This window comes from Pogoniulus pusillus, chromosome 28 (genome assembly GCF_015220805.1).
Source record: "Pogoniulus pusillus isolate bPogPus1 chromosome 28, bPogPus1.pri, whole genome shotgun sequence".
Lineage (NCBI taxonomy): Eukaryota > Metazoa > Chordata > Aves > Piciformes > Lybiidae > Pogoniulus > Pogoniulus pusillus.
In genome coordinates this window covers 6,329,239-6,553,598 of record NC_087291.1, presented here as the reverse complement: position 1 = coordinate 6,553,598, position 224,360 = coordinate 6,329,239, and the positions used below count along the sequence as shown (strand labels likewise).

At 43.6% G+C, this 224,360-nt stretch overlaps 2 protein-coding genes and 1 long non-coding RNA gene across 6 annotated transcripts; 2 read left to right on the top strand and 1 right to left on the bottom strand.

Moving 5' to 3' along the window:
• Positions 1–9,089: 9,089 nt before the first annotated feature.
• Positions 9,090–211,336, top strand: CHN2 (chimerin 2). Of its 2 annotated transcripts, XM_064167115.1 has the most exons (13): positions 9,090–9,229; positions 89,864–89,902; positions 101,087–101,142; positions 124,452–124,483; positions 127,629–127,742; positions 130,528–130,813; positions 180,280–180,357; positions 188,059–188,143; positions 192,715–192,888; positions 194,758–194,835; positions 203,398–203,535; positions 206,413–206,518; positions 208,972–211,336. In XM_064167115.1, the coding sequence occupies exons 1-13, from the start codon at positions 9,181–9,183 to the stop codon at positions 209,141–209,143; spliced, it is 1,407 nt and encodes a 468-aa protein (XP_064023185.1). In that variant the 5' UTR covers positions 9,090–9,180; the 3' UTR covers positions 209,144–211,336. The 2 variants fall into 2 exon arrangements, with proteins under 2 accessions (XP_064023185.1, XP_064023186.1); XM_064167116.1 differs by lacking the exons at positions 9,090–9,229; positions 89,864–89,902 and adding an exon at positions 95,355–95,445.
• LOC135187998 (uncharacterized) lies at positions 193,495–197,524 on the bottom strand. The gene is made up of 2 exons (XR_010307530.1): positions 197,273–197,524; positions 193,495–196,441 (listed from the first exon to the last, which is right to left on the bottom strand). It is a non-coding gene; the product is annotated as an uncharacterized LOC135187998 (long non-coding RNA).
• Positions 211,337–217,828: 6,492 nt separating the features above from the next.
• PRR15 (proline rich 15) lies at positions 217,829–220,810 on the top strand. Of its 3 annotated transcripts, none has more exons than XM_064167130.1 (2): positions 217,829–217,970; positions 218,761–220,810. In XM_064167130.1, the coding sequence occupies exon 2, from the start codon at positions 218,770–218,772 to the stop codon at positions 219,130–219,132; it is 363 nt and encodes a 120-aa protein (XP_064023200.1). In that variant the 5' UTR covers positions 217,829–217,970; positions 218,761–218,769; the 3' UTR covers positions 219,133–220,810. The 3 variants fall into 3 exon arrangements, with proteins under 3 accessions (XP_064023200.1, XP_064023198.1, XP_064023199.1); XM_064167128.1 differs by lacking the exon at positions 217,829–217,970 and adding an exon at positions 218,038–218,224; XM_064167129.1 differs by lacking the exon at positions 217,829–217,970 and adding an exon at positions 218,293–218,675.
• The last annotated feature ends 3,550 nt before the right edge of the window (positions 220,811–224,360 follow it).

Here is a 224,360-nt window from a genome sequence, read left to right as displayed (position 1 = left end):
GAGTCCAAGCTAACACCTTCTAATTAACTAACCCATGGCACCAAATGCCTCATCCAGCCTCCTTTTCTTCAACACTTCCAGGAATGGGGACTCCACCACCTCCCTGGGCAGCCCATTCCAATGCCAATCACTCTCTCTGGCAACAATTTCCTCCTAACATCCAGCCTAGATCTCCCCTGGCACAACTTGAGGCTGTGTCCCCTTGTTCTGCCTCTGGATACCTGGGAGAAGAGCCCAACCTCACCTGACACGCAACTTCCCTTCAGGTAGCTGCAGACAGAAATGAGCTCTGCCCTGAGCCTCATTTTCTGCAGGCTGCACACCCCCAGCTCCCTCAGCCTCTCCTCACAGGGCTGTGCTCCAGACCCCTCACCAGCCTTGCTGCCCTTCTTTGGACACCTTCCAGCACCTCAACATCTTTCTTAAATTGAGGGGCTCAGAACTGGATGCAGAGTTTCAGGGAAGGAGCTCTTGAGTGAAATTGTAACAAGGAATCTCTTATTCTCAAGAAACTCCAAAGAAAAGGAAAGCAAAGACTGGCTCTGCAAAACAAAAATTCATGTGAGTTTGTTAACCTGTAGTAATGAGAGAATCCAAAGACGAGACTGATTCCTGTTAATTTCTTCAAATTTTTTTCTATTTTTCTTTTTTTCAACTCTTCACTCACATTAAACCATGTGGCAGTGCTGTTATTGCCAGTAATTATAGAAGAGAGATTGAAAGCAGTTTTTATACAAACATGACCTTCACACTAAAATGTGATCCATTCTGTTTAGAGAGAGGCAGTACAGAAGCATGGAGAAAATGCCTCTTTTTTATTTTTTCTATGAAATGCAGTACAGAAACACAGAGAAAATGCTTCATTTTCTATTTGTGTTAGACTTGTCTGATACTTGCTGCCCCAGCCAACAAAAAGCTTCACTGTCCAAAATTTTAAGTCTTTATGGTTGTTAGAAAAAATAAGATATCTGCTTAAGTATTTAGTAGTCTTGGGTTCCATTCCTGGAAAAACTTATATGAAATGCTATCATGTTTCAAAGCAAGAGCTTGATCACAATGTAAAGGAGAACTATACTGCAAGCAGTTTTAACTTTCAAACTCTGTTCATAGAATCATAGAATCAACCAGGTTGGAAGAGACCTCCAAGATCAGCCAGGCCAACCTAGCACCCAGCCCTAGACAATCAACCAGACCATGGCACTAACTGCCCCAGCCAGGCTTGGCTTCAACACCTCCAGGGACGGTGACTCCACCACCTCCCTGAGCAGCCCATTCCAATGCCAATCACTCTCTCTGCCAACTACTTCCTCCTAACATCCAGCCTAGACCTCCCCTGCACAACTTGAAACTGTGTCCCCTTATTTTTTTTTGCTGGTTGCCTGGGAGAAGAAACCAACCCCCACCTGGCTACAGCCTCCCTTCAGGTAGTTGCAGACAGCAATGAGGTCCCCCCCTGAGCCTCCTCTTCTGCAGGATGCACACCCCCAGCTCCTCAGCCTCTCCTCACAGGGCTGTGTTCCAGGCCTCTCACCAGCTTTGTCACCCTTCTCTGTTCTCTAAGGCAAAGTTGCTGCTTATTACTACAAAAGGAAAAACCTACTCAGGTCAGATTTCACCAGAAGTTTTTCTGTACAGTTTGTCTTTTAAATCAGGAGGAATGGCAGTTGTATAGTTGACTCTAGTCATTCCAAACTCTTTATCAGCTTCCAGTTACAGTTCAGAGCTCTGCTGGATAAAAAAAAAAAAAAAACTTTGAAAACAACCTAATGAGGAAATTCTCTGCCCAAGCCAATTCTCAATCTGAGATTTAATTAAAATACGATGTATGAGACAGGAAGAAAGATGAAAGGACAAATCCAGTGAATGTTCATAAATTACTCATAGTATCAGGCTTAGCACTCAGATGAGATGACCAGCTGACTTGCTGTATGTTTTTTGCAGAGCTAATAAAATTGAATAGATGTCTGCAGTTCAATTACCAATTAATGGTGCAGAGTGAAAAACCATAACAGGTTTTAGAGCCTCAAACCTTCCTCTTTTGAGCATGAGGGGAAAAAAGTGAGAAATCACAGAGAGTCTTGAACTACACCACCACCTGCTGTTGCAACCATTATGACTCACATGATTTATTCATAGCTGAATTCAGTGTCCATCTGCTATTTATTGATATTTTGGTTTATTCTCATAGCCTGTGCTTATGCTGACTAAAATTTCCAGGTATGGTGGAGAGTATATAAATATGAATTATATATTGTTTATAAAGGCCTGTCCTTTTCATAACATTAAAGAATGAATAATGCATTTCTTCCCTTTCCAGCTAAGCAACATAAACACCAAATGAAGGATTAGCATTTTAGGTCTTTGACAACACTAAATCTTTGTGTCATATGTCCTTCTGCCTTGGGCAGGGATATTTATATTTCTATATCTATTATACAATCTAAATGGTGGGACAGATATCTTTACTTTCCTCTAATTTACAGAATTAATTAATCCCCCAAATTAGGTCTCAAACTCCTCTCTTCCCTGATGGGCAAAAGTTTGTGGTGCCTAGTAAGCCACTCTGCTGCAACAATCCAGCAGTCAGACCTAGTGGATTATATCAGATTCCATAAATAGAATCTGAGATACCATGACTGCAAAACCAGAAGGGCATTAAGAGGCTGGGCTGCTAGGAGTTGACATGTTGATCTGTTGGAGGGTAGGAGAGCCCTGCAGAGGGACCTGAACAGGCTGCATGGGCAGGCAGAGGCCAATGGGATGAGATTTAACAAGGCCAAGTGCAAGGTTCTACACTTGGGCCAGAACAACCCTAAGCAGCGCTACAGGCTGGGGACAGAGTGGCTGAGAGCAGCCAGACAGAGAGGGACCTGGGGGTACTGGTAGAGAGTAGCTGAACGTGAGCCAGCAGTGTGCCCAGGTGGCCAAGAGAGCCAATGGCATCCTGGCCTGGATCAGGAACAGTGTGGCCAGCAGGACAAGGGAGGTTATTCTGCCCCTGTACTCAGCACTGGTCAATGCTGTGTCCAGTTCTGGGCTACTCAATTCAACAGAGATGTTGAGGTACTGGAATGTGTCCAGAGAAGGGCAACAAAGCTGGTGAGAGGCCTGGAACATAGCCTGTGTGGAGAGGCTGAGGGAGCTGGCGGTGTTTAGCTCAGGGGGAGGCTCAGGGGTGACCTCATTGCTGTCTACAACTACCTGAAGGGAGGCTGTAGCCAGGTGAGGCTTGGTCTCTTCTGCCAGGCAACAAGGAACAGACAAAGGAATACAGTCTCAAGCTGTGATGAAGAAGGTATAGACTGGATGTCAGGAGGAAGTTCTTGTGAGAGAGAGTGATTGGCATTGGAATGAGCTGCCCAGAGAGGTGGTGGAATTGCCATCCCTGGAGGTGTTGAAGCAAAGCCTGGCTGAGGCACTTAGTGCCATGGTCTGGTTGATTTTGGGTAGGGCTGGGTGCTAGGTTGGACTGGGTGATCTTGGAGGTCTCTTCCATCCTGCTTCATTCTATAATTCTATGACATGAAGCTTGGCTCTGATACTGAATGGGGAATTCTTATGGCTGAGGATACTCAAGGTGCACTGATTTCAGAAAAAGATTCTTCTAGGAGTGCTCTTATGAAATGGAGATTTCCACAGGTATAAGTTAGTGATATAAATCATTATCTGCCTTTAATTACTGTACTTCAGACTGAGTAAGACAGCCTGATGCAGAGACTCCTGTCACCACAGGCCCTACCTAGTGACTTACTTTTTTTATGTTTTGTCCCCATCTGTACTTGCATTTCAAATGCCTGATTCTCCAGCAGGAAGCATTCTGCCAAGCTAGTAAAATGAAAGAAGTTCTAAGCAGAGGTCTTTGCCTCCACAAAACACCTACTGTGTCTAAAGCTGAATGAGAGGAAACCAAGCTGTTAAATACGTGTGGGTACTTAGATATGCAATAAACAATTTGGTCAAAAGGGAAAAATCTGGCTTCTTGAATGCAAGCAGTGCAGTTCTGCCCACTTTCCTTTATTTCTTATTTCTGGGGTTTATCCTGTTGTCTGGGGAAAGGGTAACTTTCTGCTTGCTTTATTAGCATGGGAACATAAGAACCTGTTTATCATCTAGGATTTGTCTTGCCTTCACAAAGTCAAGTTAGCTATGATGTTGGTAAGTGTGTAGCAAGCAGGATGCTTGTCTGCTCTGCAGAGACTTTACACAGGGACACAAACCAGCACACACCAGTTGGCTGGTGAGCCAAGGTCACTATGAAAGCTATTCTATAGCATAGGCGCAGCACAGACATGTCCTTTGCTGTCAAAGTCACTATGGGTTGCACTGATGGCTCTCCAAATACAGATCCTCATCCTTCTCATATCTATCATTCACCAAAATCCATCTTTCCACCAGAGTTCACATGGCAATGAAATTGTGCATGTAGATACAGATCAACTTGTTCAAAATTAGGGAGTGAAAAGAAAGTTACCTCCAAATGTAATTCCAGTTAGTCTTCTGTTGGGTCTAATTGATCTTAGGTTGTAAGATTTGGGTTTTTTGCTGAAATTCCACAGTATTTACTAATTTTTTGCTACAAAACAAAATGTGTGTAAGCTCTAGCCTGAAAAGGAATCCTACCATGCAGAAGTATGAGAGTGGATACAGAAATAACCTAAATACACTGAAAGTTTGGAGAAGCTTTCTAGATATTTTCATAAATTTCTTTGGAAATAAGCTTTTGAGTTCCTCTATTCTTAGAACTTTTATTCTGGGCTTCCCACATCTATCAGCTTGTGGGATACAAAGGCCTCTTCTGCAGTGAGTTTAATGTTATTTCTAATATCATGTTGCTGGCTGTGATTTAGCATGAGGCACGCAGACACTTCTAGGTATAGGCTAAGGACTGGTTTGTTAAACCTTTCTTCTTTGGCAGAATCCCTAATCTCTTCATTAAAAAGCCAACAGCAAAACAACAGTCAAAAAAAAAAATCCCAATCATGGAAAGTGTCAGTAAAACCTGTACTGCGTTAATGCAGAAGTGATGTTTGAAATCCTCCCAGGAAAGAAAAGGAGCAGCTCTGCTCTGAGGACAGACTGAAAGACCTCGACCTGTTCAGTCTGAAGAAGAGAAGGCTCCCAGGTGACCTTCTTGTGGCCTTCCAGGATCTGAAGGGGACCTACAAAAAAGCTGGGGAGGGACTTCTTAGGCTCTCAAGTAGTGACAGGACTAGGGGGAATGGAGCAAAGCTGGAGGTGGGGAGATTCAGAATGGCTGTGAGGAGGAAGTTGTTGAGCATGAGAGTGGTGAGAGGCTGGAATGGGTTGCCCAGGGAGGTGGTTGAGACCCCATCCCTGGAGGTGTTTAAGGCCAGGCTGGATGAGGCTGTGGCCAGTCTGATCTAGGGTATGGTGCCCCCGGCCGTGGCAGAAGGGTTGGAACCAGATGATCCTTGTGGTCCTTTCCAACCTTGACTGATTCTATGATTCTATAGTTCTATGAAAATCAGAAAAGTGATCACATCTTTCTGGTGCATGGAACCAAGCATACAGGTCGGCATTTTTCCTTTGCAAGTCACTCTTAATTTCAGTGGCAGTCTCCATCCATGGAGGGTTTTCTATGGTCAGAAATGTGCTTTTTCTCAGTTCCTCAGAATTTTTGGAAACTAAGACTTCTCAGAAAAGTGCAGATCTCATGCAAGCAGACACTACATTTAGTTCCACAGGGAATGTAAAGCAGACACTACATTTAGTTCCACAGGGAAAGATTTTTATCAGACTTAGAGTCATTAGACACTGGAATGGGCTGCCCAGGGAGGTGGTGGAGTCGCCGTCCCTGGGGCAGTTCAAGGCAGGACTGGACGTGGCACTTGGTGCCATGGTCTAGCCTTGAGCTCTGTGGTAAAGGGTTGGACTTGATGATCTGTGAGGTCTCTTCCAACCCTGATGATACTGTGATACTGTGAATGCCCAGGAATTATTTACATCAAAGAAAATACCTAACTTACAATTTATTCCTGTTATTCCCACTATTAGTAGCGGGCTCTGTGCAGGTTAGACTACAACACAACCTGTTCACAGCTTTTTATAAAACAGAACTGATATTTGGTTACATTGTCCTCACTTTGCACTTTTTTTACTTTTCTTTTGCACACAGCAAGGCAACTTTTGTTTCTTCTAAATTTTCTTCCCCTTTGATCTAGTAATTTCCCCTGTAATTTCATGGCTTTTAAGTTTTCTGCCACTAAAAAGGAAAAGGCTGTTCTGTCTTGAAATGTGGAAGTTTCTTTTAAACTGCAGTACACTTAACTTTATTAATTTACTTCTCAGTGTTGTGGAAATTGGAAATTACTCAACCTCACACCTACTATTATCACAAAGATTATAAGCAGTTGCCTGCCCTTCAAAGGTGCATATGTTCATAGCCAGACATGTTCAGACTCCTTGACTTCGGACAGATGACATCACATTTGCAAATATTGGAATACCTGAAACTGTCACTCACATGTTAGGAACAGGTTCTTCACCATGGGGGTGGTGGAACACTGGAACGAGTTGCCTGTGGAGGTGGTTGGAGCCCCATTCATGGAGATATTCAAGGGGAGGCCCGACAGGGCTTTGGGCAACCTGATGAAGCTGAGGATACCCCTGCTTACTGCAAACAGGGTTGGACTAGATGACCTTTGGAGGTCCTTTTGAACCCAGACCATTCTGTGTGATTCTGTGATTCTCTGAAGAAAGTCTGCTTGCTTTGTTCAGATCTAAAGACTCAGATCCTTATTCAGATCTATACAGCTGGAAAGGTAACTGAAAATTAGCTATGAAAATTCTTTTCTGCTTGCAAAGTCTCAGCAGAGGGAGGAGTTTTCTTCTCTTTCAAGCTATTTACCTCTTTCCATGCATATCATATCAGTGTTGTTAATGTCTGATTTCACTTATCACACGAGAGCCTTCTAACAGTTGCTGGAGAGACATGAGGGCAAGGCAATGATAGATTATAGAGGGGGAGATTAAGATGGCCTGCAAAGACATTAATAGTAGAAAGAAAGATACAACAGGAGCTGCAGAACAAAATTGTAGGAGACAAGCAAATACCACTTGAGCAGATTATGTACTCGCTCCTATTATTTTCCCACATTCCAGGTTTCATCCTGGTTTTATGACCTGATCCAGCAGATAAATTATTTTTCTGCCTTCCTTATATTGTCTGCAGCATTTGATCTTTAAAATGTACGACATGAAATATTTGGCCAAAGGTTGAAAGCGGTGACACATCTGCCCTCTTTTTAAGTCCCTCACTTGGCAATTTACAGGTTAATGAGTTAGTGCTAAAGCGTGGCTTAAAGGTCGTTCCTTCTCATACGGTGCGAGCTGTGATTCCGAAATAAAACCCGGGAAAGCAAGCTGGCTTCAGCCGCACGCCGGGGAGCGAGGGACCGGCACCTCGCTGGCCGCGGTGGCGGGGGTGGGATGCGATGGCACGGCACGGCACAGCACGGCACGGCATGGCTGCCACCGGCGTCGCCGCCGCTAGAGGGAGTCTCAGTACCTGTTTTCCCGAGGTTAAAAATGGAAACGGACGAGGGGGTCTGGGGACCCCGGGATACAATTCGGTTCTGGGAGAAAAGGAAGCGGCTGGGTGCCGGTGGCAGCGCGGGCAGGCGGCTCGCTGGCTGGTTTAAGGCGCTGTGTAGCTGAACGGGTAAGGAGGAGTTTGCCAAAGGAAAGTGAAGGCGCTTCCTCTCTCGTCCCGAAGTAACTTTTTGTTACAGACTGTTACGAAACATGGAAGGCTTTCATAAATCATCGTCAAGGCAAAGGGGTTGTAGCTTCTTACAGATGTCGTGCTAGCAAGACTTTGCCATGCTACTTGGCTTTTAACAAGTATGTGGCAGCTGATCACCTTCATGCAGCTTTCTCGCCCTCATTTTGTAAGATGGGAGCTTTGTCTGAGCACTGCAAAGGTAACACGAAGTGCAGTCAATAAAAGGAAGCCTCCAAGTGATGCTTTCTTGGCTTTTCCTCTTTTCCACTTGCCCATGGAGACGCATGGCAGCGGCCAGGCAGGTCTGCCACTGCCCCACCGTGCCCCCTTTGCGTGGCTGGCAGCCTGCACGGCTTGTGCCCTCCGCGGGCTCCCGCAGCCGCCGAGCCCCCGAGCGCTGCGAGGGGGGGCAAGGGGAGAGGCCCCAGCTTTGGCCGGGTCGAGGCCCCGGAGCGCCTGTTGAGGAGAGCCGGGTGTTGGTGTTGGCCTGTTTTTATGAGGAAACAGATGCAGGAGGGAGAGAAAAAATATAAATAAATGAAAGGGAATAAAAGTTAAGGGTGGGAGCGTGCCAAGGGAAAGGGGAGCCCCGGGAAGGCTGGGCAGCCCGCGGAGGAGGCGGACAAAGGGCGGCGGGGGGGGACGCCCTGCCCCAGGTGCGCGGCTCCGCTCGAGCTGCAGCCGCGCGGCAGCGGGGGTCTCTAGAGCGGTGAGCGCCGGCAGGGCTGGGGGTGCGGAGTGCAGCAGAGCCCTCACTGCTGCGCTGCTGAGAGGGACGCCGGCCCGGGGCGCTCAACAGGCGCTGCCGCCCCTCTGGGCCAGGCGGGACGGGAGCTGACACATGGCGGGAGCCGCGCTCGCCGCCAGCCCCGTGTCAGGCGGCAGCAGCCGGGAAAGAGCCTGGCCGCCGCTCGGCGGGGCTGCCGTGTCTCCGGGGTTCGCCCGCGCGGCACCCACCCTGCCCGCTAAGCCGGGGCCGGTAGCCCGGTCGGCAGCGCCGCCGCTTCCTTTGTGTGCGTGAGGGGAGCTGCGGCGGCGAGTCTCCCCGGCGGGCTGTCAGCGCTTCCCGCGAGGAGGCGGGGAAGGGAAGGGGACGGGAAGGGAAGGGAGGAGGCGAGGGAAGGCGCTGGCAGGGCGGCTCTCCCGTCCCCGTCACAAGGTAAGCCCTGCTCCCCAGGCGGAGAGGCGCTGGAAGCGCCGCGGGGCCTCTTCACCGACTTGCCGAACGGCTTCGCCCAGCGCCGGAGACCGGCCGGTAGCGCCTCGGCGGGGCACCGCCGCCACCCGCTCCCCGGCGGCGCGGGCAGCCGAGCGCGGGCTGCAGCAGCTCGGCGCGGCGCAGCTTTGGCACTTTGCGATGGGCTGGCGGCAGCGGCGGCCGGACAGCAGCTGGGACCGACGCGAGAACTGCAGCTAAGGGGCGAGGAGGAGGGACCATGGCCGCATCCAGCAACTCCAGTTTGTCCGGGTCGTCGGTTTCCTCCGGTAAGTTTCTCCGGCGAGCGCAGAATTTTCCCCTCCCTCCATTTTAGCAGGGAGCTACCTGCCTGCAGAGCGTCTCGCCGTCCCGACCGCCCCGGGCCCCGCCGGCAGACGCAGTACTGGTGCCCGAGCCCTACGGGGTCTTTGCCCGGGGTGGGCAGCGATGCCCCTGCTCGGGGCCGGCTGTCCCTCAGGCAGAGCTGAGGGGGGCGAGCCGGGACGCAGGAGGCGCGGCGGCGCCCGACTTGCCTTCCCCGCCGTGCCTTTGTGTGGGGCGGGGGAGTGGGGAGCCCCGCGCTCAGCTCCCCCGGCGGGGAGCAGCATCCCTCTGCGCTCGGGAAGAGGCACTCGCGGTTCCCCGCGCCTCCGAGTCCGGCACTTTGCTGGGAGTCCCTGCCTCGGGTTTGGATGGCCAAGTGTACTCGGAGGCTACCTCGCCCTGCCGACGGGCGTCTTCTGCCTCCGTCTTTGCGGGGCAGAAGCAGCCCCGCATCGCCCCTCAGCGCGGCGTGCTGCGCGGATGCCTCGCCGGTCGGGGACTGCCAGACCTGCCTGGGCAGCTTGGTGGGCGTAGTGGTACCCAGGGCGTTCTGAGTACTTTACAATACGGGTAACGATTCAGTTCCCCATCCGGATAAAAATCGCTGCAGGTGAAAAACCGCTCCACGGCCGGCCGCGGGGCCCGTATGCCGGTATTAGCCGGTGCTTGCTCTGGGTGCTAGGAGAGCTGGGGTGGGAGGCGATGTGGTGCGGGCAGGGGAGTGCTGGCTCCGCTGCAGAGCCTCAGGAAGACAGAAAAGTTACGGTGCGTTTCTGAGCGAGGCAGCCTGAAATTGAAAGCGGTGATGTAATAGTACCACCGCCTGCTGCTTAGTTCATATTTAAGTTATAAGGAATTGGCAGAGAGTAATATCATGGCATTTTAGTGGGCTGAAGGAGTAAATAGAAGGATGAACAACTGCAGGCTTCAAGGGACTTGTGACTCAATGTTTTGAGGTGCCAGATGCAGAATTTGTAAGTGCTTGTTAAACATAGCAGTATGTGCTGTGAAAAGCAGACGAGAGCCTTTGTCTGCGAATACAATTGTGGAAAACTACAAATTAATTTAAAAGGCAATCAACAGTAGTGTTTTTAATGATAGTCTCTGTTAATCAAATATCTTATCCTATGCCTGTGTGTTCCAGTGTGCAACACAGCCATTCCAAAGAAAGAACTGTGTCCTAAAAATGGTTATTCCAAGTCTTTTGGTTTAAAACACAAACATTGTGAGCCCCGATTGTCTTAACTAGAAAGCACCTGAACAAAGTAGACATAAGAAATTTTGCCTTGTGTTCATGTTTGTAGTGCAAGAGTCACAAGACCAGAATGAAAACAAGCAAGAGTCAATCCAACTCAATAGCTTGTTGGTTGAGGTACATGTTTGGGCAGTGTGATTTTTTTTTTTTTTTTTTAATGTTGTGGATCATTTGTATATTTTTTTACATCTAAGTTATGTGATAAAACCAGGAACTGGAATGGAACCTGGGACTCTTTTCCTCAGTGCTCTGACCATTAGCTGCAAAAGCATGCCCCCTGCATGCGAAGCTTTCATACACCATGAATCTCAGGACCTTCCTTGCATGCAGTTCCAGCTTCTGAGAAAGGATGCTGAGTGTATACCTCCAAATTCCCTTTAGCTTTACTGAATCTGGGCTCCAGGAGCTGTCTCACAAGCTGACAGATGGCATCTCCCTTGCCATCTTAGTTCAAATGCCTGAACTGCAGGGAAGAGTGGAGTCCAGGCACATCTTTGGTCTGAGCAGTCGATAACTGCTAACTCCAGATGGCCTCCTGCTCAGCAGGTGACTCTAGCACCAAACTTAACATTTAGCCAAGGAGCTGAGCTCTGGGCTTTAGATGTAGATACTGAGAAGTCAGGAGTTTTTGCACTTGAGTGTACCCTGCTTTGTATGAAGCCTTTAGCTGTAGCTTACAGCAGTTTGCCATTTATCTTTTAGTCTGTATTTTTTGGAAGGATGAGCACAACTGAGCCTTGGCCCATGCTTGAGTCTCTTAGATGCCACAGTAGTACAACTAAGAAATATTGTCAAATGCTTCATAAAATAACCAAGTGTTCCTGGCTTTCATAACTTACAGCTTTGGAGTGGTTTTTGGTTTTGTTCCAGTGCATTGAGTCTGTATTTCTTCTATGCACAAACTAATCAGAAGTCAAATTTGCTGCAGCGTGATAAAGTTTCCAGTATTAGCAGATGTCATATCTGACTGTGTGCAGCTGTATTTTGGCTGTCTGTGGTTTCAGTTCTCAGAACTCAGCAAGTCTTAGAGCATACTGTTTACATAATCTAACCAAATACACAGTCTTGCTTTTTAAATTTCATTTTTGGTGGAGTTTATGTGAATGTTCAACTTACCAAAATGAAGACTTCCAAATAATATAATTATTTCTATTCCACAGAAGAGTGAAGGTTATAGGAACACAATGCATTTTATTAATGGAAAAAGGAGGTCAAGTTTGTGGTTGGTAGCAGAATACCACACTGCAAGACTCACTGACTTGACACTTGGCCTTGATCAAACTGTGTAGTGTATTTCTGGATCTTTTTTTCCCCCCATCTATAAGCACATTTTAACATTTTTCTCACCTCATAGGGTATTTCTGATGCCAAATGAAAGCATTGCTTGTATAATCCTTTTAGATCTTGAAATAATCTAGGAACAATTACTGTGTTTGCATTTTTAGCTTCATCAAAACACGTTTTGCTTTGATGGTGTGTTTTTTCTTGATGTACTCATATACAGACATTCTGAGGAGAAACTAAAGTGTTCAGCTCAAGATTGTATAGATAATTATGAGGATAGGCTGAAGGAGCTGGGACTCTCTTGGAAGAGACTGAGAGGTGATCTCATTAATGTTTATAAATATGTAGAGTCAAGTGCCAAGAGGAAGGAGTCAGGCTCTTCTTGGTGGTGCCCAATGACAGGACAAGTGGTAATGGGTGGAAGCTGAGGCATAGGAAGTTCCATGTAAACATGAGAAAGAGGTTTTTTTTTTCACTGTGAGGGTAACAGAACAGTGGAGCAGGCTGCCCAGGGTGGTTTTGGAGTCTCCCTCTCTGAAGATATTCAAAACCCACCCGGATGCGTTCCTATGTGATCTGGTATAGGTGATCCTGCTCTGCCAGGGGGTTGGACTGGATGATCTTCTGAGGTCTCTTCCAGCCCCTGACTTTTTGTGATTCTGTGAATTGAAGCTCGAGAGCACTGTTAGGGTTTGGTGTTGTTTTGCAGTAATGACAGAAGAGCTGCCTTGCTCCTGTCCTTAATTTAGTGTTTTTAACACTATATGACACCAAACATGTGGTTACATTTGAGGATTAGGACATGATACTTGAGGAATTATTGATGACTTGTTTGGTTTAAGAACTTCTGGGGGTAATAGCTGACCTGCATATGCGTGAGTGCAAGTTGGATTTCTTGATAACCAGGTCCTGGCTTTTATGAGCAGTATGGTGCAGACCATCTCCAGGTTCCTTCTCCTCACATCAAGAGGTTGATTACTCTCTGTTGCCTGTGTGCAAAGGCAAGACTTACTGTATTCACTTGCACTTGTCTGCATTAAAGACCAGAGTTTGCTTCTGTCTTGGAGCACTGCCTGCTCAGTGACATGGCAGGGTCAGCTGCAGCTGTTGTACAGATGAGGAGCTAACATGCATAGACAGTGATGACTAGATGTCAACTAATGATAAAGCAAGTATTTGTACTTACAGCTCTGTAGGTGACTTGCTTTCACAGCAAGAGAATGTGTTCCTCCTGCAAAACTTGCATCTGTGGTCTCTCAACAGCCACTGTGAGGCTGCTAATTATAGGTTCAGTAATACTAGGTATTCATCACAGACCTCATCTGACAGGAGCTTATGGAGGATTTCTTCACTAAGCTAGCATTTGCTGGTAACAATATCTGCAGGAGAGTTGTAGGTATCTGTGCTGTAGTTCTTAAAACACAGCTCTCTGCTTTCGGTGACAGAACTTCAGTTGCTCTGACTGCCAACAGTCATGTTTGAAGGTAACTGGGAGAGAAGGAGGTATACTGTGCTGAAGGTGGTCATGATAAACAGTTAAATGAAACATTCTTCTTTGGACCTTGAATACATCTGCACAGCACATGAAGTGCTGAAATTATAATTGCTTCCAACAGGAACACTTCTTCATTTTCCTGTAATCTCATCTATAGCATATGCCCAGGTGATCTATTAGTTGTATTCTTTGCAAACCCCTAACTTCTATTATTCTCCCTAGATTGAACCACAAACAGCATCTTTTCTATCTCTCCTGTCCTCCAAAGAGGACTATACATATTTCTGTCAGTTCCTTCATGCTACTTTATCCATAAAATATGCATACTCCCTTGCCACTCTGCACCTTAGTATTGACCCTTACTCTCACTCATTCTGATCTTTCTTTTTAAAAATTTTTTTTTGTTATTGTTGAAACTTTTCAGCTTTCTTCTGATGAACAATTTACTTCTCCCACTGTGTCACCAGCTGCTTCCAGCTTCCTCCACCCAGTAGCCAAATACTGATTGTACATGGCTGATGAACTTGAGGCTATGTTTGCTGGAATGTAAATACGGTCCTTTGTGAAGAGACCTTTGTTGCTATGTCTGTTCTGCTTATCTAAGCAGCAAAAAATACAGCATGTTTCTCAGCTAGGCTCTGTGAAGCCAGATCCCTTGACTTCTGCATGGTTTTGTCATCCAAAGCTGTTATGAACTTGCTGGAAGTCCCAGCTGCCTTTAAGACTGAGTTCTGGCTGAAAAGCCTTCTTCCAGGCTTCCCTGTAACAAGTGGGTAGGTTAGATATCTTGCACTGTCAGGTAAGGGTCCACAATGGAGGTATCTGCTAAATGACAGTGTGTAATTAGGCCTTCTGTACCAGCAGGATGCAAACTGTGCCAAGACAGCATCCTCTCGCAGCACCCTTCTGGGAAAGCTGGCAGCCCATGGCTTGGACAGGTGCACCCTTTGCTGGGTTGAAAACTGGCTGGATGAGCAGGCACAGAGAGTGGTGGGGAATGGTGCTGCATCCAGTTGGTGTCTGGTGACCAGTGGGGTCCCCCAGGGATCAGTATTGGGCCCAGTTCTATTCAATATCTTTATCAATGATCTGGATGAGGGGATCAAGTCTACCGTCCGTACATTTGTGGATGACACCAAGCTGGGAAGGAGAATTGATCTCCTGGAGGGTAAGAAGGTGCTGCAGAAGGACCTGAATAGACTGGGTCAGTGGGCTGAGGCTAATGGTATGAGATTCAACAGCACCAAGTACAGAGTCCTACGCTTTGACCACAATAACCCCATGCAGCAATACAGACCGGGGGATGAATGGCTGGAGAGCAGCCTGGCTGAGAGGGACCTGGCAGTGCTGGTTGACAGCCAGCTGAACACGAGCCAGCAGTGTGCCCAGCTGGCATGGAAGGCCAATGGCATCTTGGTCTGTAACGGGGACAGTGTGACTGGCAGGACTAGGGATGTAATTCTGCCCCTGTACTCAGCACTGGTGAGGCCTCACCTTGAATACTGCGTCCAGTTCTGGGCCTCTCACTGTAAGAAGGATATTGAGGTGCTGGAATGGGTCCAGAGGAGAGCGGTGAGTCTGGTGAGGGAGGACAGAGGGAAAGTTTTATGAAGAGAGGCTGAGGGAGCTGGGGTTGTTCAGCTGGAGAAGAGGAGACTTAGAGGGAACTCTCTACAAGTACATGAAAGGAATTTGTAGTCAAGTGGGGGTCAGGTTTTTCTCCCAGGCAACTAGTAACAGGACAAGAGGGCATGGCCTGAAGCTGTGCCAGGGAAGGTTTAGGTTGGGTATTAGGAAGCACTTCCTCATGGAAAAGGTAATTAGGCACTGTAATGGACTGCCCAGCCAGGTGATGGAGTCACCATCCCTGGAGGTCTTTAAGAAGAGATCAGATGTGGCACTTGGTGGCATGGTTTAGCTGATGTTGTGGTGTTAGGTTGTAGGCTGGACCTGATGATCTTGGAGGCCTTTTCCAGCCTTGCTGATACTGTGAAAACCTTTGCTTGAGTCTGAGCCTGTGCTGTGAGAGTGGTAACGCTGGGAAAATTTGGGTGAAAACCCAAGGCAAATATGTAAATATATGTTCCAGTGTATCCAGTATTTTGTGTTTTCTGTGAGCTCCAGAAATAAATTTGCAGGTGTTAGGCTGAAGAGATAGCTCTGCACCTTTCTGCTTCCTATCCAAATGGATGCTTCTTTGTGTGCTGTGCACATTTCAGGTAATACCTGTTATTAGACCAAATGATGGAGTTGAAACATGTATACAAGCTTTCTGCTACAGGTCTGCAGAATGGCTTGTGTGTCTTGTTTTTACTTTTCAGCTGTGTCTGCTGCTCTAAGAAAAGATACTGATTCCTCCCCACCCCCCCACCCCCCCTGAAACTCTCTAGTTTTGTAAACTTGGATACCTATATTAAAAACCAAAAAGGGCTGCTGTAAGTGCTTTTAAATTCACCAATTATTTATGAATTTCTTTTTAATTGAAAATCAGAACCTGTTTTTCTGTCCTGAAGCTCAGGGGAAAAGGCCTTAAATTATCGCTTAAGCAATGATCCTCATTTAATTAATAATGAAGTTTACGGTTCATAAGCTAATTCTTATAACACATTGAAAAGCAACAAATTGTTTTTATCTAAATAAATGATCAGGGAGGTGTTGTTTAAGGGCAGCATAGTTCTCATCTCTGTGTTTTCACATACACTGCATTTCGAGAAGGATGAAAAAAGCTTACGGATGGAAGGAGAAAAGTCTTTGATGGTTCCAGTAACTTAACAAGGTCAAAATAAAATATTAAAGGCTCATGGCTCTCTGGGGGTCATGAAGGTGCTATGATGTGAAATGGGCAGATATATTGTAAAAATGAAAATCAACATAGGCTGATTTTAATTAAGATGCAAGCAAATGAGAAGAAATGAAATTACTGTAGTACACAGATTGAGAGAGATTCTAACTGAGAGAAGAGATTATGAAAATAGGTGTTTATTCTCAATGATTTAATAGAATTAGTGTTGGGAAAATGGCACATGAAAGCTATTTAAATCATGCTGCCATTATGCTGATAAGGTGCTACATTTGATTTTTGTAAGAGGGCAATAAGTCCTTTTTATTTCTCTTTCTCCTGCCAAGCTTCTGCTGGCCAGGGTGTTCTTGCTTTAAAATAAAGCTGAAGTCTTTTGTATTTGATGATTGTAAGGAACTCACTGTTCTTATTAAAAATAATCCCAATTCAAAAGGGAAAAATGCCAAAGTACCCCTTTCTGATGTGGCGATTGATTCAACAGTTAGTTACTGAACGTGTAGGCTGTGATTACCGAGAATAAAATAGCCTGGAAACTGCTACAATGTATGGCTGCTTCACAATGTAGCTTGGGTTTGCACTCTGTGAATCAAAAGTCTTATTCTTCTTGCAGATCTAATTGTCCCAAAGACATATGTGGAGGATCACACGAACGTCTTTCATGCTGTCAGGATGATGACCTTTTTGGATACCAGTTCAATTGACGAGTTCTTGCCTGCTGTTTGATGGTTCTAGGAGGCTTAGATGTGCCAAATGCTGAATGATTTTAGGCAGGAATATAGTAGATTACTGAGTGTTATACACAGTCTTCTTGTATGCCTGTGTCCTATAACGTTTTAGATGTTTGAGATGATAATAATTTGGCTATTATGGTGTCTTGTGCTAGTTTGAGCCTAGCTGGGATATTTTGGTGAGAAGAATTAGATTACAGGCTGTGTAAAGGAAACAGTGGTGATGTCTACTGCACTCATAGGCTTGCTGAGATGTATAAGAACAAGAACATAAACATAGAAAACAGAGTCTCTCTCTGGACTTTGGGCTGCACTTCTCTCTAACCTAACCTGATGTCTGTGTGACTAATCCATCTACTTCCTAACCCCTCTGGCTGACTCTCCAAACTTACCTTTAACATAAGGCAAAGTCTGGGGTAAGGTAAAGGGGTGGGGAGAAGGTGGAAGGGTAGTTGGGAACCCTTCCTGGGGACTCTGCTTTCTGGGAGGGCTGTTGTGTTTCTGCATTACTTTTTAACTTGTCTATTTCTGTCCATAGCTGTATAGGTTGTAAGTATCTGCTTGTAAATTGTGCTAAGCTGTAAATATAAAGCTTCATTCCATTTTCCAGATGGGCTGAGTCTAGTCTGGGTGATTTTCTTAAGTGTGTGTGGAGGGGTGGGTAATGCCTAAACCATTACCTGTCTAAAACACTGTAATATGGCTATTATACTGTTTAGACAAAGGAATGCTTGGGGTTTGGTTAATTTCATTACATTTCTTTGTTTATGTACATATCTTTGGCTAAAGGACAGCAGTGTGTGGATATGCCTTGCTGGCAGAATGTGTTCCTATGTTGAGGAACCAGGCTGTTGTGGCTTGTTCTCTTCTACAAAGATGAAGATACTTAGGAGATTAAATATTTGGAGAAGTGTGTGTGTGTGTGTGTGTGTGTGTTAAGGAATGGCACATGAATGTTGCAGGTGAAAGCTTTTGTGGCAGGGAGGTGTAGCAGGATTTATGCAAGAAGCTGTAAATCCCTAATTCTGTATATATCACATTCTTTACAGGCGTAGTCACTGTTCATCCAAGAGTTATATACAGTAGCTAAAGTAAACATAGAGTTTTAACTGCTATGAATGACTCGTTCTTGCTGCCTTTTTCTGACCATTGATTTTGAGAATGTAGATATGAATTTTTACATTTAGAGGTGGTTATTACCAGCTATGAATCATATGCAATTCAGCAATAGTAGTTTCACCACCCTGTTTTACTCAGCAGTAATCCAAATCCTGGGCTGGAGGGTGAGTGTATCCTTGTGGAAGGAAACTGATGTTGCAATATGGTCCTTGTAACATTTACAAGCTTTAAAGTTTGCCTATGAATAGGTTGAAACTTGACAGCACAAGCTGATGTGTTTTGTAAGGTAAGGAGAGGTTAAAGGGATTTTAAAATTCAGAAGAACGTGCAAGTGTCACACTCCTCATTCCTGCTATTATTGATCAAGGTCATCACAAAAGAGTTAGTTCAGTAAATAAGACATCTGTTCTGAGAATCACTTCATTAGGCAGTCCAATTCCCCTGAGAGAAGGTGTCTCCAGTATGGTATTGTTACTGACAGTGTAGAAAATACTAGGTGGGCCCTTTCTTATCATTAGTAAATCATGTGCCACCTGCTGCAACCTGGGTGTCAGCTTCTCAGTTTCTTTTTACAAGCTTGTCATGCAGCTATTTCTCTCCTTCCATTTCACTTTCTAGTTGTCTGTTTAAAAGTTGCTAGTAGCTTTGTAAAAAACCCAGCACTTTATGAAGTGTTTGTGGTGTTAGGCTTTTTTATTTCATCGAAGAAGGAAATTGAATGTTACAAGAGGTGGAGACCTCGGTTTGTAAATGAGATTCAGCTTGTTGAACAGATGTTTCATTGTTAAGAAGTTGCCTTATCTCGATGGATCAGGTGGTTAAATGCTTGGCTTTGTGTTATGGCAAAGGTGAAAAATGGCAAATGCACTTCATGTACAGGCATATTGGGCACAGCCACTGCAAGACAGGCAGAAATTTTTGAGACAAGGTGGTTCTTCTGCTCCAGCAACGTACAACATGCCAGAGCACCTGTGCAGTGTTCAAAAGCAAAAGAAAAGCTGATATATCTTTCAACATTCAGTTTGTCGTCAAAATGTGGAGTATCTGTTAAGATATCTTTCTGTTACATGAGACTGCACTGATTCTGCCTTAATTCCCTAATAAACTAGTTTAGAATGCCTAAAGAAAAGAGGAGAGAGTGAAGAGGTCATGGGAGAGCCAGACAGGTCCTCTGTTTTCGGCTTTTCTAAGGTGTATATGTGGTTGCTGTTACAGGCAGTTGTATGTTGTTTTGTATGGCTGAACCCTACCTTTGTGTGTGTGTAGCACTGTCCTGTTTCTGCATACTGCACAACAGTGTCGTGGCCCTGCAGACGGTGCCAACCCTTGTGTCTCTCATTTTGAAGCAGTGCTCTTTTGTGAGCATCAGTAGTTTATCCAGTCTTGCTTAGGAGTTCAGTGTTGGATGCTTCCTAGAACAGAGATATATATACCCTGGACCTCTTTGGCATAAAAGTTAGGGATGCAAGTGGCTGATATGGGCTGTTGATGGGTTTGGATAACTTTACAGGAAGAAGATCCAACCACTGCTTTTAAAGACAATGATATCACCTCACTCCAAAGACTCTGGGCTGTGTGTATGCTAGAAAACTGGTGAAATATACATGCTGTATGCTTGCTGTATCCTTTTACACTTAAGTATCCACTGATAGTCACTGTGGGAGATAATCCACCGAAAGAAGCCATTATTGCTCTTCGTAAGTGTATAGCTGGTAAAGTTACTGCTGACTCAGCTTGTCGTGACCTCTAGGTCCTACTTTCTACAGCCAAGAGCTCCTGAAACAGCAGAAAAAATTGAGATGGGTTTGAAATATAGGATGTTGCAGGTTAAAAATATAACCCATGCCTGTGTCATAAAGAGACCTGATAGGAAAATCTTATTAATAGCATACTGTGTACAACATTATATTGACTTGTCTCAAACACTCTTCTTTCTTTGATTAGAAAACTTTTCCCTTCTCCTTTGCTCTATGAATATATGACTCAGCTGGATTTATAGTTTAGCTACAGCTGGATCATATTTCATGTTTTTTGAATCCAGTGTTAAACCTAGCAATTAATGAACTTTTAAGAGCTAGAGCAGAGTTTTTCATATAAAGTTCCTCCTAGGTCCAAGATTTATGGCTTTACAAAACATGTGAATGTTGCAATCAAATTTATTTCAGTTTTATGACACAGAATTATTTGTAAACTATTCTGTTTTTTGCATGAAAACCCCTTTGGAAACAGAAGGTATTAAGTCTTGATGCATCAAACTGCTTGATACTTTCTGTTCCCACTTCATTGAGGTAGTAAATCAGCAACTTGCAGGACTGATTAGTTGCTTAACGGAGTATTTTTAAGCAGTTTCCATTAAAGCAATATCTGCTCTTATGATGGGACAAATTATTATAGGCTATATAGTAAGCCTCCCCTCCTCCAAGTATTGGTGCACAACATATTTAATATTGAGTGCATTTACATCATGTATATCATATACATATATATGATGTATTCCAAGGATTATGTACAAGACTTGAATTACACATAATTGTATAAATACCTGCTTCTCTATAACTTCTGATCTCCTGCCAGGCAAACCAGGATGATGGACAGCTTTTAGCATCATGCTGTGATAGCTCTGTATATGTTTTATTGTGCTATCTGAAGCGTGTAGTTAGAATGCTTCATGTTGACAAATTTATTTACTGAAAGGCTACTGAACCATTTTATGTCTTAAAAGTGGAAAGACAAATTTCAATTCTAAGCTTCCTCATGTTCATTCGCATCTAACATGCTGGTGTATGTTAGAAATTTTGCTTAAATTCAGAGAATAACAGTAAATAATCAGTTAAATGGAACTGACTGTCATGGGTGGAGATGTCAGTGCTCCTGAGTGAACACTTGAGGCTGGGAGACAAATTAAAGCTATGAAAATAGGGGTTGACAGTTGTGCTTTTTTTCTCCTCTTCCACTATGACACTAAACTTAGCATTGAATCGGTAAACTATTGAGAGATAAAACACATAAACTGAGGATGGAGGTAAGCAGATGTCAGAGAGGTGAAATTACATAGAGAAGAAAAAGGTGGTATTGAGGTTGCGTAGAGAGAAGAATACAGGATCATGGACTCGCTTCACAAAGCAAGTTGTGTAAGACCATGTTATTTAACAGAGGGAGAGTCTTACAGGTTTTAATGTAGAACCTCTGGTCATTTTGGTAGTAGATGAGACAGACAAGCCTTAGATCTGATACAAAATGTTGAATGGTGGGTTCAGGCATTATCTAGTGTTTCTGAGTGAGCGCACAAGCAGAGGAGCTCTAAGGCATCCCTGAAAGCATCAGTCACTGGCCGTGAAAAATTAGGTAATAACCTTTTTACTTCCAAACGAACCAACAGTTGACTGTCAAAGTGAAGAAGCATCTTCTGCTGCAGTAGCATTTTAAATGCACACAGGATGCAATATGGTTTCTGGGATAAGAGGTTTTGGGTTTTGATAGAACTCTCAGGTTTTCATGGAGCTGTTTCCATCGCTGTAGTGTCTGGAGTGACCACTGTGCCACCTTTCCATGTTGCAGTGGGAGGAATTTCTCCTGCCATTTGGTAAGTACCACGAACTTAACTCAAAAAGGGTTCCTGGGCATGGTGTTGTAGTGCTGTGTGCTAGTTTGAAGCTGGCTAGAATGTTTTGGGTGAGAAGAACTAGATTACAGGTTGTGAAAGAGAAACATTGGTGATGTGTACTTGACTCATAGGCTTGCTGAGATGTATAAGAACAAGAGAATAAACATAGATAAGGTATTCGGGCACTGCCTGGCCTTTGAGCTGCATTTTTCTCTAACCTCACCTTCCATCTCTCTGATTAATCCACCTGCTTCCTAACCCCCTGGCCAACTCTCCATTCTTGCTTGAGGCACAAGGCAATGTCTGGGGTAAGGTAGAGGGGCTGGAGAAGGTGGAAGGGTGGTTGGGAGCCCCTCCTGGGGACTCAGGTTTCTGGGAGGGGTGTTGTGTTTCCGTATTACCTTCTACCTTGTGTATTTCTGTCTATAGCTGTAGATATTGTAAATATCTGCTTGTATATTGAGCTAAGCTGTCAATATAAAGCTTCATGCAATTTCCAGAGCTGGCTGAGTCTAGTTTGGGTGATTTCCAAAGTGGGTGGGGGGGCAGGGAACAACCAAACCACCACATCCTGAAAAAAAAAGGAAGCGTAAATGCAAAACCAAGGAGTTAAGTGTATTATTTGTAATCATTAATGTAACAGTAAATCTTTAAGCACTGGCAGCTTAAGAAATGAACACACATTGTGGGTTTTTTTTTATTTCCTAGAAGAACAACATTTGGCAAGTGTGGACAGGTTATATATAGGCTTGTTTGTACACAAAAATTATTTCAAAACAAGATCTTGAGAGCTATAATGAAACAAATATTCAGACATTGAAATGTTATGGATTTTGGAACAGCTGTTCCTGAACGCTGCTTGGTGAAGTTATAGTAAAGTAGATCATTGACTTGAAAAATACAGAAACATAGCATTAATTATACCAATTTGTCAAGTATTGTTATGATTCTCTTTGCTTTCTTTTTCCTTTCTACCTGATGTATTCTTGAAAGGTCGTTGCTCCCTGTTTTCAGAGACATAGAATCATAGAATCAACCAGGTTGGAAGAGACCTCCAAGCTCATCCAGTCCAACTTAGCACCCAGCCCTAGCCAGTCAACTAGACCATGGCACTAAGTGTCTCATCCAGTCACACTCCTCACATCAGAAATTTGAACCTGGCAGTTTTAAGGATTTTTTCTTCTGGTATTTAGTGTTGCTTAGCACAGGAGCTGATTGAATGATTGCTAAACTTTGAAAGATGAAAATGATGTGAAGGTAAAGATTATTCAGTTCAGAGTAAAACTTTGCTAAACAGAACAGGTCATTATTAATTAGAGGTGTTCATATTGTGCACAAATGAGGTGCAGTCAGGACTGGAGGTCTACTTTTCTGAATGTTGTTGAACGGGATATTATAATTGCTGGGTTTTAATTTCTGCTGACATACATTTATATAGAGCTTACCTGACTAAGCCACAGGGAGATTGCTAGTTGTGTAACTATTGAATAAATGACAGTTTGGGGCCTCAAAATCTTGTATCTTGAAGAACGCTAGAAGCGTAAGGATGGTAGCTGTAAGCTGCAGTCGAAACGGTGGGGAAGTGGCATGCTGTTATTAATTACATGTATCAAAATGTGTGTGCATGGTTAAGAAAGTAGCAGGAATAAGAATGCTTAGGAAAACAGCAGGAATGTAACCCCTGCCTCCTGTGAGCTGTGTCTTTAATTCTGTTAACTAAGAAGGAGGAGATGCATTGTCTTCAAAGAATTGCTGCAGAGGGCTTTGGCTCTTGAAAGTCTTTTGTGTTTGTTTCAGAGTCTTTGATCTCTTTTGGTTTGATGAGTATGTGTCATCAGTTGGTACTGCAATTGCTTCCTCTTCCTCAGATATGACAGTAATAAATATATTAACTGAAGAATATAGTTTAAAATTTTATATTTTCCCAGCTATTGACAAGTACTGTAAATGGTGAAAATGAGGGAGAGTCTGGTTCAGATTGGTTTTTACAAGTAATTGATCTGTCTTATCAATATGCATAGGAAGATTATCAAAATAGACTGCTCAAAACATAAAAAAAAGAAAGAGCTCAATGTAAAATCATTGTAAGTGTAATTGAATAATGTATAGCATCAACCAGCTTGGAAGAGACCACCAACATCATCCAGTCCAACCAGCCCCATCCAAACAACTAGAACATGGCACTAAGTGACCCATCCAGGCTTTGCTTCAACACCTCCAGGGATGGCAACTCCACCTCCCTGGGCAGCCCATTCCAATGCCAATCACTCTGGCAAAAACATCCTCCTAACATCCAGCATAGACCTCCCCTGGCACAGCCTGAGATTGCATCCCCTCATTCTGTTGCTGGTTGCCTGGGAGAAGAGACCAACCCCACCTGGCTACAACCTCCCTTCAGGAAGTTGTGGACAGCAAGGAGGTCTGCCCTGAGCCTCCTCTTCTGCAGGCTGCACACCCCCAGCTCCCTCAGCCTCTTCTCATGGGGCTGTGCTCCAGGCCTCTCACCAGCTTTGTCGCCCTTATGTAATTTCACCTTACAGGAAAAGGCTTTCAGCTTCACCTCTTAAGCCACTTTAGAAAACTACAGACTGGCTCCTGGCAGTAATGCATTGATTGAAAGCATCCAAAATGTCTAGAAAACAGCAGTGTACACATTTTTCTGAAAGAGTTTATGGAAAGAAACTCCATCATTGCCTGGGGTTTGTAAGTATGTTAACTTCACAAGTATTGGACATAACATAATCTATAATAAAGAGCTTAATAATAGCAGGATTTAAAAGTACTTAACTAATCATCAGAGCATGTGCTTCATAACTAGACAGAAAAAATGGAACCACTTAGCTACTACCAGGAACTAAAATGAAAATCAATGTAGAGTAAAAATAGACTTTCAGGAGGTGTTCTTATTTCATTAGAGAATGAACTGAGGACCTCTCTTGGACCTCATTGGGAGCTTTGGTCCACATGCAAGGGAAGTATTTTGGACTGCCCCTCCTTGCAGTATAGGTTATCTTATTTTTGTTTTTATAGTTGTCTCACACTTTTGTTTCCTATTATAAAATCAGTTTAGGGCATGCTTTGTCTCCGTAGAATTTGTTTTTCCTCCTTTCTTGCATGTACTCCCTCTCTCCAAATGTAAAGCTTTGCTGCACTCAGACTTGGAGCTAAGCGGAATTACATTTGAACCAGTTAAGTAACTACAAATAACGTTGGTAGACTTACATCCTCACAGTTACTTAGTCTGATCCTGACTTTCTCCAACCTTGATGGTCAGACTGTTCCCTAGCAAACATTTCAGCACAGATTTATTCACTGGTACATACTTAAAGAAGTTGATGCTGTTCATTTTGGAGGCTGTTGAGTACCATTTGGAATAGCAGCTGCTGAGGTAATGATTTGGACGTGTCCCCTACTACTCTTGAAAGGAGAAACATTGTGGGCGTGTAAAACCTTTCCAATGGTATGCAAGCCTGAGAGCATTTGCATATTATGTTTTAACAGATTTTTTTCATGCCATGAATACATTTATCTTGCTTTCAGATACTGGGTCTGATTGTGTGGTGTCAAGCAGGAATGACTTCAGCATTTTTTTAAATAGCTGAGGCTTCTGTAACTACATGAGCAAAGACATTTTCTTTCTGGTTACATGCCAGGTTGTGATAAACTTAAGGAAATACAATCTTATGGGTAAGACTTGGTAGTCAGTTCAGTTTACTGTATCCTGTGATTTATTGGAGCCTGCAGTCTGTGTAATGGGAGATGCCAGCTCTCATTTGAGGGAACTCTAAGAAAGAATGAGAAACTCACCTTCAGGCTAGGACCATCTTTTTGAAATACTGAGGGAAAAAAAAGAGTTTTCTAGTGAGATTATTACTTGAAATCAACCCAAATTTTAGGCCAGTCTGTCTTCATCTCATTCCCACTGCTCCTCTTAACAGTCCTTCTGCTCAGTAAACACACCAATCTTTATAATGTGCAATCTTAAGGAACCAGACCTTGGGGAAATTCAGCCAGGTTGCACTACTGCAGAATCTTGCCATAAGTTTTTTAAGAGAAGTTAAGTTCCAGGACTAGTTGACCCATCAGAGTAGTGTAAAGTTGACCCATCAGAGTGGTATAAAGTTCCCATCAGTGCAAATGGGAATCAAAACAGAACTACAAAACTACAAAGTTGTTGTCCTCTTTCATGTGTGTTGTCAGGGATAGTTTTTCTTTGGCAAACTTAGTAGAAGGAAAATAAAAATCAGCCACTAAGTACAGTATGCAAAACTTAGCATCAGTTGAAAAGGCCTCACTCATGCTGGTCCTTCATTCCATGCATTTAGAAATAGTAGGATAAACACAGCAGAAGGTAGGTGTGAAGGAGGACAAGCAGTATTCCTATAAAATGACTTAGTAGCCATTTTATTTCCCCCATTGTCAGTCAATTGCAAGATAATTTGCTTGTGCTGGGCAGCTTACTACAGTGCAGGACTTGAAGCAGTGACTAGAGCATGTTTGCTTAGGAAGAGCTGTACAGCACTGGCCACAGACTCAGATAAGCCCCATTTCTGTGCCACCTTTGGCCACTGGGAAACTCTGAGAAGACAGTGTAAGAAGAGGATAAATGCACAGAGCAAGAGCAAACTTCTGCAGAATATTCTCTTGGCATCCAGAAATTTGTGGCTTGGGAACTTCCTCAGACAAAGAGCTGGATTCTTAAGTTTAATAGATATATTTCATTCTTGTATTTCATTTAAGGAATTCAAGTGGTTGTAGGTTTGGATGTTAGGATGAAGTTCTTCACAGAGAGAGTGATTTGCCATTGGAATGGGCTGCCCAGGGAGGTGGTGGAGGCACTGTCCCTGGAGGTGTTGAAGAAAAGCCTGGATGAGGCACTTAGTGCCATGGTCTAGTTGACTGGCTAGGGCTGGGTGCTAGGTTGGACTGGGTGATCTTGGAGGTCTCTTCCAACCTGGTTGATTCTATGATTCTATGCAAACCTGGAACATCCTGTGTTGGAGAGCTCTGGAATTTGAATAGCATTGTGCTTGTTACTCATGTTATTCACGAGCTCCTTAAGAATGCTTTCTTTGTATCATCTGATCTGTACATATTGTTATTCTTCACTTACTTGTTCTGTTTCCTCCTCCACCTAAAATGGATGATCCAAGAAATGTTTTGGTGTGGCAGATTCTTCAAATTTCAGGTTGTCTATATGCAGAGCTCAAAATAGTTGATTTAGGTTGGATGTTGAGAGGAAGTTCTTCCCTGAGTGGGTGGTCAGGCACTGGAACAGGCTGCCCAGGGAGGTGGTGGAGTCACCATCCCTGGAGGGGTTTAAAAGGAGAGTGGATGTGGAGCTTGAGGCTATGGTCTAGTGATGAAGGCTGCTGGGATGAAGGTTGGGCTGGATGCTCCTGATGGTCCTTTCCAACCATAGCTATTTGTAGTGGTTAGATGTTGTGTTGAGGGATTTGGTTTAGTCAAGGACTTGTCAGTGTGAAACTAATGATTGGACTCGATGATCCTGAAGGTCTTTTCCAATCTAAGAAATTCTGTGATTCTGTGATTATTCTCTGCTGTAAGTGCTGCTTTTATCCTTTGATCATCTATTAGTCAAACTGACAGGCTTTGCATTCAAACATGAAACAGAGGTTGTTCTTAATTCTTATGTCTTCTGCTAGTAATTTCTCAGGCTGTCTTTTGGATTGCCTTGTTGTGCTTTGGGTTTGCTTTGTTGGTTTTTTTTTATTACTTTTATTCTCTCATTTCACTTGCAGTAGCTTATGAGTCTATTTCCTTCATTTGTACATGACTCCAGCTTTCAGAAGGATGTTTTCTCACTTCTGATAATCTCTTATATCCTCCTGTTCAGCTACACTGAGTCTTCTTCCACTTTATGAATTGGGATTTTTTTTTTTTGCTATGTGGCATGTACTTGCTGTCAGCCTCCAGTGTGGCATCTGTTTGCTGTGCTACCCAGAAAGGCTTAAGTTTCTTAGCTTCTTGTCCATTAAGCTATCTTCCTGCCAGCAAAATTTAATATATCCTCGAGGGTAACTTAAGAATCTGATTTCAAAGGTTTTATTGGTCCTGTCAAAATCTCCTGGTATGTGTATCAACACTACCTACAGTTACAAACCCATTACAAATGTCCAAACTGTAAAGCAATGTGTGAATGTGTAAGCATGTGTGTCTGTTCACCGTAGATGGGGAACAGATAATCATTCTTGACAGGAGGAATAATTTTAAGTGTTGAAGCCAGGCAGTCAAAGCTGGGTTTCATTTGTTTTTATGAGGCTCTAAGATAGCAGAAACTGTCCCTTTCGGTGTAACACTGCCATCTTCAGCACCTGTGGCTGCTTAAGGGCCAAGCTGCCTTTGCTCCCAAGGAATCTGGGAATTAAGGGCTCAGTTTTTGAGCTACTGCAAGCTGGAATTTGGATCACGATGGTTTAGCAAGACAGTTGTACAATTAGACATACCTTTTGGAGCCAAAGTGGGCAACCTTTATTCCGGGAACAATCTGAAGCACCCCTCTAAAATTGCATGCCTTTGTCACAGCTCACTGTGGTGGATAGTTGAGGAGTCATTAAGTGTTAAAGAAGGGCCTTAGTGAGTGTGGACTGATGTGGTCTAAACAAGCTTAGTGGAGTCCTGTTACTTAGCTGTGGTATCGTTTTTAATGATAAAGCTTCTTAAAGAGTCAGCAAGTGTAAGAGTAATTGGATTGTGTAATAAGACATCAGTGGCACTCTGCTGCCCAAAGGGAATTAAAACTGAGAAAGATTAGTAATTTAAAAATATCATAATAAAGGAAGGTAAAAGACTTCTCAGAAAGAGATGAAACAGAGCAGACTTTATTTCTTTAAACCAAAATGCTGCAGTTTGCTTAAATTGAATAGTAGAGTCACTATACATATGCATGTACTCAAAAGCTGTCACATTACCCAGCCATTAATCTGACCTGTTCCAGGCAAGAAGCACATACTCTGTGAACTTTTCTTCTTTAAACTTCAAACACGAGCTCTCTTTATGATAATATATTTTACCTGCTGTCATTCTGAACCTTCCTCTGTGTGTGTTTGAAATTTACAAGGTTGAGCTTTATCTGAAAGTTAATTTATTTTTAGACCTTGCAAGACAATAACTCAGCTGCATGAGTAAGATGCAGAGACAGAACAGCCTGGAAATACCCCTCTCTGAGAAGCATCTCTTCTTAGCTAATCACACTTGATTTCAATTTGCCCCTGGCATGAATATGCACAGAGTGTGTGCCAGAGTCCTTGCTTGGTTTCAGGTTGGTTATTTATAGTTTATTAATATTTTTAATACAATTTTAAGATGAGCAGCTCTGTGTTAATTGAGTAAGGAAAGCTCATACTGAAATGTGTTCCTGTTAATGGCTAGAGAGGTCTGTTCCAGAAGCAGCAGAGGTTTTTGTCTGTCTGAGATGATGTGTTCCCACCTCTCTCTTCCCTGAGACATCTCGCTTTGGAGTTAATGCTCCTCTGCAGTGCACCTGCCCTTCTCTCTGTGGCTTCCCCCTACCTCAGTAAGCCCTGCACTCTTGCTCACCGTTTTCACTTTGCTCCTGGTAGTCCCCAGCACTAAAGACAATGTGTAGGAAAACAGAGGGAGGGCTTATCAAGCCTGACTTTGAGCAGAGTCACGGGGTGAAGATCCAGGAGGCAGCTTGAACAGACTGAACAGCTTGTTGCTGCTGGAGAGAGGGGGTGTCCCAGCCTGCTCCAGGTTCCCACTTGTGCTGCTGCCGTGCACAGCCCTGGCACTCATCTTGGCCTTCTGTGAGCTGGCAGCCGGTGCCACTTGAGAAAGAGGGCTGAGAGTGAAAAGCAGAAATCTCATGCTAGCATTTGCTTAGCAACATCCTCCTCTCCACGTCCCACTGTCTTATCACCCCAAATCTGTTTGGGTTTTTTTTTCCTCTGAAGGTGTGTAGCATGGCAATCATTTCTTACAGCTTTGCTGGTTAGAGGCTTTTCACACTTCCCATCTCTTTCTCTTCAGATTCTTTTTGTGCTCCCTGGCCCCTTGCATTCATAGCTGTTAAATCTTCTGGTGCCTGTACCATCCTTTTCATGTAGGAAGTGATATTAATTGTACTATTTGTATGTGGCTTTTGCTAATTCCTTACAATCTGATCAATTCTTAGGTTCTGGTAGAGCACCACTGAATGTTTTGTTTTTAGGACAGCTGAACATACTGGGAGCTTTCTGACAAAAAAGGACAGCACTCTGTGTTACAAACAAAGCAAAAATGTTGCTAAGGAGAGTTTGTTACCAAGTGATGAGAAGCCAGAAAGCTCCAAAGTTGAAAGCCAGGGTGCATGTTTTCATGGACTGCTGTTAACATCAGTGTTAAAATCTAATTGTCACCCATATGAAGTAATGTTAGGTTTAACACAATGAAAACATAACATGCAGTTTGTGCTTACAATATGGGCACATCTCTCAAGCACTGCATGCTCTATTTGGTGTGTGAGCTGGAACTAAAGGAAACTGTTTAGTAGAAATGTACTTATTAAGCAGATGGCAATACCCCTGTAATAGTGAAGGATTAAAAGAAAAAGGGAAGAGGGGAGAAGTGTAGTCTAGACAGAACATTTTAGAGTCCTGTTTTGCTGTCTGTATGAAAGGACAAAGCTGGTGAGAGGCCTGGAACACAAACCCTTTGAGGAGAGGCTGGGGGTGTGCAGCTTGGACAAGAGGAGGCTCGGGGGGGCCTCATTGCTGTCTACAACTGCCTGAAGGGAGGTTGTAGCCAGGTGGGGTTGGTCTCTTCTCCCAGGCAAGCAGCAACAGAACAAGGGGACACAGTCTCAAATTGTGCTGGGGGAGGTCGAGGCTGGATGTTAGGAGGAAGTTGTTGTTAGAGAGAGTGATTGGCATTGGAATGGGCTGCCCAGGGAGGTGGTGGAGTTGCTGTGCCTGGAGTTGTTCAAGAAAAGCCTGGCTGAGGCACTTAGTGCCATGGTCTAGTTGACTGGATAGGGCTGGGTGCTAGGTTGGCCTGGGTGATCTTGGAGGTTTCTTCCAACCTGGTTGATTCTATGACTTTCTTCTAAGGATGCAGGCTTATTTCCATCCTTTTTTTGCTATTCCTTTGAAACAGTGAATTGGAAATGATGATGTTCTGTGATCTATTATATTAATTTGGAGGAGTGCCAAGAAATTTTTTCTGTCTGAAAAACTACTGCAAATTTTCAGGTTCAGTATTTCATGCTACCTGGGTTACAAAAATATTATGAATTTCTGTGCATCTGATAGTTTGTCTTTCCAATTCACAAAGCTGTTATTAAGAACTGGCTAATCCTTGGATTCAAACTTTTCTAATGGTTTTGCTTTTTTTTTTTTTTTTTAACCTAAACTGTCATCTTGAGCAGCTCTGGATAAATACCATCCACAAGGGGATATATTCTACCATGAGAAATGTTGAACAGCAGCTTTTGAATGCTGACTGAATAGCTTCTTTAATATATGAAATATGTTACAACTGAGATCAAGATAACTTTAAAAGCAGGAAGATTATAGAATCATAGAATGGTTTAGGTTGGAAGGGACCTCAAAGATCATTCAGTTCCAACCCCTCTGCCATAGGCAGGGACATCTCCTACTAGAACAGGTTGCTCAAAGCCTCATCCAACCTGGCCTTGAACACCTCCAGGGAGGGAGCAGCCACAGCCTCCCAGGGCAACCTGTGCCAGTGTCTCACCACTCTCGCTGCAAAGAACCCTTTCCTAACATCTATTTTGAATCTCCCCTCTGCCAGTTTAAACCCATTACCCCTTGACTTGTCATTACAAGACCTTGCAAATAGTCCCTTCCCAGCCTTTCTGTAGGCCCATTTCAGATACTGGAAGGCTAACATAGGCTTCCTCAAAGCCTTCTCTTCTCTGGGTTCTCATAGCCTGTCCTCATAGCAGAGCTGCTGCAGCCCTCTGAGCATCTTCGTGGCCCTGCTCTGGACTGGCTCCAACACTTCCATGTCCTTCTTGTATTGGGGGCTCCAGAACTGCACACAAGCCTCCAGGTGGGGTCTGAGGAGAGCAGAGCAAAGGGGCAGAATCCCCTCCCTTGCCCTGCTGCCCACACTGCTCTTGCTGCAGCCCAGCACACGACTGGCTGGCTGGGTTGCATGTGCACACTGCCAGCTCATGCCATTGTAGAAAACAGGTACTTTTAATTTAAATATGTTATACAAATGTTTCTTAATCTGTCAGTAACTTGATGAGTTTAAATTTTCAGATGCATGATGATATTAAGTGGCATGATAATAAAATAAGGAGCATAAAATACATTTAGAACTTTGGTCCCACTGAATCTCGGGAAAGAATTGCATTGTACATCAAATATCCATGTAGGGAATGTCAGAGATGTCACAGATGTTCATTTAAACATTTGGGGAAAGTAATCTGAAAAACAAACTTGAAAATCTTTTCAATGGGGAGTAAATGTCTCTTATACTTAAATCTCTGGAATAATTTTGCTGGAACAGTAGAGATGCTTTGGAGAGCAGTAAAAATGGAATTGGCTCTGTGGTTCAGAATATTAGATCTCTGCAAATGCTCAATAACAGATAATAAGGATAAGTGAGAAATCCAACCAGGAGTGTAAAGAGGGGCTTGTTCTTGCAATGAGCTCCATATGGACAGACATTTCTGCCTTTGCAGAACATCACTTTTGTCAGCAGGTCCCTACATAATAATGGATCAACTGTGTGGAGCTGATTCCATCATCAAAATGAAACATGTGTCAACCGGTTGACTAAATGTTGTGTGGTGTTCTTGATTACGAGTATAAAGTCTGTGATTATTTAGTTTGCATTAGTTGTTTCAGTTGTGTGCTTCACTCAGCTACTCTCACAGTCTTTACTTACTGTCTGGGATAACAAACACAGGCTTAGGTTTTGATTTGGATGGAAGCTGCTTAGTCCTAACAGCAGTTTCTTCAGAAAATTCTGGTGGATGACTTGGGGAATGGGGATTAAAATAAGGAATTCTGTGAATCAACCAACATCTTAACCCTCTTTATCACAACACCTCTAAACTACCCACTGACATGACAGCAGGTCTCAGTTACATCCTCTGTGAGATCCCAGCTGTAATGCTCCAGAAACTGTCCCTGTCTGCTTTACCCTCACACATGCTCGTATCTTCCCTTCTATCCAACTAACTGCAGACCCCTTTGGTTTCTTCCACCTCCTCCCAGATCTGTAATCTCCCTGTTACAGTACCCTGTATATTTTTGGACTTGTTTGGGCAGAAGTGATACTATTCTTTTATTAGTCTCTATGCACTTACTGGTCAGGAAATGTGCGCTATGCATCAGGTGAGCAGAATGAGGTCCCCAGTGGGGTTCTTCCCTCAGTTAGTGATCTTAACATTTTTAAGTTCCCTCTGCCTTCTGCTGAGTCTTTGTCCAGGTGTGGAATTTCACTAAAGCTACAGGAATGTCATGACTTTGAGATCTTTGTTAAATTGAGTGGTAATTGGGTGACAAGTTATGCTAAGTCTCATCTGCCTGTGAGAAAAGAGGAGACTGTCATTATGGAACTGATACTAAGCTGCAATTTAGCTTTCTAGACATATGGTTTATGGTGTCTGTGTGGGTGACTGAATGTGATCCCCTTCAGTCTCATTAGTTATATACATTTTAAAAAGAGTGAAAAAAAATGCATTTGTTAGAATGTGAAGTATGTCTGTGGGTAAAACAATATTAATAACCTTTGTGATTAAGAAAAACCCAAGAAGCTTCATCTTCCTCTGAGTTCAAGTCAGAATTTTTTTGCCTTTCAAATTGAGACTTACTTCAGCAAAAATAAATTGTCCGTATTTTAGGTAGGTTTAAATGAAAATATTTATGATTTAAAGTATCTTTAAATTATATCTGCTTAGTAAAGTTATTGATTGTTAAAGCTGTCCATATGTTTCCAAAGTGCCAGTTTTTGAGGCCAGGTCAGACACTACCAGCTGGTTTGATTGATGATACAGATACTTCATGTTCATGGAAGGCATTTAATCAGTCAGGAAATTAACACTATCTCGACTAGAAAGAAGAATTTGGGAGTTAAATGCTCCCACAGATTTGCAGTCCAGGGAAAGGTCAACAGGGAGGGAGTTAGGAAGCATCTGCTGTTGCAAAGGAGTTTGTAGGTGAGCGGTCTGCAAGCACCCCAAGGGGAGCTTGGCACTGGTACTGAAGCCATTGCTACTTCTGCTAAAAAATGAGTCATGAAATGAACAATTCAGTGTGCTGGCTTATGGCTTTCTTTAAAAACTGCAACTGCAGACAGCATGTGGACTTTGCACTTTGTAGTGGGAGATCAGGTCAGTGCAAATGCAAAAAATGGCATCATTGTCACCTTCAAACCAAAAAGGAAGGCTAGGTCTGACTTGGCTCTTCTGACTCCAGCTGTTTCATGAGCAGCAGTGATTATCATTCAAGTGTATCACACAGTAGCTGTATTTTAAGACTTGCATTGATTTAAGCAGTGGAGGTAGAACCTGTCACTTTCTTTTTTTTTTTTTTTTGTCTAGTCATGCTTTTAGCTGCAGCATTGAAATACCAGAACACAGAGCAGTAAAAACTGAAATACAGTAGAGAAGGTCTTGATATCATGGTAGGAAGGGACTGGGTAACTACCTGATTAAGACAGGGAGACATAAAACTAGAACCTAGTGGCTGATGCTAATGCACAGGCTAACACCTTTTTCCCCTAACAGCAGAGTTGTACTTTTTGCCTCTTTCTTGTAACATACATTTGAATGATAAGCACAGGCCCTGAAGCTCCTGGTTACTGTTTCTTATGTACATTTCTGAACCTGTAATACGTTTGCAAATACATTCAAAACTATTCCAGAGAGCTATTATTTATTCTTCAAAGAATCTGGCATATATTACTTAGGTTCTTCCTACCATTTTTTCCCCCCTTTCCATCCTAGTTTCTGTAAAGCACTCTGGAAGTTTTCACTATCAACTTCTGTCTTCTTAAGTGACATATGGAGAAGCCACAATGTTGGCATGAAGTGATCTCCCAGTAACAGTGCCAGCAGAGTGTTATTTCGCGGCATTGTTTAATACAGGAAACTGCTTTGCATTTTGTCTGTCATTTCAGCTTTTATGAGAAAGGATAAGGCCCACCTGGAATTAAATCTGTCAGAGGATGTCAAAAAGACAACAAAAAAAGGCTTGGGTGCCCTCGTGACAAGATACAAAGAAGGTAGAATACCTTCTTTGCTTCAGTCTTTACTGCTAGGACTGTCCCTCAGAAATCCCAAAAGCTAAAAGAAAATGTCTAGGAAAACAAAGATTCTCCCTTGGTTAAGAAGGATTGGGTTAGAGATCATTTAGACAAGCTGGACACCCACAAGTCCATGGATCCTGATGAGATGCACCCATGAGTGCTGAGGATAAGATGCACTCACAAGTGCTGAGGGAGCTTGCAGATGTTACTGCTAAGCCACTCTTCACTGTATTTGAAAGATTGTGGTGAACAGGAAAGGTGCCTGAGAACTGAAGGAAAGCCAGTGTCACTCCAGTCCTCAAAAAAGGGCAAGAAAGAGAACCTGGGAGACTACAAACCAGTCAGCCTCACATCCATCATTGGAAAGGTGAGGGAACAGATCATTCTGGACATCATCTCTAAGCATCGGGAGGAAAAGGAAGTTATCAGGAGTGGTCAGCATGGATTCACGAAGGGGAAGCCATGCTTGACCAATCTGATCTGCTCTGTGATGGCATGACTGCCTCGGTAGATGAGGAGAGAGCAGTGGATGTTGTCTACCTCAGCTTCAGCAAAGGTTTGGACCCTGTCTCCCATTAAGTAAGCTTAGGAAGCTAGATGAGCAGGCAATAATAAGGTGGATTGAGAACTACCTGAATGACAGAGCTTTGAGGGCTGTGATCAGTGGTGCAGAATCCAGTTAAAGGTCTGTAGCTAGTGGTGTTCCCCAGGGGTCAGGACTACTTAGCCTGGAGGAGAGAAGCCAGAGAGGGAATCTTACAAACCCTTGTAGTTACCTAAAGGGGCAGGCATCAAGAGGATGGGGCCAGACTCTTTTCAGTAGTGCCTTGTGACAGGACAAGGGAAAATGTGCACAAATTGGAGCACAGGAAGTTCCATATGAACACAAGGGAAAACTCCTTTACTTTGAGGGTGACAGAGCACTGGATGAGGTTGCCCAGAGAGGTTGTGGGGTTTGCTTCTCTGCAGACTCTCCAAACCTGCCTGGACACAATGCTGTGTGACCTGCTCTAGGTGAGTTTGCTTCAGCAGGGAGGTTGGACTAAATGATCTCCCTTCCAACTCCTACCATTCCATGATTCGTGATGTTAATATTGGCAATCTCTGTTTCACTGTGAAATGTCTAACAATAACAATAGTGATAACAGAAAATAGTTCTTGATTTTTTTTGTTAAATTTAGTTTCCTTTATGTGTTTTTAATAAGTTCTCTGTGGCAGATATTGAAGAATAGGTATTCTAGGGAAAGCTGCAGTATCAGCTTTGTGTCTGAAAGTCTTTAAGTTCCATGTGCAGTTTTCATTTCTGCAGTTGTCTGTTAGCTGTGTAACAATGAACTGGACACTTCTCTGTTAACACAGAAGGCAAAACTGTCAGCTCAGGTCAAATCCTCATTCTTTGCTCACGGCAGCAGTAGGCAAGGCAGGAAGAAGGGAAATTTCCACATCCCCTCTCGTTTCCTGACTTATGGACTGATCAAATTAAATTTGGGAAGTAACTAAGTATAAAGACTTAAAAGTCCTTTTAAATATCAACAGCCAACATTTTTAATAACAAATTGCAGACAATATCCTGGCACTGCTCAAGCCAGCATTAAAAGTCTCACTGTCTTGAGCAGAGCCAGAATTTTGCACATAGTGTTCAAAGCACCGTCAGGACATGGATTGATTTTTCCATTGTCCTGTCCAAGAAGTGGGTTGGTATCATTGCTTTTAATTCACAGACCAAGATTGCAAGATGAAATAACTTAGCCCTTCAAAGAGAGTCACTTAGCATTAAAACAGTAATTTGAGGTTTCCTTGATTTCAGTAGTCAGTTTGTGCCTGACACCATCTTCTAGAGACCATATTTTTGTTATATCCTTGCGTGTTGATTTGATATTCCATTGTTTGGCCTTGTTTTCACTTGCTCAACCTTTTACTAAACATTTAATTTATCATGTGCTTCTCCAGCACTTCCCCCCCCAGTTAATTTTCAGTGATTCTATTTTTGGCCATCAGATTTCCTCTTCTCCTTTAATGGTTATAACAGAGCATACTTGTAAATCATCCTTCAGACCGCATGCACTGGCTGCCTTCTTGCTGCAGAATGTGAGCAACTCTACCCTGTCAGTATTGTGCAGTGACATTGAGCAGATGCATTGCCATTGTTTGAGAAGTCCTGTTCTCTTAACATTTGAAAGCAGTTTTGTAATAATTTTTACTAGTCTTTGGTGTCTCTTCATAAACTTAATAGCTGCATTCTAATATGTGTAAATATTTGTTGACATGTTTGGGTGTAGTCTGTACAAGCTTAATTTTTGTGTTTACTGCCAGTCAGTGACAATTCAGTTGGGTAATGTGAAATTCATTTATCTGTCCTGGTTGTGTATTGTATTCTACACACACACACACAACAGTTAAATTACTTTCATAACAAAGACATCATCTGAACAATGGTGGCAACATCTTACAGGCTGCTTCTGGAAGCAGATAATTTGCTATCTTTTAAAAATTCCTATTTATTTTCCTAGCCTGTTCCTTGTACTTGTTTTCAGTTTAGTGCTGGCTTCTTTCCTCTATCAGATGAGATCTTTTGGAGTACCCTGGCATGCATTCTGATTAAATAGTCATTAACTGGGTGTTCTCTATGGACAAAGACTGGCACGGCCAGAAGTCCCAGAGTTCCTTTCTTCTGTCTTCTTTCCCCTTGAGCCTTGAACTCAGGAGTTTTTAACAGCTGGGATCTCATCCGTGTTCCCTGGCATTTAACGTGAGAGTTCATCACTCAGTAAAAGGTGGTGCTGAGTTCTTCAAAACCTGTGATCAATGGCTGTAACAGTGTCAGATGGCATGGGGTAAGTGGGCTGAATTCGATTCTGAACACATTTTCTTGCCTAAACCACTCTCTTTATGTTTGGTAGCCCTTATTGTTTTGTTTTGCATGTGTACAGCAAATTTATACTGAAATTTGCAAGTTTAATTCTTTATAATGTCAAAATGTGGTACTTTGATAAGTGAATTGCTTGCTACTTGCTTTCTGCTGAACATGACAATCGTTTTGGCCCCCAGCTGAAACTTTGTTCCCAAGTAATCCTGCATTTTGGTCTGGAACAAATCCCAGATCTAGAGAGTATCTTGTTTGGTTCTGGTTGGGAAGGCACTAGGCTTTGCCAAGAGAAGTGATTTTTACCAGATTTCAAGCAAGAATAACAATGTCTTTGGAACAAATAATTGTGTGACATTTCTGCTGCAGCGATGGCAGCTGTTTTTTTAGAGTTACTAGCTTTTGCTAGCTCCTTGGACTGCTCTTGCTGCCAAAGCAGTTGCTTGATCTACACCTAAACTCCAGTCTAAAACATCCTAAACTCTGTATTGAAACTAGTGCTTTTGCAGTGTACCTTTGCCTATGTTATCACACTGCTATTGATCTAAAACTTCCAAAGCTGAGAGGGGGTGAGGAAAAAGGAGGAACTAGCATCTGTGTGATTCAGTATATCCTCAGTAATGCATCCTGTGACTGTAGAGGGCTATTCATTTTTTTTAAGCATTACTGCTCTTCATGGAGGCATGGCTGAAATACTACTTTGAGTATTGGATCCTGTATATTTAAATGCTAATAGTTGTAAAAAATGGCAAGCACTTAGAAGCTGTGTCATTTTTACTGGAAGGATTGGATAAATTGGTATTACTTCCTTATGAGTTCGGATAATCCATAGGTTTCTTCAACTAAAGAGTGGGAATGTGTGTTTGTACCCTAAGTGTGCCTAAGGGATGCCTAAGGTCATGTATTCCTCCAGAAATTTTGGAAATGCATTCAGGTAGATCTAATATTCAGTGTTTCTTCAGGTCTCTGAAATATTGACTGATATGTAACATAAGATGATAGCAGGGTTAATTCAAAAATTTTGGAGTGTTCATTTAAATCTGAGTGCTTGGTTCTGTCAATAATTATTGAAACCTAAGTGTTCTTGCTTTTCATGGAGGAATTCAGTATTACTGGAAAACCATTTACATCAGCTCTCACTCTTCTTGCATTGTGAACAGGCCAGATGGTGCTTTGCTGCATGTGAGCACAGCAATAATTGCAGTTCTCAAAATGAATGGCTACATTTTGCAGCATGACACCAATTTTAGATGAAAATGAGGCCCCATGTATTGACAGCCCCAAGCAGAGTGAAGCCATGGCTCACAAAGGGGGAACGGACTTGCTTTCTGGCTATGCCCTCCTATTATTCCTTATGTACATTAACAAAAGTCTATGCAAATTAGGGCCATTTGAAGAGCTGTTTGCCTGGGATAAAGTTTCAAAAATTATTCTCCATCCTCCCCAGGGATGTATGTTTGAGGAGCCTGAGAACTTTCTTACAGTATTGTGAGAAGTTATGAAGTGCAATAGGCAATTGTCAGTGTTTTGAAAGAAAAAGAAATGATTGCAGACCTGCAGATCTTTTTTGCTGCCATTTACCCTTTATCACCTAGTCAAAAACTTTTGTATCTTAACTCTACATTAGGTTGTTTCTAGTGCCCAGATAATTTCACCAACTTTACTGTTAAGCTCATTTTTGCTCCCCTCTTCTTTCAGAAATTTCATTGCTAGTCTGGTCTGCTCAGGAATCACTAAGAATCCATCCCCACCTCCCTTTCCTGCTTCATTTTATTCTTCTTGCCAGGATACCTTTTCCCCTCTCTCCCTTCTCTTTGAAATTGCTGTATTCAGCTGTCTCTACTATCCTTTTTTTTGAGGTCCCAGATCTGTCTGGCATTGTGGATGGGAGGGGAGGAGATGTTGGAGACAGGTTGTCAACTTCATCAGGTATTAATAGGAAAGGAATGGGGAGTTGGGGAGGGCAAGGGGGCTAGGATGGGAGAAGGTTGCTAGGGATTAGGTTTCCATCTGCCACTCTCTCGTCTGTCCTTACCCTGGTCTTTGGCTGCCAGTGCTCCCTTCCTTTTCTGCTGTTGAAAAGGAGGAAGAAAGCGTGGGCTTTTGTTTGTTTAAAAGCATAAAAGAAAGAGGGAATTAAGCTCATTAGTCCTTCCTTATTAGTCACCATTGATTGTAGGGAGTAAGCTTGAGTAAATGGAGGCTTGCAAAACGGTGTGAAATCATTCACTAGCAGCAGTTAAGGGAAAAGTGAAAAGAAGTCCATTTTTCTTTTCTCCACATTTGAAAAATACTGAAAGTAGGTAAATTTACCTGAGAGTAGTAAAGTTAAAATCTGCTGAATGAACAATGAATTGTATCACCAGCTGCTTGTTGTCCTCTTACTGGTTGTCAAAAGAATCTGAACACTTCTGAAACAAGAGTTTTGATTCATGCTTGGGTAGGTTCTGCAGTACATGTAACAGGCTTGCATTGTGTAGTGCTGTATGGTTTTTAAGAGCAAATTTGTTACTTCCTGCAAGTGCTTCAAAATATATCTAAAAGACATGAACATTCTCAAATAGCTGTTTGCGATTTAGAAGGGTGTTGAATTGAGAAACAAGCTGCTGTTTTCCTGCTCTTGGCTTTATCTTTGGTCAATGCTGTGCTAGAAAATAGACCTGATTCCATTCTATGTTACCTACCCTATTCTATATTACCTGCCCTATTCTGTGTTACCAACTCTGATAAAAAATAGCTTCTCGATTTTAAGCATAGAAAGAAAATTCCTGTTGACAAGTTACTGGGTAACACTTAGAAATTGGCAGGGTGTTAAGGGTGCATAGTTAATATTCTTTATGATGCAGAATGTCTAAACTTACAATGCTGAGTAATTTCTTAGGATATTTTAGATGTACTAAGTAGGCAGCATCTGACAGTGAAACAGAGGAAGTTTTCAGATAAATGCAGGAAACAAGTACAGGTAGGCTAAAAGTTTATGGTAAACTACTAGTGCCTGTTACTGCTGCTGGTGTTTTGGCAGCTGCTGCTACAAGTGTCATGGCAAACTGAAGATATTAACAGAAAAAATATATTGGGAAATCAGTAGTTAGTACATTCTTAGCACATTTACACGTTTGATAAATACAAGTGGTTTGGCAGGCAGTGTGGTGTGTTACTAGTATTACTAACAGCTGTTCTTCCCTTAGCTCTTCACCATGCCCACACACTCTTACACAGGGTTACAAGCCCAAGAGCACTTAAAGCCTGCATGAGGCACTTAGTGCTATGGTCTAGTTGTTTGGCTAGGGCTGGGTGCTAGGTTGGACTGGATGATCTTGGAGGTCTCTTTCAACCTGGTTGATTCTATGATTTTGAGGGATGGGAATGTGTTCTTTTGACCACAATCCCTCTGTTCGTCCTGCCCATTGGCTTAGAAAAGCAGTTCATAGAATCACAGAATCAACCAGGTTGGAAGAGACCTCCAAGATCATCCAGGCCAACCTAGCACCCAGCCCTAGCCAATCAACTAGACCATGGCACTAAGTGCCTCAGCCAGTCTTTTCTTGAACACCTCCAGGGACAGTGACTCCACCACCTCCCTGGGCAGCCCATTCCAATGCCAATCACTCTCTCTGACAACAACTTCCTCCTAGCATCCAGCCTCGACCTCCCCCAGCACAATTTGAGACTGTGTCCCCTTGTTCTATTGCTGGTTGCCTGGGAGAAGAGACCAACCCCACCTGGCTACAACCTCCCTTCAGGTAGTTGCAGACAGCAATGAGGTCACCCTTGAGCCTCCTCTTCTCTAGGCTAAACAACCCCAGTTCCCTCAGCCTCTCCTCATAGGGTTTGTGTTCATTGAAGTGCTGTGTGCTTGTAGTTTCAGCAGTGTCATTTGGCACCTCAAGCAGCAGCTCATGTAAGCCTGGTGTGCTGAACATCAAGTGCAAGAGCTGGGGTGTTGTGTTACCATCACAGGTAGCTCTAGTGCTGCCATTCTGTGACTCATGGTTCTTCCAAGCTGCTGGCAAGACTTTGGTGTATGCATGTGGGAAGTCAGTTTACACCAAAACTTCTGTTAACTTGGGATGGTCTTGCTAGGTGGTCTCACAAGTAAGACATGTAGAAAAAGGGAATGGGCATTAGAATTCATCCACTGCAATTTTTTTCTTGTTTTGAAAAGTAGTCACTTCTAAAGATTTAATATAAATTAATTGCTCCTGAAATCCTCTGAAATTATAATCATAAATGTCTCTGTGAGCTTTATTGTACTTTCCATGATTCACTTCCTCATGAAGGAATCAGTTTCGGTGAAGGCATTTTCACACAGGGCTTTAAGATAGGTGAGAGAAAATAGAGAGCTGTTTACAGTACTTTTTACAACACCTTCATTTCTTAGTATCCTTTTATCTACATGTCTAAAATTAAATTAGGTCTCCATTACTGAAATTAGAAGAGTCATTGGATTAGAAGTGCTTTCTTTTTTGATCCTTAACTGAATGAAAGGAGCTTCTTTTGATAAAACTGTAATAGAATTAAATGCTCCACATCTCATCTCCTGAAATGTTACGGATGGAATATTAACTTTATTACAGCCACCAGACTGGAAACACCTTAAATGGTGGGACAGAATTTTCTGAACAGGGAAATAAGGTTTATGTGAATAAGAGATTAGTCATTTAGCTCCAGCATTACCCACACATAGTGGATTTCTGTTCAGGGTAACCTTCCTCTCCACCTTACACAACAGAATGCCCATTGTATTCAACACAAGTTTTACTTGTTTCAGGCAACATGCTTGTCATAAACTTCAGTGGATTACACTGATACTTAATACAAAGCTTGTGCATAATAAGTATTTTTACTAATTGGGACCATAGCATTCCACATCATTGAGCTCTGGCATCTTAAGGGCTTCAGGATTAAATCTGCTTCTTGGCACTACTACTCAATATATGCATTCTGTGTTAGTAAGTATCTGTATGCTTCTAAAAAGCTTTCTCTTGCAGAAATCATCTGTAGCTGAATCTGAGCCAAATTTATTGCTGCTGAGATCTCTGGCATTGAATGAATCTTCAGTAGAAATCATGTAAGGGAAGAGAGTAACAATCGCCAAAGCAGCTCAATCCCCAGTTTTGTTCAGTATCTTTATTAATGACCTGGATGAAGGCATTGAGTGTACCCTAACCAAGTTCGCTGATGATACCAAACTGGAGGGGGTGGCCAATCCCCTGTTAGGCTGTGCAGCCACCCATAGACATCTTGGACAGGCTGGAGAGCTGGGTGAAGGCAAATCACATGCAGTTTAATAAGGACACGTGCAAGATCCTGCATCTGGGGAGGAATAACAGCAGGCAGCAGTGCAGGTTGGGGGCTGCCCTGCTGGACAGCAGCTCTGTGGAGAAAGACCTTGGAGTGCTGGTGGGCAGCAAGTTCTGCATGGACCAGCAATGTGCCCTTGTGGCCAAGAGAGTCAATGGCACCATAGGGTGCAGGAGGAAAAGTGTGGCCAGCAGGTCTAGGGAGGTTTTTCTTCCCTTCTGCTCTTAGTGAGACCACACCTGGAATACTGTGTCCAGTTTTGGGGTCCCCAGTTCAAGAAAGACAGGAACCTGCTGGAGAGAGTCCAGTGGAGAGCCCTGAGGATGACTGGAGGACTTGAGCATCTCCCCCACAGAGAGAGGCTGAGAAACCTGTGGCTGTTCAGTCTGGAGAAGACTGAGAGGAGATCTCATCAATATATACAAATATCTGAGAGGTGGGTGTCAAGTAGCTGGGGCCAGTCATCAGCAATAAGACAAGGAGCAACAGCTACAAACTGGAACATAGAAGGTTTCACCCTCTTTATAGTGAGGGTGGCAGAGCCCTGAAACAGGTTGCCCATAGAGGTAGTGGAGCCTCCTCCTCTGGAGACTTTTAAACCCCACCTGGATGCATTCCTGTGCAGACTACCATAGGTGATCCTGCTCTGGTAGGGTGATTTGACTCAGTGATTTCTGGGGGTCCCTTCCGACCTCTATCTAACATTGCATGATTCAGTGTGTTCTGAACACTGGTTTACGAATGGAGAGTACTGCCATGGAGTGCCAGATCTGGTTTGTAAACTAACCACTGAATCTTGCCAAAGAGCTGGGGCTCAAGTTAAGAGGACTAGGCTTTTGTGTAAATAAGTTTTATTACACTGCTGTAACTGCCAAATTCTGCATGTACCCTAACATTAAAAAATTGAAAGGAGAGGGAATAAAAAGTAACTTAATTCCCACCATTTCAGTTGTTGAATGTTTGTTAGGGGGTGAAATTTACACTTTTTTTTTTTCTCTATGAGTCATAGAATCCATCAGGTTGGAAGAGACCTCCAAGTTCATCCACTCCAACCTAGCATCCAGCCCTATCCAGTCAACTAGACCATGACACTAAGTGTTTCATCCAGGCTTTTCTTGACACCTCCAGGGATGATGACTCCACCACCTCCCTGGGCAGCCCATTCCAATGCCAATCACAACCTTTCAAATATATGAGCATACTCATCACTTGCTGTTCTTTTCACAAACTAGATGGCATAAGAGGGAGAGCAGACAGTTAAATCTCTTTCCTATATTTGGGTCATTTATCCATGAAGAAGTTTTCTGACTGTACTGAGGTTATTTTAGCATGATGCAATGTCTTCTGTAATGCAAGCAAGTCTCTTTCATGTTTGATGTGTCACTTTTAGAAATAGAGCTATAAAGGAGTATCTTTGAAAAATGCTAAGACTATATTTATAGTCTCCATGGCCTTCTTTTATTAGTGCCTGTTCGTGCTGATACATCTTCTGTGTCAGCAGTTCCCAAAGTTACCTGCTTTGAGCTCTTTCCTGCCTTACAGCCTTGAAGTTCAATTTCCAGCATCAGGTTGCAGTGCTTTTCTGGAGTTAGAACATCCCTTGTAACTGATTTTCAGAGTGTTGGGTTCCCACCTGGGCTTGTGGATGTACATTCAGACCTGGTGCTTTGTGCAGTAGTGTTAAATCCTGGCCTGCTCTGCTGTAGGCTGGCCTTGACAACAGGTGACAAACATGAGACTTATCCAACAGAAGAGCAGCCAGGCCTGCATGAAGAAGGCAATTTCTTGTCCTCCAGAGAAACAACAGACATAGAATCAGTCAGGGTTGGAAGGAACCACAAGGTTCATCCAGTTTCAACTGCCCTGCCATGCCCAGGGACACCCTACCCTACTGCAGGCTGCACACAGCCTCATCCAGCCTGCCCTTAAACACCTCCAGCCATGGGGCCTCAACTACCTCCCTGGGCAACCCATTCCAGCCTCTCACCACTCTCACGCTGAACAACATCCTCACATCCAGTCTGAACCTACCCACCTCCAGCTTTGCTCCATTCCCCCTAGTCCTGTCACTCTCTGATATCCTAAAAAGTCCCTCTCCAGCAATTTTGTAGGCCCACTTTAGATACTGAAAGGCCACAATAAATTCACCTGGGAGCCTCCTCTTCTCCAGGTGAACAGCCCCAACTCCTTCATGATCATCCTCATGGCCCTTCTCTCGACATGCTCCAACATCCACTAGGAATACAGAGAAACTCTAAGGAAAGATTCATAGGAAGGTGCTGGCTGTGTCATGGTGTCAATCTCTTAGGGGAGAATCCCAGGAAGTGAGCAAGAAGCAGGAGCTATTGAGATAAAAGCATCACCTGCAGCAGGATAAGTAAACTGTGGTCCATAGATCAGGAGCAAGTGCGGTTGTAAAAGTTGTGCTCCACAGATTACATAAAGGAAGTCTTCAGAAGGGTTGCTGAGAAGACACTTGTGGTGGAAAATGTATTTAATGCAAAAAGCAGGCAAACTTAAACAAGATCAAGCAAGTGTGGTACTGAGGTTATGTAGGTGGAGTCATAGTTTTAGGCTGAGCCTGTCTCATTATAATTTTACATTTGATTTTAAGAAATAAATTAGGTTGTGGATGAAATCTTAGGCAAACTGGTAATTTCAGAAAGTAAAGTTGCTTCTGTCATCTCTTTTTAGGTTGGAAGAGACTTGAATGGTAAAGGCTAGGCAAGTTCACAGAGAGGCAGGATGTAACTGGAAGCGTTTCCTTGTGTGCAGTGAAGCACTGATCTGGAGAGGAAGTGTTTGAAGGGTGGATAAATGGCATGTATATTTAGCCGAAAACTCTTTGAGAAAGGGAAGCAGGGGCTGGAAGGATTGCCAGGATCTTGGCATGCAGCAGTGATGGTTTAGGAGCCAGCTACCTGGAACAGTTCAACCTTCTCTCCCAGCTGCGTGTTGACAACAGGGCTTGACCTCAAAAAGTTTCTCTTCTGTGCTCAGTATCATTTCAACATCAATACAAGTGAACGATTTCAACAGTACTGTTTTTCACATAGATTTCTGTGAAGGCTATCAAAGCCTTGGCAAATACAGCATTTTAATTGACCTGTGAAATCTGTGACTTGGATACAAGTGCTCCTGCTTTACTGAATTACAGAGGGACATAAATGTTATGAGCAGTTTTTGAGGGAAAGGAGTGTTGGTACTGCAGGAGGAATTAAAAGTCCAAATTCATTGTTGCTAATTGAAGTGTATACATAGGAATTCCCAAGACAAAGTGGTTGAAATGGTAGCCTGTGAACTAAAAAAATAATCTGTTTATGAATATATTCTTGTTTAATACATAATATATAACAGACAAACAAAACCAAACCCCTTTGCCCTGTGAATTGTTTATTTGAGGGGGAAAAAGCTAACTCTAAGTTGTTAGTGCAGTATTTTCTGGAATATTTAGTTCAATATCTATATAAATAACTGTTTTTTGAGGAATTTATTCCACTCAACTCCAGTAAAGGAAATCTGAGCATCTGGCAGTGTAGTAATAAAACCTCTCCTGCATTTGTCTTCAAAACACATCTGAATGCAGTCTTCCACCTGATATTTCTGATGTGAGAGCTAGATCAGCTCTTTTTCTCACTCGTTTTGACAGATTCACTTTTTGAGGGGAATTTTTCATGGCATTGATCTTTTTGTAAACATCTATTTAATACATTAGGCGTTGACTAACAGGCAGTGATGGCTAAATTATAATGTAGGAAATATTAATATGACAAGAATTCATATATCTTAAGAGTGATTGGAGGTTGCAGTCTGCATAGGTTAGCAGCAAACCAGCCGAGGAGCAAACAGTCTGTCCTCTTGCTATATTTTTGCTAGTTTCATAGAATCAACCAAGTTGGAAGACACCTCCAAGATCATCCAGGCCAACCTAGCACCCAGCCCTAGCCAATCAATCAGACCATGGCACTAAATGCCTCCTCCAGTCTTTTCTTCAACACCTCCAGGGATGGTGCCTCCACCACCAACCTGGGCAGCCCATTCCAATGCCAATCACTTTCTCTGTGAAGAACTTCCTCCTAACGTCCAGCCTATACTTTCCCTGGCACAACTTGAGACTCTGTCCCCTTGTTCTATTGCTGGTTGCCTGGGAGAAGAGGCTGCACACACTTTCCCCTTCCCCTCCCCAAAGCAGCTTTGCCCTCAGCAGTACTTCTGCTAGTTCTTCTGTTTGGCTCTTTAGTCATTTGTTGTCTTACAAGTATCATGACTTAGAGGTCATTTCTCCTCTGAGAGCAACAAGAACATAGAATGATAGAATGGTTTGGTTTGGAAGAAACCTTAAAGATCATCTAGATCCTACCTCCCTTGCCGTGGGTAGGCAAACCTTCCATTAGACCAGGTTGCTCAAAGCCCCATCCATCCTGGCCTTGAACACTAACATATGCTGAAAGCAATATTTGACATATAAAAATTCACACAAAGATAAAAAGCTTAGCAAAATAAAACAGGGCTCAGAAGGGCTTAGGAATGAATGATGAGATACTACCTTGCACTTAAAAAAACAAAGAGGTTTGGGTGTTTTTATAATATCAAGCATATGTCAGACAAGGCTTTTCTCCTGTTAAAACCTGTAGCAGGATTAGCAGAAAAGGTAGAGCTGTTCTAGCAATGTGTATGCTAATCTGAATACTTGAAGTTTATTCCTTTTCCCTCCCTACTCTGTCTTCTCAGCTGATTAGTAATAAATCACTTTTAAGCCAGGGCACTGGGTACTGCGCATAGAAGAAAATGCAAGGATGACAGGCTTATTTACTGGCTTAGTGCACAAACATGTTTGGCATATTGCCATTACTCATTCTGAGTTTGGAGTTCAAAGAGATGCTTGTCAATGCATTGCCAAAAGGATGCATTATTCGTTTCTGTAACAATGCTGGTGGTGACTGCATGCTCAGCAGAAGCTATGAAGAAGCTGCAACTTCCTCTTTGTTCTTGTTTTGACACAGCATATATGATGTATACAAACTAGGTTCTGTGATATTACAATTAATTGCTTTCTGGCTGGAAGAAAGTTGAAAGCTCACTTTTCAAAACACCCAGCTTTGCCTAGGCTTTGTTGGGTACATGACCAAGAAGAACATGTCCTGATTTGTTGAGTAGTTCAACATCCACGTGGACTTTCTGGGGCCACAGCAGGTCAGAACAGATGAGGAAACTGGGATTCTGAGGATGTACTATGTCGTGGCATGAGCCCCTGCAGATCTGTCCACTGTCCAGTGATTGCCTGTTGAAGAATCATAGAATCAACCAGGTTGGAAGAGACCTCCAAGATCATCCAGTCCAACCTATCCCCCAGCCCTATCCAATCAACCAGACCATGGCACTAAGTGCCTCATCCAGTCTTTTCTTGAAAACCTCCAGGGACGGTGTCTCCACCACCTCCCTGGGCTGCCCATTCCAATGGGAAATCAAGAAGGGCAGTCTCAATGAACTGTCACTGAGAGATGGTTGTGAGTAAGCCTGGGTGACAGTTCCAGACAGGTTCCTGAAATGTATGTAAATGCATGTCATAGAAAAAAACTCTGAAGTCCAGAAAATTAATGTCAACTGTTTCTCCCCAGCAGAAAATGTTCTAGCGCCTTTTCTGTCCTGCTTGTCAGCATGAGGTGTTCTGATCACTCTGCAGAAAAGTGATATATCTCCCTTTTAAAGAGCAATGGTCAATAGCACAACCCACCCTGGGCAGCCTGTTCCAGGGTTCTGTCACCCTCACAAGTGACAAAGATTCCTCCTCATGTTTAAATGAAACTTCCTATGCCTCAACTTCCACCCATTGCCCCTTGTCTTGTCATTGGAGCATCACTAAGCAGAGCCTGGCTCCAGACTCCTGGTACTCATCCTTTACATATATATTAGGGTTGGACTTGATGATCTATGAGGTCCCTTCCAACCTTGGTGATACTGTGATTTATAACCATTGATGAGGTCACCTCTCAAGTGCCCTCTTCTCCAAGCAGCACAGTCCCAACTCCCTCAGGCTGTCCTTGTAAAAGAGATGTTCCAGTCCTTTAATCATCTTTGTGGCTCTGCACTGGACTCTCTTAAGCAGTTCTATGTCCCTCTTGAACTGGGGGGCCTAGAACTGAAAACAGCACTCCAGATGTGGCCTTACCAGGGCAGAGTAGAGAGGGAGAAGAACTTCTCTTGACCTACTAGCCACAGCCCTTCTAATACCCCCCAGAATGGCATTGCTCCTTCTGGCCATGAGAGCACATTGCTGGCTCATGGTCAACCTTCCATCAGCTAGGACCCCCAAATCCTTTTCCCCTTCACTGCCTTCCAGCAGGTCGGTCCCCAGCCTATACTGCTCCCTGGGATTCTTTCCCGGGTGCAAGGCTCTACACTTGCCCTTGTTGGATTTCATTAAATTTCACCCTGCCCAGCCCTCCAGCCTATCCAAGTCTTGCTGAATAGCAGCACAGCCTTCTGGTGTGGCAGCCTCTCCACACCCGAGTTTGTTTTGACATCAGCATTTTACTACCACTGAACCTGCAAGCATTTATAACTTCCCTAACTAAATTAATTTCTTCTATTAACAAAAAACTTCTTTTTGTTCTGCTGTAGAAGCACATAATCAAAAATTGTTTCTACTAAGCTGACAAAAAATTTCCATGGGAGTTTGAATCTGAAGAATTCCCAATACAGAGGGTGGAAATCAAGTGCAGCTAGATCAATGTGAATTCTGTTCATAGTTATTTAGACAAGTAACAGGAACTAGGCTATGCTAATAAGCAAGTCAGCCTTTGAAGTACAAAGCATATGCAAATGCATTAGCCAAAATTTGGAGTTTGGAATGCAATTAAGTGAGCAGAAGAAATACTGAGGATGCAGAAAAGTTGTGTGATTGTGGCCCACTTTCCAAGTGGAATTTACTGAGGTGTTTTTAAGTCCGGCATCGCGTCCCAAATATTTTTTTTCATTCTTTTAATTGTCATTTGATTTGATAAATGATGCTCAAAGCTATTACTGATCATAGATAAATGTTTTGCATGATATTTTTCCTACATTCTTCCTGCTGTTTATGTAAATAAGAGCTTTGCATTTACCTTTGCATTACTTAGATCTTAACAAGCACAGCATTCTTAAGAATGCTCAGACCTAGGTGATTTTGCACCTTAATTTCTCTAAGCCTCTTTCCACCAGCAGCGTTGAGCCAATATACTCAACAGCTTTAAGAGGAATCTAATGGGAAAGGCTGATACAGACCTGGTAGCATTGAAGAGTGAAAGATGAACACATGGAGTTTGAATATTAGGAAACTGAAAAACATTACCTGTCTAGCACTATTTGTAGAAGAAAATAACAATAGAAAAGGGGAAAATAGCAGGGCAAGAAGGGAAACCTTTTTTCAGCTGGAACTTTGTGTGCTTCCTTGTGCCCAATTCTTAGGGAACATGCTGCAAGAGTTGCTTTGCTCTCCTAAATAACGAAAGTTAATGAACAAAGCTGAATACTCTGTAACGTGGGATAGAGTTCATTGTTCACTGTCTGGAAGATGAGAGAAGTTATTCTTGAAAAACAGTATTTGTAGTATGCAAACCCACTAATGCTATTGTTCACATGTGCAGCTGTTGCAGCCTTCAACTATGCATATAAAATCTGAGGACTGAGCCTGAAGTAATGCTTTGAGGGGGCTACCAGATTGGGTCAGGGTAGGTGCTTGAATGCTGATATACCACTTTAGGTTTCTGTGGTGTTGTGCTACTTTGAGCCTAGCTAGAACGTTTTGGTGAGAAGTATTAGATTATAAGCTGTGAAAAGGAACAATGGTGATAGCTACTTCACTCGTAGGCTTGCTGAGATGTTTGAGAACAAGAACACATAGATAACAGAGTTGATTGCTGTCTTTCTGGGGCTGAACTGCTCTCTAACCCAACCTGCTGTCTGTGCAACTAATCCATCTGCATCCTAACTCCCCTGGCTGACCCTCCAAACTACCTTGCACATAAGGCAAAGTCTGGGGTAAGGTAGAGGGGTGGGAGGAAGGTAGAAGGGTGATTGAGAGCCCCTCTTGGGGACTCAGGTTTCTGGGAGGGCTGTTGTGTTTCTGTATTACTTTTTAACTTGTCTGTTTCTGTATAGATTGTAAACATCTGCTTGTACATTGTGCTAAGCTGTAAATATAAAGCTTCATTCAATTTCCAGAGCTGCTAAGTCTAGTCTGTGTGATTTTCCAAAGTGTGGAGGGGGCAGGTAACACCCAAACCATCGCAGGTGTGGTGAACAACACACCACTTTGTGGCATGACAGATTTTGAAGGCAGCACCCTACTGCAGTGATGGGTTTGGGATGTTTAGTCTTCCTGCATCTTGTTTTCTTGATTAAAAAAGAAAGATTTCAATACAAATTTGAAGTATGGATTGGGTTGTGACTTGTTTTGTGGAGTGTATAATAGTAGTATTAGTGTATATATGGTAGTAAATGTGCAATGTGAATTGCAGATTACATTTCTAAAGATTAAATTCTACCTAGTAGTAAGAATCTTCAGAAATGTATTTGCTTTACTGAAATTTACTTATCAGATTCAAATCTTTTGTCAATTCCAGATGGCTCAAATGTTCCAAAGTCACAATTTTTAGAAAGACTTCAGCAAGTATAGAAATTGCATGAAGCTAAAAATCTCTTGTAGTAGAAAAGTGCAAGACATATATAACATTGGGGCCAACTTCAAAAACACTGGAATCGAAGATAAGTGCATTTGGTTTGTTACTTATGATTGAAAAACTGCTTTGAATTCTGTGTAGGGGAACATTTTTCAGCATTTCCTACTTCTGATTCACAGAAGTAGCTGGCAAAGCCCAACAGGAAATGATCATGTGCAGCCCTGCATGCTTTCACTCCCCTAATAAATTTTGTTTGCATCCTGTTTTTTAAACAGGTAATGATTAAATGTCTTGCAGAAAAACAGAACTTGGAAGGTGCAGCATCCTAGTTTTGCTTCAAAATATTTTAACTTGCATATCTCTCTTCTGGGACTGGGGGAGATTTTGCCTAGCCATGTCTTGTAGTCTGATGCTTTATTGCCATACTGCCCATAATGTTTCAGCTGGGGTTTGGAATCTTGTGAGATAATCACTGCACACACCACCATTTACCACTTCAGAAAGCCTTATTTGTTCTTAGTCTACATCCTTTGCAGTACAGAATAGTTTTTTTTGGCAGAAGCGATTGTCAGACTTCAAGACATTAAAATGCCATCTTTAAAGATTGCCCTTTTTTATGCAGTTTCTTCTTTCCATTTGCTCTCTGCTCAGCAAAACCACCTGGGTGTGAACTGCACAGTGTGGCTTCAGTCAGTCATAATTCGTCTGCAAAAAGAGATTACTTACCAACTGCTCCAAGTTTTTCAAGGATGTAATTGAAACCAAAGAATATGTTGAGATTTCTGTTCACATGCACAAGCTGTGTATTATTCCCCTATGGAAAACATGACTTTTCCTGGGTTAAGATGTTACTTAAAAATTATTCCTCTACCACTGGAGTGACTTTGGATGGCAGTAGGAGGTTTGGGAGTGCAGGCAACACGCATCAGAACCATTCTGCATAGATCTTATTGCAAGCAAAGTATGAAAAACATTAAATTGGATCTCTGCTGTCAGAAAGCACTGAATGTCTGTGGGAAGCTACAGTCATCGTTGGTGTCCTCAGAGTTAGGATAAGGTTGAAGATCTGCTGCCTTTGGCAAGCTGTCTAGTCCACATGGATGGTATGTATGTCTTTGCCTTGTCAAATTGGGGCAAGTTTAGTCTTAGGGAAAATGTTATTTGGAGTTAATGTTGTTAGGTAATGTAATGTATAAAAAAAATACAGTGATTTCTGAGCATGTTTATCCAACAGTGAATTTAAATGATGTTAGGGGGCAAAAGGCCAAGATAAGTTGTTAGAATTGTCCATCCAGAGGTTGTCAGAGCACTGCAGACCCCAGGGCACTTCAGGAATCCTTACGCTGAAGGTCTAGGCAGACCTACTGTTGTTGAATACATCAGCAACAGAGATGGGAGTTGGTGGGATGTGAAGCACAGTTTTTATCCTTGATTTGCAAAGAGAAAGTGTAGAACTGTATGAAGACAGCTTGGACAAGGGAATAAACAGAAAATGCCTCAAGACTTTTGAACTTAACTGATAGAGTGGTGGGTGACACTGGGAAATATCAAGAAGTACAGAGAAAGACTTTAAGAGACAAGGAAGTTTACATTTCAAAATAGAAAGATCTTTTCTGAAGATTGTCTTTTAGGACCTGTTAAAAGTAGGTGTGTTAAAGACTCTCTCTTTCTTTTCATGAAATAAGACATGAATATTTTATACATTAATAGAGTTTTGCATGCTGAGGAAAGTGATTTTTATGTTATATGTATTTATTACATAAGTTTAGACAAATGCCTTTAGGAATGAAGCTGGGGTAACCAAGTTCAGTATTAACAAAATTTTCAGCAAGGAAGAGCTGCTAAGGCAAGCTCACAATGGCAATTTAGAACTCAGTAAGAAGTCAGAATTTATCACAGATGCAACATATATTGCAAGAGAGATAGTTCACTGTGTACTGCTGCACTTGAAAACTCGGCAGAAAGAAACCAGTTGCTGCCCACCTCTGGGCAGATGTCTCAGCACCACTTCCAGCTTGACCAAGCACTCCAGATTCAATAACCTAACTGAAAACAATGTGGCTAAGCCTCATCCCATGTTCAGGGATTATTTACTGATGGATTTGCTTAATCTTTTGGGGTATGTGAGACCACAACAGTGTAACTACCATGGGTCTCTTGTGCCATGTGCCAAGACCAGGGCAAATCCACAGCTGCTATATGTAATGTTCTTGATCTTATCTATATAAAAAGTGGAAATAAATGCTTCATTCTTGGTTTAAAATCTGAGCAATCTACATTAAAATAATTTACCAAAAGTTGGTCAGACAAATTCTGGTTCATTCCTTTGTATGGTGTTACTTCAGGAGAGAAGCTTTTCTTTCTCAGCCTACTGGTAGTTCAGTCAGGAGAACATGTTTCATAATAGAGCTACTTATAGTTCTGTGTCCATGTCCACAAGCAACTATTACCCTTATATTTACAACTTCTTCTGTGATGTCTATTAAAAGGAAGAAAGACACAGCTACCTCACTTTGAGAGATCAGAAGTGCAAAGTGTTGTGAAATAACCAGCTCAGAACTATTAATTGCGTTTCTTTACATCGTTCTTCCTATGTTTTTTGTTTACGTTGCATGAGGGTTTTTAATAGGAAGCTTGATTCTGAAAGCAGTGGAGCATAATAACAATGAAAGAATTGTTTTAAGAGGCACTGTAAAGGCTGATAGCTCTGAATTTTACCTACATCTTTTTTATTTACTTTATGAGCTTGATGCTAGTCTAGACCTGTCTCTATTGCTGCTAGCTTCAAAGCTTCTTAGGTACAAGAGGAGCCTCCCTCTGCCTTCTTTTTTTTTCCTTTGGCAGTGTGGTTGTTTGAAGCTGCTCTTTGTTTCCAGTCTGTAACACCATAATGTTAATCTTCATATAACATAGCCATGCTAGTTCTTTCAACTCTGTAGTAATCATGTTTATGAGAATGTTGTTAGGACTGTAAAATGCTTGTTGATAGAGTAAGAGAATGTTGTTAACTTACTGTAACTTTCAAATCACTTGCATGGTGATGTCCCTAATAATTGAAAATACCTGAAATACAAGGATGACAAGAACTGAAGCCAAATACAGAATAATTGTAAAGACTGTAGTGAAATGTACTTCATGAGGATCAGCCAAGTTCAGGCATTTGGTGAGCCTGCAGTGATTTGCTTGCTTGGGTATTTTGAATACCTAAGGAATTGAACTTGTAGGGTCATTAGCGTGCAACAAAGAACTTCAGTGCTGATCACTGGATGTGCATGGGGTTTCTTCCCTCGATAAGAGGAAAACTTGACACAAAGCAGTGGCTTCAGAAACAGCTACTGCTTCACCTATCCTAATTTTAGGTGAGCAGCTTGGTACTCTGAGAGCAGCTGGATGGAAGTTTCTAAAGCTGAAATATGAGGACTCAGAATCTCTTTTGGAAACAGGGCCAAAAAACTGTGCTAAGCGCTTTACAGTACTAAGTCCTTAGTATTTGAGAAGCATGAATAGTTAGGACTGTGACAATCTTGCTAGGAAGACAGAACTTGGAGAATACCTAATTTTTAGTACTTGATACCTGAACACAATTATTTACATATATTTTGCTAGTAAATGCTCATTCTTTACAACACAAACTTTTTGGTGAAAGATTTGCACGTCGCTCTACCTTCTACTTGATTCCAAGTTTTAATTAGTTCTTGAATGTCATTTGGTATCTGATCCAGGCTGTTTTGTCACAGGATGTTGACTTTATATCTTAGTGTGATAAGAGTCACTTGCTCTTAATAATCAGGTGTAGGGTAAAGAGTAGATAGGATACCATTGAAATGTGTACATATTTACCATATCGGCATTGCCCAAAGCAAAATAAGTAATAAGAAAGTAGCCTGGCAATTTCTAACCATGAGTAACGTGGCTGGCAGGTTAATTGCAGGCTTAGGCATGAATATGCAAAGGTGGAGATGATTCACAATTGCAGGAATCAAAAAACAATGAATGAAGTCTTTGGCTGGATGTACAGTTACGCCAGTGAGGCCTGGCACCAGAGAGGATGATGATAATACTTCCTTGATTGAGCAATCATCATGATGAAGAACAAGTTTTTCTGCGAGCAAGGCTGCAATGAAACCTGGTTTCCTATGGGAAATGACTTGAGCTCCTTGCCATGTGCTTCACCCCAATATCAGCAGCTTGAGTTCCCATCATCTTCAGTGCTCCTCTTACCTCAAAGCAATCTCCTGCACTCTCCTCGCAGTAATATTTCTTCTCCCCTCATGCTCCCTTAACTGTCAGCCAGGCTGAGGGCAGTATGCATTGTTCCTAAATGTAACAAACCAAACTCTCCTATCTCTCATGTGGCTTTTCTCACATTGCTAAGGCACAAATTCTGCTTTTGTTCTTGAGAAGGCAGCTGATAAAATGTAAAAGTAACCTGCAGATGCTACTGAATTGAGAAAAAACAATTGAGATGTTCGAAGTGTGAAATCAGATTGAAGTTTTGCAGCTTGAAACCTGAATTTAATTATAATGAACAGTAGTATCAGAGTGTCTTCTTAAAATCTCTGGTCCTTAAGATACAGAGAAGCCCTTGACTAACTGCTGACTGACTCTCACCAACTTAGGAGAAAAGTGAAGAGTTCTTCTTTCTATTAATTACATATTTATAGGCAGGCATTTAAGTCTTGCCACTTCTTTGGCAACTTGTTTTGGACTGGGGAAGTTCTTTGAATATGCCTGTGTTAGCTAATGTGAGTGTGGTGAACTTTTCTGGTTTTGCAGAATACACATTTGCAAGATGACCAAGTGCTAAGAAGAATTTGGACAGGCTCCCTTCACAACATACTTTTAGCTGCAGTAGCACTTTGCAGTTAATCTGTCACAAAAGGTATGGCACTGGCAGTATTTGGCTGGTGTCTCAGTGTGACAGGATTGCATTGTTCTTTCTCCCTGTTTTTAATTTATTCTCTGTGACATAGAATCATAGAATGAGTCAGGGTTGGAAGGGACCACAACAATCATCTGGTTCCAATCCCCCTGCCATGCCCAGGGACACCCTACCCTAGAGCAGGCTGCACACAGCCTCATCCAGCCTGGCCTTAAACACCTCCAGCCATGGGGCCTCAACCACCTCCCTGGGCAACCCATTCCAGGCTCTCACCACTCTCCTGCTCAACAACTTCCTCCTCACCTCCAGCCTAAATCTCCCCACCTCCAGCTTTGCTCCATTCCCCCCAGTCCTGTCACTCCCTGAGAGCCTAAAAAGTTCCTCCCCAGCTTTTTTTGTAGGCCCCCTTCAGGTACTGGAAGGCCACAAGAAGGTCACCTGGGAGCCTCCTCTTCTGCAGACTGAATAGCCCCAACTCTTTCTGCCTGTCGTCATAGCAGAGCTGCTGCAGCCCTCTGAGCATCCTTGTAGCCTTTCTCTGGACACACTCCAGCATCTCCACATCCCTTTTGTAATGGGGGCTCCAGAACTGGATACAGTACTCCAGGTGGGGTCTCACCAGTGCAGAGTAGAGGGGGAGAATCACCTCCCTCGACCTGCCGGCCACACTTCTCCTGCTGCAGCCCGAGATCTGGTTGGCTTTCTGGGCTGCAAGTGCACACTGCTGGCTCTTGTTGAGCTTCTCATCCAGCAGCACCCCCAAGTGCCTCTTCCCAGGGCTGCTTTCCAGCCACTCACTGCCCAGCCTGGATTTGTGCTTGGCATTGCCTCAACCCATCTGCAGGATCTTGCACTTAGTCTTGTTGAACCTCATGAGGTTGGCTTGTGCCCACCTCTGCAGCCTGTCCAGGTCCCTCTGGGTGGATCCCTGCCCTCCAGCCTGTCTGACAGCTTAGTGTCAACAGCAAACTTGCTGAGGCTGCACACACTGCCTCTGTTCATGGCACCCACAAAGATGTTGAACAAGACTGGTGCCAGGACTGATCCCTGAGGGACTCCACTTGTCATTGGCCTCCACTTGGACAAGGAGCCATTGACAGCCACTCTTTGGGTGCGGCCATCAAGCCAGCTCTTTATCCATCTCTTGGTCCACCCATCAAACCTATGTGTCACCAGCTTGGAGACCAGGATGTGGTGTGGGACAGTGTCAAAGGCCTCGATCAGGTGCAGGTAAATGACAACAGTTGAATCACTTAATGAGTGTCCATGAGCTCTGCTTTTTTCTGTTGTTTTTGGTGGTTTTCCAAATAGCCTGAGCATTGAAAAGGGCTGGAATAAAACAAGACCTTGGGCCAAGTTTTGTTTCTTTGCTAATTGCCTGAGGATTTTTTTTCCAATGTAATTTCAATATGATAGAGATTACAGTGTGGTGATTTAAATAGGTGTGAAAAATAGTAGTATGACATGGGATAAAGACTGGACAGGGTTTATAGCTGTTTAGATCATAGAGAAATGAAGCTCTGATCAATAATTTTGAAGCACACAAAATTGCTGCTGATGCTTTTAGTGGCTGTACATAATGAGGAAGACAAGGCAGTTGTGCAAAGTTGTGCAGGGCAGGCTGCTCTTCTGGATGAGCTAAGAAAATATGACAAAAGCTTCTGCTTTAAAGAGTGGTCTCTGACTGACTGTGTCAGAATGAGGTTACAGTGTCCCAGCAAGCAGCAACTGATACTGTTTTGAAGTGCAGTAGTGCAAACACAACTCGAGGGACACTTGGACAAGATGAGCTCATAAACTCTGAGAACACATAAGCAGGGCAGTAACCATCAGGAGCAGACCCATGGCTTATGGTATGTGTGTCACTGGTGGAACTGACAGTAGAGTTCTGAAGCAGTTCTCCTCATCTCCCTCAAAAAGGAAGCTGTAAAAGATAACAGCAAATGAATGATGGCAAGGCCTGAGTGCTGGATGCCTCTTAGACAGAAAACATAGACAAATTAATCAGGCTTATTTTGCCAAAAAGGAGCAAATTGATTAGAGTGTACAAATTCCTCCACAGAGAAGAGGCAGGGACTGCTAAAAGCTTTTTTTCTTTTTAATTTAGTGGAAAATGAGTAATACTCACAACCAGGAACCAGATAAAGTCAAAGTAAAAACCAGTTGCTCAATTTCATGCAAAAAAAAAGGATGAATGAGCAAGGAAGAGGATCCCGTCCCTACCCATCAATTTCTTGCAGTCAGTGCTGAATGCTTTTCAAAAAGGTGCATTTTCATAAAGCATTAATAAAACAAGGCTGTGATCTTTAGGGCATTACACAATCTCGGGTTGAGTGTCCTGTGAAACTTAATCAAATGGGCAGATCACTGTGTCTGAAGATGCTAATGTAGCAATTAGTCCACAAGGTGCCTGTATGTAAGTAGAGTTTACGGTGCCTCTTTTACACACTGACCTATTTCAGTGCTGAAAATAGTTAAGCTCCTAGTGAGAATTAGTCACAAACTTATTTCAGTGTAAGAATTGTTTGTCTTTTAAACCTCTTATCATCTCACAACACTTCTGTTTGTAGAGCAGCATTACTAATTAGTATGCACATGATACTGAAAACACTGGTAGGCAAACAGTGCTGGAGAGCCAAGAGAGGAACAGTAAAAGAGTGTTTTATTTGGAATTCAGAATTATTAGTTGCTTTCTTGAACTGAAGAAATGACAGTGGCCTTCTGGGTGCAGAGCAAAGTGTGTGATGCCTTTTTTCTGAAGGTTCATGGCTTTAGGAGTATCTTGGGATTGAAGAAGGGGATGCAGGAGGAAGATGGGCTTTTCAGAAACATTAAGCAAAAGCATTTCAAAAGATATTTCACAGAATCACAGTATTTCTTAGATTGGAAATGCCCTTCAAGCTCATCGAGTCCAATCATTAGTTTCAAAACATAAGTCCTTGACTACACCAAATCCCTCAGCACAACATCTAATCACTATGAATCGCTGTGGTTGGAAAGGAGCACCAGCATCATCCAGTCCAACCTTCATCCCAGCATCCTTCATCACTAGGCCATAGCCTTAAGAACCACATCCATTCTCCTTTTAAACCCCTCCAGGGATGGTGACTCCACCACCTCCCTGGGCAGCCTGTTCCAGTGCCTGACCACCTGCTCAGTAAAGAACTTCCTCCCAACATCCAACCTAAACCTCTGCTGATGCAACTTGAGGCCATTTCCTCTTGTCCTATCATTAGTAACTGGGGAGAAGAGACCATCCCCAGCCTCACTTCAACCTCCTTTTAGGTAGCTGTAGAGGGCAATAAGGTCCCCTATTAGCCTCCTCTTCTCCAGACTAAACCAGCCCAGTTCCCTCAGCCTCTCCTCATAGCTGATGTTTGCCAGACCTCTCACCAGCCTCGTTGCCCGTCTCTGCATTTTAAGATTAGATCACAGAATCACAGAACATTAGAGGTTGGAAGGCACCTCCAGAGATCAACTCCAACCCCCCTGCCAAGGCAGGATCCCTTAGGGTAGTTTGCACAGGAATGCATCTAGGCAGGTTTGGAAAGTCTCCAGAGAAGGAGACTCCACAAGCTCTCTGGGCAGCCTGTTCCAGTGCTCTGTCACCCTCGCTGTAAAGAAGTCTCTCCTCTTGTTGAGTTGAAACCTTCTACATTCCAGTTTATAGCTGTTGCTCCTTGTTTTATTGCTGCCAACCAGCAAAAAGAGGTTGGCCCCATCCACTTGACACCTAAAGTACCCCTCAGATATTTATACACATTGATCAGATCTCCTCTCAGTCCTCTGTTCTCCAGACTGAAGAGCCCCAGGCCTCTCAGTCTCTTCGTAGGGGAGATGCTCAAGATGCTGAGATGATTAATACTGCTAATTGATAGAGCAACTGCAAGAAATGAAATAAAATCTTAGTTATTGTGACTTAGTTTTCATCTGGAGCAGGTTTTCAGGAACGTTTGTATGACTTTGAGCTATAAATTGATGAAAGTTCACAGGTTTTAGGAGTGAATAAGCTACTTTGGTAGCAATGAAGCAGTCAGAATGGTTTCTTTAAATGTAATTTACCTTTTTTGTTATTGGTAGGGGTTTTTTGCTTAGCTATATAGTCTTTTGCTGTCTTTGAAAGGAGATATAAGGAAAGGTCAAGTGAGGGAGTACATTTGATGCCTGCTGGGAGGTGGGGCATAGGTTGACATAGAAAATACCTTGTCATTAGGGCCCTTTGCAGAATGATCTGAGTGCTGTAATTAAAAGCAGTGCTGGCTTTCTTGTACACAGCATCAGTTCTGGTAAGTGCTAAGTGCCTTCAATTTTAACTGTGCTCAGATCTAAAAATTATAAGTTATGGTAGCAATGGTCTTAGGATTCTGGTCTCTGTACCTTGTCAGTCTTTTAGCAATGTCTGCTCTGCATCTTAACCTCTGCCCCATGCACAATGATCTCTACCAAAAGGACTGAAAGAAAGGATATAGCATGTCCTTAAAAGAAAGGACACAGCAAGAAACACTAAATGAGTCAAAAAGAAAAGAGCTGTCAGTAGTGTCTGGGATTTGATTGAAGATCAGGTACAGTGCTGTAGTATTGTCTTTCCTTCATTCTTGCTCCAGATGTTCCACTAAGTGCCAAGTGAAGCAGCACACCATTGTCCTTAGGTTTGCTGTCCCAACATTTAAAGATAAATATCAGTCAGGAATGAGAATAATCTTCTAATTCCTTCCCTATCCTTAGTGAGGCTTTGAGCACTCTAAGGCTTTTCAGAAGAGTTATGTCTTTCCTTTTGTTTTCCTTTCTGGCAGAGCAGAATAAGGTATAGGCTCGTGAATTTTACTTCACTGAAGTATTCCTCTTGGAAAATAAAATGAAAGCTGTGACCCATCCAGCCCCAAGTATCCAGTCCAATGTTTGAAAAGGTTCTTACAGGACCTAATAAGTGCTGTGGCTGCTCCTATCACTGGAGCCACCTTTGTGAGTGTAGTCTGATCTATAGGTCTGGGAACAGAGAGTAGACCAGTAAAAGAGTATCACAGGAGAGGAGAACGTAAAACTTGATTAGTGTTACTGTTTTGTTCATATGAGGATAAAAATGTGTTCTGATGTCTAAATTCAGTATTGCTAATTGTCCTTCACCATTTTCTTTGTCAAAGCCTGTGCCCACTAAAAACCAAGCAAACTTTTCACACGAAGAGAACTCAAACTCAGGATTTAGAAACTAAAACAGCAATTTCCTGTCTCTCTGTCAAAAGAAATCATTTTAATTATTTACAATTCTGTTCCCATTTCCTACCTTTGTTTCAAAAATGGTTGAGAGTATTCTTAGTTGAAATAAATACAGATGTAGATAATTTTTGAGGAGAGCTGCAGAACAGCCAACATCTAATTGATAAAACAGTGGGGCTGAGTTGCAGGAAGCTTTTTTTTTGGAGGGGGGGAGTTTCTTTATATTAGGTATATTAAATTCCTTTGGCATGTTTTGGAGAGGTCCTGATGTTGATAGGAACTTCAACTATGTAGGAATGGCAAACTATGTAGCAAAACTGCATATTGTGGGTTGTAAAATAATTTTCTGGTGGTGGTTTCACATAAATTAAAATTCTTGAGGGGCAAATTTTGCACTTTGTTGAAAGTAATTTGGTATGTGTGTATTCTTCCAGGGATTGACATGGATCCCATGAGATCTTTATCAGCATTCTGTTAATTCCTGTGAGCAAAAAGGATTTCGGTTGTAGAGAATTGGAAGTGCAACCTTGCTCTGAGCTACACAGATAGAGTTGTGCATATGCATATATGTATTGTGCATCTCCTTTTTGCATGGACACGTTCAGGTCCTCTTTGTAACCTAGATTGAGAAATTCTTGGCTTAGGAATAATTGCCCTCCCAAAAGTCTGAAGCATAGCAGATTCTGTGCTGTAGAGATAAAAATCCTCTCTAAACCTCACCCAAGATGGATCATACTGTTCTGAAATGGCTTTTCCCCTATGGTGGGAGTGGATATTTGTAGCTGCATTGGTGGAAGGGTGAGAGACAAGAGGGGATTTATTCCATCCATCTTACACAGGACTCAAACATACCTGGAAGTATCTCTCTAGGCTGACAATTAAAGTAGCCTAAGTATCTGAGACCAGATGCACGACTTCCAAGTAGCTAAGGTGAGACAAATCCCTAGAAATATTTCATTATGCTATCTCTGTCAGTGTTTGGACAATCCAAAGCTTGATGGAGGGAGCAAACCAGTTTGTCTTGGCATCTTACCAGTAGCTAGTGTGTTTGTGTCCAGAAGTCCTAATGCAAAGGTATGTCTTAGGTGTGGTGGAGACTGGATCAGATTAATCTGGTTTAAATAACTGTAAATTACATGCCAGGCTGCCCCATCATTGCTTTGCTATATTCAGGCAGAAGAAGATAATGTGGATTCTATCTTCTTAAGAAAGATTATCCAGCAATGTTATGCCTGACATTCTCTGTAGCTTCTGACAGGCTTTCAGACACTGATTTATCTCTACCAGTTCCATACCATCAAAAGTTATTAGCTAAAGTTCAGGCTGTTTTTACCTCTTTGTCCACCATCATGACACCATTTTATTAGCTCTACACTCTGTATACCTATGTGATCTTGGCTACTCAGCTAATTGGACATTGTCAATCATCTTCTAAAGTGCTTTTATTGAGACTTTTGGCTGAGACGTTAAGACAGCATGTTTGGCATTTCTGCTTGGATGTAGCAAGATGAATTTTGAACTCCAGATATGCTTGAAAAATGTAATGTGTGTCAGTGAGCTAGATCTGCCTGTTTGGCTGGAAATCAGGAAAAAATTAGGACAAGACATTAAACTTCTTACAGCTGTTGTAGAGCCCCTGCTGGGAGGTCAGGAGAAGTTATAGAGTTCTTGATGTGCTCAGGGAGGAGTCCTGGCAGAAGCTAAGAAGACTGAAGCTACTTACATAGCAGTTATTGCCAACACTGAGATGTTTTTTTCCCAGCCCATCCTCAATTGCTTATCGTGGCTGCCTTGGTGGAAGTAACTATTTTCTGAGATCTTCCCACAGATATGCTTCTTTAAGATGTTTCCCGACCTTTCAAGCTTGGTTTGTGCAGACTGAAAAACATGGCTTTGTTTAGCCCTACCTGCTGCACTCTTTGTGACCTGAGACATCACATGCAAGGGAGATGAGCAGTAATATTTTCTTTGAATCATATAAAAATTTGGTTGGAAGAGGCATTTCGAAGTCTGGAATCAAAACCATTTCCATCACCATACCTGGCGAGCCGTAGCTTTGTCCAGCTGAGACTTGAAAACCTCCAAGAATAGATACTGCACCATCTCTCTGGGCAGCCTGGTCCATTGCTGCCCAGGACTTTGTTTCACAGTATTTGTCCAGCCTGAACCATTCAAGCTGTAGTTTTAGATGTTTTCCACTTGCTGCACTGTCTGCTAGTACTGAGGAGACTCTGGGTCCCTCACCGCTTCAGCTCCTATTTGAGCAATTATAGGCTGCTATTAGCTTGCTTTTTGGCCTTCTCTTTGCCATGCTAGCAACCCCATGTGCCATACTCCTTGTTGATAAAGTGCCTTCTGTATAGTGTTTGTATGATTTGAGTAAAGCAAGCTGTTGGGTTCTACTCAGCACCACGACTCCCAGGTCATTCCAGCGAGGCTACTACCCAACCAGTCAGTTCACAGCCTCCAGTAACACATGCAATTAGTCTGTCTCTAACATCAAACTTTGTACTCCTTGTTGAGCACAATGAAGCATTTATTGTCCCAGTCCTTGGTTTATCTAGGTCCTTCTGAATTGAGTCTCTCAAGAAGGCATTAAGCTAAATGGCAATTTACTATTACCCATAAAGTTGCTGAGGGCATTGTCTTGTCACTAGAGTAGTTGATGAAGATTTTGAACAATACCAGCCTGTTATTCATACTGGGTACTTTGCTCATTACCAGACACAAAGCAGTTATAAAGCCATTGACTATCACCCTTCAAGGCTGGCAGTCCAGTTTTTAACTGACCTGAAAGTCTGCTCTCTAGCCCTTGCTTCTTCAATTCCCAAATGAGTATGGGAAGGTCACAATGTCAAAACCCTTAATAAGTCAAAGAATATTGCATCCACCTCTCTCTCCTCATCCACATAGCAGCTCTTTTTGTTACAGAAAGTAGTCAACTCGATCAAGCATGCTCTGCCTTTGCTCACTGGTTTTGATTGCTTTCTTGTCCTTCATGTGTCTAGAAGCAGACTTCAAGTAACATGTTCTCCCAGGCAACCAGCAAAAGAACAGGGGAACACAGTCTCAAGTTGTGCCAGAGGAGGTCTAGGCTGGATGTTAGGAGGAAGTTCTTCACAGAGAGAGTGATTGGCATTGGAATGGGCTGCCCAGGGAGGTGGTGGAGTCACCGTTCCTGGAGGTGTTGAAGAAAAGCCTGGATGAGGCACTTAGTGCCATGGTCTGGTTGACTGGCTAGGGCTGGGTGCTAGGTTGGCCTGGATGATCTTGGAGGTGTCTTCCAACCTGGTTGATGCTATGAATGCTCTGATTCTATGTTCCCTGCCCTTTTCAAGGACCAAGGTGAAGCTGCCTGTGGTTCACTTGGTCCTCCTCCTTGCCTTTCTTAAAATAAGCATAATATCATCATTTTCCCAGCTGCTGGAGATATGCCCTGATTGTGTGCATTTTTTCACACATAATGGCCACACAATCACATCAGCCAACTTGTGGCGTTCTTGGATAAATCCTGTCCAGCCCCAGATGGGTACCCCCATATCTCCAGATGTATTTGAACAAACGCATCCAGTTTTGCTAGCAAGTCCCTAACCAGTTACTTCTCCACTTTCAACTGCCCATCCCTTTCCCAAACTGTAGAGGTGCATGCAAAGGTCTGGGAGCAAGCTTTTCCGTATTGTGACAGCAGTTGACAACCGACAGCAGTGGGCTGTCTACTCCATTCATCTCCAGCCCTACATTTCCCCTGAACTTCCTTTTTCTGCTGGCATTGCTTGCAAAAGTTCTTCATGTTTCCCGTTGCCTAGCTGGCTAATTCAGTCATAGCTGGCCTTTAACCTTCCTGATGTTAACCCCTGCTGACCGAGCACTGTGTTTAAACTCCTTTTTGTTGCCTTTTTAGCCAGCAGAGCTGCTCCTTGGAGAGGATGTGTATCTGCAGCTTTGGCATTCATTAAAGCCCAGGGAAGCTGGAAGTGCACAGACAGTGTTCCCGTCACGCTCCCTCCAGGGCAGAGGAGTGCCTGCTAAAGATACCATCTTAATATTTACATCATTTCAGTCACTTGCTTTTGTACACATTGAGCAGGTCATGAGAAACTATTACTTTCCATATCCCTGATGGCTGTTTACAGTTTAACTAATTTATCTCACCAAGCACTCGGTTATAAATATGTATTACATGAGGGTACTGGTGTGAATGGCCATGTTGTTCAGAAGAATTACTTTGGTACAGCAGAATACTTTTAAAGTTATACTGCAGTGTTACTGCTTTTGAATTCAGTGCAGTTAAAATGTCATAAAAATGAACTATGGATGTAAGCATGTTTGCAGTTTAGCTGTTTTTTACTTCAGAGACCAAATAATGGCAACTGGCTACATTCTGTATTTTAAAGTTAAGAAACAGCAATGCATTCACAAAACCTTTCTCATGCTTATTCCATGTCAGTACTTACACATGCCATGGGATTGTTTGTCCAAAGCACTCCAGAGTGAGTGGATACCATGTAGCCCTGATGGTGTAATGTGGAAGGAATCATAGAGTCATAGAATCAGTCAGAGCTGGAAGGGACCACAAGGATCATCTAGTTCAAAGCCCCCTGCCATGCCCAGGGACACCCTACCCTGCATCAGGCTGGCCACAGTCTCATCCAGCCTGGCCTTAAATATCTCCAGGGATGGGGCCTCAACCACCTCCCTGGGCAACCCATTCCAGCCTCTCACCACTCTCATGCTGAACAACTTCCTCCTCACATCCAGCCTGAATCTCCCCACCTCCATCTTTTCTCCATTCCTCCTAGTCCTGTCATTACCTGATAGCCCAAAAAGTCCTTCAGCTTGGCTATACTGGTGGTACTTGGTGGTACAACCTCCTTCAGATTGGTTGTACTGATTGTACTTGGTTGTACAACCTCCTTCAGCTTGGTTGTACTGATTGTACTTGGTGGTACAACCTCCTTCAGCTTGATTGTACTGGTGGTACTTGGTGGTACAACCTCCTTCATCTTGGTTGTACTGATTGTACTTGGTGGTACAACCTCCTTCAGCTTGATTGTACTGGTGGTACTTGGTGGTACAACCTGCTTCATCTTGGTTGTACTGATTGTACTTGGTGGTACAACCTCCTTCAGCTTGCTTGTACTGATTGTACTTGATGGTACAACCTCCTTCAGCTTGATTGTACTGATTGTACTTGGTGGTACAACCTCCTTCAGCTTGGTTGTACTGATTGTACTTGGTGGTACAACCTCCTTCAACTTGGTTGTAGTGGCGGTACTTGGTTGTACAACCTCCTTCAGCTTGGTTGTACTGCTCTCAAACTCGTCTCCTGACTCAGTGGTGCTGGCCTTTATTGGAAATGGTGTGTTGGGTGAGGCACACATTTGGTCTTCCTCTGGCATTGCTACTTTTTTACTGTTACAACTTCTATATTTCAATAGTTTTAACTTCTCTTATATATATTTAGTTCAGGTGAATGTGTTTGCTAGTACACTTTATTGGTAACTAATGTGTCAATAGGAGGGATAAATAATGTTGCAAAAGCTTTTTCAAGTCAAACTTTGGGATTATCTGCTTATTTTCTTCATGGCAGCACAAAGGTTCGTTATTTCATTAATTGTAATTCTTTCCCAATATGGCTTAATTTCTGGTATCAGAGTAACAAAAAAAGCAGCTGACTTTTACCTTAATCCAGTTACTCAGTGAGGCATCAGCATGCAAGGTCTGCTGCACAATTTTATGTTGGGATTGTGTTTCTTTTAAGAAGACATCTCAAAGGTCACAAGAGACACTTCTTGAAGGATTTTCAGTAGCAACTTGCTTGCAAGATGAAATTCCAAATCAGTAAATGAATAATGAATAGGGCTGGAATTGGATATATAACAATAACTTTTAGACATGTTCATGTTCAATTTGAAGAGGAAAAAAACCGACGCGATATAAAATCAGAAGAGACATCTGAACTCTGCAGCTGTTTGAGATGTTACTTTTTCCTGGGTAATTGTCTGTCCCACCATACTTGGATTTTTCTTTTCTTATAGCATCATAAAATCAGTCAGGGTTGGAAGGGACCGCAAGGATCATCTAGTTCCAACCCCCCTGCCATGGGCAGGGGCACCCTACTGTAGGTCAGGCTGCCCATAGCCTCAACCAGCCTGGCCTTAAACACCTCCAGGGATGGGGTCTCAACCAACCATTCTTTTTGGTGGATTTTTTAGGGTTTTTTGTTTGTTTCCTTGCTGCTAACTTTTTTTCAGTACTTTAGTTACTTCCTGCACTTATCTGTTCTTTTGTGGAGTTAGTTAGCACTTTGTCATTCACTAGGAACTCAATCAATCGTCACTCTCGTGTCATCTTGCATTACATCAGCTTCCTTTTTCAGATGAAATGGATGGGTGTAGCTCTCTATGGAGTCTAGCAGTGCTGTTTGCTGGCTTGGTTTTGGGTGATGGTTGCTCAATAGTAGCTTTAATATTTAAACAGAGCAGTTAATGTGTGTTTATTCACGAGAGCGCAAGGCTTGGAGTTTAAGCACTGTTGAGGTAAATGGGCATTTTTACTGCAGTGGTGTTGAACCATTATCTCTACAGTCATACATGTAAAGATTTGCATCTTCAATGGAGCTGTGTAAGGAATAAGAGCATAAGCAGAAGAGGGGTGGGTTGTAGAGACAGAACTGAGAGCATAATTTGTCCTGCTAGCATCCCTTAGTCGCTAATGATGCTTTAGAGGTAGCAGAACTTGGGGTTTTTGTTTGAAAGATTGCCAGTCAATTCGTTTACTGCAAGGCTGAAGGAATATCTTATGGAGTATGAGAGCTGCCACATAGCAAAAAATACCTTCTCATTTTAACCTTTTCAGTCTGGAGCTGCATTCATATTTGAGTATAACTGAAATGCTATTGAAACAGAAACTTCCAGTTCACCATATGATCTGCTCTGCTCTGATTTACTTCCCCAACAACATCTAAGACTATGCTGCCTAAGTTAGCACATTAATATTCATTGCACAGATCTGTGTTGCAGTGTTGGAGCCAATAAATTTTGGTTTAGTTCAAAATCAGAGGTTATATTTTATACATTGTGTTAGCATACAACTTTTATTAGCATATCAGACTATGAGAGAGTGATGCATTGCAGTAAAAAAGGCAAGTATTTCAAGTTAATTGCTATTCCATTAAGTAGGAATGGTGGTTTCAGCTTAAAAGAGTGAAGAGAAATATTTGGCTAATGAAAAGAGTGCTCAGAGTGATAATAACTGTTTGATGTAGTGAAGATGCCAGCTGAGAATACTCACCTCAGTGGTCAGAACTGAAAGCTCTCAGAAGAAGGTGGTGAGAGCCCACAAAGCACTTCATGGAATGAGCCCAAGAGGCAGTGGTGCCCACCAAGACCTCACTGCTCTACTTAAAGTAACTAAGTAAACAGTCACCAGGATAAATATTCAGCAGTGGATTTGTCTGACATGACCTGTGCTTTTTGGCTGGAACAAGTAGTGTGAGGGTGCAGAAACCACACCAAAAAGCTTGGTTAGAGGGTAGCTGTAGATGCAGGTGTGATCCAGCAGATTCTCTGGCACTGTGCTGTGGCTGAGCTCTGCCCATGCTCTGCTGGCCTGCAAGGGTGAGTGGCTCTTCTCACAGAGCCCATGGTGTGAGCAGGAAACCAAGGCAACCTCTTTTCTTGCTTTCCTTTTCTCTTGCTTAGCTCCCTGGGTGTGGGGCAGGTGTGGAGCCATTGCTTTTTGGGAGACCAGGTATGTGCACAGCCACTCAGGATGCTTCTTGATCTCCTTCTACGTGTACACTCTACAGGTTGTTGGTGAGAGAATTCAGCTTCTGCTGCCAGCTATAGAGGTCTCTGGAAATGCTGAAGGAAATTGGAACCTCATTTTGACTCTTAATGTGACAGCAAGTTTCTTTCCCATACCCCTCTTCATTGATGCTTTCCACAGCTACCATTGACTTATGTGCCTTAGGTAGGGCAGTGCAGTACTACAAGACTGCTTGTGTTGGGATTAGGAACATTTATTGTACTGAACTTGGTGCTGAAGACTAGATTCATTTACTTCTGTCACATTCTCTTTCTACCTTGCTCTTGCTTAGTGCTAGTGTGGAGAACCACTTATTCTTGACACATGCTCTGTTATGTGTGAGGCAGCAGAAGTCTTTGTGGCTCATTTTACAATGATGTGCAAGGGCCAGATTTGAACTGGAGTTCTGCTGCTGTGGAAGGCTCCATCCCAAAGCTCAGAGAGGCTGAGGGAACAGCTGTGTTTCTTCTCTTTTACATGGATGGGGAATAACACAGGGAGCATTTTGAAGAGTTAGAAGTTACACTTAATGTCTGAAGTTGCAGCGTGGTCCTTTAACTACAAACCCATCCTTTGTCATTTCTAGATGTCATAGTGTTCTCTCCTGAGACATTCCTGAGCTGGGCCACTGATTTGTCTTCTGTCTAGCTGGACTTCTGAAACTCTGAATAAAAAAAATTACAAACCACAACATTTATTTTGGAAATCAATCCAAAGAGGGAAGAAAACTTACTGACTCTTCCATACACTGTCTATGAAAAGTCCACTGAAACCTGAAATGATTGAAAGAATTGTAGTGAGTGTGTGAGATACAGAATACACAGATCACACCTGTAAAAGTAAAGTTTGAATCTTGATGACTATCTGTTTATGCTGCTAAATATATATAAATGTATTCAGGAAAAAAATGGACCCAAGTGGACTTTTAATGATAAATCAGGATGTTAGCCACTGCAACTTATCCAATTTTAAATCTGACAGTGTTTGGTCAGGGCTTGATACCTTTTTGTGAAGTAAAGTGTATATTGCAGTCATAGAATCATAGGATCAGTCAGAGTTGGAAGGGACCACAAGGATCATCTAGTTCAAAGCCCCCTGCCATAGACAGGGACACCCTACCCTAGATCAGGCTGGCCACAGCCTTATCCAGCCTGGCCTTAAATACCTCCAGCCATGGGGCCTCAACCACCTCCCTGAGCAACCCATTCCAGCCTCTCACCACTCTCATGCTGAACAACTCCCTCCTCACATCCAGTCTGAATCTCCCCACCTCCAGCTTTGCTCCATTCCCCCCAGTCCTGTCACTCTCTGCGAGCCTAAAAAGTCCCTCCCCAGCTTTTTTGTAGGCCCCCTGCAGATCCTGGAAGACCACAAGAAGGTCACCTGGGAGCCTCCTCTTCTGCAGACTGAACAGCCCCAACTCTTTCTGTCTGTCCTCATAGCAGAGCTGCTCCAGCCCTCTGAGCATCCTCATGGCCCTTGTACTGAGTTTACCAAGAGGAGTGTGAGAACCATCTGTCATTAACACCATGGCCACTGGGATTTCTGAGCTCAAGATGCTTATATACAATTCTGGACAGCTCTTTGGCTGAAATAAATCACTCCCTCTGTGCTGAAATCAATGGAACAATTGTAAGCCTTATAAATCAAAGTTTGGCACTCTGATATGAATTTTTTTATTGACTTGTAATATCATGGAGGTCTTATGCAGTTGGAGGCTGCATTCATTCTTTTACCTCCCTGAAGTTGTTTCTTTAGTATTGATTATGCTACTTTATTCTCACTTGCCCTCACTTTTTTAAAGCTTATACATATTTTGTGCCACTTTTACAGTAAATCCCACAAGTATTTACCATCTATTGTTCAGAAGACAATAAAGATAGTCATTTAAATGCAGAATAAGTGGTGTAGGAGTGTAGTACAACCCATGCAGGATATGCAAAATGTAGTATGCCTGCTAGACTAACACTTCTGTACAGTAGCAGGAGCAATCAGGGCACAGCTCTGAAATCCTGGCTCTAACTGGTGCAGAAAGACACCTGCACTTTGAAGGACACTGAGATTTAAAGTTGAATCTGTTCTAAGAGAAATCATAAGAGCTGCAAAGGCTTTCTCCAGAGCTGGCATCAAACCCCATTGGCACCTAATCAGTCATCTCTTCCAAATCTTTGGAGTGTTTTCAAGTGGGTGTTTTGAAGTTAGCATTTGCAGGAGGCTCTCCTGTTATATTGAAAGTGGCTGCAATGCATTTCTTGGGGAGGTGTGATTTGCAGCTAATCATCATGAAGCACATCTCATGTTGTTTCTTTACTTGGTGATTTTGCACAAGACTGCTGGGTCATTAGAGAGAAGCTCACATTTCACAGCTCCTTTTAGCCAAGGGTTATGTCATCATAAATTGTCTGCAGCAGAACTTGGCATTCTCCTGAATGTCACTGTTTAATAGCACTCATTGTATGCCTCATGGACCTCATCAGATATACATGGCTGCTCTGAAATCTGGCCTCCTGTGGGGACTGAGTTTTGGACCCTGTTGAGTAAGAAGCTGAGAGGAACTGCTGTGCTTCCACACAATAAATTAGTTTCAGAGAAGCATTTCTGTATGGAAAATGTTTACCATTTGGGGACTCTGGACCAGACTTTGCACAGCAGCAGCGTAAGTGAATTGTGATGCACTGAAATGCAACTGCCAAACAGTATGGTATAGGCATGTCTTTGAAAACCTGGTGAAGTCAGGTGCTGCTCTCTGGTGCACCTCATGCAGGGAAGGATATGCTCAGGGTGAGCTGGAGTTTGCTTTTGAATAATTCATTCTTCAGTAGAAATAAGTTATTACAAACCCTTGATACAGGATAATTTTATTATTTATGTGTCACTTCAATAAAAAAGAGTTGTAAATGTACTGAAGTTGTTTTTTTCTCATGCATTCAGAAGGAACTAAATCTTCACCATTTTTTCCTCAACTTTTATAAGCAGAGCTTCCTAATGTAATAATAAATCAGCCAAACCTATCCCTAGTGTGTATGTGTGGTGCTCTGTGCTTCTTAATTCTTTTTTGTTTGCTTTTAACACTACCTTCTTCTGTTTTGTAGCTATCTTTGCACTGCATTTAGATGAAATGATTCTCTTAATAGGGGAGGAAGCTGTGACTGGTACTTAGGGCTGACACGGAGAGCCCTCCTCTTACCCTTTTGCTTTTCCATCCCTTTTGCTTTTATCTGTTGGATGCTTGGCACACACTATAATCACAAGCACTTTTAGGTCAGCAACTGCTGTGTCTTGTTTTGAAATGGTACTTGTTAGCAGTTGGACATAACACCAAACCTGATTTGAGGTTCCAAATGCTGCCATAATGGGAATATTTAATGATAATAAAATGCCTTGCTTCTCTCTCATTTGGAGTTTCACCTAATCTGCCTGGGCAATCAGCAGTTAGTAGGCAGATCTAAATGAAATTATTACCCTATGGAAACCATTTAAATATGAATAGCCTTTTATTTAAGGTGCATAAGCATTTTTTCCCCCAACATTTGGTCTATTAGGCTAAGTATGTGCTGTAGAAGAAGCATTTATTCCTTGCTTGTAAAAATAAAATCTAATATTGGTAAGTTAGCTGGAAGCTTGTAGATATTCTAAAAAGATGACAAGGTAAGATAAGCAGTAGAGCTGAGCTGAAATTGCTCTGAAGGTCTTTCTGAATAGCTGTCAGTTTTATGTTCTCCTAACACAATAATGGGCACTCCCAGGAGGTGGGAGTCTCATGGGATAATTATTCTCCAGAGGTTTAGATTGGGTTTGCTGTGCCTTTTACACAGATAGGTAAGACTGCCTTATAATTATTCTTCTCCTCTTGCAGTAGGTTTTTCTAATGTAGAAATTAATGGAATTAATTTTGTATACATGCGCTGTACTTACCATTACCTAGCATATTAATGAATTTCAAGCAACACTGAATACTATCAGATGGCAACAGTAAATGGTCTGGGTAGCTTTTATCTTACAAATTGAATTTAAGTCTTGGTTTTTGAGATGTGGGCTTTTTTAATATTCGTATGTATTTTCTGCTGTCATAAGCAGGCATATTTACTCTTTCAGCCCACTTTACCTTTAACTATCCTTGAAAATAACAAGCACAAGAAGTAAAAATTGCACATAAATGTACATTTTGTAATTGTTGAATATATATAGCTTTATATATATATATGTTGAGTATATATAGCTTATATATGTTGAATATATATAGTTTATATAGCTATAATTGTTGAACATATATATATATATATATATCCTGGTGCATGAAGCTGACACAGTTACTACCTGGCTGTCTTTGACCATCAAAACATATTGATGGAATGGAACAAAAACTTGGTAAAAACTCAACTTCATTTAGGATGGCTTGTAAGGCAGCTGACTGTCAAAGTCATTAGTTACAAACCTTTGGTCTTAGAATCATAGAATCAACCAGGTTAGAAGAGACCTCTAAGATCATCCAGGTCAACCTAGCACCCAGCCTTAGCCATTAGACTAGACCATGGCACTAAGTGCCTCATTCCATCTTTTCTTGAACACCTCCAGGGACAGTGACTCCATCACCTCCCTGGGCAGCCCATTCCAATGCCAATCACTCTCTCTGCCAACAACTTCCTCCTAACATCCAGCCTAGACCTCCCCCAGCACAACCTGAGGCTGTGTCCCCTTGTTCTATTGCTGGTTGCCTGACAGAAGAGACCAACCCCACCTGGCTACAGCCTCCCTTCAGGTAGTTATAGACTGCAATGAAGTCCCCCCTGAGCCTCCTCTTCTGCAGGCTGCACACCCCCAGCTCCCTCAGCCTCTCCTCACAGGGCTGTGCTCCAGGCCCCTCACCAGCCTTGCTGCCCTTCTCTGGACACCTTCCAGTACCTCAACATCTGTCTTGAACTGAGGAGCCCAGAAATAGACACAGGACTCAAGGCCTGACCAGTACCCTCAGGTCCCTTTCTTCCTGGCTGCTCTCCAGCCACTCTGTCCAACCTGTAGTGCTGCTTGGGGTTGTTGTGGCCAAAGTGCAGAACTCTGCACTTGATCTTGTTAAATCTCATCCCATTGGCCTCTGCCCACCCATCCAGCCTGTCCAGGTCCCTCTGCAGGGCTCTCCTACCCTCCATCACATCAACACCTGCTCCTAGCTTGGTGTCATCTACAAAGTTACTGATGATGTTTCATTGTCAAGCCCGTGATTATGTCATGGCATTTAAAGAATTCTGATTCATTTGCTGTTTAAAGTCTATGCTGGATCATAAAGATCTGTTGCTGGTTTTGGCCCACAAAAAAAGAAGAAAAAAAAAGGACTATCTAGATATTTAAACTTTATCATTGGAGATTACAATAGAACGTATTCTTGCTTGCTGATATTGAATTGAATATTGGTTATTAGTTCACTGCTAGAAGGTGTGATGGTTTGGGTGTTCCCTGCCCCCCCACACTTAGGAAAATCACCCAGACTAGACTCAGCAGCTCTGGAAATTGAATGAAGCTTTGTATTTACAGAAACACAGCAACCCTCCCAGAAACCTGAGTCCTCAAGAGGAACTCCCAACCACTCTTCCACCTTCCTCCCCACCCCTCTACCTTACCCCGGATCTTGCCTTATGTTCAAGGGAAGTTGGGAGGGTCAGCCAAGGGAGTTAGGAAGCAGATGGATTAGTCACACCGATGGCAGGTTAGGTGAGAGAGAGAAGTTCAACCCAAAGCCCAGAGAGAGACTCCCTTATCTATGTTTGTGTTCTTATCCATCTCAGCAAGCCTTTGATTGCAGTAGACATCACCACTGTTTCCTTTTCACAGCCTATAGTCTAATTCTTCTCACCAAAACATTCTAGCTAGCTTCAAACTGGCACAGAAGCTCATAGCAGGCATATTTATGTGCTCATTTTTTAATGAATATTGCATCTTTTTTTCCTGTACCATGTATCATATTAAATATTGTTGTGCCTTATTCATAATTAACTGATTTACACCAAGTGTTTTAGTGGGGTGACTTAGAGGCTTTGTTCAAACTTGTGCCATTGGTGTATGTCTTTAAAGATAACTCCAAGGGAGGGGACTACTATTTTTTTTCTTTTTCTTACTGTACTGATTTGATTATCAAAGATTTGATGGATGAGCTTTTAAGTAAAGACCTGAATGTTTTATGAGTGTATCTGCAACACAACTGGGCTTATAGTAGGGTAAGAAACAAATCCTCTGTGTGATTTAAAGGTGAAAAACGACTCCAGAAAAGTTACAGAGAAAAATTGTGTTTTCTCCTTCCTTTATAATTTATTTATGTAACCCCCACCAGCCTCTCCCTGATTGTACAGAAGTAAAACACATTTTTAAGGTGGGAATTGCTGTCTTCAATTTTGAGGAAAAAAAAATTACTTTATATAAATTAAGTTTCATGTCTTCTAAGACACTTCAATACAGTTGGTTTTGTGTTACATGCACCTGTAAAATTCCCACAGTAGGGTATCAGGATCTTTAGGTGTCAAGTGGCTTTTTGGTGGTTGGCAGCAATAAGACACGGAGCAATGGTCACAAACTGGAACACAGAAGGTTTCAACTCAACATGAGATCTGGAGAAGAGAAGGCTCAGAGGTGACCTCGTTGCTGTCCACAACTCCCTGAAGGGAGGCTGTAGCCAGGTGGGGTTGGTCTCTTCTGTCAGGCAACCAGCAACAGAACAAGGGGACACAGTCTCAAGTTGTGCTGGGGGAGGTCTAGGCTGGATGTTAGGAGGAAGTTGTTGGCAGAGAGAGTGATTGGCATTGGAATGGGCTGCCCAGGGAGGTGGTGGAGTCGCCGTCCCTGGAGGTGTTGAAGCAAAGCCTGGATGAGGCACTTTAGTGCCATGGTCTAGTTGATGGGATAGGGCTGGGTGCTAGGTTGGCCTGGATGATCTTGGAGGTCTCTTCCAACCTGGTTGATTCTATTTATTGTTAACAAGAAATGTCATCATATTTATCATCATCAAGTGATCCCAAGCCTGCAAATCATCAACTATCTGCATGGCTAATTTCTAGGTTGGACTCGATGATCTTGGAGATCTCTTCCAACCTGGTTGATTCTATGATTCTCTGGTTCTTTGATTTCTGAAAACAGCCTCCGCAGTCAGCTGCAGGACTAGGACTGCCTCATGCCCTTGAATAGTCAAAAGCAAACACTTGTGTCTTTGCTTAGAGAGATGATAAAATGGCACATGTCAGAAATACCTGACTTACCAAAAGCAATGAGTTGGATTTTGCCAGAGGTTAATAAGTTTTCAGGGAACATGCTGGCTCCTCTGACAAGCTGGATAAATGGGCATCATGTCAATGTATGAGTGCATTTCTGGAAGAAGGAATGTGCTGACACTACTGCAACATAAATGCTCTAATTGAACTGCTTCATGGTTATCCTTTTAATGCCATTTTTGGGGCATTATTGCAGTTACTCCAGTCATATGCTTCTTCATACAATGCCTGGACTGCTTTGCTGAGTCTAGGGATCTCTGGCTAGTGGTTTGAAGGGAGGGGTTTTTAGGATACAGTGAGTAAATGTCTGGAAATACATTGCCAGAGTGATAAAATTACTTAAGTAGAGCTGTCCTCATACATGCCAACTGATTATCTGGTCTTGATTTTTAGCCAGGAACTGAATGCTCACTGGAAGCTGTATCTGTGTAAGATAGGAAGTCTGCTAATGTGATGTAATTTAATCTATGTCATGTGATTATTCCTACCAAAGAATGTTAATCTCCCAGTCAGGCAAAGTCCTAATTGTGCCATTTTGATGTCTTGATGCCTCTGGTTTATAGACTAAACCCGTGGAAATAGCTATGTTGTATTTGAATTACATTGAGTTCAGTGTTAAAATAGAGAATGGTTATAAGCATTGTGGTATAATTCTTAGTGACCAGGTGTGACAGATGATGCAGAATTAGTAAAGGCTCCCAGGTGACCTTCTTGTGGCCTTCCAGGATCTGAAGGGGGCCTACAAAAAAGCTGGGAAGGGACTTTTTAGGCTCTCAGGGAGTGACAGGACTGGGGGGAATGGAACAAAGCTGGAGATGGGGAGATTCAGACTGGATGTGAGGAGGAAGTTGTTCAGCATGAGAGTGGTGAGAGCCTGGAATGGGTTGCTCAGGGAGGTGGTTGAGGCCCCATTCCTGAAGGTGTTTAAGGCCAGGCTGGATGAGACTGTGGTCAGCCTGATCTAGGGTAGGGTGTCCCTGCCCATGGCAGGGGGGTTGGAACTAGATGATCTTTGTGGTCCCTTCCAGCTCTGACTGATTCTATGATTCTATAATTCTAATAATCTGTATTAATTTTGATATCCAGACAAAGATTGTTACTAACTATGAAAACTGTTTTTCAACATTAAATCTCACCAGAAAACTTATTCACAAGATTCAAAACAGATAGTTTGGAAATGTATGCACACAGGGAATAGGCAAAACTAGAGCACTTATTTCTTAAATTGGCAAATGCAAACATACTGGAAGAGAAGATTCTTGTGTTTAATCGTAGAATCAAACAGGTTGGAAGAGACCTCCAAGCTCATCCAGTCCAACTTATCACCCAGCCCTGTCCAATCAAGTAGACAAAAGGAGATCAGGTTGGTCAGGCAGGACCTGCCCTTCCTAAACCCATGCTGGCTGGGCCTGATCCCTTGGTCATCCTGTAAGTGCTTTGTGATGGCACTCAAGATGACCTGTTCCATAACCTTGCCTAGCACTGTCCACTAGATGGACATAGGAGGCTCTTTTCTGCTTATGGCAGAAGGCAATTAGTGAATTACAAGAAGCTAATGTATTTACTCACAAACTATTATCAGACAGTACCCAAAGCATGTGGAGGGATTGCTGTCGGTGGTCTCAAAGCCATTAGAGGCTTTGGAGTTTCTCAGGCTCGTTTCTCAGCAAGCTGGGAGTTTACAGCATAGTGTCTGACCTGGTTTCTCTTGATTCCCGATTCAGCAGAAGCCTTGCAGAGGGGCAGGCAGGAGCAGGGTGTGATGTGCAGTCCTGGCACAATGCCACGCTGGCTGTGCAGGCATTTAGAGCCTGTTCCTGGTAGAGTCAAGGCAGTGGAGTTTCCAGGCAGTTTCAGGACACGATGAGGCAGCAGAGCACATCATGCTACCTGCTCATCCCTTTTTATCAATGCAGCCTGAGACTAATGAGCCTTTGGGCATAGATTAGCCAATCAGAATGGTACTTTTCCAAGCTTGGCCATATTAGGTGAAGCCAGCACTTTCATTTTCCTTTCCTGTGGTTGCTTCCCCCAGCATAGAAGGAGGGGGGAGCAGGGGAACATGTCTGGACAAGCCAGAGTCCTTAGACTCAGAGGCTCCAGGTTCTTTGTCCTCCTTCCTGCTGTTGCTTCTCTCCACAGTGGAAGGAGGGAGAGCAGACAAACATGCCTGGGCAAGCCAGGACATGGATAGGCCTATCAGGCCTACCATGACACCAGGTTAAATTTAATAGCAGCTATTAATTTAAACATATTTTTGGCAATCAAGTATGGAGGAGATAGTTGGTGATTTATTTCTTTTATTGTCTGCCTTTCCAGATATGAGACAGTTAATTGCTTACGTGAGGATATTCTTTTTTGCTCTGTGAACAAAAGGTTTCAAAGCTTCTAATTCATAGATGCCATCAAAGGTCAAACAAATTCAGTGTGATTCAGTACTAAAAAGGACCCACCTGCCTAGTACTAGGCAATATTAATATCCTTCTGCATTCTTAGGTTTTAAAGATGCTCCAGGAAATATTTACAGCCTTGGAAATATTTGCATCAACTTAATCCTCTTTTTTTTTTCCTGAATTTGCTCTGGAAGAGCCTGTTTAGTACTGGTTTGGAGTCCCACACAGTATCTGTAAGAAAGACTAGTCTCCAAAACAAGAGAATAGTACAGTGTAAAAGTGGAGGGGTACAAATACCCTTCCATTTCCCATGTCTCCTATAGCTATTGAGACCTCTGCTTATTCCTTCTGCTTCCTTAGAACAGTTTCTTAGAATCAACCAGGTTGGAAGAGACCTCCAAGATCCTCCAGTCCAACCTGGCACCCAGCCCTAGGCAGTCAACTAGACCATGGCACTAAAGTGCCTCAGCCAGGCTTTGCTTCAACACCTCCAGGGATGGTGACTCCACCACCTCCCTGGGCAGCTCATTCTAGTGGCAAATCACTCTCTGGCAAGAACTTCCTCCTAATATCCAGCCTAGACCTCCGCTGGCACAACTTGAGGCTGTGTCCCCTTGTTCTATTGCTGGTTGCCTGGCAGAAGAGACCAACCTCCACCTGGCTACAATCTCTCTTCAGGTAGTTGTAGACAGCAATGAGGTCACCCCTGAGCCTCCTCTTCTGCAGGCTGCACACCCCCAGCTCCCTCAGCCTCTCCTCGTAGGGTTTGTGCTCCAGGCCCCTCACAGTGTAAAAGTGGAAGTGTACAAATACCCTTCCATTTTCCATGTCTCCTATAGCTATTGAGATCTCTGCTTATTCATTCTCTCTGCTTCCACATTGTACAGTGTAAAAGTGGAAGTGTCCAAACACCCTTCCATTCCCCATGTCTCCTATAGCTATTGAGACCTCTGCTTATTTCTTCTTTCTGCTTTCAAATTTTGCACTATGATTTCAGTGCTTTGAATTCTCTTTAAGTCTGTGCAGAATAGAAAGGCAGATTATTACCCAAATGGGATATCGCTCCCATGGAGTGGTCATGAAAGGCTAAACACCACTCACCAAATGCAGAACATGACTCCTTAAGCTCTTATTCCCCAAGTTTAGCTGTGGATTCAAATAATTCAGACATCCTGTGATTCTTTTGACTAGGTCAGTAGTAATCCACTTATTTCTTGGCTGCCTTTTATTTGATACTTGCTATCTCTTCTAAATTATTAAATTTACCTGTTTGCCCAGTTTTTATTCTTCATTTTAGTAAAACAGACATGTGCATTAAACAAAACTATCCATGGACTGACCATCTGTCTATGAGTGGAAAGACTCTGTTTTGAAATCTGAAACAAAAGGGGGAGAGAGAGCACAATTTGGAAAGGCTGGTCCCTAGGACAGACTGAACGAGCTGTGGGTTCACAGCAGTGGCTTGTAATAGCACGTTTATGGTAGGTAAAAGCAAAAGATACAAAATAGCTGTCAATTTGTATTGTGGTTATTAAAAGCTTACTGTTTCAGTATAATTGCTGTGTGAGAGAGAGCTCCACCCCTTCTGTGAGCCTTTTCTGACATTTTAAATTACATACTACTGCAGATTGTTTTAATTCCTTTTTCTTTTCTTGGTTTTCCTTTTTTTTCCCCCCAATCTTTTTCTTTCCAATCCTTTTTTCCCCCCATCATCTGAATTAATACACCAATTACAGACTGAGTTGCAAATAAACAATTTGATCATTTCTGTTTCTGTGCCTTATGCTGAAAGTTGAAGTGCCTTATGAAAACAAAGGCTTGAAGTCTCATTCCATATTTATCTGTCCATGTACTGATGACAGGAAAGTTCAGCCATAAAGCTGGCAACTGCTGGCTCCTCTACTGGCAACTTTGTGGTCTGAATGAAACATTGGGATGGTTTAGCCTGCAGAAGAGGAGGCTCAGGGCAGACCTCATTGCTGTCTACCACTACCTGAAGGGAGGCTGTAGCCAGGTGGGGTTGGGCTCTTCTCCCAGGCAACCAGCAACAGAACAAGGGGACACAGTCTCAAGTTGTGCCAGGGGAGGTCTAGGCTGGATGTTAGGAGGAAGTTCTTGCCAGAAAGAGTGACTGGCATTGGAATCATCCAGATCATCCAGTCCAACCTAGCACCCAGCCCTAGCCAGTCAACTAGACCATGACACTGAGTGCCTCATCCAGGCTTTTCTTCAACACCTCCAGGCACAGTGACTCCACCACCTCCCTGGGCAGCTCATTCTAATGCCAATCACTCTCTCTGTCAACAACTTCCTCCTAACATCCAGCCTAGACCTCCCTGGCACAACTTGAGACTGTGTCCCCTTGTTCTGTTGCTGGTTGCCTGACAGAAGAGACCAACCCCACCTGACTACAGCCTCCCTTTAGGTAGTTGTAGTAAGCAATAGGTCACCCCTGAGCCTCCTCTTCTGCAGGCTGCACACCCCCAGCTCTCTCAGCCTCTCCTCACAGGGCTGTGCTCCAGGCCCCTCACCAGCTTTGTTGCCCTTCTCTGGATACATTCCAGTACCTCAACATCTATCTTGAATTGAGGAGCCCAAAACTGGACACAGCACTCAAGGTGTGGCCTGACCAGTGCTGAGCACAGGAGCAGAATAACCTCCCTTGTCCTGCTGGCCACACTGCTCCTGATCCAGGCCAGGATGCCATTGGCTCTCCTGCCCACCTGGGCACACTGCTGGCTCATGTTCAGCTACTATCTACCAGCATCCCCCCGGTCCCCTTCTTTGTGGGTGTTCACCAGCCACTGTGTCCCCAGCCTGTAGTGCTGCTTGGATTGTTGTGGCCAAAGTGTAGAACCATTGTAGAGTGTAATATAATTCTGACTGCATGAAGAAAAAAAAAAAAAAAAAAAAGGAAGAAGAAAAAAAAGTGGAAAGAAAAACATTTCTGAAGAGTACAAAGTTCCTCTTTCACACAGCTCTTTACTCAACAGTTACATGCTACTGTTATATATCTAGTTACATATAAAAAACCTGTATTTAGTAACACATGCTACCTTAATGTTTTGGAAACAAAGCTATAACTATGAAAGTGTCTGTGGTGAAACTGTGAAGCACATCTTTAATGGAAATATGCAAAAGGAATTAAAATATTAATAATTATTAGACTGGGTCCTGAAAATACTAACAGAAGATGAAAACTTGTTCATCTGCTGAATCATTTATCTGCACACTGCCAGTAAGCCATCAGCATCCACATTGGCTCATCCTCACACACAAGTGCTTTTTCCTGAACATATAGGTCATGGTTTTAAAATGAGTTGTTACTGGAAAGGAAGTCTGAACTTGAGACTTGGTGGCAGAAATTAGACTTGGTCTGAATTGAGACAATGGTGTCAGAAAATTCTGTCTAAGGCAGTTCTTCCAAGGTGAACTGCAGAATACTTTTTATAATCCTTCAGTAAGGATAAAAGAGAGACAGATGGAAAAAAGAAATCTTTTGTCCTCTTTCACAGAGGCTGTGAAGAAATTAGCAAAGAATGTCAGTGCCTCCTCTGGTAGCTGTCCTGCTACTATTCTGCATAACTGTGGGTATGCAAAGTGAAGATGGATAATAACAGGCAGATGCTGACCTCGGTTCCCACCAGCTGCTGGCTACCTTATCTCAGAAAGGACAGATAATGGACACCTTGTTAATGAGGAAAACAAGGTGTGGTGTATGCTGATGGAGTGGGTTGTCCTTGACTAATTATGCTAATGTGTAGACGTGTGCCTTGTGGCCCTGAGGGGAGATATTGAGAGCTGAATGATCAATAAAGGTCTCTGGCACAATTCACATTGAATTGTCTGGAGTCCATGTGGCTTTGCCTTTGATCACACTGACCTGTGAGTGCCTTGACCACGTTTCCCGTGGGCAAGCAAGCAGCTAATTTTGTAACACACAACTCTTTACTGTCACAGGAAACATTAGTAGTTTGAGAATATCTGGAACTGAGCATGGTGTGTAGCTACAGGATGGGTATTTGTTGCTGTTCCATTTCTAAGTTAGAAATATTTGATTCATGTGATGTAATCTGTCATATTTCCTGTAAAACAGTTTCTTCTTCCAGTGCATTACCAGTCTTGGTAGTCAGAAGAATCAAAGTTTTAGCTTAGCTGATATCTTGTTAGACCTCTGCCAGATGGGTCAGTCTCAATGGTGGCAGCACAAATCCACAAGCATTGGCATTACATCACCATCTTCACAAAGTACAAGGAAGTAATAAAAACCCTATCAGCCGTTCCAGTGTCTTTCACAACTACCTGGAGAAAGGTGTCACCTTTGGTACAGAGCCATGAATCATAGAATCATAGAATCAACCAGGTTGGAAGAGACCTCCAAGCTTAGCCAGTCCAACCTATCCCCCAGCCCTAGCCAGTCAACCAGACCATGGCACTAAGTGCCTCATCCAGTCTTTTCTTGAAGACCTCAAGGGACGGTGCCTCCACCACCTCCCTGGGCAGCCCATTCCAATGCCAATCACTCTCTCTGACAACAACTTCCTCCTAACATCCAGCCTATACTTCCCCCGGCACAACTTGAGACTGTGTCTCCTTGTTCTATTGGTGGTTGCCTGGCAGAAGAGACCAACCCCACCTGGCTACAGCCTCCCTTCAGGTAGTTGTAGACAGCAATGAGGTCTGCCCTGAGCCTCCTCTTCTGCAGGCTGCACACCCCCAGCTCCCTCAGCCTCTTCTCATAGGGTTTGTGCTCAGTAAAGAGCAAGGTTTAAAGTCCAGGGGCAGCTCCACTTGCTGTATAATTAACATGAGCCCATTTCTCAGAAGTTGCTTAAGAATGAGTCTGAGTAATGCATTAATTTAGCACCCATTATTTACAGAGCCACTGTCTTCTGTCTCCATGTTTCTTTAAAACTACATAACTTCCTTTGGTTGTTTGTGTTTAACTTTTTATCTGGCCGCTTAAAGCTTCGCCAACTTTGCTGAACTCCTTTTTCACTTGAGTCTTTTTGCACTTAGCTTTTACAGTACTGCATCAGCTTTGGGAAAATATTTTTCTTCTGAAAATGCTTTCCATCCTCTCTACTCTGTGAAGAGCAAAGCTCCCACCTTCCAATTCCAGTGTCACTTTTGGTTTGGCAAGTTCTCTGTCAATTGCACATGCAGTGCCAAACCTTCTGGTGATGTTCCCCAAGAGACAGTGCTCACATTCCTCTTGCCTTTCTGCTTAGCATACAACTAACTCCTAGTTACTGTTTTAGAGCTAATAAATATTAACCTTCTCAAGAGCTGTGTTTCAAAGCTTGCAGGTAACAGTGTTGCCTGTGATATTATTTGTGAAAGTCTTTCAGGCTTCTTTTGCCAGTTCTAGTCTGTCCAGTGAGTATTCGTTGGGTTTTCTGGCTTTGCTAAGGTAATTTCTGATAGAGTATTGGTAAGCTTCAAAACAATTAAAACACACCTAAAGTGGACAAGAATTGCAGTGGGTCTCTCTTGAGTCAGAAAGGTGCAACAGAGTTGTGTTGATTTTTTTTTAGAACTGATATTCATCTTGTGCTCTAAGTTTCTCCTGTGACAACTGCTTTCAGCCTTAGCTGGGTCACTTTCTGAATTTATGTAAGAAGTCTCTGCTGAAAGTGTGAACCCTTCAAGAAAACAGCAAGAGGAAAGACCCTGTCTTATCGTCTAGGAACACCTCAGTGAACCTTTCTCATGTACTGCCAGTCACAGTTGTGATAAGCATTATGAGCCAAAGTTCATGTTAGAAATACCATTAACTAAGAAGTCAGCATAGAGGCATTGTCACTTGTTCCTGTGCTGACTGATCTTTTTTGTTAAGTGGCTCAAACACTGCTCAGGCCACACCTTCAGTGCTGTGTCCAGTTCTGGGCTCCTCAATTCAAGAGAGATGTTGAGGTGCTGGAACATGTCCAGAAAAGGGTGACAACGCTGGCGAGGGGCCTGGAACACAAACCCTATGAGGAGAGGCTGAGGGAGCTGGGGGTGTGCAGCCTGGAGAAGAGGAGGCTCAGGGCAGACCTCATTGCTGTCTACAACTACCTGAAGGGAGGTTGTAGCCAGGTGGAGGTTGGTCTCTTCTGCCAGGCAACCAGGATCAGAACAAGGGGACACAGTCTCAAGTTGTGCCAGGGCAGGTCTAGGCTGCATGTTAGGAGGAAATTGTTGGCAGAGAGAGTGATTGACATTGGAATGAGCTGCCCAGGGAGGTGGTGAAGTCACAATCACTGGAGGTGTTGAAGAAAAGCCTGGATGAGGCACTTAGTGCCATGGTCTAGTTGACTGGATAGGGCTGGGTGCTAGATTGGCCTGGATGATCTTGGAGGTCTCTTCCAACTGATCAATTCTATGATTCTATGAAATCCAAAGTCTGTTGTCTTTGGTGAGACCATATATGCAAAATTGAAGGCAGAAACTGTGGAAGTTGAGGTGTCATGCTACTGCATCCACCCAAGCTACTGGCAATTTCTGTGAGCATGCTGTGTTAAGATGGAGGCTGGAGCATGATATGATTAGCAGAGGTACCTTATGGTAAGAGAATATTAATTTAAAAAGCAGAACAGAAATCCCCAAAAGCAAACAAATTATAAATAATACTTGTTTAGTCTGCTTAGGAAGGATTTGTCCCATTTGAACCCCTGACTTAATAAGGGTCAAAGTCTAGTTTAATCTGTTCACCCAAGATGGGAGTCCTAAAACCTTACCTGATGAGGAGAAGAGTCAGTATATTCCTCTGGTGACTCAGATGTGGTGATTCTTCTTCTGCCCCTTAAGGTCTTCAAGAAAAGACTGGATGAGGCACTCGGTGCCATGGTCTAGTTGACTGAATAGGGCTGGGTGCTAGGTTGGACTGGATGAGCTTGGAGGTCTCTTCCAACCTGGGTGATTCTACGATTCAAAGGCTGTGTTGTTCCATGACAGCAGCTGAATGGAATGGTTGTATATGGCCCATATACATACATTTCAGGAACCTGTCTGGAACTGTCACCCAGTCATGGCTTACTCACAACCATCTCTCAGTGACAGTTCATTGAGACTGCCCTTCTTGATTACCCATTGGAATGGGCTGCCCAGGGAGGTGGTGGAGGCACCCTCCCTGGATGTGTTCAAGAAAAGACTGGATGAGGCACTTAGTGCCATGGTCTGGTTGACTGGATAGGGCTGGGGGATTGGTTGGGCTGGATGATCTTGGAGGTCTCTTCCAACCTGGTTGATTCTATGATACAGTCTATGATACAGTCTATGATATCTAGAGAGGGGCCAGTGGTCTCCTCCCACAAAGGGAGCACGAGGTCTATATTCATTAAATATCTTCCTGGCCCTTAAGCATCACCTCTGTCTTGAGATTGTGTTTAAATTAATTGCTCTTTATTTCCCTACAAATGGATGCCATCAAATGTCATGCATGATAGCTTGACAATAAAAGGTATTCATATTACCACCTATATGGAGTTTTCTTCCCCATGTTTTAGAAGCTGAAGGGATGACAGAGGATACAGGAGTACCTCATAAGGGCAAACGTGGAGCTGGTGACCCATGGTTTTCTTATGAGTGTGCTGCCCTAAGGAATTGCTTTAGCTCTTGCAGAATGGTTCTGTCAGCTCTTTCCTGTGCTGAAAGATTCATAACCATGACAAATCAAACATCATCACTGAAAGTTCTGGTTTATGCTTGTCTCCTGGATGATTGTTGTTCACCTAGGGTGCACTGTTTCCACACTATCAGCTTGCCTCAAGCTAATGAAGCACTTTAAGGCCACTTACAGATCAGCTTTCACTGTCCTTTTTTAATCTGGAAGATGAAAACAACAACTGATCTACTTTTTTTTTCATTGTTTCTCACACTTTATTTCCCTTTCTGAAATCACAAGTGTAGGTAATCAGCAATGTGCATTATCTCAATGTTTCTCCCATTGGAAAAATATATAAAATGAGCAAGCAAGTCCAGAAATTCTCTTGCAATAGTGCAGAAGTATGATGCAGGAGTTCAGTACACAACATTATGGTGTTATGGCAAACTATATGAGGAGCAGCAGATGTATAGGAAGAAAGAGCAATGCATCACCATTATAATGTGAGATGAGAAAAAATTAGTCAGCTCTTGCATGAATAAGTTTCTCTGGTCTCATGAATAGCTTCATATAATTTAAAATAATCCTTCTGTATAATGAACTTGCCAGCTAATTACTCTTGAATTGCCACAGCATGGTAGAAGTCTGATAGCCTGGGAGTGTTTTGAATGTTGCCAGAATGGCAAAGTAGATACAGTTGAAACTAGAATTGAATGGGCTTCCTGATCAATGTATCTGCAAGCTGGCTGAGGATACTATTCCAAGCAGTCAGTAACTGTGCTCACTGCTAGATTTATCCCTTAATGAAACAATAGACTGAAAAGCGGCAGATGGTAGTTAATGATTACCATTTCTAGTAAACAAAGTTGTGCAGAGATATATTTAAAGTGGCTCTGTGTATATAAATAGACAAGGAACGTGAGCTATGTGACTGTAATTGAATTCTATTAGCATAACTTAAGTAGAAGTTCAGTAAATACCAAACACCTTAATTAACTTTCACAGCATTAGGAGGGTAATGACACACCTCTTGTAAATGACTCTTCAAAGTGTTTGGCAACATGGCAGTTGAGAGCTAAACTAGTAGCCTGTACCTCACCCTTTGTGGCTGGTTGTGTGGTAACTTGCTTGACTCTTGCTGCTCAAGCTTGGCCTCTGCCAGGGTTTCTGGATGTTGAAGCAAACAGCCTTTCTGGCAGAAAGCTGAACACCTCGCTGTGCTGTGAGTGGGACTGTGCCCTCCAGTTGTGCCTCTTTGCCTCCCAGCCTGGAGAGCCCTTTGCTTGCTGGGCACTTAACACAGGGTAGTGTGGGAGTGCAGCTCAGGCTCTTCAAGCTTATACCATAGAATCAGCCAGGTTGGGAGAGACCTCCAAGATCATCCAGGCCAACCTAGCACCCAGCCCTATCCACTCAACTAGACCATGGCACCAAGTGCCTCATCCAGGCTTGGCTTGAACACCTCCAGGGACAGTGACTCCACCACCTCCCTGGGCAGCCCATTCCAATGCCAATCACTCTCTCTGTGAAGTCTGCAGCCTCTGGAAGACTTCTTTGCTCCTAGAGCACAGCTTTAAACACTTTTTGCTCATTCTGGAAAAAAAAAAAAAAAAAAAAAAAAACACAAACAACCAAAATAAAGTCTCCAGCAACACTGTGTAACAGAGAAGCTAGCAGAAGATACCAACTCTTTTTGTGCCCCTGCAGTCAATAAGGGTAATTGTTGTATGCTTCCAACTGTAGGGTTTGCAGTTTTCCTTTTCTAAGCATTTATTATTGCTGATACAGTTTTTGGAAAATATACCAGTTACATATTCTACTGGATTCAAGAAGTGTAATTGACTCTTGGGTTTGGAACTGTTGGATCTGTGTGTTGGAGTCCAGCCTGAGCTGTGTATCCTTTTAGCTAAGATGTGTGTGATTCACAGTCACAGAATTTCTTAGACTGGAAAAGCCCTTCAAGCTCACCAAGTCCAATCATTAGCTTCACACTGACAAGTCCTCGACTAAACCAAATCCTTCAGCACAACATCTCATCACTGTGAATCGCTGTGGTTGGAAAGGACCACCAGCATCATCCAGTCCAACCTTCATCACTAGACCATCACCTCAAGCACTACATCCACTCTTTTTAAACCCCTCCAGGGATGGTGACTCCACCACCTCTCTGGGCAGCCTGAGCCAGTGCCTGACCACCTGCTCAGTAAAGAACTTCCTCCCAACATCCAACCTAAACCTCCCCTGATGCAACTTGAGGCTATTTCCTCTTGTCCTATCATTAGGAATTTGGGAGAAGAGACCATCTCCAGCCTCACTACAGCCTTCTTTTAGGTAATTGTAGAGGGCAATAAGGTCCCCTCTCAGCCTCTTCTTCTCCAGACTAAACACCCCCAGCTCTCTCATCCACTCCTCGTAGCTGATGTTTGCCAGACCTCTCCCCAGCCTCGTTGCCCTTTTCTGCACCTGCTCCAGCACCTCATTGTCTCTTCTGCACTGTGGTGACCAAAACTGGACAGAGTACTCGAGGTGTGGTCTCACAAGTGCTGAGTACAGGGGCATGATCACCTCCCTACTCCTGCTGGTCACACCATTGCTGATCCAGGCCAGGATGCTGTTGGCCTTCTTGGCCACCTGGGCACACTGCTGGCTCATATTCAGCTGGATGTCCACCAACACCCCCAGACCCTTTTCCTCCAGGCATTCATCAATGCTTGTTCTAAAATCTTAATAGTGGGTTTAGAAGCCTTGTTGAAAACCAACAGTGATTTGTCAGCTTATCATGCAAAGTAAATAAGTAATGTACTTAACTGCTAGTTAATTATTTTTTTAAATGCTGGTGAGTCAGGTAGCTATATGCAAATTGATAAGAAATTAATTCCTGTTGTATTTGGAAAAAGCAGACTGGATCCACAAACAGCTGAAATTTAAATTCTTCTCTCACATAAGAAACTGCACTGTAAATGAGCTAGCTTCTCTCTTGGGAAAGAAATACGAATTGTGCTGACAAGCTGAGGGCTCTCAGCAGAAAAATGCATGCTGAGAGCTTGACTCAGTGGCCAATTGACTGATATCTTGTCCTCTTTTTGTTTCTGTTTTAGATGCTGAAGAATACCAGCCTCCAATATGGAAATCATACTGTGAGTATATGCGAAATTTGATTAATCTTAGTACCTTACTGAGGTGTCACTGTTAGGTCTTTTCCCTTAGTTTAGGATAAAAGACTTACATGTACTAGGTGTTTGTAGAAATCACCCTATGGGACAGCAAAGAAGTCTGAGCTCTTCTTTTTTCCCCATGGAGCAAGTCCAGCAGGGTTATCATAGAATCATAGAATGAACCAGGTTGAAAGAGGCCTCCAAGATCATCCAGTCCAACCTAGCACCCAGCCCTAGCCAGTCAACCAGACCATGGCACTAAGTGCCTCATCCAGGCTTTTCTTGATCACCTCCAGGGATGGTGACTCCACCACCTCCCTGGGCAGCCCATTCCAATGCCAATCTTTCTCTCTGGCAACAACTTCCTCCTAACATGCAGCCTAGACCTCTCCTGATTGTGCAACTTGAGACTGTGTCCCCTTGTTCTGTTGCTGGTTGTCTGAGAGAAGAAACCAATCCCCACCTGTCTACAACCTCCCTTCAGGTAGCTGTAGACAGCAGTGAGTATGAACCCTCTGGGTCACCTTTCAAGTGTGCAAATCCTGGATTTCATGGTTACTCTGCTGAGATTTTTCAGGAAAGATTCCAGAGGTAGAGGTTAATGCTTTGTATGTTTACTAAAGGTCAGACCTGATTATACTTGTCTTTTGATATGGGTCGCCAAATCACTTTAAGATAATAGTATTTTTGATCTTTAGCAGTAGAAGCTGATTTTTGAAGTGGTGGTTTAGAAGTTGGAGACACCATTATCAGTTCTTTGAACCTTGCTGTCTGCACTTACAGGGTGCAGTGCAGCAGTGCATATTTTATGCTCTTATTGCTTTGTTCCAAATGTACTGACTAACAAAGTAGCCTAGATCTAAGACAAAATATTAACTTTTAAAGCCTTATTAATGATAGCTTTTAAATGTGATCCTTTTTTTTTGTTTTAAACCTTTACTGGAGCTGTAGCTTTGGGTTTGGAGGTTTGGGAGTTTTTTTTTTCTTCTTTTCTTTTTTTCCTTGCAGATACAAAACTATCCTAAGCAAAAGTTGTCTCTTTTACTGTGGCAACTTGAAATCCAGCACAGTGCTATTACCAAAAGGCAAGGATCACAGTAGATACATGTGTGTACAGTTTAAAGACTGGAATCCAACTTGTTCACTCTGCTTATTTGCACATTTAGCTGTCTTGCTGCCTTCTCTCTGTTACCTGAGGATGACATTCTGCCTCAGCATGGCTGGCATTTTTTCAAAGGGAATTTGAGTATGCCTTTAAGTTACAAAAAAAAAATTCTCCTAAAAAAAGTTTTCTACTGACTTACAGGTTTTTGCTGCAGTATTTGGAATGTATAAGAAAGGCCTTCTCTTAGTCTGGAGAAGAGGAGGCTCAGGGCAGTTGTCTACAACTAGCTGAAGGGAGGCTGTAGCCAGGTGGGGTTGGGCTCTTCTGCCAGGCAACCAGCAATAGAACAAGGGGACACAGTCTCAAGTTGTGCTGAGGGAGGTTTAGGCTGGATTTTAGGAGGAAGTTGTTGCCAGAGAGAGTGACTGGCATTGGAATGGGCTGCCCAGGGAGGTGGTAGAGTCACCGTCCCTGGAGGTACTGACGCCAAGCCTGGCTGAGGCACTTAGTGCCATGGTCTGCTTGACTGGCTAGGGCTGGGTGCTAGGTTGGCCTGGATGATCTTGAAGGTCTCTTCCAACCTGGTTGATTCCATGATTCTATGACCTGCTTAGAAGTCAGTAGGAGTGCGCTGATCTGAGTTGAACTATTCCAGCAGACTTTGCTGGGTCCTTGGAAAGAGGCATACACTTGAGTGGATGTTTTTTTAAGAAGAGGAACTTGCCTTGCTCAGAATCAATGGAATAACTCCCATTGACTCTGGTGAGACCAGAATTTGAAATGACAGCTGTTTACTTTTTTGTAGGAAGTTTTCATTAAGAAGTCAGAGAAAATAAGCACACATCTTTCTTATTTTCTCTTAATTGTCCTGGTGGTGCAGCAGACAGATCACTGTGTTCAGTGAAAACTTTGGTTATTTCTATGTGCTTATCTTACACAGAGTCCAAGGAAAATTTATTTTTAATAAACTAAAAAAAAAAAGGCATCAAAACAACTAACCTGCAAACAAACAGAAAAACCCAGAATGAACTAATAGAATCATAGGATCATAGAATCAACCAGGTTGGAAGAGGCCTCCAAGATCATCCAGGCCAACCTAGCACCCAGCCATAGCCAATCAACCAGACCATGGCACTAAGTGCCTCTGCCAGGCTTTGCTTCAACACTTCCAGGGGCAGCAACTCCACCACCTCCCTGGGCAGCCCATTCCAATGCCAATCACTCTCTCTGCCAACAACTTCCTTCTAACATCCAGCCTAGACCTCCCCTGGCACAACTTGAGACTGTGTCTCCTTGTTCAGATGCTGGTTGCCTGGCAGAAGAGACCAACCCCGTCTGGCTACAGCCTCCCTTCAGGTAGTTGCAGACCGCAATGAAGTCCCCCCTGAGCCTCCTCTTCTGCAGGCTGCACACCCCCAGCTCCCTCAGCCTCTCCTCATAGGGTCTGTGTTCCAGGCCTTTCACCAGCTGTGTCTCCTGTCTGTGGACTTGTTGATGAATATATAATTTCCTATTCAGATACATATATGGTGCCAGTATTGTGGTAAACACAAAATTATGGCCTCAGCATCTGCAGCTCATGCATGGGTGACCCTGGAAAAAGTTACACAGCTTTAAAATGTAGAAAGTAGTTTAAGGTTACAGACATTTACTGCTGAGACTGCTTTCCCACAGACACAAGCTTTTCATTGTGGTGTAAGTAATGTATGCTCCTTTACTCTGCTGGTAAATGAATTGCAGAGGTTATGTCCAACAGCATTAGTCAATGATGCAATATACTGTCCTGGCTTGTCACATTTTTTACTCAGTGTATGTGTTTTATTCTGGCCAGTTTGAGTTTACTGGCTATGTAACAATTATATTCAGTGCATTTTATCTGACATATGCTTGCTAACATACTATTAAGATACTTTGCATAAAGTTTTGATTTCTAAGTCCTGGATACATTTAGGTGCAATATATTGCCTTTAATTGGCATCAAGTCTTCAATCCTTCTAGCTTCTTAACAAAGGCAGAGTTTCCTGTTTATGCAGGCAGAGCATTCAGATAAACAGTACTGCACATATCCATGGGCAAATGCCAATCATAGAATCATAGAATCAACCAGGTTGGAAGAGACCTCCAAGATCATCCACTCCAACCTAGCACCCAGCCCTATCCAGTCAACCAGACCATGGCACTAAGTGCCTCAGCCAGGCTTTTCTTGAAGACCCCCAGGGATGGTGCCTCCACCACCTCCCTGGGCAGCCCATTCCAATGCCAATCACTCTCTCTGACAACAACTTCCTCCTAACATCCAGCCTAGACCTACCCTGGCACAACTTGAGACTGTGTCCCCTTGTTTTATTGCTGGTTGCCTGGGAGAAGAGGCCATCCCCCACCTGGCTGCAATGTCCTTTCAGGCAGTTGTAGACAGTAATAAGATCACCCCTGAGCCTCCTCTTCTCCAGGCTAAACAACCCCAGCTCGCTCAGAATCCACACTTTACTCTGTGGCCTAAGGTACCGGCCTGATTCAGCTGCATTTGGAAGAAGTGGACATTTTTAATGTAGATCCTCTCTTGCTTGAGAAGACTGAACATGAGGTGGAAGTTCTTCAGCATGAGAGTGGTGAGAGGCTGGAATGGGTTGCCCAGGGAGGCAGTTGAGGTCCCATCCCTGGAGGTGTTTGAGGCCAGGCTGGGTGAGGCTGTGATCAGCCTGATCTAGGGTAGGGTGTCCATGGGCATGGCAGGGGGTTTGGAACTGGCTGATCCTTGTGGTCTCTTTTATAATTGTTAGAAGGTACATATGTTTCTCAGACTTTTTCTTACACCCTGGGGCACAGTGCAGGGGGGAAGGCAAGAATAATTTTGTATTACCAGGAAAAAAAGTCTGTGAAGTTACTAGCAGCCAGCAGTCTCTAGGCAATGGATTCGCTTGCATTTCTACCCAGGTTACAGATCAACAAATACACAGCCAATAACAGATTTCTTTCTGTAGTCTGCTGTATGTCAGGAATACTACATGAAGTGGCATTTTGCCTTCTTCTCTACAACTTCTTATCTACTTGCCTGCTTCTTATGAAGTGGGAAAGAAAAGAAAATAAGGATCACAGGTGTGGATTTGCAGGGATGCCTAAGATAAGCTGATCATTCTTCTCACCTGAAGCAAGATTATTGTCAGCTCTAGAGCAGAACAGCCATGGCTTTATGTAGCCCAGTCCTGAAAACCTTCAGGGATGGAGCTTCTGCCATCTCTGCAGGGAACCTGCTTCAGTACTGCACTACCCCTTTATTCTTTACAGTGGGGATGATGAGACACTGGAACAGGTTGCCCTGGGAGATGATGGATGCCCCCTCCCTGGAGGTGTTCAAGGCCAGGTAGGATGAAGCCTTAAGAAACAGAACAAGAGGACACAGCCTTAGGCTGCGCCAGGGGAGATTTAGGCTGGAGGTGAGGAGAAAGTTCTTCACTGAGAGAGTCATTGGACACTGGAATGGGCTGCCCGGGGAGGTGGTGGAGTCGCCGTCCCTGGGGCACTTCAAGGCAAGGTTGGACGTGGCACTTGGTGCCATGGCCTAGCCTTGAGCTCTGTGGTAAAGGGTTGGACTTGATGATCTGTGAGGTCTCTTCCAATCCTGATGATACTATGATACTATGATATGAAACCCAGTCTAGTGAAAGGTGTCCCTGTCCAAGGCAGTAGAATTTGAACTAGATGATCTTTCAGGTCCCTTCCAAATCAAACCATTCTATGAATCTTAAAGCAGAACCACTGATCTTACCTGCTTTTTATTTGACTGCTGAAGCAGAGCAGTCATTTTTGACTTACAGCCACAGCACGTGTATGCTTGAGTTTTGAAGAGCTCTAATCCCACTTTTTTCCTTCTTCTACCACTGTTGAGATTGGCTTGATCTAAACAAGTCTAGTGTCAGTGTCACTTCAAAGTCTAGTTGCATTATTTAAGATCAGAACACTGGTGTGAAGCAGTGTGGGAAGGAGGAGAGCATCAGCTGATGCCTTGCTTCAGCTCCTCATAAAGTTTCTCCACCTTCTGCTCTCCATCAACTAACAAGCACAGTGTGTGAGACTCAGTTTTGTTAGAAATTAAGGCTTTATTTCAGCCAGGCACTTAGGTTCCTAATTAAGCCTGTGAGTAATCCTGCAAATATAGGACAGCTCATATTGTTCAAGCTTGGCATACAGATAAATGCCTGGCTGAGATGAGGCTGAAGAGCTAAACCCAAGGAACTCTGTGAAGCGCCTCAGAGAGAAGGCAATATGTTTTGTTGGAGCTTTCTAAGTGCAATGATATGAAGTTTCCCTCTCTGCTGGAGCATCAATGAACACTACACATAGGTGAAGAAACCTCAACACTGAAGAATGAAAAAAAGTGTGAAGAAATTGGTGATAGTTCTTCTTCCCTGGCAGAAAAGGAGTAAGTGCTGGTTTTTGCATGCCATCCCTTTGATTCTTTGATCAGATTTTGGAATCAGATGGCCCTTTCTAAACCATGTTGTAGGTAGTCATCTTATTCATCTCAGGTGACATGACTCAACCTCTAGCAGGAAGAAAAGAGAGCTATACATTCTAACTAGTTACTTTACATCTCAAAGAAATGTTTCCCTAGAAATTCAGTAACAAATTAAAGTTTTCTTAGCTTTCCAAATTCTCAAGTGATTATGATACTATGAATGCTGACAAACTATCTGAATTATAGAACCAATAAAGGTATTCAAAGGCCAATTAAAAGATGCTCCATCTTTCTATTGCTGGGATGCACATTTTGATCTACTACTTGGTGTGTATTATTACTGTGCATTTTGTCTGCACCTGATGCTGGACAGATGCCTACTGCCAGTCTGATGCTGTTCTCTGAGCAGTAATTTTTTTCCCATGCAGTTGACTTTTTATAAGGTTAATTTTCTCAGGTCTAAAATAATAATGCATCATTATGTGCAAGTGTCACCTTTTTATGGTCACAGTGAGTATATCTCTAACCTGCCTGTCAGCTCTAAATGCTGGAGTAGATTGGGTCAGGTGGCAATCATTACTTATCACTGCATTAAAAAAGTAGGGCTTTCTGTTATTTCAGTTAATCATATCCTTAAATATTGGATTCTGTTTTAAGATTTTCAAAGGTGTAGGGAGCAAAATGAGACAGAAGGACAAGGCTTGCTTGTGGTTTGAGCAAGTAAGTGAGGGGCATTGATTTTCTGAGCTTTGGACCATCCCCTGGACAATGTAAGCCTGAGTATGAGTGCCCAGCACTTTGAAAGAAGTGTGTAATGAAATGGGGCAGAGCTGTCGAATGTTCAGCACTTCTGAAAATGAGGTCACTTAATGAGGTGTCTGTGCTCATTGCAACTTAGCTGTAGGGCACATTTTTCTCAAGTCACCTTAGACTTAATATTACACTCATATTCGTAGCCTGTGTGCAGACTCCTGTACAGCAATCATTTGAAGCAGAAACTGCAGAGAACCTTTCCAGAGAAGAACAGTTTTTGTTAGGACATGCTTTGCTCCTTAGTGCTTTAGTCTGTGAGATACTGCCTTTGCTTAATTTTTCACTTAACTGCACTTTCACTGTAGTCATTTTACCTGCTCCACCCTTGCCTTGCCGTGTGCCTTTGCTGAGTATCTTTGGCAGCTCTATCTTCCCTGGCTTTTTGTGTCCTGTTGAATTGCTTGGCTTCCCACAGCATGACGACACTGACACTGCTCACTTCTTTCTTACCTTTACAGATCTATCTTTTCCCCCTTCATCTGCTGTTTCTACATCTTTCTCCAGTAGTGCTGCTGAGTTGTCTCTCTGTCAGTTTAATACCCTCCAATTTAAAGCTGATATAACCAAATCTGAGTTCTTTATCTTTCCCAGGAAACCATTTCTCATTCATAGAATCATAGAATCAACCAGGTTGGAAGAGACCTTCAAGATCATCCAGGCCAACCTAGCACCCAGCCCTAGCCAGTCAAGCAGACCATGGCACTAAGTGCCTCAGACAGGCTTTTCTAAAACACCTCCAGGGACACTGACTGCACCACCTCCCTGGGCAGCCTATTCCAATGCCAATCACTCTCTCTGCCAACAACTTCCTCCTAACATCCAGCCTAGACCTCCCCTGGCACAACTTGAGGCTGTGTCCCCTTGTTCTGTTCCTGGTTGCCTGGCAGAATAGACCAACTTCCACCTGGCTACAGCCTCCCTTCAGGTAGCTGTAGACAGCAATGAGGTCTGCCCTGAGCCTCCTCTTCTCCAGACTGCACACCCCCAGCTCCCTCAGCCTCTCCTCATGGGGTTTGTGTTCCAGGTCTTTCACCTGCTTTGTCACCCTTCTCTGGACACATTCATGTTGTTTTCTGTGGTTACCACCTTTCATGATCTTAGTTATGCTTGTTGCTTGGGGATGCTTTCTCATCCTGTACATTTAAGGCAGCATATAATAATAGTGTTGTTACTGGTGGTGGTGGTAAGAATAATTATTTATTTGTATAGTAATAATCTTACTACATTTTCCCTCAATGTAATTCTAAATAAGATATCTTTCTTAGCTCAGATGATTGTGCAGATTAATTACCTGTGCCTGTCTGAGACTGATAGGAGCCTTTTCCAGTCTGTTCAAAATACAGTTAAGAGGATTTGTCTTCCTTGCATACATCATGAACCCCCCACTGCATCCTATCACCATCCAGGGTTTTGCTTCTTCCTTCAGGTCCTTCATGTATTTATTCTCTCTTGTTGAACATTTCTTCCTGCTGACTCTTGTCTCCACCCTTACTTGTGCAGCATTATCAGCCTCAGAGATTCTTTTGGTCATTTCATTTCTTTGCTTTTCTCGTTTCTCATAAACCCAGCACACCACAAGACAGGCTTCCTATGTGCTTTTCAGAGCAACTCGTTTTGCACCACAGCTATCAAGGTTAACTTAGAAACAGCTCCACTAATTTATTTTGCTATGTCAGGTAATATTTAACAAGTTTGACTTTTGAAAACCAAGTTTTTTGCTAAGTATACTTTGTCAATTAATATTGGAATTAATAAATAAGGGAAGTAGATCTTTAAATGAAAAGCAGTCATATTCTGGCAATATTCTGAATCCTCAGAGTTCCTCCTCTCTGCTGGAAATGTATCAGGAAATTAAAGAAATTCCTTCTTTTCTCTTAGATATGTTTGATATTAAAGCATCCATAACTTCCTGAATCAGTGGTCGTGCTGACTTCAGACACTCACAAATGAGCACTAAAATCCTATTTGGCTCCAGAGGAAGAGTTTTTAAGAAATGCTCCCTGAAGCAAAAATTTCATGCTCTACTTGACAATACTTTTGGATAGAAAGACATTTGATCACAAGAGAGTAAAAGGAAGGCTTTGAATTTTGGTCACAAAATTGCAAGAGGTAAGAAAGACCACAAGGCATCAGGAGTCTTGTGCAAAAGTAGCAGGAGATCTGGCAGTGCTGAATGATGTAGGTTAGATCCAAAACCTTAGTAAAAGTTCAGAGGAAGTATAAGAAATCATGAACCCTATTTCTGTGCCACTCCAAGGATCAGGAATGAAGTTTGGGTTGGGAAAAGGACATGTGATGTCTTTCCACTTTGACATGAGTAGCGATCAGAAGCCTGCAAAGCTTTCGCATGCCTGAGATTGAGAGGGATAGAGATCTACTCAAAAGAGTCCAACACATGGCTCCAAAGATGATGAAGGGGCTGGAGCACATACCCTGTGAGGAGAGGCTGAGAGACCTGGGGCTTTTGGTCTGGAGAAGAGAAGATTTAGAGAGGATCTAATAAATGTTTACAAATATATGAGGGCTGGATGTCAAGAGGGAAGGGACAGAATCTTCTCAGTTGCACTCTGTCATAGGATAAGGGGCAATGGATATAAACTACAGCACAGGAAGTTCCACCTCAACATGAGGAAGAACTTCTTTACTATAAGGGTCACAGAGCACTGGAACAGGCTCCCCAGAGAGGTTATGGAGTTTCCTTCTCTGGAGACTTTCAAGATCCATCTGGATTTGTTCCTGTGTGACCTGCAGTAGATTTGCGGTCCTATTCCGGCAGGGGGGTTGGACTCAGTGATCTCCAAATGTCCCTTAACATCCTATTATACCGAGTGACAAGCTTGGGTGCAAGCTGTGGACTTCTTCACTTCTCTGATTTCATTTTCCTGAGCCCCATATAAAAAGGTGCAGAAGAGTAACACCTATCATTTCAATTCACCTTCGGCGACAGGGCTCCTGTGTTTATCAGAGATGCAGGTATTTCTCTTCCTCCTACAATGTGCCACCTTCTGGGACATAATTCTGAGTTTCACAAGCATTACAAAGAGCCCTGTCTAGAAATTTGAGCTTTTAAACAAATTCATAGGCACGACACGATGTTTCCAAATACTGGAGGGTCAGCATACAGAAGGCCTTTCTCAAGGGAGGCTATCCAAACCGCTGGGATTTTTACTGCAGTTATGGAGAGACAGTCTGTCTGCACTGGAATTGATTACTGTCATTGCATGTCAGCTTCTCCTCACGACTCTGAAGTGGAAAAGAAGGAGAGGATCTCATTAAATACATGCAGTGAAGAGGCTGGGGGCCAGGGTTCAGCAACTACCCCTAGCCTCAGGTCTCTCTCCTCCAGCCGTCAGAAGATCTGCAGAATTGATCCAAGGCCATTTGAATAGAGTGTAATTGCTCTGAGAGGAAGGCTTACTTGCTCATCAGTAACAGCCAGCAGATCCTCATATTAATTATGAGAGCATGGTGAACTCCTTCAAGCGTGCTCAACTTTTTCTTTACCTGTTCAATAAAAAGGTGTTACTTGTGAGCAATCTGTTCTGGAGTTGTTACAGCATTGGATATGCAAAAGTGAGATTTTTATCCTGAGACACATCTAATCAATCTTTCTAGCGAGTCTGGAAACGTAATAGCAAGTACACAAGGACATGATACTTCTAAAACTTAAATCTGCAATCATTAGCTTGTCTAGAAACATAGAATCATGGAATCAACCAGATTGGAAGAGACCTCCAAGATCATCCAGGCCAACCCAGGACCCAGCCATGTACAATCAACTAGACCATGGCACTAATTGCCTCAGCCAGGCTTTGCTTGAACACCTCCAGGGACAGCAACTTCACCACCTCCCTGGGCAGCCCATTCCAATGCCAATCACTCTCTCTGGCAACAGCTTCCTCCTAACATCCAGCCTAGACCTCCCCTGGCACAACTTGAGACTGTCCCCCCTTGTTCTGTTGGTGCTTGCCTGGCAGAAGAGACCAACCTCATCTGGCTACAAGTTCCCTTCAGGTAGTTGTAGACAACCATGAGGTCAGCCCTGAGCCTCCTCTTCTCCAGGCTGCACACCCCCAGCTCCCTCAGCCTCTCCTCACAGGGCTGTGCTCCAGGCCCCTCACCAGCTTTGTCACCCTTCTCTGGACACCTTCCAGCACCTCAACATCTGTCTTGAATTGAGAAGCACAGAACTGGACACAGTACTCAAGCTGTGGCATGATCAGTGTTGAGTACAGGGGCAGAATAACCTCCCTTGTCCTGCTGGCCACACTGTTCCTGATCCAGGCCAGGATGCCATTGGCTCTCTTGGCCACCTGGGCACACTGCTGGCTCATCTTCAGCTTACTATCTATCAGTACCCCCCGGTCCCTTTCCTCCTGGCTGCTTGCCAGCCACTGTGTCCCCAGTCATAATCACAAGTACAAAAGGATATGATAGCTGTAAAACATAAACCTGCAATCACTAGCTAGTCTAGAAACATAATCACAAGTACAAAAGGACTTGATACTTCTAAAACTCAAACCTGCAATCACTAGCTAGTCTCGAAACTTAATCACAAGCCCAAAAGGACATGATACTTCTAGAACTTAAACCTGCAATCACTTTACTTAGCTTGCAGTTCAAGAACTGATTTTCATATGGAATGGTTTAGATACCCTGGAATACCTCCATTGCTGTCCTTTTCTTTACATTTGCATTTTTGTCAGCAGCCTCTGGCTAGGAAGCCTCAACTGAATAGAAGTTTGTGTATGTTGCCATCTTCTAATGATCTGTTTGGTTTTGTGTTTGACAGTGTATCAATTGCAACAAGAGGCACCACGTCCCAAGAGAATCATCTGTCCTCGGGAGGTCAGTCCTTCTTTTGCTCTACCTTGTTAAAGCTGATGAATTGTCAGCAGCATATGATTGCCAAAACCAGCCTTTGTACAGTCTGTGGGTAGTACTCACTTCAATTTTTCTATGCAATTATTTTCCATAATAATTTTTCTTAAGATTGATTAATTAAGGCAGATTCATATTTTCTAATTAGGCATGGAGACCTCAGTCACCACTAGAAGCATCTTCATTAGGCAACTGCTCATTAATCATTGTTTAGTGTGCTTTTCTGTCTGCTACCTAAAGTTTTGTGTTTCCTTGTCAAAATGAAGGTGTTATTTTCTTCCTGGATCTGCATATTAATGCCTGTGTGGTATGTTTCAACATGATATATGTAGCTCCAGTTTGTTGAAGGCATTCTGGGGAGGATTATGTTCAAATTAACATACTGAAGTGCTAGTTGGAGAGCTCAGTTCTGTCACAGAACCTTTAAAGATTATAGGGTATTTGGAAATCTACGGGGTTGTGTCATCTTGTCTGCCTGTTTTAGCTTTCTGTTTTACTAAGCTAAGTATGTCAGTTCCTCAACCTGTATGGCATAATAGCAATGGGAAATATGTAGATGTCTCAGCTCAATCAATAAAGCTGTGGTAGATTTATTTTCTACAATGTCAGGGACAAATTCTGTGCAGCCAGACATGTAATGCTAGTAATAGAAACACTGAACGTTTGAAGTGGTTGCACAAGATGTAAAAAGATCATATGAAAGGAGATAGAAACTATCATCCTGATCTCTACCTGCTACCCACACTGGGTGCCCATTGAAATAGAGCCCTAGAGCAGCATCTGTCAAATGTTAACAGGTGTAGTCTCAAAACAAGTTTGTATGGGGCAGGAGGTTTTGTACCAAGCCACAAGCAGTTGCCCATCGCAGTAAAGAATATCCATAATAAGGTCAGGAATGTAATCCAATTTTTCTGAGTCCACTAAAAAGCCATTGCATTTTCCACTCAGGTGCCATTTACCAGTTGTTTCAGGGCAGGGAGAGCAGGGTCTTGGCCTCAGATTGGAAGCCTTCAAGCCCTGTCAGTTTGGGATGGTCCCAGGATGTGTGCAGAATGCTAAGAAGGCCAAGTAAATAACCAGAGTGGGTGAGCCCTCATGTCATCCTTTTTCCCTGTCAAAGACAAGGCTTGGGCAGAAGGATCACACTGTAGCCCTGAGGGACTTCAGTGCATGTGTGCTGAAGAGTTGTAAAAAGACCTCTTTCTCTCCAAAATTCTCATGTGAATAATTGACAGGTGAGACTCTGTAGCCAGTGCTTCCTAAAGGAGAGGAAATCTAGGGGTTTATTGAATGAACATCACGTAATAAGTATGTAATGGCTTAGCACAAGTGCTAACCTCCCTGCTCCCCCAACACAGAAGTTAGAGGAAAAGTAACACGAAAAAACCTCAGGGTTGAATTAAAGAGGCAGTAAAATGAAATAGCATAATCACAATGCATAATTACCTTCTCTGATAATCTAATCTAATAATGCGATGCATGATTACCTTAGCTTCACACAGTGAAATACAGGCCAAAAAATACAGCATAGAACAGAAAACTCAAACCAGCAGCTACCTGACTGCCACTCATTCCACCATCAGGCCTGCAGGAAAAACCCCACACCCAGGAACTTCCAACCCAGAGGCAGCAATTGGAACAGGAGGCCTCCCATGTTGCAATCTGAACTTGAAGCCCTGTGATACTTTGCTCCAGTTAGCTCGTTCACTTTTTTGCAGCTGGCATGAATATGCCAGCATGGTATGAATAACAGCAGCAGGTTCAACTCAATCCATGACATTCTCCACCCCTCATTCCACCTGCATCATGCCCAGCAGCAATCAACATCAAACAATATATATCATAAGTCAGCCTCTGTCCATTCTCACTCCAAGTAAGATCGCTTTGCAGTATAGAGAAGACTGCTCACAGCAGGTGCTCTGGAGCTCTGCTCTGTCCAGTATAGTCTGAATCAGTCCACAGACAGTCCAAATGGTCAGGCTGTATTTCTACCCCTAGGGCAGTAGAGTGCAGTGACTCCTACCCCTCTAAGTGAAAGCAAACTGTGTCATTCTGGTGCCTAGTTTCCAGTACATGCAGGAGTGGGGATCCCTCTGTCACAGCAGAAATACACACAAATTCTTCCTTGTCAACCTGCCAAGCTGTCAGTTCCATATAGTCCAACACACCCAGTTGTCTCTCTCTCCTATCTGGTTGGAGGCAGGACCCCTTGAGTCCCTACATCTAGTGAAGCTTTGTGAATCTTTTCAGAGGAAGCAGTATCAGCTTGTCTGCTCTTCTTGGGTGATTTTCCACTGGAAACTGAGGCAGTGTTCTTCAGGTGAGAACTCCCCTGTGGTTCACATATTCATGAAGCTAGGACTGAAGTGGGTTTTGCATCTCAGTTCCTCATGTCCTCCTCATGGTCATGCAAGTAAAACCACAGGGTACACTGGGGTGCATAACTCCTAGATTCTCAGATAGGGCAGCATCTGTTCCTCAGGGCTGAAACACAGACCTGTACAGAGGAGAGATTTCCCTCACCTTCCTGAGACCCTTGCTATTCTATCCACTGACCTTGGGCATCTTCCAAAGCCTGATAAGAGCCTAAGACCTGAGTGAGCAAACAGCAAACAGCTCACTCTCTTGTTCCTGGGTTCATCCTTATCTTTTGCAGGACAAATTCCTTTATGCTTCTTTTTCCTTGCACCACTGCAAGCACATAGAAGACCCCCAGCACCTGGAAAGGAAATACAAGATGCCACAGAACAGGGGGAAAAAAAGCCAAAACCAAAAGGAAACTTACATGAAACTCTCTTAACAAGCTTCAAGCCTCAACTGAATCCTCTTCTCATTTATCTCAACCCTTCTGTCTCCTGCCAAAATCAACTGTCTTAATTAAGACAGCTTTTGCTGCCCCATGTTGGAGAGCCAAAGAAATGTAATGGTTTAGTGCAAGAGCTAAACTCCCCCACTTCCCCCACACCCCTTCCTGTCTCTTCTCTCCTTACCAGGGCATAAGAAAGGGAGGGTCAAAAAAGGCAGAGGGAAGAGCTTTCAGTTGATTTACACAGAATGCTTTGCTCCTCTAGTATGAAGATACCAGATTACATCAGTATATATAGAGAACAGAAGGAAAAGGGAAAGGAATATGTATCTGAATCCTGTAACAGGCAAAATCCACAGCTCAAGGACCGGAAAAGAAAGAGACCAAGACACTCCTTTCCAGGGTCATAGTGCCACACAGCCATCAACACTGTAGTCATAAAGTCATGATTCTGATATTGGGAGTGATGGTTTGGGTGTTCCCTACCCCCCCCCCCCCCCACACACACTTTGGAAAATCACCCAGACTAGACTCAGAGGCTCTGGCTATTGAATGAAGCTTTATCTTTACAGCTTAGCACAATGTACAAGCAGATAGTTACAATAGATACAGCTATGGACAGAAATATACAGGTTAAAAAGTAAAACAGAAACACAACAGCCCCCCCTGAAACCTGAGTCCCCAGGAGGGGCCCTCAACCACCTTTCCACCTTCCTCCCACTCCTCTACCTTACCCAAGACTTTGCCTTATGCTCAAGGTAGCTTGGAGGGTTGGCCAGGGGGGTTAGGAAGCAGATGGATTAGTCACACAGACGGCAGGTTAGGTTAGCAACCCACAAAGCCTAGAGGGCAACTGTTATCTACGTTTATATTCATGGTCTTATACATCTCAGCAAGCCTATGAGTGCAGTAGACATCACCATTGTTTCCTTTTCACAGCCTGTAATCTAATTCTTCTCACCAAAACATTCTAGCTAGGCTCAAACTAGCACAGTGTTCTAGTAGCAATATTATTGTCAATAGTTAAGGTAAACAATTTATTCACTTTTGGTGCAGCCGTGGAGGAGTTTTTTCACTTTGTGTGAGACAAAAGTATTTTATTTGTCTATTTCATACTGAAATTACTTTGCAGAAGAGCTTCTCTTGAGAAAGCCTGGCTAATAAGCATGGGATGCTTAGGAACACTTGGCTACAGTTTGAGCTCATTTCGTAGGGATACATGTGACAATCTCAATAAATGTAATTAAAATTAATTAAGCATTTTTGGATTGTCTCCACGTATAAAAATCTGAGTCAAGGTAAAATATGCTTTTAAAGTGGAGTATCTGTTGTACTCTTGTTCTAGAAACAGGACTATCTACAGAAATAAGCAGAGTGGATGTACAGCTGTGAACTCTTTACCTGTGTGCTGTATTGAAATTATTTCTTTAGACTCAAGAACATGTTATGTACAATGCAAGTTATCCTTTGCCCCCTTTGCCTAGTGTTTAAAGACTGTACATATCCACAGAAGCACAGAATTTCTGAGATTGGGAAAGCCCTTCAAGCTCATCTAGTCCAATCGTTAGTTTCAAAACACAAGTCCTTCACTAAACCAAATCCCTCAGCACAACATCTAATCACTGTGAATCACTGTGGTTGGAAAGGACCACCAGCATCATCCAGTCCAACCTTCATCCCAGCATCCTTCATCACCAGACCACAGCCTCAAGTGCCACATCCACTCTCCTTTTAAAACCCTCCAGGGATGGCGACTCCACCACCTCCCTGGGCAGCCTGTGCCAGTGCCTGACCACCTGCTCAGTAAAGAACTTCCTCCCAACATCCAACCTAAACCTCCACTGATGCAACTTGAGGCCATTTCCTTTTGTCCTATCATTAGTAATTCGGGAGAAGAGACCATCTCCAGCCTCACTACAACCTCCTTTTAGGTAATTGTAGAGTTGTAGTTTAGTGTGCATCCAGGCTACTTCCAAACACTTGCATAAAAAAGCTATATCATATGATGTTAACCAGACTCTTTGACCCAAGAGCCAAAATCCACTACACCACTGATGACATGCTTTATTTTCACATGTAGTTGAGGAGGTGAGAGTGAGTGGGGTGTCCTGCTCCTTGTAGTTCTTATTATCAGCTTTATATAGAGTAGAACTACAACACAATGTTCTTATAAGACCTCTCAGCATTCCCTTAGCACATGGGCTATAAGGTGGGTATTTTGGGGGTGGTCTTCTTGATTCCCATTTGACTTAAGTGTAATCTGATGATTGCATAGACTTGCTTCACTAAAGATGTTTTATTAATCCTAAATTACTGTCAGCTACATAGAAGGATATCAAAATCTAATGGTCTGTTATGTATGTGGAATTATATTCATTATACAGTACATACATCTTATATATACTATTATATTATATAATATGTGATATAATTTACACTGTTATATATTGTATAGATAATATATAACAGTAATATATTGTCTATGCTATATAATTATATACAATATTATTACCTGTTACATATACTACATTAATTGGCAATACAAAAGTTACTTCATATGCAACGTGATGCTCATCCAACATCTGGAGAGCAGATGTCAGCAGGATGTGTGACTGACAGGTTAGCTGTATCTGTCCATGTGCACATCATGGGAACCGTACTCCGTGGAGGGTGTTTCTCTTGTATATGATACAAAATTAAAACTACTTCAGACGAAAGCAAACATTTCAAACTGCTTTAAATACTTCATGCTTACAGGAAAATGTTTTTAATTTGTGATTGCCAAGCTCTGTACCACTCACAAGGAAACTGAAGCAGCTGCTGCAGCCCAAATCTGTAGCACCAACAGATAAACTCGTGACAGGCTGGAGTTTTGTTCTTCTCTCACTGATTGGCATTTTCATCATTCCTCCCTCCTTTCCATTGCCATCTTTCACATTCTCCACATTCATTTCCTCTTCTGTTACCTCTTTGCTACTCCTCAGTCACAAGTGTTTTTAGCTTCAGATCTCTGAGGTTCTACCATCTGACTTAGGTGGATTTCTTGATTAACTCTGCCGTGGAGACAGAAATCAGCTCTCCTGATACGCAAACCACCAGACTAAAAGCTGGGATGTAAATAAAACATGAACATTTATGTCTTTGAGCTTTGCTATCACCATTTTCCTTTTTTATTTGCCTGCATAAGTATCTTGTCAGCAAAAGCAGATCATTTCTGCAATGGGAATCATATTGAATGAAGTGGTTTAGAGCTTCAGGTATCTAACTGCTTTTAATTAATCACCATTGGCAGCAGGACTAGTGTGAATCCTCCCCAATAACGCTGGACTTCTGCCAGCATCCTCATTTGTAACCAGATTCCTTCCAGCCATGTTTTAATGATTTATTTTTTAAATAGAAGACATTTCATTTGAAAGTGCCATTCAGGTGGTGGAGTAGCTTTTACATATTGTGCAAGCCCGATGATAGGCACCAAAGAAGCAGTTTTGTGCTGTGAGGAAGAAATAGTGTAAAGCATCTTTTTGGCTTTGTGCTACAGGAAAAAAAACACATTGTCAGAAAATAACTCAAGCTTTCAACTTTTCAGACTTATTCAAAAGTAGGATATTAAAGAATTCTTCATTTCATTAAATATTTCAGGAGTAAAGTATTCAAAGTTAAAATGTCTTTTACAGAAATGGAGGCTTTAACAGAGGAGAGGAGAGGAGAGGAGAGGAGAGGAGAGGAGAGGAGAGGAGAGGAGAGGAGAGGAGAGGAGAGGAGAGGAGAGGAGAGGAGAGGAGAGGAGAGGAGAGGAGAGGAGAGGAGAGGAGAGGAGAGGAGAGGAGAGGAGAGGAGAGGAGAGGAGAGGAGAGGAGAGGAGAGGAGAGGAGAGGAGAGGAGAGGAGAGGAGAGGAGAGGAGAGGAGAGGAGAGGAGAGGAGAGGAGAGGAGAGGAGAGGAGAGGAGAGGAGAGGAGAGGAGAGGAGAGGAGAGGAGAGGAGAGGAGAGGAGAGGAGAGGAGAGGAGAGGAGAGGAGAGGAGAGGAGAGGAGAGGAGAGGAGAGGAGAGGAGAGGAGAGGAGAGGAGAGGAGAGGAGAGGAGAGGAGAGGAGAGGAGAGGAGAGGAGAGGAGAGGAGAGGAGAGGAGAGGAGAGGAGAGGAGAGGAGAGGAGAGGAGAGGAGAGGAGAGGAGAGGAGAGGAGAGGAGAGGAGAGGAGAGGAGAGGAGAGGAGAGGAGAGGAGAGGAGAGGAGAGGAGAGGAGAGGGAAAAGGAAAGGACATGGGAAAGGGAAAAGGCAAGGATATGGGAAAGGAAAGGGAAAGAAAGGAAAAGAAAGGAAAAGAAAGGGAAGAGAAGGAGTGAAGGGAAGGGAATGGGAAAGGAAAGGGAAAGAAAGGGGAAAAGAAAGGGAAGGGATGGGAAGGGAAGTGTAAAGAGAAAGAAAGGGAAGGGGAAAGGAAAGGAAAGGAAAGGAAAGGAAAGGAAAGGAAAGGAAAGGAAAGGAAAGGAAAGGAAAGGAAAGGAAAGGAAAGGAAAGGAAAGGAAAGGAAAGGAAAGGAAAGGAAAGGAAAGGAAAGGAAAGGAAAGGAAAGGAAAGGAAAGGAAAGGAAAGGAAAGGAAAGGAAAGGAAAGGAAAGGAAAGGAAAGGAAAGGAAAGGAAAGGAAAGGAAAGGAAAGGAAAGGAAAGGAAAGGAAAGGAAAGGAAAGGAAAGGAAAGGAAAGGAAAGGAAAGGAAAGGAAAGGAAAGGAAAGGAAAGGAAAGGGAAAAGAAATGGGAAACAAAAAGGTGGTGACATTGTTAAGGAGTAATTTTGGTTGAACAATAGGCTTTTTATAAATTTCCTCTGAAGAAACAGTGAGTCTTACCCATGAGTTGTTAGATTACTTGTGTAGAGATATTTATACCTGTGAATGCTATTCCTGTTCTCTTACAAGAAAGTCTTAAAGCTGACAGCAATTTCTGAGACTAGTGATTTTATCTGCATTAGACCTTGCATATTCCTTACAGTGCATTGGCCAAGCCAATGTCAGCAACAGTGAGAGATCTGTCTAAATTTCCCTAGTGTAGGCAAAGCCTTAGAGCCCTAACTTATATTATTATGTAGAAAAATGTCAGTTAATTGCCTTCCTTGTCGTTCTGAATTCCAAATAGGTTGTGTCAGCAGCAGTGGAAGTTATTGTTTCTGCCTTTAAAGCATAAAAAATATGGTTTCTTAATTCAAAGCAACTATGATTATAAAAGGGTGCTTTTTCTCTGGAAAAAAAAATGCACAAAAGCATATATAAATATATACATCATCTCTTTTCATTTTGCTTGAATGACTGTGAGAGCCTAAAATAATTATGGCATATTCAGAGACTCTACTACTGAGAGTCTTTCACTACAGCCAGAGGGTCAGGAACTGTTTGGACCTTCTGGCGATCCATTACCCTGATTTATCAAAACAAGTGTAGAGACAGTGGCATTTCATAGATCATAGCTGTTGGAATGGTCACTTGCAGATTTATAATGATATTGCCATCTTTTACATTACTAGCAGAAAGTATACAGGATCGTTGCACATCGCCAAAACTGAACCACTGCAAATTATTCTTTCCTCAGTTATCCTTACAGTTTCTCCTGAAGCACTGAGAACAACGCCATTAGCAGGGTATAGCAAGATCAAAAAGTGCCTTCAAAATGCTGGCCACTTTTGTTAGCCCTTCTGTCAGCTACAGAAGTGTTTTATGTTTGTATGTAAGAAAAGGCTTGTGATGAGGTAGGCTTGGGTAAGGTTGTTAAAATTAAGCCTTAGTAAGATGTTTGCGCAGTGTATCTGACTGGATACTAAGTATTTAATCATTGCAATAAGTCTTCCATGAAGTCCCTTGTTCTGCTCACTTAGTGACCTTTACAAGCTGAATATTTCCTCTTTCCCTCTATCTTTCTAAAAGCAATGTCTGTACTGTGGTAAAGTGCTGGAGAGCTATAATAGGCATTGAAATTGGCCATAAAATTGGTGGTAAATAATGGCAGTAAATGGGAATTTTCATAGCACTTGTTCAACTCACCTTATTGCAAAAAGTCAGGTGTCTCTTACTGTCAGTCCTGAGAGCTTATCTAAGGTAATTCAGAGTATGAGATTATCTTTTCCTTAGGAAGAAACCTCAGCACACACACAATGACACACCAAGAGACCCCATTAGCCAGCAATTAAGTGAAAATGAGCAGAATTGTTCTGAAACCTATTTTCATTAATGAAAACGTTTCTGCATATAAGACTTAATGGAGGCCATATCTTCAAATTCTTACAATATTGCTGCTGCTTTAATTATGTTTTTATAATCCTGTCTTTATGATAGAAACAAAAAGAAACCAGGAGGACACGGCAGTAGTTTGTGGATTGTAAATGAAACTGAAGAGCGATTTTGAATAGACGTTAGCAGAAGGAGGACATTTCTTCAGCTGAAATAGTGAAAGTAGAAAGCCTGGCTGCACTAAAGGGGGCTGAAAACAGTTGAAAGCCAGGAAGGGTCTCTGGTTAAAATAATTCAGTGGACATGTGGAATGTTTTGGTTTGTGTTTTGGGTTGGTTTGGGTTTTTTTTTTTGTATCCAGCATCCCTCTAAACAGATCACATGCAGGATATCCTGTTATATTTAAAATGTGGGTTTATACCCAATGCCATTTTCCTGTGGTATCCTCATAGTGGATTTCCATAGAATCATAGAATCAACCAGGCTGGAAGAGATCCAAGATCATCCAGTCCAACCTAGCACACAGCCCTGTCCAATCAACTAGGCCATGGCAATAAGTGCCTCAGCCAGGATTTTCTTCAACACCTCCAGGCATGGTGATTCCACCACCTCCCTGGGCAGCCCATTCCAATGCCAATCACTCTCTCTGCCAACAACTTCCTCCTAACACCCAGCCTAGACCTCCCCTGCCACAACTTGGGACTGTGTCCCCTTATTGCTGGTTGCCTGGCAGAAGAGACCAACCCCACCTGGCTACAGAATGTCTGCGATTTGCAGCAGTGAATGAAATAAGGGAGGCAGACTGGAATATTGCCTGTCCACAATTCCCTTGTATTCATCACACCAGAGAAAATTGCCAGTGTTTTTTTCCAAGACACTGATAAGAAATCTTATTTTTTCTGGAGTTCATGAAGACTCCAGAAAGAGTCTTGAAATGGGGGCTCCAGAAGGATGTGGACATGTTGGAGTGTGTCCAGAGAAGGGCTGCTGGGTTGATCAGAGGGCTGCAGCATCTCTGCTGTGAGCACAGACTGAAAGAGCTGTGGCTGTTCAGTCTGGAGAAGAGGAGGCTCCCAGGTGACCTTCTTGTGGCCTTCCAGGATCTGAAGGGGGGCTACAAAAAAGCTGGGGAGGAACTTTTCAGGCTCTCAGGGAGTGACAGGACCAGGGGCAATGAAGTAATGCTGGAGATGGGTGCGTTCAGACTGGATGTGAGGAGGAAGTTGTTGAGCATGAGAGTGGTGAGAGGCTGGAATGGGTTGCCCAGGGAGGTGGTTGAGGCCCCATGGCTGGAGGTGTTTAAGGCCAGGCTGGATGAGGCTCTGGCCAGCCTGATGTAGGGTTATCTGCCCAGGGCAGTGGTGGAGTCAATGTCCCTGCAGGTGTTTAAGCAGTGTGTAGACCTGGTGCTTAGAGATATGGTTTGGTGTTGACCCTTCAGTGCTGGGTTGAGGGTTGGGTTGGATGATGTTTGAGGTCTCTTCCAACTAGATGGATTCTGTGATTCTACATGTAGTTAGACAGAATAATCAAAACAGACAGTCATGCCTCTTTGGAACACTGAAGAAAAGCAGGCAAGAACATGGTGGAGTTTGTATGGCTCTCAACTTCTGAGTTTCAGGAGTCAGAAAGAAAATTCAGGTTTATAATGTAGGTTTCTCTTTATCCTTTGTCTCCAAAATATTTACTTATCTGTTTGAAATATCATTATGAGCATAAAATGCCATCATGAGCAACTAATGCACAGTGAGACATTTTCACTGCCTTGTAGAAATCAGTAAGGGCTTGTATGTGATAGAGATATTTTAATGAACAGTATGTCTCACAGCTAGTTATCCAAATATTGAGCTCTGTTGAAAGGAAAGCATCTGGAAGTTCCTATGTTTGGCTAACAAATATTCTCTAACTTAGTATTTTGCAGAGGAGCTAATAGAATCTCTGCCAATTCCAGACTCAGCAAAGTAGCTAGCACTGTCCAAGCTCCTGTATTCCTTCAGCCTGACTTAAAGGAAACATCTTGGAGTTCTCAAGTACAGACCAGAAGTACCATAAAGTCAATAAGAGGAGATAAACTGAGTTCAGATTTTCATTCATTCTTAGATTTTTTTGTTTTCATCTTTCTCTTGTTCTCATGTAGGGATATTCTTCCAGTGTAATGAAGTGGCAGTGCCTCTCTCACCCCACAGGGGCTTGTCTTCTCCTTTTCTCTCTATCCATTCACCACCAGTTCTGATGGATTGATGTGTTGTTTGCTGATCTTCATCCCACGCCTTCAGCCTACGCTCTATAACCAGTGTCTAGCAGATTGGTTAGAAATGTTCACTTGGCAAGCTGGTTCACTAGGTACCTTGCTGAAGGGCTAGACATCTACATCAAATAGCAGTGAGCTGGTTAGGAAACACGGGCTTTGGAGATACATTAGGGCAGGTGACATAACACCAGTGAGTTCGTGCAGATGCGCTGTGAACTGTTGTGGCATGTGTCACAAGAGTGCTTTAGTGCTTCTCACTGTTACAGAGTTGCAAGCACCGTTTAGAGCTTTGATACAGTTTACTGCATTTGTCTGCCGCTGCTGGGAGCGTTTTTCCTCTCATTTAAGTAACACTTCATTCTTGAATAAAGGAAGCACAGCTTAAATGCTATACTTCAATTTTTGTCTTATATTCAACATAACACTGGCATTCCTCTTGACGCTTAATGATGCCCTTACTGTGTGAATGGAAGCTGCATAGCAAATAAATTTCTCCTGCTTTTGCTGTTGAAGCTGTTTGAACCTGACCCTATCTCCTCTGGCTACTTAGCAGCAGCTTTTTTTGATTAAGCTTTATTTAGGTTTATTTTAGGTCACATTTAGAAGCAGAGTATTTTCTTTAGTAGGAGACAAAATGCCTTTCCCCCCACCTCCTTATTCGATCTTGCTCTTTTCTGTCATCACTGAAAATATAAAGACATATCTTCTGCTTTAGTAACAATAGCAGATGTCTGTGTTGGGGGAGATTTTTGTTACCTTCTGGAGTTTATAGTGTCTCATCTGGTATATTGACTGTTGGCTGCTGGACCAAGGTCACAGACAGGAAACAAACCTGAGTTTAAAATACCCTCATAAAGGATGCTTTAAAGCAGCTCTTTTGAAAGTTTGGTACAAGCAGTTAGGGGGGAAAAAAAAAATCAAACCAAATTAAAGTCAACCAACCAAACAAAGCCCACAAAGAAAACACTCTATTTTTCTTTAAAACTTACAGAAATGACATTCATTGATTGGAAATCAGCCTGCAGTAAGTGCCACAGTAGCAGTCAGAGCTGCTGTGTTTCTTTGTAATGCATTATCACTCTGCAAAAGGGTCATTATGCATCTTACCTTCTCTGTACCTTACAGCATGTCATCGAAGCAGAGAAGCTGTGCAGCTATGAGCAGCAGTTAATAAAAGCATTCTTCATGGTCTTCACTTCTGTCATAGTATCACCAAGGTTGGAAGAGACCTCATAGATCATCAAGTCCAACCCTTTACCACAGAGCTCAAGGCTAGACCATGGCACCAAGTGCCACATCCAATCCTGCCTTGAACAGCCCCAGGGACAGCGACTCCACCACCTCCCCGGGCAGCCCATTCCAGTGTCCAATGACTCTCTCAGTGAAGAACTTTCTCCTCACCTCAAGCCTAAATTTCCCCTGGTGTGACTCGTGTCCTCTCGTTCTGGTGCTGGCCACCTGAGAGATCCTGTCTTTCCTTTATTCTTCCCAGTAGTGAAGAATTTGACTCCCACTTTCTTCCCCGTGCTGTGAATTTTACAGCAGCCTATTTCATTACAATATATCAAATACAATATATCAGTTTTGCTATGCTGATGGATTTAAACTGAGTTGTGTTAAGCAATCATTGTCCAGTTTATCACTTAAGGTTTGCCTTTCTCCTCTAGAACAGTGCACAATCCACTGCCTTCTCCCTGCTGTCTTCTCTTCTGAGAGCCTCACAGAGGTGGGCAGAGACAGGGTATTACTGCAGCTTTGTGTGTGATTTATACAACCTATTTAGTCTGCTCCTTGCTAATCCCTATCTCCTGAGACCAGTCCAGTCAGAGACGAGGAACAGGCTGAATCATGATATCTTGAGGCCAGAAGAAACTCAAGAAGTTATCATCTCTGCATCAAGAAGAATGTTTGCACATCCTTCTCTTAAAGCCTCTCAAAGGTGAAGATTTCATCACCACCTCTGCTCATTTATTCCTTAATTATTTTTAACACTTTCCTAAGCTCTGAGGTTTATTTACTTTTCTGTTAGGTTAAGCCTGTTACTTCTTGTCATGTCCAGTAAGCCCACAGAGAAGAAATTCTTTTATTTCCTCTTGAAGGTGGAAAGTACCTGTCTGCTACAGCCCCTCTCTGTCTTATTTTCTTTAGGCCAATCTCTTCATTCTTTCACAGTTGCTAAATCCCTGATCACTCCAGTTATTTGATCTGGTCTTGCTTGAGATGTGTTACCCAAACACACTCTCACAGTATTCCAGAGGCTTTAAGAGTGGACATTGCAAGTAGATGATTACTCTAAAAGTAAGTGTTTGTTGGCTGCACTCTTGTTTTTATAACCCTGTTTGACATTCTGGGTTTGGCAGTTTTTGCAACGGGCAGCTTCAGTGATTCATGTTCACTTCATGATTTGTAACAATGTCAGGATCCCTTACTGCAGACATGTGTCTAATACCTTCTGGTATTTCAAGTCATTTTGACATCTTGCTCCCAGCTACTTGGCTTGAAAGCACTGTAGTGGCTCACCATCATGTGGCAGAGCATTTATCCATCAAGTGGCCACAACGCCAGCTTCCCTATGGCTCTGCAACTGAGTGACAAAGGGAGATGCAGACTTCCAAAACTACTCACATCGCCTTTCCAGAGAGCCTCTGAAATGTGGGCAGCACAAGAGGAGTATGTTCTGGGGTCTTGTGCATTGCTGATTTGGCTCTGAGGATTCTTTGCTCCTCCCTCATCACACAGCCAAAGGACACGAAGGTATTCAGGATGTCATGCCTGCTGGATAGGTTTGTCAAATGAAGCCTGTGCTGAATGCCATTGGCTGAAAATCTTATCAGGGGAGACCAGCTTTTCATGATGTGTGTGCATAGTGAGAGCCTATAATTGGCCTGTCTTTGGCCAAGGAGTACAAATGTTCCATTGCTGCTACTCCTGCTAGCAAAATTATCAACAGGCTTTCTGATATACTTTTTGCAAAACTAAAGTGTTGCTTCTCTTTGCAAAGATGGGTGCCAGAGAGACTGCTTATGGAATAGTAAGAAAGTGGTTAAGAAGGTAGAGAAATGCTTGCTTTCGAAAAGAACATTCTCCCAGTTTAAATTGTTGAGTCATTAATGTGAAATAATTGGTCCTGTTCAGAGATAATGTTAGGCACTTTGGTCTAAGTAGAAATTTCTCTAAGAAAAAAAAAATTGAGGCAAAAAAACCCTCAGAAGTAATGAAACATAACATTTTTTAAAGATCTTCTTTTTTTTTGGTTACATTTAATGGAAGCCTACAATCCTCCTTAATCCTTTTCTGCTGTTGATTATAAGGCTAACATTTACAATTATTCTGTCATAAGGTGAACTATACAGGCAATAAACTCCTTTTCTGTACAGTTTATTTTAGGGGGGTTGTCTTGAAAGCTTCTTTTCCAACTCTTCCATTTCTCTTTATGTCAAAGTGACCTAAAAAAAAAACCAACAAATTTGTATCTAGTCAGCTAGAATTGCTGAAAAATAATTAGGACTTTTCCAAACAGAAAACACATCTGATTGAACTTCCTTTGGGAAAATGCCTCACTGCCTACTCTGAGCTAACACACTGAGGTTACCATAGAATCATAGGATCAACCAGGTTGGAAGAGAACTCCAAGATCATCCAGGCCAACCTAACACCCAGCCCTGTCCAATCAACCAGACCATGGCACTAAGTGCCTCATCCAGGCTTTGCTTCAACACCTCCAGGGACAGCGACTCCACTACCTCCCTGGGCAGCCCATTCCAATGCCAATCACTCTCTCTGCCAACAACTTCCTCCTAACATCCAGCCTAGACCTCCCCTGGCACAACTTGAGACTGTGTCCCCTTGTTCTGTTGCTGATTACCTGGCAGAAGTGACCAACCCCCACTTGACTATGACCTCCTTTCAGGTAGTTGTAGACAGCAATGAGGTCTTCTTCTCCAGGCTGCACACCCCCAGCTCCCTCAGCCTCTCCTCACAGGGTTTGTGTTCCAGGCCCCTCACCAGCTTTGTTGTCCTTCTCTGGACACCTTCCAATTATTAGCTCTTGGATCATTTGTCAATGCTTTTTCCTATGTACTGGACAAAGGAACAGAGAGACAGGTGCAGCTACCCACCTTATTGGGTCCCCTTTTGTGTTCTCTTTGTGGATGTATTAAAGCAATGGTTGTAATAAGTAGATTTCCAACATTACTCTGTGCTGGCCCTTCTGAATTACAGACAGATTGCTGTCCTAGAGGGATTTCTAGATTTCAGCTTTGGCCACTGGATAAGGAAACATGTCTTGTTCAATGAAGCTGAAGAGAAATGATTTTTTTCTGAAATGGGAGTTATTTCTGTAGTAGTACTTACACAGAAAGAATTCTTCAGGGTATCTTCGAATCTTCAGTGCTTGCAATGAAAATCTATCACACTAGGGAATGCCTGCATGATTCCCAGTAGTTTTGTGATGAGTTATCTGGCAGTGTGGTGTGGGAGTTTAATACAATAATCTGTACATTAGCAGGAGTATGTCGTGTCAGGGGTAAACCATCTCGACCAAAAGAGAAGCCACAAATCCCAGGGCAGCAGAATTCAGTTAACATTAAGATTATGTAGACTTAAGGTATTGAATTAGCTTAGCTAACGAGTGTGTTTGTTTGAAGATGTATTTCCTTCTCAGTGGTGACTTCAAACCCCAGTACAACTCCCTCCACACATCTTGAGGAATATGCTGTAATGCTGAAGACAAAACTTGTAAAACTAGGCTAAGTGTAAGTCAAGGTTTGGAGTTTATAGGGTGGGAAGAGGCAATCAGGTTTGACAGGTTGGGAGTCAAGGCTGGGGCATGCAGAGTGTCTTAGACATAAACTTCCAAAGGCCTTTGGAGAATGCTGGGAGAATTGTGCCAAGTTTCATTTCTCTTGGAGCATACTTCAAGCTTAGATGCCACTGAATGATGCTGGCTTCATAAGCGTACTGGATTAGTCGTGATTTAGGTTGTTTCACTGTGTGTCTTATTTCCTGATCCACATAACTCTAGTTTAAAGCAATTTAGGCATTTGCTGCTGATTCATAATTTATACAGCTGTGAATTTTCAGTAGTAAATTTCAGAGTTATCCCTGTGGTTTCTGGAACAACAGCTAAAAGTGCCTGCTCTGCAACATCACCTTTGGGTTGATATTGGCAATAATACTTCTTTTGTAAGGCAGAGAATTACTGTCTTGCATTTGAACTGAAAGCTGCCATTGACTTGTAGTGGAGAGAGAGGACCTGTTCAATTTATCCTCTGCATGAGAGCAGTAAAAGTAAGCAGTGGAGCTCTTCAAGGCAAAATATCCTTTCATTAGAGATAATCTCTTCTTTTTCCCTACATAATTTTATTTGGGTTTGTTCTTTGTTTTTGTCTATTAGTCCTAAATTACTCAGGCCCTCTTATCTCTCCCCTTACTTAACATCTAGGGAGATGGGGCAGAATGCTGAATAAAGCATCTTGTCAGCTGAGAAATGTGGTCCTTGTTTGAGCAAGGATATTGTGAAAGCTATACAGAAAGCGATGAGAGTGCTCTTCATAGCTGTTATCCATGAAAAAAAAAATCTAAGTGTATGTGTCCTCAGAATACAGCTGATTATTCTGGGCTCCTACCACCAGGAAACAGTCACTTTTCTACCTGTGGGGTTTTTGTTCTTTGCACCACTAAGGATTCTCTTTGGCAGGCCTGCCTGGCTTTGTGTGTGTGCAAGCCCATTTACAGCAGGAGAGGGAAAGCTAATCCCAACTGAATTTCAGTCACCTTTGCCTTCTGGGCTGTATAGAATTTCTCTTGAAGTTTGTACAGAATCTGTGGTGGGCACAAAACAGACTTAGTGGCTCCTTTGATACTTTCAAGCCTCTGCTCCATCAGTTGTGCAGACTTTTGGGTTATTTCCAAGTTCATTCTAACATTCTGATTTTGATCTGGAGACCCTGATGTTATTTTGATCTTTCATCTTGCTGAAACTTTGTTTCCTTGTGTTTGTTCCTAGTGGTAAAGTTGCTTAGGAGTGAAATGATTATTTCAGGCTAAAGGTTGCAGTGAGCATGGGAGGATTTTTAGATTCTGGGGCACCTGGATGGTCTGGCAGATCTGGAGCTTCATTTTAGGAAATACTACAATATCTCTCTTGCCTAAGGCTGAGTGCTGAAGTTGCAGCTATTTTAGACCTGGATGCTAAAAGATGTTGGAGGGGAGGTTTCTGTTTTGCAGAGGAGAAAGCAGAACATAGGATTTGCTGAGCTATGTGTAGATTCTCAAACAGCAAATCTTTTAGCTTATGGATAGCGGGGGAAATGGAAATTGCTGTGCCCAAGGTAGCTCAGTCAGTTGCTATTTAAATGGTTAAAAAATTAATGGATAAATTTGGTCGAGTTTCTTTGGTTTTGTTTGTTTGTTTGTTTGTTTGTTTGTTTTAATAAATGGTGTTGTGAGGAGGATACAAAATGTGCCTCACTTTGCTCAGGGAGTTATTTCTAGATTGCTTTCATACTTTATATAGAGTTTGAGGATAAATGCTAGTACAGTTAATTTTTTTTTGTCTTCTGAGGTAGTTTGAATGTGTTGGGGGTTATTAGGTTTATAAGTACAATCAAGGCACAGCTGCACTTTTTCAAAGAAGCAGGCTGGGAGGTGATCTGCTGGAAAGCAGTTCTGTGGAGGGAGGACCTGGGGAGGGTGCATAACAAGTTAACCATGGCACAGCAGTGTGCCCTTGTGGCCAAGAAGACCAATGGGATCCCGGGGTCTATTAGGAGTGTGTCCAGCAGATCAAGGGAGGTTCTCCTCCCTCTCTACTCTGCCCTGGTGAGACCTCATCTTGAATACTGTGTTCAGTTTTGGGCTCCCCAGTTGAAGAGGGACAGGGATCTGCTGGAGAGGGTCCAGCAGAGGGCTACGAGGATGATTAGGGGACAGGAGGGCATGGCTGATGAGGAGAGGCTGAGGGACCTGGGACCTTTTAGTCTGGAGAAGAGAAGACTTAGAGGGGATTTGCTAAATGTTTATAAGTATCTGAGGGCTGCCAGGATGGAGGGGATAGGCTCTGCTCACTGCTCCCTGAGATAGGACGAGGAGCAATGGGTGTAAGTTGCAGCACAAGAGGTTCCACCTCAACACAAGGGGAAACTTCTTTACTGTAAGGGTCACAGAGCACTGGAACAGGCTGCCCAGAGAGGTTGTGGAGTCTCCTTCTCTGGAGCCTTTCCAGGCCTGTCTGGATGTGTTCCTCTGTGATCTGTGTTAGATAGCATTGTCCTGCTCTGGCAGGGGGGTTGGACTCAATGATCTCCTTGGGTCCCTTCCATCCCCTAACATCCTGTGAGCCTGTGAAATTCTGAATCCTGTTTTTTGTTTGTTTGTTTGTTTGTTTTTTACCTTCTGTGGTTTAAACTTTTTATTTGGTTTTCTGTGGGAATTAAAGATTATCTGTTTATTTCTTGTCACTATTTTTAGTGTGCTCAGTGGCCTTTGTTTCCATGAAACAGCTCCTGATACCTATTTTATTAAGTTGACAGATAAATATTAGTTTTGAGGAGTCATTAAGGCAGATAAGAGTGACAGCAAGGCAGCATCATGTGATGTTAGTAAAGATGAACATGTGAACAATCTTTTCAAAGTAATGTGGCTTTTTCTTTATATTTTTTAACTCGAGAAAATACAAATTCAACAAAGTAGAATTAATATACTTTCTTGTCTGAGCTGCATACAAGACAACAGCATCTAACTTGGCAGTTCCTCTGAATTTGCTGTCTTCACTTCCATGCTTAGAATCATAGAAACATAGAATCAAGCAGGTTGGAAGAGAACTCCAAGTCCAACCTAGCACCCAGCCCTATCCAATCAACCAGACCATGGCACTAAGTGCCTCATCCAGGCTTTTCTTCAACACATCCAGGGATGGCTGCCTGGGGAGGTGGTGGAGTCGCCGTCCCTGGAGCTGTTCAAGGCAAGATTGGACATGGCACTTGGTGCCATGGTCTGGCCTTGAGCTCTGTGGTAAAGGGTTGGACTTGATGATCTGTGAGGTCTCTTCCAATCCTAATAATACTGTGATACTGTGATACTGTCACCTCCCTGGGCAGCCCATTCCAATGCCAATCACTCTCTCTGCCAACAACTTCCTCCTAACATCCAGCCTATACTTTCCCCTGCACAACTTGAGACTGTGTCCCCTTGTTCTGTTGCTGGTTGCCTGGGAGAAGAGACCAACCCCACCTGGCTACAATGTCCCTTCAGGTAGTTGTAGACAGCAATGAGGTCACACCTGAGCCTCCTCTTCTCTAGGCTAAACAACCCCAGCTCCCTCAATCACTCTCTGTTACGAAGGGGCTAGTTGAAATCTGAGTTCGGGGTGAAATGCAATGAGGCCAATTCAAAAGTAATTAACTAATTTATTAATATATACAAAGATAATTCCCCCCCCCCCCCAACTTATTTCCAGCTCTCCACACGAGCTTTTGGATGCAGTTAGCAGAACTGTTTCACAGAATGCCTCTGTGCAATGGAATTTTGAAGGGGTTTGTGTGTTTGGTAGAGAGCCTGGCGGCTTAAGTCACTGCTTGTGAGGTTGATTAAATTCCTTTAGCAACTTGGGTAAAGAATTCAGAATACTCACTAGCCCTCAGTCTTAATGTCTGTGGCCCAAGATGTATGCAGGAAAATACTCGGTAGAAGTCCTGTGGTGAATTCCACGTGGGCTGCGATGTGGAGTCGGCTGCTGGCTGAGGTGGCAGGCGAGAGGCAGGCGAGTGAGGAAGGAAGGAGCAGGCAAGCTCCTTACTCACCTGTTCAGCCCCTCTTATAGGACAGTGGCCGAGGCTGAGGGTCTCGTTGGCCACACTATCACCCAGTCGCCTTTGGCAATCACCCAAACAGACCCAGAAAGGCAGAACCCACAGGCTGTTCTCCTCCAAAAATGGGGGTGCATACACCTGGCACGCCACAGGGGCGTGGGCCTTAGGAAACCCCTCTCAGGTGACCGGATTGAACCGGACTGGGCTGTCTGGGTTTCCTGTGCCCTGTTTTCCCGCCTCTGGCTGCAGTGCAGGCAGGCAGGTAAATGTGTTTGGACAAGACAGGACATGCTCAAGCCCATTTTGTGACCTTTTGGGACTCTCCACCACACTCTCTCTGGTAAGAACTTCCTCCTAACATCCAGCCTAGACCTCTCCTGGCACAACTTGAGACTGTGTCCCCTTGTTCTCTTGCTGGTTGCCTGGGAGAAGAGACCAACCCCACCTGGCTACAGCCTCCCTTCAGGTAGTGGTAGACAGCAATGAGGTCCGCCCTGAGCCACCTCTTCTGCAGACTGCACACCCCCAGCTCCCTCAGCCTCTCCTCACAGGGTTTGTGTTCCAGGCCCTTCTCTGGACACGTTCCAGCACCTCAACATCTCTCTTGAATTGAGGAGCCCAGAACTGGACACAGCACTCAAGGTGTGGCCTGACCAGTGCTGAGCACAGGGGCAGAAGAACCTCCCTTGTCCTACTGGCCACACTGTTCCTGAGCCAGGCCAGGATGCCATTGGCTCTCCTGCCCACCTGGGCACACTGCTGGCTCCTGTTCAGCTACTGTCTACCAGCACCCTCAGGTCCCTCTCTGCCTGGCTGCTCTCCAGCCACTCTGTCCCCAGCCTGTAGTGCTGCTTGGGGTTGTTGCTTGCTTTTCCCTCTTCTTCCTAACCCCTCAGAGCTCAAAAATGTTTGGATCAAGGTATTATTCCTCGGCAGGAGTTCCAAGGGTGTATGGTACTGCCATTGTTAGTGCTGTGCTAGAAAAGAAATGCCGAGCTGGGAAAGAAGTGCAGTCAGGACTTGGTTGAACTCCCATAGGGCTTCCATTGAAGATTCTCATTATCTTGTACAACCTTTCGTTCCTCTTGTGCCGTAGCAAAGGCTTAGTGACTGCAGGGGAGAAAGTCAGCTGCTGCAGTTTCAGTGCCTGGCGTGTGGGTTATTGAATCAGAAGTGTGACATTTATGCATTCGCTACTCAGAAATTAAAGTTGCTCGAAGTGAAATAATGAGATGTAAGCAAGCGGCAGTCGAAACAGGGAGTGTGTGGGGAGGTGTGCGGAGTGGGGTGTGGGGGTGCAGAGGTAGGTGCATGTGTGCAGAGGGGGGTGTAGAGGTAGGTGCATGTGTGCGGAGGGGGGTGTGGGGGTGCAGAGGTAGGTGCATGTGTGCGGAGGGGGGTGTGAGGGTGCAGAGGTAGGTGCATGTGTGTGGAGGGGGGGTGGGGAGGTGGGTGCATGTCTGCGGAGGGGGGTGTGGAGGTAGGTGCATGTGTGCAGAGGGGGGTGTGGGGGTGCAGAAGTAGGTGCATGTGTGCGGAGGGGGGTGTGGGGGTGCAGAAGTAGGTGCATGTGTGCGGAGGGGGTGTGGGGGTGCAGAGGTAGGTGCATGTGTGCAGAGGGGGGTGTGGGGGTGCAGAGGTAGGTGCATGTGTGCAGAGGGGGGTGTGGGGGTGCAGAAGTAGGTGCATGTGTGCGGAGGGGGGTGTGGGGGTGCAGAGGTAGGTGCATGTGTGCGGAGGGGGGTGTGAGGGTGCAGAGGTAGGTGCATGTGTGCAGAGGGGGGTGTGGGGGTGCAGAGGTAGGTGCATGTGTGCGGAGGGGGGTGTGGGGGTGCAGAGGTAGGTGCATGTGTGCGGAGGGGGGTGTGAGGGTGCAGAGGTAGGTGCATGTGTGCGGAGGGGGGTGTGGGGGTGCAGAGGTAGGTGCATGTGTGCGGAGGGGGGTGTGAGGGTGCAGAGGTAGGTGCATGTGTGCGGAGGGGGGTGTGGGGGTGCAGAGGTAGGTGCATGTGTGCGGAGGGGGGTGTGAGGGTGCAGAGGTAGGTGCATGTGTGTGGAGGGGGGGTGGGGAGGTGGGTGCATGTCTGCGGAGGGGGGTGTGGAGGTAGGTGCATGTGTGCAGAGGGGGGTGTGGAGGTAGGTGCATGTCTGCAGAGGGGGGTGTGGGGGTGCAGAGGTAGGTGCATGTCTGCAGAGGGGGGTGGGGAGGTGCGGAGGTGTGCGTAGAGGTGCGCCGGCCCCCGCGGCCCTGTTCCAGCCTGCGCGGGAGCTGGGGCCAGGGCGCCGCCTGCTGGCGCGGATGGGCAGGGGCAGGCGGTGCCAGCGACGGAGCGCCGCGGGGCAGGGAGGTTCGGTGTGAGAGATTCCTGACACCGCCCGCCCCTACCCAGCGGCGCCCCCTGCTGGCACCGCCGCTGCCCTGCAGAGCCGACCTGCGCGTAGAGCACCTAATGAAAAGTTGAGCTTTGGGAAAGGAGTCAGAGCATCAGGCGTACCCAGAGAACAGGATATTACTACAACTAGGTCTTTCGAGGAACAGAGAGACCTTCCAGAAGCTTTTGGTGTACCTTGGATCAGGGTTGCAAGTGCTTGAGACTTCAAGGAGTTGAAGGCTGGGTCTAAATCTAGAAACCTGTTTTCCTCCAAAAGATATTGGGGTTTTGTTTGGTTGGGGGGGGGGTGGGTTGTGGTGTTGGGGTTTTTTTGTTGTGTTTATCTTCAATCAGTTGCTGCATAGAAGCAAAACGTGTTTTAAAGAAGCTAAAAATGATACAACAAAAATAGAACCAGTTTAGTGAGACCTCAAAGATCATCTAGTTCTAAACCCCCTGCCACAGGCAGGGGCACCTCCTGCTAGACCATAGCCTTGTTTTATGGTATGAATGCTGGATGGACAAACCTGCAGTAACTCTTTTTTTATGCATTTGATCAGATTTTAAACAATTAATGTGTGGTTCCATTTTCTCACTGTTGGTAGCTGTTGTGTGTCCTCAAAAATCCATTAAGAAAATCACCACCTCTGGTTCCATTCTCCTGCATAATCATGTTCCAGTCACACTTTTGAATCTGCTGTTTTTCCTCACTTATACAGGTGCAGCAGTCCTTGTTGATAATCAAGCATGATTCATTTTTCTTTAATTTATTGAAAACTGATGTTTTTAACAGGTCTTTTCCTTTCTCCCAACATTTAGGTGGAGAACAGGCCAAAGTATTATGGACGAGAGTAAGTATTTCCCTCTTTTAAGTATCTTTTGGGGGCATTCAAAAGTTGTGGTTCTGAACTTGAATAATCCAAAGTGGAGGTCTCATAAAATACTTGGTTTTACCTTTTACTTCAACTGGCAGTGAAATATGTTGAAAGCCTAATAATTTCCCAGTGTTACAGTCCAGCACTGCTGCTCACATTCCATGGACTCTGCTGCTGTCTGAGCCTGCATGCTTAGTTTGTTTTTCTCAGGATCATTTGGGAACAAAATTAATTGTGTGGAGTACTTATTCCTTGTATTTCAGTTGTCACTTAAACAGCCCAGTGGACCTGCATTAGACTTGCAGTGGAAGGAAAGGAGCAACTGCCTTTCCCACAGCCTTTTTGTGTATGTTCCTACACTTCTACCACCATAGATGGCTGTGGAAAAATGTATATATGCCACTGCCCTGTAGCTGCTGAAGTTACAAGGTCTGAAATACACAAAGAGGTGTGATTTTGTGGTGAGGAAAATAGCAGACTGCTAGAGAGTAATTCATTTGTGCTCAACAATCTTGTCATCAATGAAGAGCTTGAGACAAGCTGGATCCTGCATTGGCACAGAGATTTGGGAAGGTAAAGCTGAAGGGCATAGCCACTACAGCAACCACCCAGATCTGGCATTTGACCTTTACTAGAGTAATCTGCTGAGGCCTTAGCCCTTATTGCTAGCTAAATTACTTAGATACTGTATTCTATTTTTTCCTTCCACCATATCATCAGTATTTAATGATCCTTTTCTACCATCAGAACCCTCAAGAGAGAGTAGCTTTGCCCCTAATTACTGAAGTTTCATTTTTTAAGTATAATCTTTGACAATAGGGAATTTAGATCTAACCACTAGAGTACAACAGAGCTGATCTACCATGCTTCCTACAGGAGGATTTGTACAGGCATTACTACAGTCTCTTATCCAGGAACCTGCCTGTTGGCATACTCAGGGTTTGTGAAGGAGCAAGCAGCAGGGGTGGCAGGAAGTGTAAGAAGTCAACCTGGGAACCTGCCCAGGACAGATCACATTTGTTACCATTCAGAGAGAAGATTTCAGAACCACTGGAACAGTCCTATAAAAGCAGTTGAATCAGTGCTCAGTAGTGCTTGGAAAGACAATTAGGAATTTCCAGGGAAAGAAAAGGGGGGGGGGGGACGGGGACGACAACACAACCCAAAACTATATTATGTTATGTTATGTTATGTTATGTTATGTTATGTTATGTTATGTTATGTTATGTTATGTTATGTTACATTATGTTATATTATGTTGTGTTATTATTATATTATATTGATCTGTGATGTAGCTGCCTTTTAAATAGTGCACATTGTCCTGGTCCTTCTCTACCCCTTTCTTCTCCCTCCTTTTTAGAAAGGATGTAGAGGAAATGCAAGGTACAGTGAAGTGCAACAACAGTGGAGCAAAGGCAAAGGGATGCAGCTCCTACCATAGGAGGCAAATTAACAAGTCTTCCTCAGTGGGTGTCCAAGACAGGGACATACACAGTGTTCCTCTCAAGTTCACTGCCATGCAGGGGCCAAAAGAACAAAGATATTAAAGAGTTTAAGAGTGAGATTCTCAGATTCATGAGGGGTAAGGTCACAGCCGAGCAGACACATCTCCTAGCTCAACCAGTGATAGATGGGCAGTGATGTGAAGTGAAAGAAATATGTTACTGCTTCCTGTACTCCTTCTGCAGGCATTTCTTGTCAGCTGCTGTCAGAGGCAGGTGTTAAAGTTCAGGGGATCTTGTGCCGTGTACAAGCTGATTTTATGCCCTTAAAAAACATACCAAAAGTGCTCTTGGTAAAGCTTGGATTACCCAGTGCTTACCACTCGTGGTAAAAGAAATTTGTCCCAAGTATCCTGTCCAAGTGATCTCTTAAATTGAGAGAAAGCAGGAGTGCTTCTTTCCTAGCATCTAACCTAAAGCCTGCTGTATTTTAGAAGGAATTTCTGGTGGTGAATAACTTATGCTCATTATTTTTAACAGGGGTTGTGACTTGTCATGAGTTTACTGATAAAGACATGTTTAAATGATGTCATCTAGGGGCTGCTTGTTTCAGTTTGGATGTGGCAGTAAGTAAGTGTCCCCCCAACAAGCACAGACAAAAAAGTAGGAATCACTTTACATATCTTTGAAGAGAAAAATCACCCAAACCTAGCGTTTTCAACAGTATTAGCTGGGAAAAGACAACATAAAGAGCGCAGAACAATGCTTGCATTTGCATCCAATGTGTTTATCTTCTCTTTCACTGTTGAGCCAGAGGCCGTGTTAGAAGCGTGCCACTTTGTGTGTACTGTCAGAAAAGAGAAAATGCTGAAGGCTGGTACATTTTAGTTCCTTCTTTTTTCAGACAGCAGCAAAAAATAGAAACTTTCAAAACCTCTAAGGAGATCCACGGAGACTTATCAGGTGGCAAAATGTGTGTAGGAGTTAAGACTCAAACTGCTATTAAGACTTCATTTGTACTTAGGGAAAGATCACTGCTAAATATTGATTGCTGTGAGGTTAATTGTGCATTCTAGGGCCTCTGCCTTTCTTAAAATAGCAATGACAAAATAATCAGAGAAGTATTGCTTTTTTTCCCCCCAGCACTGAATGCAGCTCACTGAGAGAAGAAAACTACACCTTTCTCAGGTCTACTTGCCATTTTGTCTCTCAGCTTCCCTTGCAAATCTGAGGAAGCAAAGTTAACATCAGAATTAAGTGAACTGATAATAAGAACGACCTCTCACTTCAGTTTTGTCATCTCCATCTAAAAAAAAAAAAAAGATTATGCCTTCCTGCCTAGTTTTCAATTCTGCTGCAAGGCTTCTGCAAGAAAAACAAGGAAGAGGGGCACAGACTGAGACAAAAAAGAGGAGAAAAGAAAAGAATCTCTGCGTGCAATTGAGTGCTATGCCGAGTGAAACTGCATATACAGTGTAATTTTTCTTTTGCCTAGGTTTTGTTTTGGACTTCCCAAGCTGGATGGCTGTTTTCTTGACGTTTCTAGATGCTTGGACACTGTCCTGATAGCTTAAACTACACTGCTGTGTAGTATGGGAGCTTTCAAACAGTTTCTAGGCTGGAGGAGTAGGTGCTTCTGGTCAGATTGTTCTCTAAGTGACTGAAATGTCTCCCCTTAGGTTTCATGGGATCATTTCACGAGAGCAAGCAGATGAAATCCTTGCTGGAGTAGAAGGAGCATATATTCTTAGAGAAAGCCAGCGGCAACCCGGCTGCTATACCCTTGCTCTCAGGTAAATGCTGTTTTAATAGAGGCTTATGGATCTTATGTAGATGTGTTTAAAGGAGGGAATTAGATCAGTCCCTTCCAAGTGAAATCTGTTACTTAGTCCACCTCATGGTGGAGGAGTGATTTTATACTCTCTTGTCAGCAGTTTGATAATCACAGTACTGCACAATTCTGTCACTCCTTTAGCAGCTGGCTGGAAAGTCCCTTTTCTGATGCAAACTCTGCCTGTTCTCAAAATTTCGGGTGTGTAGAGTGTTATAAAGATGGAACTTCTTCTTGGAAAGTGTGTAAGAGATGCGAGTGAGTACAAAGCAGGGGAGTACTCCAGCAGAGGACACATCCAGGATATCCTCTGACCTCAATGATGTGTTATATAGGAACATTGGCAACCGTGGGCAATAATAACCCTGCATAAACCTGGAAAATCATTAAGTCTGGTGGCTGACCAGCTGTCAAAGGCAGCATACCAGTCTTGTGTTTTCTTCCCTTATTCAAGCTTGCTGTATAAATACAGTGTGCAGAATGGGGTGCTGCTGCTCAAAGAAGTCTGCTATTCAGCTGAATGCAAAATTCAGTGGGAACTCAATCTACATCCTCACTGCCCCTCACTGGTGCTGGCATAACTGTGCCATTCAAAAACTGCCCACTTGGCAGTCTTAAGTCTTCTTGGAGTTAGCAACAAGAGGACCAGATATTCTACTGAAGGACTGCAAGTTCTTCACCACAAGAATGGTGAGAGCCTGGAATGGGTTACCCAGGGAGATAGTCGAGGCCCCATCCCTGGAGGTGTTTAAGGCCAGGCTGGATGAGGTTGTGGCCAGTCTGGTCTAGGATAAGGCATCCCTGCCCATGACAGGGGCACTGGAACTAATGATCCTTGTGGTCCCTTCCAACCCTGACTGATTCTATGATTCTATGATTTTGACAGACTAAACTCACCAACAATATTTTACAGTGTTTGCAGCATTATTGCTTCTGTGGGATATACAGAAAATAATATCCTGCATTTTGACTCTTTTGCTGGTAAGCCAGTAAGAAAAATCCTTTAAGGAGTTATCTCAAGTAGCTACAATATGGTGCTGAAATCACTCTCAGAATTTGTACTGATGTGCAGATGGTAGAACTGGAAAAGCTAGTGAGCATGCCAACTAAAATGTGGTGTAAATTAAAAAGCCACTTTTGTCAGCTGGAAAAGAACAAATGCAGGGTTTTTTTTTTTAGGAGTTTGGGAAGATTTTAAAATAAAGAATAAAAAGAATTACCAAAAGATGGAGGTTGTGGCAAAGTGCCTGTTGTTTTGACACAACAGCATGATTTCTGAATCTGTCTGAATAATTATTTATAAAATCATAAACTGGATTCAGTAGTAAATTGGGTATTGTTATGTTAGTGTGGGTGAAAAAAATAAGGTTTAAACAGTTGGTTTTGAGTGCCTGACAGGGTATGCAGAGACCTGCACTTCTGATGCTACACAAGGACCATTTAACCCAATGTCCTATCTTTGAATCTTCTAATCAAGAATGGGCTTCCAACATTGGTGTTCTACACCCAATGAGCTACTACAGCACTTTGCTTTTGAAAAACTCTTTATAGCAGATGTAATTTACAGGGGGTTTTAAACAACTCTTTTAATCCCTCCTGTAGATTACACCTGCTGCAAAGAGCTGGACAGGGCCAGAGGTAACCTACAGAACTGTGGGTGTTTAGTTAGGCCCCTGAATTAGGAGCTCAGTTCCCTGGCTTCTTGCCAGAGGGTGATTTTTCATAGAATCATAGAATCAACCAGGTTGGAAGAGACCTCCAAGATCATCCAGTCCAATCTAGCACCCAGCGTTGTCCAATCAACCAGACCATGGCACTAAGTGCCTCAGCTAGGCTTTTCTTGAACACCTCCAGGGATGCTGACTCCACCACCTCCCTGGGCAGCCCATTCCAATGCCAATCACTCTCTCTGACAACAACTTCCTCCTAACATCCAGCCTAGACCTCCCCCAGCACAACTTGAGACTGTGTCCCCCTGTTCTGTTGCTGGTTGCCTGGCAGAAGAGACCAACCCCACCTGGCTACAGCCTCCCTTCAGGTTGTTGTAGACAGCAATGAGGTTTGCCCTGAACCTCCTCTTCTGCAGGCTGCACACCCCCAGCTCCCTCAGCCTCTCCTCACAGGGCTGTGCTCCAGGCCTTTCATCAGCTTTGTTGCACTTCTCTGGACATGTTCCAACACCTCAACGTCTCCTTTGAATTGAGGAGGCCAGAACTGGACACAGTAATTTTTTTCAAGACTTGAGAGAGATTGAGACCCTTAGGATTTTAATTCCTTGGTAGAGGTGCTTGTGTCTCATTACTGACTGTAAATGCACTCATGGTGATATAAGCATCCCATTTCTGCATCTCAGAAATGCCTTGGGGTGGAAAAGCACTCAACATATTTCTGCTTCCCAGTATAAGGTCTTGTCAATGCAAACATGCCTCTCCTGCAGCAGTGGATCCTTAGTGGATCCTGTGGATTACTGTGGTAGTCCCTTTAGGATTTAGATTTAAATCACATACATCTGGGTGATGTGGCTTGTTATGGAGGATTGGCCTCAGTTCTGTAGCTTGGTCCATGAGATTCCATCAGGTTTAGGCTTGAACTTTAATTGTACCCATAGAGATCTGGTTGCATTTATGTGTATATTCCATAGACTTGTCAGAGAAATTACCTCCTGCGTGTTTCACCAGTAGGAATCCTCCCTTTCACTCTTCCCTCTGTCTTTCTTCTCTCCCTCCTTTTGTTCTGGCTATTTGCAGGTTTGGTAATCAGACCTTAAACTACAGGCTGTTCTACGACGGGAAGCACTTCGTTGGGGAGAAAAGATTTGAATCAATCCATGATCTAGTTACAGATGGCTTGATAACACTGTACATAGAAACCAAGGCTTCTGAGTATATTTCCAAAATGACAACAAACCCCATCTATGAGCACATTGGATATGCCACTTTGCTTAGAGAAAAAGTCTCCAGGAGGCTGAGCAGAACAAAAACTGAATCAAGAAAAGCAAGTGTAACCAGTGAAGAAAACACTCCAGTGGAAAAGGTAAGTGTTCAGTTTAAAATTTTGACAATTAATGCCAGTCTTTCTATCAGATATGAGAGAAAAAGAAGTGTTTTGTCCAAAGGCTTGTTTCTACTTACAGTAAGTATTACCATCTCACTGCAAAGTTTATATCCTGTTATATATGACCTTGGCTCCAAATGAATATTTGACTGGAGCTTGTGATGAAAGCTTCCTAGTAAGTACCAAATGCAAATGTTTTTACTGTGTAAAAGCATACCTACATACATATATATACACATATACATACACTGGCTGACATAGGAACTGCATCTAAAGTTAGTCACAAGTTACTTTTCTTTCTCCATGTATACTCAAACATATTCCAAAGTGGGAGTACGAAACTGGTTCCCATTGACCCTTCACCATACCTCAAGTTTGTTATCTTTCTACTCAGCAATGCAAAGCTCCTCTTCTCTGCCAAGTCTTTGGTGGATGGGTCTCAAATTGGGATACTGTGTGTTTTCTTCCCTTTCTTCTCATGGGCCTGAAATTGGGGTATTGTGTACTTGCCTCCCTTTCTTCTCACTCTTCTCATATGGACTGGGCTTTCCTTGATCTCCTCCTCTCATGCACCCATATTTCATAGCATTGTATGGACAGTGGCTGCTTTTCATGATGGTAAATTGAGAATTTTGTGCAGTCAGTGGCCATCTAAAGATGTAAAATTAGATGTAAAATTTCACATCTAAAGATGTGAAAGTGCTTTATTTATGAGAAGTAATCCTGCGGAAAGCGATGTGGAAGTTTTCATTTTCGAGGTGAAGTGGCAGTGAAAGCTGTTGAAGACAACTTTTTGAGTGTGGTGTTTGTGCTGAATTGACTTCCTGCCACTTGTAAGTATACTTGTGCAGTGTGACTCGTGGTTTACTCTAGTGTTCAGTGTGTTGGCTAGCTAGTTGGGAGCTAGTGCTGGTTTGTATTTGGAAAGTAAAGAGTGATTTTGCCATCAGATAGTAATATTGAGCATGAAATAGGTGAGCTTTTTTGTGTGTATCCTCATCACCTTAGGACACTTCTAGCATAGTTGCTATCTGTTGAATTCCCATATCTACATTGTCTCAGTAGTAGTTAGCTGCTCAAGTAACAGACACCATGTGCAAACCTGTTACAGGTCACAGGATGTTAGGGGTTGGAAGGGACCCAAGGAGATCAGCGAGTCCAACCCCCTTGCCAGAGCAGGACAATGCTATCTAACACAGATCACAGAGGAACACATCCAGACAGGCCTGGAAAGGCTCCAGGGAAGGAGACTCCACAACCTCTCTGGGAAGCCTGTTCCAGTGCTATGTGACCCTCACAGTAAAGAAGTTCCTCCTTGTGTTGAGGCAGAACCTCTTGTGCTGCAACTTACACCCATTGCTCCTTGTCCTATGCCAGGGAGCAGTGAGCAGAGCCTGTATCCCCTCCTGGCCAGCCCTCAGATGTTTATAAACATTTATCAAATCCCCTCAAAGTGTTCTCTTTTCCAGGCTAAAAAGTCACAAGTCTCTCTGTTCATCTTCTCTAAGATATTCATTCCATTTACAATGACATTTTTTAAGGAAGGCATACTGGTGCAAAGGAGTCCTTCAAGTTTTATTTAAAGCCACAAGTCTTCTGTTCAAGTTTTGTTTAGAAATTACCCCACTGATGAAAACAGGTTTTGGTTCAATTGGATGGTGGTGCCAGAGGAGTGGATGCCATAGACATGTGTTTCATCCTCAATCATTTGATTCCTGTGATTACACACTGGTTGGTTGTGAGTGCTTCAACAGGCACAAGAAAGTGAATTTCAGCTTTATTTGAGATTTGTTGATTGAGATATAAACCTGACAAGCTTTTTTTTTTTGTGTGTAGATGCCAGAGTATGTTGTGAAAAGTTTCTTTTACATTGAGAAAACACTGGACCATCATTGGGATGACCAGAAATAGGATGCAATAAGCAGTTGCTACAGCTGAAAATCAGGCTGCATTCTCTTGGAAAGCAAGAGAATATTATTTTTGTACATGGTAAAGCAGAGTTTCAGCAGTGTGTTGTTTTAGTTGCAGTTGAGGAGCAATGGTCTTCTGCATTTCTCAGAGTACTCTCAAAGGCTTTGGAAGAGTTTATCCTAGTGCTGTGTGTGTCCCAACAGACTGCATTTTCTATTATGCTTGGAGTTGAATGCCACTATTGGCCACGGCAGTTTAGTACTGTGAAAAACTCTTTTAAGCCAAAGAAGGCAAACTGTTGCTGAAAGGATTCCCTGCCCTCCCTCCTTCACAGCCACCTTTTTGATGATGTTCAGTTTTGTGCAGCTACGTGGTAGGTGACACTAGAAAATGCCTCCAGACTAAAAACTCAGCCAGAAGAAAAATCCTTTGAATTTGCAATCAGGTCTACTACCCGATCCACCCCATGTGAGTGGAAATGCAGCACAAAGAAAAGGGCAAGACTTCTTTCTGGTGACAGCTTAAAAAATGGTTATGCTGGCTTAGAGTGAGTGGAGAACTGCATCCTTAAGGTACTGGTGCTTGAAAACGTTTGACCTTGATGTAATTTGCTGTCAATAGTGAAAATACCCCTCTGAACCCCTTTAGTGATTGCATTAGGTCTTCTTTTGCGTTGCAGCTGAATGAAGTTGAAGTGCTCACAATTGTATTTACTTCTGAGGCAGTCTGTGATGCAAAAGGCACTACTGTGGGTCTTTACAAGGACTGCTGTTCATCTAGTTTTCCGTACATGCAGGCAGTAGCAACCTGTAAGATGAGGCTGTGTGTCAGCACTGCTGCATAAAAATAGCTGGCTTCAGCTAAGCTGTTACACTGTTGGCAACTCTCTGCCTTTTTCCCACTGAGAAGAAGCAGCAGAAGGAGGAATAGCAGCTGTTTCTACCGTATTTTTCTTGCCAGGGGGAGCAGGAGCAATCACAGCTACAAGAGGAGTGGGGCTAAAAAGGCAGAGCTCACAGCTCACAGGATGAAGATCTGCCGTAGCAGCTGAAGCCTCACTATTGATAATTAGGACTCACATAGGCTTCTCTACTGGTTCCAGTAGTTTTCCATCACCTAATGCAAATCTATGTAGACAAAGTTCATGTAAACTAAATTATCAGCAAGTAAAGAAAATTGTGTAATTCTACATGGTGAAGCCTACCATGGCTGCTTTTCACAGTACCACAGTATCATCAGGGTTGGAAGAGACCTCACAGATCATCAAGTCCAACCCTTTACCACAGAGCTCAAGGCCAGACCATGGCACCAAGTGCCACGTCCAATCCTGCCTTGAACAGCTCCAGGGACGGCGACTCCACCACCTCCCCGGGCAGCCCATTCCAGTGTCCAATGACTCTCTCAGGGAAGAACTTTCTCCTCACCTCCAGCCTAAATTTCCCCTGGTGTAGCCTGAGGCTGTGTCCTCTTGTTCTGGTGCTGGCCACCTGAGAGAAGAGAACAACCTCCTCCTGGCCACAACCACTCCTCAGGTAGTTGCAGACAGCAATAAGGTCTCCCTGAGCCTCTTCTTCTCCAGGCTAACCAATCCCAGCTCCCTCAGCCTCTCCTCATAGGGCTGTGCTCAAGGCCTCTCCCCAGCCTCGTTGCCCTTCTCTAGACACACTCAAGCATCTCAATGTCCCTCCTAAACTGGGGGGCCCAGAACTGAACACAGTACTCAAGGTGTGGTCTAACCAGTGCAGAGTACAGGGGCAGAATGACCTCCCTGCTCCTGCTGGCCACACCATTGCTGATGCAGACCAGGATGCCACTGGCTCTCTTGGCCACCTGGGCACACTGCTGGCTCATGTTCAGGCAGGTATCAATCAGCACCCCCAGATCCCTCTCTGTCTGGCTGCTCTCCAGCCACTCCGACCCCAGCCTGTATCTCTGCATGGGGTTGTTGTGGCCAAAGTGCAGCACCCTGCATATATTTCTGAGGCAAGCTCATGAGAGGTTTGTGTAACAACGATTCAGGTGTTGAGACTCCCAATTATTCCTCACAATAACTTCAGGTAAAGTATGGGCTGCACCTTGAAATAAACTGGTGAAATATCAGACATCTGTCAGAAAGAGCAGATAGAGACAAAGGAGGATAAAGGGAATTTCATTACTGGTTTTATATCAACTTTAGAAGTCCTCTGAAATATAAAAATAACATGAGGGGAGTGGTAGTTCAGTGTGAGTTGTATCAGATGTTTTGCTTGAGGCTATCCTATGTTATACAGCATTTTAGACACAGGCCATGGTTTGCCCACAAATTAAAGCCTTTACCCACTTCAATTACTCCAATAAATTTCAGACCCCTAGAAATTCATGGATGAATATTTGCTATGACGTCTCTTTGCTGCATGTGTGAAAAATCAGAGTTTCTCATGAAGTATGTGCTCTCTGACCAACTGAACAGGTAAAATGTCATTTTGTTTCACTAACCAGGCTGCTTTATTGTAAAGTGCTGCCTGGAGTATTCTGAATGTTTCAGAAATGGTGGAGGGAAAGCCATAGGTGCAGAATGAAACCCCCATTATTTCTCAAGAGGAAGGTGAGAATTCGCTGCTCTAAGGTTAAGCATCAGTACTCCTACAGATTAGGCTTTTTACAAGTGAGATTTTGCTTTATACTGAAACCAATTTCATAGTGTGAAAGTGCAGCTGAAGGCATTTGTCTCCTTAGCAGGTTTGTTAACACCATCTGGGGAGTCTGTTCGTTCTGTCACCTCCCACATTGGCAGTAGCGATTATTCAACGTCTCAGTCACTCCAGTGCCACTGCTCCCCGTGGGGTAGGTCGATGGATGGAAGAGGGCCACCAAGGCATGGGCTGGCAGGAGAAGCCTGCATGCAGCTTGGTACTGCCTGAGGTACCTGTCTGTTCCCATAATGATAATTTCTTTGAGGTTATAATTAGTGGAGTCATGCCCATTCCAGAAGTGGGGTGTGATACATGGGCTGGATTCAGCTGTCGTTGTTCATGCCTTTTTATCCACATTTTCTGTGACAAGCCTAAGAAAATGTTTGTGCTTTAAGACAGTGCCAGTGTTTCACCTGAAAGTTATTTCTGTCTGACTTTAAAGAGGTGCTAGATTCGTAGACACGGGTTGCAAATTTTAGTCCAGATAGTTTCACAGAGCTTTTTGTCTGAAAAGAGCTGCAGTGATTTTTAGGAATGAAGTGTTGTGGGAGAACAGCATGCTGCAAATACTGTCTTAACAGCATAGGCAATTGCCATTTTGTCAAGGTGCAACCTCAGGAAGGATTTGGGATGGAGAAATTGTGTTTTGTGTGAAGAACATTTGAAGATTGTATGTTGTCTGGTTGGGGGTTGTGGTTTAAGCTTGGACAAGTTGTGATCACCTGCTTTGTGTTTGTTCTGCTTATGGAATGCTGTACTTGGGGCAAGTACTGGAAGACATTGGGCAGACCTGATAGTGGTATGACCTGTACTTAATTACTAGTAATTTGTGTTACTAGTGAATGGAGGAGGAATGTCACTTGCTGTAAGCAAGTAATCTTCACTTGTAGGAGTTAAAAATTTGCAGCAGTCTGTCAGTATATATGTAGTTCTGAAACATTTATTGCTATCACATGCCATTTTACCCTGCAACTGCTGCACTTGCTGCATCAGTGGGCCTTGTATCCCAGGCAAGGAAAGAGTATCTTAATTTCTAGTCCCATGTTGACAAGTATAATGTGGAAAGTACAGTCAAGGCATTGAATTGTTGGCAGTAAATGCAAGCTGGATTTTCATGAGTGCTCTGGTCAGATAAAAGCTGTTGTGATTGCTGATGACAAACCATGCCACTTGCCTGCTCTTGCACTTTTATTCTCCTTCCTGTGACCTGCCCTATGCACTGCCACAGCCGTTCCATGCCCTGGATGGGACCTGAATGCTGTGTCAGGCAAAGGCTCTGCCCCACACCTTGTTTCTTTGCTATGTTGATCTTAGGAAGGACCAGTTCCTTGGTGTGGGTTGTTTTATAGCTTTTCAAGTACTCATGTTAGCAAAGGGGACATGATGACTGTGGCAGGCTGGAGTTAAAGAAAAGCTTTGGCAGTGGTTGAGCTTAAAGTATTTGCAAAAAGAATGTTTTTAACCTATCTGACAGAAGACAAACTGTTGGTAAATGCAGTAAGGATTAAGAAAAGTTTTGTCAGTGCCAGGTCTCTGCTTACTCAGATCCTGGCAAAGCTCCTGCCAGTTTCTCTGCAAGTTGGATCTGTCTCAGTCAGTTCAAACATACTGGTTGTACATGAAATATGAGTTTGCATGGAGCCTGGGCTGGATGGAGCCCTTGTTCTGCTTTCTGCTTGCAAGTACCTGCCAGGAGCAGCGAGAGACTTTTAACGATGGTGATCCATAAAGAGTATTGTAGCAGTTTGAGCTAAACCCAGAGCGAGCTGTATGTGACCTCTTCACTAGGCTGCAACACTGTGCAGGCAAACTGTGCTGCCTCTTGACACAGCAGCTGCTCTGTTTGCTAGAATTCAGTACCAGGCATTTAAGTGCAAATGACAAACCCTATAGTTAATACTGCAGCTAGGACTAAAGAGCTGAAGATGACAAGTATATTACACAGCAGTCTGGAAGGCTGTAGACTCTCCTCAGCAGAAAATCCCATGCAAATAACAGGCAGATAAGAAAGCTATTCCTGTTAAGGCAAAGGTGACAGAAAAGGAAGTGTAACTTTACTAGAAGTAGTAGTTGGTATTAGTGTTCTTATTAGTCATGCTGCTGACACACAGTTTCCCAAGGAAGAAAATGTGGGACTTCCAGAAAAGGCTGTTTTCTAACGTCCCTTAATTGGAGATGTAATCTGGTTATGGAACTAAATTTGTTAGAGACACCACAGTTCTCCATACATCAAAACTGCACAGGGGACAGACAATATTAAGAGAACATCTGACTTGGTTTTGGTTTTGTCAGTATTTACACTTCTACATTGTAATTCACACCACATCCCTTCCTGAAGGCCTTTTAGCCTCATCTTACCACTCCATTTATGTCTCTTTGTTGAATTTTCTGCAGGTACTGCTGTTAGCTAACGATAACAAAATCTTTTCAGTCTTTCATTTATTCATTATTCTTCCCATTCTGCAGTTCCTCTAAACCTCTAATGATCTTATTACCGGTTGCCAACTAGTGTTTAACTCTCTGCTGAGATGTCTACCCAGATGTTGAGCATTTCCTTCCACATGAGAGCTGCAGGGTACTGAGCTGTCCCAGCAGTAGATCATGGGGTTAAGAAGATAGTGAGCAGAAGCATCTGTTCCTGCAGACTCTGGGCTGTAACTGTACTCACAATTTGACATGGTGTCTTTTACCTCGCATTCAACTCCCTGTCTTTTTGCAACATGCTTGGTCAGAACAAATTAAAATACCCTGTTCTGCAGGGATATTAAAAGCCCACCACTTGCTTTTATTAGGGGTAACAGTCTTACTGCTGTATGCACAGCCACAGGATTCATAAGAGACTTCTCCTTTGGCAGACACCATGCTGAGAAGCAGCAACATAAAGCCTGCACGTGAAAGTGGCCTTTATCTGCAGATTTCATTAACACATGCAGTGATAAAAGGTGCTGCTAGAAGCAGCAAACTTACACATAAAAATTACTTTGGGAGCAATTAATTCCATTCCTTGCTCACTCAGGATTATCCTGCAAGAGTAATATTCTACACACAGGCTATCATGTGTGTGCTTAATTGTAGCATGCCTTAACCTACAGTAGGTAGTCTACAACTACCTGAGGGAGTGGTTGTGGCCAGGAGGAGGTTGCTCTCTTCTCTCAGGTGGCCAGCACCAGAACAAGAGGACACAGCCTCAGGCTGTGCCAGGGGAAATTTAGGCTGGAGGTGAGGAGAAAGTTCTTCCCTGAGAGAGTCATTGGACACTGGAATGGGCTGCCCGGGGAGGTGGTGGAGTCGCCGTCCCTGGAGCTGTTCAAGGCAAGGTTGGACGTGGCACTTGGTGCCATGGTCTGGCCTTGAGCTCTGTGGTAAAGGGTTGGACTTGATGATCTGTGAGGTCTCTTCCAACCCTGATGATACTGTGACACTGTGATAACCTGAGTGCTTAACTATGTATCCAGTTGTCTTCTTTAAATAACTGCTAACAGTTCAGTAGTGATTTCATACAGAGTACTCTGGCATTGTACCCCAGCCAGGAGTTTGTATGAATACAGTGGATCTACCAGTATATGTATTTTTAGCAGTTTTATACTTTGAGTGACAAATGCCATCTTACTGGAAATATTCTTTTGCCTTCCAGTGTTGCCATTCTTATGTATTTTCCAGCTGTGACTCCTTACAGCATTTCTTTTTTGTTTAAAACATCATAAATATAAAACAGGCAATCTATATGAAATAAAAATAACAAAACCACCAAAGTAAAACCATGGAAATAATCTCATTTTTCCCAATCCCTTCCTTCCTTCTGTCTGTCTGTATTTATGTACAAGAAAAGGGATGCTGCTTTGTGGCATCCTGCAGCACAGGAGTGACTGTGGCATTGCTAACTAATACCTAATGTTTTGCCTGATTAGGCAAGGGTTTTGGAGAGGGATAATGTGGATTAATTTTAACAGTAACATAAATTGAGGGAATCAAGAGAAAGAGAGGTTGCATTGCAAAGTATTTGCTTACATTGCTTCCCTGAGCTCTCTAGGTTTCTGGTATATGTTATTACCATCAGCTTAGGATTCATGTATTTTGCCTTAAGCAGAAAGAGTGATATGATGATGCCTGAAGAGAGCTTGTAAGTTGGAGACAAGACTGTTTTACAGAGCTGATGTGATGCAACAGATACGATGTGATGGGGATTGGTCCCTTCCCCCTAGTATCAGGTAATAGGGTGGGAGGAAATGACCTGAAATTGTGCTGGGGAGGCTTAGATTGGATATTAGGAAATATTTCTTTAGGGAAAGAGTGTTCAGGTGTTGGAATGGGCTGCCTACAGAAGTGGTAGAGTCACTGTCCCTGGAGGTGTTGAATAGACATGTGGACATGGCACTGTGGGACATGGTTTAATGACCATGGTGGTGTTAGGTTGATGATCTTAAAGGTCTTTTCCAACCAAAACAATTCTATGACCTGATCCAAATGGTACTAAAATTAATGGGAGGATCCCCACAGATTTCACTGGGGCTGGGAGCAATTTAGGGCACTGCTAAGCATATGGAGCAAAGGTGAATATGAAATTCATTACCCCCAAAGTGTTTCCCAATCCAGCGTTTTAGAAAGGTTGCCAAATGTAAGCAATGCATAAACTCTGCACCTGAATGCCAAAACTGCAGGTTGAAATGTTCTCAAAGTGAGCAAATACTTCAGAAATGCTCATAATAGTCCAAAGGCAAACACTCCTTGGCTCTTCAGGTGCAAGACTGCATCTGCAGCTAGGCTTTGCTGAATACATAAATTAATCTTTGCCTCTTGGGTAATTTCCTGTTATGAGCATATTAATAATTCTAATAAAGCTAAATGTTTGTTGCATAATAACCATGCTTAGTTAGATTTATTAAAAATAAAAGCCTTATATTTTTTCCCTTGGATTTTATACTCTTTACATACTTGATTGTATTAAATTAGTACAAATAAACTTCCATAGGGATTGGGATGCAGCCTTCGGCGTAAACATTTCATTTCTATTGCCACTAGAAAATGAAATGCCATTTTTAAAGGAAAAAATCTGTGTTTGGTTATCTTGACTAGAGATAGGAATAGACATTGTGTAGGAATAGGCACCTAAAGTTTTACAAGCACCTCTAAACTGCCATGTTTTGAGCTTGGAAGATAATGTTCAACTTCTTAGGAATAAGAGAGTAATTTCTGTTAGTGGAGGACTTGGAATTACTGTCAAAAGGAAAATGATCTAGTTGACTGGATAGGGCTGGGTGCTAGGTTGGACTGGATGACCTTGAAGGTCTCTTCCAACCTGGATGATTCTCTGATTCTATGTTTAAATAGTGACTAATATTTATTCTTTAGATTTTGCTTAGAAAGTGAATGGCTTCAGTGATGTACTTGTTGAGGTCATATCTTTCATAGAATGGTTTAGGTTGGAAAGAACCTCAAAGATCATCCAGTTCCAACTCCTATCCATAGGCAGGGACACCTCCCACTAGAACTTTGCTTGACTAGGAAAAACATAACCTGTCCTTTGTGTTCATGCTGGACGTGACAAGAGGTGATAGGCCTGGATACACGATCATGAGCATTGCAGGGATTTAGTAAAGGAAGAACAGTGAAACACAGGGCTGGAGTGCCCGAGGGAATGGTGTAATCTCCTTCATCATAGGTCACAGAAACATGTTGGAAAACATCTGGGAGAAGAGGTATGGGTAGCACTGATACCTGGAGGCAGACTGGAGAAAAAAAAAACTCTGAAGTACTTTCAATTCCTACTTCTCCATGGTTTTCTGTGCCTGAAAAGAAATATTATTGAGACTCTGAATCATCCTGCCTAGATGAAGACATCTTAACAATGTAGCTAAGGAGCATGGGAGAAGAGTACGTTCCAGACTAGAGGCAAGAAGGCTCTGATGGGACCTCACAGCAGCTTTGCACTACTTAAAGGAGTCCTACAGGAAAGATGAGGAGGGACTCTTCATCAGGAACTGTAGTGATAAGGCAGACATAATGGTTTTAAACTGAAATAGGACAAATTTAGATCAGATACTAGGAAAAATTCTTTACAGTGATGCTGGTGCAGCATTGGAACACAAAGCCCAGAGATGCCCCCTCACTGAAGTGTTCAAGGCCAGGTTGGACAGGGCTTTGAGCACTCTGCTCTAGCAGAAGATGTCCCTGCCTGTGTCAGGGGGGTTTAATTATATGATCTTTAAGGTTCCATCCGACCATTCTGTGATTCAATTCTGAGTTGTACCTCCACTAGTGAGAAATTGACTGCAGCTACGATCCTTCTGTCCGTGGCTTCCATGAAATGTTTAAGGCTAGCCAAGAATCACTAAGTTCTTCCTTTTCTATATCCTGTGTGCTCTGCAGACCTTCTGCCAAGGAATGTCCTGGCTGTCTTTCCATGCTTACTGGCATTTGTCCCATCATACTCTAGATGTTTTCCTTCCTGAGCATAAAACGTGTATGTCATATCCACTTTTTCCATGCTCAGGGTGCAGGAGCTCTCACCTTTGAGGCATGTGAGTACTCAAGTGAAGTCAGAAATGGAGCCCAAATGGTCTCTTTGATCCAGATTGTCACCATAAGGAGCCAGCTCAGCAGCCTTCACCCTCAACATGCAGCTTGAATAGTGCAAATTCAGATGTGGTCACCTGTAGGCTGGGTCAGCAGCTATCAGTCAGCTGCTTTCTCATCTGCAGGGCTAGCAGAGCTCACTGGAGCTGACAGGCAGAAGGCGGCAGCATCTTGGGCAGGATTACAGCTAGTCCTGGCAACTCTGAAGCACATGCTGTGGACAGCATTCTCAGCTGAGGCTTGACTGCAAAGGTCAGGAACTAGTGCTTTTTATAACTGCTCATATTTGGAGAGGAGGACATTGTGGTGTGAAATGTATGAGTGCAACAATGGACTCATTCTTGTAATGTATTCTCAGCCCTGGAGAAGAGTGGGACGGCATAGTCCTGGGTGTGGGTTATATAGAATGAATGCTGCCAGTTAGACTTGATTGCCCTTTTGAAAGATTGACAAAAGTATTGAATGAGGAGAATGCAGCAGATGCAGAGTAAATGGATTTTTAGCTAAGTAGTACAATGTCTTAGGAAATCATATTCTTGACATTACTTGCAGTTGGTTGGCACATGAGCATGGTCACGTGGACCAAAAGTAACTAGGAGAATTTCAAGCAAAGCTAGGCAGCAGCTTGATAATCTGAGGAAGGGGAGCTGATGAAGTGCTGCAGGGGCACAAGTTTCATTTAAGATTCTTAGAGATCTGGAGAAAGTGCAAACAAGACATTACCAAACGTTCAGGATGGTTTGTGCTATGATGTGACTCAGCATAGGAATTTAATCCTTAGGGATATAATGAGTGTCCATGCCAGAAATATCAAGATAATCCCACTTAGAAAATCTAAGAAGAAAATTTGGCATGAAGATAACTTAAGATCAGGAAAAGGGGCCAAGCCATATATGTATCTGGAGTATCTCTTCTGTCAGGAGTGAGAAAGTTTGCATTTAAGTCAGATGTGCCACTGTTAAGCAGGGGCTAGAGGCAAGGAAGGAGAACATTGCTATAGCCTCAGGAGGGTTTATGTCTTTGCTGCTTATCAAGTGAAATCATAGAATCAACCAGGTTGGAAGAGACCTCCAAGATCATCCAGTCCAACCTAGCACTCAGCCCTATCCAGTCAACTAGGCCAAGGCACCAATGGTTGTTATATTTCCAAAGCCTCTTTCTCTAACTTTCCATTGGTCCATCCATCCATCTAAACAGTGCTTATTGCTGTGGTACTTTGTAAGCCAGGAGTAGTTCCTCTGCTTCTCAAAACGTTTGTGCCCAGCTCCTGTAGGCAGGAAGATGTGGAAAGCCCTGCTTCCTTCACTCCTGGCCATGTGCTGGACCAGGTGCTGTTTGGCAGGTGGTACAAGTCAGCTTTTCTGAAATCCGTTTGGGATGTTTGGGAACAGTGGGGGTGATCCACCAGGACCAGTTCTTGGTGCCTTCTGGATTGCTCACAGTAGTCTGAGATGTGAGTTCCTCAAATGAGAAAGATGGGCTGGGAGTGTAGTTTGCCCATTTGGTAGTGTCCCTCATGAGCTAAAGAGTCCCTTCGGAGGAAGAGAATTCTTCAATGACAAAGCTGTAGGGTGACTTTTTGGGAGAGGGAGGGGGCAAAGGTGGACAAGGAGTCTCCAGATACCTCAGCCAGACTCTACACCACCTAGACTTGCTGGGAACAGCTTGGAAGGAATCGATCAGGATGATTAATGAATGAAATTGTCCCAATTAAACACTAGGTGGCATATTTACTTAAGAGTTTCCAGTGGCTCTATTAGAGCATCTTCTGTTGCTGACGCTCATTTGTGCTTGTGGTGTGAGTTTAGGGGTTTGAGTACGTGACCACCTGATGACTGTTTTTCAGAACAGGGATTCCTCTTGCTCTTAAAATAAACTTGTCACAAAGATACGTTGCTTACGTTGCCTTAAATTTCATCTTCAGCTTCAAAGTTGCATCTGTATTAATACACAGATTGTTAAATGCAGTGCAGTAAGGAACAGGAGGTGTAAATGACTGTGGTCCAGTCTGAGAGGAATGGTGTAAATAGTGAGAGGGGTTAATATACTGAGACACAGTATGATTTACATGCTTTACTTTGTCTGAAAGGCTGGTGTAGGAATATATCATGCATTTTTAAAGTTAAATAAAGGAAACCTAATGTTTCTCCTTTTGTGAGTGCAAAACACAGCTTTTGATTTCATGGCTGGTATTTAAGGTAATAGCATCCAGTGGCGGAACTTGAAGGCAGAAAATGTGCCTTTATTCTGTGTCTGTATGACATCTGTTAAGTCAGCTACACTGTAGTTTTCCATGTGCTGCTGCTTCTCCATTGCTAAAAGAATAAATGAGCCTAGGTTACAGAAATGCTTTTTCATGTGTTGCATGCTTCAGAAAAGGCAGTGTCACAGCCATAACCAGGGCAGGGCACTTAGCCTCTACTGAAAAATCATAGAATCATAGAACCAACCAGGTTGGAAGAGACCTCCCAGATCATCCAGTCCAACCTAGCACCCAGCCCTAGCCAGTCAACTAGACCATGGCACTCAGTGCCTCATCCAGTCTTTTCTTGAACACCTCCAGGGGTGGTGACTCCACCACCTCCCTGGGCAGCCCATTCCAATGCCAATCACTCTCTCTGCCAACAACTTCCTCCTAACATCCAGCCTAGACCTCCCCTGGCACAACTTGAGACTGTGTCCCCTTCTTCTGTTGCTGGTTGTCTGGGAGAAGAGACCAACCCCACCTGGCTACAACCTCCCTTCAGGTAGTTGCAGACAGCAATGAGCTCTGCCCTGAGCCTCCTCTTTTGCAGGCTGCACACCCCCAGCTCCCTCAGCCTCTCCTCATAGGTTTCGTGTTCCAGGCCTTTCACCAGCCTTGTCGCCCTCCTCTGGACACATTCCAGCACATATTTAGTGTCCCTACTCTAAAATTCTTAATTCTGGGTGTGTTAAGATGACAGATAGATACTTTGAAGGAACTGCAGATGCTGTGAAGCTAAACTTCACTAGCACAGGTTTCTAGTAGTGCTGGGTGCACTGCTCGTTGCAGCTCTCTCTGGAGGGGAGTTGTATGTTGCTGACCCATGTCCACCACCAGTCAGATTTCTGAGATGAATCCCATCATCTGTCAGTCTGCTCTCCTGTAACTCATGTATGGACCTCTTAGGCAGCAGAACTGATTATAGCTCTTCTGTGTAAGCCATTACAGAGGGGGCCATATAAAAACAACCTAAATATATAGGTCTGAACTGGGGTGTGCTCATTATGCTGTTGCTGAGGAGTATGGATTGCTATTATTATTGGGATACATCCTTTCCTTGCCTTTCACTGGCCATAGTCAGACATGCCTGTCTTCTTCAAGAGGAGAAGATCCCATTCTCTTTACTTTTTCCTGTCCTCATACACAACAAACAGACTCTATCTGTTGCATTATCTGATGCCAGAGAATGTGGTGGGGGCAAAGCTGAACGTCCAACAGCCTGCCTTAGGACATCTAAAACGTGTCCAGAGCGCTGTGCTCTGGCATCAAAAGAATCTGGACAGGTTCATACTACAGAGTTGAATTTATACCTGTTTTGATTTTCATTAATATCTTTTGATGCCAAAATTTTGGAAGTTGGGGTTTTTTTTTATGTCTGTTCTTTTCCCAGCTCTCAGGACAAGACAGGACAGTAGACCAGTGTGTAATTCACATAGTGAACCGAGATCTGCTGCCCTGTACACAGTGGCAGCTGCTGGGCTGCATTCACAAAGCTGTGATTTACAACAGAGGTACACAGACACCTGGGCAACTCTTTAAAACAAATCAATTATATTTATTTATACTTGGTTTTGGAAGTAGAGGGGGAAAATAATAATTTCCTTTTATTTCCTTCTTCCCTTCCATTTAACTTGATTAGTCCAATCAGTGCAGTTCCTAAATCCATCTGGTCAGGAGCACATTGCCGAGTATCAGGCCAAGTGAAATTGCAGACAAAGCTTAAGGCACTCCCAGAATGGCTGAAAATGAAGCATGCCAGCAGAAATTGGACTAAAGAGAGTGTCTTTTCAAAGACACTGTTCACATAATTTGGTTTCTTGTAGACCTCAAAGCTTTAAGAACTAAGAGAAAAGGCTGGGTTGTGGTTTCTTTGTGGGCTGGCAGAATCTCAATTGAATAAAATCAACTCATCATCCTATGTCATTTGCTTCTTATGAGATGCTGCATACAGTGCAGAATTTATATAACTCCCATATGATGCTTTGTAGGGAATTTTTCCATGTGTGGTTTGTTTAACAACTTTGCAGTTTAGTGGCTGAAGTTTCGTTCTTCATGTGAGCGGTGTACAAGCTCTGTATCATCCAGCTGTAGACACTGAAGTTCATGAGAAAATGCAACAAAAAAATCAGATGGGGGAAAAAAAAAAACCAAACCAACCAAAACAAACAACCCTCCCCCCGCCCCCCAAAAAAAAAAAAAAAAACAAACCCAAACCCAAGTTAATTCAATGTTTGATATTCCTTCCAATCCAACATAATATACTTGGAGCTAATTGAGGGAAAATATATTCCTACAGGTTTAGGATCTTTATTCGTTCTGTAAAAATTCAGTGGCTGCAATTTGTGCACAGAAAAATCAGGGCAGGGGAGTGCAAAACAGAAACCAGCAAATAGGAAACAGTTTTATGTTAATCCACCTGGGACTGTGAAGCTTTTTGGATTAGCTATGCACCACAGGTAATCCCAGGTTATCTTTTCATTGTTGTTGTTGTTCAGTTCACAGTTCGCTGTATTTGAAGATGCTTCCCGTGGCCTTTTGGGGTGTAATTAAATTTTTCACTTGATCTGTAATTTAGTAGCTGGAACAAGAAGACAAAAGGTTGTTTGGAATCAGATCTGACAGCTAGAAGGCTGAAGTGCTGACATTAGTCTGCCTGACAGATCTGTGCCTCTTGGTTGGTGTGTGTGTGTGTTTGTGGTAAGAAAGATATCAGAGAGGAGCCTCAGCCCACACACAGATGCAGGCCAAACACACTGTAATGAGCCTCAAACTATCAGCTTTATTTTCAGTGCCATGTCTGGGTTTTTTCCTTCTCTTTTTGGCTTGCTTGCACGGAACCTAATGAAAATAGGTGCCAGGTAGTGCATCACGGGATGCCCTTTTTTCTGGAACAGGCTGCACAGGGAAGTTGTGGAGTCTTCCTCTCTGGAGATACTCAAAAGCCACCTGGATGCGTCCCTGTGTGATCTGGTATAGGTGATGCTGCTCTGGCAGGGGGGTTGGACTAGATGATCTTTCAAGGTCCCTTCCAGCCCCTGACATTCTGTGATTCTCTGCTGGAAAGCACATCATTGCTCTGTAGTTCTCAGTCTTCCTTCCACTAGCAGTGTATACTCTGTTGAACATGAACATAAGTTGTTTAGCTGGTTGTCTGCCTCGCTGCTTTTGCGCAAGAGCAGTTGGTCCATCGGCAGTCATGTTCCTGGCACAGTGAAAACCTGTTGTGTTTGGCATTTGCTAGCCAAAAGAACTGGAAATTATTCCCTATCTGCCATCCACCACTCTAGGGTTAAATTCTGTAGGCAGCTGAATTAACATTTGTATTTCAGCAATTGGTGAAGTCCCTTCTCCTGGCTTCCACTAAGTCCTTATCTCTGCTACTGTTGCACAAACAGCTTTACACAGGGATAATTTTATCCTTTGACTTACAGACAGGAAGCCAAAGATGCATTTGTGTTCTAAATTTACTCTTTGTGCAGATCTGTCCTGTCCAAGAACAATGTGTCAGTGGAATGGCTGTGGCAATTAGGGTTGCTTTGTAAATATGTTCTCATGATGGTTTATTTGGAATAGTAATGTTGATCCACGATGTATTTTGTGTACTTAACTGCCCCCTGAAGTCACTTTGTAAAGGAAGGGAGTCTGGTTGCCAGTGGAATGGGCTGCCCAGGGAGGTGGTGGAGTCACAGTTCAGAAAAAGCCTGGCTGAGGCACTTAGTGCCATGGTCTGGTTGACTGGCTAGGGCTGGGTGCTAGGTTGGATTGGATGAGCTTGGAGGTCTCTTCCAACTCGGTTGATTCTATGATTCTATTCTATTCTCTGGTGTGGGGATACTAAGGAGGCACACTTGTGCTAGTAGAGCTGTTGCTGCAGGTCAGGGTTGTACCCTAGCATGTGTCCATTAGACTGGGTCTAATTTGGCATGCTTGTCAAGGCCAGTGAGGTGCTGCAGCAAGATAAATGCCAAACCAAAAGGTAGAACCTCTGGCAGATTTTCCTTTAATTAGCACAGCTTTATTGGTCTCAGTGTCAGAAGCGAAAAAAGACAGTTACTGTGAAGAAATTACAGAGCCATGAGAGGCAGAAACAAGAGCAGAAATGGCATAAAAAGCGTTGTAAAATGACCTACTGTTCTCAGTCATCAGCCTTTTCCCTTGAATGTTCTGCTGTGGCACAGTATCAGAGGCAAAATGTTTTGCCTCAATCAGACTGTTATAAATGTCTTTATTGTTCGAACAGGGGCGAAGCCCAGGTTTGAAAGTAGTAGCCTTTGGCCCTTAGTTCATCCCTTGCTTCATCAGGTGTCTCTACCTCAGCTTTGCAACTCATGAGCAGGATTTCACAGTGTGTGCTTAGGAGATACTTACTAAAGTAGGAGATACTTAGTAAAGTAGGGTGTCCTTTTCCTAATTAAGCACTTTGCAGCTTTCTTGCCTATGACTTTGCTAACCACTCATGGGTATATCTCCAGTAATGGTGCTTCAGTCTTTACCTTCCTTAGCTTGGGGACCTTCCACTCAGTCTTAACTTTTATTTTCTTTTACAGAGCTTTACTAGATCTCTCAAAATCAAGCTTGAGAACTTTTGATGGTGTAATAAAGGCGTCCAGGGAACTTGTTCTGGCAAAGGAGACTCTCCAAGCCAGAAAGCTTTTAAAATACAGCCTCTAATAAAAATAAAAAACCATGAACATTGTTAACTCCCACACACCTGAAGCACACACCTCCAATCCAGCAACAATTTGCCACATCTGACCAGATGGTCTGTATAAGTAAGCTATGTGTCCCACCTCAGGGATCAATTTTTTTTCCCTATTTTGAAGTTATGTCACTGACTTTCTGAAAATGCAGATGCTGTGATGGCACTTGAAGAGTGACAGAAGATCAAGAAGTAAACAATGAAAATATGAAATAAAGATCTGTCCATTGGCAGATCTTAGTTCCATTGTCTTCACGTTTAAACACACATTTCTAAACAATCAATGAACAAAGCTATGAGTTACTGAGAGTTTCACAGAAATTGTCTTTTTATCTGCCTTTGGTCTTAACTGGCATTGAAGGCACAGCAACAAGTGGAAAGGTGTCTTCTAAATTCATAACAATGGTCATGTCTTATAGATGTGTACAAAACACATCTATAAAGAGTTGCATCCAGTGTGTAATACCAAGCTGCAGTGTTTCTTTTCAGGAACAGCCCTTTTAAAGTAGCCAGGCATGATAATATTCTACTTAACACTATTTAAATCACCTTTTTATCTGCCCTTAGTCTTAACTGACATTGAAGGGACAGTAACAAATGGGAAAGTGTCTTCTAAATTCATAACAAAATGGTCATGTCTTATAGATGTGTACAAAACACATCTATAAAGAGTTGCATCCAGTGTGTAATACCAAGCTGCAGTGTTTCTTTTCAGGAACAGCCCTTTTAAAGTAGCCAGGCATGATAATATTCTACTTAACATTATTCAAATCACCTTTTTATCTGCCCTTAGTCTTAACTGACATTGAAGGGACAGTAACAAATGGAAAAGTGTCTTCTAAATTCATAACAAAATGGTCATGTCTTAAAGATGTGTACAAAACGCATCTATAAAGAGTTGCATCCAGTGTGTAATACCAAGCTGCAGTGTTTCTTTTCAGGAACAGCCCTTTTAAAGTAGCCAGGCATGATAATATTCTGCTTAACACTATTTAAATCACCTTTTTATCTGCCCTTAGTCTTAACTGACAATAAAGGGACAGTAACAAGTGGAAAAGTGTCTTCTAAATTCATAACAAAATGGTCACATCTACTAAAGAGTTGCATCCAGTGTGTAACACCAAGCTGTGGTATTTCTTCTCCGTAACAGCCCTTTTAAAATACACAGGCATGACAATAAATGTTCTCCTTAACATTATTCAAAACACCTTTTTATCTGCCCTTAGTCTTAACTGACATTGAAGAGACAGTAACAAGTGGAAAGATGTCTTCTAAATTCATAACAAAATGGCCATGTCTTAAAGATGTGTACAAAACATCTACTAAAGAGTTGCATCCAGTGTGTAACACCAAGCTGCGGTACTTCTTTTCAGGAACAGCCCTTTTAAAATACACAGGCATGACAATAAATGTTCTGCTCAACATTATTTCAAGGAACAAGGTTCTGAAGAAATGAAACTAATGTAGTTTTGGCCCCAAATGTCTAACACAGCTGTTATGTGGCTATTGACTATTGCTGATAAGTGAATGTGGACATTGCCTGGTCTCCAACAGCTTGCATCAGCCTGTGGCTGATGTGATATCTCTCTGCTGAAAACAGGCATTGTTTTTGTGGTATATTGGCACATTTTTGGGTTTGTTTTTCCTTACACTAAGTTTTAAGGAATTATATGTCAGTAACATTTCTCTTTTTTTCTAGAAGAGAAAAAAAAGTTAATATTGGTTTGTTTTTTTTCAATGTGTGCTCATGCACACAAAGAGTCAGCATTGACCTGGTTTTTAACTTCCCCAGCAAGGTCATCCAAGCTGATTGTACAAAGTTTTGGGAAGTACATTAATATTTCTGTTTCAGATGTGTTGTAATTTCAGATGCTCCCTTGTTACTAAAAGAGAGCTGTGAACACCACTCTGTGTTGGCCATAGCACGGTTAATCAGAGCAACATCAGAACAGCCTCTCCAAGGTTGCTCAGCCTGTGCTACCTTCTTCCAGACAGCAAAGTGGAAATAGGGGCTCTCCTTAGAATCTGGAGAGGAGGACACCCAGGGAAGCTATATGAAAGGCTCTTTACACCAGCACATTAGTGTGCCTCCCTCCTCAAAGGCCTGGCTGCCTCCTTGCTCTCCTGTTTGCAGGATTTTTTGGAAGAAGAAGAGGAGGAGGACTGGTGACTGCAGGGAGCCAGGCAGGGAAAAGGCAATTCAGAGCTGCTCCATGAAAAATGAAAAATAAGTGCACCAGTTCTGTGGGAGCTGAAAAGATTGGCATGACTGGAATCAAAGGCTGGTTTGTGTTTTAGCTCAGCCTTCCTCCTTCACTGGCAGCAAGCAAACAAGTTGAGCCCGAACGTTTTGGGTCTCACCATCAGGGTCCTTCACTGGGAGTTCTCACATTGTTTTGAGAAAGCAAGTCTGAAGACAGCTTTTGCCCAATCAGCTGTGAGAAAGCGCAGCAAACGTTGCAAATTCAATTGCTGAGTAAAATAATTGTCACTCAGAAGCATTGCCCAGGAAGGATTTTTCCTTAACACTCTTTAATATTTATAAAGAGGGATCTTCTAAGTGAAAAATCCCACTTGAGAAACCATCAGACTCCTCTGCGGTGCGACGCACTCCCGCTTGTGGATTCCCTTCAATCGCTTTTTGACTTCTATTTAATCAGCCATCCTAAAAACCACCCTGCAACACCTTTATTTTTCCTCATTGTTTCCCCTCTTGCCTTCCCAGGACAAGAAAAAGTCTTTCTTTTGGCTTTTTCCCACTTTATGCTTCAGAAACCCCAACACAGATCCCCTGGTTTCTGCCTATGGAGCACCGGCACGGCAAAGGAAAACGGTCACGTTCTGCCGCAGCACAGAAGATGCAAGAAGGACCAGCAGCAAAGGGGTTAAAGGAAGTCCCATAGCAAAGCTATGCAATGCCTTGAAATTTTAAGCACTAAAATATAATAATACATTAAAACCATGGAACTTTGCAATAAAACTTTGCAACACTTCTAGCTGACACTGAACACTCGGAGCTAGTCACACAGGGGTTTTTCCCCGTGAGCACTGAAACTGGTGATGCCTGATTTCCTCTTCTTTTGTGCTCTTTCTGCACACCTTACTTCTGCTTCTCTGAGTGTGGCCATCTGTCTGAGCTAGAAAATCAGCTCAAACGGCCACAGTGAGCCCAGATATCCCTCCAGACTTTTCACCCATTTGTCCTTTGCCTCCCAACTTCCTTCTCCTGCCCTCTTCTCCCTTCAATGTTTCCTCTTTGCTACATGCAAAGGCAGAAGGCATTGCTGCTGGGACAGCCAAAAAAGAGCACAGGAGCCCAGACTGCAGGCTGCATCTCTTGCTTTGGTTCAGCTACCAAATTTTGTGAAACTCAAGACATCTGTTGCTCCATCAGCTTCCACTGGTTCAAAAGACAGTCAGGGCAAGTGGCAAGACAGATTGCTATAGGTTGCAATTACATCTGTGTGTGCAGCCAGGCTAATTTGAGGCTGGTGTTGCTTTTTGTTTTTAATAATGTTCTGTGAAGCTCTATAGGTACAGTTTGTAGATGTGGTTTTTACCTCCCTGTAACTGTAAATGAAGTGGTAAGGCCACCTAGAGTTTTGGCTCTCTGCCCTGTTTGCAAACGTGCCGCTACTGCAAAATGCCTGCTTGCAGGGGCTCCGCCGGTTTCCAGCACTGCCATACAGAGTGCTTGTAGGTGTTCTGCAGAGAGCTAGGAAACTTGCAACTTGCCAACTTACTATATCCCACCAATAGGCTTCAGGTGATGTTAAAACTAACTGACTATCCAGACTTTGCCTTTCCCTGAAAGCCACAGGTGAAGCAATTTCCACACTTTGACAGCTGCTGGGAAATGTAGCTGTGGGTGAGCTAAGCATCTTAGCCACAGTATTTGAGCTGTGCTCGTTTTAAACTGTGAGGTGGGTGACTCCTACCTCTCCAGAAAGTGGTTGGAGTTTTTGTGTGGAATAGAGAAAAAAAAGAGGTTTCACATGCTCTTGAGTGACTTGTAGCTTCCCAGCCTTCTGCCTTTTCAGGTGGACTGAAAGAAGGAGAGCAATTGCTGCTGTCTTTTAGCACCTGAGAATACCAGCTTTGAAAGTGGCAAATTGCCCTTAACTCTAACTAGGGAGGGTAGAGTGGAGGGAATCTCTTACCTTGTCCTCTTTGAGCAGAGATCCCTGATAAACTGCCTGGTTTTACCTCCATCCCTCAATACAGGGACTCTGGTAGAGAATGAGTTGGGTCTGTGGTTAAGGAGCACGCACTGTACTTGCTGCAGTGGCAAGAGGACCCACCAGACAGTGTCCTCTCCATGTACCTGGGTAGAGACTCTATGGTTCATTTTGAACCAGTGTGCAATATCCAGCTCCCCCGACTGTGCTCAGAGTTATGTGCACCTAGCAACACATCAAAATTCCCTCAGAAGAATATATGCAGTTTGATTTGGTTTAAGTCTCCAATTAGGCAACTTCTAAAACCTGTTCTCTATTTTTCTGTCTGCTCTGATTCCAAAAGAAGTCGAGTTTCTTTTGCTTCCTTAATGAGCCTGTTCTCAGTGTCTTGGTTTTGCAGAGGCATAAATGCCTGATCTTCTCCATTTGAAAAGGATGCTTCTGCTCAGCCCCAACCATTTGCCTGGGAGATTTCTGCGTTGTGTAAAGCTGGCTTTTCTTCTCTGACTGCACAAAACTGCCCAGCTGAGGTTGAGGGCAGACACAAGGTTTTGACAGCAGATAGAAAACACCAATGAATTGAATTTACTGGGAATATTTCTCCACAGTATTCCTTCTGTTGGAAAACAGCAGTTCCAACAAACTATTTGCTTTAACTGAGACAGCCTAAAAGAGCCTGAGGTGGAAGAGGACAGCTTAAGCCAGTGCCTGAGGGGGTGGTGTTTGGACCCCAGGACTCTCCTTTATAAGGCTTTAACATTCCTAGTCCAAAATCTCAGCATGTCTTTCCTGTTGGGCTTCTGCCTCACTCAGTGCACTAGGAAAGCTTTGCTCAGCTAAAGCAGCTTGATTGTATAATTAAGCCAACTTTTGTCCCCTGGTTGGAGCCAAGTGTTTTAAACCCAAGAACTGCCAAACGTTGCCTTCCTCTCGATGCCACAGTTATAGATGACTACAGTTTCTGCTGTTTCCTCTTCTTGATGACTCTTAAGTCGTGGTTGTGGGTGAATGGCTGGCTGTGGGTGAGCAGTTTTTCCTTGCTATTTATGGAAGTGAAAGGCATGTGACAAAAAGAGAAAAAGAAAAAAACCCAACCCCATGCTACTGCAGTGGTGAAACTGGTTGAAAGTTGCACAATGGACCGGATTACATCCCTGCCCAGAGCCCTCATTTCGTCTTGGCAAGTACCTCAGACGTGTTCAGAGGCTAATGGGGTTACTGAATGCACAAATTAGCTTCTGTAAAAGTATCAAGTAAATGCAGGTGAAACTAATTGGATCTATTATCAGAATATAGAAAATAGCATACCTTACTATATACCTTATTAAATGTTATTTTTTAAAGTGCAGGCTGGGCTTAAGGGAATAATCTGAACCTTTTGATGAAAACTGTTGTGCAGCATCCAGACTGCACAGCTTGATTGCCTGGTGAGCCGGGGCCCGGGGCGGGGAGGAAGGGACATTAACATTCAGGATTCAGAAGAGAGTTTGAGAGGAATGTGCATGATGTGAACTAGCTTGGAGAAAAACAGTCTGCTCGTGTAAACACAGGCAGCACCATAGAGCTTCAAGGATCAGAACTCATCTCGAATTAAGACAGATCTCTCTTTAATATTTAGTGTTGGGAGGATGAAAGAAGTACTGCCCCAGAAAAGTCAGGTTTTAAAATTCTCTTGGATGCTGGGATTTAAGCTTCAGAAGTAAACAGGGGCATTCTTTGCTTTGCACATCAAAGATTTGCATGGATGACAGCGAGAGGTCAGCTGTTCACTGCCTGCAAGTCAGCGTGATGGAAAAATAGCCACTGGTTTGTTCCGTGGAGTCATGGGAAGAAACAAATAGGACAAACGACACAGGCAGGGTTTGAGTTATTCTTTTGGTAAAGAGTATTTCCTACCACTTTGTGCAGGGCAGCAGACTGCTAGCTTTGTGGTTGGTCTAAGCAAAGTTTTTAGTAACAGTGCTGTAATAGAAAGGAAAGAAAGTGAATGAGACAGCTTTTGCAGGAAATGCTTCCAAGGCTTTCTCTCCAGACCATGTTCACTCCCTCAGTTGTCACTTGCTTTCCATCACCCAGAAGCAACTGTCTGCTTTTCCCACAGATATCCTGAGGATTACTGTTAATATTTTGTCTTCTCATTAGTATGTTTCCCATAAAATGCACTGATGTGTACTAGGCACTTTATAGACAATGTGTTGGTTTGAGTGTTATCCACCCCCCACACACACTTTGGAGATCACCCAGACTAGGCTCAGCCAGCTCTGGAAACATGAATGAAGCTTATATTTACATCTAGCACAATATACAAGCAGATAGTTACAGTAGATACAGTTATAGACAGAAATAGACAAGGTAAATGTAATACAGAAACACAGCAGCCCTCTCAGAAACCTGAGTCCCCAGGAGGGGCTCCCAACCACCCCTTCACCTGCCCCCTACCCTTCTCAACCTTACCCCAGTCCCAAGGAAGAATGGAGGTTCAGCCAGGGGGTTAGGAAGCAAAGTGAATTAGTCCAAAAAGGAGGGTGAGGTTAGAGAGATGCAGCTCAGCCAGCAGCCCAAGTGAGAGTGGTTATCAAATGTTTTTATTTCTTGTTCTTATCCATCTCAGCAAGCCTGTGAGTGAAGTAGACATCAGTACTGTTTTCTTTCCACAGCCTGTAATCTAGTTCTTCTCACCAAAGCATTCTAGCCTGCTTCAAACTAGCACAGACAAATAAGGATGCAAGTTACTTTTCCTAGAAACTTGCAATCAAGCAAGGTTTGCCTGAAGTGGCATAGAATGAACCTCTCTGAGCTGTATTTATTTATCTATTACTTATAGTGATTTATCTTGCTTGCCTGGCCGTGACACTTCTTGTTTAACAAAAGCTAGAAACGTGGGAGGTGATCCACAGCAGAATCTAAGCATGGCCTGCAGCTGGAGTGATACTATAAGGGAAACAAACCAAACCAAACCAATGCACAGACACACAAAACAAAATAGAACAAATGAGAACAAAAAATACACACACCAAGAAAACTCACAAGAGGTTCACAGATCTGTCTTCTTGGTTGTTTTTTCTTCCTGTTCACCACCCAATATTTAACCATTGGGAAAACCCCAGCAAGTAGATGGTTTGTAGCCTGCCAAATTTATATTAGAACAAAACAGGAGAAGTGAAGTTCTGGGTGCTGATGGAGAACCACTGGGGAGAAGTCAATTGCAGAGAGCTCAGCACAGATACTGAGTGCTCTGAGCATCCCCTGTCCACCAAGGAGGCTGGCAACTACAATCTGTCTTGTGCAGAGCCTTTGGTGGCTGCTTCAGGTTTAATCCTAAAGAAAAAACATGAAAAATCCTTCACCCTGAAAGAGGTAAAGTAAGAAAATCTCTTGCAAAGTCTGCATAAGAGATTGAAGAGTCACATCCTCATTGGCATCTTAAATTACATGAGGCACTGGTCTTCTCTGGTGGCTGGGAAGGGATGCTAGCTCTAATAAATATGCTAATTGCTGCTACCATTTTAGGGAAAGACAGTGAGAATTTTGGTAACAGACTCTTGCTGACAGCAAACATACACAGCAGTTGGAGACAGAAAGCTATTTCAGTAGTATTCTTCCTAGCACAATCAGTTTTTCAACACTAACATTTGAAAGATGTGCAGGAAGAAGAAGAAGTGACACATTTTGCTTACAATAAAATCCTTCTCTTGAGTTGGCTATGGACTTAGAGCCACATGAAAATGTGTGTTCAATCTTTCTGACTGCTGTACTTTTTCTCTATATATCCATTACTACAAAGTAAGAAGTGTGGGACTGTGATATCCAAAATCACAATTCTGGAAGTCTAAACATTAGCCTATTTTTGATGAAACATCCTTATAAGTATATTTTACCTGCACACAACTTGAGCACAATAATACCTGGTTTAGATACAAGCTTTGGGTACATGAGGGTGGTGTTTACTGTGCATGACTCCAGATGACATACCAGGTCTTTCTTTTGCCAACTAATTAAATTTAGATATAGGGATGCTTCTATACTGATATGCATATTATCATAGAATCACAGAATCAAGCAGGTTGGAAGAGACCTCCAAGATCAGCCAGTCCAACCTAGCACCCAGCCCTAGCCATGGCACTAAGTGCCTCAGCCAGGCTTCAGGGATGGTGACTCCACCACCTCCCTGGGCAGCCCATTCCAATGCCAATCACTCTTCCTGGCAACAACTTCCTCCTAACATCCAGCCTAGACCTGCCCTGGCACAACTTGAGACTGTGTCCCCTTGTTCTATTGCTGGTTGCCTATATATGTTATATGCCTATGTCTTGTATGCAGGTGTACTAAGGACAAATAGTGTAATGTTATATTAAGTGGTATAATGTAGTCATAAATCTAAAATGCTCCCATTGTTCTTTGGTATCCAAGCAGATTTGTGGTCTGTCAAATGGATTAAAGCCTGTGACTGCTGGATAGTGAAGTAAGCAGCTGCTCTATATTTATTTTTATCTTCAATGCTGAAAAAAGTAGACTCACAGCTCATTAAATTAGTCCTGTAAGCACAGTCTAGCTTTTTCAGCAAGGTTAGAGAGATATTAGGAAGAAGTTGTACATGGAAAGAGTGATTGGCATTAGAATGGGCTGCCCAGGGAGATGGTGGATGCCCACTGGAGGTGTTTAAGAGGAGGCTGGGTGAGGCACTTAGTGCCATGGTTTAGTTAATTAGAAGGGTTAGATGATAGGTTGGACTCAATGATCCTAGAGGTCTTTTCCAACCTAGTTCATTCTGTGATTCTCCAGCATCACCCAGATTTTCTCTTTTCTATTTTTTTCCATATAAGATATGCCTGAGCCTGAACTGTTTCACTGAAAAGGAAAAAAAAGTAATTCCACATTTTACTGAGTCCAAGTGATGAGATTCACACATCACACCTCTGGCCATAGCACTCACACCTGGACCCTTCCTTGGGTTTCTTTTGGGTGTCCTCAGCCTTAGTGCCTATCAGCCTGGTAGAGTGGATAATTATGTTGGAAGCTGATTATCCCAGGGCCTCAGGCAGTCTACCATTAAGCTGGAACCCAAAACACAGGGGCCCCTGGCTGGCAGGCAGATCTTTCCTAGACACAACACTCAAACAGTGGCACTTCTGCTAGAAAACTCCTTCCACCAAATGCCCACCACTTCCCCTGAGCTTTAAGATCTCAGAAACAAGACAGGAAATGTTCCACAGAACAAACTTGTCGCTTTTTCAGCCAAGTCTGGTTGAAAAGTCATCACATTAATACTAAACATCTTTCTCTTAATATTTGCCTCTTGCCTGTTATGTCCAGGGCATAACAAGCTCTGTGAATATACATCTCTAAATGTGTGTGTGTATTTATATACATACACAAACCTAGACAAAATATTCTGTCCATAAGTAGGTAGATTCATGCTGTGCTCAGAAGGGCAGTGCTGGGATTCTTCAGATAGTTCTTAGCTTTGGTATTCCTTGGCTCCTAAATGGTTTAGTTTACAGTCTGTTTGCAAACTTAGGAAGTTATTTTAAAGCTGTGTTTCAGTGGAAGTCTAGGAGAGGCTCATTTGAACTGAAACACTTGTGATTTTTCAGAGCTTCTAAAAATACTTGAGTTGTGTATGTGCTGTGGACTGCAGGCTTTTCAGTGACAAGGGTTGGTGTTAGGAGTTACAAAATGGAGTACCAGATTGTAACATCATCTAATACCTAATCCAAGGTAGGGTGTCCCTGCCTGTGGCAGGGCAGTTGGAACTAGATGATGCTTGTGGTCCCTTCCAATCCTGACTATGATAATAACCAAGGGGAGCTCCAGATTTTTGTGACTGTGGAATGAATTGACTGGCCTTTGTCATGTACATTTCTCCATGGAACCTGTGCCAGTTTATTCTCTGAGGAGATAAGGGATCTGGTTAATCTGGACAAAAAAAAAGGGACAGCAAGGGGAAAAACCTGTAAATGAAAATGGCCTTTCTACTTTCCTCCTCCTCTTTGTTTGCATGTTGTTCAGTAATTCAGCAATTAAGCAGAGGACAGACAGGAGCTTTTCACTTTGGGGGTATTATTTATAGTGCACTTTTTAAAAGCTGTTGAGTCCTTGCTCCAAATTTTGCAACTTCTTCTTCTCAGGCTTAAAAAATTAATGTCTATGTCTGTTGTGGTTAATGTTCCCTTTCATCTTCTTTTTCTTGTGTGGACAAAGAGAAAAGATCCTTGTTACAAAGGTAGACTGTAAGCTCTTCAGGGCAGGGAACAATCTCTTACTCCATGTTTGTACAGCACTGCTGTTGCCTCGACCTGGTCGAAGACTCAAGCTCCTGTACACTATTGCAAGGCAAATAATAAACACTACTGAAAAATAAAGGGTCTGTTTGGTCAATTGGACTGTTACCCAAGTATGAACAGAGGGAAATTAGGTGCCAAAGGCAATGCTCTTCGCTGTGGGTTCTTGGCACATGGTAACAATTTGAAATAGTAACAGATTTTATAAGTTAGCCATGCAGATAGTTGATGCCTTTCAGGCTTGGGATGACTTGCTGAGGGTAAATATGATAACGTTTCTTGTTGGCAATAAATAGAACCATAGAATCAACCAGGTTGGAAGAGACCTCCAAGATCAGCCAGGCCAACCTAGCACCCAGCCCTATCCAGTCAACTAGACCACAGAATCATAGGATCAGCCAGGTTGGAAGAGACCTCCAAGATCATCCAGTCCAATCTATCCCCCAGCCCTGTCCAATCAACTAGACCATGGCACTAAGTGCCTCATCCAGGCTTTTCTTCAACACCTTCAGGGATGCCAACTCCACCATCACCCTGGGCAGCCCATTCCAATGCCAATCACTCTCTCTATCAAGAACTTCCTCCTAATATCCAGCCTCAACCAACATGAGACTGTGTCCCCTTGTTCTATTGATGGTTGTATGGCAGAAGAGACAAATCTCCACCTGGCTACAACCTCCCTTCAGGTAGCTGTAGACAGCAATGAGATAGTGTTACCAAAGGAAAATTCTTCTTCTTCTGTGATGCTGCTGTTTAAAAAGCTCTTGGATCCTAAAGGTTTTCTGTAAATATGTCACTGTAAACTGCAGCATTGCTAAAGCATACAGCAAAGCCATTCAGCAAATCTAAAGTGTCTGATCCTTCGACCCATGACATGGATTACCATACAGTTCACCCCAGAGGACATGTCACTTTTCCTTTAGAAGTAATGTTTCTCTAGGCAATGTGTTAATGTGTATTAGTGATTCCAGACATCTTAGAGGGTAAAAAATGAGTCTTTACCAGTGGAATTAGCACAAGAAGTCTTTTCTTCGTTTAATGCTTTGTGAGGTTATGGAGGCAGAGTCACCTCATCTGGATGTCAGCAGGATATTGTGGAAATATTGATAGCATGGATAGTGTACATAAAAGCACAAAGTAGTGGCCAAAATGTGCTTGGTCGAATCATAGAATGCTTTAGCTTGGAAGTGACCTCAAAAATTCATTCAGTTCCAACCCCCCACCATAGGCAGGGACACTTCCCACTTGAACAGATCACTCAAGGCCTCATTCAACATGGCCTTGGACACCTCCAGGGAGGGAGCAGCCACAACCTCCCTGGGCAACCTATGCCAATGTCTCACCATCCTCACTGTAAAGAACTTCTTCCTAACATCTAGTTTGAATCTCCCCTCTGCCAGTTTAAACCCATTACCCCTTGTCCTGTCATTACAAGACCTTGTCAGTAGTCTCTCCCCAGCCTTTCTGTAGACCCCCTTCAGGTACTGGAAGACCACTATAAGGTGTCCTTGAAGCCTTCTCTTCTCCAGGCTGAAGAGCCCCAAGTCTCATAGACTTCTAGCATAAGACAGACAATTACACAAGGGCAGGACAGCAGAAGGTGAAATATATACAGAGTAAAATTCTGTCATTATGAGGTGGCAGAGATCCCTGTTTAGAGCTGGTGATGAGCTACAGAAGAGTCTGGCCTGAAGAGTCACTGAGTTCTTTTTTCCAACCAGAACTTTTTTATTAGTCACAAATAAGAAATAAGAACACTGAAGCTGTAAGCTGTCTTTGGTGTTCTACTTTTGGAGGAGGAGGGTATTAGGCTGCTCAGCTAATTGCTCAGCTGATGTTTTTCTGATAGGAAAAAATCTGCCACAGTTTCCACCCTTCATTTTCACCTGTAGCATAAACATCCCATGGCACCAGCAGCCATGAAACAGCAGCTGATGATCTCCAAGGCCCTTTCCACTTCAGCTGAGCACTTGCTATGATTTTTATGACCTGATGTCTCCCTTTCCATTGCAGACAGTGTGCCAAAACCTGGTACCTTGCCCTCACTTGGCTGGATACAGAGACCTGGTACCTGGATGGTTTCTAACTCTTCCCCTGTTCAGTAAACATGTGTGTTAACACTGCTGAGACCATCTTTGATCAGACTGTCAGTGTAAACAGCTGGGAGAACAGCTGAGAGAACAGCTGTAATTGCTTTTTAGTGGCTTTGTTGCTAGCTGAACCACTTGTTCGTTTCCAGATGTTGTTTTTTTGTCTCAGGAGCTCCCTGGAACAGATGTTCCACCTTGCCTCTGCCCTGCAGAGTATGGGGGTGTAGGGCTTTATCTCTCCTTTACATCATGTGGATAGAGGCAGCAATGTGGAGGTCAGTGGCACTTACAGTGAGCTCTAGATAAAATAGACCTAAATCTGTGTGGTGTGATGAAGCAACCTGAAAGTCTGTTGGAGATTATAGCTGCTCGTTCAAGTCCTGGTGTTTGTCTGGTGTGTGTTAGTAGATCCTGAAGCTGGCAAGCTGCTCTTTGGCATTTACAGGCAGCAGTATCTAGTAAGGGTGCCTTTTCATTTTCTTTTAACCTTCATCTACCTGGAGAGTGCAGTGATTTTCACCAGAAGCATTCACTGCCACCATGATCTGTCCCATTGCTGCTACTGGCTGCTCACTCCTGAAAAAACAAGCTAGAAACAAGGCTAGAGCAGCAGGCTCTTTAGGGGCTTGTCCACTGTGGAGCAAGCAGCACACATGTTGTAAGGCACATTTCCCCTGCTAGTGTGCACATTTAGGATGTTGAGGTTTGACCTATAAAGTTCAAGATGATTTGTGAGTGATTGCCTGTGGAGATAGCCTTTCTCTTTGCAACATTTTGCCACTGCTGAGGTTAATGAAGAGGATTTGTTGGAAAGCTAAACCTACCAGATGGGAAGGCCTTGTCCTGCACACCAGAAGAGTGTCTCTAAGTAGCAGGCTGTGAAACTGGGGTGAAAATAGAACGTGGAGCACCGGGGAAATGGAAGTGACTGGTTTGCTTTCCATGCCAGTCTTGTAATCCTGTTAAATTACCAAGAATCCATGTGGGCAACAAAAATCCTATAGATTAAAACAAACCAAGGGCAGCATGTAGTCATGGTGATGCTGATAGGAGGTGGCAGGTCACTTAATGAAATCTCTCTCTATTCCAGCACTAATAAACCAACTTGTTAAACTTCTTGGAGCAAATGGGATGCTTTAGAATGAAGTGAAAATGCTTTTAAGCAATAAATTAACTTACTTTATCTGGCTGGGCCATGCAGTGCTCAGCCTGTTATTCAAAGCACAGAGCCAACGAGCCGTTACTTTTAGTGCTGCCAGGACAAAAATGGCAGTTGTGTCTAATTTGGAAATTAGCAATATAAATGGAAGCAATTAGTGTGCTGTGAAATGCAGTGGAGTCTCGTTTTAGTTTTGTCTTCTGCACTGGCAAGTCTTTGGCTAGTCTGTGTAAACACGAGGTTTAAAATGCTCCATTGTCTGCTCCTGGCTGAGTAAATCCTTCATTAATGCCCTCTATATTAAGCATGGCTATCCCCTCCACCAGGATGAGCTGGGATACATTACAAACAGCTGACAGTCTTTCTTTGACATTCCTTCAGGGGTGCTTCTTGTCAATTGGCCTTTGCAAGGGCATGGCTGTGCTGAGGCTCCTTCTTCTCATGCTGGCCAGATTAAGTCTGTCTCACTTGGAGTCCTGAGAGAGCAAAAATGAAAGCAAAAGATGGCCGTGATTCACATCAGCCTGCTAAGGCATGAGAGTCCTTCTTTTGTTACTACTTTCTTCAACCAGAAGAATAAGATTCTTTCTCCTTGGAATTATAAAGTATTTAGAGATGTGCTCTTTTGTTTTAGTAGCAGAAAAGCCATTCTAGGAAGGAATGAAGCTGTCACTGCAGATTAAAAGAGCCCTGGGGAACAACTGAGTAAGAGAAAGAAAATGAATGTGAAGCGCTTGTATTGAGCTCATACAGGGGAATACAACTTTGCTTGGCAGTCACTGGTTGAGGACTGCCTTTGAAAGAAATGTTTTATCAAAGCACCATAGTGGAGGGTTATAACAGTAGTGGGAAATTCCTGCACCTTTGTTCTGAATCGAGATAAAAGTTAAAACCTCAACTTTTCATGACTGAGCACTGAGGAGGCAGGACAGAAGGCAGAAGATCATCGGAGTTACAGTGTCTGAAACTCCTCCAACTATTTTTAGTGTTGTAACTCTTTTAAAAATAGTGCTCCAGAAACAGAAAATCCCTCAAAAAAAAATTCACACTGAAATGTTTCCACAGTTTAAAAAAAAAAAAAAAAAAAAAAAAAAGAGAGAGAGAGGAAAAAAATGAATTTGGGTCTCTATGAGAACTTCCCTGTGCAAAAGTTCCCAGTTTGACAAGTCACAAATTCCCCCCAGGTTCAAACTGCCCAGTGAGCTGTTCTGCCCTTCAAATGAGTGAAGTGAAAAATGATGGCACTTTATGAAACAAGCCTTTCCTCTTTTATTTTTTTTATATCTAATAGCCTCTGATCTAACTCTGTGGTGTACTGAATGCCTTCAGGTCGAAATTAGTGGCAGTGGAAGATGTGTAGCACGTTGTAGGTTCGAGCCCTTGCAGAATATGTTGGTGCTGCCATCAGCGCTGCTGAGACAGTAGAACTCAGAACGCGTTTGATGAGAGCTGCTTATGTGTCTTGTCTCATCAGCGTGGTTTTCTGTGCTCCCATCTGCTGGCCACAGCTGTGCAAATCTGATGAAAGCCACAGGTTTGCTCCAGAAGTCTCCCAGATAGAGCTGGTCTGTACAGCTGTACCCAAGGGGATAATCTGAAGTTTATTCAGTGTGGTTAGATGCAAGAGGAAAAAGGCTCAGCTTGGTTCTTCAGATAAACCACAAACAGACATTGATGTCTCCCACGGATGCTGATCTGCATTTAGGAGTGAAACCATTCTCCAGGCTGCAGCAGGAGCTGTGATGAGGCACCCTTGGGTGACAGGTCTCAGCTCCAGCTCAGGCTGCACGGAGGAGTGCATCCCTGCTGCCCCCTCTACACCCTTACCGCTTAAAGAAGCTCCAGGATCATAGGCAGGGTGGCAACGGACCTGGATGATCCTTGTTGGCCCTTCCAACCCTGACTGATTCTATGATTACGTCAGTTTTACAGCTGGAAAAAATGGATTCATAGAAGGGCCAATTATTTCTCCTAGACTGTGTGTGGTCAGCAGTGTTACAACTGCTGTTTCTGATGTATATCCTTATTCTGTATACTGTGCCACATGGCTGGGTGTTAGGAGGAAGTTGTTGCCAGAGAGAGTGATTGGCATTGGAATGGGCTGCCCAGGGAGGTGGTGGAGTTGCCATCCCTGGAGGTGTTGAAGAAAAGCCCTGGATAAGGCACTTAGTGCCATGGTCTAGCTGACTGGATAGGGCTGGGGGATAGATTGGACTGGATGATCTTGGAGGTCTCTTCCAACCTGATTGATTCTATCACCTATGCTAACTTTTTTTCTTGGAGGTTACACTTTGAAAAGACAACTTTATTATTTCCATTTAGGAATTTCCATTTCATGGCTTTGGGGTGTATTTGCTAGGAACCTCATCCATCACAAAGCAAAAAAGTGCTGGCACCAAGTACCACACATACAGGGCAACCATATTTCCCTGTCCTAAATAATAAACAAGTAATGTATTTCATGCATACATTCACAGAAATCCTAGCTAGACAAACTGCAGAAAGTGGTTCAGTGGATAAGGTCACTGTATGCCCAGTCCAGTGAAAGGATTCATAGTTCCCCAGAGGGTCTGTCCTTGAGCACTAGAGTGGCTGCCATCTTTTGATATCAGAAAGGGGAGAAATCAAAGGAGAGCCTGAGGGAGCTGGGGCTCTGTAGCTTGGAGGAGACTGAGAGGTGACCTCATCAATATTTATCAATATGTGCCGGGTGAGTGCCAGGAGGCTGGAGCCAGGCTCTGCTGGGTGATGCCCAGTGCAGAACAAGAGGCAATGGGTGGAAGCTGAGGCATAGGAAATTCCATGTAAACATGAGGAGGATTTTTTTCCATGTGAAGGTGACAGAGTACAGGAACAAGCTGCCCAGGGGGCTTGTGGACTCTCCCTCTCTGGAGATACCCAAAACTCACCTGGAAGCCTTCCTGTCTGATCTGGTATAGGAGATCCTGCTCTGGCAGGGGGTTGGACTGGATAAGCTTTTGAGGTCCCTTCCAGCCCCTGATATTCTCTGATTCTGTGAAAGTGATGTCATAGATATGGAGATGAATACAAGGTGGGAAGGAGGTGGCTACAAAGCTAACTACTTCCAGAACTAAAGTGTTATGCTGTTTAGTTCCATTCCCATAAGTGGGACTATGAGATATTTGGATGAAATCCTTCACTTGAGAATGGCTTAGCAGGAATGGTTGTAATGGTGAAACTCCTCTGTTCTGTTTCATGTTTCCCCAGCTGTTTCACACAAACTCCTTATCACAAGTGAAACAAAATCAATCAGCTGTAAACAAAGTCACTGCAATTGAACTGTGGGCAGGGATAGAGGTAGGATGCAGTGTAGGTCTTGTTTTTTGGGTACTTTGAAAGGGCTGCTGCTACTAGAACGGTATCTCTTCAGATTGGCTGAATATCAATGCTGGAGTGATAGCAACTATGGATTTGAAAAGCAAATACAAGCTGCAAAATGCAAACCTTTTCCCTTCCATGAGCAGTGCCAACCACAGTTTGAGTTCATGCTACTAGTAGTCCCAAGGGTCCCATGACTTAAATCTCAGGCTAGGTAGTGAGTTCTCTCAGTTCCTTTTTAATCTCCTTTTTGTGCTAAGAGCAGCCATCTGTCCCCCTCCAAACAATGATGGAAGCAGCTGTGCCTGGCGTGCCATCAGGAACAAAAGCTGCTACTTCATACCAGAGGGCAGCGGGCTTCAGGTCACCGGGAGTTATAAGGATATCAGGGTCAAATGACACCTGTATGGAACAATACAGCTAGGATTATACTGCCTTTATGTGTTCATTCGCCAGCAGAGAAGTGGGGCCAGCCTTTGTCTGAGTTCTTCTCTAATGGCCATGGGAATGCATCTGTGTTTTCAAGGACAGCCTCACTGTCGCTTACCCGTGGAGTAATGGAGTAGCAAAACCAGCTTCAAGCAGCCATCAGGCAAAGCAAACACAAGGCGAAACAATTCCTTTGAAGGGGAACTAAACCAGCTTGGATACATTCTGGTACTTTATACAAGTTCAAAGAGTGTGATCTCGAGTGGTTCTCGTATCCTACAACACGCCCTTATGCAGGGGCAGTGAACCATGCTTTTCATCTGCAGGCTGCAGCACGCTGATTCCCTCGCTGCTTTGGGGGAAAAAGGAAGCTGAGCAAGGGCCGAAGCCACATGCAGAAGAAGATGGTTCATGTCTTGAGCTGCTTTTTCTGCAGGGTGAGCTGGAAGCAGGCAAAGGAGGGTACATACTCCATAGAGTGGAATTCTGCATTCCCATGGGTGGCTTTCTAGCTCTTCAACCAGTGGTGCTAGCCATGTCCCAACTATTCTCTTTCTGTGCTGTCTCATAAGGAGAACACAAGCTGGTGTGGGCTTAAGCTGTAGGAATGTTTCTTATATATCAAAGAGGAATGTATGTATGGGGTAAAGTTCATGCATATAACAAAGTGATTGCAACTGAGTGTGGCTTTTCCTTATCTCACATCATTTTTGTCTGCACAGACCCCTTTGCTGTTTCTAAGCAAACGTGTTTTTTTGGAGCCATTAGTCAAGATACATCAGGGGTCATACAGCCTTGCCTCTGCTTTTGGGATGTCAGTCCAGTATTTGAGCCTGTCTCATCAACAGGATGGCAGTCCTTGAAGCTCGATGAGACAGAAGCACATATCTCACAAATGGGTGAGCTGTAATCACTGTGTGCTCCCACCTCAGGGTGACATCCTGGGACATGGAGCTGTTCATGGGTATACATCTTAGCTCAGATGGATCACAGGACAGGCATGGCTGGCCCAGCACCAAAACTACTGATCCCCTGTGTGCCACACTTCCACATAGGCACATGCAATATTGTTTCCTATTGCCCTATTTGTTTTGTTCCCAGGAGATTCATAAAGGGTAATGGATACTGAAATACAATTTCACAGCCATAAAGCACAGCAGCATTTTTATAAAACTACAATTTCTTTCTTTTTCTTTCCTTCCTTCCTTCCTTCCTTCCTTCCTTCCTTCCTTCCTTCCTTCCTTCCTTCCTTCCTTCCTTCCTTCCCTTCTTCCATTATTTAATCTCTTCCTTCCTTCCTTCTTTCTTTCCATCCTTCCTTCCTTCCTTTCTTTCCTTCCTTCCTTTCTTTCTTTCTTTCTTTCTTTCTTTCTTTCTTTCTTTCTTTCTTTCTTTCTTTCTTTCTTTCTTTCTTTCTTTCTTTCTTTCTTTCTTTCTTTCTTTCTTTCTTTCTTTCTCTTTTTCACTCTTCCTTCCTTTTCTTTCTTTTCTTTTCTTTCTTTCCTTCCTTCCTTCCTTCCTTCCTTCCTTCCTTCCTTCCTTCCTTCCTTCCTTCCTTCCTTCCTTCCTTCCTTCCTTCCTTCCTTTTCTTTCTTTTCCTTCCTTCCTTCCTTCCTTCCTTCCTTCCTTCCTTCCTTCCTTCCTTCCTTCCTTCCTTCCTTCCTTCCTTCTCTTCCTTCCTTTTCTCTTCTTTCTTTCTTTCTTTCTTTCGTTCTTTCTTTCTTTCTTTCTTTCTTTCTTTCTTTCTTTCTTTCTTTCTCTCTTTCTTTCTCTCTTTCTTTCTTTCTTTCTTTCTTTCTTTCTTTCTTTCTTTCTTTCTTTCTTTCTTTCTTTCTTTCTTTCTCTCTCTCTCTCTCTCTTCCTTCCTGCCTTCCTTCTCTTTCTTCCTGCCTTCCTTCTCTTTCTTTCTTTCTTTCTTTCTTTCTTTCTTTCTTTCTTTCTTTCTTTCTTTCTTTCTTTCTTTCTTTCCTTCTTTCTTTCTTTCTTTCTTTCTTTCTTTCTTTCTTTCTTTCCTTCCTTCCTTCCTTCCTTCCTTCCTTCCTTCCTTCCTTCCTTCCTTCCTTCCTTCCTTCCTTCCTTCCTTCCTTCCTTCCTTCTATTAAGTGCAGTGGTTCAGGCTTCTTAATAATGTCCTTTCAACTTTTATTGATCCCTTCGTGTCCCAGATGGCATGAATAATTCCTTTTACCTCATATTATCTACTCAACTGATGCCTTTCAGAAGGAAGAAGTGACAAGACACTGGACTAAAAGGGGACCAAAAACATTACTCATACTGGCAAACACATTACTGTCTTTCTAAGTCCTTGCATGCTGTAGTTTACCTGAAGCTGTGCTGAGAAGCAGTGTAACTCAGTCTGCTGTTCGTAAGTCTGAGACTGAAGATTTTCACACCATCCAGAAACTGCTAAGAGAGAAGTCTCATTTGCTGCTTGATGCTGATACTGGCACTGCCATCTCTGTAAGTTGCTGATCATCCCAATATGAGCACTAAATGAGCAGAGCATCACATTGTTGAGAATCCACTCTGAAGTGTCAGGTTTTTAGACAAGATGATCTCTGCTGCGTGAATTGCTGGTTCACAAATTATTCCTTCTCCTTCACTTACATAAGCCTCTTCCTTAACCTACATTGGACTCTTTTGGTTTAGGTTGTCTTCGTCTGGGGCAAAACTTAGGATGCTCCTGTTGGTTCTCAAGACTACTACAGTGTACTTCACATTCTGGCAGCTCTCTTGGTGTTGCCTTACAGCCTCTCCAGAGATCAGCTGGCTCTGCTGAGCAGTTAGTGGCTCCAAACATAAATCATATTGATATGTGACTGAGGTTTGCAGGGAACTCTTCTGAAGCCTGTGTCCTCTGCATCTTGTCACAGTCCCAAGAGGGGTGGAATTCTACTTCACTCTCTGAACAGAAGCTCTCACTGTGGTCTATAAGATTCAGCCTAGATGATGTGCTGCAAGACTGAGTTGATCTCACTCAGAGAGAAGCTTCAGAACTCAAAGTCAAACCAGAACGTTCCAGGTTGCTTTTGCTGTTGTTTTACTTTGTTTTGCTTTTGGGGGGCTTTTTTGTTGATTTGTTCGGGTTTTTTTACTCTTGTGTTAAGTTTCACTGTATGTGGTACAGAGAGCAAGTTACTATAGTGCCTTGAGGCAACACCTGCCTTTAGGGTATAGTGGTATCTGAAACAGGAATTAGAACTATCCTAAAACTGAGGATGTAGGTATTTGTGTACATTGCTATGTGTGTCTTTGGGTGTGTGACTATATGTGCTTGTGTGCAATGAGGCACACAGTCAGAATTCCAGGCCTTATGCCCACCAGCTATACAACACAGTACATGTATAGAATTGGGAGTTATTAGCAAGCTCATTCATTTGATGTCCTGACATGAAACAGACTTTATGCAGTCTCACATAACGTGGTCCTCGATTTAACCCCACAATTAAGTGCAGCACCCAGCCAGCTCCTTCAAGGCACAAGCAGGTATGTTTAATGACAACACCACATGAGCATGAAAGAGCCCCACGGGCAGGACCAGTGGTGCTGTGGTGCCTTTCACTCCTCACCCATCCCTCCAAGGGCGCTGCACCACACTCACAGGTGTCACCTTTCTCAGAAGGGATGTTCTTGCCTCGCTTTCTCTCTCCAGACTGAGAAGTGCACGCATTAACTTCTCCACTTCCTTGTGGTGGCCCAGCAGGTTTGGCTCTAGTTCAAACTCTGCAGTCTCCTTGCACAGCAATGACAGTTTTAATCAATGGCAGGCTGGCTTTCCTGAACAAAGTGCTGTTTCTTCAGAAAGCAAGAGCTTCCTAGTGAAAATGTAAGAAGGTGAACAGATCAGACTCATGTGGAATTCATATGGTGCTGGGCCAGCATCCACTGAGGGTCTAGAGAGAAACTACAATGCTTAGGGTATTTTTTTAAACCTCTGTCTCTTGAGTAATAGTCTCATATCTTGCAGAGAGCATGAGTCATTTCCCTCTCAATTCAGAGGGGCCATTGTATGTCATATTAAGTTCATTATGTTGCTAGGCTCTTTCCTCTGTGGGGGAGATGTCAAAATGCTGGCTACCTATATCATCAGCCCCAGAATCTGTATTAACTACAGGCTGATTCTTCTATGGTTATACCCTCTGAAAAACTTCATCCAGTGAGCCCAGATAAAACCCAGGCAAGTTCATGCAGCCCTGTAACAAGTACTCAGTAAATGGAGTATTCCATGATTTCAGAACATAAGAATCATAGAATCAACCAGGTTGGAACCATAGAACAATTTGAGTTGGAAGGGACCTCCAAAGGTCATCTAGTCCAACTCCCCTGCAGTCAGCAAGGACATCCTGCACTAACTCAGTTTGCCCAGAGCCCTGATGAGCCTGACCTTGACTATCTCCAATGATGGGGCCTCAACTATCTCCTTGGGCAACCTGTTCCAGTGCTCCACTACCTCCAGGGTAAAGATCTTTCTCCTAACATCCAACCTAAATCTCTTCTCTAGTTCAAAACCACTGCCCTTCATCCTGCCACTTCAGGCCTTTGTAAACAGTCCCTCTTCTGCCTTCTTGTTGGCCACCTCTAGGTACTGGAAGGTTACTACTAGGTCTCTGTGGAGTCTTCTCCAAGCTGAAATCAGAGCATGTTTCTGGCTTCTTGGTAGACATCTCTGCATAACTTGCAAACTGTTGTTCGTGATGAAATGTTACAAAATCTTACTGCTGACTTCTATTCAGTAATGATTTGTATATAATTTTGTTACATACTTCAACTTGATCTCCAAAAACACCAAGCAAAAATATTTCTCTTTATCCAGTCTGTAAAAAAAATAAGCTAAGCTGACAAATGTGAGAAAGGCAAAGGAAAAGAAATACAAGGAAAGCAGGACTGCCCAGATTCACAGATCACTTGCTGTGCAATTTAATATTCAAGATGACTGCAAATAGACCATTCCATCTTCCTGTTCTCTTCCCCATCCTTTTCCTCTCGATTTCTCTCCCTTCTCCACCATATCTACCTCTTTCTCTCCTGCACAATGCATTTTCCCCTGTTTTCCCCCCAAACTCGTAACACCTGGGTTAAAGCAGATGATTCTGCCCACTCTCTGAAATAAACCCACTTCACCTGGGTTCTGTTGGAGTCTCCTCCCACCCCAGGTGTCACCACTTTGCCCTCCCTTTTCAATCTAGATTCTATTGGAGTCTCCTCCCACCCCAGGTGCCACCACTTTGCCCTCCCTACCCACTCCCCTTTTCAATCTGGGTCTTGTTGGAGTCTCCTCCCACCCCAGGTGTCACCACTTAGCCCCCCCCCACCCACTTCCCTTAATAAGTGGCCCCAGGAAAGGCAAGCCTCAAGCTTGCCCACCTGGGCAGAAGGATCCTCCTTGGATCATCACCGGTGAGTCCTCTGTGGTGCTTCACTGGGTGAATGGTGGAGGGGATTCAAAGGCCGGGGGGCCTGGTGGGCCCCCCGGCTAGGTAGGGCTAGGTCTCATGATTGCTCTGACATCGCTCACAGGTGCTGGGTAGGCTTCCTTAGGCTGAGTTTCTCTGTGTTGAGTTGCTTCTTTCAGCTCACTGAGGATGACCTGGAGTACTTGGCTGAACCTATACCAGCTCATGCAGGAGCACATCCAAGCAAGTCTTGAATATCTCCAGAGGAGATTCCACAGACCCCAGGGCAGCCTCTTCCAGTGTTCTGCCACCCTCCCAGTCAAAAAAATTCTCCTTTGTGTTTACTGAAATTTCCTATGCCTCAGCTTCCAGCTACTGCCCCTTCTCCTGTCATCAGGCATTGCCAAGAGGAGCCTGGCTCCCTCCTCCTGGCACTCATTTATCCTTCTGTGTAAGTAAATAACCGGCTCTAAAATGTAGGTAGAACAAACAGTACTCCAGGTGACCTCAGGTACCAAGTGAAGTGGCAGTGCTCACCTTTGCAGGCTGAGTCTCCCCCAGAGCAAAAGCCTGCAGCCTGTGAGGACAGCAAAGCCACACTTTCTGCACAGGAACTGAAGGGCTCTGGTGGTGTCTGGTGGTATAGGATGGACTTAACAGCCACGTGGAGAAACTGTTCAGAACAAACTGCAAATCATCCTTCAAAAAAGAAGAGGCCTTTGGAGGGAGCAAATCAGGGCTATTTCCCTTCCTGGCTGAGGCAGCAATGAGGAAAAGGAGTGGCTAAGACACTTTGTGTTTGGGGGGGGTTTTGGTTTTGTTTTTTTATTTTTTGGGTGTATGTGGTATTTTCCCCCCCCAATTAAAGTTCTGTGAGGATTTGTAGCTCTCGTGGCAGATGTTCAAGTGCTTGCTTGATGTTCCCACGTCTGTCACCTCTAGAGTGCACTGCTGCAACTCTCCTGCCCACCACCCAGCTTCTGCTCAGTGTCCCATCCCAAAAGCCCTCCATCCCCTTCCCTCAGACAGAGGTGGCAAGAGACCTTCAAGATCATCCAGTCCATCCTAGCACCCAGCCCTGACCAATCAACTACACCATGGCACTAAGTGCCTCAGCCAGGCTTTGCTTCAACACCTGAAGGCACAGCGACTCCACCACCTCTCTGGGCAGCCCATTCCAATGCCAATCACTCTCTCTGCCAACAACTTCCTCCTAACATCCATCCTAAACCTTCCCTGCCACAACTTCAGACTGTGTCCTCTTGTTCTGTTGCTGGTTGTCTGGGAGAAGAGACCAACTCCCAGCTGGCTACAGCCTCCCTACAGGTAGTTGTAGACAGCAATGAGGTCACCCCTGAGCCTCCTCTTCTGCAGGCTAAACATCCCCAGCTCCCTTTGTCTCTCCGCATAGGGTTTGTGTTCCAGGTCTTTCACCAGCTTTGTTGCCCTTCTCTGGACACCTTCCAGCATCTCAACATCAGTCTTGAATAAGTCTTAGATAGGTCTGAAGTACTGATAACTACACTGAATGACAGTTATTATCCTATAATTGCTTATAGATATGGTTGAGACTGACAAAATAAATGATTCCTTGCTTCATTTATTCTAAAGTTGAATAGGTAACAGGAAAACAGAAATAGACAAGAGTTCAGAGAGAAATTCATCTTAGCTAATTTTTAATACAGCAAGATGTTTCTACCAGAATCTTATAATCTCCTTATCTTATCCATTAATGAGCTACAGAGACCCATTTTAAACTTGATTTGTCATAGAAGAGGATTAATCACTGTCTGGAGGTTTCAGATTTTATCCTTTGGTTATAAAGAGAAAAGAGATTACTGTTTTAGATTAGAAACTTGCCACCCACCCATCCATCATATCCTTACAAATCTGTTTGTTAGAAAAATACTCTTATTTGTTAAGAAAATCAGTGTCCATGATAGAAGAACAGAATGCCTTCAGTGATAAAGAAGTATCAGATAAGTAGTATCTCTGCATTCTGCTCAGGCCAGATGTTATCATAGACAGACTCTATAGATGCTATCATAGCTACGCTTTATAGATGCAATAGCAGAACTCATTCACGTACACTGCAGTCAGTCACATTCAGTCAATTAGGTAGATCCACACAAAGAACAAGGAGCAGTTTAGAGTTCAATTCGATGCAGTGTCCCTGAGAAAGCCCTCTTTGCAGATGAAGTGACTCCTGCCAACCTCGCCACGGGAGGAATTTGTTCTCCTCTTCCTCCATGGCAGCAGCAATGGCAGTGTTGTCCATTCCTGCTCTCATCTTCTCTGCTTAGCCCTCATGGCCCTGCTCTTCCATACCTCTGTGATTCTGGGCATTTGGATCATGAATATTAAGCACGGAGGAGAGGCTCCTGAACATGGCCAGGAAAACATCATTATTAACCTTGAGAAGTGTGGAGATAGGTTGGGAAGGATAAAGGAGTGGGAGGAAAGGAACTGGAAGAGATAAATAGGCTAGACCTGCTGTTACCATGATAATCTCCCCAGGGTTATTCAGGGGAATCACTGAATTAGTTAATCCTATCCCTAAGTTCTTCCCATATTTCTGGGCTATTTCTTCCTTGAATCCAGCAAACTATTTGCATGCACATTTACTACCATATGCAAAAGTGAGAAGTCAAAAGACTGTTTGGCATGTGTTAAACACAACAGCAGCCATGAAACACACAGCTCAAAACCTTTCAGCAATACATTTGCTTGCCAGCAGAAAAGGTTTTAGCCCAACCTCTTTTGTGAAATTGGGAATGGCAGTGTAATTGCATACCACTTGAGGTAACCTCCAGTTGTTGCTCCAAAATAGACAGTAGTTGAGTATATTAATACTCTGTAAGAGGCTTACAGCAACTATTATTTTCCATAATGGCCTCACTAGTGCCTTCCAGATTCTACAGCATTTCACCTTTGGGTGTTCGGTTTGCTGCGTTGTTTTTGAGGGAAATAATCGTAATGTGCACAGAAAAATCTCTTTGAGAAGGATTTAGAGGGAGAATTTGAAGTTGAAGAGAGATTATGTTTCCATTTGCTGTAGGTAAATTGTATCTGTTCTCTGCGGGGGAGGGGATCCTGTCAGAAAGAAGTGCATTTAAATGACAAGTGGTCACTGTGGTGCTGATAAACACTCTGGCACCTTAGCTTAGGAGGGGTCTAAAGGTTAAAATTGTAATCATTTTAACTTAAGAGCACTCACTGCAGTAATCCTCCTAAATGAGCTGTTCCTTTTACTCTGAAGTGTGTTATCCTGAAAAGGTAGGTGGGTTTGGTGGTGATGGAAACATACTCTGGTTCTCCAGAGTAGAGATCCAGTGTAGATAATCTTTGCCATAAATGCTTCTAGTGCTCTGTTGGCAGCTCCTCGGATATAATTTGCAGAGGGACTGGTTGTTATTAAAAATAAAGCAAGCTGGAAGTCTAAAGAAGGAAAGAAAGAGAAAGGAAGAAAGAGAGAAAGAGAAAGGTAAAGAAGAAAGAAAGAAAAGAGAGAAAGGAGAGAGAGAGAAAGGAAAAGAATGAGAGAAAGAGAGAGAGAAGGGAAGAATGAGAGAGAAAGGAAAAAAGAGAAAGAGAGAGAAAGAAAAAGAAAGAGAAAAAAGGGAGAGAAAGAGAGAAGGAAAGAGAAAGAAACAGAGAAAGAGAGAAAGAAAGAGGAAAAGAATGAAAGAGAGAAAGAAAGAAAGAAAAGAAAGAGAAAGGAAAAGAATGAGAGAAAGAGAGCAAGGAAAAGAAGAAAGAAAGGAAGAAAGAGAGAAAGAGAGAGAAAGGAAAAGAATGAGAGAAAGAAAGAGAAGGGAAGAATGAGAGAGAAAGGAAAAAGAGAGAAAGAAAGAGAGAAGGTAAGAGAAAGAGAGAAAGAAAGAGGAAAAGAGAGAAAGAAAGAAACAAACAAACTCACTCACCCAAGCTTTATGTCATGGAGCTTCCCAGCCCTGCCTACCTAGGTGTGCAGTCTCTGTTCAGCTGACACCAGTAGCATTCCTGCCAGGCAGAGGCACTCTTTGGAATGTGAGGTTTGCAGGACTGGTGAGCACTGCTGCTCAGGCATCATGCCCTATCTCATGCTTTCGTTACATTTTGTTCTTGGAGCTTGTTTCCTCCCACTGTTTCAGCATCACAGAACCCTTTTAATGGTAGCTCCTGGTGCCATCCCAGTGGGAGGCCCAGGCTGGTGGCATGGCCAGGGCCTTTGGCTGACCAGCCTTCGCCATCGTTCCTCCTCTGTGCTCTCTGGCTAAGAGAGCACTCAGCCCACTGCTTACCTTGCTCACTTCTCTGGCCTTGTCTCCTGAGCACATTGTGGGAATTGCTCCGTGGGAGAAAACCAGTAAAAATCCCACTAGCTGCAAGATTCCTGCACCATGTGTCAGCTCCGTGACGTGTTTGCAGTTGAGCAAACCTAATCTGTCTGGCAGATGACCGAGTGTGCTGTGCCTGCAAGGAAACAGGCCCCTTTGACCTCTGACTGTATCTGTGTGCGGTGTTAAGTGTATTCAGTTAGAACTCAGTCATGGACTTGTCACAGTTCCTCAGCATGGGGCAACCTTCCTTTTGCTTGTGTTGTCCAAGGAGAGATGCCCCTGCCATTCCTCTGCCTGCCATAGCTGTGCCCTTTGGCAGGTGGAGCAGCTAGCCAGGAATCTGCCACTCAGTGCCCCCTCCCTGCCAGCCACGGGCAGGCACAGTGGTGACTCGGGGAGAGAAGCCATTGCTCACGCAGCATCTCTCCCCACCAGGCTGGAGCTGACACTGAGGAGCCAGGCAACCTGCAAAGCTCCTCTGCCACTCTCTTCCAGCAAGTCCTCAGTGCTGCCCACACAACTGTCAGAAATCATGGCCACATGGACAAACCCAAAAGCTTCTCCATGCTACAATGTGTTCTTTCCTACCCCTGAGGCCTTTGTTTGCAAACAAGAAGCCAGTGTTTGAGGGGAGAGACAATGGCATGGTTCAGCTCTCTCTGCGAAGGCATGCTGGAAATGGCACAGCAGCTGAGTCGTCCTCTTTCCCCTCCCCCTCCTCCCTTTGAATTTTCTTCTTCTGGATCAGTGACATTTATTTTCCTGCAGATGCCATATTTGCTACACAGTACATGTGTTTTACAGAGAGGCTGGAAAGCTAAAATCCTATGTTACACAGAACTCTTTTGGTCTGAAAACACAGGCAATGCATATTTGCCTTTCAGCCTTCACTAGCTTAAATGTTTGGTGACAAGCAGCAATAATATTTTTAGCTGCTGGCATTCTCCTCCTTAGCTGCACTTTAACTTGCTAACTCAATCGAGAGGTGCTTTTTAAAGGAATTGACACCACGTGCAGTAAATTTTGTGTTGGGGGGAAAAATGGATAAAAGATAGAGGCCAATAGGGATTTGCCAGTGGTATCAGTGCATTAGAACTGGCTGCTGCTGAGAATTTGTAACTGCTGCTTGCATTATGTTAAGAGAGAGAAGAGGTTGTGTGTGTGGTTCAGCTCATCTCAGTTTCACAGCACCATTTTAGACACCAAACCTAGTAGGGCTTTGTATGATTAAGCTTCTTAAGAGGACACAGTCATTGTCAGTCTTCTGCACGCATCCTGTGTTTGCAAGGGATCCCATTAAACAACTGCCTAAACAGGGCTTGAGCAAGGCAGGAAAAGCAACCTAAGGGATAAATAAAAAACCTATATATGATAAACAGTAAATACTGATCTGCCTTAGTCATACAAACTGGTTTGGCTGAGTTGTCCTCCTCCACGCCTATTAAGTTTAATGCTTCTGTGTGAACGCTCAAGAGATTGCATTAAATACAGTACTCTATGTCTGATCCCTGGGTGAGACACTGATGTGCCAAAATAGCTTAATAAATGGAAATTTAAAGATGCATCATCATAAGCTTGAGTATCAATCTGCCATGTTATGTAAAAAAAATATTGCTTATATAATGGGATTTTTATCAGTTTAGTGACATAAATACAAACATTAGAGCACGATTAGGAAACTGACCTCTCTCTGACTTTGGATCTGTTATGCTGGAAGTCAGAGAGACAGCAGCTTATGTATGGATGGAGTTTTAGATGCTGGAGCTTCAAAGGTGTCTAACAACTCTGACCTAGTTTGGGTATTTTGTTCTAGTTAAGTGTCAATGCATTTAAAATGGTACAGAGGAGAGAAACCTGTAAGAACTTCAAGCCACTCCAAAGTTTCCTTTGTGATGGCCTAAACAGAAGACATCGCTGCTGATAGTGTCAGAGATGTCCCTAAAATCAGTTCTCCTCATTCCTTGAGAGAGAGCTAGGGAACTATAGTCTGTCTTTATCTACTGGAAAGCAGATAAAGACCCAGAGCTGGCAGAAGTCGGGACTCGCCAGTGGGAGAACATATGGAAGAGCAGCAGGGATTTCCTCTAGGCAGATCAGCGTTCACACATGCATCACAGACGGTTGTCACCAGTGGTCAGCTAACAGTGCTGAGCCCCAGGGAAAGACTGGGAGTGTAGCAACTGCTTGGGGAGCAATGGTGTTGTGTGGAAATCCTCCCTTCTAGGGAACAGAACCTTTGGAATATGGGAGAACATAAAAAGAAGTGCTGTGAGTTACCTGGAAGAGAAGGGAATTGAGTATGCTATACATAGAAATGCATCGCTTCGTAACTGAGAAGCTGATTTTGCAGGTTGCAGGACTTCTTGGAAACCCTAAGTAGGGCACTCTCTGAAATTGCATGGCCTGACGTTGCTGACAGCTGACCATCTGTCCCCAGGGGCTTTCAAATCAGGAAAGCATCGCTTTTACTAAGGTCAGAGAGTCTATGGTGGAGGTTTTGTTAAATCAATTAAATGAGCATTCTGACTTTTCAACCTGAGGTGAAAGCAAACTGGAAAAAGATATATCAGGAAGTTCAATTCCACAGGTTACCGTAAGTGAATTAAATACTTTAATTTCATGTGTTTTCTGGATAAGTGGAAGTGGGGCAGAGTGTAAAAGGCCCATGCAGTCTTTAGTGTCTCTAGTTCAAAGAGGCAGTTTCCCCAGTAGTGCTGGTAACTCCCCAGTTTGCTCTGTGGCAGTGTCTCCAGTATTAGACACACCTTAGGGAATTATGTCTCACAATCCTCTGCCAAGCAGGTAACTCCTGTCCTCTTATGGGTGGAGAATGGACATGCTCACTAAGGAGCAAGAGATGGGAGCTGGAGGGAAGGAAGTCAGTGGGGAGGGGACACTAAAAGGGTTTCCAGTGCCGCACACCTTTCATGTCCTAAAATAGGACCTGCCTGTAAAGAAGAGAATCAGATGCCCAAAGTAACACTGCAAGCTGTAAACTGGTGCAGACTGATGGGGGTCCAGATTGCTCCTGTCCCTGTACTTTAACTAGAAATGAGTTCTTAACCCCCAAATCTATAGACACATGTAAGCAGAGTATTAATAGTTCTTGCTACCTTGCAGACTTTGCATTGCAAGCAGAGCTGTGTGCCTGGTCTCCTACATCCCAGCGAAGCCCCCTGCCGCCTTCACTCATGTGCTGCACAGGGCTTGGCAGCTTCCTACCTGCATTGTCCCGGCTGGGTCTGCTGCCCTTCCTGACACTGTGCTGCCAACCTGCACACTGACAAAATGCTCTAGTTTAAAGCACAGCATCAAAGTGCTATTCGTGCTTGGAGTGCTGCTGCATTTTCCCCCTTGTACAGGATATGGGGGGGAAAAAAAGAAAACAAACCCCCCAAAAAGCAGAAAGCTTTTTTGTTTTGCTCTGTAAGATTAATCGTCGTGGTTTTAAAGGGCTTAATCTGCTGGCATGCAGACTGCTGGCTGATAAGTCTCCGAATCTGAGTGTAATTGGATGCAGCAGCGGATTCAGTTGTGTAGGCTTCCCCAGGGCTTTTCGTTTGTTCATTTTTAAACACACCGCAGAGCTGAAACGATCTGCCCCTGGAAATGCCTTTAAGTGTGAAGCTGTAACCTTGTCCCCTCCCCCGCAGTCGGTATTTTGGCAGCACCTAGCCGGAGACCACCGCTTGAGGAGGGTGGGGGGAAGGTTGCTGGGTGTATCAATTCGGGCTGTTGTTTGAGGCACACATCTGCCTTAAGAACTCGCAGGGCACAGGCCGTTACTTATTCAGATGCAGAAGCTCCTTCCGTCCCACAAGACGGCCCATTCCAGTCACATGCCAGAGGTCTCCGCAGAATGGGCTGCAGCTGCTTCAAATCTGCTGTCTAACATCAGAAGCAGTTGGACGAGCTGCGCGGTGCTGACTGCAGTCAGGCTCCCGGGCGCCGAGGAAGACAGGGAAAAGATTTGGGATCCCAGCGCTATGTTTTCGGAGGAGCTGTGGCTGGAAAATGAGAAAAGCTGTGCTGTTGTTCACAAGTCCAAGCGAGGAAGGAAGCGCCAAGAGCTCCTGGCCGTGGCTCTCGGGGTGAAGGTGGGAGTCAAAGGGGCGCTTCTGTGGCAACCTCTGAAACTCTTTGCCTATTCGCAGATCACCTCCTTGGTCAGAAGAGCAGCCTTAACTCAGAATGACAACCACTTCAACTACGAAAAAGCACACAATTTTAAGGTAAGCACAACTTCCTATTATTTTCTGCTTTTAAAGTTCTGTTTAGGTGCCTCACATTTTGTTTTTTGCTGCCATGGGGTTTTCATGCGCTCACCTATACTAGCTCTAAGAAAAGTGTTGAAAGTAGCTTTTTTCCTAGTCCAAATCAGAGTCTTGCCACTCACTGCACTACTTGACTGGCATTTTAGTTCTTTCTGCCCAGATTGAGTTTGTTGGTTGGGTTTTTTTTTTGTTCAGAATCACAGTACTTCATCTTTATTAGCTTGTCTATTTTTAGGCATATCTATTTTTAAATGAGAAAAAGGCTCCTTTTCAAAACGTATCATCAGAAGCCTGTGGCATCTTACCAGCAAACATTCTGCACTGTTTCTGTTTTCAGAATTTGAGAAGCTTGGCTGCTCCCTAACAATACAGCAGATCACAGCAGCAGTATTGTCTCCCAGCTTTTGTTCCACCACCATATGCTTAAGGAAGTGCTCTCAGAGTCCCACTGAGCTATAGGATCTGAGCTTGCATTTGCTTGTGAAACTAAAACAAGCAGCTGGACTAACACAGGGATGCTTAGATGGGTCATCTTTTTGCTGTCATAGACACATAAAATCAGAATCTTTGGGGCTTTTCCCTGGCAGCAGAGGGGAAGTGACTCAGCTTGGGAAACAGACCTTTCAGGCAGCTTGTACTAAAATGCTTTGCCAAAAGGACAGTGCTGGTTTCAGAGTATGCCAGCCAGCTACCCAATCTAATGCTGTCAAATTGCAGTGTGATGGTTATCAGGGTAGATACAGAGAGAAAAAGAGGCAGTAACAAGACAAGAAAGGGAAGTGTCTCAGCTTTGAAAGTTCAGTTCACTTAAAGCTCCTTGAAGATGCTGATCTGGGTCACTGTCAGAATAGTTGTACTTATTAGGAGACAGAGCATTTTCTGATATTCATTTGAGGCCTGATTAAAATGATGCCACTGATTTCCTAGTTTATCAAAAAAGCTTCACTCCTTATTTTTCTACATATTCTGTCATGCAAGCATTGCTCTCCTGCAGTGCTTCTGCTGTAGCTGGTAAATCAAACATTTAATATTAGTGAACAAAGCAAATAATAGCATCACTCTCCTCATTCCCTCTCCTTGACCTAGTCTACAGAGAAGTCAGTATTTATCTCACTGATCAGCAGTGAAGGGCACAGGGGAAAATGCCCTGTGTTTTCTTCTTGAGTAAACCAATTTCATCCTGTCTAGGTTTTGCCTTCACTATCATTTTAATACCAAAACTGTTTTAGTTTAGCTAGAAAATATTTTCTCATGACTGAGACTCTTTTCCACTTTGACCCAGGCATTCTTTCCTCTTCAAAATTCCCCTTGTTTTAGCTTTGATTTATAGTTGGACATGTGCCCAGTTAACTTGGTGTTTGTACAATCTAGCTGCTGTACAGTCTCTGTTCCTTTCTGCTTCACAAGAGTCATAGTCTCACTGGAAAATCACATGATTAAAATATATCTATTCAAAAGCTTGACAGCAGAAAAAAAATCGTGGTTTGTGCTCATAAAGGCAATAAAATCTTAGGGAAGAAACTTTTTCAATGGTCAAATTGTCCAAAAAGCCCAGTCAGAAGTGTTACTTACTGAAAAAAATACATTCACTATGCAAATACAGTTACTTTCCAAAGGAGTATATAAAAATGCCCAAAGAAACCAAAAAATGGGGGCAGAATGTTTATAGAGTACAATATTTGGATTCAAAAGACAATGAAATTAAAGCCTAGTCTCTTTAATGTAGTCCATATTCTGTAGATAATAGAATTAATAAATCAGTGAAAAGAAAAAGGCCTTTTGGGGGGAGGGGAACCCTAAATGGTTTTTTTTTACAACACTCCTCCTATGCTGATATGGAATTTAGCTGAAGGAGAACATTATTTTGCAGACATCAAGGAGTTTTCTTCCCCATTTTAAGTTAATCCTGACATAAGTTGTATCATTCATCTCAGCTCATAGGCACAGAAGTTATGTGTCAGTGTCCATCACAGACTTGGCTAATCAGACACTCTTTAGTTGCAGTCTGTAGCCAGGAACAACCCCAAAAATGAAGAATGAAGGTACACATTTTTAAGGAAGTGGGTGAGATTTTTGCAGATTTTACACCAAAAATCTTATCTTCTAGAAGAAAGAAGGAACAGAAGGAAGAAGTAGATTCCAGGCACAAATTCAGAGCAAGGATGGACCTCCTTCCATGCTTCCCAAGCTCATATGAAAATTAAGAAGAAGCTCTGGAGTTTGGAGAGGGAGGGTGCTGTGTTACACCATTCTGAGCATCCATGCTTTCTCCTTCAGCCTCCTTCCAAATTTCCAGGCACTGGAGGCAAATGAACAAAAACAGCCTTAGAATCCAGACTGATTTGTTAAGCTGGGTTCATCCTAGGCACACAGTGCAGTCCCATGGATTTAGATTTGGAGCTGGCGTCTGTCTGGCGGGACAACTTTGCATAAGCCAGAGTAGACATACCATAACTCAGGAAAGAGAATAACTCTCTGAAGCCCTGCTTAGCAAAACACAAAGGTATTTCTGTAACTATGTGGGCATTGGTCTCACTAGATCTCAATGTCCTCTTGCACATTGTTACAATTAAGATCCAGCAGGCTCTCTGGGATGTGTTTTACCTGCCAGTTTCAGCGGGGTCACAGCTGGTGGTGAGGTCACTTTGTGCCCAAGGGTACAAGGAGCTTGGGGATGCTCCACACGTTTGGTTTTAGACTGGGAATTTATGAGAGGGCATCTGTGCTGCTTTAAGTGAGTGAATTCATCTGACTAATGTGCATTTGCCACAATATTGTGCCTGTTTGCCAGTACAGCATGGGCAGATTTTGTTTGCAGGCATCGTAGTGGTGGAGTAGTGGCAGCTGATCACAGGATGTTAGGGGTTGGAAGGGACCCAAGGAGATCAGCGAGTCCAACCCCCCTGCCAGAGCAGGACAATGCTATCTAACACAGATCACAGAGGAGCACATCCAGACAGGCCTTGGAAGCCTCCAGAGAAGGAGACCCCACACCTCTTTGGGAAGCCTGTGCCAGGGCTCTGTGACCCTGACAGGATCAAAGATCTGTTGGGAGAAAGGAGGCTCTGGGATAAATTTCCCCTTATGTTAGTCACTGCAGACTAACACTGCTTCTGGGAGACAAAGGGATTGAGGGAAGCATTTTTTACAGACATCATGAAGATTATGTGTATGTATTTAAACAAAAATAACAGCAGAGTCAGCTTTTCTTCTCTGAAAATAGCCCAGGTTCAGCAGGAGTCCACAGCAGAGCACAAATGTGCATGCATTCAGGTAAAAGGCTGAACAATCTCTTGTTTTTATTGGATGCAAGTAGAAGACTCTTCAGATCAGTCAGCAAAACAGAACCAATTAAAAACACACACTACAATTCAAGGCACCTTTTAGTTTATTTCTGCTAAGATGCTTTAGGGATTGTTTTGTTTTGCCACTGTGTTGGCACTCCTTATCTTCAGTCTTGGTTTTCTCTGTGAACACAGCTCAGACCACAAACTAAAGGTGTATGTGATAGCACCCACAGGGGGAATTCTACTGTTTGGAAGCAAAGGTACCAGAGAGCTGAATGGTGAAGGTGAGAGCACAGGAGGGCAACAAGAAGAAACACTCAGTCTAATACAGGGTGAGGTCGTCCAGCAGAGAAGAGAGGATGAATGTAGGAAACAACTTTTCATAGCAACATCTGGAAAGGAAACAGAGCGAAGAAGTTAGACATTGTAGAAAGCAGATGAAACACAAAACAAGAAAAGTATGGTGTATAGTCTAAAACATCTCCATTTTGCCATCTGTGAAAAAATGCTTCCCAGTAAATTCTTGGAATACTGTGTTGAGTGCAGCCCAAGGAGCTTAGTTTGAGAAAGAGGAGGCTGAGGTGAGACCTCATTGCTGTCTACAACTACCTGAAGGGACATTGTGAGCAGGCTGCTGCTGGGCTCTTCTCAGAGGCAGTTGGAGACAGAACAAGGGGGAATGGTTCAAGCTGAGAGTTTAGAGTGGACATTAGGAAAAAGTTTTTCATGGAGAGTGGTCAGGCACTGGAATGAGCTGCCCAGGGAGGTGGTGGAGTAATTGACCCTGGATGTGTTTAAGGGTTGTTTGGATGTGGTACTTGGGGATATGGTTTAAGGTGAATCCTGTGAAGTAGGGTTATAGGTTGGACTTGGTGATCCTGAGGGTCTTTTCCAACCTGGATGTTTCTCTAGATCCCCCAGCTCCCTCAGCCTCTCCTCACAGGGCTGTGCTTCAGGCCCCTCACCAGCTTCTTCGCCCTTCTCTGAACACATTCCAGCACCTCAACATCTCTCTTCAATTAAGGAGTGCAGAACTGGACACAGCACTCAAAGTCTGGCCTGAGCAGTGCTGAGTACAGTGGCAGAATAACCTCCCTTGTCCCACTGGCCACACTGTTCCTGATCCAGGCCAGGATGCCATTGGCTCTCTTGGCCACCTGGGCACACTGCTGCCTCATCTTCAGCTACTGTCTGCCAGTACCCCCAGGTCCCTCTCTCTGGCTGCTCTCCAGCCACTCTGTTCCCAGACTGCAGTGCTGCTTGGGGTTGTTGTGGTCGAAGTGGAGAACCCTGCACTTGGCCTTGTTAAATCTTGTTAAATGTGTTTGGGTTTTGTTTTTTGGTTTTTGGGGTTTTTTTGTTGTTGTTTGTTTGTTTGTTTTGTTTTTCTGAGAGGAAAAACACTATTTCAAAAATTAAATATGACCAGGCAGATATTCTAGTTTTGACCTTTTGCCATCAAAAGGGAGAAAGAATTATTATTGCTTTAAGCTTATTCATGCAATTATTAACCGTAGGTAGCCAAGAGTCATTTGTAGTTGGGCTCAAATTTTTATCACTAAATCACAAGGTCTGTATTAAAATCACAGTACTTTCATAGAATAGAATAGAATCATAGAATCAACCAGGTTAGAAGAGACCTCCAAGATCATCCAGGCCAACCTAGCACCCAGCCCTAGCCAGTCAGCTAGACCATGGCACTAAGTGCCTCAGCCAGGCTTTGCTTCAACACCTCCAGGGACGGTGACTCCACCACCTCCCTGGGCAGCCCATTCCAATGCCAATCACTCTCTCTGGCAACAACTTCCTCCTAACATCCAGCCTATACTTCCCCTGGCACAACTTGAGATTGTGTCCCCTTGTTCTGTTGCTGGTTGTCTGGGAGAAGAGACCAAGCAGAGGCTTGTTTAGGTGTGATTCTACAGACAAATGCTTGGCTCAAAACTTCACCAGGTTTATCAGAAAAGGGCAATGACCATTTTTTACTTTATGAAAAGCAAAGAACAGTTTTCCCCATCTCCAGGGATAGAAGTGGCTTTTCAGCCATTCACCCAGAGGGTAAACAACAGCAGAGGGAAGGAAAAGGAATCATTAGTAGCTGGAGTGTGCATGATTTATGTTTTCTTAACCTTAGTTAAGTCTCCAGACAGAACTAGCTCATACCATGTCCCTTCACACAGGCATTGAGCTCACTGTTTCCTTTTCAATGAAAGTAAAATGCACAAGACATACATCTTAAATAAAAAGGGCTTCTGCCATAGCCTTTGGAAAAGCAATAGGGGAAGCAGAAGTGGTGTGTAAAACCTGGCTAGGGAGCCATGGGCTCTGTCAGCACACAGATCTTGTTTTAATTCCTTGTTTACTGATTTGTGGGCTGTAGCAAGATGAAGTTTGGCCTACTGAAAAAAGAACCTAGTGACATCTTTCTCCTCTGTGAGTTCTGTTTGAAGAATCATAGAATCAGCTAGATTGGAAGAGACCTCCAAAATCACAGGATCACAGGCTCACAGGATGTTAGGGGTTGGAAGGGACCCAAGGAGATCATCAAGTCCAACCCCCCTGCCAGAGCAGGACAATGCTATCTAACACAGATCACAGAGGAACACGTCCAGACAGGCCTGGAAAGGCTCCAGGGAAGGAGACTCCACAACCTCTCTGGGGAGCCTGTGCCAATGATCTTGGGACCCTTACAGTAAAGAAGTTCCCCCTTGTGTTGAGGCAGAACCTCTTTTGCTGCAGTTTACATCCATTGCTCCTTGCCCTGTCCCGGGGAGCAGTGAGCAGAGCCTGTCCCCCCATCCTGGCAGCCTTCAGATACTTATAAACATTTATCAAATCCTCTGTAAGTCTTCTTTTCTCCAGACTAAGCAGCCCCAGGTCCCTCAGCCTCTCCTCATAAGCCATGCCCTCCAGTCCACTCATCATCCTTTTATCCCTCCACTGGACCCTCTCCAGCAGATCCCTGTCCCTCTTAAACTGGGGAGCCCAAAACTGAACACATCATCCAGTCCAACCTATCACCCAGCCCTATGCAATCAACTAGACCATGGCACTAAGTGCCTCAGCCAGGCTTTTCTTCAACACCTCCAGGGATGGTGACTCCACTACCTCCCTGGGGAGCCCATTCCAATGCCAATCATTCTCCCTCACTCACTAGAGTGGAGAAGAGTGTCACTTGCTTTTACCACTAATGGATTCCAGTGTGCAAATCCTAAGCACAAATCATTCATCCCTGATGATTTACAGCAGTCGCCTTGAGTTTTGTTCACTGTTGTTCATAGAAGTGAACATGTAACACCATAGATGTAGTGCCTTCAAACCATTCAACCATGAGTGGGTCTTGCACTAGAGCTGTGGTCAGACACTTACAGGGAGCCAAAATGTGGTGCATGATAATGGACTTTCTCTCAGTGTATTTGCCCTGCTTGCAAGTGATCTGTTGAAGAGCCTTTGAAGCTCAGAAATACTCTTATTCTGCTTGAACTAGTCAAATAAAAGCAGTGGCTGCAGTTCACTGGATTATTAGTTACACTCTTTTGACTAGTGAAGCTGGTTTCTTCCAGTAGCTAAAATGTCAGCTAGCAAAAGTTATTTGATTTTGGTGTCTGTGCTAGTTTGAGCCTAGCTGGGATATTTTGGGGAGAATTAGATCATAGGCTGTGAAAAGGAAACAGTGGTGATGTCTACTGCACTCACAGGCTTGCTGAGATGTCTAAGAACAAGAACACAAACATAGATAAGGGAGTCTATCTCTGTTGCTTGTGACTGCATGAACTTCTCTCTCACTAACTTGCAGCCTGACTAATCCTTCTGCTTCCTAACCCCCCCGGCCAACCCTCCAAACTACCTTGAGTGTAAGGCAATGCCTAGGGTAAGGTAGAGGGGTGGGGAGAAGGCAGAAGGGCTGTTGGGATCCCCTCCTGGAGACTCTTGTTTCTGGGAGGGCTGCTATGTTTCTGTATTACTTTTTTTTATGTGTATATTTGTGTCTACAGCTGAATATAGTGCAACTATCTGCTTTTATATTATGCTGAGCTGTAAATACAGCTTCATCCTTCAATTTCCAGTGGCTGAATCTAGTCTGGGTGATTCTCTTAAGTTGGGGGGGTGGGGGTGGGTAACACCCAAACCATCACAGTGTCATACACAGCCCAATTCTCTGTTGTATTGAGCCTGCTGAAAGATCAACTTCAAGGTAAAGCAAATTTCTGCCCCCATGGTTTTATTTCATCTAGACATCAGAAATAAGTGGGTGCTGCATGCTAAAGATTTACTGAGTCTTCCACTGTTTATCCATTTCTGTTGTTCCATCTGTCAGGCCACCTGCCTCCCAATGACCCCATTTCTTTTCTTCCCCCCATTTGTATTACAGGTTCATACATTTCGAGGTCCGCACTGGTGTGAATACTGCGCCAACTTCATGTGGGGTCTCATCGCTCAGGGAGTGAGGTGTTCAGGTAGCCCTTTGACATTTCCTGTCCTTCTCTTGAAATGCTCTGGTATCTCTCTCACTTCTATCCTGCACTCTGGCCACAAGGGGAAGTAGGGATTACTTTACAGAACCAGGCAGAAAATTCTCCTGCACAAGTGAGAGCATTGTTATTTTCTCTGCTAGGTGCTGGCTGGTTTAGAAATGAAACCAGGTGTCCTTGGTCACTGAGGGTGGCATTCTTTTGGTAGTCTTGGTGTGTGCTTCAAGAGCCGGTGTGTGTCTTGGTGTGTGCTTCAAGAGCTGGTGTGTGTCTTGGTGTGTGCTTCAAGAGCCGGTGTGTGTCTTGGTGTGTGCTTCAAGAGCTGGTGTGTGTCTTGGTGTGTGCTTCAAGAGCCGATGTGTGTCTTGGTGTGTGCCTCCAGAGCTGGTGTGTGTCTTGGTGTGTGCTTCCAGAGCCGATGTGTGTCTTGGTGTGTGCCTCCAGAGCTGGTGTGTGTCTTGGTGTGTGCCTCCAGAGCTGGTGTGTGTCTTGGTGTGTGCCTCCAGAGCTGGTGTGTGTCTTGGTGTGTGCTTCCAGAGCCGATGTGTGTCTTGGTGTGTGCCTCCAGAGCTGGTGTGTGTCTTGGTGTGTGCCTCCAGAGCTGGTGTGTGTCTTGGTGTGTGCTTCCAGAGCTGGTGTGTGTCTTGGTGTGTGCTTCCAGAGCTGGTGTGTGTCTTGGTGTGTGCTTCCAGAGCTGGTGTGTGTCTTGGTGTGTGCTTCCAGAGCTGATGTGTGTCTTGGTGTGTGCTTCCAGAGCTGATGTGTGTCTTGGTGTGTGCTTCCAGAGCTGATGTGTGTCTTGGTGTGTGCTTCCAGAGCTGATGTGTGTCTTGGTGTGTGCTTCCAGATCTGATGTGTGTCTTGGTGTGTGCTTCCAGAGCTGATGTGTGTCTTGGTGTGTGCTTCCAGATCTGATGTGTGTCTTGGTGTGTGCTTCCAGAGCTGATGTGTGTCTTGGTGTGTGCTTCCAGAGCTGATGTGTGTCTTGGTGTGTGCTTCCAGAGCTGGTGTGTGTCTTGGTGTGTGCTTCCAGAGCTGATGTGTGTCTTGGTGTGTGCTTCCAGAGCTGATGTGTGTCTTGGTGTGTGCTTCCAGAGCTGATGTGTGTCTTGGTGTGTGCTTCCAGAGCTGATGTGTGTCTTGGTGTGTGCTTCCAGAGCTGATGTGTGTCTTGGTGTGTGCTTCCAGAGCTGATGTGTGTCTTGGTGTGTGCTTCCAGAGCTGATGTGTGTCTTGGTGTGTGCTTCCAGAGCCGATGTGTGTCTTGGTGTGTGCTTCAAAAATTATCTTTATAGTTAAGTTATCCCTGAACACACCTTGAGTGCTGTGTCCAGTTCTGGGCTCCTCAATTCAAGAGAGATGTTGAGGTGCTGGAACGTGTCCAGAGAAGGGTGACAAAGCTGGTGAGGGGCCTGGAACACAAATCCTATGAGGAGAGGCTGAGGGAGCTGGGAGTGTGCAGCCTGGAGAGGAGGAGACTCAGGGGGGACCTCATTGCTGTCTACAACTAGCTGAAGGGAGGCTGTAGCCATGTGGGGGTTGGTCTCTTCTGCCAGACAACCAGCAACAGAACAAGGGAACACAGTCTCAAGTTGTGCCAGGGCAGGTCTAGGCTGGGTGTTAGGACAAAGTTGTTGTCAGAGAGAGTGATTGGCATTGGAATGGGCTGCCCAGGGAGGTGGTGGAGTCACTGTCCCTGGAGGTGTTGAAGAAAAGCCTGGCTGAGGCACTTAGTGCCATGGTCTAGCTGACTGGCTAGGGCTGGGTGCTAGGTTGGCCTGGATGATCTTGGAGGTCTCTTCTAACCTGGTTGATTCTATGATTGTATGAACATAAGAAGAAACAAGCCCTGGAAGTGGCAAAGCCAAACAGCAACTAGACTTTGCAACTGATCTTTTTGCCACCAATTGCTGAGAAGTTCCTTTGTGTGCAAAACCACTGTCACCTGTTCCTTATAAAAGTGCCATGTGTTGCTGCAAGCCTCAACTATCCCAGCTCGAGGGAGAACAAAAAACACAACCTTAATTTTCCTAGGAGGATTCATTTTCTGGTGTCTTTATAACTGCATTAGCATTTTAATAGTGCTTTAATTATTTTACATTTGTTTGTTCTTTGGGGAAAAAAAAATCATTTTGGAAGGCTGCAGTGATCATCACACCAGGAGCTTTTGGATTCACCAAGTGAAATAGTGTTTGGTGCATTGCAAATGTCATTTCATAACTTCTTTTTACAGTCCCTTTCCTGTCTCACCTGAACATGCTTCTGTCTTACCTCTCCCTGCACATATTCCTCATCTCAGACTGGCACCAAACACATCCACCCCTGATGCCTGCCTTTCATGGGGATAGAGGAAGTAGTTGTTATGTACAATTTAGCCTGCAATTGGAAGGATCAAAATGCCTTTCCTAAATGCACAATTATAGTAAGTGCAGTTTCAGCTGCTGCTGCAGTTTGCCTGCCTATAGCTGCATAACGGAAGCATAGAGTATAAGAAGGACATTTGACAGAAGGAAAATGAACAGCAGTTTGCTTTTCAAGCTATCTGATCTTAAACACAAGTGTGCAAAGCCCGACCTCACTAATGCATGCTGCTGTATTTGTTCACATACATAAAATATTAAACTTATTAAAAGGCTTATTTATTTAGTATGAAAGATAATACTCTCCCTCATTAAATTACCAGCATTGCATTCTAGGCAGATGTATTGGGAAGCAACTTCACATGCCTGGGGAAAAGCAGTGAAAACAATACAGGGAGGATCCTAATTGCAGCTGCTTTTGTAGAACAATAATGTATTACACAGTAATAACTGTATGGAGAAACACACAACCACACTCCCCACCCCCCACCCCCCCCCAACTCCACTAGATGTGTAGGTGTGCTTGTATTGATTATGTGATTTTGCTTGATTAATATTTTATGGAGAGTAACACTGAAAATATGCTGCTGCAAGTAATAGAGTCACACTTACATTTTTAATAGTTCAGGTAGTAAATCAACCTGCAAAACTCACTAAGTAACTTGTTAGTGATGGGTGACAGTAGACCTGTTATCTGAAAGTAATGGGCATTGTTTCCCAGGCATTAAAACAAGAATCAGACTTATCACAGAATTATCATAGATAATGCTGTGTTCAGTTTTGGACTCCCCAGTTGAAGAGGGGAGGGATCTGATGGAGAGGGTCCAGTGGAGGGCTACGAGGATGATTAAGGGACTGGAGGGCATGGCTTATGAGGAGAGGCTGAGGGACCTGGGGCTGCTTAGTCTAGAAAAAAGAGAAGACTGAAAGGGGATTTGATAAATGTTTATAAGTATCTGAGGCCTGGCCAGGAGTGGGGGGACAGGCTCTGCTCACTGCTCCCTGGGATAGGACAAGGAGCAATGGGTGTAAGTTGCAGCTCAGGAGGTTCTGCCTCAGCACAGGGGAGAACTTCTTTACTCTGAGGGTCACAGAGCACTGGCACAGGCTGCCCAGAGAGTCTGTGGGGTCTCCTTCTCTGGAGACTTTCCAGGCCTGTCTGGATGTGTTCCTCTGTGATCTGTGTTAGATAGCATTGTCCTGCTCTGGCAGGGGGGTTGGACTTGCTGATCTCCTTGGGTCCCTTCCAACCCCTAATATCCCATGATTCTGTGATCATAGAATCAACCAGGTTGGAAGAGAACTCCAAGATCATCCAGTCCAACCTAGCACCCAGCCCTAGACAATCAACTAAGTGCCTCATCCAGTCTTTTATTTCTTTTATGTGAGATAATATAAATCATGATGGTAGTAATTTGCTTTACTGAGGCTGAATATTTGAGTCTAGTAGGAAATTCAAGTTTTGGACATCAAGCAGTGATGTTTAAGTTAATAGAAGCCCACTTGTGCAACCAAGAGTAGGATTTGACTATGAATTAAGATACTAAGAACCATTTGTAAAATGAATCACTATTATGTGTCACAGCATTTTATCTGCCTAAACTGACCTACAGACTAAACAAAGAGGACTCTTCAGTCACCAGTGAAGTGACAAGACAGGGAGGCTGTTGATGTGGTAGAGCAAGCCAAAATGCAACACTGAAGGAATGTGGAAGGGGAAGAGACATGCTAGCTCAAACCACTGCCTAAATTTGAGTGATCAGCTGAATCTTGGGTCCTTCATGCATTAGCTCAGCCAGCAGAAGACAGTCATTGCTGGGTTAAATTTATAAAAGGCTGAAGCAAAATAGCCCAGAAGTTAAGTCCCATGCATTCAAATGCAATACCTAGAGCCATGTGTCTAGCAGTGAACTGACCCCAACTGCACCACTGGCCACCTCCAGCTCAGGAGGGTGTGAGGACCATGCAGAGCTTGCACAGCTTTGTAACAGCTCTGCTGGAATTCACTTTGCTCGTTGTAAGCTTGTTTACAGCTTTCTGTGTTCATCCTTCTCATCTGCATCTTGCTCATTCTAGCTTTGCCAACCCACGAGGAAGTTATGCCCTTTTTTTGATGTAGCCCAAGAAAACAAATTGTTAGCTAAGGCCTTATTGGCATTAGTATTAACTGCTTAACCTGGCTAACTTTGTTTGCAGACTGCGGGTTGAACGTGCACAAGCAGTGCTCTAAATACGTGCCCAATGACTGCCAGCCAGACCTGAAGAGGATAAAGCGAGTCTACTGCTGCGACCTGACCACACTGGTGAAAGCCCACAATACCCAGAGGCCCATGGTCGTGGACTCCTGCATCCGAGAGATCGAAGCGAGAGGTTGGTGTGCTTGGGAGAGCAGCGGGCGCAGATGAAGGGAGATGATGTGCTAAGGCAGGGCAGGGTGCAATGCTGATGCACACTGAAGGCAGGATGAGAGAAGGGTTTTGTTAGTGCAGGTGATACATTGCTTTGCATTAGCTTAGTGAAATTCAATCATGGCATTTCCTAATGCAATTGCCTGAAATGCCTTCTGAAAACATGTCAGAACATGCATTACATTACACTTCTGGAAGTGCTGAACTGTAAAGTGAACTTGGAGCTCATGGTTACGTGTCCCTTTCATTATTTCCTTTTTACATACCCTGGGACACCTTCAGTTTCTGAGCAATCAGTTTTAATTAATAACCTTTCAAAAGACTGAAGTGACTCAGACAAGTGAGGTCACAGGCTGTGGTAGGTCACAGGCTGTGGTAGGTCACAAACTGTGCAAGCTTTGCCGTGATGCTCAGGTACTGACTGATGGGTACCACGGCTCAAGCAGCATGGCGCAGCCCAAACTCCAGCTTGTGACAATTTTCGGTACACAAGCTGGAAGAAATCCCACATCCTCTTCAACACAACGAAGTAACCATTGCTTTAGATACAACACAGATGCAACATGGCTTGAGTTCAACACAACAAAGTAACTGTTTACTTTAGCTACAGCACAGATACAACTTTGCTTTAGTTCAACACAACTAAGTAACCATTGTTTTAGATACAACACAGATGCAACATTGCTTTAGTTCAACACAACAAAGTAACTGTTTGCTTTAGATAGCCAAGGTGGATCTCACGCAAAAAAAGCCACATTGCCCTATTAGTCATAGCTTCACCACAGGAATCTCATGACATTGAATTCATGGCATCCCAGTAATCTGCATGGCAACAGAATGATGCTAGCCACAGGGATTTCACACACATGTATCATCTACTGAAATCAATCAAAGGGTTACATCTCCCACACTGCTCTGAAAGCTCTACTGGGATTCATCACTTCAGGGACAAACAGAAAGAACAGCTTGGACTAAGACAGAAGAGCTTTATGCTGATGATATAGCAGGAGGATAAGTTGCATTTGAGCTCCAATTTCTTACTTTATTGGTTAAGATAAAATCTGCTGGCCACTGCATTTTTTCAACATCTTTTTTTTTCCCTTTATTTCCTTAGTTGCAACAGAACTCTGTAAGATATTGATTTCATTCCTAAGAAACAAAGTGTATTGCACCTGACAAGTGGGTTAGACTGTGCATAGTCACAATCAGAGTTTCTGGAATTAAATAACATATGTGGCTAGCTCTGCCCTACGTTTCATGTTGGTGTGGAGCAATGTAGGGAGAGTGGTGCAAGTGAGGCCCGTTGTGAAAGAACTGTGGAAGGGATGTACTGATGGGCAGAAGAACAGTATCCATCGCATCTGTCAGCTGTGTATAAGTAAAAGCTGGCAGCAAAACTAGGAACAAATGTGCTCATGGGAAAGGGCATCTCTGCCTTGCATAGCTATTTGTCATTAAGCAACTGGTAAAAGGAAAGGAGACCTCTAAAGCTTTATTAATTGCAGCCAAATCCAGGGAAATCCACTGCATAAAATGAGTAAATCGTTATGAAATCACGTGCCTCAGCATTAGCAAATTGCAATATCTTCCTCTAGCATAATCAACCACATCCCTAGCAAAAATCAGAATTGTATAAGTTCTAGGATTCTTGAATCCTTTTAAAAAACAATGTAAAATTATCCTGCTCCTTCCTTAAATGCCTCAGAATTTCACATTGCAGCATTTTGCTACCTTTACTAGATCTGTTGTTCTTGCTTCATGTTTTTTTAAGCCTAAATACTTGTTGGTTGCTGAAGCAAAGTTAACCAAGATTTGTGTGTGTGTGTTTCAGGTTTAAAGTCTGAGGGGCTCTACAGAGTGTCAGGCTTCACTGAGCACATTGAAGATGTGAAAATGGCCTTTGATCGAGGTACACCTTTTTTTATTATCCATTTATTATCTGAGCTTCTATTGGTACTGTGGTAGCAAAACTGACATATAAGCAGAAGTGCAGAAAACAGCCTGACTTTTCTGAGTTCTTAATCCATAGTGCTTTGCATAAGACATTGTATGTCATAGTTGCAGGGAATGATTAAACAGCAAGTGATGGCAGGCAGGAGGCTAAGTGCACCAAGGACTGGATGATTGCTCAGCCTAGCAGCACAGCCTGGGCTCCTAGTTCAAGTGCAAGCCTACATAGCACCAGGGAAAAGGTCTTAGTCCTGTCTTTAATACACTCAGTGCTTTACAATACAATACCATCTTTATGAGTTTAAGAACCAGGAACTCCAATTGGGAAGTTGTTCTGCATGGAGCCTTGTAGAAAGCACTGCACATCTGTGATTGCATCTGCACAACAGATGAGAAGGGCATGGAGGTGATGGGTTGTATTAACATACAATAAACTAAAATGCTTCCTGCCTGCCAACCCCCTGCCCTTCTGGACTGATTTTGCTGATTATGTTGGTTCTGGTCGTACACAGAGTCTTTGCACACAGGACTAATTCTAATACATATGTAAGTGGGTGCAGAGCAGTGCCTTCATCAACAGAAACCTCATTTTCAAGTACATTTAACAAGTTACATAAAGATTTTTTTTTCTCCTTTGCCATAGTGTTTTCCTTCTTAAATAGTTTTTTTCAGGTGTTGCTTCTGCCATATTAAGGAGTAGGGTCAAGCACAGCCCATGGGTTTGAGGCAGGTCCTGGTCAAGCCAGAAAATCAGGCTGCTGCTCAGGGTACTGGCCAGAAGTGTGCATGGCCAGACAGAGGCATGGCCATGATGCAGCTGGAGACAGCTATGATGTCTCTCAGGCAGGGACTGGGAGCCACAGGAGCCCACAGGTAGGAGGTGCTGAGGCTCCTGGGGAAGCTGGGCAGGGCCAGAAAGATCTGTGGGTATCAGTTACTGTGTCTTTTTGTTTGGAGATGATTTTTCATGCAGATGTCACTGGCAAGGAAAGTCTGAGGAATTTGCTAAGTGATTACTTCTGTGGCATACCAAAATATCCTTTAAAAAACAATACAGCTTTTCAAATGTGTTGAAGGTTGCAGTTGTGAATATATGCACACACAGACATAGATCAGCCACAACCTGGGTGAAAGGGATGCTCAGTGATATGCCTATCATAGGAAGAACTGTGCTGCAGATGTGCTACATGAAGGAGTACTGCTGAGAGGGTAACAGTCCCCATAGGTCCCATTCTGCTTCCCGCAGGTCGATATGGCCAGGAGAACCCTTTTGTTCTGTGTGTTAGTTCTCCTCTAAGTGTATCAATCTGAATGAAGCCCAGAAGTACAAGCTGAAGAGGGAAGAGTTTGAAGAAAGCAGATGAACATTTCTGTCTGTGTGTAGCTAGAACAGTGCTGCAGCTCTACTTCCTTTGCAAAAGCTTTGAACCGTGGGAGCCAGTGCAGTTTCACAGCAGCATATCTTCTATTATTGCCTATATTCATGGCATACTCTGGTGGCAATACACACTTGAATTAGACACACAGCAATTAAGAAGGTGTGATGGACTGGCAAAGAGCAGCACCTAGAAACAGGAAGACTAAGGTCAGTAAGCAGTATTAGATTTCCAAAGGGGGAAAAAATACAGCATGGATAAACACAAGGAAGCAGCAAAAGCAAGAACAGTGCTCAGGCTCTGAGGAAAAGCTTTGAGCATAAATTGATAAAAAAAGCTGTGTCTTCATTTTCTTTCAACAATCTCATCAGGGGAAAGGGCTAAGAAAGGAGAGTTTTGCCTTGAATAATGCTAAAAGCAGCAGAACAGTGAACAAAACCTTGTTATGAGATAATCATAGAATCACAGAATCAACCAGGTTGGAAGAGACCTCCAAGATCTTCCAGTCCAACCTAGCACCCAGCCCTAGCCAATCAACCAGACCATGGCACTAAGTGCCTCATCCAAGCTTTGCTTCAGCACCTCCCTGGGCAGCCCATTCCAATGGCAATCACTCTCTCTGTGAAGAACTTCCTGCTAACATCCAGCCTAGACCTGCCCTGGCACAACTTGAGATTGTGTCCCCTTCTTTTGTTGCATGACTAGAGTGTTGCTGAAACCAGAAACTAAGAACTTTGAAAACTATCCAGTTTTGAGTATCTTCTCCCTGAACTGAGATTGAAAAGCAGGAGCTGGAGATGTCTGCAGAAAGGGAATTAAATGTTTTGTTCTGACCTGTGGGCTGTGAGGCTGTAAGGCAATTGTGAACTGGCAGAAGGTTGAATTGGCAACACATTTCCAACATGACAGCTCAGAGCTTTCTCCCTGTCAAATCTAGGTTTACTAAAATGGGGACTCCACTCTCCTTTTTTGCATGCCCGCCCCACAGGTAGGAACACCACATTTCTGCTGTCCATTTACCTCTGCTTAGTCCTAGAAGCCAGCAGGCAGTGGGCTATCCCAAGCTAGGAGAGCAGGGAGCTGAGCCAGGTGGCATTTGTTCCAATTGTTGTTCCAATTTCACTTTCAGCCCAGGAAGTGAAGTTTGTGGGAGTGTTGCAGATCTGTTGCTTCTACATTCTAGCAAAAGTGGAAGGGAAAAAGAACTAAAAAATGAAAATCTGTGTCTGAAATGCAAAATGGAGAATTCCTGATCAATTCTGGCTAATAGATAAGTGTTGCAGCAGAAACAGCCCTATCTGTGGCCACATCACTATCACAGGCATCTCTGCAGCACGCTGCAAAGCAGAAGGTTAATGTGTCTTTATAGAGTTGGGACAGTTAGCTGTCAAAGTGGAAGCTAGGAGCAGGGGGATGGACCAGAGAAGAGGATTCTTCAATCTAATGGATCGTTTGGGCATGATGCTAGACAATGTATGTACAGGAGCCAGGAATTAATTGAGGTTTATGAGTTAAAGACTTTTTCTTAAACATGCAACTCTCTGAAATAAGCTTCTAGGAGAAGTGGGCATAAAAAATCTTACTAGTTTTGAAGTGGAAGAGGAGGGGTTTGTGAGCAGGATTATATGGCGTGGGCTCTGCAGTAGCTGAGCACTGCACTCTAGCATTACAGAGGTCCCTCCTTGCCCATCACTTCCAAGACAGTGCACTTCTGCATCTCTGGAAATACAGCTTTTAATGAAAGGGGTTGAAAACAACCAAGCAAATAGTCTTCTGGTTTTAATGCACGGGATTTGAAGGATGCATCTTTCAAACAATGTCACCAAGCTTTCTGTTTTCCCAAGCTCTCTGTCAAGCCGCAGGAGCCAGAATACAGAAGACAGGGATGAGGCACAGGGGCTGACTCAGCGCTAGAGACCTCTCCTGCTGATCTCATGTGCAGCTGAAGGGCTGCACTGAAGAGAAGACAGCCTTCCCTCTGGCTAATTCTGCCTTGCCAAAGGGATACTCACTTGGGTTGGGTTTTTTTCCTCAAAGAATTATAGCAAGTACAGAAAAGCAAAGGCAGGTTTGAAAGTTAACATCTCTGAAAGAGAAAGGTATCCTACAGAATATTATCTAGGTCCAATGAAGCTTCAGTAGTCAGTTTTAAAACAGGGAGAAGTTGATCCTCATCTGATTTAAACTAAGACTCCCTTCCAAAGCCAAAGCAGGGTAAATGCTCCTACTGTAAATTAGCATTAGGCTCTCTGTGGCACTGACAATGTTCCATTTTAGTGATATTTGTAATGAGGAGGGGAATAATGTGGATTTATTTAATCTGGTGAATGTTGGTGCTGTAGAATGACAGTTGCTCCCTGTCAGCATTGTTGAGCTGTGGCGTTGTGGCATCCAGAAAACTCCCATTGTGTGCTGCATCCACAGAGCTGCCATTGTCACCAGCGCATTCTGTCCCCCTGCTTGTTTTTTATGACTGGCTGGTACAATGTACTTGATAAAAATATTATGCTGTTAAATATTGCATGAGTACATAAGGGAAGCCTAACTAATATTCACTCTTTTGCCAGTGTAGCTGAAAACCTGACATGTGCCAAACCCAAGGAAAACCACAAAGAAAGATGTTAGTGTGGCAAAAGTTACACAATAAAAACAAAGAGCTAAGGGGAAAAGAATTTAAATAGAAATGTAATTCAGTATTCAGAGAGCATAGCTGAGGCTTTAAGAATGCAGTACTTACTCCATTTCATTCTCTAATAAACTATTGATATGTTTCTATAGCATCCAAAATCAGCTGAATCCTTTAAGGAACAGAATAAAGACTTTCCTTGTCTTGAGATATTCAAGCTTCAACATAATGCAACAATTTATATTGGGAGTCAAAGCAATGAGGAAAGAGAAATGATAGAGTTTGGGTGTGATTAGATGTGCAAAGCTGGAATAAGCTATTCATGATGATTAGGGGATTGGAGCACTGCCTGATGAGGAGAGGCTGAGGGAGCTGGGGGTGTGCAGCCTGCAGAAGAGGAGGCTCAGAGCAGACCTCATTGCTGTCTACAACTACCTGAAGGGAGGCTGTAGCCAGGTGGGGTTGGTCTCTTCTCCCAGGCAACCAGCAACAGAACAAGGGGACACAGTCTCAAGTTGTGCCAGGGGAGGTCTAGGCTGGAGGTTAGGAGGAAGTTGTTGCCAGAGAGAGTGATTGGCATTGGAATGGGCTGCCCAGGGAGGTGGTGGAGTCACTGTCCCTGGAGGTGTTCAAGAAAAGCCTGGATGAGGCACTGAGTGCCATGGTCTGGTTGATTGGATGGGGCTGGACTGGATGATTTTGATTGGATAGGTTGGACTGAATGGATAGTTTGGACTGGGTGGTCTTGGAGATCTCTTCCAACCTGGTTAATTCCAGGATTCTATGATTAAAGTTTACTGTACTGAAGAGTGAAAAAGAAATACTTAGTTCATACAGTATGCTTCTGAAGAGAATTCTCTCTTAAATTGCATCGTGATTTTAATGACAATTAATTCACTTTTCATTTTTAATGCTTTGAAGTATGTTTAAAAATACAAATCCAGGTATCTGGTGTGGATAAGAAACAAGTGCAGCCAGCCAAGGGCCTTCAAAAGAAAAGGCAAAACAAATGGGGAGAAGCAATTAAAAAGTTACGTAGGGAAAATAAAAGTCTACCTTCCTCTATGTAGCCACTGCAGAAATGTGTAGATATATTACAACCCATGTCTTGTTAAACTCACTTTAAAATTACCTCCAGTGCATTTCCAGTGCATGTACCTGTGCCTCTGAAGTGAAGAGAAAAATCTTTGACTCAGGCATCAATGCATTTTTTCTGTAGCAAGCAAAGGTATGCTTAAGAAGTACATTTGAAGTACTCTGTAGTTGGAAGCACCTCTAGCTGAAGTGTTCCTTTAAGGAAGCATGCTGGGCTGCTTTGTAAAAGCACTAAATAAATAACAGTTCCATTTAGTGTACTGGTGACCTGGATAATAGAGGCAACATTGTGCTTTGCTGTGTCTGTTCCGATGCAGCTCCTGGCTCCTTGGAGGTGTCTGTTTTCAGTGAAGCATTCTGAGTGCTCAGTGTCCATCAATTAAATAGAGCTCTCCACACAAAGCCTTCCATGACTAATGCTACCGTGCCTGGAACGTGTGGATTAAACAAAAGATTGGGGCAGTGTAAACATCCTCCTAGGGCTTATTGATGCTGTATTAAATTAAATGTTGATGGATGTATTCAGACTGCTCAGCTGCACCAAGAAAGGCTGCTTGTTTGAAACACTTAAGCATATAATCTCCTCTTGATGAGAACATGTAGTGCTATTAGTCTTAATGAGAGTTATGTGCATACACTGGACAAGACACAGCCCTTCAAGATTAATGCTACAGGTTTGTATCAAATGTCTACAATCAATACAAACTCTTTTACTCTGCTATGAAAGCCTTTATCACCATCTTAGATGCCATCTATCAAGCACACCCACTCCTCTGGCTGTATCAGGGTATGTCTACAAGCACCAGTTATTGTGAGACAAGCCAGGCTTTGCAGCACGTCAGCACCTCGGTAGTAACAGCCCAAGCTTGTGCTTGCACCTCCTAGCAGATACAAGCAAACTCCTCTGTTGTTCGAACAAGTGTAGCTTCACATCGCCCCCACTCACCATATGGTCCTAATCTTACAGAATCATACAATGCTTTGGTTTGGGAGGAACCTTTTAAAGTCGTCTAGGACAACTCCCTTGCAATGAGCAGGGACATTTTCAACTAGATCGGGTTGCTCAGAGCTGTGTTTGACCTTTTGGACCCTGTCTGCTCAGCCTGACCTTGAATGTTTACAGGGTGCTTCTATGACCTTTGTGGGCAAATTGTTCCAGTGTTTTATCACCTCGATGTAAATAATTTCATCCTCATATCTAGGCTAAATCTACCTTCTTTCAGTTTAAAACCGTTATCCCCTGTCACAACAGATCCTGCTAAAAAGATTGTTCCCATCTTTTCTCACAGTCCTTCTTTAGATACTGAAAGGCTGCAATAAGGCCTCACTGGAGACTTCTCCAGGCTGAACAACCCCAGCTCATGTTTTGTGCTCACAACATCAAGAGAAGCACTAGTATTGTCACTTGAAATGTGGGGGTTAAGGACTACAGGGTACAGCTGATCTAGAAGTAGCCTGAGGTAAAGCTGGGGGTTAAATCCAGACAGCCTCAGCCTTTGCTTGGCCAGTGTCCTAGCCCATATTTCTACTGGTGGGCCACCAAGGACAGATCCCAGGTGGAGAGGACAGTGTAATTTCTCAGTCTGAAGAAAAATGTGGGTATGAGGTAGTACAAAACAGATGTAGTAATTAGAACTTGAAAGATAATAGTAATCCAGCCTCACTGATAGCTCTTGTAACTTCCCTCGTTGCAAGCCCTGCTTTGGTCACTTGTAAATGAAGCTGGTGTGATTAAGAGTACTCTGTAATTGAGTTCTGCCTAACTGCCTTATAATATGTGGCAAACAAAGTGCATGCCATTTCACTTGCATAATTCATCTCTCTAGCTGTTCATCCATTACAAGTACCCACATTCATTTAACAAACTGCAACCCACATTTCAGAATAAACTGTGCAGCTGAATGCCACAACATGTCTATTTATGGTCAGATCTTTGCTATAAATAAGTCAGTCAACTATTAAGACATTAGAGGACATCTAGAAAATAAGGCAGCTTTCTTACTAGCTCATCACTAGAGAGAGGCTGGTACAGGGCTTACAAAATGTGCATGCTTCCTCTGACTTTTCCTACCAGTTTAGAGCTCTCACTAGAGAGAGGCTGGTACAGGGCTTACAAAATGTGCATGCTTCCTCTGACTTTTCCTACCAGTTTAGAGCTCTCACCAGAGAGAGGCTGGTACAGGGCTTACAAAATGTGCATGCTTCCTCTGACTTTTCCTACCAGTTTAGAGCTCTCACTAGAGAGAGGCTGGTACAGGGCTTACAAAATGTGCATGCTTCCTCTGACTTTTCCTACCAGTTTAGAGCTCTCACCAGAGAGAGGCTGGTACAGGGCTTACAAAATGTGCATGCTTCCTCTGACTTTTCCTACCAGTTTAGAGCTCTCACTAGAGAGAGGCTGGTACAGGGCTTACAAAATGTGCATGCTTCCTCTGACTTTTCCTACCAGTTTAGAGCTCTCACCAGAGAGAGGCTGGTACAGGGCTTACAAAATGTGCATGCTTCCTCTGACTTTTCCTACCAGTTTAGAGCTCTCACCAGAGAGAGGCTGGTACAGGGCTTACAAAATGTGCATGCTTCCTCTGACTTTTCCTACCAGTTTAGAGCTCTCACCAGAGAGAAGCTGGTACAGGGCTTACAAAATGCAGATGCTTCCTCTGGTTTTTCCCACCAGTCTCCTGAGGGTCATTATAAATTTGTTAATTCTCTATGCTTCTGTTTCCTCAAGTGAAAGTATAAAGAATGGTTTGCACTGCTGTGCATTAGTCTGCAGATCATAGAATCAACCAGGTTGGAAGAGACCTCCAAGATCATCCAAGCCAACCTAGCACCCAGCCCTAGCCAATCAACTAGACCATGGCACTAAGTGCCCCATCCAGGCTTTGCTTCAACACCTCCAGGGACGGTGACTCCACCTCCCTGGGCAGCCCATTCCAATGCCAGTCACTCTCTCTGGAAACAACTTCCTCCTAACATCCAGCCTAGACCTCCCCTGGAACAGCATGAAATTGTGTCCCCTTGTTCTCTTGTTGGTTGCCTGGGAGAAAAGTCTGCCCCCCACCTGACTACAGAATGCATGATAGGAACAAGTTATTAACAGCTTCTTTTCAGTGAATAAGTAGACCAAATTAAATAAGTATGTTATGAGTTTTCCTCCAGTGTAAAAACATTGCAGATTGTTGATATAAGCAGCAGCCTCTCCAAAAGATGTCAATAATTACTTTTTTACTGTAAGATAAAGGATCTATCATTCTTCATTCACATACTGTAAAGCTGCTAGCAATATCTTCTCATTTAAGCCTTCTAGATATTTTCAGGTTGTTTTTTTCTTGCCAGATCAGACACAATAAATCTGAATTAGAAGCCTAGCTTTGCTAAAATCAAAATTAGCTTGGTTTCAAAATGATTTCTTCTCCTCTTCTAGATGGTGACAAGGCTGATATTTCTGCCAGTATGTATCCAGACATAAACATCATTGCTGGAGCACTGAAGCTATATTTCAGAGACTTACCCATTCCTGTGATCACCTATGATACCTATTCCAAGTTCATAGAGGCAGCAAGTAAGTACTGCACTGTAATCTGTACCAATCTTTAATTGCATTTGCCATCTATGAAGCTAAGTTAAAGAAAAAGAAATAATGGACAATTAATTGGAAGAATTCTTTCACATGAAGCTTTTGTCTGGTTGTTAATTGCATTGGACATCAGGCAGAGTTAAGAAATAAATGCAGGGTACCAAAATAACAGAGAGCAGTTTCAGAAAGGGTGATTTCAGTGTCAGGCACTGAAGCTATGACACACTCTGGGATGGAGTTTTGAGTGGAGTCCTTTGCTTTTTTCTTGTAAATGACCCAAATTCCATGCCAAGAAGCAGAATGCCCAACGCTATTGCAAGGACTGCATCTGGCACTGGGAGGGCCCAGGGCTGCCGTTACAGCTGCAGCACTGTCTGCCAGATGCAGGCAAGACTGGGTGATCAGGAAAGAGTCAGGGCTGATTAAACAATGTAAGCTTTGAGGGTGCATCCTGCTTTCCCACTGTTTTCCTCATTTCCCATAACCTAGCCCCCTTTGGCAACAAATTGCCCTGCAGACAAGCACACCTCCTCCACCAGCAGTGAGAGATCAGAGCACCGAGACAGCCCATAAAGCACATCCACCCCACAGTTCAGGTGCATCTGGCGTTCATTAGGTCCTGTATTATCTACCCCACGTCCAGATGGCAGGACAGGTAGTTACCCCACACCCAAAGCCAGCAGTCGTGGGTGCACACTGTCTGGGAGGGAGCAGGACAGCAGCATTAATTGCCATGATGCTGGCAGAGAGAGCTGTGATTTGCCTCAAATTCTGCTCTCCGGGGCACAGTTTTCACATAATGATAGTGAATACTCACGAGTTGGATTGCATCCAAATCAGTTTGCTAGCAACAGTTCCAGAGACCTGAGGCATCTGATAAGCAGCATGGTTTCTTCTTCCAAAAAAAACATCCTTACTACTTTTGAAAGGGCACTTGATCCATCAATAGGCAGCAGCAAGAGTGGTCTGTCTGTGTGACTTCCCTTCCCCTCTTCCTTACCCACCTTGCATTCACTGTGCAACCACAGTTACCTCTCTTCTGCACTCTCCTCTTCTTCTTTGGCAGAGAAATTGTTTTTGCTCATCACTTCTCCTATAAAAAAAGCATGTCTGGAGGAAGCAGTTCCTGTTGTGTTGATACACCAGTCTCTTAAAAGCAGGAGACAGAGATTCTTAATCTTCTCCAGTGTTGGGCCCCTGGTGTCATTTGTATGAGAAGTGATGCAGCACAGAACTCTGACAGTTCACAGCTTAGGCATCTATACATTTCATGGAAAATACATGTAAATCCTGATCACATTTTTAGGGAGATTGTCAAATAGTCTTAAATGAGCACTGATGCCCTCCAGTCACTGATATCTGCATATTTAAATATGTTTAGAAATCTTTATGTAATCCCTTGCCAGTTCAATCTCTAGCTGAACTAATATATGCAAGCATAGTCTCTAAGAGCAGATATCCACAGTCTCGTTTGGTTTTGAAGGCTAACAGAAGTCATCTTATATAAGAGGGCAGGAGTGCCATCCAGAGGCACCTGGACAGGCTGGAGAGGTGTGCCCAGGCCAACCTCATGACATTCAACAGGGACAAATGTAAGGTCCTACACCTGGTTTGGCACAATCCCAAGCACAAATCCAGGTTTCTGCACATTTATCCTGCATTGGTAATCAAAAGAAAATCTGGATTAGTATCTGGGAAGCCAAATGTAAGGTCCTGCACCTGGTTTGGCACAATCCCAAGCACAACTCCAGGTTGGGTGGCAAAAGGCTGAGAGCAGCCCTGAGGAAAAGGACCTGGGGGTCTGGGGTGATGAAAAGCTCAGCATGAGCCTGCAGTGTGAGTGCAGCCCAGATAGCAACTGTGTCCTGGGCTGCAGCAAGAGCAACGTGGCCAGCAGGGCAAGGGAGGGGATTCTGCCCCTTTGCTCTGCTCTCCTCTGAGCTCATCTGGAGTCCTGTGTGCAGTTCTGGAGCCCCCAGCACAAGAAGGATGTGGAACTGTTGGGGCCAGTTCAGAGGAGGCCACAAATATGCTCAGAGGGCTGCAGTGGCTCTGCTATGAGGACAGGCTATGAAAGCTGAGGCTCTTCAGCCTGGAGAAGAGAAAGGGTTCAAGAAGACCTTATAGTGGACTTCTAATATCTGAAGGGGACCTACAGGAAGGCTGGGGAAGGACTATTGACAAGGTCTTGTAATGACAAGACAAGGAGGAATAAGTTTAAACTGGCAAAGGGGAGATTCAAACTAGATGTTAGGAAGAAGTTCTTTGCAGTGAGGGTGGTGAGACACTGGCACAGGTTGCCCAGGGAGGTTGTGGCTGCTCCCTCCCTGGAGGTGTTCAAGGCCAGGTTGGATGAGGCCTTGAGTGACCTGTTCTAGTGGGAGGTGTCTCTGTCTATGGTGGGGGGTTGGAACTGGATGAGCTTTGAGGTCCCTTCCAACCTAAACCATTCTATGAGTCTATGATTCTATATCTATAAAGTCAGTTCTGGGCAAAATATTACCAAGCACTGCACAAAGCTCAGGTGCCACACCTGTCTAGGGCTGTAAACAGAGCTACAGAGCCAAGAGACTGCTACTGGGAGGCCATCTTGATGATTTCTTTGTAAAGCTGTTTTAGGGAGGGTTGTTTTTTTGTTTCTTTCTTTGAGGTTTTTTTGCTCCTTCCCCCCCCCCCCCCCCCCCCCCTTTTGAGGATGCAGAAGTTGCTGATAAGCTCCATGTTTGTGAGTTTTATATTAATCCCTCCAAGCACAGTCAATGGCTTGTAAATGGCTGCATAATAATAAGTTAGTTTTCTGCATTATTGCTGTTTACAAATGGAAATCCTTATTAACATCAATCTTGTTGGGTGTTTTCACAGAAATCTCCAACCCTGATGAACGACTAGAAGCAATACATGAAGTGTTGATGTTACTCCCTGCTGCTCACTACGAGACTCTTAGATACCTAATGATTCATCTCAAAAAGTGAGTTCATTGGCATGCAGGGTAATTCTTGAAGAGCTCAACAGCTTTCTGCTTTGATAGAAAGATACTACCAAATTTACCTATAAAGCTTCCACTGAGGCCACTAAAACAATAACGTTACAGATAGGCAGAGGAGCTTTGGGCAAATGCATATAAGCTATGCACATCTACAGCACTGATGCTTTTCCTGGCAGATTGCTGCAAAGCTTTGTAGAGTCAAAGAGAGATGAGATTTGTCACCTTTCTCTGTGACAGATAATATCTGAGAAACACTGCAACAGTAGATCCTTCAGAGATGGGCTAGGTGTGCTGCAGTACATCCCTCGATCATGCTGTGCTTCTGCCTCCTCTTACCTCCTGATTTGTCTTGGTGAACAATAACCCTAAAAAGAAAGAGCTGTCTCTTACAAGCTGTTTGCTCACAGCACAGATAAACCAAGAACCAAGCAGGGCCTATTTTTATAGTACTAGTAAAAGCAATACAGACCCTCACCATTTATGTCTCTTGATTTCAAGCACACTCTGCCTCATTTACACTCCAAAGCTTCTTTGGGAATACATAAAGCACCCAAAAGGCCTCCTAAGACATACAAAAGTTTCAGAAGTGCCTAAATTTCATTTCTGAAAGTGAATTGGATGTTTACTGCCTCAAAAGTGCCCAAATTTCATTTCTGAAAGTGACCTAGGTGTATTCTGCCAAGTCTTCCAAGATTACAGGTAGGTAGCTAGGAAAATTATGAAGTGCTTCAAAGAGGATGCCTCACCCTCACTAATTTCAAGCAAGACTGTTTCACAACCCCCTGCTAACTCCACTGGGTATTTACATGCCTCAGGAAATCTTCCTTGTTAAGAGTTTATAAACTGAAGCTGAGTAAAGAGTGGCACAGTCATCTCCAAGCAGGCCTTCATTTAAGGATGTATTGCCCAAGAGGTCTCGCATCTCTAGTTAACGTTTATAGCCCTACTTGGTAACAACAGAAAAGGGGACAAGGGAGGAATAAAGCTACTCACCTTTCACAGGACAAATCCCTGATCTTAGCTTGGTTGTCCTACTGCTTGTAACACAGATGCAGATTTCTAGTATTTTCTGCACTGTGTTGGCCTGCACTACTCTGAACTATTCATGCCAACTTAGAAATACCTTAACTCATGTGAAACTGTGTCAGAGAGCTTGTGTGAAAGTGCATTTCCTGCACGAGCTCATCGTGGAGAGACTTGTCCTCATTTCAAGCTGGCTCAAGTCATTACAACTGACTCATTTTTCCTTTCAGTGACACACTCGGTGGGCATGCAGGAGACTTTTCAGACTGCAGAAAACAGAGTGTGCAAATACCCACCCTAGTCAGTGCCTGTGTACAGACAGCTCTGGATGAACTATGTTGGCTTTTAGGAAGGCCCATGGAGGCTGGAGACAAGCGACCTGCATACAGAATCAGTACCTTCATGTCCCAGCAGCAAATTTTTAATAGGCCATTATTGATTTGCCTTCCTTCTTTTTCACAGCCAGCCTTTGGTTCAGCTGTTGAGCTGAACTGATGAGACAAAAATAGTTCAAGCAGTTGATTAAGCTTTCTCTCTCAAATACCTGCAAGTGACACAATTAATTTCCCCTTCCTTCCCAAATTGTAGCATTCAGCATCTGCATGGAAATCAAGTGCATGTCAGTTGCTATAGGGAAGCTGTTGGAGAGATCTGAATGAAAAATAGGAGAGCATCCTTTGGGTTCAGATTATGCCATTCTGTAGATGAAGTCCCAACTCTGGGTCAATGATGCTCTTCCTGCATCAAGAAAACAGTGTTAAGGAAGTACCTAGAGGATCACAGCCTTTACAAAAAGGAACTGCAACAGGTTAAGTGCACAGAAAACTCAGCACAGGGCAATGTCATCAGTGAAAAATGTGATTGTCACTCAATTAATTCATTAGAATCATAGAATCAACCAGGTTGGAAGAGACCTCCAAGCTCATCCAGTCCAACCTAGCACCCAGCCCTGTCCAATCAACTAGACCATGGCACTAAGTGCCTCAGCCAGGCTTCTTTTGAACCTCTCCAGGGACAGCGACTCCACCACCTCCCTGGGCAAACTGGGTGATCTTGGAGGTCTCTTCCAACCTGCTTGATTCTATGATTCTAATTCTTATACCTCCATGGATAGCTACATGGAAAAATCACTTAAGAGTCACATAAGGGATGTTCAAAGGCACTGGAAACCATAGCCCCACTGTAGTTGCATTGTATTTAATATGGAAAGAGTTATTATTTTGAGTGAAAACAAAAATTCTTACTGCCAAATGTCATTATCACTGCTTGATGTGAAGCAGGATTACAGGTTAAGATGTATATACTATTTTTGTGTGGGAAATAACCAATTACTGAATGACTTTCTTTTCGTGTTTTGTTTTATTGTTGGCTTTTTGGTTTTTTGTTTGTTTGTTTGTTTTTCCCTATTCTAGGGTTACCTTGCATGAAAAAGACAATTTTATGAATGCTGAAAACCTGGGAATAGTGTTTGGGCCTACTTTAATGAGACCTCCAGAGGACAGTACCCTTGCTACGCTGAATGACATGCGGTACCAGAAGTTAATTGTGCAGATTTTAATAGAAAATGAAGATGTTCTCTTTTAGACCAAGAGAGGCACTTGGTTTAAAATCATTCATCTGAAGGAAAAAAACCACCATTTCTTGACATCTTTTTTAAACATAAAGGAAAAAGTTCCTTGACTGCACTTCAGTTTCTGCAAAGCCGCAGATGGATGCCAAAATGTGTTTAGGGAAGGCCTATGTCTCATAGACATATGCCTCTTCGTAGAAGGGATGAAAACAAAAGGTCAGGAAAAAAAAAATCCTCTTACCTTGTATCTTTTGCATTGCCTCAGATGTATATTTGTTTTGAGAAGTTTCAAACAGTTGCATTGTTAACTTATTAAGAAACACAAAGCATATTTTAATACGGCTAGAGGAGCAAAAAGGTACTTAATCAGTGTTACTTGTATGCACCTATACATTTCCCTCTCCACGAGACATAATTATCTATGTCAGTTGTGAAACAGAACCTATATTATAAAGATATTTTTACTTTACCTAGCTGAAGGAATGCATTTTATTTTAGCAAGCTATAAATCAATGCAGTGCATTGATTATTTTCCACTTCTCTCCCTCGTTTTTGCTATGCTATATTCAAAACCATTACCACAACTGCAGTATTATCCTGACATACCTCTCTCATTGCAAGTGTTTCAAAGGAGAATTCTTTTCTTGTGTCTATTGCAGCTTCCTTAAATTTCTTTGCATTTAGGCACTGGCATCTTAAGGTTGTATGTTTTTACCATTTGCTATTTCCCCAAATAGAAAAAGTATTATATCTCTTTTTGGTTTTTTCCCCTCCCATGTGAAATAAGGTATTGAGAATTTTTCAGAAGTCCTGGTGGTGGTACCAGCTTCACATGCCAGAATTTTTTTTCTTGGACTACAGTAATATGTAAATTAAGTGATGCTGGGACACTGGATATTTTCTGGCCTCGTTGAAAAGTTAGCACTTTCTGGGGTTAATTATGAAGGATTTGTTGTTTGTTTTGTTTTTTTTTTTTTTCCTGTAAAAATTGAGTTCTGTTTTGTCATGTTTCTGTATTTATAAATGTACAGTAAATCATAGAATCAAGCAGGTTGGAAGAGACCTCCAAGATCATAGGATGTTAGTGGTTGGAAGGGATCCAAAGAGATCATCGAGTCCAACCCCTCTGCTGGAGCAGGACAATGCTATCTAACACAGATCACAGAGGAACACATCCAGACAGGCCTTGAAAGGCTCCGGAGAAGGAGACTCCACAACCTCTCTGGGGAGCCTGTTCCAGTGCTCTGTGACCCTTACAGTCAAGAAGTTCCCCCTTGTGTTGAGCTGGAACCTCCAACCTATCACCCAGCCCTATCCAGTCAACTCACCCAGCCCTACCCAGTCAACTAGACCATGTCACATAGATATTTATCTTGAATGTGTTTCCTGATGGTTTGATTAAAAAATTAAAAAAAGGAAAATTAAAAAAAAAAAGGAAAATAAAAAAAGAAAAAGAAAAAAAAGGAAGAGGAAAAAAGGAAAAGAAAAAAAAAGGAAAAGAAAATAAAAATATAAGGAAAAAAAAGGAAAAGAAAAAGAAAAAAATGGAAAGAAAAAAAAGGAAGAGAAAAAAAACAAAGTGTAGGAAATGTGGGAGTTGATAAATTTAATTATTACCCAATTTTAATATTTTTTCTCCCCTTACAAACATTGACCTACAGAGTTCATAATCTAACTACAACTTATTCCTCATGTTAAGAGTCTCAGCATATGTTTCTGCATAGAAAATCAAGATACTTTACTACCAAACTCAAGCTTCAATACAGAAAAAGCCAAACCTCTATCTATCTAATAATCCTTCATCTTGATCATTTGTGTCACATGCTTGGTAACTCAGTGATGCAGTTTCCTGAATTATTTCAGGGAGCAGAGGTTTCTATTCAAATTGAAAACAAAGATAGGTGTAACTATGATAATGAAGACAAGTGGAGGCAATGACTGTAAATTTGGTGTCTTCTAGAGAAATAACTAAGGGCTAGATAGATTAACCCAGACTGCAGAGCAAATGCTAAATAGTCTTGAGTTCCCAATACTTCCATAGATCCTCCTGCCTTGTACAGGATTATTTGTTGTAGGTTATGTACTACTTAATACTGTCATAAAAATGATCTGGAAATGGTTTTATTTTGTGAAGTGAAATATGCTTTGTAATTTATGATAGTGTAAATGGAAGGAAAAAAAAATCCCATTAAATGTGTTAAAGAGTTCTGGTGTCTGTCACTCTGGCCACATGGCAAGCTGCCAAATGAAAATCGATTGCTAATTATCATCCTGACATTGCTGGAAACTTTCCTATTTGCAAAACTTAGAAGAGTTTTACTGGATGTCAGCAGTTTCAGATTGGCACTTGGATGCTCAGACTACCCCAGCTAAGCCTATGCACACATTGATCTTCTGTGACCACTCTGAACCACCTCTGTGTAAAACTCTTAAGCGAGCAATGAATCCCAGTATCACTCCAGCCAATACCCCAGAATCGTTTCCATCAGAGCACTTTCCCACTACCTTGAACAGACACTTGACTATCAGTGATTTTATTCTCTGTAGCCCATTCACTAATGAGTTGGGTTTTTTCTAAGGTAGGAATAGTACCCTTATTTCCAATTTTTGTGGGAGCACAGCCAAGCCATTCCACTTCTGCTTCTCCCTTTCCCTCTACCACGAGCATGCTAGTAGCTTTGACATGTCTCACAGTCTAGGGTCTTCAACACACAGCCCACCTTAAGGATTTGATGACAGTACAGAGCAGTGTGTTTACCAAAATCCATGCTTAGTGTCCTTGCAGAGCAGAAGTTTCTATTCTGTTGGACAGAGGGAGAAGTACAATTCTACATCTTCAACCAGAAATACCTACTTAATTGTTCCTGTTTGCTTAGCTAATTAACATCCATCATAGAATCTGCCAGGGTTGGAAGGGACCACAAGAATCATCTAGTTCCAAGCCCCCCTGCCATGCCCAGGGACACCCTACCCTTGCCTGGCTGGCCACAGCCTCATCCAGCCTGGCCTTAAACACCTCCAGGGACAGGGTCTCACCACCTCCCTGGGCAACCCATTCCAGGCTCTCACCACTCTCATGCTCAACAACTTCCACCTCACATCCAGTCTGAACCTCCCCACCTCCAGCTTTGCTCCACTCCCCCTGGCCCTGTTGCTACCTGGTAGCCTAAAAAGTCCCTCCCCAGTTTTTTTGTAGGCCCCCTTCAGATACTGGAAGGCCACAGTAAGGTCACCTTGGGGCATGCTGAGCATGGAGGTAAAAGAATCCTGTCCCCTCCATACCTCATTAGTGCCACTTCCTCTCTTGTCAAACTTACTGCAGCCATTTTTGCTACACCTGGGGCTGCACAGTTTCTGTTCCAGATTCACCATTCATTCATGGAAATAAAAAGGCAGAAGACTTTTCTCTGCAAAACTGACTGATAAAAAAGAAGAAAAAGCCTATATTCCAGTAGACAGGAAAAAAAATGGGAAAAAAATAGATACAGTCTAACTGGATTGCACCAAATCCTTCCCTTTACTCCAAAGAATTCAGCAAGACTGAGAGTACTTCTCTCACTACTACTAGAGCGTAGTGAGAATCAATTGAGTGATGCCCCAGGAGTCTGTGTTTGAGCTGATATAACTTCCCTGCTTGTGTGGAACCCAGCTGTGCTCCTCTGAAAGCAGGTGAGATACCACTGGAGCCAGATGTTCAGCAGCCAGATGTTCAGCAGGAGCCTTGTTCCCTTCCACTGCTGCTGCTGTGGGTGCAGTAGCAGTCCCCTGATGCAGGCATCCACCCATGCTTTCCATCTCCCATTCAGCTAGCCCCATCTTCTGGTGTGATGAGTGCAACTGTGTACCCCCTCACAGCTGGTCACTGAAGCTGCCAGGGTGAAATTTCTTGCCTCGTCTAATGGAGAGGCCTCTTAGCCATCAGTAATAAAACATTACATGAAGTTCATGGTTTGTAAGGCAGTAACTTGCCTTAGTGCTGTGGAACAGTTGAAATCTGTTCTTTATACCTCTGTCTTCACAAGACTCACTGCTGTCAGCAACTTCAAGCATGCAGAGGCAACTGAGCAAAGGAATAGTTCCCTGAGAACACACTGCAGAAGAGGCAGCATGTGCTGTGTCTGCCTCCAAAGCACACATGCACTGAGAAGGCAGCTGGCAGACAAGACTGGGCTGAGAACTCTTGAAGGATTTCCTCAACTAGGACACTGATTTGGAGCTCCTCTACCCAAGAGACCACTTGTTGTGAGACTTAAATTATGTCTCTCCTGCTGCCAAATACAATTGGAATTGGACAAAGGCTGTAGAAGTTACTGAGGAAGAAGAATTCACTAAAACAGAGAAACAAAAAAGCATAAATGCAGTTATGCTTCCTCAGGAAAGCTTTTGTCAAATGAAGTTACAAAGGAGACAGACCTTTGCTCTCAACTCTGCATGATGTGAGTTTAACCCACAGAACCAGTTTCACAGAGCACAAAACTGAGTGAATCGGTACCATGTTCATTTAATTTCTAAGCAAGGTGTAAGACTACACTTTCCTATATATTTAAATCTCCAAGTTCACACAACATTTGATTTTAATGAAGGAGAATGGTTTGCAGGGGCACTTGGCCAGAGGCTCTGGGAAGGAATGTGTCAGATTTGGGAACTCTTCTGAGCTATTCATTACTGTCAAATTTGGGATAGAGGAGGAAGGAAGGATTGTGAATGTAGTATTGGTCAAACTCTGGTCTTACTGAGACCTAGTGCTGGGAGTGCCTTGGGTAATAAATAACTGGGCTGAAGGATGGCTTAAAGTCACATTGTGAGCATATGAATGTGATGGCAGGTACTAAGAGCGGCTTGCGGAGCACGTGGAGCAGCCACACTTTCTGTGATAAGCTCAAACACTGCACAGTGCAGATCTGTGCAAATGAGACACTGTGGTTAACTGTGTTTGCACAGGGCCCTTCCTGGGCTCACACGCTCTGAAAGAGAGCATTTTCCTAAATCTGCTAGGCTGCTGCTCTCACCTGGTGATGGAGACAGCCAACAGCCTCTTCTGCTCTGCCTTCAGCTACTGCCAGTATCACGGTCCCACACACACAAAATACAGAGAGGGCAAAGGCAGCTTGCTCCCTTTCATCCTGTTAGTGGCCAGATTGGTGCTGCCATGTTGAGAAGAGGCAACAGGAGACAACAGGAAAAGGAGATGGGGCTGGCAGGCTCACAGAAGGGTCCGCAAGTGGGCACTTCTCCAATGGTTCAAGCTCCCCAAAGTGGCAGCAATTGGAGAAGCTCACACATTCTGCTTCAGTGCTACACTCTCCTCAAACCTTGCTGGAAGGGCAGAAGCTGCAGGAACCTGCCTGGCTGCCTTCTCATTTCTTTATTGGCAGGTAGAGAGTCAAAGTCGGCTGAAAAGGGAGGAAGAAGATTCAAGCACCAACAGACCCCTCTGCCAGGAACTGGTGAAAACTCTGAGCAGGAAAGTAATTCCCAAACACACAAGAAGAAGAAGAATGCCATCTAACTGGATCTTCAAAGCAGAATTATATTGCTATAGTCCCTACAGCTATCTAAAAGGAATGAAGGGACTATAGGGCTCATGGAGATAAGAGTGAGCGCATCAATACCTTTCGTGCTCTTTAGCTGTAGAGATCAGTTCCTTGATTAAAGATCATGGTTAAGATTCACAAATCTGAACCTTTGTGAATTATGGTTATTGCTGAATGCTCTAGGCCTTGCGGATTTAGGACATGAATAGATCTTACGTGGGGAGCATGCTTCACATTACCTTTCCCTGAAGGAAAGGTATTCTGCACATAATTATGCTGATGCTACAGCTAGAGCCAGGACTTGATCCCCCTGGTATAATTATAACTGTATTTAATATCAGAGTGAAAGCTGCTGTTATGTTTTGAAAATGAAAACGTTGCAGAGCACAGGTAGGCATGCATGGTCAGGAAGGCAGTGGATGTGCCTCTCTTCTCCTGAGAGAACACTTTCAATTTAAACACAGCAGAATTTGCAAAGTTGGGGGAAAAGGACAATGAGAAGGACTTTTTTTTTTAATGTTGGTTTGCTTTAGTTGGGTTTTTTTTCCTTTTCACTGCAGTAACAGTTTAGGAAGATTAGTTTGAGAATTGACATGAAAATTAGTCTTTGGGAGTCTAAACCTTTAAAATACCAGGGTATTTCTGAATTTTGGAAAGCCTGAAGAATTATGAAGAGACCTAATATCAATATGGTTTCATTCTACACAAAAAGCACATGTTCCAAGGTAAAACATGTGTACTGGAGCATCTGCTAGAATCCTGCACATCCACCCTAATTGGGACTGTAAGCACACACTAAATCTTACCCTGTCCTCCTGCAAAGACAGGAGAGAATTTGACTGCAGAGTCTTATATGAATACAGTATCTAACATCTATGGATTGGAAGAGTTACTATATTTTTATACCAGAGCTTTACCTATGCACATACTGAAGGACTGCAACAAGTGCTGTTGCAGTGGGAAAGGGGCAGAACGTGCATTTGCTTTGTCAAGAGTTGTTTTCATGCACACACTAACCTTAGTGACAAGCTTGTAGAACAGTGTGTTGTGACTGATCCCTAACGGTGACTTTCAAACGCACAGCAGGTTTTGCTGTCGTCCCGCACCACTGCGTACACACTCAGACAGCACCCTCCCACTCACGCGTCTCTTACAAAGCCTTCCCACCCCTCTCTTCTCAGTAGAACCTGTTTTCAGTACAAGTGTCATGGTAAGATTCTTTGAAACAGGCTTAAAAGGAAAAAAACCAGCACCAATTTGATGTAAGTATGGCATTACGTGAGCCAAGAGGTCGGGTGTATGAGAACCAAAACAGTACAAACATGTAAAACAGTGACAAGTGGTTTGTATAAGACTATGAGCTAAAAATGTTAACCAGTAATATTTTCATGAAAAGGGCTTTTAAAAATATTGATTACCTTTATCTCTCCATAAATTCCCTTCTCCTCAGGCACTTCCCTGGGACACCAGATGAGAACAGATACCGGTGTTCTCTTTCTTCATAGAAACAAATGAGTAGCAAAGCACTAGGTCATATTCACTGCAGGAAACTTGACCCTATGGTCTGTCTCTGTGCTTGGCCCAACAAAGCCAGATGTCCTGGTGCTACTCATCTTAGAAAATCTTAGCTGCTTTCTTAACTGTTAGGAGGGAACGTAAAGAGCATTTTTTTTCTCACTGAACATTACTGTTTTATTCCATAGGGAGTTTTTTTTGCTGCTTTTATCATAGAATAATAGAATCAGTCAGGGTTGGAAGGGACCACAAGGATCATCTAGTTCCAAGCCCCCTACCATGCCCAGGGACACCCTACCCTACATCAGGCTGGCCACAGCCTCATCCAGCCTGGCCTTAAACACCTCCAGGGACAGGGTCTCACCACCTCCCTGGGCAACCCATTCCAGGCTCTCACCACTCTCATGCTCAACAACTTTCTCCTCATGTCCAGTCTGAACCTACTCACCTTCAGCTTTGCTCCATTCCCCCTAGTCCTGTTGCTACCTGGTAGCCTAAAAAGTCCCTCCCCCTTCAGACACTGGAAGGACACAAGGTCACCTGGGAATCTTCTCTTCTCCAGGCTGAACAGCCCCAACTCTTTCAGTCTGTGCTCATAGCAGAGCTGCTTCAGCCCTGTGATCGTCCTCGTGACCCTTCTCTAGACACTCTCCAGCATCTCCACATCCCTCTTGTAATAAGAGTACTCCAGGTGGGGTCTCACTAGAGCAGAGTAGATGGGGAGAATCACCTCCCTCGACCTGCTGGCCACACTTCCCCTGATGCAGTCCAGGCTCTGGTTGGCTTTCTGGGCTGCAAGTGCACACTGCTGGCTCATGCTGAGCTTCTCATCCACCAGCACTCCCATGTCCCTCTCCTCAGGGCTGCTCTCCTGCCACTCGCTGCCCAATGTAGTATGATAGACAGTTTGGAGTACTTTCAAGTGTATGTCTGCATGCACGCCTCCCTATCCAAAAGCCTTTGAGTTCAAAGAGAGCAATCTACAGTGTAACATAAGTGTGCGCCCTGGGCTCCTCTCCCTCAGTACCCTGCATTCACCAGTTTCCATACATCTTATACATCTCACTCTTATGGACTATTCAGGGAAGCTGCAAGTAGCAGGAGTTGATCTGCAAAAGACGAGGCTCAAAGAGCACTGCTTTCAGGGACTCCTTCACATGAGCACATGCACCCTTGAGTAACTGTGTAGCTGATGCGTTGTTAAGAGGCACATGTGTATTACAGAGCATTGCTGTCCGAAGAACAAATCACCATTTTTAACACATAGTGTGGTACAAAACTAGTTGTTTTCTTCACCTTTTGGGATGAATCAGAAAAAAAAAACATTTGTATGGCCATATATCCATCATCACACAGAAATTCTAAGCCATTCAAGCATATATACTAGGTGGTACTGTTTCTTAGCTATGTTTAGCTTGTAAAAGATGGACCATTAAGGACAAATCTATTTTCTTCAAAGCCACAAGATACTCACCTACGCACATCCACCATGTGTGCAAACAAAAGGCGTTAACATTTCAGCCACGTACACCGACGACACCGCATCCACCGCTGGCAGCCCCGGGTTTCATCAGAGTGCCGCCTCACCTGCGCTAAGGCTTCTTTCTTTCTTCGTTCCTCCTTCCCTCCTCCTCCTCTTCCTTCTCCCTCCCCAAGCCCACTTCACCACCGAGTGTCCCCTCACGGGGATTCCGGCCTTCCCCCACCCGCGGTCGCCTCCCTGCAGGCCTGAGGGAGGCCAGACGCTCCTCCCGACGTGGCTCCCCCACCTCGCACGGCTGCAGCCGGACAGGTGAGCGAGAGCCGCCCGGGGCCGGCCGGGCCACGCTCCGCCCACGGGGGCGAGCCCGAGGCTGGCCGCCACCTGCCGCCGCGCCGCACAGGCGCCCGGCCGCCGCTCCGGGCAGCAGGTCCCCGCTGCCTTCTCGCTGCCTTCCCGGCGGCGGCGGTGGAGGCGTAGGGACGACTGAAGGGAGGAGCGGCCGCTCTTCCCCCCTGGGAGAAGGAGAGCGCTCCCGCAGCAGGCGGGCGGGCGGGCGCCCACAGGTCAGTGCCGCCTCCCGTACCTGTTGCTCCGGGAGCCGGCGGGGGGGAAAGGAAGGAGGGAGGGAGGGAGGGAGCGAGCGGCCCCATCACTGCAGGCGCCGCCAGGAGGTACGCGAGCTGCCGGCCTTGTGCCGTGGGGAGGCGGCAGCCCGGAGGTGCCAGGCCTTGGGGCCCACTTCTGAGGCTGGGGGTGCGAGCGCAGGGAGCGGGTCCCGCTCAGCCCCAGGGGTGCATTTACCTTGAACTCTGCCAGCCGCGCAGGAAGAGGCGGAGCGGTGCTTCAAAGCCTGTCAACCGGACTCGAGCAGGGGCAAAGCGCTGTGCTGTGCCCCGGCGCCCACCCGGCTGTTTGCGCCAGACCAGCTCCTCCGCGCCCGGCAGATCACAGGGTGAAGGACAGACTCCCCGCGCCGCGCCGCGCTGCACGCCGCCCCTGTGCAGGGCATGACAGGTCCTGGCCGCCCTCAGCTGCCCGAGCGGAGCGCTGCCTGCTTGCCCGCCTCACAGACCGTTCACGCTCTTTTCCCCCTCCTCAGGAGCCCGAGATGGCTGACGGCGCTGCGGCCACCGCCGCCCCCCGCCCCGGCGTGAAGAGCAGCTCCTCAGGACCCTGGTGGAAATCGCTGACCAGCAAGAAGCACAAGGAAGCAGCGGCCGCCCCGCCACCCGCTGCCGCCAGCGAGACCCCCGCCGACCCTCCTAGCGCCGGCGGCCGGGAGGAGCAGCTGCCCGTCTTCAGCAGCGGCGATGCTGCAGGGACGGGCGGCGGCAACCGCCGGAGCCTTCGCGTCTCTCACTCGGGCCGCTTCAAGGAGAGGCGGAAGGTGCGCACCTCGTTGCTGGCCGACAACCCCGAGGTCTTCGACGGAGGCGGCGCCGTGGGCACTGCAGCTCCAGGGGCCGAGTAGCCCTGGAGGGCTTCGCCCCCGGAGCAGCGGCCCAGTGAAGAGCCGCCACCGGACAGGTGGCTGGAGCACCGGCAGGACAGACGGCTGGAGCCTGCAGCTGCCCCACGACTGGGGCTGGTCTTGCTTAGCCTCGTGGGCAATGTGGAGGTGTGTGGCAGCAGCCCCCCCAGCCCTGAGTGAACACTGCGGAGAGCCTGGCACCTCGGTCGGACCAGTGGGTAGCATGCAGTGCTATATGGACAGCTCCAAGATCAAACCCCCAGACAATGGGACAATGTGATTGTCTTAAAATAACACCAATAAATACCCCACTCCTTGTACTGCTATGAGCGGACTCGGGTGCTGTCCCAGGGCTGATATCGGGCTCTATAGCTTCCCCCAGCCCTTGCCAGGAGCCAAGGTGCTGAATTTTCAGGCCTGTGACCCAGGTCCTCTCGGTTCTCTGGCCCAGTGGGCGCTTTGCTGCTCTCATCTCACTTGCTGCCTTATCCAAGGAAGCATGCAACGAAGTGCTCTTACCTAATTTCAGGGCTGAGGACCTCCAGCTGTGCTGCGTGTGCTGCTGTCCTGCCATTAGCCATTATTCTCCTTCCCCTGCAAGGGTCAAAAGAGATATTGTGGGAGGCAGATACTTGCACTCACCTATGCCTCACATCACATGTAAATATGCAAAAGGCAGGACCATGCTGTTTCTCTCCCTCTTCTGTGTAATGACTAGCAGGTATTTCAGAAGCTGGTCTCCCATAGCTCTGTTACAGAAGGAGGCCGAGTTTTGTCTTGTGATTCAGGCTGTTTACACATGGAACCCGTGATCTTTGCATAATTGGTGATAAGTGGCATAATGAAGCTCTGATGAAGAAATTGTGTGATAAAATGTAAATTCTGGGAGATGAGCAGCCCTGGAGGGCACAGGCAGGGGTGTACTTCTAATGTGGAAATAGGATTGGGCTGCACTGGAAATGTTCTTTACTGTTTGCCATGTCTGAGGCGTGTGAAGCAGGATTAAAGATTCCCAGGATTTCTTTTGATAGCAAGGTAATGTGCTTTTTAACTCAGGCAGCTGTCTGCTCCCTCTAACAGCTCCTGTGGACAAAGTAAACTGCAAGCCAGATTTGTACTGGTGGTGTGCCTTACAGAGCAAACTCAGCTGAAGACACTTGGCAATGACACATTTCTTCATAGTAGGTGATGTAGCAACAACTGATTTATTTATTTTAAATGGACTTGCAATATACTTTATATTCTTAACATGGTTTTAGACTTTTTTTTTTCCTGAATGTGAAATAAGATATTGCATTGTGGCAGGGACTGAAAATTATCTCTTAGAGTCAAGGATTTTGCCATTCTGATTTTGTTTGGTTGTAACTAATCATTAAAGGTCAGTTAAAAATAATTTTAAACAGCATCTGAAAGGAAACAAGAGCTGAGTTCCAGGTGAAAATATGGATTAAACCAGTCACTGACAATCACTGAAATCATGCAGTGGGTGCTGGGCAAGTGCCTCATGGTTCACTGTGCATAATAATATCTAATGAACCCCTTGTGTGATAAACTCAGCCAGCCTAGCTGGCTTTGGTACTGGCTGGCTCTTCACTCAGCTAGTCCTTCGGACTCTGAAACCCAAGGACAAAGGGACTGTAGCATCAAATCTACTTCCATAAAAGCTTTTTTATACACAGTGTGCAGAGATGCTTTATTATCTCCTTTAGTAAAACTACAAGGTACTGGGTTTGGACTGCTTTTTTATGTTCTTGACTATATGCTGACCAAGCAAAAAACTGGAAGATTGTAGGGGAAGCTCTTAAAGGTTTCTCCTTGGAGATGCATTTCTTCTGTGGAGCCTCTTCAGTCAGAGGTATCTGAAATACTTCTATTAAGAAGGAGTACTTGGAGCAAACCCAGCCTCAGACAAAGGCATGTGAGAGAGAAAGAGGAAACTGTAAAGGCTGGGAATGGAGAGACAGATGAACTATAATTTGTCTACAGTTAGTCGGGGCCCAATAACCCTGTGTGTGTGTGTGTGTGTGTTCAAAGTGGAAGAACAAGTAAGGAAGGAGATACTGCATGTTTCTTACTCCTTCATGTGGTTCAGTGTGAGCTCAGTGAGGTTCAAATCGCCAGAACTATGCAAGCTACTGATTTATACATTTCATGCAGATGCTTTTCTGCAGTTTTAATCCTGTTGTGAAAATACAGTTTCTTCTGTACCTCCAAGCTACCTCTTTCTACAGTGAACCTCTGATCTCTGGAAAAGTCTCAGATTTGTTAGTTGCAATTCTTTATCTAAGCACAAGATAGACCTAGCAGTTTGGGTTTTATTGGAGGAGCCTGGCATTCTGCTCAGCTGACTGCTGTCAAGATTCAATATCAATGCTGGTTAATAAGTGACTAAGCATTAGCCACATCTTAATCATTGTCTATGGTACTTTCAGCCTGGAAATTTGGTAAGAACTTCCAATAAATGCAAATAAAATGACTTGCTCGCAGCCATTCTCCATCTTCAGCCTGACCTTGAGCTGTGGGAAGGAGACGTAATCCTATCTTCCTGTTCAGTCAAATCCTTGCTTCAATGAATTTGATAGCAGCCACTGAAAAACTAGATCCATGAGAAAATGGGCTGGCTGCCTCAGCTCGCTCTCCCCGCCCTCTGTGCAAGGGCAGTATCTTTACGTTAGTTCTGCCCTGTGTGCTGCAGTAAGAATTGGCCATAAACAACTTGTAGCACAAAAATAGCACTATGGTATCTCAGCCTGAACATCAGATAAAAGCCTTAAGTAATATATGAGTGAATTAAGATGACACAGGAAAAAAAAAAATATGGCATTCTCTGGAGCATCCAATTAAAGTTTTTAACCTCTGAAGTGGAGAAAGTTTGACCTTTCTTTTTGTATTGGAGAATATACTCTCAGGTACAACAGTGCATTTCTGTGGACTGAATTATTAAAGGGATGTTTGCATTCTTAATATATTTCCTCGGCTCCTTTATAGATATCATGCATCAGAAAGTACGTTTAGGAACAGGTAGTTGCTGTTTGGTTTTGAAAGCAAGCAGTGACTTATTGACAAAATAAATGGAAGGAAGCATACGAGGTTCAACCTCAGCTATGTCAGTTGCAGTGTAGTTTTCTTACTATTACATCAGATACCAATGAGAACTACAAGTTTTGGGGAAGAAAAAAATATCTAGCATATAGAGTTAACTTTTCAAACAAACTTGTTAAGTCTATATCTACTTATTCCTACTCATGCCAAAACTGAAAATAAACCTCCGAGTAGCTGCCTGGTGAATCATTCCCTGCAATTGCAGGCTGGTCAGTCTGCACCTCAACAAATATTACAAGGGAGCACCTGCATAACATAGTCCTAAATTGGAAACACTGGAATAAATGCCTTGAAAGCCTCAAGCCTTTAAACTTCAGATGTTATGTCAGGGTATGACTGAAGCTGAACTGAAAGAATGGAGAGGGGACTTTGCTGTTTTGAGGAGGGCAGGGGTCTTCACTGGCTTTGGGGGGGTGGGTGTTGTGGAGGCAGGGAATTAACATGGCTAAGTAGGGAATATATATAAAAATATAATTATTTTATTTTCCTGACACCCCCCCCCCCCCCCCAAACTATATACAGAAGTTAATTTAATTAGCAGACTCAGTTTGATTGAGAATATCTCACAAGGATACTATAGGTAAATCTGACTATTTTAGAAGTCAGGAAATGTAAAAGGCTAAGCTATAAACACAGCTTTTCCCACTAACAATCAGGCTGAGCAGAAGGTTATACCACTCACAGGTGAGTTAGGCTGGCTGAGAGAAAGGGCAGTCCAGGTGCTTGTCAGCTCTCTCTCTTTCAGAAGACATCTGAGGATAGTTAAGCCTATTAAGCTTGCACAAAAGGGGTGCTTAAGGTGGGGAGCAGTCCTAAGCGGGGACGGTCCTGTCCCTCAGGAGCTTGTCCTTCCCAGCACCAGGGGACTCTCTCTGCAGGAAGTATCCAGGCGGGGAGCACCCCAATATTCATACCTTTCCTAGACAAAGAGTCGAGTTACCATTTCCAGGTGCAAAGCACACAGCCAATCCCAGCCCCATTCCAGCCCAGGCATCTGCACGGGGCACCCCTCATGCGGGGAGGATCCTTTGCTCCCCCCACATCAAGCCTGCAGAGCAAGGGAGGGAAACAGGTTTTTTGTGCCTTTCCTCTCCCATTCGAACCACAGAGGGAGAGGACTTCAGGGAATCCAGGACTCCAGGACAGGGGGTTTGTTGTGTTGGGTTGTTTTACATTCTGTCTTCACTGTAGTGCAACCGGTGATAATTTTCTGTTTGAAACATGAAATCTTTTGCCCATTAACTAGATAGTCTCATACAAGGTCTAAAATCTGAAGGACAGAACACCAGCCTTGGCCTGGCCAGTGCAGCTTGATATTAAAACCCATGTTTATTTTAGCTCAAATACCTGGTGTCTAACTGCAAGAAAAGCTGTTTCAAGTGCAGGTACAAACTGGTATTTCATTCTGCTGTGTTTTGAGATCCTACCCTGTAGAGCAGACAAAAGAAACCCAAACCTTACATTTTCTAAGCTGTTTTCTAAAAGCTGGGGTGAGAGAGAGTTAGTTATAGGATGATATTTGAGACCATGTAATTACATCATTTTGAAAAACAAACCTTTCCCCTTCATCACTAATGTATTGTAAATAAGATGGGAGGCCTGCTGGCTGTGATTTTTCACTTCCAAATAAAACAAAAGGGATGAAGTTGCTTGATTTTATAGGCACCAGAAGTAGTGAAGTAATTTCTCTTTGTCTGTTTTATCCTTAATGACACATCTGAAATTCACAAATAGCTCTAAGAAACAATATTTGGATGTAGTCCTCAAGTAAAGCATATTAATTAGCAGCTGCAGCTTACAGATTTGATTTACTGCCCATTTTATCCAGATAAAGCAATCTAATAGCAGATAATATGTGTTTGGGGGGCAGCAAATAGCTTTCCACAATAGCTGTAAGGCATGATTTTAAATGAAAAATTTACTCTGGTGAGTAATCCTCATCAGACCTAGATGTCATGTTTCATGTGAGTGAAAATGAGTTGGAATGTTGGGGTTTTTTCCCAGGGTATTAGTTACCAGACTATCAGATGGTTTGGGTATGAGGTCGGTGTGACTCTCAGATGTAAGCCTGTGTATGCCATGAATCTGCTGCTTGTTTGCCACTCTGCAAGTGTTTTCCCTGATCC

Coding starts and splice junctions, on each gene's coding strand:
- CHN2 (XM_064167115.1), top strand. CDS start 9,181: ATGGCCGCATCCAGCAACTCCAGTTTGTCCGGGTCGTCGGTTTCCTCC. Junction 130,814..180,279: donor AAAACACTCCAGTGGAAAAG/GTAAGTGTTCAG, acceptor GCCTATTCGCAG/ATCACCTCCTTGGTCAGAAG. Junction 206,519..208,971: donor CTAATGATTCATCTCAAAAA/GTGAGTTCATTG, acceptor TCCCTATTCTAG/GGTTACCTTGCATGAAAAAG.
- PRR15 (XM_064167130.1), top strand. CDS start 218,770: ATGGCTGACGGCGCTGCGGCCACCGCCGCCCCCCGCCCCGGCGTGAAG.